General features: G+C 43.9%; 11 protein-coding genes, 1 long non-coding RNA gene, 2 pseudogenes and 2 gene segments (V, D, J or C); 12 read left to right on the plus strand and 4 right to left on the minus strand.

Annotated features, from left to right (window-relative positions):
* Positions 1-12,915, plus strand: part of LOC115197981 (immunoglobulin kappa light chain-like) — a 17,773-nt gene extending 4,858 nt beyond the window's left edge. Inside the window, exons 2-4 of the mRNA XM_029759640.1 lie at positions 6,555-6,746; positions 10,847-10,945; positions 12,335-12,915. Of these exons, the coding sequence (XP_029615500.1) occupies positions 6,555-6,746; positions 10,847-10,945; positions 12,335-12,651 (608 nt within the window). The 3' untranslated portion in view covers positions 12,652-12,915. The remainder of the gene's footprint in view (positions 1-6,554; positions 6,747-10,846; positions 10,946-12,334) is intronic.
* Positions 12,916-17,550: 4,635 nt separating this feature from the next.
* LOC115199062 (immunoglobulin kappa variable 3-20-like) lies at positions 17,551-18,641 on the minus strand. The segment is given in 2 exon segments: positions 17,551-18,420; positions 18,554-18,641. Coding segments are annotated over 2 exon segments (387 nt in total).
* A 20,368-nt stretch (positions 18,642-39,009) lies between these two features.
* Positions 39,010-39,705, minus strand: LOC115199060 (Ig kappa chain V region K29-213-like). The segment is given in 2 exon segments: positions 39,010-39,449; positions 39,598-39,705. Coding segments are annotated over 2 exon segments (390 nt in total).
* A 4,334-nt stretch (positions 39,706-44,039) lies between these two features.
* LOC115197983 (Ig kappa-b4 chain C region-like) lies at positions 44,040-45,680 on the plus strand (annotated as a pseudogene).
* A 7,786-nt stretch (positions 45,681-53,466) lies between these two features.
* LOC115199058 (protein adenylyltransferase SelO-1, mitochondrial-like) lies at positions 53,467-61,255 on the plus strand (annotated as a pseudogene).
* A 749-nt stretch (positions 61,256-62,004) lies between these two features.
* On the plus strand, positions 62,005-64,957 carry LOC115199059 (angiopoietin-related protein 5). The gene is made up of 7 exons (XM_029761582.1): positions 62,005-62,224; positions 62,838-62,916; positions 63,010-63,037; positions 63,125-63,216; positions 63,408-63,525; positions 63,727-63,912; positions 64,143-64,957. Exons 2-7 carry the CDS (start codon positions 62,851-62,853, stop codon positions 64,442-64,444), a joined length of 792 nt encoding a protein of 263 aa, XP_029617442.1. The 5' UTR covers positions 62,005-62,224; positions 62,838-62,850; the 3' UTR covers positions 64,445-64,957.
* Positions 64,958-86,599: 21,642 nt separating this feature from the next.
* LOC115199063 (differentially expressed in FDCP 6) lies at positions 86,600-99,422 on the plus strand. 3 transcript variants are annotated; one of them, XM_029761584.1, is made up of 13 exons: positions 86,600-86,762; positions 86,848-87,035; positions 88,623-88,763; positions 89,481-89,669; positions 90,512-90,742; positions 90,906-91,052; positions 95,537-95,645; positions 95,846-96,057; positions 96,159-96,284; positions 96,422-96,588; positions 97,525-97,726; positions 98,016-98,106; positions 98,235-99,422. In XM_029761584.1, the coding sequence occupies exons 2-13, from the start codon at positions 86,940-86,942 to the stop codon at positions 98,432-98,434; spliced, it is 1,911 nt and encodes a 636-aa protein (XP_029617444.1). In that variant the 5' UTR covers positions 86,600-86,762; positions 86,848-86,939; the 3' UTR covers positions 98,435-99,422. The 3 variants fall into 3 exon arrangements, with proteins under 3 accessions (XP_029617444.1, XP_029617443.1, XP_029617446.1); XM_029761583.1 differs by having other exon boundaries at positions 86,600-87,035; XM_029761586.1 differs by having other exon boundaries at positions 86,601-87,035; positions 96,177-96,284.
* Positions 86,701-87,919, minus strand: LOC115199064 (uncharacterized). The gene is made up of 2 exons (XR_003879340.1): positions 87,556-87,919; positions 86,701-87,136 (listed from the first exon to the last, which is right to left on the minus strand). It is a non-coding gene; the product is annotated as an uncharacterized LOC115199064 (long non-coding RNA).
* Positions 99,423-99,703: 281 nt separating the features above from the next.
* On the plus strand, positions 99,704-102,157 carry LOC115199068 (malonyl-CoA-acyl carrier protein transacylase, mitochondrial). Its single transcript, XM_029761600.1, has 5 exons — positions 99,704-100,335; positions 100,571-100,658; positions 100,761-100,978; positions 101,194-101,331; positions 101,630-102,157. The coding sequence occupies exons 1-5, from the start codon at positions 99,844-99,846 to the stop codon at positions 101,900-101,902; spliced, it is 1,209 nt and encodes a 402-aa protein (XP_029617460.1). The 5' UTR covers positions 99,704-99,843; the 3' UTR covers positions 101,903-102,157.
* A 2,864-nt stretch (positions 102,158-105,021) lies between these two features.
* On the plus strand, positions 105,022-113,027 carry LOC115199067 (probable tubulin polyglutamylase TTLL1). Of its 5 annotated transcripts, XM_029761595.1 has the most exons (11): positions 105,022-105,226; positions 105,334-105,413; positions 105,742-105,883; positions 106,327-106,535; positions 106,797-106,977; positions 107,280-107,417; positions 107,731-107,839; positions 107,984-108,127; positions 108,285-108,371; positions 109,488-109,651; positions 111,220-113,027. In XM_029761595.1, the coding sequence occupies exons 2-11, from the start codon at positions 105,371-105,373 to the stop codon at positions 111,350-111,352; spliced, it is 1,350 nt and encodes a 449-aa protein (XP_029617455.1). In that variant the 5' UTR covers positions 105,022-105,226; positions 105,334-105,370; the 3' UTR covers positions 111,353-113,027. The 5 variants fall into 5 exon arrangements, with proteins under 5 accessions (XP_029617455.1, XP_029617458.1, XP_029617459.1 ...); XM_029761598.1 differs by having other exon boundaries at positions 105,022-105,413; positions 105,740-105,883; XM_029761599.1 differs by having other exon boundaries at positions 105,022-105,413; positions 105,744-105,883.
* Positions 113,028-113,305: 278 nt separating this feature from the next.
* LOC115199066 (protein kinase C and casein kinase substrate in neurons protein 2) lies at positions 113,306-155,426 on the plus strand. Of its 5 annotated transcripts, none has more exons than XM_029761590.1 (12): positions 113,306-113,327; positions 132,693-132,783; positions 132,973-133,129; positions 134,034-134,269; positions 138,158-138,313; positions 138,505-138,680; positions 139,098-139,218; positions 142,948-142,992; positions 145,870-145,994; positions 150,784-150,942; positions 152,400-152,590; positions 152,962-155,426. In XM_029761590.1, exons 2-12 carry the CDS (start codon positions 132,727-132,729, stop codon positions 153,072-153,074), a joined length of 1,536 nt encoding a protein of 511 aa, XP_029617450.1. In that variant the 5' UTR covers positions 113,306-113,327; positions 132,693-132,726; the 3' UTR covers positions 153,075-155,426. The 5 variants fall into 5 exon arrangements, with proteins under 5 accessions (XP_029617450.1, XP_029617449.1, XP_029617452.1 ...); XM_029761589.1 differs by lacking the exon at positions 113,306-113,327 and adding an exon at positions 113,334-113,419; XM_029761592.1 differs by lacking the exons at positions 113,306-113,327; positions 150,784-150,942 and adding an exon at positions 113,334-113,419.
* Positions 155,427-155,586: 160 nt separating this feature from the next.
* Positions 155,587-168,592, plus strand: LOC115199065 (ADP-ribosylation factor GTPase-activating protein 3). 2 transcript variants are annotated; one of them, XM_029761588.1, is made up of 16 exons: positions 155,587-155,769; positions 156,629-156,747; positions 156,921-156,993; positions 157,278-157,409; positions 157,584-157,664; positions 157,769-157,886; positions 157,983-158,039; positions 158,192-158,235; positions 158,429-158,583; positions 158,702-158,833; positions 159,627-159,764; positions 159,969-160,121; positions 160,306-160,429; positions 162,444-162,531; positions 165,868-165,992; positions 166,371-168,592. In XM_029761588.1, exons 1-16 carry the CDS (start codon positions 155,701-155,703, stop codon positions 166,386-166,388), a joined length of 1,626 nt encoding a protein of 541 aa, XP_029617448.1. In that variant the 5' UTR covers positions 155,587-155,700; the 3' UTR covers positions 166,389-168,592. The 2 variants fall into 2 exon arrangements, with proteins under 2 accessions (XP_029617448.1, XP_029617447.1); XM_029761587.1 differs by lacking the exon at positions 155,587-155,769 and adding an exon at positions 155,838-156,061.
* A 4,908-nt stretch (positions 168,593-173,500) lies between these two features.
* LOC115199070 (inhibitor of nuclear factor kappa-B kinase-interacting protein-like) lies at positions 173,501-179,927 on the plus strand. The gene is made up of 4 exons (XM_029761603.1): positions 173,501-174,024; positions 174,416-174,533; positions 176,605-176,826; positions 177,201-179,927. The coding sequence occupies exons 1-4, from the start codon at positions 173,813-173,815 to the stop codon at positions 177,819-177,821; spliced, it is 1,173 nt and encodes a 390-aa protein (XP_029617463.1). The 5' UTR covers positions 173,501-173,812; the 3' UTR covers positions 177,822-179,927.
* A 1,174-nt stretch (positions 179,928-181,101) lies between these two features.
* Positions 181,102-185,017, minus strand: LOC115199069 (cytoskeleton-associated protein 4). The gene is made up of 2 exons (XM_029761602.1): positions 184,297-185,017; positions 181,102-182,611 (listed from the first exon to the last, which is right to left on the minus strand). The coding sequence occupies exons 1-2, from the start codon at positions 184,603-184,605 to the stop codon at positions 181,373-181,375; spliced, it is 1,548 nt and encodes a 515-aa protein (XP_029617462.1). The 5' UTR covers positions 184,606-185,017; the 3' UTR covers positions 181,102-181,372.
* Positions 185,018-188,027: 3,010 nt separating this feature from the next.
* Positions 188,028-240,683, plus strand: LOC115199071 (UHRF1-binding protein 1-like). 6 transcript variants are annotated; one of them, XM_029761604.1, is made up of 24 exons: positions 188,028-188,171; positions 198,916-199,078; positions 201,511-201,549; positions 204,289-204,380; positions 204,580-204,769; positions 204,862-205,002; positions 205,814-205,981; positions 211,401-211,587; positions 211,836-211,919; positions 212,257-212,418; positions 213,163-213,272; positions 213,351-213,492; positions 213,787-213,983; positions 214,283-215,050; positions 215,631-216,295; positions 218,508-218,588; positions 219,075-219,229; positions 226,309-226,481; positions 228,306-228,456; positions 228,669-228,725; positions 230,220-230,479; positions 230,551-230,659; positions 234,060-234,214; positions 237,900-240,683. In XM_029761604.1, the coding sequence occupies exons 1-24, from the start codon at positions 188,065-188,067 to the stop codon at positions 238,026-238,028; spliced, it is 4,485 nt and encodes a 1,494-aa protein (XP_029617464.1). In that variant the 5' UTR covers positions 188,028-188,064; the 3' UTR covers positions 238,029-240,683. The 6 variants fall into 6 exon arrangements, with proteins under 6 accessions (XP_029617464.1, XP_029617465.1, XP_029617466.1 ...); XM_029761605.1 differs by having other exon boundaries at positions 230,223-230,479; XM_029761609.1 differs by lacking the exon at positions 188,028-188,171 and adding an exon at positions 188,209-188,680.
* A 2,653-nt stretch (positions 240,684-243,336) lies between these two features.
* The window catches only part of LOC115199072 (ankyrin repeat and sterile alpha motif domain-containing protein 1B), a 310,469-nt gene continuing 265,447 nt past the window's right edge, over positions 243,337-288,358 (plus strand). For 2 of the 4 annotated variants that reach the window (XM_029761611.1, XM_029761614.1), the window contains exon 1: positions 243,338-244,234. In XM_029761611.1, coding sequence (XP_029617471.1) covers positions 244,104-244,234 — 131 coding nt within the window. In that variant the 5' untranslated portion in view covers positions 243,338-244,103. Of the gene's footprint in view, positions 244,235-288,358 lie in introns of all 4 variants that reach the window. The other 2 variants (XM_029761613.1, XM_029761615.1) reach the window with 2 other exon arrangements.

Here is a 288,358-nt window from a genome sequence, read left to right on the forward strand (position 1 = left end):
CTAATGTTATAGAGTAGTAGTAGTGGTAACTGACTCTCTCCTCGCCTAACGTTATAGAGTAGTAGTAGTAACTGACTCTCTCCTCTCCTAATGTTATAGAGTAGTAGTAGTAACTGACTCTCTCGTCTCCTAATGTTATAGAGTAGTAGTAGTGGTAACTGACTCTCTCCTCGCCTAACGTTATAGAGTAGTAGTAGTAACTGACTCTCTCGTCTCCTAATGTTAAAGAGTAGTAGTAGTAACAGACCCTCTCCTCTTCTAATGTTAAAGAGTAGTAGTAGTAACTGACCCTCTCCTCTCCTAATGTTATAGAGTAGTAGTAGTAGTAACTGACTCTCTCGTCTCCTAATGTTATAGAGTAGTAGTAGTAACTGACCCTCTCCTCTCCTAATGTTATAGAGTAGTAGTAGTAACTGGCCCTCTCCTCTCCTAATGTTATAGAGTAGTAGTAGTAACTGACTCTCTCCTCTCCTCTCTTAATGTTATAGAGTAGTAGTAGTAACTGACCCTCTCCTCTCCTAATGTTATAGAGTAGTAGTAGTAACTGACCCTCTCCTCTCCTCTCCTAATGTTATAGAGTAGTAGTAGTAGCTGACCCTCTCCTCTCCTCTCCTCTCCTAATGTTATAGAGTAGTAGTAGTAACTGACCCTCTCCTCTCCTCTCCTAATGTTATAGAGTAGTAGTAGTAGTAACTGACCCTCTCCTCTCCTCTCCTAATGTTATAGAGTAGTAGTAGTAACTGACCCTCTCCTCTCCTAATGTTATAGAGTAGTAGTAGTAACTGACCCTCTCCTCTCCTCTCCTAATGTTATAGAGTAGTAGTAGTAGTAACTGACCCACTCCTCTCCTCTCCTAATGTTATAGAGTAGTAGTAGTAACTGACTCTCTCCTCTCCTAATGTTATAGAGTAGTAGTAGTAACTGACCCTCTCCTCTCCTCTCTTAATGTTATAGAGTATTAGTAGTAACTGACCCTCTCCTCTCCTAATGTTATAGAGTAGTAGTAGTAACTGACTATCTCCTCTCCTAATGTTATAGAGTAGTAGGAGTAGTAACTGACCCTCTCCTCTCAAAATGTTATAGAGTAGTAGTAGTAACTGACCCTCTCCTCTCCTAATGTTATAGAGTAGTAGTAGTAACTGACCCTCTCCTCTCTTAATGTTATAGAGTAGTAGTAGTAACTGACCCTCTCCTCTCCTAATGTAATAGAGTAGTAGTAGTAACTGACCCTCTCCTCTCCTAATGTTATAGAGTAGTAGTAGTGACTGAACCTCTCCTCTCCTCTCCTAATGTTATAGAGTAGTAGTAGTAACTGACCCTCTCCTCTCTTAATGTTATAGAGTAGTAGTAGTAACTGACCCTCTCCTCTCCTAATGTAATAGAGTAGTAGTAGTAACTGACCCTCTCCTCTCCTAATGTTATAGAGTAGTAGTAGTAACTGACCCTCTCCTCTCCTCTCCTAATGTTATAGAGTAGTAGTAGTAACTGACCCTCTCCTCTCTTAATGTTATAGAGTAGTAGTAGTAGTAACTGACCCTCTCCTCTCCTAATGTTATAGAGTAGTAGTAGTAACTGAACCTCTCCTCTCCTCTCCTAATGTTATAGAGTAGTAGTAGTAACTGACCCTCTCCTCTCTTAATGTTATAGAGTAGTAGTAGTAACTGACCCTCTCCTCTCCTAATGTAATAGAGTAGTAGTAGTAACTGACCCTCTCCTCTCCTAATGTTATAGAGTAGTAGTAGTAACTGACCCTCTCCTCTCCTAATGTTATAGAGTAGTAGTAGTAGTAACTGACCCTCTCCTCTCCTAATGTTATAGTGTAGTAGTAGTAACTGACTCTCTCCTCTCCTAATGTTATAGAGTTGTAGTAGTAACTGACTCTCTCCTCTCCTAATGTTATAGAGTAGTAGTAGTAACTGACCCTCTCCTCTCCTAATGTTATAGAGTAGTAGTAGTAACTGACCCTCTCCTCTCCTCTCTTAATGTTATAGAGTAGTAGTAGTAACTGACCCTCTCCTCTCCTAATGTTATAGAGTAGTAGTAGTAACTGACCCTCTCCTCTCCTAATGCTATAGAGTAGTAGTAGTAACTTACCCTCTCCTCTCCTAATGTTATAGAGTAGTAGTAGTGACTGACCCTCTCCTCTCCTAATGTTATAGAGTAGTAGTAGTAACTGACCCTCTCCTCTCTTAATGTTATAGAGTAGTAGTGACTGACCCTCTCCTCTCCTAATGTTATAGAGTAGTAGTAGTAACTGACCCTCTCCTCTCCTAATGTTATAGAGTAGTAGTAGTAACTGACCCTCTCCTCTCCTAATGTTATAGAGTAGTAGTAACTGACCCTCTCCTCTCCTAATGTTATAGAGTAGTAGTAGTAACTGACTCTCTCCTCTCCTAATGTTATAGAGTAGTAGTAGTAACTGACCCTCTCCTCTCCTCTCTTAATGTTATAGAGTAGTAGTAGTAACTGACCCTCTCCTCTCTTAATGTTATAGAGTGGTAGTAGTAACTGACCCTCTCCTCTCCTAATGTTATAGAGTAGTTGTAGTAGTAACTGACCCTCTCCTCTCCTAATGTTACAGTGTAGTAGTAGTAACTGACTCTCTCCTCTCCTAATGTTATAGAGTAGTAGTAGTAACTGACCCTCTCCTCTCCTAATGTTATAGAGTTGTAGCTGACCCTCTCCTCTCCTAATGCTATAGAGTAGTAGTAGTAACTGACCCTCTCCTCTCCTAATGTTATAGAGTAGTAGTAGTGACTGACCCACTCCTCTCCTAATGTTATAGAGTAGTAGTAGTAACTGACCCTCTCCTCTCTTAATGTTATAGAGTAGTAGTGACTGACCCTCTCCTCTCCTAATGTTGTAGAGTAGTAATAGTATCTGACCCTCTCCTCTCTTAATGTTATAGAGTAGTAGTAGTAACTGATACTCTCCTCTCCTAATGTTATAGAGTAGTAGTAGTGACTGACCCTCTCCTCTCCTAATGTTATAGAGTAGTAGTAGTAGTAACTGACCCTCTCCTCTCCTAATGTTATAGTGTAGTAGTAGTAACTGACTCTCTCCTCTCCTAATGTTATAGAGTTGTAGTAGTAACTGACTCTCTCCTCTCCTAATGTTATAGAGTAGTAGTAGTAACTGACCCTCTCCTCTCCTAATGTTATAGAGTAGTAGTAGTAACTGACCCTCTCCTCTCCTCTCTTAATGTTATAGAGTAGTAGTAGTAACTGACCCTCTCCTCTCCTAATGTTATAGAGTAGTAGTAGTAACTGACCCTCTCCTCTCCTAATGCTATAGAGTAGTAGTAGTAACTGACCCTCTCCTCTCCTAATGTTATAGAGTAGTAGTAGTGACTGACCCTCTCCTCTCCTAATGTTATTGAGTAGTAGTAGTAACTGACCCTCTCCTCTCCTAATGCTATAGAGTAGTAGTAGTAACTGACCCTCTCCTCTCCTAATGTTATAGAGTAGTAGTAGTAACTGACCCTCTCCTCTCCTAATGTTATAGAGTAGTAGTAGTAACTGACCCTCTCCTCTCCTAATGCTATAGAGTAGTAGTAGTAACTGACCCTCTCCTCTCCTAATGTTATAGAGTAGTAGTAGTAACTGACCCTCTCCTCTCTTAATGTTATAGAGTAGTAGTGACTGACCCTCTCCTCTCCTAATGTTATAGAGTAGTAGTAGTAACTGACCCTCTCCTCTCCTAATGCTATAGAGTAGTAGTAGTAACTGACCCTCTCCTCTCCTAATGTTATAGAGTAGTAGTAACTGACCCTCTCCTCTCCTAATGTTATAGAGTAGTAGTAGTAACTGACTCTCTCCTCTCCTAATGTTATAGAGTAGTAGTAGTAACTGACCCTCTCCTCTCCTCTCTTAATGTTATAGAGTAGTAGTAGTAACTGACCCTCTCCTCTCTTAATGTTATAGAGTGGTAGTAGTAACTGACCCTCTCCTCTCCTAATGTTATAGAGTAGTTGTAGTAGTAACTGACCCTCTCCTCTCCTAATGTTACAGTGTAGTAGTAGTAACTGACTCTCTCCTCTCCTAATGTTATAGAGTAGTAGTAGTAACTGACTCTCTCCTCTCCTAATGTTATAGAGTATTAGTAGTAACTGACCCTCTCCTCTCCTAATGTTATAGAGTTGTAGCTGACCCTCTCCTCTCCTAATGCTATAGAGTAGTAGTAGTAACTGACCCTCTCCTCTCCTAATGTTATAGAGTAGTAGTAGTGACTGACCCTCTCCTCTCCTAATGTTATAGAGTAGTAGTAGTAACTGACCCTCTCCTCTCCTAATGTTATAGAGTAGTAGTAGTGACTGACCCTCTCCTCTCCTAATGTTATAGAGTAGTAGTAGTAACTGACCCTCTCCTCTCCTAATGTTATAGAGTAGTAGTAGTAACTGACCCTCTCCTCTCTTAATGTTATAGAGTAGTAGTGACTGACCCTCTCCTCTCCTAATGTTGTAGAGTAGTAATAGTATCTGACCCTCTCCTCTCTTAATGTTATAGAGTAGTAGTAGTAACTGATACTCTCCTCTCCTAATGTTATAGAGTAGTAGTAGTGACTGACCCTCTCCTCTCCTAATGTTATAGAGTAGTAGTAGTAGTAACTGACCCTCTCCTCTCCTAATGTTATAGTGTAGTAGTAGTAACTGACTCTCTCCTCTCCTAATGTTATAGAGTAGTAGTAGTAACTGACTCTCTCCTCTCCTAATGTTATAGAGTAGTAGTAGTAACTGACCCTCTCCTCTCCTAATGTTATAGAGTAGTAGTAGTAACTGACCCTCTCCTCTCCTCTCTTAATGTTATAGAGTAGTAGTAGTAACTGACCCTCTCCTCTCCTAATGTTATAGAGTAGTAGTAGTAACTGACCCTCTCCTCTCCTAATGCTATAGAGTAGTAGTAGTAACTGACCCTCTCCTCTCCTAATGTTATAGAGTAGTAGTAGTGACTGACCCTCTCCTCTCCTAATGTTATAGAGTAGTAGTAGTAACTGACCCTCTCCTCTCTTAATGTTATAGAGTAGTAGTGACTGACCCTCTCCTCTCCTAATGTTATAGAGTAGTAGTAGTAACTGACCCTCTCCTCTCCTAATGCTATAGAGTAGTAGTAGTAACTGACCCTCTCCTCTCCTAATGTTATAGAGTAGTAGTAACTGACCCTCTCCTCTCCTAATGTTATAGAGTAGTAGTAGTAACTGACCCTCTCCTCTCCTAATGCTATAGAGTAGTAGTAGTAACTGACCCTCTCCTCTCCTAATGTTATAGAGTAGTAGTAACTGACCCTCTCCTCTCCTAATGTTATAGAGTAGTAGTAGTAACTGACTCTCTCCTCTCCTAATGTTATAGAGTAGTAGTAGTAACTGACCCTCTCCTCTCCTCTCTTAATGTTATAGAGTAGTAGTAGTAACTGACCCTCTCCTCTCTTAATGTTATAGAGTGGTAGTAGTAACTGACCCTCTCCTCTCCTAATGTTATAGAGTAGTTGTAGTAGTAACTGACCCTCTCCTCTCCTAATGTTACAGTGTAGTAGTAGTAACTGACTCTCTCCTCTCCTAATGTTATAGAGTAGTAGTAGTAACTGACTCTCTCCTCTCCTAATGTTATAGAGTAGTAGTAGTAACTGACCCTCTCCTCTCCTAATGTTATAGAGTTGTAGCTGACCCTCTCCTCTCCTAATGCTATAGAGTAGTAGTAGTAACTGACCCTCTCCTCTCCTAATGTTATAGAGTAGTAGTAGTGACTGACCCTCTCCTCTCCTAATGTTATAGAGTAGTAGTAGTAACTGACCCTCTCCTCTCTTAATGTTATAGAGTAGTAGTGACTGACCCTCTCCTCTCCTAATGTTGTAGAGTAATAATAGTATCTGACCCTCTCCTCTCTTAATGTTATAGAGTAGTAGTAGTAACTGATACTCTCCTCTCCTAATGTTATAGAGTAGTAGTAGTGACTGTCCCTCTCCTCTCCTAATGTTATAGAGTAGTAGTAGTAGTAACTGACCCTCTCCTCTCCTAATGTTATAGTGTAGTAGTAGTAACTGACTCTCTCCTCTCCTAATGTTATAGAGTAGTAGTAGTAGTAACTGACCCTCTCCTCTCCTAATGTTATAGAGTAGTAGCTGACCCTCTCCTCTCCTCTCCTAATGCTATAGAGTAGTAGTAGTAACTGACCCTCTCCTCTCCTAATGTTATAGAGTAGTAGTAGTGACTGATCCTCTCCTCTCCTAATGTTATAGAGTAGTAGTAGTAACTGACCCTCTCCTCTCTTAATGTTATAGAGTAGTAGTGACTGACCCTCTCCTCTCCTAATGTTGTAGAGTAGTAATAGTATCTGACCCTCTCCTCTCTTAATGTTATAGAGTAGTAGTAGTGACTGACCCTCTCCTCTCCTAATGTTATAGAGTAGTAATAGTATCTGACCCTCTCCTCTCTTAATGTTATAGAGTAGTAGCTGACCCTCTCCTCTCTTCTCTCCTCCAGCTGGTCCCTCTATCAGACCCACAGTGTCTTTGCTCCCCCCGTCCTCTGAGCAGGTCTCCTCTAGCGGCTACTCCCCACAGGGGGCAATGGTGAGCTGGGAGGTGGACGGGTAGGAGGTGATGGGGGGGTCCTGACCACCACAGAAGAAGAGAAGAGCAGCCGCTCCAGCATCCTGACCCTGAGCAAGGCACGCTGGGAAGAGGGAGGGGTGTACACCTGCAGGGTTGCCAACAACGATACCAGTGATTCGGCAGCCTTCCGGAGAAGTCACTGTACTGTCTAGAGACAGGAGAAACCATTATAGAGGGCTAGAGAGTTCCCACGTGGCGCTATTGAAGAAAACATTTGTGTTTTTTTAGCTGAATGTTACAGCTGTAGTGATGTGTGATAAATGATGTCATTTTGAGATTAAATAGTCCGTATGTTCTTTCCTATTGAGTTCAAATAAAGCCTGTTTTGATAAAAAATAAAAACAAAACAAGTTGATTTAATCATGATTCCAGTGATCACTGTCTCATGAATAGGCAGCACATTTCATACTAATTTATATCAATCAGCTTCTTTCATTATTTAGCATTGTAGCATATAGCTAATCTCATGTTTTCAAACAGGGTTAAAAGGGCATCTGATCCAACAAATACTTTGCAATCATTTCTGCACCTGTATGATCCTGTTATACTGTAACACCAATACCAGTGATAATAATTAGTGATATTTGATAATTAACCTCTAAGATCTGCTCTCAGAACTCACACTGCTAAACAGTTACTTGCAATAACATATATATTTACAATGTTTAATTCCTAAAATGATTTTATTACATTTGAAGTTTTAGTAGTAGTTACCACCACAAACGGATGCTGGCACTAAGACGGCACTCAACGATTTGTATAAGGCCATAAGCAAACAAGAAAATGCTCATCCAGAGACGGCGCTCCTAGTGGCCGGGGATGCTCGTTGCATGTGGCAGGGCTTGCAAACTATTATAGACTACATTGTGAAGCACAGATGAGAGGTGCCCAGCGACACGAGCGTACCAGACGAGCTACATAACTTCTATGCTTGCATCGAGGCAAGCAACACTGAAGCATGCATGAGAGCATCAGCTGTTACACACAAATGTGTGATCACACTCTCCATAGCTGATGTGAGTAAGACCTTTAAACAGGTCAACATTCCCAAGGCCGCAGGGCCAGATGGATTAGCAGGACGTGTACTCCAAGCATGCGCTGACCAACTGGCAAGTGTCTTCACTGACATTTTCAACCTGTCCCTGAACGAGTCTGTAATACCAGCACGTTTCAAGCAGACCACCATGGTTCCTGTGCCCAAGAACACCAAGATAACCTGCCTAAATTACTATCAAGCTGTAGCACTCACGTCTGAAGCTTTGAATGGCTGGTCATGGCTCACATCAACACCATCATCCCAGAAACCCTAGACCCACTCCAATTTGCATACCGCCCCAACAGATCCACAGATGATACAATCTCCATTGCTCTCCACACTGCCCCTTCCCCCCTGGACAAAAGGAACACCTACATGAGAACGCTATTCACTGACTACAGCTCAGCGTTCAACCCCATAGTGCCCTTGAAGCTCATCACTATGCTAAGGAACCTGAGACTAAACAACTCCCTCTGCAACTGGATCCTGGACTTCCTGATGTGCCGCCCCCAGGTGGTAAGGGTAGGTAACAACACATCTGCCACGGTGATACTCAACACAGGGGCACCTAAGGGGTGCGTGCTCAGTCCCCAGCTGTACTCCCTGTTCACCCATGACTTTATGGCCAAGCACGACTCCAACACCAGAATTAAGTTTGCCGACGACACAACAGCCTGATCATTGATAACGATGAGAAAGCCAATAGGGAGGAGGTCAGAGACCTGGCCGTGTGGTGCCAGGATAACAACCTCTCCCTCAACGTGATCAAGACAAAGGAGATGATTGTGGACTACAGGAAAAGGAGGACAGAGCACACCGGCATTCTCATCGACGGGGCTGCAGTGGAGCAGGTTGAGACAAACAAACTATCATGTTCCAAACACACCAAGACAGTCATGAAGAGGGCATAACAATGCCTATTCCCCATCAGGAGACTGAATAGATTTGGCATGGGTCCTCAGATCCTCAAAAAGTTCTACAACTGCACCATCGAGAGCATCTTGACTGGTTGTATGGCAACTGCTCGTCCTCCGATCGCAAGGCACTACAGAGGGTAGTGCATACGGCCCAGTACATCACTGGGGCCAAACTTCCTGCCATCCAGGACCTCTTTACCAGGCAGTGTTAGAGGAAGGCCCAAAAAATTGCCAAAGACTTCATCCATCCTAGTAATAGACTGTTCTTTCTGCTTCCTCATGACAAGCGGTATCGAAGCTACCCGGACTATTTGCATTATTCCAACCCCACCCCCATTTTTACGCTGCTGCTACTCTCTGTTTATTATCCACGCATAGTCACTTTACTTCTACCTACATGTACATACTACCTCAATTACCTCGACTAACCGGTGCCCCCGCACATTGACTCTGTACCGGTACCCATGTATATAGCATCACTACAGTTATTTTATTGTTGCTCCTTAATTATTTGTTATTTTCTATTTTATTTATTTTAAAAAATTAAACTGCATTGTTGGTTAAGGGCTTGTAAGTAAGCATTTCACTGTAAGGTGATCATGAGAACGGTGAGGAATCAGTCCAGAACTACACGGGAGGATTTTGTCAATGATCTCAAGGCAGCTGGAACATAGTCACCAAGAAAACAATTGGTAACACACTACGCCGTGAAGGACTGAAATCCTGCAGCGCCCGCAAGGTCTCCCTGCTCAAGAAAGCACATATACATGCCCGTCTGAAGTTTGCCAATGAACATCTATTCAGATTCAGAGGACAACTGGGTGAAAGTGTTGTGGTCAGATGAGACCAAAATGGAGCTTTTTGGCATCAACTCAACTCGCCATGTTTGGAGGAGGAGGAATGCTGCCTATGACCCCAAGAAAACCGTCAAACATGGAGGTGGAAACATTATGTTTTGGGGGTGTTTTTCTGCTAAGGGGACAGGACAACTTCACCGCATTAAAGGGACGATGGACGGGGCCATGTACCGTCAAATCTTGGGTGAGAACCTCCTTCCCTAAGCCAGGGCATTGAAAATGAGTCGTGGATGAGTATTCCAGCATGACAATACCAAAAACACACGGCCAAGGCAACAAAGGAGTGGCTCAAGAAGAAGCACATTAAGGTCCTGGAGTGGCCTAGCCAGTCTCCAGACCTTAATCCCATAGAAAATCTGTGGAGGGAGCTGAAGGTTCGAGTTGCCAAACGTCAGCCTCGAAACCTTAATGACTTTGGAGAAGATCTGCAAAGAGGAGTGGGACAAAATCCCTCCTGAGATGTGTGCAAACCTTGTGGCCAACTACAAGAAACATCTGACCTCTGTGATTGCCAACAAGGGTGTTGCCACAAAGTACTAAGTCATGTTTTGCAGAGGGGTCAAATACTTATTTCCCTCATTAAAATGCAAAATATTTTATAACATTTTTGACATGCGTTTTTCTGGATTTTTTGTTGTTATTCTGTCTCTCACTGTTCAAATAAACCTACCATTAAAATTGTAGACTGATCATTTCTTTGTCAGTGGGCAAACGTACAAAATCAGCAGGGGATCAAATACTTTTTTCCCTCACTGTACATCAACACATTTTTCACCTTATCGACCCATATAACACATTTTTCACCTTGTCGACCCAGATATTCAAAATCGTGACCTTTCAGTTACTGGCCCAACACTCTAACCGCTACCTACCTACTGCCCCTTTTACAACATCAAATAGCAACTGTTTACTTGGATAACTAATGTATGGCAACTTTTATGTCACACCACCATTATATTTTGATCTTGATGATGATCAGATATAATTAACTGTCTGTTCACTCATGCTTGGTCTCTCATGTAAGTTCCTCTAATCAGTTAGTGAACACTTCTCTAAACTAAAGCTGGTAGGATTCCTCTGGTAGTGTTGTCTGTCCTCTGTGACTTTACCACCACTGTTAAATCTGAGATCAACATGTTTAATAAAGGAATATACAACATGGATCACTATCACTACTGCTGCTGCTGTTGTCTTTCATATGGACAATATGGAGGAATACTAGCAACACTGATCTAATGCTGGACTGTACCTCCAGACTAGGAGAAGACCTGATACACAGAGGAAGGAAAAAGGACTAATATCTGGATGTAAGATACAATTAATATTTTATTATTTGGAAACAGCTTATATGAAGTGTTTGTTCTACCTGGAAGATGTTAAAGTGTATTAGTGTTAATTGTGCTTCTGTATGAGTGATTTTCACTGTAACAGCTGCAGCATCACAACACAGAAAGGTTTTTGTACCAGCAGTAATAGTGATTGTATCACTGTGGAGGACTTTTGGTAGTGGCACCAGACTTGATGTTGGAAGTAAGTAAACAACATAATGTACCGTTTTATTCACCTTTTGATGTCGTGAGTCAATATTTCTATTAATTTTGTCTTGATATTGAGGATTTTTAAACAAAACAACATTTTTTATGATATTTTGAAAAATACACAAGGTCTACACGTACTATGGCCAATTTTAATATACATGTTATTACATCTAATAAAATGTATGTTCAATATTTTCTAAAGATTAAAGTGATTAGCCTACATCTTAGATTAGTTGTATGAATCAACATACAGCACCTTGTAGGAAATATATAGTAAACAGTAGATTTCTGCTCAATGTTAAGGAAAACGAAATAAAAAAACACTTTATTTAAAATTGAATAGATTAAATCATTTCAGAAAAGTATTCATACCATAGTAGAGTTAATTATTTGAACCACAGTCTAAAGAAATTCAGCTTGCCCAATGGTCAGGAGGTTTTTGTACCAGCAGTAATAGTGATTGTATCACTGTGGTACACTTTTGGTAGCGGCACCAGACTTGATGTTGGAAGTAAGTAACAAGCTCTCTTGTTATTTCTTTCTGATTACATTTTTTTGTATTTTACTTTCTTAAACTCTGTCTCCATGAAAATATTTTTCTTATTACTTTCGATGAAGCCTTCTCTCAAATAACATTTTATTTAACCAAAATGTTAAAATGTAGGTGTTTATTTATATGTCTGGTTTGATGGATTGCAGAGTATAATTCTGGTATGATAACTATTTACAAATATTGGATATAGTTGTTGCATTGTGTATTACTGTTAGTGTCAGATTTTAGAACTTTCACTCTTAAATATTTTTGGTTAAATTTTGCTTTTGACTGAGCCTTCTTTCAAACTTACATTTTATTGAATCAAGATGATAAATTGTAAGTTTATTTATGTCTGGTTTGTATGATTACGGACCATAACTTAATTCTGGTAAATAACTATTTAATAGTATTGCATATAATATTCATCATTGTTGCATTGTATTCATGGTAGACTTCACTGTTAGTGTGAAGACAAAGGGTCTCAGTTATGGTTGTAACTGACTTCATAATCCAACATGGGTGATATGTGATGAAAATACTATGAATATGAGTAGGCTATTCTGATCAGATCCATTCCGTAACAATATCTGTATAATATGTATAACTGACACCATATGACTAGTAACTCTAGTTATTTAACCACTTTATACTTGTTTGGTTCATAAATCTGCTGTATCTTATTACTTTAGTATTTTCTCCACATCTTTTAAATAATCTAACTTCTACATTCATATTTAGAGGGCATTTCCACTTCACTTTATTTTGATGTGTACTTTGCTGAAGATAATCTCTTGCTGTAGCTGTACTTGATGTAGTTACTTAGTTGATGTGTTCTGTTTGTTCCAGGTTACAGTGCCCCCACCCTCACCGTCCTGCCCCCCTCCAGTGAGGAGCTGTCCAGTACAACAACAGCCACACTGACGTGTCTGGCCAACAAGGGCTTCCCCTCAGACTGGACCATGAGCTGGAAAGTGGACGGTACCAGCAAGAAGCAGGAGGCCAATCCTGGGGTCCTGGAGAAGGATGGTCTTTACAGCTGGAGCAGCACCCTGACTCTCACTGGCCAGGAGTGGACCAAGGCAGGAGAGGTGACCTGTGAAGCCCAGCAGAAATCCCAGACTCCAGTCACCATGACCTTGAGGAGGGCTGACTGTTCTGGGTAGAACCACTCAGTCACACACCCCTGTGGAGAGAGGCTGCTGGTTCCTCTGCTTTGACTCTGTTCTGAGATCAGATGTTCTCTGTCTTATTGATCACTGACATGTAGACTAACAGGGGGCTTTGTTTGAGTTCATGTGTCAATCCTCTCTGTAGACTGAGGTTGTATCAGTGTTAGATGTGATGTGTTCTGTTTTATTACTATTAGATACTGTAGGAATGTTTGCTTTGATGAACTGATGAAAATAAAGATTTCTCTTTGGAACAAATATTTTCGTTGTCTCTTTGAATAATTAGATTTTAGTGGTAAATGTTGAATGGTGTAGACATATATTAATAAAGCCTGATTCCCAGTTTCTTTTAAAACTATCAGACCTAAATGTCATTGCGTAGTTATTTATGTTCTAACTGCGTTGTCATCAACCAGTAGTTCATAGTAAGGGATGGATCGAAATGTACCGAATGGGTACCTGGTGGAAAATGGGTTCATGCTTTTTCAATTTAACTCAAGGGGAGGATTTAGTATTTAGTTTTTCAATTTAGTCCAGGGGAGGGTCATGTAATTTGCATTTCATGAAATGTGTGTATTTCTCAGTGTTTTAAAATGAGTTGCTTATTATGCTATACAGTATATCGATGTGTGTCCGATGCCACCCCTCATAATCAAGTGCGCCTATAGGCTATTTAGTGTGGTCTCAATCAAATGATCCCTAGCCTAGAGGCTACAGGCTACGAAGTGTATGCTCAGAGAAGCACCACGCAAGTTATATTTCTATGATAGCTGTTAGGATGGTGTAAATAAAACTAGGCTGCACTACACATCGCAATGGATATTTCAAACCTGAGCCCCGGCCTTCTCTACGCTTGCTGATCAAAAACGTTTCTGTGTGCTGCCTCACCAATGGCTGTGCTGTGTAGGCCTATGGTTACAGTTCAGGAGGGGAGTCAAAGGGTTCTTCTGAAAGCAATTTTCAATTAGGCCTGGTCAGTGGTATAAAGTACTTAAGTAAAAATACTTTAAAGTACTACTTAAGTTTTTTGGTATCTGTACTTTACTATTTATATTTATGGCAACTTTTACTTTTACTTCACTACATTCCTAAAGAAAATTATGTCATTTTCCCTGACACAAAAAGTACTCCAATTCACACACTTCTCAAAAGAACATCTCTTGTCATCCTACTGCCTCTGACCAGGCGGGTCAAAAAATAAATAAGTAAAAGTGAAAGTCACCCAGTAAAATATTATACTGCGTGCAGACTAGCCTATAGCCTATGTTCTGTTCAGTTTGAGAAAGACAGCGCAAAGATGAGAAGGAGGACTGGAAGTTAACTTTGATTTTATTAAAAAACATGTTTCTTGCCCATGATGTAGGCTATTCATAAGAGTTATTGACCTCACAATAGTCCAGATTCATGTCATTTACATTGTGCTGAAACTTGAAGCAGCAGCCGTGGCACAATTAGTCAGACAGCTCATGGTGCTGAAAGTAGGCAATTTCAAGTAGGCGTAATTCATTTCAATGTCTTCATTTTAGTAAGTCTTCACTAACAACAAGAGGGCTTTGTGTTGATGCCTATTTCTTCCTATTTAATAAATAAGAGGTAGAGCTATCCGTTTGACCAGTGAAATTAGGCTACAGGCTGCAATATCCATAGATTTGTCAGTCAATTCCTCAACCCACCATGCACACTTTAAAATAGCCTACAATCTTAGAATTTATTTCTCCCAAAAGGGTTATTCTGCTGTACCCATAGGATAACCCTTTTTGGTTTCATGTAGAACCCTCTGTGGAAATGAGTTTACAAAAGGGTTCTACCTAGAACCAAAAAGGGTTCTTTAAAAGGTTATCCTATGGGGACAGCCGAAGAACCCTTTATAGGTTCTAGATAGCATATTGTTTCTAAGAGTGTTGTCTACCTCATGTCAGTGAAGAGCTATTAAGTTAAAACCCAGACTGGAATTGAGGGGGCATGAGAGGGTATGCCATATGCCTACCTTTTATTAAAGTAAATGGCAAAAAGCACAATTGTTAGTTTAAGCTTTGATGAAAATAAAACATCTATAAAGTGATCTATGAAAGCTCTTTGGTCAGCGATGCTTTATGCTAGAAACAAGCTGAGAAATTGACTTTGCTTGGGAAGTAATCCAATTCTGTCACTATCAATTGATTAAACTATTAACATTCTGTACATTAGAAGATGTTTAAACTCAGACAGCTTTTAGGGAATCACTTGTAACCTTCCTTCATTGAGTTAAGCCATGGAAGAATAGTAGCCAGCAGTTAAAGCTTACATTTTACTGTGTCGGAAGGCCTACTCAGTCTGTGATGGAAAGGCTAACTTTTGAATGTACCGTGCTCAGATTTCTAATTACATATAAGATTGAATTATTTGTATTACAGGGACAGTTTTGTTGCAAACAAGATGTGATTTGGCATAGAGAAACATGATAAGATGCACACATAAGAATATCTCTCTGTCCATTTATAGCCTGTAATTTAGGTCATTTGTATGGTTTTAAAAAATCATTCTGCTAATATGTAAAATGATGTAGAATTGCATGAATTTTTTTAAAAAGGCCGTTTTTTCTCTGACCCGCAAATACCATGCAATGCTTTTATTATAAAGGAGATCTTTCCACCCCTACTCTTGTCCACAACCTTCTGGCCTTCAGCCCTGTGCATTATCAACATTCCTGCGTTGCCATGGAGGCCTGATGCTTACAGGGCGAAGAGCACTTTATAAAACTGCATATCTAAAGCTCTGGTCTGTTCAAGAAATGAGGGTAAACGGTAGGCGTGTTCGCTGCTATCCACTTTATGTTTTAATTATTCTTTTGGGTAAAGGGGAGGATCACTTGTTTCATTTTCAAACGTTCAGGGAGGGCCATCCATTTTCGTTTAATAAGAGACGTCCGATTTTCTCCATGTAAGCATAACTTTCCCTCCCTAACACACGATAATAATAACATTTTCGCAGATTAACAGGTGAGGTCTAGCAACATGTAGTAGATCATAGTCCTTGTTCAGTTTTTGATCCAGTTGACTTCTAGACTTTTAAAGACAGCTAATACTATTGAATATTTGATTTATATCTTGGACTCTTACCAATGTGATGATCACACCTGCATTAAGCTACATTTGTTTGAAAAGTTGTCCACATAACATCAAAAGTATCACATTTTCACGATAGTCATAGAGTCTTCTCTACCTCCAACCCTCTGGGAACAGAGTGAACATCTGGTGACAGTGCTGCTCTATTCTGGAACAAGCAGAACCACCCAGCCCTGCCTATGTAAATCTCAGTTTTACTCCCCACAGCTACTAGTTGAACAGTTTCACTGCCTGAAATACCCTGGACTGGGCCAGATGTGAGGGAGTGGACTGGTTTTAACCTCTATAGTGGATTCAGGGAGGACAACATAACAGATATCCCACCATATTAATGACAGATAAAATGGGTATTATAGTTTATGTAAACTCAGCAAAAAAAGAAACGTCTCTTTTTCAGGACCCTGACTTTCAAAGATAATTTGTAAAAATGCAAAGAACTTCACAGATCTTCATTGTAAAGGGTTTAAACACTGTTTCCTATGCTTGTTCAATGAACCATAAACAATTAATGAACATGCACCTGTGGAATGGTCGTTAAGACACTAACAGCTTACAGGCAATTAAGGTCACAGTTATGAAAACTTAGGACACTAAAGAGGCCTTTCTACTGACTCTGAAAAACACCAAAAGAAAGATGCCCATGGTCCCTGCTCATCTGCGTGAACGTGTCTTAGGCATGCTGCAAATAGGCATGAGGATGTGGCCAGGGCAATAAATTGCGATGTCCGTACTGTGAGACGCCTAAGACAGCGCTACAGGGAGACAGGAAGGACAGCTGATCGTCCTCGCTGTGGCAGACCACATGTAACAACACCTGCACAGGATCGGTACATCCGAACATCACACCTGTGGGGCAACAACAATTGCACGAGTTACACTAGGGAAGCAAAATCCCTCCATCAGGCTCAGACTGTCCACAAAAGACTGAGAGAGGCTGGACTGAGGGCTTATAGGCCTGTTGTAAGGCAGGTCCTCACCAGACATCACCGGCGACAACGTCGCCTATGGGCACAAACCCACCGTCGCTGGACCAGACAGGACTGGCAAAAAGTGTTCTTCATTAATGAGTCACGGTTTTCTATCACCAGGGGTGATGGTCGGATTCGCGTTTATCGTCGAAGGAATGAGCGTTACACCGAGGCCTGTACTCTGGAGCGGGATCGATTTGGAGGTGGAGGATCCGTCATGGTCTGGGGCGGTGTGTCACAGCATCATCGGACTGAGCTTGTTGTCATTGCAGGCAATCTCAACTCTGTGCGTTACAGGGAAGACATCCTCCTCCCTCATGTGGTACCCTTCCTGCAGGCTCATCCTGACATGATCCTTCAGCATGACAATGCCACCAGCATGCTCGTTCTGTGCGTGATTTCCTGCAAGACAGGAATGTCAGTGTTCTGCCACGGCCAGCGAAGAGCCCGGATCTCAATCCCATTAAGCATGTCTGGGACCTGTTGGATCGGAGGGTGAGGGCTAGGGCCATTCCCCCCAGAAATGTCCGGGAACTTGCAGGTGCCTTGGTGGAAGAGTGGGGTAACATCTCACAGCAAGAACTGGCAAATCTGGTGCAGTCCATGAGGAGGAGATGCACTGCAGAACTTAATGCTGCTGGTGGCCACACCAGATACTGACTGTTATTTTTGATTTTGAACCGCCCTTTGATCATTATTCCATTTCTTTTAGTCACATGTCTGTGGAACTTGTTCAGTTTACGTCTCAGTTGTTGAATCTTGTTATGTTCATACAAATATTTACACATGTTAAGTTTGCTGAAAATAAATGCATTTGACAGTGAGAGGACGTTTTTTTTAACTTTTAGATACTGTATGTAGTGTAAATGTGTCTTATGTTTGAGCGCAGCATGATTTCTCATTCACAGATCTAACAGTCAGTATCCTGCTCATCAAAATAGTTTTAAAAAATGTTAGAAGATCACATTCATTTAAATCAGACATTTGGTTGAGGTTTATATGAGGACTTGTTTTGGGGGGCTGAAGTGACTGTAACTTTGAAGTAATGTTGAGGTCATAACACCTTTTGTTTTACTTTTGTAGATCTTGCTTTGCATATGGACAGGAATTGTGTTTTAAAACTTCAAATAACTTGTATATATACTTAAGGGCCATGACAAAAACTACACGTCATAACCATGATGATGATGATGATGAGGATGGTCATGTGATCTTAATGATTGCTTTCTATTACTGTCACATGTCACAGTTGACCTCCTCTAGTGACCATTGTTCCATGTCACTGTCTCGTCCCCCTCAGCACCTGCAGTAGGTCCCAGCTGTAGCAGTACAGTCACTGTGCAGTCTGACTGAGGGAGGTTTTTGTACGGCTCTGTATCACTGTGTGAACACTGGACCACTGTGGTAACTCTGACAGTAGTAATCTCCTGCATCTTCAGCCTGGACTCCACTGATGGTCAGAGTGAAGTCAGTCCCAGATCCACTACCACTGAATCTAGATGGAGTCCCAGTGAACTTGTTGTTTATCTGATAAATGAGGAGTTTAGGAGCTTCTCCAGGTCTCTGTAGGTACCAGTGCAGGTAAGAACTGTATATACTACTGCTGAGTTTACAGCCAATGTTGACCGTCTCTCCAGTGCCAACAGCTTTCACTGCAGGTGTCTGAGTCAGAGTGTACTGTCCTCGGGATTCTGAATATTGAATAGTGAGTGAAACAAACAAAACACTTTTTAAATCTGAAATTATGCAATTAATATATTTACCCTGAGATAAGCATGACTACTCACTCAATTATCATTACTTAGATAATCATCATACTTATACCTTGTATGTAGAAAGCAAGAGTCCAGATGAAGATGGTGATAAAAGTCATGGTTGCTGTGGGTTCTGTTGTCATGAAGGACAGCTTTCAGTCAGGAAGTGTTAAACTCACAGGAATATAAACACTACCAGATCACTGAAGCATGTTTTGTCTATGCAAAGTGTCCAATCTATGCAAACAGGGGTGTATTAATTTCTGCCGGTTCTGTTGCAAAATGTTTCTTAAAAGGGAGCGAACAGAACGAAACAGGGTTGGACCTATCTGAATTCTTCCAATTGCAACTCTCGTTTTCTTCTGTTTGTTTCTTTTTTTTAACAAAAAAAAACAGGACGTGACCACTACAGTACCAATGTCCAAGCAGGGCACAAATTGGGATATTGTCATGGTTGTCTTCGTCTTCTGACGATAGTGCGAAATCGTCATCAGAAAAGGTAGACCAATACGCAGCAGGTACGTGCATGCTCATTTTGACTTTTATTTAACTATCAAAAGAACACTCCAAAACAACAAAACACGAAAACGAACGAACAACAAACAGTCTGGCAAAGCCTAGGGCTGAACACAGAACAATCACCCACAAATCACAAACACACCCTTAATTATGGGACTCTCAATCAAAGGCAGATAGACAACACCTGCCTTCAACTGAGAGTCCCAACCCCAATTAACCAACATAGAAACACACTCACCAGACTAGACATAGAAATACATACACAGACTATAAACCAAAACCCCGGAAATACTAAATCAAACACCCTTAAACCAAACACACCACCCTGAACCACATAAAACAAATACCCTCTGTCACGCCCTGACCAAACTACAAAACAATTAACCTTATATACTGGCCAGGACGTGACAGATATCAAGAATAGTTAAATGGACAATAATAAAATAATATAAAAATAATATCATAAAACCAAACATCAGTAAGAGAAAACAGCAACATAAAGAAAAAGTAGAATAAAACATTATAATATTATTCCCAGTTACACCACATTAGAAATTGACTTCAGTTACATCCATTATGACCTCTAAAGTTCATTAAGCCGAGCAATAAAGTATCCGCTTGGTTCTTAAACGGTAAACGGTTTCCGTAATGAATACACCCCCAGAGGTGTATTCACTAGGAACCTAACGGAACCTAACGGAACCAAGCAGTAGCAAAAGGAACAAAACGGGGAGGGACCTAGCGGAATTTGTCCAATAGAAACTCACGTATTCGTTTCAAATCTTTACACAATGCAAAACGTTTTGCTACAGTGTACAACTAATACATACACCCCAGACTTTCTTAGTCCCACAGAGACATTGTAATTGAAGAGATCTGTGTGAGCAGGAGCATTTTTAAGCGGTGTGGCTGATTGCCCAGCAAATCATGGTCTTGATTGGTAAACAAGCCTCAGCTGGGCTCAATTCAAGGCTGGAAAGGCACTGGAAGGTTCGAGCAGGGCGTTGCAGGAGAGAGGTTTTGTGTTGACTGCACCACAGGTCATTTCAGGACAGTGTTTCCCAAACCTCTCTTCAGGTCTCCCCAGAAAGTCCACTTACAGTATTCGACGTGTTCCAGAATTAGCACAGCTGATTCAAATGGTCACCTATTTAGCAAGCCCCTCATTAGATAAATCATCTGTACTAATTCTGGAATAAAATCAAATGTGGACTTCCTCAAGTACTTAAGGAGAGGTTTGGGAAACACTGTTTTAGGGATTAGGTGTTATAATCATGTTATACCATCTCAATAAATATAGTAGATTTTGACAGAGGGATCTTACAGAGACTGGAGGTTATATTCTGAAATATTGTGAGACATTACTATTGAACATATGCAGATTCCTTTCAGCATATTGTGGGACATGTTGAAGCAATGTTTGCATTTTAACTCTTTCAGGTTGGCCATAACAAAATGGGAGGAATATTTTTGTGTCATGACGTTGCCCTGTTGGCGGGAAGTTTATGACCCCCCCGCCATGAATACCTTTCCCCCTTTTCCTCTCCACTCTACAGAATGGACTCTTGGACAGCCTTTTTGTTAACATAGAGAGAGTATTTGTAACATCAAAAGCTTGGGGAAAAGAACAATCTTTATGTAATCCAACCAGTTGAAAGTGTCCGTTGGTACTTAAAGAATATGATGTCAAATCAGTTGTCGTCTGAGACATTATTACTGATGATAGGATGACATAAACTGTGTCTTGGGAAGTCTACACATTCTAGATATCAGATTCACATGGAATTGTTGTGCAATTTAAATGTTTAAATATGAAACTATTTGTGAAATGATTAAATGCAATTTTAGCTTCTAAATGAGAGAATTGTTTTCATGAGTGAACATTGATCACTCAGTGGCCCCGCCCAAGTGAACAGACATTGGTTGTGAACTATGAAACACACCCTTCTCTCCCCCACTACAAAAGCCCATTGGCGAAAGTCAACCTCTTATGTTCCCGATGACATGAGGACTGCTGTTCATACGTTTAGAAGGGCTATTATCAACTACAGAACTAAGCCAACCTCAGCGTGAGCTCTGGTTGCGAATGGTTGAACGACATCAACTTAACGAAATTAACATTGTGTTCCCAATGACGTGAGGACTGATGTCCATACGTTTTAAAGGGCGAATTTCAACGTGGAAGTGACGATCGCCACGCTGGAAGAATGAATGTGACTACACCAGCCAAAATACAGCATGAGCTTATAGTATGGTGACTTGGTTATGAACTTTGAACTCTTATTCACTAAAGAAGTGATACATCCTAGACGTCGAGTTATCAGCAGCAGCTGTGAATGTGCGTGGCCTGGGAAGGGATGGAGAATCTCTTCGAAACGACAGGGTGCTACATCGTATCCATCGTACCACCAGACAACAGGGTACGGCAACGTGCACGTTCTATCACCAGACGACAGGGCACTAGAACGTATCCGTTCTACCAAGGACAAGGGAGATCTCTGCTGGGCAGCCCAGCCTTCCATCTTTGACCAATCTATCGAAGCGCGGCTCAGAGTAAATATATTTCTTGCATTTTCCTTTTCCGAATGGGCGGATATTTAGAATGCATAAGATTCTGTATTTACAATAGCATAGCTTCAGAAGGTCCGATAGAGACCCAATCCTTTTGTTCCTCAGTCGTCCTGTGCTTTCATTCAAATCCAACCCCCTTTCTTTGTGTAACCAGCCGTCATATCGGTTTTGCCCTCCAGGGATGTTTTCTTTTATGACATAACTAGTTATCAATGTATGATCCATCCTGTGCATATGTCATTCTGTGTGATAATTTAGGTATTTAGTAAATAAATAATTAAACCACATTTTGTATAGCTGATTCAACTTGTTAGCCAGGGTTCGTGAAGATAACCAAGAATTTTACGAGTTTCCGATGAGACTGAATATGGTGACGATTAATAATTGACTGCTATTGATATAAAAGATTACCAGGTCTTTAACCTGTTGGGGATAGGGGGCAGTATTTGCACGTCCGGATAAAAAACGTACCCGATTTAATCTGGTTACTACTCCTGCCCAGTAACTAGAATATGCATATAATTGTTTGATTTGGATAGAAAACACCCTAACGTTTCTAAAACTGTTTGAATGGTGTCTGTGAGTATAACAGAACTCATTTGGCAGGCCAAAATCTGAGAAGATTCCAAACAGGAAGCGCTCTCTCCGACTAATTCTTGGCCTTCTTGATCATCTCTAACCAAAACAGGGGATCTCTGGCATGACGTGACATTTTCTAACGCTCCCATAGGCTCTCAGAAGGCGCCAGAACGATGAATGGTGGCTTTGCAGGCCATGGCTGAAAAACATTAGCGCATTTTGTAAGTGGTCGATCTGATGACAATGAGACTGGAGGCGCATGCACGAGCCGACACCATGTTTACTTTCTCTCTCTTTGAACGAAAACAACGACTCCCGGTCGGAATATTATCGCTTTTTTACGAGAAAAATAGCATAAACATTGATTTTAAACAGCGTTTGACATAGTTCTAAGTACGGTAATGGAACATTTTGATTTTTTTGTCACGAAACGCGTCGGGCGCGTCACCCTTGTTTACCCTTTGGATAGTGTCTTGAACGCACGAACAAAACGCTGCTATTTGGATATAACTATGGATTATTTTGAACCAAACCAACATTTGTTATTGAAGTAGAAGTCCTGGGAGTGCATTCTGACGAAGAACAGCAAAGGTAATCAAACTTTTCTAATAGTAAATCGGAGTTTGGTGAGTACCACACTTGGTGGGTGTCAAAATAGCTAGCCATGATGGCCGGGCTATCTACTTAGAATATTGCAAAATGTGCTTTCACCGAAAAGCTATTTTAAAATCAGACATAGCGAGTGCATAAAGGAGTTCTGTATCTATAATTCTTAAAATAATTGTTATGTTTTTTGTGAACATTTATCGTGAGTAATTTAGTAAATTCACCGGAAGTGTTCGGTGGGAATGCTAGTCACATGCTAATGTAAAAAGCTGGTTTTTGATATAAATATGAACTTGATTGAACAAAACATGCATGTATTGTATAACATAATGTCCTAGTATTGTCATCTGATGAAGATCATCAAAGGTTAGTGCTGCATTTAGCTGTGGTTTGGGTTTATGTGACATTATATGCTAGCTTGAAAAATGGGTGTCTGATTATTTCTGGCTGGGTACTCTGCTGACATAATCTAATGTTTTGCTTTCGTTGTAGAGCCTTTTTGAAATCGGACAGTGTGGTTAGATTAACGAGACTATTGTCTTTAAAATGGTGTAAAATAGTCATATGTTTGAGAAATTGAAGTAATAGCATTTCTAAGGTATTTGAATATCGCGCCACGGAATTACACTGGCTGTTGAGTAGGTAACCAGTTTAAATCGGGTACGTTTTTTCATCCGGCTGTGAAAATACTGCCCCCTATCCATATCAGGTTAAACAGTTTTGAACAAATTAATTTATAAAAAAAATGAAGGAGGAGCAAGAGAGAGAGAGAGAGAGAGAGAGAGAGAGAGAGATAGCTATATTTCATAATTGTTTTCACTTTCACTTTCACTTACTTAGCTATCTAGCAAATGCAGCAAGCTAGTTTTGCCTACCCAAACACCCGGCTCAAACAAAGGGATGCTATGTTAGCTAGCTGGCTATGACTGCCAGTCAGGGAAGAGTGAGAGTTTTGGCTGATGTGGCTACCCTTTATAGCCTGCAGGCCCAGGTGCGCCAAATAAGCTCTGCCTACTGGCCTCCTTATTTAAAAAAAAACACCCAGCTAAACCCCCAGACACACCTCTGCCCTTAAGGCTGCCCCTCCCTCTCTCACCTCAGCAACCTTGGATCCTAAGGAGCACTTTAAGAGTGAGAGAAAGAGAGACAGAACCGGGGAAGCAAGAGGGAGACAGAAGAGCACAGGCAAGTTATCCAAAACAATGACAAAAACTACGGCATTGAGGCACGGGACAAGGCATCGGCAAGGACATTTTCTTTGCCCATAATAAGACGAATGTCCAAATTGTACAGCTGCAAAAACAGATCCCACCTCAAATCTCCCTTGCTCTAGGAGACAATGGGATGTGGCAGTTCACTTTTAGAAGATCGAACTTGCTCACAAATTTTGCAGAACCCACTTGATCAACACAATCCTCCATACGAGGAAGAGGAAAGGAACCAGGCTACGTAATGTTGTTAACTTTACGATAGTCTGTGCATGGCCTAAAAGATGCATCAGGCTTCTTGACTAACAGATAAGGTGAAGCCCAACTGGAACAAGAATGTTCAGCAATATCGTTATCCAACATGTACTTGACTTCTGCATCTAAGTGCCTGCACTTGTCAGTTGAACACGATGGAAGCACTGTCTTATTGGCTGAGCAGCTCCAACATCAACATCATGCTCAATGAGATGAGTACGAGAGAGCGTATCAGAAAACAGAGCAGGATTACTGTCAATACGTTTACCCCAATAGAGCATGCAAATTCCCAGTGGTGGAAAAAGTACTCAGTTGTCATACTTGAGTTAAAGTAAAGATACATCAATAGAAAATGACTCAAGTAAAAGTGAAAGTCAACCAGTAAAATACTACTTGAGTAAAAGTCTAAAAGTATTTTGTTTAAAATATGCTTAAGTATCAAAGGTAAATGGAATTGCTAAAATGTACATAAATATCAGAAGCAAAAGTAGAAATAATTTAAAATTCCTTATATTAAGCAAACCAGACAGAACTATTTTTTTATTTTTATTGACGGATAGCAAGGGGTAAACTCCAACACTAATTTACAAACGAAGCATTTGTGTTTAATGAGTCTAACCTTATCAGAGGCAGTAGGGATGTAACGAGTACTTTGGGTGTCAGGGAAAATGTATGGAGTAAAAAGTACATTACTTTCTTTAGGAATGTAGTGAAGTGAAAGTAAAAGTTGGCAAAAATATAAATAGTAACGTAAAGTACAGATATCCCCTAAAAACTACTTAAGTAGTACTTTAAAGTATTTTTACACCACTATAATTTCCCCAAAGTTCTGAAATTTTAAATGGCCTTGAAAAACACCATCATCAGGAGCTGAACTCTCCTCCTCATACAACATATGAGGTGAAACGGACTCTAGGGCACCTGAGAATGCAGAAAGGACAGAACCAACTCTAAGTGAACTATCACCTAACTTAACAGGAGTTGATGCCGATGAACGAGAGTAGTAAGGTTTCAACAAATTCACATGAAAAAGTTGGGTGGCCTTCCTGCGCTTAGGAGTTGCAATCAGACAGTTCTCTTCGGACACTTTGCGCACCTCCGTGAAAGGACCAGTGAACTTAACCTGCAAAGAAGAACCTACAAATAGGTAAAAGAGCTAAAACCTGGTCACCAGAGCTAAATTGTCTACGCTCAGACCGACAGTCATAAATATGCTTAATCTTTAGTTGTGCCCTTTCCAGTTTCTCTTTTGCCATTTCAGCAGCAGAGCACAGTCTATTACGAACACCATTGACATAATCAAGTACATTTAGTGGTGGCTCTACTGTTCCCCAGCTGTCCTGCAACACAGCCAGAGAGCCACGCGCTGCATGTCCAAAAAACAGATCATTTAGACTAAATCCTATACTCTCCTGGACAACTTCTCTAGCTGCCAACAGTAACCATGGCAAACCAACACTGGAACTCTTCCAAGTCAAGGTACAGTGCCTTCGGGAAAGTATTTAGAGCCAATGACTTTTTCGTTCACGTTTTGTTACGTTACAGCCTTATTCTAAAATGGATTAAATGGTTTTTCTTCTTCATCAATCTACACACAATACCCTGTAATGACAAAGCAAAACAGTTTTTTAGAATTTGTTGCACCTTTGGTGGCGGTTACAGCCTCAAGTCTTCTTGGGTATGTGTAATGGAAATTATATGATTAAAGGTTTGACTAAATTATTTCACTCAGAAACCATATAACCTGTTGAAATGTATTCGAAATTATAAGGCTATAATAATGGGTTAAAAACTATATTCCAAATCTGTGTGTGAGTAAGACACTGTTACTATTTCAAAATGAACAGGGCATAGTTGATAAGACGACCTTGTGAGAGGAAAAGGAACAGGGCCTCCCTAAGTTAGGGAGGGGAACAACTTCCCGAAAACGGCTAGGCTGGCAAAAGATAAGGAGACAGGTGGTTGGGGAATGTGGAAAAATACAGCCGCCTAAAGCGGGGTGGAGTTCTCTACTGATGTACGTTTATTTGTGTGTGTGTGTGTGTGTGTGTGTGTGTGTGTGTGTGTGTGTGTGTGTGTGTGTGTGTGTGTGTGTGTGTGTTTGTGTGTGTGTGTGTGTGTGTGTGTGTGTGTGTGTGTGTGTGTGTGTGTGTGTGTGTGTGTGTGTGTGTGTGTGTGTGTGTGTGGTAATATAAAAGGCTGTGTGCATTGTATGAATTTCAGAGCTCTCATAAATCATCGTTTTGACCCTTGTAGGCTGGGTATCCATCTGCTTCATTCAACCAGAATCTTACACACTCTGGGGGGCAGACTGAGTAGTTTCATTGAAGTTCGGTTTAAGAACATTGATAACTTAATTCACATAACAGTATGACTCTACAAGCTTGGCACACCTGTATTTGGGAGTTTCTTCCATTCTTCTCATCAGATCCTCTCAAGCTCTATCAGGTTGGATGGGGAGTGTTGCTGCAAAGCTATTTTCAGGTCTCTCCAGAGATGTTCGATTGGGTTCAAGTCCAGGCTCTGGATGGGCCACTCAAGGACATTAAGAGACTTGTCCTGAAGCCACTCCTACGTTGTCTTGGTTGTGTACTTAGGGTTGTTGTCCTGTTGGAAGGTGAACCTTCGCCCCAGTCTGAGGTCCTGAGCACGCTGGAGCAGGTTGTCATCAAGGATGTCTCTGTACTTTGCTCCAATCTTATTTGCCTCAATCCTGATTAGTCTCCCAGTCCCTGCCGCTGAAAAACATCCCCATAGCATGATGATGCCACCAACATGCTTCCCCGTAGGATGGTGCCAGGTTTTCTCCAGATGTGACGCTTGGCATTCAGGCCAGAGTTCAATCTTGGTTTCATCAGACTAGAGAATCTTGTTTCTCATGGTCTGAGAGTCTTTAGGAGCCTTTTGGCAAACTCCAAGCGGGATGTCATGTGCCTTTTACCGAGGAGTGGCTTCCGTCTGGCCACTCTACCATAAAGGCCTAATTGGGGGGGTTCTACAGAGATGGTTGTCCTTCTGGAAGGTTATCCCATCTCCACAGAGGAAGTCTGGAGCTCTGTCAGGGTGACCATCGGGTTCAGTTTGGCCGGGCAGCCAGCTCTAGGAAGAGTCTTGGTGGTTCCAAACTTTTCCATTTAAGAATGATGGAGGTCCCTGTGTTCTTGGGGACCTTCAACGCTGCAGACATTTTTTGGTACCCCTCCCCAGTTCTGTGCCTAGACACAATCCTGTCTCTGAGTTCTACGGACACTTACATCGGCCTCATGGCTTGGTTTTTGCTCTGACATGCACTGTCAACTGTGGGACCTTATATAGACAGGTGTGTGCCTTTCCAAATCATGCCCAATCAATTGAATTTACCACAGGTTGACTGTAATCAAGTTTTAGAAACATCTCAAGGATGATCAATGGAAACAGGATGCATCTGAGCTCAATTTTGAGTCTCATAGCAAAGGATCTGAATACTTATGTCAATATGGTATTTTTGTTTTTAGTTTTGAATAAATTAGTAAACATTTCTAAAAACTGTTTCCACTTCGTTATAATGGGGTATTGTGTGTAGATTGCTGAAGAAATGGTTTTATTTAATCCATTTTAGAACAAGGCTGTAACATAACAAAATGTGGAAGAAGTCAAGGGGTCTGAATACTTTCCGAATGCACTGTAAGCTTTTAGTTTGACTAATGTATTGCCACTTGGGCCTGCTGGTGTAACTGCTAAACTGCTTTCTGATTGTACACTGTACTGCATGATTGTAGCGGGTTTACTAACGAGTTAGTTATATTAGCTATGTTGACTATGACGTTACTTTAGCTAATATGGTGAGCTAGCTGCGGTTATGATATGAAGGTTTGGCTAGGAAAGGTTTTTTCACCTGGTCACAGACAGCTGATATGTTGAACATTGAAGTCAACTATGCGAGAATGAATACAACGACCTGTTTGTATGTGGCTACGAAAGTGAACTGTTTGCATGTGATCAGGGGTGTATTCATTCCGCCGATTCTGTTGAAAAACATTTCTTAAATGGAAGGAAACGGAGTGAAACGGGAGTAAACATACATGAATTTGTCCATTAGAAACTATTGTTTGCTGTCACGCCTGCTCCCGCTCTTCCTCCCCCTGGTGCTCGAGGGGGCCAGGATCTCCAGCATTACACACTCAAGCCACCATCAGTACGCACACCTGCCTTCCCCCCTGTCACACGCATCAGCGATCATTTGACTCACGTGTACTCAGTTACTTGTGTTATTGCCTTCCCTATATCTGTCTGTTCCCAAGCTCTGTTCCCTGCTTCGGGATTTATTGTCTCATGTCCGTGTTCCGACACTGTTCCTGTCTTGCTTCCTTGTCTGTTCCCTAATAAATGTCTGACTCCCCGTACCTGCTTCTCCTGTCCGGCTTCGGTCCTTACAGTTTGCAACTGTTGGACTAATGATTACACCCTAGGTCAGCAAGAGTGTGCAAGGCAGTATTGAATGTTTCATTGTCTGTCCATGTGTCACTGTCAGTCACCACAAATCTTTCTCTCGAGCTGTGTTCACCTACGTTGAATTCATAGGCTAGGTTGTAGGAACCTCATGATGGGTATAGGGAAAATGCAAGTAATATTTAGTAGCCTAAACCAATCTATGTTAAACTGGGTGAATGGAATATCAATGACAGTCATCCAATATGCTGTAATAGAAATAAGGCCAATACACATACAAAAAAATAATCATGCTCCCTCATCTTAAATGGCACAGACCGCCACTGTTTAGTTCAGTCAGTGGTCCATGTCACTGTCTCTTCCCCCTGGCTGAACATCTGGTGACAGTGCTGGTCTATTCTGGGACAAGCAGAACCACCCAGCCCTGTCTATGTAAATCTCAGTTTCACTCCTACAGCTACTAGTCTAGCACTTGACCAGTGTCACTCGCTGACACCCTGGACTGGGACTGATGTGAGGGAGGTGACTGATTTGAACCTCTATGGCGGATTCAGGGAGGGACACATATGTCACGACTTCCACCGAAGGTGGCTCCTCTCCCTGTTTGGGCGGAGCTCGGCGGTCGTCGTCGCCGGCCTACTAGCTGCCACCAATCCCATTTTCCTTTTCATTTAGTTCTGTCTGGTTTTACACACCTGTGTCTTGTTTTTCTGATTTCGGTGGGTTTATATTTCCCCGCTGCAGGTTAGGCTGTGCGGGATTATTTGCTGTAGGGTACATGTAAGGTGTTTCCCATGGACATATTGCTTGTGGCTAGCGGAGTCAAGATTTCTCCCCTGTGTGTGTCGTTGCGCTTTAGGAGCGCCCAATTAAACTGTTGATTTTCCTGGAACCCTTCTGCTCTCCTGCTCCTGATTCCACACACCCCCCTCCATCGAGAGGCATTGTTACAACATAACAGATAAGGCACCAAGTAATTGATGACAGATAAAAAAAAGATTATACTTTACGATGATAGTGTGTAGTGTATGTCTCTACGTAAACGTGTCTCATGTTTGAGCCCAGTATCATGTCTCATTCACAGATCATGAAAAGGTTTAATACATGCTAGATGATCACATCAATATTTGGTTGTGAAGTGCATGTAGGGATTTGGTTTGAGGGGCTGATGATGATTTAACATCACTTTTCTTTTACTTCTGTAGATCTTACTCTGCATATGGACTGGTAATGTCTTTCAAACCGTTTCATAACTTTTGTACACACTTTCAGTTCATTACCAATATAACCAGTTACAACCATGATGATGATATAAATGATGATGATGATGATGAGGACGATAATGAGGAGGTTGGAGAACGTGTGATTTGTATCATATGTTCTAATCATATTCAAAGTTTTTGTACGACTCTATCACCGTGTGAACACATGACCACTGCTATGGTAACTCTGACAGTAGTAATCTCCTGCATCTTCAGCCTGGACTCCACTGATGGTCAGAGTGAAGTCACTCCCAGATCCACTACCACTGAATCTAGATGGAGTCCCAGACTGAAGTGTTGTAGCAGAGTAAATAAGGAGTTTAGGAGCTCCTCCAGGTTTCTGCTGGTACCAGGCTAGATAGTAACCACCATGCACATCACTGCTGGTTTTACAGTTCAGAGAGACTGTCTGTCCAGGGACAACAGCTTTCACTGCAGGAGTCTGAGTCACAACGTACTGTCCTCTGGATTCTGAAAATATAATAAAAACATTGATATGAATGAAATATTACATATAGTAATGAATAGTTCTGAATAGAAATATTAAAATTGATATACTGGACATTTAAACACTGTAGTTTTAATTCATTTTCAACAATACATTCCAAAAACTGTAACCTTGAAAGCAGAAGACAAGTGTCCAGATGAAGATGGTGATAAAAGTCATGATTGTTGTGGGTTCTGTTGTCATGAAGGACAGCTCTCAGTCATGAAGTGTTAAACTCACAGAGATATAAATGCTCTTAGAGCAGCGGAGCAGATGCATTATGCAAATTAATGTTTCAAATCTATTTCAGGTTCCAAGTAGTATCCCATCAGAATATATTTTGAGATTTATTTTATAATAATTAGGTGGGTACTTAAATTTGTCTTAATTCACACATGTACACGTGAGTTTGATGCCCAAGTGTGAATTGGAAATGTATTTTTTGTTGCATATCCCAACTCCCCCTGAGACAACCTCAGAGAGTGGGGTCAAGGCCAGGGTCTGCCATTGCCAATGGCAACCATGGTGCAATTAGGGTTAAGTGCGTTACTCAAGGTCACATCAGCAAATTTTTCACCTTGTCGGCCCAGATTTTCAAACTAGTGACCTTTCAGTTACTGGCCCAACGCTCTAACTGCTACCTACCTGCTGCCCCTTTAATAACATCAAACAGATGATCAGATATAATGAACTGTCTGTTCACTCATGCTTGGTCTCTGATGTAAGTTCCTCTAATCAGTTAGTGAACACTTCTCTAAACTAAAGCTGGTAGGATTCCTCTGGTAGTGTTGTCTGTCCTCTGTGACTTTACCACCACTGTTAAATCTGAGATCAACATGTTTAATAAAGGAATATACAACATGGATCACTATCACTACTGCTGCTGCTGTTGTCTTTCATATGGACAATATGGAGGAATACTAGCAACACTGATCTAATGCTGGACTGTACCTCCAGACTAGGAGAACACCTGATACACAGAGGAAGGAAAAATGACTAATATCTGGATTTAAGATACAATTCATATTTTTATTACTTAGAAACAGCTAATATGAAGTGTTTGTTCTACCTGGAAGATGTTAATGTGTATTTGTGTTGATTATGATTCTGTATGAGTGATCTTCACTGTATGACTGGAAACTCTAGTTATTTAAACACTTTATACTTGTTTGGTTTATAAATATGCTGTATCTGTAATGGTTGTCATATAAAGGGGACCAAGGCGCAGCGTGTTGAGTGCTCATCTTTTACTTTTAATGATAACACTTAAACCAAGAAAACAAACGACAGCCAACACACTAACTAAACAGAAAACAACTGCCCACAAACACACTAGAAAAAAACCCAGCATAAATATGATCTCCAATTAGAGACAACGCGAACCAGCTGCCTCTAATTGGAGATCATCCCAAAAACCTCTAACATAGAAATAGAATACTAGAACAAAACATAGAAATGTAAAACCTAGACAAACCACCCAAAACACCCCCTGTCACGCCCTGACCTACTCTACTATAGAAAATGACATCTTACTAGGGTCAGGACGTGACAGTATCATATTACTACAGGGTTTTCTCCACATATTCTAAACAATCTAACTTTAACATTGATATTTAGAGGGCATTTCTAATTTACTTTAATTTGATGTGTACTTTCCTGAAGATAATCTCTTGCTGTAGCTGTACTTGATGTAGTTACTTAGTTGATGTGTTCTGTTTGTTCCAGGTAACAGTGCCCCCACCCTCACCGTCCTTCCCCCATCTAGTGAGGAGCTGTCCAGTACAACAACAGCAACACTGACGTGTCTGGCCAACAAGGGCTTCCCCTCAGACTGGACCTTGAGCTGGAAAGTGGACGGGACCAGCCAGAAGCAGGAGGACAGTACCGGGGTCCTGGAGAAGGATGGCCTGTACAGCTGGAGCAGCACCCTGACTCTCACTGCCCAGGAGTGGACCAAGGCAGGAGAGGTGACCTGTGAAGCCCAGCAGAATTCCCAGACTCCAGTCACCAAGACCCTGAGGAGGGCTGACTGTTCTGGGTAGGACCCCTCAGTCACACCCCTGTGGAGAGAGGCTGCTGGTTCCTCTGCTTTGACTCTGTTCTGAGATCAGATGTTCTCTGTCTTATTGATCACTGACATGTAGACTAACAGGGGGCTTTGCTTGAGTTCATGTGTCAATCCTCTCTGTAGACTGAGGTTGTATCAGTGTTAGATGTGATGTGTTCTGTTTTATTACTATTAGATACTGTAGGAATGTTTGCTTTGATGCTTTGATAAATAGATGAAAATAAAGATTTCTCTTTGGAACAAATATTTGTATTTTTTCTTTCTATAATTAGACTTTGGTCTTAAATGTTGTTGAATGGTAGAGAAATGTATTCATAAAGCCTATTTCACAGTTTATTTTAAAACGATCAGACCTAAATGTCGTTGCTTAGTTATTTATGTTCTCACTTGAAACCACATTGTCATCAACCAGTAGTTCATACTAACACAAAATACTACAATGTTAACAGATTAACAGCAGACGTCTAGATACTACAATGTTAACAGATTAACAGGAGAGATCTAGATACTACAATGTTAACAGATTAACAGGAGAGGTCTAGATTCTACAATGTTAACAGATTAACAGGAGAGGTCTAGATACTACAATGTTAACATATTAACAGGAGAGGTCTAGATACTACAATGTTAACAGATTAACAGGTGAGGTCTAGATACTACATTGTTAACAGATTAACAGGAGAGGTCTAGATACTACAATGTTAACAGGTTACAGCAGAGGTCTAGATACTACAATGTTAACAGATTAACAGGAGAGGTCTAGATACTACAATGTTAACAGATTAACAGGAGAGGTCTAGATACTACAATGTTAACAGATTAACAGGAGAGGTCTAGATACTACAATGTTAACAGATTAACAGGAGAGGTCTAGATACTACAATGTTAACAGATTAACAGGAGAGGTCTAGATACTACAATGTTAACAGATTAACAGGAGAGGTCTAGATACTACAATGTTAACAGATTAACAGGAGAGGTCTAGATACTACAATGTTAACAGATTAACAGGAGAGGTCTAGACACTACAATGTTAACAGATTAACAGGAGAGGTCTAGATACTACAATGTTAACAGATTAACAGGAGATGTCTAGATACTACAATGTTAACAGATTAACAGGAGAGGTCTAGATACTACAATGTTAACAGATTAACAGGAGAGGTCTAGATACTACAATGTTAACAGATTAACAGGAGAGGTCTAGACACTACAATGTTAACAGATTAACAGGAGAGGTCTAGATACTACAATGTTAACAGATTAACAGGAGAGGTCTAGACACTACAATGTTAACAGATTAACAGGAGAGGTCTAGATACTACAATGTTAACAGATTAACAGGAGAGGTCTAGACACTACAATGTTAACAGATTAACAGGAGAGGTCTAGATGCTACAATGTTAACAGATTAACAGGAGAGGTCTAGACACTACAATGTTAACAGATTAACAGCAGAGGTGTAGATACTACAATGTTAACAGATTAACAGGAGAGGTCTAGACACATGCAGTAGATGGTACTCCTTATTCATTTTTTCTTGGACAGTTTTTTACCTGCTTGATTTATAGACTCATAAAGACAGTATGCTAATGTTATTGAACATTTGATCGATATCTTGGACTCTCACCAATGTGATCACACCTACATTAACTACATTTGTTTTACAAGATCCACATAATATAACCAGTATCACAGTTTCACGATTGTCATAGAGTCTTCTATACCTCCAACCCCCTGGGAACAGAGTGAACATCTGGTGACAGTGCTGCTCTATTCTGGGACAAGCAGAACCACCCAGTCCTGTCTATGTAAATCTCAGTTTCACTCCCACAGCTACCAGTCTAGAAGTTTAACAGTTTCACAGCCTGAAATACCCTGGACTGGGCCAGATATGAGGGAGTGACTGGTTTTAACCTCTATGGTGGATTCAGTGAAGTTACAATAACAGATATTCCATCACATAATTAATGACAGATAAAACATATATTATTTAAACATGTTTCATGTTTGAGCCCAGCATCATGTCTCAGTCACAGATGTAACAGTCAGTAACCTGCTCATCAAAACAGGCAATATAATGCTAGATGATCACATCACATATTTGGTTGTGAGGTTCATATGGGGATTCGAATTATGGGGCTGATGCAAAGTCACAATTGTTTCTTTTAACATCTGTGGATCTGACTCTGATTATGAACAGGTAATGTGTGTTTTAAAACTTCATGTAACTTGTATAAGTGAACTTCAGCCTTCCCTGTAGCTCAGTTGGTAGAGCATGGTGTTTGCAACACCAGGGTTGTGGGTTTGATTCCCACGGGGGGCCAGCACAGAAAAAAAAAAAAATGTATGAAATTGTATGAAATGTATGCATTCACTACTGTAAGTCTCTCTGGATAAGAGCGTCTGCTAAATGACTAAAATGTAAATGTAACTTCATAACCATGACAATTATTCACAAGTATGATGAGGATGATGGGGAACATGTGATCTGAATGATGCTTTGTAAACATACTCAAAGTTGACATCCTCTACTGATCAGCGTTCCATGTCACTGTCTCTTCCCCTGCAGTAGGTCCCAGCTGTAGCAGTACAGTCACTGTGCAGTCTGACTGAGGGAGGTTTTTGTACGGCTCTGTATCACTGTGTGAACACATCACCACTGCTATGGTAACTCTGACAGTAGTAATCTCCTGCATCTTCAGCCTGGACTCCACTGATGGTCAGAGTGAAGTCACTCCCAGATCCACTACCACTGAATCTAGATGGAGTCCCAGACTGAAGTGTTGTAGCATAGTAAATAAGGAGTTTAGGAGCTCCTCCAGGTTTCTGTTGATACCAGGCTAGATAGTAACCACTATACACATCACTGCTGGTTTTACAGTTCAGAGAGACGGTCTGTCCTGGGACAACAGCTTTCACTGTAGGAGTCTGAGTCACAACGTACTGTCCTCTGGATTCTGAAAAATATAATAAAAACATTGATATGAATGAAATATTACATAGTAATTTCTAGTTCTGAATAGAAATATTAGCATTGATATACTGTACATGTAAACACTGTAGATTTAATTAATTTTCAACAATAAATTCCAAAAAACTGTAACCTTGAAAGCAGAAAGCAAGTGTCCAGATGAAGATGGTGAAACAAGTCATGGTTGTTGTGGGTTCTGTTGTCATGAAGGACAGCTCTCAGTCATGCAGTGTTAAACTCACAGGGCTATAAACACTACCAGATCACTGAAGCATGTGCTGTCTATGCAAAGTGTCCTCTCTATGCAAACAGTCTTTATTGATCCCCCAGGGAAACTGTAGTTGAAGTTCCACTTCCTTCATTGCCTCAGCATATGACACCCTCTGCACTACTCTGGTCACGTCAACCTGCCTCTCTCACACCTGACACTTACGATCTCCAGCAACATTAGCACCCCTACAGTTGACACACAACTGTATCCACCGAAACTACACAATCCTCTGTCCCATGCCCTCCTGCACACAAAAGGCAAGGGTCCACCTCCTCAGAAATGACACTCCTATTGGTCCAGATTCTTCTTTATCATGTCTGACACCATTCTTCCTCAACAAACATCTTCCCACTACACTCAGCTCTTCTCCCTCGCTGTTCACAATCACATCTATCTGTTCACCACACTCTTGCCACACCTTCATCAGCTACATTGCTTGCAGAGCACTGATGGTGTTTCTCCAAAACCCAACTTCTGTTCCTGACCTCTCCATGCTTCCTTCACCTTCTCACAACCTCCATTCATTGGAGAGATCTGTGTGAGCAGCAGCATTTTAAAGGATGAGGCTGATTGTTCAGCCAATCAGGGTCTTAAGTGGTTAACAAGCCTCAGCTCGGCTCAATTAAAGGCCTGGGAACGTGCTGAAAGGATCTAGCCAGGTGTGGCAGGAGGCGTTTTGCCTTGACATAACCACAGGACGTTTTAGGGGGTTATAATAATGTTATATAATCTCAATAAATATTGTAGATTCTTTGCTTGAAATTCAATACCTGACTGAGGGACTTCAGGGAGAGAGAGACAACAGATATGCCACTATGTAATTAATGATAGATAATACTGTATGTCTGTTTGAGCCCAGCAGCATGTTTCATTCACAGATCCAACATCATGTCTCAATCACAGATGTAACAGCCAGTAACCTGCTCATTAAAATAGTTAATATAATGCTGGATCATCAGATCAATATTTGGTTGTGAGGTTCATATGGGGATTTGATTTAGGGGGCTGATGCTGATGTAACACCTCCTGTTTCTTTACGTCTCTACATCTTGTTTTGCATATTGGACTGGTATTGTGGGTATTTTAGAACTTCAAATGACTTTTGAAGGAGCACTACATTGATGATGATGATGATGAGGAACATGTGATTAGAATGATGCTTTCTAAACATATTCAAAGTTGACTTCACTAACCAGTGTTCCATGTCACTGTCTCTTGTATGACAGAACCTCAGGTTGTTCTAATGGGTCATAATCATGTTATATGGTCTCAGTAAATATGGTTCAATCTTGACTTGAAATGCACTACCCAATACAGGGGCCTAACAGAGACTGGGATACTTATTCTGAAATTATGGGAGACATTATTACTTCACATAGATGGAGTCTATTCAATTTATTGTCTGAAATGTTAATAAAAGGTTTGTTAGCCATAGCAAAAGAGAAGGCATATTTATGTAGTCTGGACCTATGGGTGTTGTCAGTTCAGGAATGATTTAACATGAAGTTGGATAAGGTTACATTATAGTCACCATCACTGATATATTTAGCACAGTGTATTTTAGTTCAGTCAGTGTTCCATGTCACTGTCTCTTCCCCCTCAGCACCTGCAGTAGGACCCAGCTGTAACAGTACAGTCACTGTGCAGTCTGACTGAGGGAGGTTTTTGTACGGCTCTGTATCACTGTGTGAACACACAGCTACTAGGGCAGTGTTCACTCTGACAGTAGTAATCTCCTGCATCTTCAGCCTGGACTCCACTGATGGTCAGAGTGAAGTCACTCCCAGATCCACTACCACTGAATCTAGATGGAGTCCCAGACTGAAGTGATGTAGCATAGTAAATAAGGAGTTTAGGAGCTCCTCCAGGTTTCTGCTGGTACCAGGCTAGATAGACATTACCATGCACATTACTGCTGGTTTTACAGTTCAGAGAGACTGTCTGTCCTGGGACAACAGCTTTCACTGTAGGAGTCTGAGTCACAGTGTACTGTCCTCTGGATTCTGAAAAATATAATAAAAACATTTATATGAGTGAAGTATTACATTTAGTAATCAATCATTTTGAAAGAAATAGTAACATTGATATATACATGTTGATAGTGTACATTCAATTCATTCAAAAAATTGTAACCTTGGAAGCAGAAAGCAAGTGTCCAGATGAAGATAGTGATAAAAGTCATGGTTGTTGTGGGTTCTGTTGTCATGAAGGACAGCTCTCAGACATGAAGTGTTAAACTCACAGGGCTATAAACACTACCAGAGCACTGAAGCATGTGCTGCTAATGCAAAGTGTCCTCTTTATGCAAATGAACTTTTTTGGTCCTACTAGGAAACTGTAGTCATTTTTATTATTATTTTCGGGTTTTTTTCAGACTACAAAACAAGGTGTATTACTGCACTTAATTTATGTCTAAAAAAGGGAGAGGGGTGAAAAATGTTCGTAAAATAAAATCAACAAATATCTAAGTACTCCATAGGTCAAAGTCACCTGTCTAATCAGGTCCCTCCCTACACAGTCTCAGGGGGCTGGCAGGGAGAAACATCTTCAGACAGTATTCCCTGCAATGCTTCGGCTGTTAATTCCTGAAGACCCAAAAACCTTTCAGCTGCAGAAACAATTATGTCCAGTTTCTTGGATTTCTTGTTTGGTTGGGCAGTACAATATATCACCTGCACAATAAACGCGTCAAAATCCACCTTCTTCAGGATCAGTGTATCAGGATCCCTCAATGTCATTCTCAGGCTCTGGGGCATCCACTGCCATAGCTTCCTCAGCTCAACTCCTACAACTATTTCCACCGCCTCCGTGTAGGAGACCTGTTGAAGAGGTTTGTGTGAGCAGCAGCATTTTAAAGGTTGGGGCTGATTGTCCAGACAATCATGGCCCTGATTGGTAAACTAGGTTTAACTGGACTACATTAGAGTCTGGCAAGGTGCTGGAAGGTTCTAGCAAGACAGAGGTCTTGCTCTTGACAGAAACTCACATTGTTTTAGGGGCTTATAACTTTGTTAATCCATCTCAATAAATATGGTTGAATAATTGCTTGAAATTCATTACCTGACAAAGGGATCTTACAGAGACTGGGGTTTTTGTTCTGAAATGATGTGAGACACTGTTGTTGCACAGAGTCCATTCAACGTATTATGTGACATGTAAAGGCAATGTTTACATATTAACTACGGCAACATAGGAGGAATACTAATGCAATCTGGACCTATGGGTGTTATCACTTAAGGACTGATTTAACATGAGGGTGGATGAGTTTACATTATAGTCAGCATCACTGATATATTTAGCTCAGAGTATTTTAGTTCAGTCAGTGTTCCAGGTCACTGTGTCTTCCCCCACAGCACCAACAGTCACACTCAACTAGTGCAGTTACTGTAAAATCTGAGGGAGGTTTTTGTACGGCTCTGTATCACTGTGTGAACACTTCACCACTGTGTTCACTCTGACAGTAGTAATCTCCTGCATCTTCAGCCTGGACTCCACTGATGGTCAGAGTGAAGTCACTCCCAGATCCACTACCACTGAATCTAGATGGAGTCCCAGACTGAAGTGTTGTAGCACGGTAAATAAGGAGTTTAGGAGCTCCTCCAGGTTTCTGTTGGTACCAGGCTAGATAGTTATTGTTGTAAACATTACTGCTGGTTTTACAGTTCAGAGAGACTGTCTGTTCTGGGACAACAGCTTTCACTGCAGGAGTCTGAGTCACAGTGTACTGTCCTCTAGATTCTGAAACAGAGAATAAAAACATTTATATAAATGAAATATTACATATTGTGATGAATAGTTCTGAATAGAAATATTAACACTGATATACTGTACATGTATACACTATAGATTAGATTAATCTTCAACAATAAATTCTGAAAACTGTAACCTTGAAAGCAGAAAGCAAGTGTCCAGATGAAGATGGTGATAAAAGTCATGGTTGTTGTGGGTTCTGTTGTCATGAAGAACAGCTCTCAGTCATGAAGTGTTAAACTCACAGAGATATAAATGCTCTTAGAGCAGCGGCGCAGATGCATTATGCAAATTAATGTTTCAAATCTATTTCAGTTTCCAAGTAGGCTCCAATAATTAGAGTATTTTATCCTTCATGTCACAGCTTTTATAACAGCAAACGGCAACTGTTTACTTGGATAACTAATGTATGGTAACTTTTATGTAACACCACCATTATATTTTTATTCTGATGATGATCAAATGAAATGTTATTGGTCACATACACATGGTTAGCAGATGTTAATGCGAGTGTAGCGAAATGCTTGTGCTTCTACTTCCGACAGTGCAGTAATAGCTAACAAGTAATCTAACAAAATCACAACGACTACCTTATACATACAAATGTAAAGGGATGAATAAAAATATGTATGTATAAATATATGGATGAGCGATGGCCGTGCGGCGTAGGCAAGATGCAGTAGATGGTGTAGAATACAGTATATGCATAAGAGATGAGTAATGTAGGATATGTAAATTACAGGTCGACCGATTAGGATTTTTCAACGCCGATACTGATACCGATTATTGGCTGGTCAAAACCCCGATACTGATTAATCGGCCGATTATTTATTTATTTGTAATAATGACAATTACAACAATACTGAATGAACACTTATTTTAACTTAATATAATACATCAATAAAATCAATTTAGCCTCAAATAAATAATGAAACGTTCAAATTGGTTAAATATTGCAAAAAACAAAGTGTTGGAGAAGAAAGTAAAAGTGCAATATGTGCCATGTAAGAAAGCTAACATTTAAGTTCCTTGCTCAGAACATGAGAACATATGAAAGCTGGTGGTTCCTTTTAGCATGAGTCTTCAATATTCCCAGGTAAGAAGTTTTAGGTTGTAGTTATTATAGGACTATTTCTCTCTATACGATTTGTATTTGATATACCTTTGACTATTGGATGTTCTTATAGGCACTTTAGTATTGCCAGTGTAACAGTATAGCTTCCGTCCCTCTCCTCGCTCCTACCTGGGCTCGAACCAGGAACACAACGACAACAGCCACCCTCGAAGCAGCGTTACCCATGCAGAGCAAGGGGAACAACTACTCCAAGTCTCAGAGCGAGTGACGTTTGAAACGCAATTAGCGCGCACCCGCTAACTAGCTAGCCATTTCACATCGGTTACACCAGCCTAATCTTGGGAGTTGATAGGCTTGAAGTCATAAACAGCGCAATGCTTGAAGCACAGCAAAGAGCTGCTGGCAAAACGCACGAAAGTGCTGTTTGAATGAATGCTTACGAGCCTGCTGCTGCCTACCACCGCTCAGTCAGACTGCTCTATCAAATCATAGACTTAATTATAACATAATAACACACAGAAATACGAGCCTTTGGTCATTAATATGGTCGAATCCGGAAACTATCATCTCGAAAACAAAACGTTTTTCCTTTCAGTGAAATACGGAACCGTTCCGTATTTTATCTAACAGGTGGCATCCCTAAGTCTAAATATTCCTGTTACATTGCACAACCTTCAATGTTATGTCGTAATTACGTACAATTCTGGCAAATTAGTTTGCGACGAGCCAGGCGGCCCAAACTGTTGCATATACCCTGACTCTGCGTGCAATGAACGCAAGAGAAATGACAAAATTTCACCTGGTTAATATTGCCTGCTAACCTGGATTTCTTTTAGCTAAATATGCAGGTTTAAAAATATATACTTCTGTGTATTGATTTTAAGAAAGGCATTGATGTTTATGGTGTGTGTAGTTAACTAGTTAACTAGTGATTATGATTGATTGATTGTTTTTATAAGATAAGTTTAATGCTAGGTAGCAACTTACCTTGGGTTCTTACTGCATTCCCGTAACAGGCAGGCTCCTCGTGGAGTGCAATGTAAAGCAGGTGGTTAGAGCGTTGGACTAGTTAACCGTAAGGTTGCAAGATTGAATCCCCGAGCTGACAAGGTAAAAATCTGTCGTTCTGCCCCTGAACAAGGCAGTTAACCCACCGTTCCTAGGCCGTCATTGAAAATAAGAATGTGTTCTTAACTGACTTGCCTAGTTACATAAAAGGTCTAACCAAATCGGCGTCTAAAAATACCGATTTCCGATTGTTATGAAAACTTGAAATCGGCCCTAATTAAATCGGCCATTCCGATTAATCGGTCGACCTCTAATGTAAATATTATTAAAGTGCCGTTATTTAAAGTGACTAGTGATCCATTTATTAAAGTGGCCAGAGATTGAGTCTGTATGTTGGCAGCAGCCTCTCTATGTTAGTGATGGCTGTTTAACAGTCTGATGGCCTTGAGATAGAAGCTGTTTTTCAGTCTCTCGGTCCCAGCTTTGATGCACCTGTACTGACCTCGCCTTCTGGATGATAGCGGGGTGAACAGGCAGTGGCTCGGGTGGTTGATGTCCTTGATGATCTTTTTGGCCTTCCTGTGACATCGGGTGCTGTAGGTGTCCTGGAGGGCAGGGAGCTTGCCCCCGGTGATGCGTTGTACAGACCTCACTACCCTCTGGAGAGCCTTATGGTTGAGGACGGTGCAGTTGCCGTACCAGGCGGTGATACAGGCCGACACGATGCTCTTTATTGTGTATCTGTAAAAGTTTGTGAGTGTTTTTGGTGACAAGCCAAATTTCTTCAGCCTCCTGAGGTTGAAGAGGCGCTGTTGTGCCTTCTTCACCACGCTGTCTGTGTGGGTGGACCATTTCAGTTTGTCCGTGATGTGTACGCCAAGGAACTTAAAACTTTTCACCTTCTCCACTACAGTCCCATCGATGTGGATTGGGGGGGGGGGGGGGTGCTCCCTCTGCTGTTTCCTGAAGTCCACAATCATCTCCTTTGTTTTGTTGACGTTGAGTGAGAGGTTATTTTCCTGACACCACCCTCCGAGGCCCCTCACCTCCTCCCTGTAGGCCGTCTCGTCGTTGTTGATAATCAAGCCTACCACTGTAGTGTCGTCTCCAAACTTAATGACTGAGTTGGAGGCGTGCATAGCCAAGCAATCATGGGTGAACAAGGAGTACAGGAGAGGGCTGAGAACGCACCCTTGTGGGGCCCCAGTGTTGAGGATCAGCGGAGTGGAGAAGTTGTTTCCTACCTTCACCACCTGGGGGCGGCCCGTCAGAAAGTTCAGGACCCAGTGGCACAGGGCGGGTTCGAGACCCAGGGTCTCAAGCTTAATGATGAGTTTGGAGGGTACTATGGTGTTGAATGCTGAGCTGTAGTCAATGAACAGCACTCTTACATAGGTATTCCTCTTGTCCAGACGGTGTGATGGCATCGTCTGTGGACCTATTGGTGCGGTAAGCAAATTGGAGTGGGTCTAGTGTGTCAGGTAGGGTGGAGGTGATATGATCCTTGACTAGTCTCTCAAAGCACTTCATGATGACAGAAATGAGTGCTACAGGGTGATAGTCATTTAGTTCAGTTACCTTAGCTTTCTTAGAAACAGGAATAATGGTGGCCATCTTCAAGCATGTGGGGACAACAGACTGGGATAGGGATTGATTGAATATGTCTGTAAACACACCAGCCAGTTGGTCTGCGCTTGCTCTGAGGACACGGCTAGGGATGCAGTCTGGGCCGGCAGCCTTGCGAGGGTTAACACGTGTAACTGTTTTACTCACATTGGCCATAGAGAAGGAGAGCCCACAGGCTTTGGTAGCGGGACGTATCAGTGGCACTGTATTGTACTCAAAGCGAGCAAAGAGATTGTTTAATTTGTCTGGGAGCAAGGCATCGATGTTCACAACGGGGCTGGGTTTTTTTTGTAATCCGTGATTGTGATTGTCTGTTGACCCTGCCACATCAGATATAATGAACTGTCTGTTCACTCATGCTTGATCTCTGATGTAAGTTCCTCTAATCAGTTAGTGAACACTTCTCTAAACTAAAGCTGGTAGGATTTCTCTGGTAGTGTTGTCTGTCCTCTGTGACTTTACCACCACTGTTAAATCTGAGATCAACATGTTTAATAAAGGAATATACAACAAGGATCACTATCACTACTGCTGCTGCTGTTGTCTTTCATATGGACAATATGGAGGAATACTAGCAACTCTGATCTAATGCTGGACTGTACCTCCAAACTAGGAGAAAACCTGATACACAGAGGAAGGAAAAAGGACTAATATCTGGATTTAAGATACAATTCATATTTATATTACTTAGAAACAGCTAAGTGTTTGTTCTACCTGTAAGATGTTAAAGTGTGTTAGTGTTGATTATGATTCTGTATGAGTGATCTTCACTGTAACAGCTGCAGCATCACAACACAGAGAGGTTTTTGTACGAGCAGTAATAGGGATTGTATCATTGTGGTGGACTTTTGGTAGCGGCACCAGACTTGATGTTGGAAGTAAGTAAACACCAAATTAACTCTTTTATTCACGTTTTGATGTCATGTTTCAATTTCTCTATCCATTTAGCCTCAATATTGAGGATAAGAAAAAAAAAAAAAATCTTAAAAGTTTTTTAAATACACACAGCCTTCACATATTATGGGCAATTACAATATGAATGTTATTACATTTAATCAAATTTGACCTGCATTTTTGAAAGATGGAAGTGATTAGCCTACATTTTAGACTAGCTGTATGAATAAACATACTGCACCTAGTAGAAAATGTACAATAAACAGTAGGTTTAAAAAAATAAACAAATGAAGAAGATAAAACAATATTTGCTAAGTATTCATACCGTACTAGAGTTCGATATTTGAACCACAGTCTAAAGAAAATCAGCTTGTCCAATGGTCAGGAGGGTTTGTACCAGCAGTAATAGGGATTGTATCACTGTGGAGGACTTTTGGTAGCGGCACCAGACTAGATGTTGGAAGTAAGTAACAAGCTCTCTTCATATTTCTTTCTGATTACATTTTTTTTTTTTACTTTCTTAAATATATTATGATTTAATAAATACTTATTTTAAAAACATTGCACTTTTCTATTGCTTTTCACTGAGCCTTCTTTCAAATAATATTTTATTCAATCAAAATGTTAAATAGTAGGTTAATTAGAATTTCTGATTTGTATGAGAGCAGAATTTATAACTCTTAAAGTGTTGGTTATTGCAGTAATTGTTGCTTTGTGAAAGAGTCTTATGTTTGTATACAACCTGTTGGATTATCTTCATATACTGTAGATGTTCTGAGTATTCTGATCAGAAACAATCCTAAAATATCTGACGTTCTAGTGACGCTAAAGTTAACCACTTACACTTGACTCATATTGTTCATAAATCTGCTTTGTATATCAATCATATTATGTTTTGTGTTTTCTTCAAATCTTTTACCAATCTAACTACATTATATTTAGAAGGCATTTCCAAATAAATTCATTTATATTACTATTGCTTTTATAAATCTTTTAGACATAGTTGATGCAGTTGATGTGTTCTGTTTGTCCCAGGTAACAGTGCCCCCACCCTCACCGTCCTGCCCCCCTCTAGTGATTAACTGTCCAGTACAACAACAGCCACACTGACGTGTCTGGCCAACAAAGGCTTCCCCTCAGACTGGACCTTGAGCTGGAAAGTGGACGGGACCACCAAGAACCAGAAGACCAGTACCGGGGTCCTGGAGAAGGACGGTCTATACAGCTGGAGCAGCACCCTGACTCTCACTACCCAGGAGTGGACCAAGGCAGGAGAGGTGACCTGTGAAGCCCAGCAGAATTCCCAAACTCCAGTCACCAAGACCTTGAGGAGGGCTGACTGTTCTGGTTAGGACCCCTCAGTCACACACCCCTGTGGAGAGAGGCTGCTGGTTCCTCTGCTTTGACTCTGTTCTGAGATCAGATGTTCTCTGTCTTATTGATCACTGACATGTAGACTAACAGGGGGCTTTGCTTGAGTTCATGTATCAATCCTCTCTGTAGACTGAGGTTGTATCAGTGTTAGATGTGATGTGTTCTGTTTTATTACTATTAGATACTGTAGGAATGTTTGCTTTGATGAACTGATGAAAATAAAGATTTCACTTTGGAACAAATATTTCATTGTCTCTTTCAATAAACCCAAATAGACTTTAATCATTAATGTTGTTGAATGATATAGAAATATATTCATAAAGCCTTGTTGACAGTTTGAAAACTTTGACCTAAATGTCATTGCTTAGTTATTTATGTTCTCACTTGAAACCACATCTTCAACCAGTAGTTCATACTAACACAAGATACTACAATGTTAACAGATTAACAGCAGAGGTATAGATACTACAATGTTAACAGATTAACAGCAGAGGTCTAGATACTACAATGTTAAGAGATTAACAGCAGAGGTCTAGATACTACAATGTTAACAGATTAACAGGAGAGGTCTAGATACTACAATGTTAACAGATTAACAGGAGAGGTCTAGATACTACAATGTTAACAGATTAACAGCAGAGGTCTAGATACTACAATGTTAACAGATTAACAGCAGAGGTCTAGATACTACAATGTTAACAGATTAACAGCAGAGGTCTAGATAGTACAATGTTAACAGATTAACAGGAGAGGTCTAGATACTACAAGGTTAACAGATTAACAGGAGAGGTCTAGATACTACAATGTTAACAGATTAACAGGAGAGGTCTAGATACTACAATGTTAACAGATTAACAGCAGAGGTCTAGATACTACAATGTTAACAGATTAACAGCAGAGGTCTAGATACTACAATGTTAACAGATTAACAGCAGAGGTCTAGATAGTACAATGTTAACAGATTAACAGGAGAGGTCTAGATACTACAAGGTTAACAGATTAACAGGAGAGGTCTAGATACTACAATGTTAACAGATTAACAGGAGAGGTCTAGATACTACAATGTTAACAGATTAACAGGAGAGGTCTAGACACATGTAGTAGATGGTACTCCTTATTCATCTTTCTTGGAAAAGTTTTTTAGCTGCTTGATTTATAAAGGCTGTAATCTACAGATGTAGGACCTTAATTTGATAACCCTATTGCAGGAGAACTGTCCTGCAATGCAGGAAATGTAAAACATTTAGTGTATTTGAGGTTTAAAATGGCTTCTGAAGTTTGTCATTTCCAACTTGAAATTTCCAACTTGATTTTCCCTGATGAAAAACGCATCACTACCTACAAAAATGTAAATTAATTATAATCCACATTATAATTCACATTTCCTGTTACTGTTGGATTATTTTCCTGCTGTAGCAAATTGGCTCAAATTAAGAATGCTATTGAACATTTCATCTATATCTTGGACACTCACCAATGTGATCACACCTGTATTTAGCAAACCTCTGGGAACAGAGTGAACATCTGGTGACAGTGCTGCTCTATTCTGGGACAAGCAGAACCACCCAGCCCTGTGTATGTAAATTTCAGTTTCACTCCCACAGCAACCAGTCTAGCAGTTTAACAGTTTCACTGCCTGAAATACCCTGGACTGGGACAGATGTGGAGAGAAGGGGTGGAGGTGACCCAATGAAATGAATGGATGATTAAACCGTCAACCAATTTCAGTCACATTGAGGTGACTATTATAGAAATGATACTCAGCACTGCTAAAAATAGCCATGAATCAAAGTTTATCGATCTAAACTCTTTTCCATAGGTTAACAAGAGGTGAATACTTCTGCTGGAATTTTGATTCCTTTGCAAATGCTGCCCTCTACTGTGGTTTTCTGTGGCCTTTGTCCTATTTTTTGGTCCCTTTTTTCAACCATATTTATCATAAGCCCGGGCTGTCTCTTCAGACACAAGTTAAACGTGACAAACACTAACTGGCACATGGGTGTGAGGTGTCAAGACGATGGAATAGGAGGAATCTCATGGCATCGACGTTACCATACATATGGACAATATTCCAGGCTTGGTTTGCACAGAGCCTTCCTCGCCCCCATCTCACTAGTGGAACACACTAGTTAAATGGCCCTCCAAGGTATGCCCCTCTCCCCTGATGGATGGTTGTCCTTTTCAAACGACGCCTTCATTGCGCAAATGTGTTTAATTAGCGGAAGGGGCTTTAATGAACCTTGATTGGTGTATGTGTGTGTGTGTCGCAGATGGAGGATGGGGATGACCAATGTTTGAGAGGGATGCTCTCATTCCAGCCGGGGACAACGGGTTACCATTTAACAGCACCTGAGAGAAGGAGATATCTTCGGTCCATGAATTGGGAGACTATATTTAGCATTCAGAATCTATTTGGTGCAGATACCGTAGCCTGTTTCATCTCTTCCACGACCAAACACAGTAAATCAATGCTATTTCTGGAAAATATGTATAAAACTTTGGGGTCAGTGCCATTTGCAGCAAACTATCAGAGGGGAAAGTATATGAATGTGTCCAGGAAGCCCAAGATGGAGGATATACCATGATATAGTGGTGGGGCTATGAAATCAAACTGAGACCTTCACCTTGGCTAATGATTCCATGTTGTTAATGGCGGTCAGTCCATTAAGCCCATTACCCCCAACAAACTCTTTAGCTGTATTTGGTTTCCCATTGACTATCAAAATCAACTCCGGTCTAATTCCAATTAAAACATTGTTCACAAAATGGCTGAAGAGTATCGCAAGGGTAGAGGGGATCCAAAAGGGACTGTTGTTGTAATCTCTTTGTAAATTACTCAGATGTTACCAAAAATGGAAGCTAGCATGACAAACTAAGTGAAGCTATAGCATGCTAGCTAACCAAATACGTTGTCAAGTTCATTTTGGTCTCATGATGACAGCGGAGGCTGCTGAGGGGAGAACGGCTCATAATGATGGCTGAAATGGAGTTAATGGAATGGTATAAAAAACATGATACCATTCCAGCCATTATTATGAGCCGTCCTCCCTTAAGCAGCCTCCACTGCATGACGACAGTTTCTCACTTTGTACATTTGTTTGGAAGAATTACAGCAATGGACTCAATTTACATTCAAAAGCTAACTTTGGTAATGATCACTAACGTCTATGGGAAGGCTAGGGGACATGTCTCTCCTTCGACGCCATATCATTCGTTTCAGAATTTCTGCTGGAACATTTTAAAATTTGAGTCATTTAACAGACACTCTTATCCAGAGCATATATCTTCAGCTTGTTTTATTGTTATACTGGAATCAAACACACAACCCTGGCGTTTCAAGCACCATTCTCTACCAACTGAGCCACACGGGACCAATAATTTGCATGGATTTTGCAGGATATTATGGTATTGATAGTCAACAAAATAATTATATAGCCTATGTAAGGACGTGTAAGCAGTTGTGTTTCGTTATCTAATACAGTTTCAGATTCAGAGCACACATCTAGTACATTTCCAGTTGCGTTAGTTTCTATTGCCATCCAATCCCATTCCAAGTGCCATAAAGTCCATACATACAGGTCCTGGACTGATATTGGTTCATAAAATGCTTGTCGACCACTTGCCTTATCTCATCAGAATTTAATACATGTGAGTGCATGTGTCCTTATTGGGATGATATTCACAAAATACAGGACATACCAGAATAGGGGACTATCTTGCAGGCTTGTTGATGCTACAAATCGACCAGAGTGGGTACTAAAATCCTGACAAGTGACTCCTCCACACCGAGAGAGGGGGTGCCTGGGTGGTTTCTGAGTCTTTGCCATCATAAACACCTCTGCCCCTGACCATAGAGCGAGAGGATGCGGCACTCACCATAGTGACATGGAAGTCTGGTGACCACGCAGGTGGAAGCAATGCCCGAAATAAACAGATAAATGAGACAGAAGAGGCGGGCTGCGGATGCAGATAACACCACGACACGACGCCTCCGTCAACCAGATTTACTGTGAAGTGGGGCTACGGAGGAGGGTGTGTGGGGAAGGTGGCTTAACAGCCAGTCGTAAAGAACCGGGGAGGGGTTGCCTCATAGGGAGAAACAAGGGAGAACGGGAGGAGAGAAAGAAAAAGAAAGAGAGAGAGAGAAAGAGAGAGAGAGAGAGAGAGCAAGAAAGGGATGTAGATAAAGCCTGAACCGGCATCATGAGCTGTGCACTGCCCTACGACTCCTTGCCCGCTCGGCTGAGCCCCAGGCGAGTGGTGGACTGGGAACGTGAGCAGCTAGCGGCGCGGAGGCTCTCGTCTCCCAGAGGGCTGAGCCTCCTCAACCCTTCTACTGGGCTTCGGCGGCACTCTGCACTCCCCGGGTACATGCTGTCGCCCTTCCAGGAGCAGCAACACCAGGAGCACCAGGAACAGCTGCAGCAACAGAGCCTCTCATTGTCCCTGTGCTCCGAGGCCTCCATGGCGCCCCCAGCTCCCCACGTGGGTGGACCCCTGCCCTGCTGCCGGCCAGTGGGCGTCATGCCCCTGCTGCGCCTGGCCCTGCTGGCCTTCAGCTGCCTCTTTTGGGCGGCCGGTCTGGCCATCTTCACCCTGGGCGTGTGGGCCCAGGTATCGCTGGCCGACTACATGCTGCTGTCGGCCAACCGCTACCCCAACGCCCCGCTCATCCTTCTGGCCACGGGGGCCACCGTCACGGCCTGGGGCTTCCTGGGCTGTCTGGGAGTGGCCGCCAACCTACCCTTCGTGCTGCGGGCATACGGCTTCATCCAGTTGGCGGCACTGATGGCAGGGCTAGCCGCCGGCCTCTCGGGCCTGTTTTACCGCGAGGACATCGCCGGAGGGTTCCGTAGCGGACTGCAGCGGGCAGTGTCGGGCTATGGCGAAGATGAGGGCCGCTCCAACGCTCTGGATAGCCTGCAGAGGGCACTAGAGTGCTGCGGGGCCGAGGGCTGGCGTGATTGGCTGACCTCCGACTGGGCCAATCAGGACGCAGCCCTCTCCCCCATGGGTAACGGCTCCTCTGTGTCGCTACCCGATAGCTGCTGCATGCAACGCAAGGGTTGCAGGAACCGACCCTTGCCAGCAGTGGGCAGTGAAGGGGTGGCGGCTGCTGGGATTCATCCCCACGGATGTTTCCGGAAAGTGTTCAGTTTCGTCAATGACAACGTCTTCCACATTGCTGCCACCGTGCTAGGGCTAGCCTTCACCCAGATAGGCGGCATCGCCCTGGCCTGTCTACTAGCTAACCGCCTGCAACCAATACCACATCTACCAGTCGCACACTAATAAAGAGAGTGGGCAACACTGGACCTTGACTAGGGATCAACCAATCGCAGAGTTATACCATTTGGACTGTACAATGCCTCTAACTTCACATTTGGAATTTTGTGTAGAAGAGGAAAATGGAGGACTTATATTTTTACTCTGTCTCTACTTTAACCCAAGAACGAGGTTAGCTGTGACATACCTGCTCCTTTCATATCCACTCACCACCTCTTTCTCCGACCAACAATCCTGAGGTATTTACTGTATAAGACCGACCATTGACTGACTGTAAATATACTGCCTGCTGTTCATGAACATGCCCCTTTAACAAATGTGAAGACTGTACATATACATTACGACTGTTTAACAAGATGTGCAGTGAAAAAAAGTGTTATTTTATTCTGTGCTATTTTGGCAAGTGATAATAACTAATTTGGTTGTTTCTTGTAAATAATCCGGCACAGAGAAATGTAATATTTACTGTTATATTTGAACAGTATGATTGTTATGATCAGACTTAACCATACACTCTTAGAAAAGGGTTCCAAAAGGGTTCTTTGGCTGTCCCCATAGGAAAATCATTTTTGGTTCCAGATAGAACCCTTCTGGGTTCAATGTAGAACCCTCTGTGGAATAGGGTTCTACATGGAACCAAAACAGGCTCTTCTAAGTGGTCTCCTATGGGACAGCCAAAGAAACATTTTAGGTAGCACCTTTTTTTCTAAGCATGTACTGACTATACCATTTTCTGTTTTGTGATATTTGTCTTGTATATCAATATTTGACAGTCAGTTGACCATTATGGAAGACGTCTAAAGTCCAAATTGCTACAGCAGACACACCCTAGGTCTAGTTCCATGTATACATTTGTATTACTTTAAGTGTTTGTGCAGTTATATTTTGTGATACATATTCATCCTATGATGATACACTCCCAACATTCTGTGATAAATTGCCAAGTTAACCTTTTGAAAAGACCAGATACATGTATATACCTCCATTTGGTGTATTATGATAGGAATGTATGATCCTTTTCTGGTCTCGGTTTGCAAGTTCCTGTGACAATAATAATTTGTTATATTTAGCGCATACACAAATTCAACTACACACCAATTCTGCAGTGGTCCCAAAGCATTGGCATGACACGGATATAGTGCATTGGTTGGGCTGTCACATAAGCATGAAGCAGTACTGGACAGCCTGAAAAACCATCATTTCCTCAGTGATTCCTTTTGTACAACTATCGCAATTCCTCACAAGGTGCATTGTTGTTCATCAAACTGCAATAAGAATGGCAATTGACATTGATTTTAAATTGAATATGATTGCTAATTATAATCAATGGCATTGAAATAAATCAACGTAAGGATCATTTCATGGTCAAGTAACTCAGACCTATGGAAGTTGATCATACAAAAAGTAACCATCTATATAGCCAGGAATGAAATAGGGATTGTGTAGGCGGGGGAACTGTCTTCAAAATGTCTTGTTCCCCTAATCATTTTTAATAGACATCTATTCCCATTATAGGTTGTTGCAACACCCGCCTCCTAATTTATGTCTTGTGCACAGCCCAATGGATCAATACATTCGCTAATGTGATCTCACAATCACCATTTATCCTCTACCCTCCAATACTCACTGTGCATTTGGTTCTCTTCCTCTTGTAATTGTGTTGTGTGTGTGTGTGTTTGTTGTGTTCCATGTATTATAATTAAGCAGTAAGGCCCGGGGGGGTGGGGGGGGGGGGGGGTGGTATATGGCCAATGTACCGCGGCTAAGGGCTGTTCTTATGCATAACGCTACGTGGAGTGCCTGGATACAGCCCTTAGCCGTGGTATATTGGCCATATACCACAAACCCCGAGGTGCCTTATTGCTATTATAAACTGGTTACCAATGTAATTAGAGCAGTAAAAATACATGTTTTATGACACCAGTGTCATCCAATCAGCATTCAAGGCTCAAACCACCCAGTATATAATGTGTAACATCTATTCTAATGCTTATCAGTGACGGTGAATCTGACAGACATTACCTCATGACTGATGAACAAAAGATTTGTGTCATACCTCGTGACAGAGTACTTCAGTCTGTTGGTTGTCCTTGACATGCGAGGCACAAACACATGACACCCCTGTACTACTCATGTTGATGTGGCCATAATCTGATAAACACAACTCGTGTATATAAAAATATATTCACTGGAAAGTACATTTCACTAAAATACTCCAAGGAAAGGACGAGGGTGAGTTCCTTACCGTAATGAACTACACTCCAAAGACAAAATTATCTTCTGAGTGAATCTTTGAAAACAGATTGTGTGTGTTGATGTTTCTGCAACTCTTTAGAAACCATCTGTAGTGTATATCCTTTATGTATTTTGTGACAGTATATATGACTTGCTGTTGTATACATTTCAGCTATGGGAATATGCATGATAGTGGCCAGTTGTGCCAAATGCCTATACTGTATTTTTCCAACTAAGCCTTTATGATTAAAATTCCATAGTCATATCCCACCATTTTGCCCAAAAACGAATCAAGGGAGTCCTTCCCCAGTGCTTCCTCTTTAAAGATATAAACTGCCAAATGTATCACCAGCTTCACAGATTGGCAGGCACAGCGCTTCCATCTGCATTTTAAAAGCCTTGGATGCTAGCTGGGTTTATTTTATGACCACGACCAGTGCTGGAACTGAACCCAAGTGTTAAATCTTCTGCCTAGGGAATGGTCGATTCTGCCTGGGCCTCTCTGGCCAGACAGTCACAGTGTTGAATTATGGGTACCTGTATGACATCTCATTTCAACCCAAGACAAGGGTGATAAGATCTCCTGCACAAGGAAGCAATAATGTTCCCTGGTCTATATTATTGGCAATTAACCACACACACATAGCCAGGCATACCTTAGTTACACACACACACACTTTGAAAGTTCACTGTAGAATAATACTTTCTTTGAGCATTGTAGCCCACTCCATCGGGCAATTAACATTCCCAATTTGGTTCAACCTTGTCAAAATAGACTAGAGGGATGTCACATGACCATAATGACAACATTCAAGTGAGTAAAATTGAGACTTTAAAGACTTTCTATGTAGGCTGGTTTTGAATAGTGCACTAATAAACTCACTCACTGTTTTGCACCATGATCCAGTCAGTGTGAGTGTTGCCATAGGCTAAATCTATGAGTGGATTATAGAGCACTTGTTTTGTGCCGACACGACCTCTGTTGACCACTGTAGTGGTCACTGTAGGCATGGACTCAGAGGGCTCTGCATCCTCATCTCTCGAGCGCCTACCTTTCAACAATGTCGCGCTGAAAAAACTTCCACTTGACTCCTCCGAAGAACCAGGGTCACGAACCGTGAGCGGAGCATGCTTCTCCCGCGTCCAGCCACAACCTCTTGTCAACCCCACTTTCGTGGCAGTATCCGGACCAGCACTCGCTCTGCTTGGACTAGATGAGGAGGAAATATTTCACGACTTGCTTGGTCCAGAATATTTGAGCGGTTCTAAAGTTTTACCGGGCTCGGAGCCGGCTGCGCATTGTTACTGCGGTCATCAGTTTGGACTATTTGCTGGACAGCTGGGGGATGGGGCGGTGTGTTACCTTGGCGAGGTGGAAGCACCTGCGGACCAAATCGGTTTCATGCAGCGTGACAACCCATGTGGGCGATGGGAAATACAGGTGAAGGGTGCAGGTGTCACACCTTACTCCAGGTAACAGCTTTTATTTTTGACCTACGTTTTGAATAGTCTAGCTGCCTAGGCCTAATAGGTTTTCAAGGAAGGTTTTTGTATAAACCTATCACAACCGACAATTAGCCTACGATAGGCCTAAAATGGCAACTTCACAAACTTGAACAGTATTATGATTTACAGCCTAGGCTCTATGCTTAATTTTAGGAGGTTAATGTTCGTTGTATGCACTCTTTGTTAGTAATTCACTAGACCTGTATGTATATGCTCTTATTTAGCAGTAGGCTAACTAGGACATACTTTTGGAAGTCTGTAAACACGCCCTTTGGAATGTAGGGGTATGTTCCAGAATGTTCATCTATGCAAAGGCACACAATAGGCATTTGCTGACTCAATGGATCTGGCATCCCAGCCAAGTCTCCCATGTCTAGATAAGAGCCATGTGATACAATTGCACAACAGCTACAGAGCTGCTTAAAAGATCAACTTCTTGGCACACTTCAACACCGTCTGCGTTGCTCAACAATGCACAGGCATCTGAATTGTGTCAGGCCCACCTAGTGATTGGTACTACTGCTTGAGTGGGTCTACTTCTATTTGATTTGTACCAATTTGAATGCACACAAGACTTGTGCTCAAAGAATACAACTCTTATGAATTTCTGATAGCTATCACTCATAATTGATTCTGGGACCAACACACCTTTTGGTCCCACTTTACCTTCGTTTCACAGCTATCATGTGCATCTAGCCACGTAGAATCACAGTTTCTTTACATCGTTACATGTAGGCCTAACTACACTGTAAAAATAACTCAATTCAAACAGAAGTTGGTCAGTACAATTGGTAGTACTATTACCTGGCAAGAGGACCATTTATAATCTTATCCTTATTATTATTATTATTATTCCTATTATTATTATTCATGTAATGGTTGTACTCCTCTGTCCTCCTCACTGCTCCCGTCTCCTCCTCTCTCCTCTTCTCTCGTCCCACCAGAGAGTCAGACGGACGGAAGGTCCTTCGTTCCAGCATCCGGGAGTTCCTGTGCAGCGAGGCCATGGCCGCTCTGGGCATCCCCACCACCCGTGCCGCCTCTCTGGTGACATCGGACCTCTATGTCAACAGAGACCCCCTCAACAATGGCCGGCGCCGCCCGGAGAGGTGTTCGGTGGTCCTGCGCATCGCCCCCTCCTTCATCAGGTGAACGGTTATTGGTGGTTCCCCTCTTCCTCTCAATTACAATATATGTATCAATGGCCTCCTTTCCTTGTCTCCTTTCCTTCACGATGACCACAGTAGGAAGGTGAATGGATGGATATATACAATATTTCTCTACCTTGTCAAGTTCTCAGTGGTAGAGAGAGGAATCCATTGAATATGATGATTTGGGCATATTATATTACTGTGATAGCTTTCTTACTGTATGTGGAGTACCAGGGTCATAGGTGAAAGAAAACAAGGAAAATCATTAATTTAAGAGCATCGGGATGTAGGTGACCAGCTGGCTGACTGACTGACTGGCTGACTAGCCATGAACTCTGCTTTTGGTGCTGACTTGCTTGTGCAGGTTCGGGTCCTTTGAGATCTTTCGGTCTCGGAATGAGTTTTCAGGCCGACAGGGTCCCAGTCCAGGGCGCCACGACATTCGGGCTCAGCTAGTGGACTACGTCATCGACACCTTTTACCCTGACATCCAACGAAGCCACGGCAACCGCAAAGAGAGGAACACAGCATTTTTCAAAGAGGTATGGCCTACACTGAAACATCAGTTTCAAAGTGAGGTGTCTGTAGCACTATACGACAACTGTACTACCCTTTTGTATTTCTACTCATGATAAATATGAGATTGTTACTTATTATCAATATGAACAACGGTACCAGATGGACATTGCTAATATTCTAAAATTATTCTCTAGCACTGTACATAAACTATACAGGGTGAATACATTCCACCTTAAGTACACACTGTGACAAAATTACATGAATTTGTAGACCTGCTCTGTGGCGCCCCCTTGTGTTCCCAGGTGACAGTGCGGACTGCTCGTCTGGTGGCCCAGTGGCAATGTGTTGGCTTCTGTCATGGTGTCCTCAACACAGACAACATGAGCATATTGGGACTTACTGTGGATTATGGCCCCTTTGGCTTCATAGACAGGTACATCTGCCTCACTTCCCCTTTCAACAGGAACTTCAAGATCCTATTGACATCAAAACATATTAATTCAGGAAATGGATACTTGTATCGCGCATGCTGTGCATAACTCACAAAATAACTTATAGGAAATCTGAATATACAGTATTATTACGTAGAAAGAACACTGAGTTAAAATGTATTATATATTTTTGCTAACAAAATGCAATTTGTGCAGTTATATACGGTACATAATCGATTAATCATAAGGGCTTATTGGTAAACACTCCATATCTCTTCCCATCTTCCAGATTCGACCCAGAGTTTGTGTGCAACGCGTCGGACCGGAGGGGGCGCTACTCATACCAAGCCCAGCCGTCCGTGTGCCGTTGGAACCTGGCTCGTCTGGCTGAGGCCCTGGGCTCTGAGCTCCAAGCATCCCAGGCAGGGGCCATCCTTGATGAGTTCATGCCCCTCTATGAGACCCTCTACCTGGCCAACATGAGGAGGAAGCTGGGCCTACTGAGGCGGAAGGAACCGGAGGACCAGGAGCTTGTCTCTGAGCTGCTGCGGCTCATGCACAACACAGGTATGGGGAGAGGGATGGAACAAACTGTGCAGAAAACAGGCATAATATTACCTGTACGAACAGAGGGGACTAGCTCTGCAAAACAAGTTATTTGAACCAGCAACCAAACATTTAAAGTCCCCCCCCCTCTCTCTCACAGGAGCAGACTTCACCAACACCTTCCGCTTGCTGAGTGGCGTGTCCTGCCCTGTGGCAGGGGAGGGGAAGGGGGCCACGGGGGGCCCAGTAGTGGACCTCATCCTGGAGCAGTGTGTCTCCCTGGAGGAGCTTAAGGTGGCCAACAAGCCCACCATGGAGCCCCGGTGAGGGGGGGTACAGTGGTGTGGCCCACCTGGAGGCTAGTCCTCCATCACATGAAACCTAAATATGATCTTTAGTGATCAGAAACTCTGTTTTAATTCACAGTTCACAGGATTGGAAATGCAAGATGTATACATGTAATGCTCTACAACATGCAATGAGGTTAACTTGGAAGGAATTGACTTCAACAATTCTGCCACCAACCAATCCACTGTGATCCCCTCATTTTCATTCACACACAAACCCCAAATGACTGGGCTATACAGTAGGTTAACCTAAGAAATGTTCTCAGAAATGTTCCTAATCACATGTTTGGAAGAGGTTGTGGTTCCTAATATCATCCTTCATTGTGTTCCCTTGATGTGCAATCAGCAATTTGGAGAAAATTCATACAAGGATAATCTGTAAGTTAAAGCTGTTTTAGTGCAGAGTGACTTGTTTAAGGTTGCTATACATTTTTATTATCTGTCTGGTAGCTAGCAATATTAGCTACACATGCTAATGTAAGTATGTCAGATATAGCACCTCAGTGTATGTATTCATATAGTTATCACCAAGTAATTAGCTAACTAGCACTATATTGCCCATTCTCCTAGCTAATGTTTTCAATTTAGCCCCTTAGTCTCCGTTTTTACCTCTCTTGACTCCCTCTATGCACACAGTGAGCTGGCTATGGCCCTCTCTATGGCCCAGACCAACCCAGCCATGTTTGGCCTGGTGGCAGACCGACCAGAGGTGGCCCATCAGCTGGAGAAGATGGGCAGGCTGAAGGAGCTGCTGAGCACCAATCAGGACGAGCTGAGGGCAAAGCAGAGAGAGGATTGGCTACTCTGGATCAGTCAGTACAGGTGGGTTAGTTAGGAGATGCCGGATCGAGGATCCTACTCAATCAAAACCCCTTACTTGGTTATTGGTTAAAGAAATAGCATGCTACTGATCCTATTGATCCATACTTTCTTGGTATTGTTTCATGCCAGTGGTGGCTGGTGGCACTTTAAATTGGGAGGACGGGCTCATAGTAATGGCTGGAACAGCATAAATAGAATGGTCTCAAACACATCAAACACCTGGTTTCTATGTGTTTTATACCATTCCATTCACTCCATTCTACTAATTATTATGAGCTGTCCTCCCCTCACCAGCCTCCTCTGTTTCACGCTGTAATCATGGTTTACATCATCCCCCCGTGTGTGTATGATGACCCAGGAAGCGGTTGGTGAAGGAGTGTGATGGAGCGAGGGAGGTGTGTACCATAGAGGAAGAGAGGATCCGTGTGATGGACAGCACCAACCCACGCGTGGTGCTCCGCAACTACATTGCCCAGAATGCAATACAGGCTGCTGAAAATGGAGACTTCTCAGAGGTATAGAATTGACATGTTGTATCTACTAAATACACTGTAGCTATCAACACATCGTGAATGTTTTTGTTGCACTTTCTGTTTGTCGTTATATTACAGTATACAGTGGGCTCCAAAAGTATTGGGACAGTGATACATTGCTAGGAATATTCCGTGCTAGGAATATGGGACCAAGTACTAAACTTTGACTACTTTAATACACATTTAAGTGAATTTGTTCCGATACTTTTGGCCCCCAAAAATGGAGGGACTATGTACAAAAAGTGCTGCAATTTCTAAACAGTCACCCAATATGGATGAAAATAATCTGATTACTTTTGGATTACTCCTTTGGTTAGCCAGCATCTGCCTCTTCTGTTTATGCTGCAGATATCTTTAGGCAAGTGCTGGCTCAGCTGCTTTATGCATCTTCTTGATGAAATGGCATCACTACTAAAAGGTCAGCTTCACTGTCAAGTTCCAAGGAAAGCATTCCCAACACTCATTCTTTGGTTGTGCAATGGGCCTACTCCACCCACCCACCAAGCAGATCGTGGCCAGTAAAAGAGGAAAGGTTCATTTGAATGTCTGACCCAGCTATGAATGTCTGTCCCACACATAAATGTCTGACCCAACCATGAATGTCTGACCCATAAGTCTACTATGATAAAGACGTCAATAGATGGATGTAACAGATCCAGGAGTAATCAGATTATTTCATGAGTTGGATGATCAATTGTGCAAATACTTTGAATGTGGACTATTCTAAGTTTGCAAGATCCATCTGAAAAGCAGACGGGTAGATTTTAGTGTACTCATTTCTACTGAAACTAGAAGTTTAGCTGAGTAAGCAGCTGATTTGTCAAGTGTGTCATTCCAGTACTTGGGAAATGAACAGAATGGAGCTATGTTGACTAACCAAAAAACTCCTTTTGACCCAAAGATCCTGATGAAATTTGGGATGATTCAGTTTTCAGTAAGTGGGGGTCTGATGACTTTAGTTTTTAAAAAAGGAGAGAACTTGGCCATTTTGGAGATTTAAAATAGATTAGAAAGCTTCCATTCCCACTGAAAGGTGACTTCCGGGTTGTGTAACGGCAGGTAGCCTAGCAGAATGTTGTGCTAGTAACCGAAAGGTCGCTGGTTCGAATCCATGAGCCAACTGGGTGAAAAATCTGATGTGCCCTTGAGCAAGGCACTTGACCCTATTATGCTCCTGTAAGTCACTCTGGATAAGAGCGTCTGCTTAAAATGTAAAAACCTGCTACTTCAATGTGCTTGAGTCAAACACATGCAGCGCACATCTTGATATTAGTTGAAGTAATCCAAAATGTAATCAGCTGTTTTTAACTAATCCGATTATTATTTAAAACATTTATGTAATATGGGTTGATTAGTTACTTCATTTTTGTAGTCTAATTACGTCATCCCAGTTACATGTAATCCGTTAGTACCCAACCCTGTATATCATTGCTCATTATGTTAAATCAACTCTTGTTCAATCTCTAAGGTCCGCAGAGTTCTAAAAGTTCTAGAGAACCCCTACTCTGCCCATCCTGAGTCAGAACTACCAGGTGGGCCTAAAACATTTGGAGAGAGGGACCAGAAAGGGATGGAGAAAGACAAAGAGGGAAGGAAGGACGAGGGGAGGACAGATGGAAACCAAAATTGTGTCCCATATGACAGCAAGCCTCCTGTGTGGGCACGAGAGATCTGTGTCACCTGATCGTCATAGTGCCTCCCTGACCCCAAAACTCAACTGACAGTGGAGAAAGATGTAGATGGTGTTCCTCAGGGCACTGTTCTAGGTCCATTCCGCTTTTCAATGATGGAACCCTCCTCTTTGTTCCGAGTCAGTTGGGTTAATGTCAAGGGAGGTAGTTCAGCGTGTATACTTCAGAGTGCTCCTGGATGTCAATCAGTAGAATAAACTGATGGTGAATGAAGACTCAGGTAATCAGTCAGTGACCTGTCTGTGTTGGAGAGACCAGGAGCACCCTGACTGTGTGTCTATGCGCACACACACACACACTTGACATTTGCATGTATTTAGATTATTTCACACACACCATGTAGTGTATGCATGATTGAAAAGATATATAATCAAATAAACTCATACATTCAGAAACATAATCATTGATCATCTTACTAACACCCACAAAATGGTCTTCATCTTAGAACAGTGGTTAAAAACTGTATCTATACACAATCTCTTGAATCCATAAAAAAAGCTATATCTTAATAATACATCTTAATACAAGAGGCAAGGTTTCACACAATGTTATGTTCATGTGTATTATGTGATGTGTTGAAAGTGGGAAAAAAGGCATTAAAATTAGTTTGTTCTGAACTTCGATGTGCATTTAAAAAATATGTATGCAAATGTTTATGTACAGCAGGTTTGGAATTGCTTATTGATAACTTGCTGTACCATGTTGCTCTGTCAAAACAGCAAACATTTGAATAAACCTATTACTACTTTATATTCAGCTGTATCTTTAAATTCTTCTGGATTTGATTGCGATGAGCTTTTTCACATTTCTTTTCAGAATGTAGATATTGTTGTACGTTTGTTTCATATTGATAGTACATACAGAACAGTACTCAGTACGCAGCCAATGTGCCACATTTTATTATCCTCACTTGGAGTGTTATCATAAGAGGGCTTGATTTGGCTGTCCTGATTGCTACAACCAACCCACAAGATACAGTCTAACTAACACACTGTACTGTGGTAGAGTGAACCTAGAGCTATGGCCATAGCCTTGTTACATAAAGCAAGTAGAGTACTACAGGTGTTTCCTGGTTTTATTCATTTTAATCCTGTAGTTCTCCTATCCAATGGTTGTTCTTACCTGGACCAGAGGGTGGCACTAGTAGTTAGGAAACATCATTTCTTTTGAAACACTGCAGTTGTTTTTGAACAGGATATATCTAAAGACATCTGAGAGATAAACACATATGGAGTTGGTAACAAGAGAGTTCGTATTTTTATTTGATTTCTTGTTCACTGGACTGTGCTGTGTGTATTCCTGGCTGTTTGTAATTTCCTGTAAAGTCCAGTATTGGAATGTCAAGAGTGTTTGCTTTGGAGCTGGGGCTCTGAGTAACAGGGATCGCCCACAATAACATTAGCACAAGCACGGTGTGGGGGAGTGTTTTTCCGTAACAACACTATGGGCAAGTTCATTTTGCATGGCCCTGTGCCCCGATTGGGAGGAGTTTGCTCATTTTAGAACCTTCCATTGGTCCTTAAGTGAAATCTCCCTGTCTGTGAGCCCTGTCTGTGATACTTTGAGGCATCTGACAACGCTAAACTGGAAACGTGGAGTCGGTGTGTGTACAGTAGGCGGTGCTTGAGTCAATAAATAGGCTTACAAGAAATCCTGTCTGAATGGACTTTAAACTGACTGGTCGTAGACAACACACCATAAAGGAATACACGGGCGGAGGTAGGTTTTTTCTACATATGTGAATCACCCGATGACAATTTCAAATTTGCGATTATAATAACTTGCATAATATTTCTCCTGTGTGAAATGTCTAATTATGGCAAAATAATAAGAAATCATCTATAATTTTTCCTCTTCCCTTATTTGGGTACATGTATGGTGTTTACTGTTTTGTTAATGGAGTGGTGATGTTTCAAGTTCTCTCAAAATGTTTGTAGCACAAAACTACAGTAGCTCTGGCTCAGAATGTCTTTTTCTCAATTTTTGGTTTTCTACATAATCACTACATTTTAGAGGAGACAGAAAAGGTAATTTACTTGCATGAATGGCCTTCAACAAATGCTTGCTTGTGTAGGGGACCAGTGTAGTTTCAGATGTGGACAGGTTACTGATGCCACAATAATCATACTAACACACACCGAATACTAGTAAGAGATGGATCTGGGTCTAAAGATATTATCTCTGTTTGACATGACTTTTCTGTTTAGGACCTGTAAAGGATGCAATTTAGGAAACATTGCATTTTTACAACGTTGGGTCACACAGGGATAATAAGGAAACAGCATAAGAAAAAGTAACTAAAATGACATTTTCATCTCTCCCTCTCTCTCAGAAAATTTGACAAAATGTGGAATAGGATATTTCTTTGTGGACTGGTTGTCTGTCTCATCTGCCTCACTGATCAGACTCAGGTAAATATACAGTCAGTCAGCACTGATAAACAGAGAAACATGTTATTCCTTTTAACCTGGCAGTAATCATTACTTATCTGCTGGTTTGTACAGGGCCAGAAAAAACCTTTAGTTGTTCAAGGTAAGTGTTAGTTATTTTTTTAAATCACTTACATTGGAAAGACAAGAGTTAATGTAATGTATGTGCATGTGCTTTTGCTTGTTTCAGGGACAGATTGCACACAGATCAAAACTCTCTCCCCTCGAGCCACCAGTGGAGTGTATGTCATTCAGCCTGCAGGATTCAGATCCCCCTTTAAGGTATGGAAATATCTAAATATTTATTATTTGGTTACACAGCCACACAGGGGCAGTAAAGCTTAGCTATGGAATGTTGAAGGTGTCGCCAGGCTTGCCAGAGTTACTGAAGTTCTACAGAGTTCCATTCTTGGACCGTTTCTGTTCACAAAAAACTATTTCTTGATTCAAAAGTACATTGATGTTGTATACAGGTGTATTGTGAAATGCTGGCGGACGGAGGCTGGACAGTCTTTCAAAGGCGCACCGGGGCAGAGGTTCTTTTCAACAAGAAGTGGGCCGTGTACAAACAAGGCTTTGGGCATCTACGGAGTAATGAAGGGTCCCTCTGAGCATCTCACATTTCACCAGCAACTAATACTGTAAAATGTGTACTTTGCTGAGCCAATGTTGGCCAAATTTAAATGAATTTTTGTCTATAATAATGTTTACCTCTAAGGCAACTTATAGAGGTTTCCCTATACTGTCCGTTTTTCTCTTCTCAGTTCAGTTCTCTTCCCTGTTGTTTCCTAGAGGACCACTGGCTGGGTCTGAGTAAGGTGTTTGCTCTAACAAAGGGCAGGGGGCGGAGATGGACCATGCGGGTCGACCTGTGGGACTTTGAAGGGGGCACTGCCTTCGCTGAGTACAGTGACTTCCGTCTGGGCACGGAGAAGGAGAGTTACAAGCTGAACGTTGGAGCCTACAGGGGCAACGCAGGTAACTGGGATTTCAACAGCACAAGGTGACAGTGGTCATATTATTTACTTCAGTGTTATATTTATTTCACATTTGGTGGCGGCAATGGGACCATTACACATCACATATATGTCATATGATATGTATGCTGGGTTGATATTTATAAATGGTGTATGCTTTGGAAGTCAATACAATCACGAGTGAAGTAGAACTGATGTACTCTCTCTTCATCACTCCCTGTCTCTCTATAGGGGATGCCATCCGTGGGAAATACTCTGGCATTGACCAAAATGGCTTTGGCTTCAGCACAACCGACAAGGACAATGATGGCTGCTCGCCCTGCATCTTTGGCGACATCGCCGAGAACACGTGCAGCTTCTCGGAGGGAGGAGGAGGGTGGTGGTACAGTCGCTGTGGCTCTGCCAGCCTGAACGGAGACTGGCACCCTGCCGGCGAACACATCGGCTGGGCCTCCGGCCTCCACTGGGAGACCTGGAAAGGACCTGCCCCATACTCGGCCCGAGCGAGCCGCATGATGATCAAGTCTGTGTGAGGCCACGTCTCAATACATCTGAAATGGTTTCCTAGGCCTATGTCTCCTTTGCTTTATGACCACCGGTCTGAGCCACATTAGTGGGCATGAGTAGAGGAAACCATTGAAATAACTGGAACACACACAGCTATGTGTTCCATGGAGTGATGCCTGCATATCGTGCCATATTGGAATAGTCTGTTTATTTGGGTCTGTTGTGCAATCAACACACTGTATTTGTTTTTTTTGTTTATCCCATTCGCTTTGTTGTATTATATCATGGTGCATAAATCAGAGCCAACATGTAAGTGACAGAAATAGAAAATATCAATTTTTTACACTTTTTTTACCCTCTAAAGTCTACCATGAGTTATGTTTTCAGTGAAGAGAAAATACCTTGTGGAAGTTTTATTTGTTACACTGCAACAATTCTACATCTAACTTCTGAAGAGTTTCATCACATAGTTTCACAATTTATATTGTAGAATGTTGATATTGCATGCATTTTTAAATAAAATACATTTTTGAACATTTGTTTAGCACAAACATATTCAATAATTTTCAGAAACCATTCATTTTGCTTGAATTCACACATTCAAAGCTCTGTGTTTATAGAGAAATAGAAGTTGTACTAATTGCATATTAAATCATTCATGGTTTCTCATCATACAGTAAATAGGTTGTTGTTCTCCTACCTTAGAAACCTGGTTTCTAGCATTGATTGATTATGGATCTTCAACTTTGTTAAACGTTGCTACATTCTTTTATTTTTTTTATGGTGACATCATTTAGGACCTTTAAGGTTGCAGTGACACATCCATAACCTGAGCGGAAACCAGATTGCATACCAGAGAGAATAATATAGACATCAAGAAAGCCAGTCAGTTGATTATTGACAAGTTTGTCCAACACTTTTGATTAACAGGACAAAATAGAACAGTTAGGATCAGCTTGATCTCCCCCTTTAAATAAAGGACAAACCGTGGCGGCCTTCCAAGCAATGGGGACCTCCCCAAAAAGGAGAGAAGTTAAGTGAGTGCATACATGTTCTTACTTATTACTTCTCCTTACTGGTTCCCCGTGGGAATCGAACCCACAACCCTGGCGTTGAAAGCGCCAATGCTCTACTAACTGAGCTACTCCATTTGTTGCTTTCCAGCCATTATTATGAGCCGTCCTCCCCTCAGCAGCCTCCTGTGCTATACATACACATATTATATATATATATGTATGAGGATGTATATATATATATATATATATATATATATATATATATATATATATATATATATATATGTATATATATATGTATATATATGGATGTATTATATTGAGGTATTAACCCAGGATAATCCAGAATGAGGACTAAATGGACTAACAGACTTTGAATATTCTCAAGTGGTCATGTCTTATGTCTTTTGACTTACCTTCCTTTCTTTCTTTCTCTCCTCTTTCTCTTTCTTCTGGAAGACTTTGCCATCCGGCTGCTCCTTCCATCGCACAGATGCACCTCCATCTCTCTTGGTGATCTCTGCCTGTATCTTAAAACAACATGGATGACAAATGCTGTATAAAGATGCGATCCACAGAAAATGATCTGATGGCCATTTACTCATTTGTATAAGTGTTGTCACATGTCTGAGAGGTATTCTTTCACTTCATTGATTAGGCTACAGTACAACGCTGTCAAAGAGCCATAGCAAATCTATAGCAAAGATCCAAAGTTACTCCCTGAAACTAATATTCCTGCTGATTACACAGGTATTGGATTTTAATTATGGCTTTATAAGGTTGATGTGTGTCTTTAATGTCTGCACTGGCTGTTCCTTATGACTGTGAAGATCCTCCTTTTTAGCCTCTGTTACATCACTACTGATACTAAAGGTAAAATGGCTGGATATTTTGCCATCAGACGAATGTTACCTTCCATGTACAGCTGAAGTCGGAAGTTTACAAACACTTAGGTTGAAGTCATTAAAACTCGTTTTTAACCACTCCACAAATTTCTTGTTAACAAACTATAGTTTTGGCAAGTTGGTTAGGACATCTACTTTGTGCATGACACAAGTAATTTTTCCAACTATTGTTTACAGACAGATTACTTCACTTATAATTCACTGTATCACAATTCCCGTGGTTCAGAAGTTTACATACACTAAGTTGACTGTGCCTTTAAACAATTTGGAAAATTCCAGAAAATGATGTCATGGCTTTAGAAGCTTCTGACATCATTTGAGTCAATTGGAGGTGTACCTGTGGATGTATTTTAAGGCCTACCATCAAACTCAGTGCCTCTTTGCTTGACATCATGGGAACATCAAAAGAAATCAGCCAAGACCTAAGAAAAAGAATTGTAGACCTCCACAAGTCTGGTTCATCCATGGGAGCAATTTCCAAATACCTGAATGTACCATGTTCATCTGTACAAATAATAGTCCGCAAGTATAAACACCATGGGACCACGCAGCCGTCATACCGCTCAGGAAGGAAACGAGTTCTGTCCCCTAGAGATTAACGTACTTTGGTGCGAAAAGTGCAAATCAATCCCAGAACAACAGCAAAGGACCTTGTGAAGATGCTGGAGGAAACAGGTACAAAAGTATCTATAGCCACAGTAAAACGAGTCCTATATCGACATAGCCTGAAAGGCCGCTCAGCAACGAAGAAGCCACTGCTCCAAAACCACCATAAAAAAGCCAAGACTACGGTTTGCAACTGCACATGGGGACAAAGATTGTACTTTTTGGAGAAATGTCTTCTTGTCTGATAAAACAAAAATAGAACTGTTTGGCCATAATGACCATTGTCATGTTTGGAGGAAAAAGGGCGAGGCTTGCAAGCCGAAGAACACCATCCCAACCGTGAAGCACGGGGGTGGCAGCATCATGTTGTGGGAGTGCTTTGCTGCAGGAGGGACTGGTGCAGTTCACAAAACAATTTCAAGGCAATGCTACCAAGTACTAATTGTGTGTATGTAAACTTCTGACTCACTGGAAATGTGATGAAAGAAATAAAAGCTGAAATAAATCATTCTACTATTATTCTGACATTTCACATTCTTAAAATAAATTGGTGATCCTAACTGACCTAAGACAGGGAATTTTTACTAGGATTAAATGTCAGGAATTGTGAAAAACTGAGTTTAAATATATTTGGCTAAGGCGTATGTAATCTTCCGACTTCAACTGTACCTTCATGAAGGAAACTAGGACAGTACATCTATTTTTGAGGATTGGGTCACTCCTGAAAACTCTTCTCACCTGGGCCAGAATTTGCTCTGAAACTGTATCAAATTCTCTGCTCTGCCATTAGTTGAGCCCTTTAGCACTCCTGTCGACTTTGTGAGAAGATTAAAATGTACATATAGAATCCCTAGAATAGACAATGGGATCCTTGCAACATGCCTAAGAAACTAATCAAATATGGTAAAACATTGTATCAAATAATGAATTTGTGTATGTATATATACACTGCTCAAAAAAATAAAGGGAACACTCAAACAACACAATGTAACTCCAAGTCAATCACACTTCTGTGAAATCAAACTGTCCACTTAGGAAGCAACACTGATTGACAATACATTTCACATGCTGTTGTGCAAATGGAATAGACAACAGGTGGAAATTATAGGCAATTAGCATGACACCCCCAATAAAGGAGTGGTTCTGCAGGTGGGGACCACAGACCACTTCTCAGTTCCTATGCTTCCTTGCTGATGTTTTGGTCACTTTTGAATGCTGGCGGTGCTTTCACTCTAGTGGTAGCATGAGACGGAGTCTACAACCCACACAAGTGGCTCAGGTAGTGCAGCTCATCCAGGATGGCACATCAATGCGAGCTGTGGCAAGAAGGTTTGCTGTGTCTGTCAGCGTAGTGTCCAGAGCATGGAGGCGCTACCAGGAGACAAGCCAGTACATCAGGAGACGTGGAGGAGGCCGTAGGAGGGCAACAACCCAGCAGCAGGACCGCTACCTCCGCCTTTGTGCAAGGAGGAGCAGGAGAAGCCCTGCAAAATGACCTCCAGCAGGCCACAAATGTGCATGTGTCTGCTCAAACGGTCAGAAACAGACTCCATGAGGGTGGTATGAGGGCCGTACGTCCACAGGTGGGGGTTGTGCTTACAGCCCAACACCGTGCAGGACGTTTGGCATTTGCCAGAGAACACCAAGATTGGCAAATTCGCCACTGGTGCCTTGTGCTCTTCACAGATGAAAGCAGGTTCACACTGAGCACGTGACAGATGTGACAGAGTCTGGAGGCGCCGTGGAGAACATTCTGCTGCCTGCAACATCCTCCAGCATGACCAGTTTGGCGGTGGGTCAGTCATGGTGTGGGGTGGCATTTCTTTGGGGGGCTGCACAGCCCTCCATGTGCTCGCCAGAGGTAGCCTGACTGCCATTAGGTACCGAGATGAGATCCTCAGACCCCTTGTGAGACAATATGCTGGTGCGGTTGGCCCTGGGTTCCTCCTAATGCAAGACAATGCTAGACCTCATGTGGCTGGAGTGTGTCAGCAGTTCCTGCAAGAGGAAGGCATTGATGCTATGGACTGGCCCGCCCGTTCCCCAGACCTGAATCCAATTGAGCACATCTGGGACATCATGTCTCGCTCCATCCACCAACGCCACGTTGCACCACAGACTGTCCAGGAGTTGGCGGATGCTTTAGTCCAGGTCTGGGAGGAGATCCCTCAGGAGACCATCCGCCACCTCATCAGCAGCATGCCCAGGCGTTGTAGGGAGGTCATACAGGCACGTGGAGGCCACACACACTACTGAGCCTCATTTTGACTTGTTTTAAGGACATTACATCAAAGTTGGATCAGCCTGTAGTGTGGTTTTCCACTTTAATTTTGAGTGTGACTCCAAATCCAGACCTCCATGGGTTGATAAATTGGATTTCCATTGATTATTTTTGTGTGATTTTGTTGTCAACACATTCAACTATGTAAAGAAAAAAGTATTTAATAAGATTATTTCTTTCATTCAGATCTAGGATGTGTTGTTTAAGTGTTCCCTTTATTTTTTTGAGCAGTATATTTTAGGCAATAAGGTCTGTGTAACGATGACGCTGTGAGTCGAGAAGCAGGTGAAACGTTTAATAAAACAACAAACATAAAACAAGACAGCGTAACAGGGGGAAGATACATGAAAACAGGAACAATACCAACTGAGGAATGAACAAAGGGAAAGGACCTATAAAAGGGAGGTAATGAGGTGCAGGTGTGAATCACAATGATGAGTGCCAGGTGTGTGTAATGATTAGTGCTAGGACCGGTGGTTAGTATTCCAGCGACGTCGCAGGGGAAGTGAGGCTGACTGTGAACTTCTCCATGAAGGCCCTCCATACTCGTGATGTGAATTGGGGACCACGGTCGGAGACGATGTCCTCTGGAAGGCCATAATGCCGGAAGACCTGCTGGAAGAGTGCCTCAGCGACCTGGAGAGCAGTGGGGAAACCAGGACGACATGACTTAGAAAATCTATTCACTACCACCAGAATGGTGCTGAAACCGTCAGAGGGGAGATCGGTTACAAAGTCAATGGATAGATGAGACTCGGGTCGCTGAGGCATGGGAAGCGGCAGGAGCTTCCCTGCTGGTGCATTCCGGGGGGACTTGGTTTGTGTACATATGGAACAGGAGTTGACATAACAAGTTACTTCCGGCGCCAAGGGGCCACCAGTACATCTCAGCGATGGAGTGGATAGTGTGAGAAATACCTGGATGTCCAGCGACGACAGCTGTGTGTGCCTAGGTCAGCAGCCAATCCTTTATCCCTGTGGGAACGTAGATGCGCTCAGGAGGACAGTTCAGGGCTGTGGGCTCCCTCTCTGCATCCCAGGCCACTGGACCTACGACTTGGGAGGATGGGATTATAGGTGCACTCTGGACAGGACCCTCTCCCAAATCGTAGATACAGGACAGGGCATCGGACTTGATGTTCTTGGAACCTGGGCAATAGGTCAGCGTGAAGTCGAACCTGGTGAAGAAAAGTGCCCAGTCTGTGATTCTCATCCTCGACCATGAAATGATAGGGTTATGACGTTGAAGCCAAGGGAGACCGATAATTATCTTGTGAACTGGTGCACTGGTGATGAAGAAGGGGATGTTTTCCTAATGAGTGGACCACACGGACTAAATGGTGAGGGTGAGTGGTTGAGTGATGTGGGTGACGGTTCTGGACCCAAGAGGCTGACTATCCAGGACTTGAATCGGGAGAGGAGAGCAGGTATGAGTTGATGTTAAGAGAGGAGGCAAGGGTCTGGTCAATAAAGTTCCCAGCGGCACCGGAATCCACTAACGCTGTTGACACAGTACATGAGGGACAGTCAGCTTGTGTAATGGACACCAAAAAGGGCCTGATGAAGATGGAATACTCACTCCTGCCCTAGGTGCTGGAGTCTCACGTGACCATCCCTCTGCTCTTGTGGATCCCGAATTTGGACATGCCGGACACCTCTGGAGCTCATGCCCTCCTTGTCCACAGTACAGACAGCGCCCCAGCTGTATCCGTCTGTGGCACTCCGCAGCGGGGAGACGAGTGAACCCTACCTCCATGGGTTCTGGCTCTGATCCCGAGTATTCAATGAGGGAGGGAGAGAAATGATGAGAGCACCGGCACTCCCGAAGTAGGTTATCCAGACGGCTGGCCAACGCAATGAGTGTGTCCAAGGTGAGATTATCGTCTCGACAGGCCAGTTCCGTCTGGACCTCTTCACACAAACCTCTTCTAAATAGCGTGCGAAGTGCCAGTTCATTCCACCTACTGGATGCTGCTATAGCCCGAAAGGTGAACGCGTACTCAGCAGCCGTCTGATTCCCCTTCCATAATTGCAGTAGCCGCTCACTTCCCGCTCTGCCCTCCAGGGAATTATCAAAAATACATTTAAACAGAGCCATAAAACCCCCATGAATCCAGCTCCTCCTCTCCTTTCTCCCAGACAGCCATAACCCATTCCAACGCCCGCCCAGTCAGCAGAGAAATTACAGTGGACCTCTCTGTGGTGGGAGCTCCTCTCTGATGCGAAAAGTAGAGGGAGCCCTGAAGTAGGAAGTCACGGCATTTGAATGGTGTACCATCATATTTATCCGGGACGGATCGCTGACTTGAGCGGTTTGAGGAATGGGCTGATGTACTGGCTCACTGGGTCGACTGGTTGTAGAGTATACTCTGCTGGATGAAGGCAACACCTCCCGGGTGTGTTTGAGATGTTGCACACTGTGAAGAACCTCCTCCATAGCTGATCCCAGTTATGCCAGCTGGTCATGGTGTTGATGTAAAAGAGAACCCTGTTAAGGCAAGGGCTGATTTCAAAGTTTTACTGCTAACCTACAAAGCATTACATGGGCTTGCTCCTACCTATCTTTCCAATTTGGTCCTGCCGTACATACCTACACGTACGCTACGGTCACAAGACACAGGCCTCCTAATTGTCCCTAGAATTTCTAAGCAAACGGCTGGAGGTAGGGCTTTCTCCTATAGAGCTCCATTTTTATGGAATGGTCTGCCTACCCATGTGAGAGACGCAGACTCAGTCTCAACCTTTAAGTCTTTACTGAAGACTTATCTCTTCAGTAGGTCCTATGATTAAGTATAGTCTGGCCCAGGAGTGTGAAGGTGAACGGAAAGGCTGGAGCAACGAACCGCCCTTGCTGTCTCTGCCTTGCCGGTTCCCCTCTTTCCACTGGGATTCTCTGCCTCTAACCCTATTACAGGGGCTGAGTCACTGACTTACTGGTGTTCTTCCATGCCGTCCATGGGAGGGGTGCGTCACTTGAGTGGGTTGAGTCACTGACGTGGTCTTCCTGTCTGGGTTGGCGCCCCCCCTTGGGTTGTGCCATGGCGGAGATCTTTGCGGGCTATACTCGGCCTTGTCTTCGGACGGTAAGTTGGTGGTTGTAGACATCCCTCTAGTGGTGTGGGGGCTGTGCTTTGGCAAAGTGGGTGGGGTTATATCCTGCCTGTTTGGCCCTGTCCGAGGGTATCATCGGATGGGGCCACAGTGTCTTCTGATCCCTCCTGTCTCAGCCTCCAGTATTTATGCTGCAGTAGTTTATGTGTCGGGGGGCTAGGGTCAGTCTGTTACATCTGGAGTATTCTCTTGTCTTATCCGGTGTCCTGTGTGAATTTAAATATGCTCTCTCTAATTCTCTCTTTCTCTCTTTCTTTCTTTCTCTCGGAGGACCTGAGCCCTAGGACCATGCCTTGGGACTACCTGGCATGATGACTCCTTGCTGTCCCCAGTCCACCTGGCCATGCTGCTGCTCCAGTTTCAACTGTTCTGCCTGCGGCTACGGAACCCTGACCTGTTCACCGGACGTGCTTGTTGCACCCTCGACAACTACTATGATTATTATTATTTGACCATGCTGGTCATTTATGAACATTTTAACATCTTGACCATGTTCTGTTATAATATCCACCCGGCACAGCCAGAAGAGGACTGGCCACCCCTCATAGCCTGGTTCCTCTCTAGGTTTCTTCATAGGTTTTTGGCCTTTGTAGGGAGTTTTTCCTAGGGAGTTTTTCCTAGCCACCGTGCTTCTTTCACATGCATTGCTTGCTGTTTGGGGTTTTAGGCTGGGTTTCTGTACAGCACTTTGAGATTTCAGCTGATATACGAAGGGCTATATAAATAAATTTGATTTGATTTGATTTGATTTTGATTGACCATCTGAGAGAGATTTGAATTTCCTGCTGCTTCCATGGTTTGAGTTGGTATTCTGTAACGATGACGCTGTGAGTCGAGAAGCAGGTAAAACATTCCATAAACAACAAACATGAAACAAGACAGCGTAACAGTGGCGAGATGCATGATAACAGGAATAATACTAACTTGAGGAATGAACAAAGGGAAGGGACCTATAATGAGGTCCAGATGTCGCACGTCGAAGGGCAGGAACAGGAGTAGACGTGACAGTCCGAGACGGTTTGGTATAATTAAGCAAAAAGGCCCAGTCGATGGCCCGGTTTAATGCTCTAATTACGTTGGTAACCAGTTTTTAATAGCAATAAGGCACGCCGGGGGTTTGTGATATATGGCCAATATACCACAGCTAAGGACTGTTCTTAGGCACAACGCAAGGCCTGGACACAGCCCCTAGCCGTGGTATATTGGTCATATACCATAAACCCCCGAGGTGTCTTATTGCTATTAAAAACTGGTTTCCAACGTAATTATAACAGTAAAAATAAATGTTTTGTCATACACTTGGTATACGGTCTGATTTACTACGGCTGACAGCCAATCAGAATTCCGGGCTTGAACCACCCAGTTTATAATGGTCAATATACCACAGCTAAGGGCTGTTCTTAGGCACGACGCAAAGCGGAATGGTTAGACGGTGCAACAGTTCATCACCTCAGGATTAAATGTCAGTTAGCTTTTCATAGACAAGCATTCAGAGGTCCAGACAGCAGGTCCAAGAGAGAGAGAGTGAGAGAGAGAGACAAGGTAACACCTCTGGTAAAATAGGTCAGGGTTCCATAGCTGCATGTAGAAACACTAGAACTAGATTGGCAGCACTACTAGGTGGAAAACGGACAGGGACAGACTGGAGTCCTGAGGCGTGGTCCTGGGGCTCAGGTTCTCCAGGATGGGGGAGGGGGACATAAAGAGAGAGAGGAGAATTAGAGGGAGTATGCCTAAGATCACACAGTACAGTAGATAGGACAGACTGACCCGACCCCACCGCCACATAGGGTAGCATAGATACTGGAGACTGAGACAGAGGGGGTCGGGGGACACTGTTGACAAAGTTACCCCTGGACAGGGCCAGTCAGGCAGGATATAATCCCACCTGTTTGCCGAAAGCACAGACCCCACAAGGGATATCAACAGACCACCAACTTACTACCCTGGCCAGGTATAGCTCACAAAATATCTCCCCCACCGTATGAGCAGAGGAGCCAGTGAGTTTTCCCCCATAATAGGATCAGAGGCAGAGAATCCCAGTGGAGAGTGGGGAACCAGCCAGGCAGAGACAGCAAGGGTGCTTCATCACTCCAGTGCCTTATTGCCGTTCACCTTTGAACCTCTCAGCCAGACTATGCTTAATAATAGGACTTACTAAAGAGATGAGTATTCAGTAAGTCTTCAGTAAAGCCTTAAAGGTTGAGACAGAGTCTGCGTCTCTCACATAGATCGGCAGACCATTCCATAAAAGAGGAGTTCTATAGGAGAAAGCCCTGACTCCAGCTGTTTGCTTAGAAATTCTAGGAACAATAAGGAGGTCTGCATCTTGTGACTAAGCTATGGTATTTCACATAAACAAAAAAATGATTTTGCATTAATGACTCTGTGGTAGAAGTGTTCAACACCAAATAGTGCTCATCAAAGATTCTGAACATAAAACACGGGGCATTAAAAGTGAAATTTGAGTTTTGTAAATATACCACTTACATTTGATAAATGTGCCAAAGTGATTGAAAAAAACATATGTACTGAGTGTACAAAATATTGAGAACACCTTCCTAATATTGAGTTGCACCCCCTTTTGCCCTCAGAACATGCCTCCATTCGTCAAGGTATGGACTCTACAAAAAGTGTCAAAAGCATTCCACAGGGATTCTGGCCCATATTGACTCTAATGCTTCCCACAGTTGTGTCAAGTTGGCTGGATGTCCTTTGGGTGGTGGACCATTGTTGATACACACGGGAAACTGTTGAGTGTGAAAAACCCAGCAGCGTTGCAGATCCTGACACACTGAAACCGATGCGCCTCGCACGTACTGCCATACCACGTTCAAAGGCCCTTAAATATTGTCTTGCACATTCACCCTCTGAATGGCACACATACACAATCCATGTCTCCAGGCTTAAAAATCCTTATTTAACCTGTTTCCTCCCCTTCATCTACACTGATTGAAGTTGATTTAGCAGGTGACATTAATCAGGCATCATAGGCATCTTTCAACTGGATTCACGTGGTCGGTCTATGTCAAGGAAAAAGCATGTGTTCCTAATGTTTTGATAATCAGTGTATATTTGTTAGAATAATTTGTATGTGTTAGGATAATGACTTAAGTGTTCCATTCTGAAATTGTAGGATAGGGGGAAAAGTTTGATAATTATGAGAAGATAAAACCAGGATGGGGTAGATCTGTTAGTATTGTAATACTATGATGTTATATCCTTTAGTAGGGATGTAAACAGAGTGAGGTTGTAGAGTAGATAATATAAAATCATTAGAGGGTTTCAAACCAAGAGGGTCCCAACAGGGGAGGGGAGGTGAAAGCCTTGAAGAATGTGACAACTTTTATGGTTCTTTGTGGTTAGTGGAAAGGTACTGGTTGTTTGAGAAGGGAGTGGTCTAAAGATAGGAATGTATTATAAAAGGACTGAGTCCTCATTTTTTACTTTAGAGCCCTCATGAATAAAGATCTTTGAACCTTTTTTACAAAATCTGAGACTTTGCCCAATTATTAGTGATCCCAGAGTCTTACAAACCTAGGGGAATTGGTTAAAGATTAAATGCATGATTGGAATTGAAAATTCCCTTAACAATATTGTAGCAATCCTCGCTATATGAGCCATGTTACAATTCCCACCATGTGAGTTAACCCTATTGGCGTGATGCATAAGGTGTTTGCAGGGATTGATGTGAAGGTTTGAAAGGCAGTTGCCCATCGGACAAGTCAGGAATTGTTTTTGGCTGCCCAAAGATTATGATCACTTGACCAAAAATACAAATGAGCTATTTACATGCAGAAATGTTACATACAGTAAATCACCTGTAAATCACCTGCCCAATGGGGCAACCTCAGAGTAGGATCAACCAGTACGACTGCTCAGTACACTTCCCGCAGACAATAGAGCAACGCTTAGTGTCAATCCCTGGTTCACATCCCTGCCCTGCTGTTCGCTACAATATCTTAAATTACAGCATTTTTAATGAATTTGATTATATAATCTTGAAGCCCATTCAAAACAGCATGGGAATGGATATTGAAGTAAGTCATAAGCAGCTGTCACTTTCACAGCGAATATAAATCCCCTGATTACACATGAAGGCAATATCATGGCAACGTTAGCTGGCTACACGCATGCACAGAATCACGTGATCAGGTCTAACTGTCATGTAACTTCTCCCTTAACCATAGCCCTAACCTATAAAAAGACACAAATCCCTTTGAAAGCGACCTATGTGGCATCAATATGAGTCAGAAACAGTTATTCTAGTGTCAAAATTGACTTCTAATTTTGGTCAAGTCGGAGTTTGGAACATCAGTGCGTCATAACAGGTCAATTAATGTTTGGTTTCAATTTAAAAATGTCCATTTGCCCACTAACATGGGGTGAACAGCTGTGGTGATTGCTCTCTACCCAATAGCAGAGACAGTGAGACAGAACTGCCCAGCATCTACGACTCTGTTTACATAAGACAACACATTGCATCATTTTTTACTTGAGAAAAACTGCCCCAAACACCTTAGTTATAATGCAAAAAATAATTACAGATTTATTGAGTTATCTTAGATTCATTCTGGGGATTTTTAGGAAGTGAAATAGGCTACAGTGTCTCATGGTGGACAAAACACATTAATCAAATGCAGAATCAGTCAGGAAACACACCTCCAAGACTGAAATCTTGTTTTTCTAATGAGCAACAGAAAAACACGTGCCAATCGCACTTTAACCAAGTTGAAGCGTTGGCTAAACTTCACGTGGGTTATTGTGAAATTTAATCATCATTTTGATAAGCTAATGTCATTATTTTGACAAGGCAAGTAAATTCTTGTCATAATTCAACGTTCCAAAATCCGACATTTGCGACTGTTGGAGAAACGTCTAGTATCGCAGTGAGTTGATAGTAAATACTGTTTGTGACAACTGTCAGTGACACAAGCAACAATGGAGGCAAACACGTACTTAGAAAGGGAGTACATTCCCTGGACCACAATTGAAGGACATTGACCCTAAAACTACTTTCAATTAACTATCTTTAGATGGTAGGTCAGCTGGTCTGGAGCTCTGGTCTGGAGCTCTGGTCTGGAGCTCTGGTCTGGAGCTCTGGTCTGGAGCTCTGGTCTGAAGCTCTGGTCATGCAGCAGTAGGTGAGGTCTACCTCTTCAGTGCTCAGAAGGGTATCCTACGAAGCAAGCTACATCTACTCAAGTTTTCTAAAGCTAACCAGCTTCAGTTAGCTTCACATTCCAGCTCAGGCTTAATCCATACTACAAACTCTAGCAGATTTGTAACTCTGCTTGCATGTCGCACACAGCTAGTCACACACCAAACTCTTCATTGAGACAATGTTAAAACATAAATCCATGGGCAAGTTTATTTGTACTGAAATCAAAATGAAAGAAAAAGTTATCTTGCAAATTCCACAAGCTATGGTATGAAATAGTATTTTAGAAGTGCTGTCTTTATTGTATTACTTATTGTTAATAGTCGACTTTGGTGAGCTTATCAATGCACAACCACCAGCACTTTACTCCTAGCTATAAAATCATTGTATTAAGTGATACAAAAGTGTTACTGTGCGTTAAGTTTAAATTGCATTCTGTCATTACTAAATGTATAATGTGATATATTATAACTTTAATATTTTTTAACACAAAAAACTTTTTGATTAATAAGATATTTAGTAAGTTGTCTTCCTCAAATGAAAGGGATGATGATGCAATCTTTGCAATACGGAGGGAATCTGATTTATATTGGTCCTCAACTCGCGACTCAGTCATTTCATTCAAGGTAAGTGGAGTTCGGTGTAGGCTGCTGAGGGGAAGACAGCTCATGATAATGGCAAGTTAGTTCTGAAGGATTCGTTGCTATAGAAATTGACCTGGCTAAAAGGTGAGCCACTTTTGTAAAACCAGTTATTCCGAGTTGCAGAGTTAGTTACCTCACTAACACCTCAAACCTGCTTCGTGGGATACCCATCTGGTCACCTCTGAGACAGTGTTTGTCAGGGTGCGTCAAGACCATCAACAAAAGAATTGGGTCCTGATAAATCAACTATGGGTTCAGCGCATCGACAGCAATGACATTTTTCTTCTACAGCAAGCATTACTCATGTCAGAGTTTTTGCAGAGCAGAGTCACAGAGGATCCATCCCGTACTAGAACATCTGTGTTGGACAGTGAGGATAAATCTGAGGGAAGAGCATGCACAGAGCAGTGTCAGAGAGGGAACTGATCGGTCTAGAGCATAAACTGAGGAGTGTCCAAAAGTAATCAGATTACCAAAAGTACGTTACTCATTTTGCGTAATCCAATGGATTACGTTACTAATTACTTTTATTGTCATGTAATCTGACCGTGACAAATGGTTGAGGTAAAGAAACACATGCACAGATCATGATAAGGATATTTCCAGGGGATCCATGGGGGTGGGACAAGGACGGAACGGGGGATTACCTACGGCTCCGCACCCTCAACCTAAAGAAATACGTTTACAGGAAACTCTCTCTGAATGAACTGACTGGGAGTAGACCATAGACCGTAACAGAATACACAGGGGAAGTTAGGTTCTCTCTACATTTATTAGTCACATGCAGGCATTTTTGTAATTTGTGATTATAATAATTTACATAATATGTATCCTGTGTGAAATGTCTAACTAGTATTAAACTGTTTTATTTCCGCCTAATTGGGTCAACTGAATTTCAAGGGTACATGTATGGTGACCACTATGTTGTGAGTGGAGTGGAAATGGTGACGTTTCAGGTTCTCTGTGATAATGTTGTGATATTTGACACTAGTTTGCTAAGATTTTAGAAAAGTTAGACATTAATATCAGTCTTTTTAGCCATTTCAAGAAGATGATAATTTGTGGGATTGCAATAAAAAAAATCATGTGATATCAATGATATCCATTAAAAGGAAAAAGCTGAAAATAAAATGACATTCTCATCACTCCCGCTCTCTCTCTGTCTCTCTCCCTCTCGCTCTCATCACTCTCCCCCCCTCTCTCATTCTCCCTCTCTCTCAGAAAATTTGACAAAATGTGGAATAGGATTATTTTATGTGGACTGGTGATCTGTCTCATCTGCCTCACTAACCAGACTCAGGTAAATATACAGTCAGTCAGCACTGATAAACAGTACATCTGCCTCACTGACCAGACTCGGGTAAATATACAGTCAGTCAGCACTGATAAACAGTACATCTGCCTCACTGATCAGACTCAGGTAAATATACAGTCAGTCAGCACTGATAAACAGTACATCTGCCTCACTGATCAGACTCAGGTAAATATACAGTCAGTCAGCACTGATAAACAATACATCTGCCTCACTGATCAGACTCAGGTAAATATACAGTCAGTCAGCACTGATAAACAGTACATCTGCCTCACTGACCAGACTCAGGTAAATATACAGTCAGTCAGCACTGATAAACAGTACATCTGCCTCACTGATCAGACTCAGGTAAATATACAGTCAGTCAGCACTGATAAACAGTACATCTGCCTCACTGATCAGACTCAGGTAAATATACAGTCAGTCAGCACTGATAAACAGTACATCTGCCTCACTGACCAGACTCAGGTAAATATACAGTCAGTCAGCACTGATAAACAGAGAAACATGTTATTCCTTTAAACCTGGGAGTAATCATGACTTATCTGCTGGTTTGTACAGGGCCAGAAAACACCTTTAGTTGTTCAAGGTAAGTGTAACACTTATTTGTTTTACTTACATGAAAAACACAAGAGAACCATTCTTAACCCGACCCCTGCCTTTTTCAATATGTTATTGTGTATGTGCATATGTGTTTGCTTGTTTCAGGGACAGATTGCACACAGATCAAAACTCTCTCAGAATGAAACTGAACATATTAACCATGAAAGAGCACAGCAAGGAAGTAAAAAAAAATGGTTTTGATTATGTTTTACTGGTAATGAGGACATACGTAAATGCCAACAAAATAACTTTTTGGTCAGTGTGGTGTGTGAGTGTGTGTGTGTGTGTGTAACCTTTATTTAACGAGGCAAGTCAGTTAAGAACAAATGTTTATTTACAATGACGGCCTACTCCGGCCAAATTCGTACGACGCTGGGCCAATTGTGCGCCGCCCTATGGGACTCCCAATCACGGCCGGATGTGATACAGCCTGGATTCGAACCAGGGACTGTATGGATGCCTCTTGCACTGATGCGCAGTGTCTTAGACCGCTGCATCCGTGTGTGTGTGTTAACTATTTAACTGTACTAGAATGCTTAAAAAGGCCTCTAAAATGTTTAATATTGGTTATCGGTATCATTTTTTTTGGCAAGGAAAATATCGGTATTGGCCAAAAATATCATATTGGTGCATCACTAATATCTACTGTTGTCATTTGGTTACACAACCACACAGGGGCGGTAAAGCTTAGCTATAGAATGTTGAAGGTGTTGCCAGGCTTGCAAGAGTTAATGGAGTTCCACAGGGTTCCATTCTTGGACCGTTTTGTTCACAACAAAACAACTTGTCAAAAACATTGTTGATTCAAAAGTACATTGATATTGTATACAGGTGTTTTGTGAAATGCTGGTGGACGGAGGCTGGACAGTCTTTCAGAGGCGCTCTGGGGCAGAGGTTCTTTTCAACAAGAAGTGGGCCAAGTACGAACAAGGCTTTGGAAATCTACAGAGTAAGGAATGGTCCCTCTGAGCACCTCACTTTCCACCAGCAACTGATACTGAAAACTGTGTAGTTTACTGAGCCAATGTTACAAACATTGAAATGCATTTGTTTATAATGCTCATGTTTACTTCTAAGTCAACCTATCACAGAGGGTTACCCATGCTGCAGTGGATTTATGTCAAGTACATTCTTCACTTCTCAATTCAGTTCTCTTCCCTGTTGTTTCCTAGAGGACCACTGGCTGGGTCTGAGTAAGGTGTTTGCTCTAACAAAGGGCAGGGGGCGGAGATGGACCATGCGGGTCGACCTGTGGGACTTTGAAGGGGGCACTGCCTTCGCTGAGTACAGTGACTTCCGTCTGGGCACGGAGAAGGAGAGCTACAAGCTGAACGTTGGAGCTTACAGGGGCAACGCAGGTAACTGGGATTTCAACAGCACAAGGTGACAGTGGTCATATTATTTACTTCAGTGTTATAGTTATTTCACATTTGGTGGCGGCAATGGGACCATTACACATCACATATATGTCATATGATATGTATGCTGGGTTGATATTTATAAATGGTGTATGCTTTGGAAGTCAATACAATCACGAGTGAACTGATGTACTCTCTCTTCATCACTCCCTGTCTCTCTATAGGTGATGCCATCCGTGGGAATTACACTGAAAGGGCTAGCTTCATGACATTGGTAACATATGTAATGGGGACTTGATAAAAAACAAGCAATCGAAGAGGAAACAATTCCCACAATGAAACAATGAATGCACAAGATTTAGCGAGAAACAGCTGAGCGCATTCTGGAGAGCTGAGTGCATTCATTCCAGAGAGGCACGCCATATCTTCGCCACACATCCAGTGATTGACTTGGACTAAAATAGATGCCGGTACTCATTTTTGGTGCAGGGGTACTGTTTATATTTAGGTGCAGGAACTGTACAATACTTTTGAGCTAATATTTTAGAAGATGTGCAGGAACTCAAGCAGTAGAAAATATAAGGTTCTGATACTCAGTTCTGGTGAGCTCCTGCCCAAGTCAAGCACTGCACACACCACTCCCCTACTTCTTGTTGCAAAATTTTAAATGCTTATAACTAACAGCCGCAACTCAATCATGTAGACCTATTGCCATGAGCGCTTCCCAAATTCACTGGCTTCCCAAATAGGCATAGGCCTACAGATTTGAAACAATCCACAGCCAGTGGCAGAACTAGAGTTTTATAGATGGGGTGGCCGGGGGGGGCAAGGCTACTTCAGGGGGTCCATAGACCGTGACCGAAAATGTGTGTGTAACCCTAACCTGGCATTTAAGGAGCATGAATGAATCCTATGATTGCTGATTAGAGGTAGAAGTGATAATCCACTTAACCCGTAGTTCTTCAATGTGGCAGATAATGTGGTCCAAAAGGGTTACTTCACTAGAATTCTTTAACATACTATGAATAGTCAGGGTCTCTACCTCGGAACTGCAGCTCAATTTCTTTCTTTCTTTCACTCACTCACTCACACACACACACACACACAGTACTCACATACTGGAGAGATTTGGGTCACTCTGTTTTCATTAATATATAATCTGGGTCTAGTGTTGAACATCCAAAATATTTTCAGAAATAAAGCTCAAGCACCAAGGAGATAAGATAGCATTTGTGTGTTACATACATTTCATAGTTTATTTACAAAAAAGTACATTTATGAAAAAGCACACTGCAATTTGACATACCAGGTATCAAGCAGAAATGGACTTGAAAAATAAAAATACATTTGGTGCTCATCAATATTACAAACTTACAGTATCATATTTATGCTCATATAAACTCAGCAAAAAAAGAAACGGTGCTTTTTCAGGACCCTGTCTTTCAAAGATAGTTCATAAAAATCCAAATAACTTCACAGATCTTCATTGGAAAGGGTTTAAACACTGTTTCCCATGCTTGTTCAATGAACCATAAACAATTAATGAACATGCCCCTGTGGAACGGTCGTTAAGATACTAACAGCTTACAGACGGTAGGCAATTAAGGTCACAGTTATGAAAACTTAGGACACTAAAGAGGCCTTTCTACTGACTCTGAAAAACACCAAAATAAAGATGCCCAGAGTCCCTGCTCATCTGCGTTAACGTGCCTTAGGCATGCTGCAAGGAGGCATGAGGACTGCAGATGTGGCCAGGGCAATAAATTGCAATGTCCGTACTGTGAGACGCCTAAGACAGCGCTACAGGGAGACAGGATGGACAGCTGATCGTCCTCGCAGTGGCAGACCACGTGTAACAACACCTGCACAGGATCGGTACATCCGAACATCACACCTGTGGGATAGGTACAGGATGGCAACAACAACTGCCCGAGTTACACCAGGAACGCACAATCCTTCCATCAGTGCTCAGACTGTCCGCAATAGGCTGAGAGAAGCTGGACTGAGGGCTTGTAGGCCTATTGTAAGGCAGGTCCTCACCAGACATCACCGGCAACAACGTCGCCTATGGGCACAAACCCACCGTCGCTGGACCAAACAGGACTGGCAAAAAGTGCTCTTTACTTACGAGTCGCGGTTTTGTCTCACCTGGAGTGATGGTCGGATTCGCGTTTATCGTCGAAGGAATGATCGTTACACCGAGGCCTGTACTCTGGAGAGGGATCGATTTGGAGGTGGAGGGTCCGTCATGGTCTAGGGCGGTGTGTCACAGCATCATCGGACTGAGCTTGTTATCATTGCAGGCAATCTCAACGCTGTGCGTTACAGGGAAGATATCCTCCTCCCTCATGTGGTACCCTTCCTGCAGGCTCATCCTGACATGACCCTCCAGCATGACAATGCCACCAGCCATACTGCTTGTTCTGTGTGTGATTTCCTGCAAGACAGGAATGGCAGCGTTCTGCCATGGCCAGCAAAGAGCCCGGATCTCAATCCCATTAAGCAGGTCTGGGACCTGTTGGATCAGAGGGTGAGGGCTAGGGCCATTTCCCCCAGAAATGTCCGGGAACTTGCAGGTTTCTTGGTGGAAGAGTGGGGTAACATCTCACAGCAAGAACTAGCAAATCTGGTGCAGTCCATGAGGAGATGCACTGCAGTACTTAATGCAGCTGGTGGCCACACCAGACAGTGACTGCTACTTTTGATTTTGACCCCCACCCTTTTTTCAGGGACACATTCAATTTCACATGTCTGTGGAACTTGTTCAGTTTATGTCTCAATTGTTGAATCTTGTTATGTTCATACAAATATTTACAAATGTTAAGTTTGCTGAAAATAAACGCAGTTGACAGTGAGAGGGCGTTTCTTTTGATGCTGAGTTTATATTACGTTAACTAATAGCAAAGAAAAGTTTGGGAATTGGCCTAATCAAGACCAAATTAAACCTGTGTGACATGATGCCCTTTGGATTTATCATTTTAGAATGTCAGTGTACTAGCTAGTACACAGTGCAGGTTTTAATCATGACCAGAGGGACCACCTAAATTCCAAATTATCCTAGATAGAATTAAAACAGCATAATTCTGCAGTTCTGGTGAGAACTGGCAAAATGTTTCACAAACTCATCCATGTTGAGGGAGCGTGCCCTCCTTGACTCAACACAGAGAATTCCAAGGTGACTTAACCTGTCATCAACCATTGTTGTCCTAAGGTGGGTTTTAATCAGTTTTAAAGCTGAGAAGTTTCTCTCGCAAGAAGCACTGCTGACTGGAGTAACAGAAATCTTACAAAGTCGAAATAGCTCATGGAAGAACTCTTTATAAGGTTCTAGAACACAACAAAGTCAAGGAGAGTATACGGTCTGTCCCGACCACTTTTCTCTCTCCTATTTGAGTAACGTTAACAGATTAATAATAACAATTGTTCGTTTTGAGTTCAAGTACGAAAATCTAACTGAGTTAGTGGATTTGAAATTGCTGAATGTTAACTTGCTGAACACAGACAGCTGCAGCCTACTAGTTACCCCACATTAGCTAAATATTCGTATACTGTAACTTATGACACTGCACTGTATATGTGTGTATTACTAGCACAGATGTAAACATAACGTTAGGCTAAATTGGGAACCGATCTCTCTTATCTGATTAACTGTCTGTTAATGGAGCCAAAGGTCAAACGTTAACTTACACAGCGACGCAACTTTTGTAAAAGTTATTCAGGAAACCTAAACCCGATGCTAAACCTTAAAATTGACTTCAAATATGATGCTTTCGCCAATCACGAAAAGAGCTCATGGAGCCGCCGAACGTCAAAATAAACGCTTTTTTTAACAAGAGGTGAAATGAGATTTTGGGGTTACACCCGGGTTGGCCAATCAGATGTCAGGGGTGTCCACTGCCACCCTGGACACCCCTCTGGCTCCTCCCCTGTCCACAGCTATTTAAAAAAAATAAGAAGCTAATGATCCTCATTCTCCCTGGTGAAATATTTTGAATGATTTTATTTAGACAGGAGTAATTATATAATTTTGGCGAAACCTCAATTTACTTTAGGGGAATCCAGCATCCTAACAGAGACTGTGCACCCGCTAACCTTCCTTTCCATTTCGCAAGAGGCTGAAACAAGAGATCTGTATATAATGACCAGTCGCTCCTGTCTCCGCCCTAACAATGGTAGTCTTTGTCCCAAAGGGGGGGAGGCAGGCGATTATCTTATGTCTGCATATTATGCCCATAAAAACGCATTGTCTTACTCTGGACAGATTTTGGCGAGAGTGAGCCCTCTCGCTTCGCCTCTTCCTTTCTGCTGAAACTATGTTTCCGGAGAAAGCATTCGAGCGAGTGAAACAGTGCCCCTCTAATGTGTAGCCCATGTATCTGACGATGGCTGGACAGAACTAGTAAGACATGTCATTCTCTTCTGGTCCAGACAGCATCAGATATACGGTCTACACATACTGAGACAGCGGGGCGCTGTTTCGCTCGCGCGGATGCTTTATTAACTGAGATCGATGCGTCTTTCTGTCCGGTCAAATAAACTATAAATATTTAAATATTTTATTCGGACTGGCAAGGTGTACGGTAGGCCCGCTCATAATTCCGGACGTGTCTACAGTCACTCGCTTACTTTTAAGGAAACAACTTGTGAGTTTGTGGACGTGTGAGAGTGTGACTCAAACCCAGAGTGGCTGCTGGGGGATGTAAGCGTGGTGGGTGGTGATAACGCCGACTGCGTCTTTCTTTTTCCCAACGCAGTTAAGCCAAAACCACACCCAGTTATTCTTAATAACCGGTGTTCTACAAAGCCTTGAGCGCTCTCCAAGTCCGGAAGGGAATATCACGAAGTGCGAAATTTCAGTCACTGATTAATAACATTTACCCTTGTATTTCAAGATTGAAAAATATAATAACATAATGTGGTGGACCAAACTAGCCATTAACATCCCTTAACGCTCAAAGACAGATTCAAAGGCTGTAGCATTGCTTATTTGACTGAATGATTAGCTAATACATATTTGAGAAATGATGAGTAGTAAGCATATGATTTTACCTGATAATAGACTATTAATGATAATATAACTTCAAACAACACTAGCTTGCCAGTGGGAGCGTAGTAGAACGCCTCTGAATAACGGGGCGTGGTTTTGTCTTAACTGCGTTGGGGAAAAGACGCATATCGCGTATGTATATCGCGTATGTATATCAATGACATTAACCAAGGGCTGGGGTTAATTTACCACCACCCACTTGAAAGAGAGAGCTCAATAATTTACAAGGATGCCAGAGTTTTCCAAAGTCTTTCGAAGTTTTAACTTTGAGTGACCTAAAACATTATTATAGGTTTAAAGGTAGGTAGTATTTTACTTCGGTTACATAAGTGTTCCTCTCTTCTCCACCCCTTTCTTAACGTGTCCTGTTCGCCTTCTCGTTAAGTGCTTCCACTTCAGTTTGCAATACTGATATCACTGTTCAGTGCACAACTCCGCACGCTTCGGAATGTAGACGCAAAGACGTCTGTCTCCACAATGGAACTGCAATCCGAACTGCTCAAGTCCATCTGGTACGCGTTCACATCGCTGGACATGGAGAAATGCGGCAAAGTATCGAAGTCCCAGCTGAAGGTTAGATTTTAAGTGTAATATTTCCAAGTGCTGAGCTTTATAATCAGGAAATGGGTGTTGAATTGCTTCTGTGCCTCTGGTGCCAGCTTGTTCCTCAGAGCCTACAATTCACATAATAATATCCACATAATCGTTTGTTTAGATAACCTTATAAACAAACATTTTGAGGTTTGAAGAGCTGATCAAGATAGCCTAAAAAATACATTGTTAGCCTCTTACAAGTTATTATATTAGGCTATAATACATTATTCAGCTTGAATCTAGGGATGTATACCATTTATAAAGTTACAGTCCGCCAGTAAAAATAATAATTCACATGGATCATGCAGGAATACTGCTCAGAAGGAGAAACATGCACATGAAAACATTCTCACTCACACACAATTTGTATACATTGGTGACTTTAACACATGGATACACCCTCATGAGTGTGTATCCATGAAACCCTCTTTCAGTGAGTAATCACAACAGCGGCAGCCTACACACAGAAATGGGAGCATTAAAGTCAGTCGATAGTCACCTATGCCCTCGTTTCAAAGTCCAGGACTGGCCCTCTCCCTTTACTGCAGTCAACCTGTACACATGACAACATATCAGAGTTTACTGTACAACAGAAACAGATGGTGCTGTGTGTTCAGACATCTTCCCCAGTCATCGTCCCCTTCACTCAGTCTCTGGCCTGTCGAGTTCAAACAAGTTGTGTTCTCCCTTTGGTGAGAATCCCAGGAAATAGCAGGCAGGTGTCCAGACATGCTCACATTGAGGTGTGTGTGTGTGTGTGTGTGTGTGTGTGTGTGTGTGTGTGTGAGAGTCAGTCAGTCAGTTAGAGGTCTGTTGTTTACACTGCTTGCTTTGGTTTTTATTGGCCTATTTGTTTTTTCATATGATTTGAGATGATTAGAAGTTGTGAACTATTTCAGTGACCACTTACATACTGTATATAAATATAGGAATAGTAGATGTAATATTGACAGTAACATTATACATTTAAAGGGTCATTTATGGGAGATTCTCATTTGGCCAAAAGACCATCCTCTCCTCGAATCCTCCGCCTTCTCCTTGGTAACCCGGAACCCCCTAAGTTGTAGAGTGGTCGAGGATAGTGTCAATTAGTTTCAAACGGAGGAGTGTCCTCGCATCCTCGATAACGTCCTCCCGCCGAGGAAGCGCGAGTATCCTTCACAGAAGAGTTTTGAAATCCGCCACACCCCCTTTAAATCAGCTGTTTACTTGGAGGAGATAAGTATGCACATTTAAAAACTATATGCTACATATTATTTTATCTAGTAAATGTCTAGTACAACTAGCTACATGTCTTTTTATTACTTTACACATTTAATTTGGGATTCCACCCCTGGAAATGTCATTTACATGATGACGAGCGAGTGAAGGAGTCTAATTTAATTCAAAAGTACTGTTTCCGCATTTCTTCTCCTCGGTTACCGTTGAGATTTTTCAAAAGGAGGCGAGGAGAGGACAACTGAGGACAGAGGGGTTGAGCCAACCAATTGTGAATCTCCCTTTGACACAGGCATTTTCTTAATTTTTCTCTCTCTCTGTGTGTGTGCGTGTGCGTGCGTGTCACAGGTTCTCTCCCACAACCTGTACACGGTGTTGAACATCCCTCACGACCCCGTGGCACTGGAGGAACACTTCCAAGACGATGACAATGGACCGGTGTCAAACCATGGCTACATGCCCTACCTCAACAAATACATACTGGCCAAGGTAAACTACCTCAACAAATACATACTGGCCAAGGTAAACTACCTCAACAAATACATACTGGCCAAGGTAAACTACCTCAACAAATACATACTGGCCAAGGTAAACTACCTCAACAAATACATACTGGCCAAGGTAAACTACCTCAACAAATACAAACTGGCCAAGGTAAACTACCTCAACAAATACATACTGGCCAAGGTAAACTACCTCAACAAATACATACTGGCCAAGGTAAACTACCTCAACAAATACATACTGGCCAAGGTAAACTACCTCAACAAATACATACTGGCCAAGGTAAACTACCTCAACAAATACATACTGGCCAAGGTAAACTACCTCAACAAATACATACTGGCCAAGGTAAACTACCTCAACAAATACATACTGGCCAAGGTAAACTACCTCAACAAATACATACTGGCCAAGGTAACCATCCCATCATACTCAATTGAGGATTTTCACATTGAGATGAGTGAATTCCAGTCCATTCAGGAGATGAATTGCACTTGATCTTGATCTTAGTTCACCCAAAATTACATATTGGTTTCCTTAACCTGTGAGCAAAACCGAAGCATGCATTGCTGTCTTACCTTCTCCATGGACTGCTTACAGGGTATTGAAACCAATATGTCATTTGGATGAACTATCCGTTTAACATCTAAAACTCTTTACCAGTACTAATGAACGAATGAACCCCTGGTGTGCTGCACCCAGGTCAAAGAGGGTGCATACGACAAGGAGACGTTTGATGACCTGTGCTGGATGATGACCATGAAGAAAAACTACAGACCTACCAGCGGCCAGGGGGGACTGCTGTGCTCCCTGAGAGACTGCTTCAAACTTTTCTGTCTCTTCAACCTGCTGTCGGAGGACCACTACCCACTCATCATGATTCCACAAGAGGTGAGGGCAGGGAGAGACTGACCGCCATGGGATATATATATATATATGAGAGAGAGAGAGAGAGAGAGAGAGAGAGAGAGAGAGAGAGAGAGAGAGAGAGAGAGAGAGAGAGAGAGAGAGAGAGAGAGAGAGAGAGGAGAGAGAGAGAGAGAGAGAGAGAGAGAGAGAGAGAGAGAGAGAGAGAGAGAGAGAGAGAGAGAGAGAGAGAGAGAGAGAGAGAGAGAGGAGAGAGGAGAGAGAGAGAGAGGAGAGAGAGAGGAGAGAGAGAGAGAGAGAGAGAGAGAGAGAGGAGAGAGAGAGAGAGAGAGAGAGAGAGAGAGAGAGAGAGAGAGAGAGAGAGAGAGAGAGAGAGAGAGAGAGAGAGAGAGAGAGAGAGAGAGAGAGAGAGAGAGAAATTAGTCGTAGTTATGCAGTCCAGTGGCCATTTTGACTACACTGTGTGCTTTGACGCTTGCAGTATACAATGTATGTTTATCGATTAGCCCCTTACTCAGTGGAGGCTGCTGAGGAGAGGACGGCTCAAAATAATGGCTGGAACGAGCCCATCCTCCCCAATTATGGTGCCATCATCCTCCTGTGCTTTTGCTAAAATATCTCTACTCTAGGTCCTTACTTCCTGTTCTCCTCCCCCTAAGCAGGAAGTCAGAGTAGAATAAACCAATAGGAGGGAGGTTTGGTTTCCTGTTGATAACATCTGCAGGCTTTATGAAGATATGTTGCAACTTGCCGACCACAGCATTATCCCTTTACTAGATCACTTTCTGACTATGGGTCCCAGCAAATTCACCCATAGAAGGATAAAGATCTTTTCTGACTTGTAACGCACACACACACACGCGCAGGTGGAGTACCTGATGAAGAAAATCTCCACTGCGATGAACCAGGAGTGGGACGGCAAGCCCCTGGAGGACCTGCTATCCCAGGATGCCTCTGTCCAGGAGAAGGGCATGTCGGTGTGGGTGTTCCTGGATCACATGGGTGCCGGGAGGCTGCTGAGGGTCAGCAATGCGGGTGTCTTCAGTCTGGCTCTGGACCAGGTCTTCTTGGAGATGTACCACAACGTCCTCAAGAGGGTGAGTTGGTGGGACTGTATGGATGTGGCCCCTGGTGGGGCTGTGTGTGTGTGGGCTGTTTTTATGTGTGTGTATATCTGTGTTTGCGCTGAATGAAATTCACATTACAGGGACAATGATCGATCCCTCTCTGTCTCTGTCTCTGTGTCTCTCTCTCTCGCAGGGTTACATGTGGAAAAAGGGACATGTGCGCAGGAACTGGATGGAGCGTTGGTTTGTACTCAGGCCATCCTTCATGGCCTACTATGCCAGCGAGGACCTGAAAGACAAGAAGGGAGAGATTCCATTGGACCAGAATTGTGTTGTGGAGGTAATCTTGTTATTCTGGTTTATCTTTCAATCCACAAAACCGGTAGAAAAAATCTTGGCTAGGATAGTTTAATTGTTTTGCTAATGGCTGAGTGAATCACTACTGTGTACCTGAGACTGAGACGTACACTATATATATACAAAAGAATGTGGACACAAAAGTAAATCGAGCACACAGCCATGCAATTTCTATAGACAAACATTGGCAGTGGAATGGCCTTACTGAAGTGCTCAGTGACATTCAACTTGGCACAAGTCAGTTTGTCAAATTTCTGCCCTGCTAGAGCTGCCCCGGTCAACTGTGGAAAAAAAAAAAGTGGTAGGCCACACAAGTTCACAGAATGGGACCGCCAGCTGCAGAAAATCCTCTGTCCTCAGTTGTAACACTCACTACCGAGTTCTAAACTGCCTCTGGAAGCAACGTCAGCACAATAACTGTTTGTCTGGAGCTTCATGAAATGGGTTTCATTGCCCGGGCAGCCGCACACAAGCCTAAGATCACCATGCGCAATGCCTAGGGTCAGCTGGAGTGGTGTAAAACTCGCTGCCACTGGATTCTGGAGCAGTGGAAACGCGTTCTCTGGAGTGATGAATTATACTTCACCATCTGGCAGTCTGACAGACATCTGGGTTTGGCAGATGCCAGGAGAACGCTACCTACCCAAATGCATAGTGCCAACTGTAAAGTTAGGTGGAGGAGGAATAATGGTCTGGGGCTGTTTTTTTATGGTTTGGCCTTGGCCCCTTAGTTCAAGTGAAGGGAAATCTTAACGCTACAGCATACAATGACATTCTAGACGATTCTGTGCTTCAAAGTTTGGGGAAGGCCCTTTTCATGTTTCAGCATGACAATGCTGCTGTGCACAAAGCCAGGTCCGTACAGAAATGGTTTGTCAAAATCGATGTGGAAGAACTTGACTGGCCTGCACAGAGCCCTGACTCCAACCCCATCGAACCCCTTTGTGATTAATTGGATGCAGACTCCGAGCTAGACCTAATCGCCTAACATCAGTGCCCCACCTGACAAATGCTCTTGTGGCTGAATGGAAGCAAGTCCCCGCAGCAATGTTCCAACATCTAGTGGAAAGCCTTCCCAGAAGAGTGGAGGCTGTTATAACAGCAAAGGGGGGACCAACTCCATATTAATGCCCATGATTTTGGAATGAGATGTTCGACGAGCAGATGTCCACATACTTTTGGTCATGTTTTGTATTTGTTTAATTCAACTTTTATTTCTACAGGGTGGGTCACCATTGAGACCAGGGTCTAATTTGAACGGGATTCCTGTGAACATTAACATACAATAAATAATATCAATACAAGAAACAAAACAGGATTAATCAAAACAAACACAACTCTCGCATCACCTCCCTTAAAGTCTAATTTCAAGGTGACCTGAAGGCTATTCCATGAGCTGGACCTCCTGAAGCAGTCAGTCCAGAGAGCGGGTCTGAAAATGGCTGGATCTTCAGTTAATTCGTGAGCTGATGTAGTGGGGGGAGTCTCTGAAGAACCGCTTTATGTACAAAAAGTAACCAGTGCTGGACCCTTCTGGTAGTTAGACTTCCAGCCAACAGAATTATACAAAATGCAGTGATGTGTACGGAACATTGTCCCCAGTGATAAAACAAAGTGCTGAATGCTAGTTTGAATCTAAAGGTTTTAAAGCAGAGGCTGCCACATGCATGTAGATTACATCACCATAATCAAGTACTGGGAGAAGCGTTGCTTGAACAATCTTCCTTCTGCTTTCCAAAGTGAGGCAGGATTGATTTCTATTAAAGAAACCAATCTTAATTCTCAACTTTCTTGTCAGTTTTTCATTGTGTGTTTTTAAAAGACAGCTTATCAATCCAAACACCCAAGCACTTATAATGGAGGACTTGTTCAATTTGGGCTCCCTTCAATGTGCAAATATGTAGGTCCTCAAAGTTAATATTACGAGACCTGGAGAACAACATAAACTTGGTTTTATTAGCATTTAGCACTAGTTTAAGATCAGTAAGCAATTTTTGAATGGAGTCAAAACCATGCTGAAGGTTATGAATGGCCTGCTGTTAAGAGGGGGAACAGGCGTAAATAACTGTATCATCCACATAGAGATGAATGTTACAGGTTTTAGCAGGTTGACCAATATTATTTATAGAAATAGTGAAGAGAACAGGGCCATCGACGCCTGTGGCAAACCTTTGATAATATTGAGGAAGCTAGTTTTGATACCGTCAGTACAAGTTGTGTCCTGTCCATTAGATAGTTATTGAACCATCTGCAAGATGCCTGATCTAACATATTTCACACAACCTTTGTACAAGTAAGAAATGGTCAGCAGTATCAAATACTTTTGACAGGTCAATAAATAAGGCAGCACAATGGTTTTTATGGTGTAAACAGTATAGCACATCATCTAGACAAGTGTAGCTGCTGAAACGGCGCTATGTCTGTTAATCTGTCTGCGTATTTCAAGACATGGCATATGGGGGTGTAGTTAGATACCCAGAGGGCTGGATGATTCTCGTCATCACGCATCTTGAAAAAAGGTATACTATACTGAACAAAAATATCCACCTGACCGGTGTGGCATATCAAGAAGCTGATTAAACAGCATGATTATTACACAGGTGTGCTGAGGACAATAAAAGGCCACTCTAAAATGTGCAGTTTTGTCACACCGCACAATGCCACAGATGTCTCAAGTTAAGGGAGCATGCAATTGGCATGCCGACAGCAGGAATGTCAACTAGAGCTGTTGCCAGATAATGTAGTTTATTTTTCTACCATAAGCCGCCTCCAACATTTTAGAGAATTTGGCAATGCGTCCAACCGGCCTCACAACCGCAGACCACATGTAACCACACCAGCCCAGGACCTCCACATCCGGGGACCTTGACCTGCGAGATCGTCTGAGACCAGCCACCCAGACACTTGATGAAACTGTGGGATTGCACAACTGAAGAATTTCTGCACAAACTATCAGAAACTGTCTCTGGGATGCTCATCTGCGTGCTCATCATCCTTACCAGGGTCTTGACCTGACTGTAGTTCAGCGTTGTAACCAACTTCAGTGCCTAGAAGGCCAGCATCCCGGAGTCGCATCTTCACTGTTAATGTTGAGACTGGTGTTTTGCGGGTACTGTTTACTGAAGCTGCCAGTTGAAGACTTGTGAGGCATCTGTTTCTCAAACTAGATACTCTACTGTACTTGTCGTCTTGCTCAGTTGTGCACCGGGGCCTCCCACTCCTCTTTCTATTCTGATTAGGACTATAAATTCTAACTAGCATAAATTGGGCATTATTACCAAGGGCCACATTTAGGACTAGACATTCAAATTGCTTAGGGACAGAGGTAGTGAGAGATACAGAAACATTTAAGTTGTCCTTTGTAAATATGGTGACACCTCCACCTCTGTCAGATCCAAAACATTATAACCAGCCAGAGACGCATCAGTATCCGGCACAGTCTTATTTAGCCAAGTTTCCCACAACCCCTCCCATCTATCTGAACACCATCCAGTTTTGATTTCTATTTGCCATATATTTTTCAACTGTGCTTGTTTCACAAAAGTTCTGAACCTTTCTATTCTCATAGTTTCTACAGATAGTACATTTTAAAGACATTTTTTTTGCAAACATTATTGATTGTCTATGACTTTTCCAGCAGTGCTATTTGCAGAGTTGGCTCCAAGTAAATGTTGCAATTCTTCAGCCATTCCTGAACCGGTGACCAAAAACAAGACACATATGGACAGTACCAAAACAAATGATCTAATGATTCTGTCTTTTCGCAGCAAAATCTGCAGCGCTGAGATGTGTGTGTGATTGGTTGCAAGAATTTTGTATAATTTAAATGGAACAATTTTAACTTTAGAATCCGGCGTTGTTTTGTGTATCAGTTCATAAACCATGTGCCATGGAATTGGTGTATCGAAAATCTCTTCCCAACTATTTGGCAATCTATATGGCACAGCTGTCCATTTTTGGTCCTTAAATGAAACTGGTATACTTTTTTATTTATCATAATTTTCTTTAACCACTTTTGGTCTTTAATGCATGGCCGACAGACAAGTTCCTTACTCTTTCCCTCTTCCATGTTTGCTGTTTAAGATATTACCAGAATGTCCACATTGGTTTGAGAGGTCAGAGTTCAAGATCAAACTTCTGGCATTTACATGAATCAGTCCAACGCCACAGCTGCAGGATTTCATATCAGACTCTAATATCAGCACACTATGCTCAGTTGGTAACCCCTTATTTGAAAATACCATAGGGTTAGCTTGAATTGGTATAGATACAAGCTTGTCTAGAACTGTACCATTGGGCCTATATTTTGAACTAGGATGTGGATTACAACAAGAGTCAATGAGGGTTACCTGTTGCGAGCCTGATGCTAATGCTGATCATTTAAGGTTGGGATTACCTGAGCGGAACTTGGGGTGTTAAGTCAATGTCACCCTGGTAGTCAACCACCAGTTGTCCTCTTTGTCTTAGGCTATTCCAGACAGGGATGGGAAGCGTTGTCTCTTTTGTGTGAAGACCACCAGCAAGACCTATGAGATGAGTGCCGCCGACCAGAGACAGAGGGTGGAATGGACCCAAGGTGAGGGGATGTGAACAAGTGTAACGCCCTGCCTGAGACACAAGCCTAATTGTCGTCCTCGGACCAAGAGGATATCCTGTTGACCTAATGGTTAAAACATTTGGTTAGCACGCGGGAGACCCCTTGGTTGAAAAGCATTAGGGAAGGAACATCGCTTTTTTTTCTGATTCTCGTGTGTGTGTGTGTCTCTCTCTCCCCAGCCTTGCAGACTGCCGTCCGTCTCCAGGGTGAGCACAAGTCCTCCCTCCACCAGGAGCTAAAGCTGAAGAGGCGGGTCCAGCGCGAGCAGAGTCAACGGGAGCGCAGCCTGAGCGCCAGCAGCAGCCGCGGCAGCCAATCAGAAGAGCTTACCATTCAAGACCTGGAGAAGGAAAAGGAACGGCAAGGACAGGAGATAGAGAGTATTATTCAGGTGAGCAGGAGGGGGAGAGAGTGAGGCATTAAAAAGGAGAGAGCGAAAGGATGAGAGGGGGTAATGCATACATAGTATACCTTACCTAACATGACATGTAGGCTGTATGTGTCCCACAGCACCAGCGAGAGGTGGAGGCACGGCGCAGGGAGGAGGAGGAGAAAGAGAGGCAGCAACAGAAGGAGGTCCAGAGAGAGTTGGAGAGACAGCTAGAGGAGGCAGAGAAGGTAAGATCATGTACTGAAGAATGAGGTTTATCAGTGCACCTGTGTAGGTTCCCCAGATAAATGATTAGTGTGTGTGAGAGAATGCAGCCGGTGTACATGTATACGTGCCTGATTGCCTGCCTGCGTTTGTTCCCCAGTTGCGGGAGAGCATGCAGGCTGAGATGGCAGAGAAGGAGAAGGAGGCCGAGCAGCAGAGAAAGAGGATCCAGGAGCTGGAGCTGACCCAGCACAAACTGGAGGCTGCTCTCAACACAGAGATACAGGCCCACATGGAGGAGGAGAGAGTCAGGCTGGAACTAGAAGGGTAACACGCCTACACAAACGTATCTCAACACGGAGATACAGGCCCACATGGAGGAGAGAGTCAGGCACACACATGCAATTTTACACACACACACACACACACACGGGGACACACACATGGCTGCAAGACTAAAGACACAGATCAGATCACCAAACGTCCCTGTCTATTGCAGTAGAATTGTCTTCTGTGTTCTTATATCCCTCGTCCTCTCTCCAATCAATCAAATCAAATCAAATTTATTTATATAGCCCTTCGTATATCAGCTGAAATCTCAAAGTGCTGTACAGAAACCCAGCCTAAAACCCCAAACAGCAAGCAATGCATGTGAAAGAGGCACGGTGGCTAGGAAAAACTCCCTAGGAAAAACTCCCTAGAAAGGCCAAAAACCTAGGAAGAAACCTAGAGAGGAACCAGGCTATGAGGGGTGGCCAGTCCTCTTCTGGCTGTGCCGAGTGGATATTATAACAGAACATGGTCAAGATGTTAAAATGTTCATAAATGACCAGCATGGTCAAATAATAATAATCATTGTAGTTGTCGAGGGTGCAACAAGCACGTCCGGTGAACAGGTCAGGGTTCCGTAGCCGCAGGCAGAACAGTTGAAACTGGAGCAGCAGCATGGCCAGGTGGACTGGGGACAGCAAGGAGTCATCATGCCAGGTAGTCCCGAGGCATGGTCCTAGGGCTCAGGTCCTCAGAGAGAAAGAAAGAAAGAAAGAAGGAGAGAAAGAGAGAATTAGAGAGAGCATATTTAAATTCACACAGGACACCGGATAAGACAAGAGAATACTCCAGATGAAACAGACTGACCCTAGCCCCCCGGCACATAAACTACTGCAGCATAAATACTGGAGGCTGAGACAGGAGGGATCAGAAGATCCTTGTCTCCCTTTCTACTGTCTCTCTACCGTTGTCCTCCTTCCTCTCCTCTCCCAGGGTACTGCAGGCAGAGGAGGAGAAGAGCAGGCAGTGTCTGCTCCTCCAGGAGCAGCAGGAGGCATCCCGCCACTTCAGCCCCACAGAGGAGGCCCCAAACAGAGCTAAGGAAGAGCGGCCAGACCCCTCTGCCCTCCACTACGCCTCCCAGGAGCTCCAGAGCCTCCGAGAGACCCGAGAGAGGAGTCACCAGCACCTGGAGGTGAGAGAGAGATGAGAGGTAGAGGAGAAGTGGTGGCAGGAGGTGAGGGGAGAGCAAGATAAGGCTGTTGTTCAGGATCTTTTTAGGTGGGAATCTAGCTACAGTGGACTTTAGGCAGCCATAATTTCCACAGTGAGAAAGATTTATAGAATTATTTGCAGGTGGAATTGTTGCATAGGGCACCTATAAGTCAATAACAGCTAGTAAATGATAGATGGTAAAACAAAGTGCAACTGACATCAACTTTAACTTTGTTCTCATGTCCTTGTTTCCCTCTCTGGGTCTGTAGGAAGTTCAGGAGAAGCTTCGTAAAGCCAGCATCCATGTCCGACACTGGAACGTTCAGCTCAACCGCCTAATGAAACCCGTCGCTCCTGGGGGTAATGCTCTGCCATGTATTTCTCTCTCTGTGTGTGTTGCAATAAAAAAATAACTACAATAAGAAATCAGATTTGATGGACAGTCAATAAAATATACTAAATATGGTATGCCATATCTTTTGCTACAGACAAGTTATCATCGTTGCCAGTGAAAATCACCTGCCCGAAACAGGAGGGGGCGTTAGCCAGCAGTGAGTTTATCGCTAAACTCCAACCAAGAGCCAATCAAGAAACTCAGCAAACACTTGAGAGCCAATTGGCTACAGAAGAGAAAGGACTACAGGAACAGATGGAGGCTATCAACCTGTCGGAGCCTGAGGGATCGTGATGTGTCATGGGTAAATTGTGACTGACTGACTGACTGATCTACAAATAATATTGTAGTTATTTATGATGCAAGGATCTTTGCAGATCAGTCATTCGGCAGTCGTCTGCACTATCGGCTGCAATGTTGAACATTCCCAGTTGTTTTACATGTCAACAGTCTAGCCGAGTTCCTGCCCGACTAGATGCACAGGTGTTGCATTGCATCAATCAATGGTTGCGTGCCACGTCATCGACTGTGCAGTCGGGCATCAGATTTCTACATCATATGAGGTGCTTAGCTGATGTGTTAAATACCAATCAAGGCTTTGAAGATCTGGAATGTAGTCGGGGAGGAACCCGACCTCTACCAATGGTAGTGCTGACTAGGAGATGAGTAGGATCTGTAAAAAATAAATTAAAGGGAATTTGTCTTCCTATTAGAAAGTATCTCCTCGATCAAAGCACTATCTGTGCAATAAGAATGCTCATTTTTGTTTCTTCCGTTCCGTACGAACATGACACATGATGAGGACTATGATTCTTGGAAGGTGGACCCTGTAGCCTATACACTACTTCAAGAACTGAGAAACACCTCATCAACCAAATGACTGTTCAGATTTCCATCTTGCTAGGGGACAACAGTCATTGTAAATGATAGAATACCGAGAATAAACGACAGGTTTGAATTTCTGTACAAAAGAAGTGCACATACTGGTATGTTGTGTGTGTGTGTGAACAACGTGATTGCTCTCTTCTCCATTTCATACAAGGCAGTCTAACAAACCCGTGTCCCATAAAAATCGGGACACGCAAATATGTACAGTCCCCTTTTGAAATAGGCCTAATATTCAGCACAACACAATTATTTGTTTTCTCTCTTTTATTCTTGAATGCAATCTCTTTGAAGTAATGTCTTAAATCTGTGGCACACATATGCCTAATATATTGACTTATATTTCAAATACATATGTAATATGTACTAATATTTAAAATAAATATATCTAAATACATGTCTTACTCATGTCCATATGTCACATATAGTATTATACAGTATATCGAGTGGTTGGTGTTTTTTCGATAGCCTACAGAAGTTGAACATATTTGTTTGTGTAGGTAAATCGGTCTACCAAGCAATGAAAAAACATTCAAACAATCTCGTGCAATATTTCTAACTAAAGATTGCTATTTCAATGTGAGTATTTTTGGCGTGTTGTGATGTTTTTGTGTGATTTCTTGTGAATCTGCAACGCGCCCAAACACTGACCGTCGGTCTACGTCATTTGAAAGCGACTTTTCTCTCCTAAGCAATATGGCTGCGCCCTGCGCCGATTGATAGTCTCATGGAGTGTATAATATGAGTTCCGTGAACTTATTAAAACCTACGAACCGCTTCGGTGGACACCACATTTAGAGATTGCACGTGGCAATACTATGCACATTAAGGTTGTCGTCCTGCGAAAAGGTGTATCAGTCAACATGAGAGGCGCTACTCTCCTCAACATGATGACACCCTCAATAACGGAGCTTAGGTCATTTCCCTTCTTGTGCAGGAAAGTGTCAAACAACCCCCATCAGCATGGCTCACAGAACGGGACACAAACATCACCCGAGACCAAAGACCAACTTGTGGAGAATGAGCCCACGGAGGAAGAGCAACGGAGACCCAAAAAGAAACCGAGCGAGTGTTCTGTGCTGCTCTTCCCCGGGCAGGGGAGTCAGTTCGTGGGTATGGGTCGCGGGCTTCTGAAATACGGAAACGTCAAGGACATGTTTGCCGTCGCGCAGAAGATACTGGGCTACGACTTGCTGTCTCTGTGCCTAGATGGACCAGAGGAGGAATTGATGAAGACAGTCCACTGTCAGCCCGCAGTGTTTGTCACATCACTGGCAGCTGTGGAGAGGCTGAACCACGAAAATCCAGCGGTAAGCCACATAGTAGTTGCCATGTCTTTAGCCGCTTATGCGCCGATGCTGTGTGAGTTGCATCTTATTTAAATAGTTACAAGTGTGCATTTAATGGCCAAGTATACATTAAATATGTTTAACTATACAGCCTAAGACACCCTGATGTTTTATACCAATAATATTATTGTATTTCTCTACAAACAAAACTCTCATCGCACACCTTGCCATCATATGCGACCTCATCCATCTCAAGGCCATTGAGAATTGTGTGGCTGCTGCAGGATTTAGTGTGGGAGAGTTTGCAGCCCTGGTGTTTTCTGGTGCCATGGATTTCGCAGAAGGTGAGCCTCAATAGTCTATCCAATGCTGTGCTATACTTAATTATGAACGGACAGTAAACAATTCTAAGTTGCCATCGTTTTTTTGTCTCTTTCATCCTACAGCCCTGTATGTGGTGAAGGTGCGAGCAGAGGCCATGCAGAAAGCGTCAGAGCTGATCCCTAGCGGCATGCTGTCGGTAATGGGACGGCCCCAGGCTAAGTACAAACATGCCTGTTTGCAGGCCAGGGAGCACTGCCTTAGCCTGGGCATCAAAGAGCCCGTCTGCAGCGTGGCCAACTACCTTTTCCCCGACGGGAGAGTCATCGCCGGCCACAAAGAGGTAGTGGATGGATGGGGAGTCATTATTCTTTGAAGTTGGGTCACTCTCTTGGGCCACAACATCCTGGCTTTACGTACCTCACATTTATTTGAGATTAGGGTCAAACAGGCTATAGGCCTACTTCTCAGATATACCTAAATGGGTTAGGGGAAGGGGCTAGGGGTGGAATTGACATTGGGAATGAGTCACACTTCCTCCTGTCCTCCCTCCCTCAGGCACTAGACTTCCTACAACAGAACTCGAGGAAACTTCACTTCCTGCGTGCGCGCCCGCTCCCGGTGAGTGGGGCCTTCCACACGGCACTGATGGAGTCTGCCACCGAGCCCCTGAGAGACGTCCTCAGACAGGTGGAGGTACGGAACTTCATCAATCAGTCAATAATAGAGTTTCAATTTCCAATTGGTCAATGTACTGTGGAGCCAGGACATTACAATATACAGCATATGTCAAGTATAGAATATCTCCAGTCGTGTTGGTTGAAGTATGGTGGAGTTTACAAGATTTGATTCCTAACATGGGCCACAGACAGATTGTCAATTGTATAAGTCTGTTTAAAAACATTTACAGTTTCCCCTCCATAAATGCCTAAATAAATTTAAAGGAGTGGAAAAATCCTTTACCAAAGCCGTCTCTCTACCCATCCCAACGTAGGTACGTCGGCCCGAGATCAACGTGTACTCCAACGTGGACGCCAAGCGCTACATGCATGAGGGCCACGTGCGCAGGCAGCTGGCCAAGCAGCTGGTGTCGCCAGTGAAGTGGGAGCAGACCCTCCACGAGGTGTTCGAGAGGACCCAGGGTCAGAGCTTCCCCCACACCTACGAGGTGGGCCCCGGGAAGCAGCTGGGGGCCACGCTGCAGAAGTGCAACATGAAGGCCTACAAGAGCTACACACACGTGGACGTCACCACCCACGATGACTGAGATGATTATGGTCTGAGGAGTAAGACAGGACTCGTGGATTTGTGGAGAGACTCGTATCAATACAGTACAGTCTACATACTGTACAGTATACACCCATTGACAATCACCCAAAATGAGTAAAACAGTACTAAAGACAGACACACATACATTACCACAGTATACTTCCTTCAATGTGACAGAAATGACTCTGTCCATATGAACTCATTCAAGTAACCTTGCACCAATTAATAAATACCTGGTATTTATGAGAGTCAAGTCAGTTTGGTTTTTCAAGTTTAATTTTTTTCTCAAGTCATTAAAAAATCATTTTCCAGCGTCCATTTAATGGTGTAATAAGCTACATAAGATAGTTGTGGCAATTAAATGTCTAACCAGTAACAGGCCCAATCTTCATAGAAAAGACTGCAGACCAGCAACAGTCTTTAAAACATGCATTAGTTGATAAGACTATAAAAACCGTGATCCAGCACAATCAATTCAATAACACACACTTTTTCTTTTTTTCTTAAATTAAAGTCTATAGTAAAAATTGTTTAAAAATCTCACTCAATTAGGAAATTGTCCAACACAAAACATTGTAGCCAGAAGTCCAGCCAAGGCCCCCTCAGAGCAACGGTTATCCTTTCTACTCCTTGCACAATGCAGTGCAAATGGTTGCCGTGGCCACCAGTGCCACAGTGGCAAGTGTTGCTTTGGCCCAACCAGGGTAGTTAGCAGGTTGAATACTGGAAACCTGTGTAGGGGCAAGGGACAACACACGAGTAGTAGTAAGAGACTTATCCCCAATCCCAAATCTACCCTTAGCCCCTACCCCCAATGCACATGAGAAGTATATACTGTAGGTATAGGAAGTGTGCTAGTGGCTCTTACCCAGGCTACCCAAGCCTCTGCTCTCTGTGTAGCCTGCCTGTGGACAGCGGAGGCCAACCAGGCTTTGGCCACGCCGGGCAAACTCTTCACTCCCCAAAGCTGTCCTTGTATCCCCCTGATAATGAGTTACATGAGATCTTTGTTAACCATATTTTTTTTCATTTATTGCGTGTTAAATATTTATGTGCAAAATTAGCACTGATTTTCTAGTTGTTTGGCACAATACATCCTGGTCTTTGAGCCCTCTCACCTGTAGATGCTTCTAGTCAGGGCGTGGGCAGGCATTGTCACATGGAAAGTTTGTGGCACAGGCCACTGATTAGGGAGTCTCTCTGCCCATTCACGGTCCAGTCTGTCACCAATCTCTGCCAGCTGACGACCTGTAGTCCGGGTAGCCCTGGCATGGATCCTAAAGGAGGGACGGACAGAAATGATGTTCACGAAACATTAGAAATGCGTTCTTTATTCCTTGAGGTAATCGGTGATTGGGTAGCAACAAAGTGTACAGTTTCAACCATTGTGCTTTCACCCATAATGTAAAATTAGTGACTACTTCAATGAAGGAAGAAATTAGGATTTGAATACCTCCTTTGAATGTCTTATGACATAAGAGATAACGTCAGCTAAATATGTGTATGTGACCAATAAAATTGGATTTGATTTGGATTTGACAGAGTTTGAGTAAAATGTAACAATTTTTTATCTCGTATCGTCTGTGTAAACTGATCAAGAGGTCAGGACTGGTGTGACGTAGCCTCTACCTGAGATTCACATCAGACAGGGTGACGTTGTCCACCTCACTAGGTCCAGCCCTGAGGGAAATGGCACGGCGTCGCTCTCTTCTGTGCTCCACCATTTTGTTTTCTGATAAAGAAAAGAGTTTGCCACACGCATGTTATGAGCTTCAGGGTGTTGCACATAAATAATGTGGAAGCCATGTCAGGACAACAGTTTTGTGTGTGTGGTAAAAGGTGAGTCAGTGCACCTAGCTGTGTGTGTGTGACTATAGTCATAATACATTTAACGCCCATAATTATCTACCTGTGTAAATATTGAGTCATGTGACCAGAAGTGTGTTGCCGGGGAGATTATTCAGGTCAGTGGACACAAACTTTCCTCATCCTGAAAAGATGTCGTCTTCAGGATTCACTGCACAGGATAGGCTCAGTGAGGTTTCAAGATACAGTGTGTGTGTGACCTACATTAATGCATGTCATGTCAGTTTTTACTAGGAATCTGGATGTGAAACACAAGAGAGTTTAGTGTTGAACGCACCCCTGGCTCTGCTCACCTGTCCCTAAGCTGTTCTGTTCTTCTGCTCACGTGCTGTTGGAGAGGTAGTCGCAATGCAAATGGTGGATTTCCATTACTCAAATCAACCAAATGGCTACCATCGCAAAACAATTGCTTCCTTATTTTGTCATGTTAAAATATACATTTGATTTTGTAATATTACATAATGTCTTTACAAATGTAATGTCTCAAACCAATCCAATGAAAGGATGGATTTGTCATTAGTCTTGCTTTAAAATAATTGGCAAATAAAAATAAATACAATGTAAAATATAGGTAATAAAGATACTATGAATTATTTAACTATTAAATTAATAATAATATTATTGTTAATAACATCATATATGCCTTAGCTCTTCAGCATGATCAAATCATAACAATTTGGGGGAAATATTATTTGTGGATAGTAATGTTTGATAAGGGTTTGTCAAAACAAGGTGATGTCATCCTCTTCACCAAACAAACCTAAGGTCGATTTGAAGATCACACAAGCAGGAAAGACAGTATAATTTGCCCTATTTCAATGTAAAATATTTAAACAATGATAATGATCCTATCATTATTCATATTTTGTCATCGAGTTTCACATCTATAGAAGAGCAGTACTGCAGTCAATATCTGTCTACACAATGTTTCTTGTCTGACAACAAAGGAACAGGTGCATTGTAGAATAACAAAAATGTAAAACTTACCTATTTTGTAGATTAAAGTAGACGCCGCCCTGTAAAGCAAATAATATGGGCATTATAGAACAATATCTTAAATATAAAAATGTTTTGCACATTTCACAGTTGTTTAAAATGTTCCTACTTACAGCAGCGTCCTTTAATCTTGTTGTTTTCAGGTAACTGCCACAATTATCATTTCAACAGCCACGCCTATGGCAGTTACACCAGGAAGATCCTTGAGGAGTGTTTCTCTCAACAACCACTAGAGGGCAACATGTGGCGCAAAATGTCCCTGCATGCTAAAAACTGGACCATGTGCATTTAGCGCCACCCTGTGGTGGAACGAGCGGGGAATATTTGACAGTTCGACGCGTCGTCGGTTGCTAGGTTATTCACCCGGAAGAGCACGGTATTCATCTTCCAGCTGACTGGGATGGATCGATAAATCAAGATAAGAGATAACTAGCATCCACCATTTTAGCAGATTACATGGGTGAAGTCAATAAATTGAGTATTTCTCCTTTATAATTTGCATTAAATTCCCCTTGAAGGCGATTGAACCAGACATCACGATTGGATGAAAATCATTATCCTTTGCAGGTGTCTCAGGCAGGGTGGATCCAGCTAGCTGGGGCTGATGACCGGTTGTTTGACAAGAAGATTAAAATATCAATTTCCAGGTAGCTAGCTAAAACTGTTATTTGGTGTGGAAGGATACATAGATACTTAGCTAGCTGATATAACACGATTGTGTCCAATGCTTTACAGTACACCAAAATGCTACCAAAAGATAGTTGTGAGTATAGCACATGAATTCAGTGTTTTTGCGAGATAGCTAACTGCAGTGGCTCATCATGGGCAAAACAATAGACTATTAACGTTAGTTAAACCTATGTTTATTACACGTGCTAAGCTCATCTGTGCGTGTGTGTTTGTGCTTGCATTGTGTGTGTGTGTGTGTGTGTGTGTGTGTGTGTGTGTGTGTATGTGTGTCTTTGTGTGTGAGAGAGAGAGAGAGAGAGACTCTAGGAGGAACCATGGCTAATAAGGTGAAATGGGTGACCGACATTGAGAAATCCGTACTCATCAACAACTTTGAGAAGAGAGGATGGACTCAGGTCACAGAGAGCGAGGACTGGAACTTCTACTGGTAGGCTGTCATTGGAGCTATGGAGCTTTCTCTGAGTGACAATACACATTGTGTGCTTATGAATGCCAGTGTAGCACATACAGAGATCAGGGTCATGCTCAGTGGGTACAAAACGGGAGAGAAGAATGCTTTGAAACAGGTGTTACTACTTGGTCTTGTCCAATAAAAACACTCATCTTTTTTAAACGCTTTCTTCTATTTGTGCCTACTGAACACAGCCAAGGACTACATAAAAAAACAGTACAAAAAATATGAAGATATTGCTTCAGATGTAAATTAGACAAATTGCAAGGATGTGTAACTGTAAATGACAGATAATGTCATTCAGAAAAACTGAAATTCCTGATTAATCACAAAAATCCCATCCCTGACTGACTACCCCCCGCAAATCTCCATCAGCCTTGGGGAAACCCCGTTTATGATCCGTCTATGCCTCCCTGTAGGATGAGCGTCCAGACCATCCGGAACGTGTTCAGTGTGGACACGGGTTACCGTCTCTCGGACGAGCAGATGGTCAACCACTTCCCCAACCACTACGAGCTGACCAGGAAGGACCTGATGATCAAGAACATCAAACGCTACCGCAAAGATATGGAGAAGGAGGGAAGCCCGCTGGCCGAGAAAGACGAAAATGGGAAATACCTTTATTTAGGTGGCAGTTATGAGCTTTCCCGTACACACACACTGCTTACTTACAGTATATGTAAATACATGTGGATGTAAGATACATTTCAATTTCAGTTGCACCTGCTACAAAGGGGCTCTGACTAGAAGTTTCCCTTTTTTCGGGGTCTTGGGCTATAACAGCTAAACTCACTCATTATCTTGTGCAGTTAAACAAATGTCATCAATACTGTCCTTTCATATTTCTCTGCGTTTTTATACTCCCTCTCTCTCTCTGGTTGTGTCCCAGACTTTGTGCCGGTGACGTTCATGCTTCCGGCGGATTATAATCTGTTTGTGGAGGAGTTCCGTAAGAGTCCTTCCAGCACGTGGATAATGAAGCCATGTGGGAAGGCTCAGGGAAAAGGCATCTTCCTAATCAACAAACTTTCCCAGATCAAGAAGTGGTCCCGAGACAGCCGTACCTCCACGTGAGTGCTCACACGCACGCACACACACACACACACACACACACACACACACACACACACACACACACACACACACACACACACACACACACACACACACACACCTCTACTAACTACAGATTAACATGTCCTGTGTGTGGCTGCCAAAGGTGAGTGTTTGCTTGCATTTGCATTGTTCAGTCTTATGTCATACAGGTAGTATTACCCCACCACTCTTGAATCTGTTGTTCTCAACACCGTTGTCCGTAGATGAGTTGTCCATAGATAAATGACTGATGCACCGTTTCCTTTGTTTTTGCTAGGTTTGTAGCGGCCTCAAGTGGCAAGGAGGCCTATGTCATCTCTCTGTACATCGACAACCCACTGCTGATCGGAGGCAAGAAGTTTGACCTGCGTCTCTATGTGTTGGTTACCACCTATCGACCTCTCAAGTGTTACATGTAGGTTTATGATGAACCTAAAGCCTACAGCCCGGTTTCATTTCCCTCAAGTCCTACCACTCTGAAATGACTGGATAGGTGATAGGTAATAGATTTATAATAACTTAATTGTCCCTATACTAACAGAAACATGGACAGTCTTTTACATGTAATGCAAATACATCATTATAAACAGTGCAGTATGCATATACGTTTTCATAATTCTGTAAAACATTTATAAAGGATACTGCCACTAGGATAAATGATAACTTCAGCATTTGATCAGATCAGTATTTGACAATTTTGTCCATTTGGACCTTTGTGTTGCTTCCAGGTATAAACTGGGTTTCTGCCGGTTTTGCACAGTGAAGTACACCCCCAGCACTAGTGAACTGGACAACATGTTTGTGCACCTGACCAATGTGGCCATTCAGAGACATGGGGTAAGTGTGTGTGTTGTCAAGACAGATAACAAATACACAACACACTAAATGGGCCTAAAACAGTCAGAAATGGCTCCTACATAAATATGAGTTTCTATGTGTATATATTTCTACGTGTGTACAATACATCTATACACGTTGCAGGATGACTATAACCATGTCCACGGTGGGAAGTGGACGGTCAGTAACCTGCGTCTGTACCTGGAGAGCACCAGGGGGAAGGAGGTGACCAGCCGACTGTTTGACCAGATCCACTGGATTATGGTGCAGTCCCTAAAGGCTGTCGCTGTGAGTGGTCACACACACATACTGAAACAAAAACGTGTTCCCCATTTTATCCCCGCTGTGTTGCAGCTGCTCTTCCCTTTTTCGCTCCTGTCCCACACACTCAACACACTCACTTCCTGTTCCCCTCTAAACACTCCCTCTCCCTCTCTCTTCGCAGCCCGTCATGAACAATGATAAACATTGCTTTGAGTGTTATGGATATGACATCATCATCGATGACAAGCTGAAGCCATGGCTTATTGAGGTGAGGCGCCCACCCACACACACACTGTAATTACATGACATAGGCAAAAAATAACGTGAAGTAAAAAAGTCTCTCTTATTGTGAACATACTATAGTTTTACTCAATAATTCTAGTTCCTACTAAGATGAGCTCGTGTCAAAATGTTTTCTTTGTTCTGTATTGTTTGTGAAGTGAAACCAGTGCTGCGTTCCTTTCTCTGTCGAGCAAGTTTAATGTCCTTAGGGTTGACTTTTCTCTCTCTCTGTGTGTGTTTGTATATGTGTGTGTGTTTGTGTCTGAGGTGTTTGTGTCTGAAGTATGTTTTTAGGATTTAGGAATGGCACAACGAAACAACTGTCTGTTGTTATGACTTTGTAAACTCCTTCAACCTTCTCTATCTGCCATTGTTTGCATACTGAGTCGTTTACTTTCTATTGGTTTCTCACTGTGAATGTCTGGCTGAGTACATGAAGTCAAACATTCTCGGAGGGTACTAGAGGAATTACACTTTTGACAGGAATAAAAACGGATCTATTTTGGATCGTTTAAGTTTCCCTGGTCCCGTATTCACAAAGCGTCCCTGTGTGTAGGAGTGCTGATCCGCTGTGAGATCCTCTGGTACAGCCACCCGGGGCAGAATAGCCTGCATGCCAATGCCAAGCCCTCATTAATGTGTATTGTAGAAGAACAGCTGGGGAACCAACCTGCAGCAGTCTCTCAGTCTGCAAGGGCTGGGAAACAAGGGAGTGATTCCAACCAAGCTTTGTGTGTGTGTGTGTGTGTGTGTGTGTGTGTCTTTCTGGGATTGAGCTCTCTTTTTCTCTCTTAGTTGTCCATGTGGGTGTGTGTGTGCCAGTATATTTACAACCCACACCCACCGCTGCTGCTAATACATTGTCCGTGTGGTACATTTCCTGCCTGATAAGCAGCTCCCAGTTCCTATGGGGACCGATAGGAAATGAAAACAGTGAAATAGTGAGGTCATTCCTGCCTGTTACTTGTCTCCAGTACTTTGGACTCTACTCATACTCAGGACAGAACTTTCCATGCTGGCCCGTGTTTACATAATGACTAATGCTTATCCTGACCTGTGCTCTCTGCTGTGTGTGTGTGTGTGTCCCGCGTCTGTCCTCCAGGTCAACGCTTCTCCGTCGCTCACCTCCAGCACAGCCAACGACCGGATCTTGAAGTACAATCTGATCAATGACACTCTCAACATCGTCACACCCAACGGGGACATTCCCGACTGCCGCTGGAACCGCAGCCCACCCCGAGAGGCCCTGGGCAACTACCAAGTCCTGTGAGTGACAGCCCCCTCCTCCTATCACAGCCAGCGCTCGAGGGAGAAAACAGGCCTGGGGCTTGTTCAGCAGGACGCAGCGTTTTGGAATATTTAGATAGAAATATCCTATGCTTCTCTGACATGTAGAATAAGGAATCAAGTCGGATCTAATCATGGCATTTCTATCTGCAACATTCGACAACGTTTGACTACGGAATGTGGCCCAGGGTAAAAAAACAACACTATTTGTTAAAAACAATTCTAATACTGGAGTGCCAGATGGGCAGGGTTTGCCGTTTTGGAACTATTGGTCCATCAAGCCAGGATTAACGGTTAGAGAAAATACCTCTAACCGTGAACTGATTTAGGATCAGATGAACTGAAACAAGCCATCTACGATTCACCGCATAGCAGCTTCTAGTCAATGTTGCTAGCTATCTGACCGATCAGAATGACAACACACAGCCTTTTACCTCAGAGTTACATTTTTGTTGTGATGTTATCACTATATTGTCTTTATACTTCCTATATCTAGCATCCTTACTTATTTTATGAATTGGAGAACACTTTGGGAGGGATCTTAGACCATTCCTAGATACAGAATCCACAGGAGGTTGGTGGCACTATAATTGGGGAGAACTGGCTCTTGGTAATGGCTGGAGCAGAATGAGTGAAGTGGTATCAAATCCATCAAACACATGGTTTCCATTTATTCTGTTCCAGGTGTTATTATGAGCCGTCCTCCCCTCAGCAGCCTCCACTGACAGAACCCTTCCAGATCCTTGATATGCTTTGTCTGCGCTTATAGACTGCCCTCTTCAATTCAAACCACAGCTTTTCAATAGGTTTCTACTTTAGATTTTGGGGCCAATTAACCATTCCTTTGTGGATTTTGATGTGTGCTTGGGGTTATTGTCTTGCTCGAAGATCCACTTGCAGCCAAGTTTCAGCCTCCTGGCAGAGGCAACCAGGTTTTTGTCAATAATATCCTGATACTGGGTAAAGTTCATGATGCCGTTGGCTTTAACAAGGACCCCACGACCAGTGGAAGCAAAATAGCCCCATAAGATACACCACCAAACTTTACAGTAGGTACTGGGTTCTTTTCTGCTTATGCATTCTCATTTCGACGCCAAACCCACCACTGGTATGCGTGGCCAAAGATCTCTATTTTTCCTCATCTTTATCGAGGGTGTCAATAATTTCGTACCCCACTGTAGCTCTTACCAGTACTCTGTCTTACACATACACTCTTAGAAAAAAAGGTGATATCTAGGACCTAAAACTGTTCTTCGGCTACCCACATAGGAGAACCCTTTGAAGAACCCTTGGAACACAAAACAGTTCTACCTGGAACCAAAAAAGGTTTTTACCTGGAACCAAAAAGGGTTTTTGATTCGAAGAACACTTTTGGAAGCCTTTTTTCTAAGAGTGTACTCCCTCTCTCTATCCTCTGTCTCTCTCTCTCTCTCTTCCCCTCCCTTCCTGCCTCCGTCTCTCTCTCCCTCCCTGCCTCTCTCTGTCTTCCCCTCCGTCCCTGCCTTTCTCTCTCCCTGCCTCCCTCCCTCTATCTCTCCCTTCCTCAGGTACGATGAGGAGCAGGCGCTGAGCGAGAATGCAGAACGCGACCTACGGAGTCGCTCAGGCCAGTCGCTGGGGTCTAAGGGAACGGCGAAGGGGGGCACCGGGCCTCGCCCAGCTGCCGCCACCTGGAAGTGAGGTGGTAATGTCCAACGCCTCACTGTCCCTTCACTGACCTCTCACTGACCTCTCGTTGCTCTTCCTGTGTCATGGGGGAAAGGGGGTTGGGGGCAAGGGACGACCCAGACAGAGGGATGGAAGGATGACAGGGAGGGAGGGAGAGGACCCAGTAAGCTCTGAGGACCCTGCCATGCATCACAAGCAAGGACACGTGTGTGTCAGTAAAGAAAGGGTCACACACACTCACATTTAGCAGAAACTCTGTATAATACATGAGATAATAGCATTTATCAGCCTTTTATATAGCAATGGGAAGGGGACATTCTCAGATGACTGTTAGAGGATTTCAATCAATGCACCTGTTTGAATAATGTTTACATATATTGTTGTGGAATTGTTTTACTTTAATGTTTTTTATGTTTTCAAGCAGAATATTTGCTAGGTTAAGACACTATGACGTGTGTAATTATTCTGTTCATGTCTGAAAACCGACAGGTTTCACCTCTTTATTCTGAAATGCATGACCCGAAAAGCATTTGCTATTTGTTGACTATAAAACATCGTGTAATGGACAATGCTAACAACAAACGAAAGTAAGACTGGAAAGTGAGCTTTGAAGCGTTTGCTTTTCAAGCCACTGGAGTAGGCTATGAAGTGTATAAGGCTACAGTATGCATAGGACAGTCAATGTTTTGGAATTACTTTTATAAAACTGAGAGACTTGTTCAATGTTTGGTTATACAACTTTACTTTTGAGTTGTTACTCATAAGTTCACCTTTGGGATAAAGACATGCTTTCACAGTTAAATATCTGGATATAAAGTGATGAGGTCAGCGCTTCAAACATTGAAGTACCTTTAATTTTGTGTTGTGGATGACATTGCCATGCCAACAAATATTTTCCTGTGGTGTGACCTTGGAGGGGTGACCTCAAAACCAGGGTTGCGTCCCAAAGGGCACCCTATTACCTATGGGCCCTGGTTAAAAGTAGTGCACTATATAGGGAATAGGGTGCCATTTGAGACACTGACCAGCACACCCTTGGTCTGCCTGTGTGTTTAAGATAATCCCATTCTGGTCACAGTGTGTGGTCACCTCGAGCGGTTGGCATACAAGAGACTAAAGCTGAAGTGGCTACTGAGCTACAACAGACTGAACCATTCTGATTGTGTGAAAGTGAAGATGATGTAATAACCCATAGAGTATCTTTATTAATTTCTTATATACAGTACCATACATCCCACCTCACTGTGGTCCCCAGAGTTGTTAAAGGGATAGTTCACCAAAAGGAAACCAATATGTAATTTGGGTGAATTATCACTTTAACAGTCATCATTAGGTTTTGCCTTTAATGATGTGGACTTTTTTGTATAGAAGACTGTACCATGTTTTATTTATACTAATATGGTTCTGCTGCCTTTGTCTTACAGATGGTTTTAGTACACAATGAAATATACACTGTTACATTGAAATAATGTATTTTGATGTACTTTTGACAGTATTTGGTTATGCATTTCATGTCATCCTTTTACCCTCATACTTTGTTGCATACAGGTAGTTGCAATTATATATTTTTTATATACATGAACTGAATATAGGAATTATAACATGCAATGTTTTTGGTTTTTAAATGTATTAATAATTCCTGGTGCCTCAAATGTCTGCATGTAATAAATCCAATTAAACAATGGGGGATTTGTGTAAATCTCTATTTTTAGGGGTCACCTGTGTGCATTAGACAGATTCCCACATCTAACACGGACTGTGTCAGAGCACTCTCTGAATTTGAGAGGGGTTACATTTCCCCATCCCTCAGCTGTATACCAAAACAAGTGGCAGGGCTGCCGTTTTGCTAAATAATATCAGTGGCCATATATTCATTTTGTTTGCAGTTCTTGAAATTTCTTGAAATAAGAACTATTATTTTGAAGGTTTTCTGTTTTGCATACCGGAAGAGATGGTGGGTGCGTTGATGCTGCGGCTCCTGTTGCTGGTAAGAAAAAAAACTGGTAAAAGGTTAGCCAGCTAAATACAGCTAATTTATTCATTGATTCGCGTCTATCAAGAGGAGCGGAACTCTTCAAGGTAAAGTGATAGCATGTCCAGCTATGTCTAATACCAATTTTGTTCATTTGGAACTTTGGCTTTTAAGCTTTACAGAAACTGTACGAAAGTTTTTCTATGTAACGTTACCAGAAGCAAGCTATATAGCTAACGTTAGTCACTACTATCCAACCAGCTGGAAGGTCGCGTATGAAACAGCTAAGTTAACGTTAGGTAGCTAACGAACTATGGTTGACATAGCAGTACGGTCGGTAGCTAGTTAGCCAACGTTAGATCTAACTAGTTAACGTTACTTGTTATTGGTCCTGGTAGATGGCTACCTACCTAGTTAGTTAGCTAACTAACGTTAGCTAATGATTTAGTTGACTAACAATGTTTAAGATAGCGCGCTACCTAGTCATAGTAAACTATTACTAGCATAATTGCTTACTTACGAGCTAGCTCCCAAACTATGGAACTAACATCTTGGATCGGGAGTATTTGTTAAGGTATATTTTTAGTTAGCTCTAGATCTGTCTGACCACAGCCCTTGCGTCGGTGACTGATGAAAGAAGGGCGGGGCAGGTTCCCGAAGTAAAGATAACCCAGCTGTAATCTCATGCAGTCTAAATTCAGAGTCAACTAATCTCCACAAATGTTCTGTGTCTAACGATCTTCTGTCACAGGGTAAACGTTTCTAGCTAAAAAGCTAGTTAGTTTTCACTTTAAAACTGACTTATGAATTCAATCACTTTTTATTTTATTTTAACAAAGCCTTGGTTCGCACCTAATATAAATCATTGGTTCACACTAAATGGCCAAGTGGCACTGTCAAAATGTGTTATTTAGGTTTAAAATCTGATTTTAACAAGATGCATTTTAGAAGTAGGAGTTTGACTTTATCAATTGGCCAAATACTGATGACCCAAAACCTTCCCTTGAGAGAAGAGGAATGGAAGTGACTTTTTGGACCTGAATGCCAAAACATTCAGGAGATGGAGATTCTCAAAGTTGACTGGACCCATGTTGCATATCTGACCCGTTTTGATATCATTTGAAAGCTTAAAAACAGGGTTGTCAAACTATAGGATTTTTAAAGTACCATCCATCATCATCATTATCGTTAGTCACCTGGAAGTCGGAGTGGCATTGGACTAATTTTGTTTCTATGGTGACCGGGCCCTTAACATCATGCCAGCACAGCACATGGGCTTCCACAGGAAAGTGACTAGAAAGCTGCTTGCATCTGTGATGTCACTTAATCCAGTATTTCCCCCCATTATGTCTCTCCCTCAGTTGGCACTTTAACATGGAAAATGCCTGTAAGAGTGGAACAAATGCCATTGTTTAAGCCTGCCCCTTGGTCCAAGGTTTTTGGGTAGGGTTGACTGCTGGTGGTGTCAGTGACTTTGTTATCAAAGTAGAGACAATCTAGGCTACACGTGTTCATTGAGCACAGTTTTGAGCCTCTCAACATTGAGTTCTTGACTCTGATCCACTGATCCCCACTGGGGACAGGGTTTGCCGTACAGAGGGGGTCCACTATAAGCCCCGTTCGGTCATTGTGAGATCAACAGCAGCAATGCACAGCTTCATCACCAAGGAGGACAAGGTTGACTGACTGACACAGCGAAAAAACAATCCAAGTTTACAAACTATGGTTGCTATGGAAACACTTCACTCCTCTAAAGTTGATTGTGTGCAAGTCAGAAGTTTACCCAATCTATTCCAGATCACCCCCATAGGGATTTATAAATATGGTGTCCCACTGTGAACTAACATAAGATGGTAGGGATGGCAGCCATCATTGCAAAATACATCTCAACACATGATTATTTTAGGAAACAAAAGAAGGAAATGGAAACGGATATATTTTTCTTATGAAAAAACTACCTCAGGACTACAGTAGAAGGACATTTGCTAATAGGTTGATGGCCTAGTAGCAAAATTGTACCCTGGTCTTTACATTCCGTTGCCATGATAAGGCTCTGAAGAAACAGAGCTAACATTCACCCTATGCAGGCCTGTGTCTATACTAAGGCCAGAGAGTAGAACCATAGAGATGACAAGCTTGGCCATTTCCATTTCAGCAAAATGACAGATAATTCCATGGCAGCCATGTTATCACCTGGAAGATGGCAAATGATAATACTGAATTGTCACAATGATCCACTAAAGCCCTACATCTGAATACTCCTCAAGAACTGATCATGCAATGCTCAGAGGCAGCAACAGTGTTGTGTCCCAATTCTCCACCCTTTTCCAGAAGTGTGCACTTACTAGCATACTTCCCGTCATGGATTTAAAAGCATTGGAAGGGTCAAATCATTGGCTAGAGGGAGTTTCCACTGTTTAATCCATGAACGGTGTTCAAGTGCTCACTTTTGGAGAAGGGTGGAGAATTGGGACACAGCCTGGGGCTTCTAATCAGGGTTCATTTGGGGTTTAGTGTATACATGTAGGCCTACTTGTACAATGTATGGCTGGTCTTGACTCCATTCCACATTTGTGATATCTTCTACTACAGCCCTGAGGCTTGTTCTGTGGCCTTATGTATCAAGGGTCTCAGAGTATGAGTGCTGATTTGCATAGGTAGCCTTGCACGGGTCTTGGTACACCCCCTGGACAGGAAGCGTAGACGCATTGCTCCCATTTTACAGTCTTTGGTATAACTCGATCAAACTACCAACCTTCCAATCTCAAGTCGAACACTCTTACCACATGGCCACTGAGTTGATTGGGGAGTGCTGATTTAAGGATCAGTTGAATTCTTATTAAATCATACATGGACAGGGGGACCTGATCCTAGATCAGCAGCACTCCTACTCGGACCTGGACCCCGCTCTGGCGTCTGTTCTTCTTTCTACTCTTTTAACTTCACACCCAAAAGAGAGGAAGTGCTATTTTCCTGGTCAGGCCAAACAGTGTGTTAACATCTGTGATTGGGGCCTCCCCTGCTCACATAGTCAGTGAGTCACTGGCAGACAACAAGGAAGTGTCTCCTTTTGTAACTGGGGGACTAATCAGACACAACACCCCTCCAAGGTAACTTGTTGCCATTGTGTGTTGAGGTAGACTACCCTGGATCAGTGTAGGGCTGTGACCATATCAGTATCGTGACATTGGTCTGCTTCATGTTTTCCATAGAAACAAACTCTTTGGTCCGTCATCTTGATGTATGTAACATAGTGTTCTATAACTTGGAAAATAAATGTGACTCTGGATGACAACATAATGATGTTTGTTTCCAACATCAGGGATGTTTTCCTAAAGAGGTTAAATCTGCCTTGTTTTGTTTCCTTGCCACGATAGTACTGAGTATCTCGATACTGGTATTGTCCTGACCCTAGATCAGTGTTTGTTTTTCATCTTATAATGGATTAGGTTAGCACAAACTAGGGTGACTGATCAGAAATCAGAGTTTAATGGCAGAATGGGCAGGGGAGGTTTGTGATTATGTCAAATTCTTATCTAATGCGATGACCTGCATTGTGTTGTTGCTGTCTGGTGTGTATGTGTGTGAACTCAGGGACAGGAGCTGAGAACAGAGTGGTGAACACACACTCACGTCTCTAAATACACACCACTCTTTGTGTGAGAGGTGCTTCTTTATAAGGGCATGATTGTGAGATCTGTCTGGGGCTGTGTTTGAGAACTCACACAATCTCACACACACACACACCTTGCTCGAGGACAGACATGCTGCTAAAGAGTACAGACCTGAAGCTATGAATAGTGGAATGGACAGGGTCTGTTTGCCAGGATTGTGTGGCTGAGTTCAGACCAGTAGTACAATGCCCTGAGCCCAGAGTTGCCTAAGAGCATTCCAGCACTGTCTGTCTACCGCAAACTGCTATCTGTGGAGAGAAGTCAACTTCAGGAATAGAATAGAAAAGAATTGAAGCCCACTCATAGACGGTAGGCTATGTTTAGCCGTCCACCCATGTCATTTAGCCAACACTGAGGATCCTCTCTATTTAGAAGAGCCTACCAGTCATCTCCCACATCACCTTGTTACTAACTCGCTCGCTCATCTTATTCTCTTGTTCTCTTTTGTTATTTTTTCCACTTCTCTCTTTCTCTCTTTTATTCTCATTCAGTTTCACTCTATTTCCCACATTCTCTCTCTCAATTACCCCTGTCTCCCTGTCTTCCTGTCTCTCTGTCTCCCTGTCTCTCTCTCAATTACCCCTGTCTCTCTGTCTCCCTGTCTCTCTGTCTCTCTGTCTCTCTGTCTCCCTGTCTCCCTGTCTCTCTGTCTCCCTGTCTCCCTGTCTCCCTGTCTCTCTGTCTCCCTGTCTCTCTGTCTCCCTGTCTCCCTGTCTCCCTGTCTCCCTGTCTCTCTGTCTCCCTGTCTCCCTGTCTCTCTGTCTCTCTGTTTCTCTGTTTCTCTGTCTCCCTGTCTCCCTGTCTCCCTGTCTCCCTGTCTCCCTGTCTCCCTGTCTCCCTGTCTCCCTGTCTCTGTGGTAAAGGTCAGTGGAGTCTCATGTCATGCGTTTGTTCTGGGTGCAGCAGGGCTGTACTGTGTCATGACTCAGGCCCCTCCAGTCTCAGGCTCCTCAGGGCTGCTGTTCACTGGTCATGTGCATTCAATTACTCCCTGGGTGACCCATCTCTGTCTCTCTGTCTCTCTGTCTCTCTGTCTCTCTGTCTCTCTGTCTCTCTGTCTCTCTGTCTCTCTGTCTCTCTGTCTCTCTGTCTCCCTGTCTCCCTGTCTCTCTGTCTCTGTCTCTGTGGTAAAGGTCAGTGGAGTCTCATGTCATGCGTTTGTTCTGGGTGCAGCAGGGCTGTACTGTGTCATGACTCAGGCCCCTCCAGTCTCAGGCTCCTCAGTGCTGCTGTTCACTGGTCATGTGCATTCAATTACTCCCTGGGTGACCCATCTCTGTCTCACTGACTCTGGGAACCTGTATTTCTATGTGCAGCTGACAGGTGTCCAATCCGAGGGGGCCCTGTGTCCCTTGGTGTTGGTTCATATAACCCCAGCCGGTCCAGTTCTGGAGCTAGTGGGAGTCTGTGTTTTCTCAACACGCCAGGAGACACACACAGCATACTATGCCTATACCCCACGTAGCCTAATGCATTGCTGCCTATACCCCACGTAGCCTAATGCATTGCTGCCTATACCCCACGTAGCCTAATGCATTGCTGCCTATACCCCACGTAGCCTAATGCACTGTAGACAGTATGCAGTGTATGTCTATGCAGGCCTAGATTTGTTCAGTTTATCAGAGGCTATTGGACAATGTTGGAACTTGATGTCTCTGCTGCTGGCATTTGCAGAATTCCACCATGCTTGGTACACCTGGACTATAATCGGAGTAATATCTGAAAATGAAATGACTGTTTGATCACATGTAAGCCTAGTTCCCTATTTTCCTTCAACAAGAATTGAAACTTGAACAGTTGGCCGTTTGGCGCGACGTCTTATCTGTGGCCTCGTTTGCAGGTGTTTGAAGACCATCACTCCTAATTCTATTCTTAGGAGGACACGCACATCCTATACCCGTTACAGACAGACTTTATGGTATGTTGCCTATAAAAAAAAATATATATGTTTTTTAGAGCCTGATACATTCTTGCCGGGATAAACCTTTTATAGCTCCTGTGCACATGCCGGCAAGTTTAGGAGTGGCAGTAGACATGGGCCGATGTGGGTGGACTATTTGAATAAATCCATTGAATATACACCATTACAAAGCCTACACTGGATTTAGTGTACACCATTACAAAGCCTACACTGGATTTAGTATACACCATTACAAAGCCTACACTGGATTTAGTATACACCATTACAAAGCCTACACTGGATTTAGTATACACCATTACAAAGCCTACACTGGATTTAGTGTACACCATTACAAAGCCTACACTGGATTTAGTGTACACCATTACAAAGCCTACACTGGATTTAGTGTACACCATTACAAAGCCTACACTGGATTTAGTGTACACCATTACAAAGCCTACACTGGATTTAGTGTACACCATTACAAAACCTACACTGGATTTAGTGTACACCATTACAAAGCCTACACTGGATTTAGTGTACACCATTACAAAGCCTACACTGGATTTAGTGTACACCATTACAAAGCCTACACTGGATTTAGTGTACACCATTACAAAGCCTACACTGGATTTAGTGTACACCATTACAAAGCCTACACTGGATTTAGTGTACACCATTACAAAGCCTACACTGGATTTAGTATACATTATTGCATGCTAAATGTTTCTGATGAGTGATAGATGAGCAATACCACCTCCAATTATTTTCCCAGCCAGAGAATAAACCATATATAGCATACAGAGGGAGATTCAGTGATACAAAATCACATTGATTGATAAAGACAGGCTTTAGGTCTGGAGTTGGCCTAGGTTACTAAGCAACTAAGAATGAAGAGCAAAACAATCCGCTTGTTAAACTACATAACATGGTGGCAAAATGTTGTGATCAGAGATAATAAATGAGCCAACTAGACAAGATGATCACGAGCAGCACTCACCTCAACTTAGCATTTCACCAGCCTAAATGTTGCCTAACTAATATCCAAACCGCGATTCAGTGAAAAGAAAATCAGACATTGGTGGATTTTATCAATACAAGTCCTCACGCTTGTCTCAAAGCAGGGTGAAACAGTACTGAAATAGTTGAACACACACGGGTAGGCTATTGCTTCAAATGTATTGTAACAATTGGATGGCTTTGGGAGTATCATTAAGCAACAATTTGATGCCTTCAATTGCACTAGCCTATTTTATTCCAATATTTTCGTCATTCAGTAATATTTATTCCCACAGTAATTCTTTCTGGATCCATCCGGTTGTGGTTAAGAAAACAGTGCATGTGGTGGGCTATGCGAAGAGATGGGTGAAGTGACATGCCTCAGAGTTTAGAACTGGCAGGAGGATAGCAGTAACGGGCGCTGCCTAGCAACCATCAAGAGCTTAGGAGCGTAGTGCGTGCCAATGCTGCCTCAGCATTACGGCTACATTTCATACTAAGCCGTAGGCAGACCTTCACCTTAATCATGACAAGGTCAGTTGGCAGAAATAAAAATAGAGGCTTTGTCGCCGGCAATGCCTTTCATATATAAAGAAAAGTCGGCGGGAAAATGTCTTAGTTTGAAAGGTGAACTAGATAGCTTCTTCTTTCTGTTCCTTTTTCTGTTTTTCCCCTCCCTCTGTTTTTGTATTTTGTGGCCGGTGTGTGTATGCCTAGTTGCCTAGAGAAGCTGAGTGGACTTCAGACTCTGCACAGTCTCCCAGGAACAACACTAGGGGCCTAATTCCATTTCTCCTCCTCCCTGAAGTGTGCTCTCTCCCCGAGGGATTCAAATGAATGAATTGCTTCCATGGTCATGCAATAGCTTTTCTAGTTCTTCTGTTAAAAACATTTCAATTTGGCCTAATCCTTGTAGGCCAATTTCCTTGAGTGTAAGGTGTCATTCATAACAGAGGACGAAACAGAAAAAAGGCTGCTCAAACTGCAGTTCCTCACAATAAAATGACAGCTCTTAATAAAGTTTAAAAGCGAAGATGTCCTCTAGTCCACACTTGAACCAATTCATTGTTTTTCAATCCTTCGGTCCGTAAATGTAACGGGGAGTGAAAACGTGTACATTATTAGGGTCCCCATTAGCTGTTGCACATGCAGCAGCTACTATTCCTGGAGTCCACATAAAATATGCATGACAGAGTACAGAAAGAACAGTTATAGACAAGAACAACATAAGTTATTACATTATCATAATAAGTAATATTGTCAAGGCAGCAAGAGACAAAAAAAAAAAATACTATTTCCTCACTTCTTACTACAGTGCATTTGGAAAGTATTCAGACCCTTTTCCACATTTTGTTACGTTAGACTTTTAAAGTTGATTAAATTCTTTTTAAACAATACCCCATAATGACAAAGCGAATACAGGTTTGATTTTTTATTTGTGCAAAATTATTCAAAATAAAAGAACACCTTATTTACACAAGTATTCAGACCCTTTGCTATGAGACTCGGAATTGAGCTCAGGTGCATCCTGGTTCCATTGATCATCCTTGATGTTTCTACAACTTGATTGGAATCCAACGGTGGTAAATTCAATTGATTGGACATGACTTGGAAAGGCACACACCTGTCTATATAAGGTCCTGAACCCGGCAAATCTGAGCAATCGGGGGAGAAGGGTCTTGGTCAGGGAGGTGACCAAGAACCCGATGGTCACTCAGACAGAGCTTCGGAGTTCCTCTGTGGAGATGGGAGAACCTTCCAGAAGGACAACCATCTCTGCAGCACTCAGCCAATCAGGCCTTGAGTCCTTAGAACTCTCAGACCATGACAAACAAGATTCTTTGGTCTGATGAAACCAAGATGGAACTTTTTGGCCTGAATGCCAAGCGTCACATCTGGAGGAAACCAGACAAGGCTTATCACCTGGCCAATACCATCGCTACAGGGAAACATGTTGGTAGCAGCATCATGCTGTGGAGATGGTTTTTCAGCGGCAGGGACTGGGAGACTTGTCAGGATCGAGGGAAATATGAATGGAGCAAAGTACAGAAAGATCCTTGATGAAAACCTGCTCCAGACTAGGCCAAAGGTTCACCTTCCTACAGGACAACGACCTTCAGCACAAAGCCAAGACAATGCAGGAGTTGTTTTGGGACAAGTCTCTGAATGTCCTTGAGTGGCCCAGCCAGAACCCGGACTTGAACCCGATCGAACATCTCTGGAGAGACCTGAAAATACCTGTGCAGCGACGCTCCCCGTAAACGCAACATGCAACAATTTCAAAGATTTTAGTATTTAGTATCTGGTGTGACCACCCAGCATCTCAACCATGCTCAGTGGGTGAGTATGTCTGGTGAGTATGCAGGCCATGGAAGAACTGGGACATTTTCAGCTTCCAGTTATTGTGGACAGATCCTTGCGACATGGGCCCATGCATTATCATGCTGAAACATGAGGGGATGACGGCGGATGAATGGCACGACAATGGGCCTCAGGATATCGTCACGGTACCAACATTTTTGAGAAATAAGCTTATTGTGCATATGGAACATTTCTGGGATCTTTTATTTCAGCTCGTGAAACATGGGATCAACACTTTACATGTAGCGTTTTATATTTTTGTTCAGGCTCTGGTCTTGTCCATCTTGATTACTGTCTGGTGATATGGTCAGGTTACAGCAAAGAAAATACCTAGCAAAGCTGCAGCTGGCTCAAAACAGAGCAGCACGCCTTGGCCTTAACTAAAAACAGAACAAATATCAACAACATGCATGATGATTTTTCCTAGTTGATTGTTGAAAGAGAGTGACTACTTCTCTCTTCTAGTCTTTTAAGAAACATTTGTTTAGAAAATTCCTAACCACTTGTATGATCTATTTGCATACACTTCCGATAGTGGTGTTTTCTAGTGGGATATGTCTATGGGTCAGGGGATATGTCTATGGGTCAGGGGATATGTCTATGGGTCAGGGGATAGGTCTATGGGTCAGGGGATAGGTCTATGGGTCAGGGGATAGGTCTATGGGTCAGGGGATATGCCTATGGGTCAGGGGATATGCCTATGGGTCAGGGGATATGCCTATGGGTCAGGGGATATGCCTATGGGTCAGGGGATATGCCTATGGGTTTCTTCACGGCGCCCAAACCAAAAAACGAATTTAATGCTTTGATCAGTTACAGCGCAATGTCATCATGGAATGCTCTGCCACCAGGAGGTTGTTCAGGCAAAAAGCAACTTTAATAGTAATACATATCTCCAAAGCGCATTTCCCATAAAATAAATAATAATAAACCTAAAATGGAGATTGAATGTCTCTCTTTCAGGGATCACCAACTAGATTCAGATTCTTTTTTTTTTCTTTAGTGGATAGTCGGGGCCGGAACATAATTACAAATCATTTGTAGACTGCAAATTGACTGTAAGAAGCCTAAACTGATGTAACATTTCACTAAAACATAATTTTCAAACCTTTCTTACATTTGTATTCTCTTATGCGTAGGAATACTTGGAAACAGATTGCCAAAATTAAAATCACTTGGAGTTGATTTCCTGCTGTTTTTAGTTTATGTCCAACAATGAAAATGTATATTTATTTGTTTTTGCTCCAAAATGTTTGGGGCAAATAAAACCACCCCTTGTGCCAAATTCAGTCCGTGGGCCGCCAGTTGGGGAACCCTACTCCATTTAGTTTAGTAAAAGAAAATATATGTTTTTTAAATTGTTTCTCAGCACCTTTCCTCTTTCTAAATTTAACCCCTTATACTTGTGGAAGTTGGCCTATGTGGATAGAGACAAATTGAAATGTTTTTAACAGAAGGACTCTAAAATCATACACATGACCATGGAAGCAATTGAAAGAACACTTTGGAGGTTATGGGGACTTTATCAGACCAAAGTTGAGGACACAACAGTTCACCTGACACAAGACTGAATCAAAACTTTGCACTGTTGATTTATGTGCATTTTACATTTTATGCTACTTCTCACAGCATTTGTTGTTAGCGAAATCTGAAAATACTCTGGATACATTCAGTAACATAAGAATATTCATTGACATTTTGGAGTAGGTGCAAGATAAGAAAAAACGATTAAGGGTTGAGTTAGAGGTTTAACTGGTGTCGCTAAGTTGCCACACCTCTCCAAGCTATGCACAGTTCCTATGTAATTTCAGTGCACTTTTACTGAAAGAGCCTTCAACTATAAGATGCTTTTTTTGAGCTCTCCCAGCTTTGCGATTGAGGAACTGAAGCAAGCACTCTTGCAGTTACACAGCCATGCGTCCCCACCATCACACAAATATTGTTTACACAATCCAAAAACAATCGAAATCCTTTATTTAACCAGGTAGGCTAGTTGAGAACAAGTTCTCATTTGCAACTGCGACCTGACCAAGATAAAGCAAAGCGGTTCGACACATACAACAACACAGAGGTTGGCATCATTTGAAAGCTTATTCGGTTGCCAACACGGTTTGCTAAGTTTTATAAAATATGATCTCAGTGTTAGGCTTTCCAAAGGCACTAAAGACAAACCGATTGTAATTTTGGAGTCATGAGTCCATTCATGTACGTGCTCCACACCTAATTTTCAGCATACATAGTAATTCTAGCTTCTTGTAAGACAAGTTACTCTTTATTTTTACAAATGATTTGCAACGGCCCAAGGCAACTGCCCTGCGGGACACCTCACTGATGTTAGAGAAGCTTCCAAGTTCAATTAAATAAGTAACTTTCCAACCATGTGATGTAAAGCCATAACGAGTTACTTTTTTCATTAACAAATTATGATTAATAACATCAAAGGCTGCACTGAAATCTAACAAAATAGCTCCAACTATCATCTAATTTTCCATTTATTTTATCCAATCAGTCATCTGAGTCAGTGCAGTACAAGTTGAATGCCCTTCTCTATATGCATGCAGAATCAGTAGTTGACTTGTTCTCTGAAAAATAGCCTTGTATTTGTTCATACACAATTATCTCTCTCAGTTTACTAAGAACAGGCTGTTAACTGATTGGATGGTTGTTAGTGCCAGCAAAGGGTGCTTTACTATTTTTAGGCAGTGGAATTACTTTAGCGTCCTTCCATGGCTGTGGAGACACTCCTTTTAGGGTTTGGTTAAACATATAGCAACCAAGTGCAGACTTTGGAGAGAATGGGGCAAGACTGAATTAGGCCTCTGTGTCTAAACCTTCTCAGAGACATTTAGTGGTTCGGAACTGTGTTCATAGTTCACCGTCGTCACCAACTAGTTTCCTTAGGGGTCCATTCTATTTGGTTTGTACTAGTTGGTTGTGGGTTCATCTTGCAGTCTTCTCTATACATTTACATTACGTCATTTAGCAGACACTCTTATCCAGAGCGACTTACAGAAGCAATTAGGGTGAAGTGCCTTGCTCAAGGACGACTCTGGGATTTGGGCCAGTGACCTTTCATTTACTGACCCAACACTCTTAACCACTAGGCTACCTGGCACCCTATACGGAGTTGTCTTCCGTTAGGAAGTCTGTTGTTGTCGCCACTAGCCAGCTCTTAGTTTATATAGTAGCCGTATAGAAATATAGGCTGTTTACTCTATGAAAGGGTTTGCTCCATTTGTATGCTCCGTGAAAGGTGTCGAATCGATACAATAATATGCTTTATAGAAGCCACTGAACAGGCACTGATCAGACATTGTGTGAATGGATCCACCAGGTCCACAAACGGGGCTCTGTTTATTTTTTATAAAGTTAGAAACGGGATTAGCTCAGCTGTAGAATGTTGTGGTCCATGCCCTGCTGTGTTCCATGGTTGTCATGGCAGCGATTGGTGAGTGATGGACAGCAGCAGCTGAGAGAGGGCAGGAGGGGAGGGAGCACAGGAAGATCTGATTCCTCTGGTGGCCCTTTTTCTGGTGTGTGTGTGTGTGTGTGTGTGTGTGTGTGTGTGTGTGTGTGTGTGTGTGTGTGTTCAATTCAAACAACTTTTATTTCCTGGGAGGGAGTTTCATATGTGGTAATGAATGGTACGTACAAGACGCATAACACAAACATGTAGGGTACATTATAAAGGATTAGCAGCATTCTATGCAATCCCTGTGTATGTACACACATCAAAACTTCAGATTTAAGGAGTTTGATGGATTTGAATGGGAGAGCTCAATATGAGTTGCCTGCTGTGTCTATAATTACTGTGTCATCCGAGTACTTAATGAACATCATCTCTGGGTCTGAGCTCCTACAGTTCTCTGTGTACAGGCTGAATAAAACAGGCCAGATGACACAGCCTTGCGGTGATCCTGTACAGATGGTTCTGGAAGAGCTGCAGTGACCATTTTGAATCTGACCAGCCGTTCTCTATTTGTCAGGAAGGAGAGGACCCAGAAAATCAAATGTGGAATGACATTCATGTTCTGGAACTTTTGAACCATTAAGTGAGGCTGGACTGTATCAAAGGCACTAGAGAAATGCACAAATACCATCCTGACGTATGTCTTGGGCTTCTCCAGGTGGTTGTGGGCACAGTGCAGTAGGGACAGAACTGCATCAACACCCCTGTGCCGCTTGTAAGCAAACTGGAGAGGGTCTGTATAACAGCATACCTCCTTTTGAAAGGATGCTTCTACAAAGCTCTTCATCACTAGATGTTGAAGCTACAGGGCGGTAGTCATTGTTGCAGGAGAGGTTGCTCTTATTAGTTACTGGGCATATGGTGTACGATTTCCATATTGCTGGGATGGAGTGTTCTGCCAGAGAGCGGGGAAAAGCTCACAGAAAACACCTGGTGACCACTAATGTTGTCTGGCCCAGGGCCTTATGGTAACCCTTTAGTAGGAGACCACTAATGTTGTCTGGCCCAGGGGTTTATGGTAACCCTTTAGTAGGTGACCACTAATGTTGTCTGGCCCAGGGGTTTATGGTAACCCTTTAATAGGAGACCACTAATGTTGTCTGGCCCAGGGGTTTATGGTAACCCTTTAGTAGGAGACCACTAATGTTGTCTGGCCCAGGGGTTTATGGTAACCCTTTAATAGGAGACCACTAATGTTGTCTGGCCCAGGGGTTTATGGTAACCCTTTAGTAGGAGACCACTAATGTTGTCTGGCCCAGGGGTTTATGGTAACCCTTTAATAGGAGACCACTAATGTTGTCTGGCCCAGGGGTTTATGGTAACCCTTTAGTAGGAGACCACTAATGTTGTCTGGCCCAGGGGTTTATGGTAACCCTTTAGTAGGAGACCACTAATGTTGTCTGGCCCAGGGCCTTATGGTGACCACTAATGTTGTCTGGCCCAGGGCCTTATGGTAACCCTTTAGTAGGAGACCACTAATGTTGTCTGGCCCAGGGGTTTATGGTAACCCTTTAGTAGGTGACCACTAATGTTGTCTGGCCCAGGGGTTTATGGTAACCCTTTAGTAGGAGACCACTAATGTTGTCTGGCCCAGGGGTTTATGGTAACCCTTTAGTAGGTGACCACTAATGTTGTCTGGCCCAGGGGTTTATGGTAACCCTTTAGTAGGAGACCACTAATGTTGTCTGGCCCAGGGCCTTATGGTAACCCTTTAGTAGGAGACCACTAATGTTGTCTGGCCCAGGGGTTTATGGTAACCCTTTAATAGGTGACCACTAATGTTGTCTGGCCCAGGGCCTTATGTAACCCTTTAGTAGGTGACCACTAATGTTGTCTGGCCCAGGGGTTTATGGTAACCCTTTAATAGGAGACCACTAATGTTGTCTGGCCCAGGGGTTTATGGTAACCCTTTAATAGGTGACCACTAATGTTGTCTGGCCCAGGGGTTTATGGTAACCCTTTAATAGGAGACCACTAATGTTGTCTGGCCCAGGGGTTTATGGTAACCCTTTAATAGGTGACCACTAATGTTGTCTGGCCCAGGGGTTTATGGTAACCCTTTAGTAGGAGACCACTAATGTTGTCTGGCCCAGGGGTTTATGGTAACCCTTTAATAGGAGACCACTAATGTTGTCTGGCCCAGGGCCTTATGGTGACCACTAATGTTGTCTGGCCCAGGGGCTTATGGTAACCCTTTAGTAGGTGACCACTAATGTTGTCTGGCCCAGGGGTTTATGGTAACCCTTTAATAGGAGACCACTAATGTTGTCTGGCCCAGGGCCTTATGGTAACCCTTTAGTAGGTGACCACTAATGTTGTCTGGCCCAGGGCCTTATGGTAACCCTTTAGTAGGTGACCACTAATGACCACTAATGTTGTCTGGCCCAGGGGTTTATGGTAACCCTTTAGTAGGAGACCACTAATGTTGTCTGGCCCAGGGGTTTATGGTAACCCTTTAATAGGTGACCACTAATGTTGTCTGGCCCAGGGCCTTATGGTGACCACTAATGTTGTCTGGCCCAGGGGTTTATGGTAACCCTTTAGTAGGTGACCACTAATGTTGTCTGGCCCAGGGCCTTATGGTAACCCTTTAGTAGGAGACCACTAATGTTGTCTGGCCCAGGGGTTTATGGTAACCCTTTAATAGGAGACCACTAATGTTGTCTGGCCCAGGGCCTTATGGTAACCCTTTAATAGGAGACCACTAATGTTGTCTGGCCCAGGGGTTTATGGTAACCCTTTAGTAGGAGACCACTAATGTTGTCTGGCCCAGGGGTTTATGGTAACCCTTTAGTAGGAGACCACTAATGTTGTCTGGCCCAGGGGTTTATGGTAACCCTTTAGTAGGAGACCACTAATGTTGTCTGGCCCAGGGGTTTATGGTAACCCTTTAATAGGAGACCACTAATGTTGTCTGGCCCAGGGGTTTATGGTAACCCTTTAGTAGGTGACCACTAATGTTGTCTGGCCCAGGGGTTTATGGTAACCCTTTAATAGGAGACCACTAATGTTGTCTGGCCCAGGGGTTTATGGTAACCCTTTAGTAGGTGACCACTAATGTTGTCTGGCCCAGGGGTTTATGGTAACCCTTTAGTAGGTGACCACTAATGTTGTCTGGCCCAGGGGTTTATGGTAACCCTTTAGTAGGTGACCACTAATGTTGTCTGGCCCAGGGGTTTATGGTAACCCTTTAGTAGGTGACCACTAATGTTGTCTGGCCCAGGGGTTTATGGTAACCCTTTAATAGGAGACCACTAATGTTGTCTGGCCCAGGGCCTTATGGTAACCCTTTAGTAGGTGACCACTAATGTTGTCTGGCCCAGGGGTTTATGGTAACCCTTTAGTAGGTGACCACTAATGTTGTCTGGCCCAGTGCCTTATGGTAACCCTTTAGTAGGAGACCACTAATGTTGTCTGGCCCAGGGGTTTATGGTAACCCTTTAATAGGTGACCACTAATGTTGTCTGGCCCAGGGGTTTATGGTAACCCTTTAATAGGTGACCACTAATGTTGTCTGGCCCAGGGGTTTATGGTAACCCTTTAATAGGAGACCACTAATGTTGTCTGGCCCAGGGGTTTATGGTAACCCTTTAGTAGGAGATCACTAATGTTGTCTGGCCCAGGGGTTTATGGTAACCCTTTAGTAGGTGACCACTAATGTTGTCTGGCCCAGGGGTTTATGGTAACCCTTTAATAGGAGACCACTAATGTTGTCTGGCCCAGGGGTTTATGGTAACCCTTTAGTAGGTGACCACTAATGTTGTCTGGCCCAGGGGTTTATGGTAACCCTTTAGTAGGTGACCACTAATGTTGTCTGGCCCAGGGGTTTATGGTAACCCTTTAATAGGAGACCACTAATGTTGTCTGGCCCAGGGCCTTATGGTAACCCTTTAGTAGGAGACCACTAATGTTGTCTGGCCCAGGGGTTTATGGTAACCCTTTAGTAGGTGACCACTAATGTTGTCTGGCCCAGGGGTTTATGGTAACCCTTTAGTAGGAGACCACTAATGTTGTCTGGCCCAGGGCCTTATGGTAACCCTTTAGTAGGTGACCACTAATGTTGTCTGGCCCAGGGGTTTATGGTAACCCTTTAGTAGGTGACCACTAATGTTGTCTGGCCCAGGGGTTTATGGTAACCCTTTAGTAGGAGACCACTAATGTTGTCTGGCCCAGGGCCTTATGGTAACCCTTTAGTAGGAGACCACTAATGTTGTCTGGCCCAGGGCCTTATGGTAACCCTTTAGTAGGTGACCACTAATGTTGTCTGGCCCAGGGGTTTATGGTAACCCTTTAGTAGGTGACCACTAATGTTGTCTGGCCCAGGGGTTTATGGTAACCCTTTAGTAGGAGACCACTAATGTTGTCTGGCCCAGGGGTTTATGGTAACCCTTTAGTAGGTGACCACTAATGTTGTCTGGCCCAGGGGTTTATGGTAACCCTTTAATAGGAGACCACTAATGTTGTCTGGCCCAGGGGTTTATGGTAACCCTTTAGTAGGTGACCACTAATGTTGTCTGGCCCAGGGGTTTATGGTAACCCTTTAGTAGGTGACCACTAATGTTGTCTGGCCCAGGGGTTTATGGTAACCCTTTAATAGGAGACCACTAATGTTGTCTGGCCCAGGGGTTTATTGTAACCCTCTAATAGGGTTACGCCACTAAATACAAATTCCACATCTTCTGATTTGCAGTTCAACATTTGTTAGTGTGGGACATGTTAGATAGGTCAGAGAGAATCGCCTTCCTTTCCATTGCACAGTCATGTTGGTCAAATCTACAATAAAAACTGTTGAGATCATCAACCTCTGTCTGTCGATGGAACTCCTCACACGATCATTAGCCTGACAGTACTTGAATATGTGCAGCACTGAAATCAGTGCAGTCTGTTGCCCATCTAGGTGTGTGTGTGTGTGTGTGTGTGTGTGTGTGTGTGTGTGTGTGTGTGTGTGTGTGTGTGTGTGTGTGTGTGTGTGTGTGTGTGTACTAGAAAAGCACAACAGAGAGCATGTGTTTGTCGAGGGTTGTGAAAGCCACTCTTGTCTGTGGTCCCTCCTCCCTCCAGCCCTAGCTGTGGTTTGGAGGACATGGGCCACTGACCCCCAGGAAACACACAGTGTCTTACACACAATCATCAAGAGATGGCAGGAGGATCAGGGGCCTACTTGGAAGCTGAAGATAGACCGGGGGGGGAGAGAGGGAGAGAGCAAGCAGACAGAGGGTGGTAGAGGAGGATGGAGAGAGAAAGCAGACAGACAGAGGGGGAGAGGAGGATGGAGAGAGAAAGCAGACAGACAGAGGGGGGGAGAGGAGGATGGAGAGAGAAAGCAGACAGACAGAGGGGGGGAAAGGAGGATGGAGAGAGAAAGCAGACAGACAGAGGGGGGAGAGGAGGATGGAGAGAGAAAGCAGACAGACAGAGGGGGGGAGAGGAGGATGGAGAGAGAAAGCAGACAGACAGAGGGGGGAGAGGAGGATGGAGAGAGAAAGCAGACAGACAGAGGGGGGGAGAGGAGGATGGAGAGAGAAAGCAGACAGACAGAGGGGGGGAGAGGAGGATGGAGAGAGAAAGCAGACAGACAGAGGGGGGGAGAGGAGGATGGAGAGAGAAAGCAGACAGACAGAGGGGGGGAGAGGAGGATGGAGAGAGAAAGCAGACAGACAGAGGGGGGGAGAGGAGGATGGAGAGAGAAAGCAGACAGACAGAGGGGGGGAGAGGAGGATGGAGAGAGAAAGCAGACAGACAGAGGGGGGAGAGGAGGATGGAGAGAGAAAGCAGACAGACAGAGGGGGGAGAGGAGGATGGAGAGAGAAAGCAGACAGACAGAGGGGGGGAGAGGAAGAGAGGATGGAGAGAGAAAGCAGAGAGACGGGGGGAGAGGAGGGTGAAGGAGGAGAGGAACAGAGGTCTTTCTGTCAGTGGAGTTCCGCTCCCATGTCACTCAGCACAAACGGAAGCTCCCCACAGAGTGTGCTAAAAGGACAGATAAGTCACACACACACACTAGGCCCTCTGTGCCACCCTGCACAGAGCTCTGTGTTGTTTTTCAGGCTGTAAGGTTTTTGAAATGGGTGAAGACACTCACCTGCTGTTTAGATTCACACCAGATTACAGATTGCACACACTCCTATCTGTCTCGCTCTGTTGCCCCTCTTGTTAATTCTTTCTCTCTGGGATCATATCTCTGGCCGTGGTCCCAGTTCAGCATTTCTCAGGACTGTCAAAGTGATAATTACGTTGCCTGGATGTTGTTTGGAGCGTTTTATGATAACAGGCTTTTACTAGTTGACTGAGAACACACGACAACAGAATGACGCTCTGCCACTTTGTGTCATATGATTGTAGTGAAACTAAAGTGTGTGTGTGTGTGTGTGTGTGTGTGTGTGTGTGTGTGTGACGGACTGATTTAAAGTCAGCCTGTGAAATCTCTTTCTGTCTTCGGTTATCTCTCTCACTGTCATACCCTTCATTTACAGGCTTCATTTTCCTACTCATGGAGAGAAATGAGTAGGCTAGTTGTCTGTCTGTCTGTCTGTCTCTTGTGAGTGTTCGTTCATACGGTACGTAGGCTAGTAGCCCCACTAGGCCGTGCTGAAGCCAGGGGATCAGAGTATTAAGTCTGCCCCACACAGGGCTCTCTACACGTGGTAGAACACCAGACGCTGTCAGCACATCCCAGTGCCCTTGGAAAGAATGGACAGACAGACAGGACCTGAGGAAGACCCAGCTAGGGTAGAAAGTAAAACGTTTTTTTAATGCAATAAAAATAGCACTTTTTTGAAGACTCAGTGTTGTCCTGTCCCCTGCAGCCAGTCTGTAGAGCAGCCAGTCTGTAGAGCAGCCAGTCTGTAGAGCAGCCAGTCTGTAGCGCAGCCCGTCTGTAGCGCAGCCCGTCTGTAGAGCAGCCCGTCTGTAGAGCAGCCCGTCTGTAGAACAGCCAGTCTGCTGTGTGTTATGGTGTTGTTGACTGTGTGTTTCAGCCCCTGAGGACTGTGGGTACTGAAGGCAGCAGCCATGTCCGGCTCCTACGATGACTCCATGGTTGACGTCTCCAGTGACAGCTTCTGGGAGGTGAGACAGTAGACAACATACAGTATAACACACACACTGAAAAACATACAATTAACAAACATACGTCATTATATGATATGCACGTATCTGTACACTCAACTCCCACCCTGCCACACACACACACACACCCTCTCACCTGCCCCCCCCCCCATCCATAACTCCCAGTATCTCTCTCTCTCTCTCTCCCAGGTGGGGAACTACAAGCGGACAGTGAGGCGGGTGGACGATGGCAGTCGCCTGTGTAACGACCTGATGAATTGTCTCCATGAGCGGGCGCGCATCGAGAAGTCCTACGCACAGCAGCTCACAGAGTGGTCCAAACGCTGGAGACAGCTTATAGAGAAAGGTAGGCACAAACACACACACACACACACACACACACACTTCAGTGGTCCAAACGCTGGAGACAGCTTATAGAGAAAGGTAGGCGCAAACACACACACACACACACACACTTCAGTGGTCCAAACGCTGGAAACAGCTTATAGAGAAAGGTAGGCACACACACACACACACACACACACACACACACACACACTTCAGTGGTCCAAATGCTGGAGACAGCTTATAGAGAAAGGTAGGCACACACACACACTTCAGTGGTTCAAACGCTGGAGACAGCTTATAGAGAAAGGTAGGCACACACACACACACACACACACACACACACACACACACACACTTCAGTGGTCCAAACGCTGGAGACAGCTTATAGAGAAAGGTAGGCGCAAACACACACACACACACACACACTTCAGTGGTCCAAACGCTGGAAACAGCTTATAGAGAAAGGTAGGCGCAAACACACACACACTTCAGTGGTCCAAACGCTGGAGACAGCTTATAGAGAAAGGTAGGCGCAAACACACACACACACACACTTCAGTGGTCCAAACGCTGGAGACAGCTTATAGAGAAAGGTAGGCACACACACACACACACACACACACACACACACACACACACACACTTCAGTGGTCCAAACGCTGGAGACAGCTTATAGAGAAAGGTAGGCACACACACACACTTCAGTGGTCCAAATGCTGGAGACAGCTTATAGAGAAAGGTAGGCGCAAACACACACACACACACACACACACACACACACTTCAGTGGTCCAAACGCTGAAGACAGGTGTGTGTGTGTTCCACTCCTTCACCCCTCTGTTCCCATCACCCCTCTGGACTCTCAGTACCGCACTCTCCACCACCGTAAGCATGTGTGTGTTATGTAATCATGTGCATCCCCAGGCCCTCAGTACGGGACCCTGGAGCGGGCGTGGGGTGCCCTGTGCTCGGAGGCGGAGAAGGTGAGCGAGCTCCACATGGAGGTGAAGGCGGCGCTGATGGGGGAGGACTTTGAGAAGCTCAAGGTGTGGCAGAGGGACTACTACCACAAACAGATGATCGGAGGCTTCAAGGAGACCAAGGAGGCTGACGACGGCTTCCGCAAGGCACAGAAACCCTGGGCCAAGAAACTGAAAGAGGTACAGGCACACACACACACACACACACACACACACACACGCGCAGACAATATATACACACACGCGCGCAGACAATATACACACACACACACACGCGCAGACAATATACACACACACGCACGCGCGCAGACAATATACACGCACGCGCGCAGACAATATACACACGCGCGCGCAGACAATATACACACGCGCGCGCAGACAATATATACACACACACACACGCGCGCAGACAATATACACACACACACATACACGCACGCGCGCAGACAATATACACACACACACACACGCACGCAGACAATATACACACACACCCGCGCACAGACAATATACACACATACACTGCTGCCCTTCTTGACACCAGGCCATCCTCAAAGTCTTCGCCTCACTGTGCGTGCAGATGCACTCACACCTGCCTGCTGCCATTCCTGAGCAAGCGCTGTACTGGTGGTGCCCCGATCCCGCAGCTGAATGAACTTTAGAAGACGGTCCTGGCGCTTGCTGGACTTTCTTGGGCGCCCTGAAGCCTTCTTCACAACAATTGAACCGCTCTCCTTGAAGTTCTTGATGATCCGATAAATGGTTGATTTAGGTGCAATCTTACTGGCAGCAATATCCTTGCCTGTGAAGCCCTTTTTGTGCAAAGCAATGACGATGGCACGTGTTTCCTTGCAGGTAACCATGGTTGACAGAGGAAGAACAATGATTCCAAGCGCCACCCTCCTTTTGAAGCTTCCAGTCTGTTATTCAAACTCAATCAGCATGACAGAGTGATCTCCAGCCTTGTCCTCGTCAACACTCACACCTGTGTTAACGAGAGAATCACTGACATGTCAGCTGGTCCTTTTGTGGCAGGGCTGAAATGCAGTGGAAATGTTTTTGGGGGATTCAGTTCATTTGCATGGCAAATAGGGACTTTGCAATTAATTGCAATTCATCTGATCACTCTTCATAACATTCTGGAGTAAATGCAAATTGCCATCATACAAACTGAGGCAGCAAACTTTGTGAAAATTAATATTTGTGTCATTCTGAAAACTTTTGGCCATGACTGTACACACACACACACACACACACACACACACACACACACACACACACACACACACACCAGCTTTACCCTGCATTTATCAGTCCGTTGATTTCTGCAATAGCCACCACAATTATTCCCATCACCCCTCAGTTCACTTGGACACATATCACTGACTCACTGCTTTGGCTGTTTGCAGCTCCTTCTCTCCTGTACTAGCTGCTATGCTGTACAACAAACGGGCCATTAGTGCTATTTATACAACGGGTCTAATCCTGAATGCTGATTCATTTAAACCACATTCCAGCCGATGTCTATTTGAGCAATAAGCCCCGAGGGGATGTGGTATATGGCCAATATACCACGGCTAAGGGCTGTTCTTAGACACAACGCAACGCGGAGTACCTGGACACAGCCCTTAGCCGTGGTATATTGGCCATGTATCACAAACCCCCGAGGGGCCTTATTGCTATTATAAACTGGTTACCAACGTAATTAGAGCAGTAAAAATACATGTTTTGTCATACACATGGTATACAGTCTGATATACCATGGCTTGAGCCAATCAGCATTCAGGGCTCGAACCACCCAGTTTATAATCCACAAGTTACCACCGGCTAAATCTATGATGTTAGAATGCCTGTTTACTATGTTCCATCTGACTGCGCAATCCACTGTCTCATCAGCCCAGCCAGGCAATTTATCAACTAGATCTCCACTTTAAAAAGCCTCTAGACATTTTCTTTGAGACTAACATTTCATTTTATATAAACCATCTATTTCATTAGTGTTGGCCATTCATAGGAAGCAGTGGCGTGTAACTTTACACTGGCCACACAGGCAGCTGCTGAGAAAGGGAAGGCCATTGTGTGTCGGACCGGCACTCAGTTTCTCTGCGGCGCCATGATTTGTTATGGTGTGGGAAATACACTGGGCTGCTCTGCTGTGCTTTTGGCTAGTAGTAGTGCTGCTAATACACAGACACACACCATACTCCTACTTGCACAAACCAACACACACACTCAAATGATGTCTGACGTCACTTCTCCTCTGACCTTGGAGTTCTGGAACAGTCTGTAGTTTGAGTTTGTAGTGTACCAGTTCCACAATCTGAGGCTGGCTGGCTGGCTGGCTGGCTGGCTGGCTGGCTGGCTGGCTGTGTGAGATGTCACAATAAGCCTCTTCCTGTTGTTGTCATTGGGCGGTGACGGATTAGTACAGTTATGTGAGTTGGGTCAAGGAGGTAATTCATGTACTTGAGGGCCAGACAGTGAGCCAATAGAGAGAGAGGAGATGGAAATGGGCTAACTGTCTTGTCTTAAAAGAAGAGGGTGCACACACACACACACTCTGTTTCATTCTTGTCACATACACACACAAACAATAACACTGATAGAACACAATCCATATTTAAAATCTCACACTCCACCTCGCTCTATCTTTCTCTCTCACACACACACAGACAGACAGGCAGCTTCCGTTCTATGATATAATCAGAGCCAATGGCAGACAGGCTGTTCCCTCTGTTCTTTGGCTATGTGGCCTTTATCAGAGATCCCATGATAAGTGGGAGAAGAACATTGCTGCCACTCTGGCCCTGTCCCAAACAACAGGAACTAATGACCTTGTCCACTTCTCTCATTCCCTACATTTTTTTCTTCCCATTTGATGTAGATTGAATCAAAACCCAGCTGTTAGGTGGACAGGTTTTGCCAATCGCCAGAGTTTTTCCTAAGTCTTTTTTAGTTTCCACCTCTTTGTTTACCAGAGTCTGAATTGGGTGCTTAGTCTTTAAGACTTTCATTATCATGTAATTTTGTTACCTTGACTTAATCAAGGTATTATCTTGCCTTTCAAAGACCTCCCCGCCACCATTCCTCTCACCTTTATTCTTTTGAAAAAGCGTTGTTCCTTAGCAGTGTCAGCCCAGCCAATAAGCAACATAAGCAGATGCTTTTTGGGGGGTTTTATCCCCGCCCCATGGCAAAATGTGTAGAAGGGCAATGAATCCCTTTGAAAACGGTCTCGATATGGCATCGATATGAGTCAGAAACAGTTATTCTAGAATTCAAAAAGTGTAAATACTATAAAGTGTAAATATGAAAGTAGTCTAATCTAAAATCAAGTTTGGAAGATCCGTACGTCAAAACGGGTAAATGAAGGTTGGGTTTTTATTTGACGATGTCCGTTTGGTCACTAACATGGGGTGAACATCTGCGGTGATTGCGCTCTATTCAATAGCGTACAGTGAGACACACCTGCCCAGCAGCTCCGACTCTGTTTACATGAGACAACACGTTGCACATTTCTTTTACTTGACAAATACTGAACCAAACACCTTAGATGTAAAATTGCGCAACTAAAACATCCTCTGCAAAAATGTCAAAATTAATTACAGATTTCTTGAGTTGTCTTAGATTCATTCTGAGGATTTTAAGGAAGTGAAATAGGCTTCCGTGTCTACAGTGTCTCATGGGGGACAAACATTATTAACCAATTGCAGAATCGGTCAGGAAACATGCCTCCAAGACTGAAGTTTTGTTTTACTAATGAGCAACAGAAAAACAGAGCCAATTGGTGTGTTCAGTGGCTCTTTTAAAACTGCACATTTCTCTCCGCCGCCAAGAGGTGGGCCACTAAATGTTTGCCTGCGAGGTGTGGGGGCCCCCAGGCAAATCTTGCTTATGGCCCCCAAAAGGCTAGAGCTGGTCTTGTTCCTGAGCTTGTGTCTACCACTGAAAGGGTGGAATCATATTGAATAGTCACTTAGCTACTGTGCGATGCTAACTTGGTTATCCATTAGCTACATAGGCATGATGTTAACCGCTGTACCTTACCTTCTCTGTGCCATATGGCAGATGGAGACGATGAAGAAGGCGTACCACGGGGCCTGTAAGGAAGAGAAGCTGGCCACCAGCCGGGAGAACAACAGCAAGCTGGAGAACAACAGCAACCCTGAGGCCCAGAAGAAACTGCAGGACAAGGTGGAGAAGTGCCAGCAGGAGATGGAGAAGGTAGGGATGGGGGCGTTACACTGGTGTTAAATCATCTCTGTGTGGACATGTGTTTTATGTCTATATTGTGTGTTATGGCTGGAATGTGACTCTGTGACCATTTGAGTATCCTGACAATATGGAGCAAATGTTTCAGCTCCGTGTGTGTGTGTGTGTGTGTGTGCTTCCCTGTATGATCCTCTGGGTCCCAGACTAAGGAGCGCTATGAGAAGTCTCTGGAGGAGCTGGACAAGGTGACTCCCCAGTACATGGAGAACATGGAGCAGGTGTTTGAACAATGGCAGCAGTTTGAGGACAAACGCATCACCTTCTTCAAAGCACTTCTGCTGGAAGTCAAGCATCACCTCGACCTCTCCACCAATCACAAGTAAGACCCCTCCGCCTCTCCACCAATCACAAGTAGGTTATGATACCTCTCCACCAATCACAAGTAGGCTATGACACCTACATCAATCACAAGTAGGCTATGACACCTCCACCTCTCCACCAATGACGAGGAAGACCTCTCCATATCAATTCCAAATGGACCCCTAGCCTCTGTGTCCTAACCTTCATAGCTTTATTTGCTTTCTGATTGACTGCTATTCAATCCTCTTGTATCTACAGGAGTGGTTAGGGAGTAGGGGATATGGGTCCATTTGGATTTGAGGCTCTACAACCCAGATCTACCTAGAGGGGGGGATTTGGGATTGGACATGGTTCACCATCCATCATTATGGAAATGCTGATGTTCTCTTTCTCTCTTTCTCTCGCTCTCATGTCTTTCTCTTCTCTCCTTCTCTAGATTCCAGACAGTCTACCACACGTTGGAGGACACTATCTCTGCTGCTGACGCTGAGGAAGACCTCAAGTGGTTCCGCTCCAACCACGGTCCTGGCATGCCCATGAACTGGCCCCAGTTTGAGGTATGGGATGAGTGAGAAGGATGGGAGAGGAATGGGAGAGAGAGAGGGGTTTAGCTCCAATGAACTGGCCCCGGTTTGAGGTACGGGGAGAGGGGAGATGAGGGAGAAGGATGGGAGAGAGATAGGGGTTTAGCTCCAATGAACTGGCCCCGGTTTGAGGTAAGGGGAGAGGGGAGATGAGGGAGAAGGATGGGAGAGAGATAGGGGTTTAGCTCCAATGAACTGGCCCCGGTTTGAGGTACGGGGAGAGGGGAGATGAGGGAGAAGGATGGGAGAGAGATAGGGGTTTAGCTCCAATGAACTGGCCCCGGTTTGAGGTATGGGGAGAGGGGAGATGAGGGAGAAGGATGGGAGAGATAGGGATTTAGCTCCAATGAACTGGCCCCAGTTTGAGGTACATGTATTGAGGAAATGAGGGATGGGAGAGAGAGAGTGGCTCAGTGTCAGTGAACGGTTCTGAGTTTGAGGTACATGGTGAGGCAGAGAAGTTATTACATTGGTATTAATAACTCAACAAGATGTATGTCTCTGTGGAAAGATTCCATTGGAACTACTCTTCCCACTCCACCATTTCTCCCTCCAGGTCAGGGGTGTCTAACTCATTTGCCTGGGGGGCTGCATTCTGTCTTTGAGGTCCGAAGGGCTGCGCTGAAAATGCTATTTCCATGTCGTCAGAATTTTAAAAAAAAATAGTCCCCAGTTAGATCTGTTGCGGTGACCGTATTACCACCACACCAGCGGTCACAAGTCATGAAGGAAGTCAAATTCCACGTGACTGTTTACTCGCGGTAATAAGGATCTCCAAGCTCTGATGCTGCTGATGGTCATTAGTAGTCTACCAAACGTGCTGACTGCCTGGTACTCAGCTCTCTATTGTCCCTCTAATCACTCTGACATCAATGCAAATGTAATAACAAATCGAATCAAACACTTAATGAGAGCTCATGTTGCGCAACATTTCAATAGGCTATGCAATTGCGAGAAAACAGTGATGACTTCTACTAAAAAGAGGAGACTTACCATTCTATAGGCTAGGCCTACTATATATATATATATATTTTTACTTTCCTAATATTAAGCACATTGCTTATATTTACAACAGGAGTATAGCCTACCTGGCTGGCATGAAAATAAACCACGGGGAAAGCGTCCTCCATTTGCTATTTAAGTGCATAGATGACATGTATTTTTTCCCGCTGCCCCTGTTTCGATACAGGTGAATGATAATGGTCCATTCTAAATCAAAACAAATTTCACACACACATTATTTAGTATATGTAAAGACAAGACTAAATCAAGAATAGTCTGATGGGTGACAATATTAGCTTGTGAATTATATATTATCACTTGTGAATGATGCCCAGCATAAGAAACAACGCCTTTTTTTGTGACTTTTTCGAATCATAGTCACACACCTCATGTAGCCTAACTCATAGGCCTGTATGTTTTAATAAGGTTTGTATCACAACTAAAGTGGCCAAATAACTTCTTTTAAAATTAAGCACATTAATCAGCTTTACAAAGAGTGTAGAGCCTAAATGGCATACATAAGCAGCGAGTGAGTTTCAAGTTTTGTAAAGATAATTTTCACCATAAAAATGCACCTTTATAATAAAAGCATTACATGCATAATTGCATTTGCTGTCTCTTTTGATAATGTTGTTTTCCCGCTAATGGAACATTTGCGCTTATTGCTTACTACCATGTGCACATTTTTTGCGCTTATAATGTGAAGAAATAGCTAATAGTTTATCAACATTTTAAGCTAAACGTTCTGATCTGTTGTCAGCCACATTGCGTAAAAAAAGTTATTTTTAATGCTAGTGGTTGTATTCATTTGGGATCTAGCGCATCCCACAACTGTCCCAGACTATGTTTGCAATATTTATTTCTCGCACAGAATAGAATAGGTCAACTTTTGTACTATGGGGGATAGTAGATTGACATACGCTAGTGCTTTTGCTGTTCGTTAGGCCTACTCATCTTGTTGGCTGATAAAAAGTAAATGTGGACATTTCCAATATCTTCAATATGCACTTTGGAATTGGATAATGTGCGCTGTTGCATCCCCCATGTGTGTTTCTTCACTTGTAGCCTCTGAGAAAGAACCGATCACGTGATGGAGCGCGCAGCACTCCGGGAGAAGGGCAACGCAGGCATGGATTATTTTTGGGTGCATTACGGCCACACACAGGGGATGCCGCCATGAAATTCTATGCATTATCAAGTGCTTGTCAAATTGTGAATGAGTGGCTGATGTAGTGTGTACAGTCTGCGCTAAAAACAAAGCAGCACTCATGCCTTTCGAGCGACTTTTCAAATCATCATTAGAGTCACGTCATGCGACCTTACAATGCATTTAAAAATCAAAATGTATAGCCCAACGTTTGTAGAACAAATAAAGTTACATTAATAATAACTCTAAATTAAGCATATAGGAATACCTGTTTCTTTGTTAACAGCTCAACACAGAATAGCCGCATGTGCACACTCCCTCATCGTTTGGAGAAAATATATTTTCTATTTTATTCAGCTTTGTTTTATTGTATTCTTCATACTATTAAATAATGCCATGAAATTCTAAGCAAATCTTGTCTGCTAAATGAACTAGTGTAGCCAACAGCCATTTGGCATATCCAGATCAGGACCTAACATACGGACAACTCAGTATGCTATTCTGTTAAACATTTTCTTCATATCATGTTTATTTAGACCTGTCTAAAATAAATAAGGGTTTAATTGTGAAGGTGTAGGCTATATTACATGGGTTTATTAGACTTTTTAAAATGTAGATGTTCTGAAGGTCTGCATCAGTGGCTTGTAGGCTGTGTGTGGAAGCCAGGAGATGCTAAACGTGTTTATGTTAATTAACAGTCAATTACCGTGAGACCGATTTTAGTTATTTGCTTGACAATCACCGGCTGATGAAATTTCATGACCGCCACAGCCACATGTATCCGTTTTTATTTAATTTATTTTTTATGCTCCCTGAATGTCTAGTGGTTATTAGCGAACTGGCCCGTCAAGAAACGATGAATATTGATCCATTATATTTTCTACACTGTTTCAATTTGGTTTTAGGCATTTTAAAGTGCATTGAGTTCGTCAAGCCATTCGTCGAGTTGTACTTTAAAGATATAGTAAGGACATACTGTGACGTGTCGTACCACACAAAAGCCCACTGTGACAGAGTGTGCAATCTACTGATTACTGACTTATCTTCAATGCGCAGGTCGTAACCAATCTCTATCCAAGAGGAACTGATCGCGCTGTCACAACATAAGGGCATGGAGTATTATTCTGTTGGTGTCAAACCATGTTACAAAACAGAAGATCGAAAAGCAAGATATGGAAATATGTACCGCCTGGTATGGATTGAGAAACACTGATTTTGCACCCGCTCTTATCCAGAGTTACTTTACGTAGGTTCATTCAGTGATTTAAAAACAAGCATTTGAGTGAGGTAGACTCTCTTCAGAAATCGATGTTCGTAGTGCTAGACGAAGAGCGTTTAAAAGGACCGTAACACAAACTCCACATCAACATAACACTAAATGAAGAGCAAGGATTATCACAAGACACCTCTTCATGATCACAGACTAACTGATACTGTGCTTAGATGTGTTCCTTTTGGATGTTAAAGCATTGTTCTTTAAATGGCTGTTCTTTACTTAGAAGTAATGTTCCTGTCTTGTCCACACCCCTCCCTGCCCCCCCTCCGTTTGACAGAATGTGGACTGGTCCCGCTCCTCTAGGTCCAGAAGGTCCATTGTAGTGAGTTCTGCCTGGGAAGGATTATTCTATCACCGTGGTTTCTGGGGGGAGGGTTGTTTACCACTCTCCTTCCTCTGTTTGCCTTTTTTCTATGTGTGTGTGTTCGGTTTGTGTGCCCATTCTGGCCCTCCTAATGCTTTACGAGGAGCACCTGAAAACACACAAGGAAGTGCACACACACACGCGTCTGTCTGATGAATGGCCTCGTCACCACGTCTGTCGTGTATGACCCGTGTGGGGATGTGCGTGACTACCCCTCCCTTCCTCTTCCGTCTCATCCTATGGATGTTTGTCTTCCTGGTTGTCTGTATTCCAGAATACTCCTCTCATCTTTCGCTTTTTCAGAGTTCCTCTCTTTAACCTTTCACCCCGTGGTGACCTCTGACCTCGCGTCAGCCCCTGTGAACCCTGCAGGGGGTCACATGTTGCCTGCCAGGTCGTGTGATGAACTTCGAGAACAACCCACTTGTTATATCTGTGGGAACAGGGCGTGACTTGGGAAAACAGAACTATAAGTGAAATGTAACCTCTAGAGCTGTAGTAAGTCTAGAGCCCTCCTGAACACAGCCCCTATGTAACCTCCATAGAGCTGTAGTAAGTCTAGGGCCTTCCTGAACACAGCCCCTATGTAACCTCTAGAGCTGTAGTAAGTCTAGAGCCCTCCTGAACACAGCCCCTATGTAACCTCCATAGAGCTGTAGGAAGTCTAGAGCCCTCCTGAACACAGCCCCTATGTAACCTCCATAGAGCTGTAGGAAGTCTAGAGCCCTCCTGAACACAGCCCCTATGTAACCTCCATAGAGCTGTAGGAAGTCTAGAGCCCTCCTGAACACAGCCCCTATGTAACCTCCATAGAGCTGTAGTAAGTCTAGGGCCCTCCTGAACACAGCCCCTATGTAACCTCTAGAGCTGTAGTAAGTCTAGGGCCCTCCTGAACACAGCCCCTATGTAACCTCTAGAGCTGTAGTAAGTCTAGGGCCTTCCTGAACACAGCCCCTATGTAACCTCCATAGAGCTGTAGTAAGTCTAGGGCCCTCCTGAACACAGCCCCTATGTAACCTCCATAGAGCTGTAGGAAGTCTAGGGCCCTCCTGAGCACAGCCCCTATGTAACCTCCATAGAGCTGTAGGAAGTCTAGGGCCCTCCTGAGCACAGCCCCTATGTAACCTCCATAGAGCTGTAGGAAGTCTAGGGCCCTCCTGAACACAGCCCCTATGTAACCTCCATAGAGCTGTAGTAAGTCTAGGGCCTTCCTGAGCACAGCCCCTATGTAACCTCCATAGAGCTGTAGTAAGTCTAGGGCCCTCCTGAACACAGCCCCTATGTAACCTCTAGAGCTGTAGGAAGTCTAGGGCCCTCCTGAACACAGCCCCTATGTAACCTCCATAGAGCTGTAGGAAGTCTAGGGCCCTCCTGAACACAGCCCCTATGTAACCTCCATAGAGCTGTAGGAAGTCTAGGGCCCTCCTGAACACAGCCCCTATGTAACCTCCATAGAGCTGTAGGAAGTCTTGGGCCCTCCTGAACACAGCCCCTATGTAACCTCCATAGAGCTGTAGTAAGTCTAGGGCCCTCCTGAACACAGCCCCTATGTAACCTCCATAGAGCTGTAGGAAGTCTAGGGCCCTCCTGAACACAGCCCCTATGTAACCTCCATAGAGCTGTAGGAAGTCTAGGGCCCTCCTGAACACAGCCCCTATGTAACCTCCATAGAGCTGTAGGAAGTCTAGGGCCCTCCTGAACACAGCCCCTATGTAACCTCCGTAGAGCTGTAGGAAGTCTAGAGCCCTCCTGAACACAGCCCCTATGTAAACTCCATAGAGCTGTAGGAAGTCTAGGGCCCTCCTGAACACAGCCCCTATGTAACCTCCATAGAGCTGTAGGAAGTCTAGGGCCCTCCTGAACACAGCCCCTATGTAACCTCCATAGAGCTGTAGGAAGTCTAGAGCCCTCCTGAACACAGCCCCTATGTAACCTCCATAGAGCTGTAGGAAGTCTAGGGCCCTCCTGAACACAGCCCCTATGTAACCTCCATAGAGCTGTAGGAAGTCTAGGGCCCTCCTGAACACAGCCCCTATCCTTCTGTGGATAGAGTCGCAGTATTGGAGTATGTTAAAGTGTGTGTCTGTGTGCCTGCATTGGGACAACATTCTCCTAACGTTGGGATGAGGTTTTGTTGGCGTTGGTTGGGATGATGTTTTGATTGAAGCCCACTCCTTAGCTTCTGGTGGAGGTTTGTGATGGCTCAGTGCTATTTTTTTTTACCTTTATTTAACTAGGCAAGTCAGTTGAGAACAAATTCTTATTTACAATGACGGCCTACCGGGGAACAGTGGGTTAACTGCCTTGTTCAGGGGCAGAACGACAGATTTTTACCTTGTCAGCTCAGAGATTCGAGCGTGCAACCTTTCGGTTACTAGCCCAACACTCTAACCACTAGGCTACCCTGCCGCCCCATGTCTGTCTTTATGGTGATGGATGTGTTTACCTTAACTATACACACACACACATATACACACACTGTTTCAGTACTCCACAGCCCTGATCTTCAGTGTTTAGTCACAGCCTGAGAAACGTTTGCCTAACGTTACCTAGTGATTGTGCTAGTTAGAGCATCGGATCTTCCAATGAGTGTGCACTTGGGTGTAAGTGTGTGCATTATTTCAATGCTTGTCCTTAGTGTAGTATTGTTGCTAAGACAAGCAGTTTTAGTTACTAATGTTTGAACATTGATGCTGAATCTGTTGAGCTGAGCATGTGAATCATGTTCATCTGTGTCCAAGGGTGCGTGACTCTAATTGTGTGTGTGTGTGTGTGTGTGTGTGTGTGTGTGTGTGTGTGTGTGTGTGTGTGTGTGTGTGTGTGTGTGTGTGTCAGGACTGGTCCATAGATTTGAACCGTACACTGAGTCGGCGAGAGACTAAGAAGAAGCCCTCCGATGGAGTCACCCTGACGGGCATCAGCCAAATGGAAGAGCAGCAGGCAGCCAAGAGCAGCAGCAGGTAACCACACACACACACACACACACACACACACTGTCAGGAAGTGGAAAGACATTTCTCAAGGTGCAGTAGATAAACGTGTCAGTGAAAGAATGTAGCTTCCAATACTCTCTTACCACTGCTGCACACGTTCCATACACCACATCTAAACATCATAGTAACTGTTCCTCCACAACAAGACTCTCTGCACACGTTCCATACACCACATCTAAACATCATAGTAACTGTTCCTCCACAACAAGACTCTCTGCACACGTTCCACACACCACATCTAAACATCATAGTTACTGTTCCTCCACAACAAGACTCTCTGCACACGTTCCACACACCACATCTAAACATCATAGTTACTGTTCCTCCACAACAAGACTCTCTGCACACGTTCCATACACCACATCTAAACATCATAGTTACTGTTCCTCCACAACAAGACTCTCTGCACACGTTCCACACACCACATCTAAACATCATAGTTACTGTTCCCCCACAACAAGACTCTCTGCACACGTTCCACACACCACATCTAAACATCATAGTTACTGTTCCTCCACAACAAGACTCTCTGCACACGTTCCACACACCACATCTAAACATCATAGTTACTGTTCCCCCACAACAAGACTCTCTGCACACGTTCCACACACCACATCTAAACATCATAGTTACTGTTCCCCCACAACAAGACTCTCTGCACACGTTCCATACACCACATCTAAACATCATAGTTACTGTTCCCCCACAACAAGACTCTCTGCACACGTTCCATACACCACATCTAAACATCATAGTTACTGTTCCTCCACAACAAGACTCTCTGCACACGTTCCACACACCACATCTAAACATCATAGTTACTGTTCCTCCACAACAAGACTCTCTGCACACGTTCCACACACCACATCTAAACATCATAGTTACTGTTCCCCCACAACAAGACTCTCTGCACACGTTCCACACACCACATCTAAACATCATAGTTACTGTTCCTCCACAACAAGACTCTCTGCCGCTGATCGGGAACGCTGGTAAAGCATTCCAGAGAAAAGCCTTTGGAATGACGTCTTCCACCACTGAGTTGTTGCCATGGTCACAGTAAACATTCCTGTAACAAGCCCTGAGAAAACAGAAGTGCCCCACTGACTTTAAAGGTTGCACACTGGTGAATTTACTCTAAACATGACACATGGTGTGTGTAGGGTGGGTACTGTGTGTGTAGCGTGGGTACTGGGGGACTGTGTGTGTTGGGTGGGTACTGTGTGTAGGGTGGGTACTGTGTGTAGGGTGGGTACTGTGTGTAGGGTGGGGACTGTGTGTGTAGGGTGTGTAGGGTGGGGACTGTGTGTGTAGGGTGGGGACTGTGTGTGTAGGGTGGGGACTGTGTGTGTAGGGTGGGGACTGTGTGTGTAGGGTGGGGACTGTGTGTGTAGGGTGGGTACTGGGGGACTGTGTGTGTAGGGTGGGGACTGTGTGTGTAGGGTGGGGACTGTGTGTGTAGGGTGGGGACTGGGGGACTGTGTGTGTAGGGTGGGGACTGGGGGACTGTGTGTGTAGGGTGGGTACTAGGGGACTGTGTTAGTGGGCGGGTACTGGGGGAGTGAGGGGAGTTAATGAGAGGAATGTGAGGCTCGCAAAGCATTTGACCCTTTGGTATCCATCAGATGTGCATATTGCCAAACATGGGTCTGCCTCGCCCTACCAGCATAAGAGACACGTACTCTGTCACTTCTCCTGTACAGTAGGCTATATCTGTGTCTACAGGGGTGAAGGTGAGTGTGTGTCGATCAAGATTAGTTGTACTTACAGTGGAAATTCATTTTCACAGCTCACGAAAACACAAACAATAGACTGAACAAACAATGGCCATATAAGGAAAAGGGGTTAAGAGTGAAATTCTTGTCTGGACCGAGGTATAAGGGATAGTAGATCTAGCTAGCTATCCCCCTTAAAGGGATAGTACATATATCTGGCTATCCCCCTTAAAGGGATAGTACATCTATCAAGCGATCCCCCTTAAATTGATAGTTTACTACTATATGGGCATTTTATAATTTGCTCACTTTAAAAGTTGTTTATGAGCAACTAACTATCGAGTATTAATCTCTCTCTCGCTCTAATTTTCACAAAGTCTGCTGCCTCAGTTTGTATAATGGCAATTTGCATATAATCCAGAATGTTATGAAGAGTGATCAGATGAATGGCAAAAAGTCCCTCTTTGCCATGCAAATGAACTGAATCCCCAAAAAACATTTCCACTGCATTTCATCCCTGCCACAAAAGGACCAGCTGACGTCATGTCAGTGATTCTCTCATTAACACAAGTGTGAGTGTTGACGAGGACAAGGCTGGAGATCACTCTGTCATGCTGATTGAGTTTGAATAACAGACTGGAAGCTTCAAAAGGAGGGTGGTGCTTGGAATCATTGTTCTTCCTCTGTTACCTGCAAGGAAACACGTGCCGTCATCATTGCTTTGCACAAAAAGGGCTTCACAGGCAAGGATATTGCTGCCAGTAAGATTGCACCTAAATCAACCATTTATCGGATCATCAAGAACTTCAAGGAGAGCGGTTCAATTGTTGTGAAGAAGGCTTCAGGGTGCCCAAGAAAGTCCAGCAAGCGCCAGGACCGTCTCCTAAAGTTGATTCAGCTGCGGGATCGGGGCACCATCAGTACAGAGCTTGCTCAGGAATGGCAGCAGGCAGGTGTGAGTGCATCTGCACGCACAGTGAGGCGAAGACTTTGAGGATGGCCTGGTGTCAAGAAGGGCAGCAAAGAAGCCACTTCTCTCCAGCAAAAACATCAGGGACAGACTGATATTCTGCAAAAGGTTCAGGGATTGGACTGCAGAGTACTGGGGTAAAGTCATTTTCTCTGAATCCCCTTTCCGATTGTTTGGGTCATCCGGAAAAAAGCTTGTCCGGAGAAGACAAGGTGAGCGCTACCATCAGTCCTGTGTCATGCCAACAGTAAAGCATCCTGAGACCATTCATGTGTGGGGTTGCTTCTCAGCCAAGGGAGTGGGCTAACTCACAATTTTGCCTAAGAACACAGCCATGAATAAAGAATGGTACCAAAACATCCTCCGAGAGCAACTTCTCCCAACCATCTAGGAACAGTTTGATGACGAACAATGCCTTTTCCAGCATGATGGAGCACCTTGCCATAAGGCAAAAGTGATAACTAAGTGGTTTGGGGAACAAAACATTGATATTTTGGGTCCATGGCCAGGAAACTCCCCAGGCCTTAATCCAATTGAGAACTTGTGGTCAATCCTCAAGAGGCGGGTGGACAAACAAAAAACCCACAAACTCCAAGCATTGATTATGCAAGAATGGGCTGCCATCAGTCAGGATGTGGCCCAGAAGTTAAATGACAGCATGCCAGGGCGGATTGCAGAAGTCTTGAAAAAGAACGGTCAACACTGCAAATATTGACTCTTTGCATCAACTTCATGTAATTGTCAATAAAAGCCTTTGACACTTATGAAATGCTTGTAATTATACTTCGGTATTCCATAGTAACATCTGACAAAAAATATCTAAAGACACTGAAGCAGCAAACTTTGTGGAAATTAATATTTGTGTCATTGTCAACTTTTGGCCACGATGGTATATATCTACAAAGAACACTTGTGCCTATCACCAAAAAGCAGGCTGATATTGGTCTGAGACCTAATATAACATCATTAAGAATGTGTGAACATCTTCTGTCTTTTTTTTCTGACTTCTGTCAACCAAAGTTTCATTGTTGCCACTGTTCAGTGTTGGTTTGGTGTTTCAACTCCTCTGAGAGAGATGTGGTTATCTCAGAGAGTGTATCGCCGTGACTGTCAATAAAGGTGTCCACAGTGCAGTGACGTTGTGATTGGAAAGATGGCTACTACGAGCCATGGCATTGTAAACATATGATGTACAGACAACACTACAATGGGTTCCTGGTTGAAGTTGTCTCTAAGCACAGGTCTGGGATCGGCTTACCTTCCCCAAATCCTAACCTTAACCATTAGGGGGGAAATACAAAACTGACCGTAGATCAATGTCTAGTGTGATTTCGTCATAATTCGTTCTCACAACAGAATAGTGTGGAATTCCAAATCTACCCCCAGCCTCTAGCCCAAGGTAATTCTCTAGATAATTTCATTTTTTTTTTAAAGATATGTCACTAATATGGTAATGCTTTGACCTAGCCAATCAGAGGGCAAAGTGGAGCTATTGCCATATTGCTTAAACCAATCTGACCCTCTCAGATCTACCTGAAATGTCTAGGGAAATGGGCTATTGTATGGGTCAAATTGGAGTTCAGAATGAATTCCTGGTGAAGTGAAGAGTGTGACCGTTTTCTCAACCCCAGAGCCTATCAGCTGGGAAAAACACTGATACAATGCTAGTAAAAGCATTAGTGAGATTGTATGAGAGGAATTGGTGAAGGTGTATACATGTTGTGTGAATGGAAAATGTCTTATTTGTTAACTAAACATGCTTATTTTGTGACTATGTCACGATGGATGTCTAAAAACCATACGTACCCAGCTTTGCCTCGTCAGTTTCCTCAGACTTGTCATGTGTTTTTTCTCACAATGCTCATATGGTCTATTTGATTGGTTATAGTTGGAAGTGTCACTTGTGTACAAGTTGTGTGCCCATTATGTCTTAAACCCTCATATCCAAAGCTTTTCGATTCAGCTTTTGGTATGTCACGAAGCTGCCTGGATTCAAGGTGTGTATGTGTACGAGTATGTGTTTGGGGTGTATGTGTCACAAATGCCTCTCTCCGTGTCTCCGTGTCGTCAGCCTGACTGTGCCCACTAGCACAGAGACGGTGGGTTCAAACCCCTTCGAGGACGACGACGACGAGGATCTCCAGGGGACCGTGAAGGAACAGCCCGTCGTCGTCAACAACAACAACAACAGCAGTCCGCTCAATGTCAAAAAAGTGGAGGAAGTGAAAACGTTGGTGAAAGAGAGACCCTCTCCCTCCTTTTCTTCCCTCTCTCCCTCTTCTTTTTTTTCTCTCCCTCAGTCTTTGGGTGAATTTAGTATTTTAGTGTCACACAAGTGTTTCTCAGGGCTGCACATGTTTGTTCCAGCCCAGCACTAGCACGCAGGGCTTGCTGATTAGTTGAGTAGTGGAACCAGGTGAGCTAGTGCTGGGCTAAAACAAAATGTGCACCCCTGAGAAACACTTCAATAAGACACTATTGAGGCACACCCTTTCTGTCCTCATCTGTATTTTCCCTTCACTCTTTCCTGTTATTCTTCCTCTCTTTTCCATTACTTCTCTTTTATTCCTCTCCTCATCTATCCTTGTCCCCTTCCTCTCCTCCCTTTTCCCTCTCTCCCTCTCTGTTGTCACCCCTCCTTTTTCTCTCTCTCTTTCTACCGCTCCCCTCCTCTCCCCTTTCTCCTTCCCTTTCCCTGGCTAGCGGCAGGCTGTGTTATGGTGCATGGGCTCTCAGTGAGCGATCACACCAAACCTACATTAGTCATCACTCCTAACAGTGCCAAGTCCTGCAGAGCATTCTTTCTGCGTGTATGTGTGTATTTTTCCTGTCGGTGTTTACTTTTACAGTCAGATCTGTTGCAAGTTGGAACTTAAAAATACAATTTCTATAGAATTTTGACTTTTAAACAAAAGCCTGTCTACAACTTGGTGAGGAAACCTATATTGGATCCTGTTTTACATTAGGTCTGATATTGACTCAAGGCAGGACAGAGAAACTAGCACTCATAAAGTCAACGGTGTGTCAGTCTCTCTGGCGTAAAGCAGGAACAATGAGATGCCATAGGTGTTTGAGTGTACCAACTGCAAGAGTCTGACTGTAACCTGGCTTCAGAGAGCGTGTGTGCGTGAGTATGGTGTGTGTGTTTATGGGGTTTCTGACTGGGGAAGAAGGGTGTTTGTTCATCTGGGTACTGTACATCTACCTCCCTCTAGTGGTGGATGGGGTGAACTTCAATCATGCTTTTGTACTGTAGTCGTGTCACTGTGTCATTGTGTTGCCTTGCCTTACCTCAGCACTCTGTCTGTGTCCACTCCAAGTGGTGTCAAAGCAAACTCACAAATCCATTCGCTAACAAAACCTCACAGCATTTGTTTCTTAAAAAGGCATGTTTTTCCCCCCCATTGGCTGATTTGAGAGAGGAAGGGGAAAAACCTATAGTCTTTCAGTCTATGTATCCGGGCGGATTCGGAGATGCATTTGCTGGGCCTTCTACATGTTGTTCTGTACTCTACATTGGTGTCGTTGTTTTTATGCCCCCCTCCCCCGGGCCCTATTAACTCTTTTTGTTCCCGCTTCTCTCGCCTGGCATGCTGGATTGTCCAATCGGTGTGTGAGCAGGGCATGATTGACAAGTAACATTTTCAAATTTCCCTTATGTTGATTGTTGCCTCTGTGTCTGTTCAGCGCCAGCAGTGTGGAGAAGTCGCAAGAGTGGTCGGATGAGGAGACCGGGGTGAACCCGTTTTCCGTTGAGGACGCCAACGGCGATGGGAACCCGTTTGAGGTGGAGCCGGCGTCCTCGGGGGTGACTGTGGCTGTGCGTGCCCTCTACGACTACGAAGGACAGGAGCAGGATGAACTCAGCTTCAAAGCAGGTGTGTGTGTGTGTGTGTGTGTGTGTGTGTGTGTGTGTGTGTGTGTGTGTGTGTGTGTGTGTGTGTGTGTGAATACACGAAAGACCATGCGAGTGAAGAGACCCCTGCCCAGTCCCCCTATTCTCTAGTCTGCTGTCCTGTATGACCACTGCTAAGTGAAAGGACTGGATGTCTCCACCAGTCTTCTTTTACTTGCCATGTCCTGTCAGATCAGTTATATATGACAATTAAAACACAGAGAAAAGTGAGTGAGGCTGAGTTGAGTCACAAATCCTTCTTGAAGCTGCTCAACAGAAAGACATGCTCATCTACCACCATCTTTCCACATAATCATCTGTCCATTCCTCCCTGTTTTCCTTTTTGTCCTGAAGGCGAGGAGTTCACCAAGATAGGAAACGAGGACGACCAGGGCTGGTGCAGAGGGCGCCTGAAAGACGGCGTGGTGGGCCTCTACCCCGCCAATTACGTAGAAGACATCCAGTAATGACAGAGCGAGGGACGAGGAGGAAAATGAGAGAGAGGCTGGGGTGAAGAGGAGAAAGAAAGTGGAGGAGATCGGGCAGGAGGGTGGGCAGGGCAGGCCTCGCATTCGCCCCTCCCCCTACGTGGTAGAGGCTGGCCGCAGAGTGAGTGAGTGAGTGAGTGAGTGAGTGAGTGAAAGGGGTGGCAGAAGGAAGGGATTTGCCCATCGAAGAGGATGATGATGTAGCTCTCTGTTGTATCTTCCTGGATCCCATGTCGTTAAGCACAAATCTTCCTACAACTACGGCCTGCTCTCATTGTCAGCCTTTATGATGGGACACCCAGTACAGAGTCTAAAGCCAGCTACAAAAGCAAATGTTACTTAAAGCCATTACTGTTACAGAAAACATATATAAAAAGCTATTTGAAACATGAAACCTTCCAATTGTAGCTTGAAGTTATGAAGACGTTGAAAGAATAAACCGATTTAAAAGATGTGAACAGACATGAGAGAGGATATGCATGTGTCCCATTCACGAGGTCTAGCACATTTTAGATTTGATTTGAAACTGATTGGAGACCTAAAAGTAATCTCAGTTGAATCTTTTAATTCATTTTTGTCAAAGGCAATTGGTGATACATATTTTTAGTTATATAGATCTGATTCTATTGCAACACCAATTTGGAGTCCAGGATCCGATTTGGAAGTCTTATGTCGAAATACGGGGAATTCATAATTGCATGATATTTCTTGCGCTGTTTTGAGCGTCCTTCACCCCATCGTTTTGACGGTAATCAAGGTTTTATTTTTTTCCACATGAAAGCCATTTGTCTGAAATATCAGAACCTACATCCCCGTTTTCTTATTTGACTTTTCAGATCTTTTGAGAAAAGGGCTTGGAATTCATGGCAGTGCCGGTTCAGAACAATTGTCTTTCTTATCTGATGCCTATAGTTCAGATTTGTCAAGTCTTGTTATGCCTTTTTTTGTATTTTAAATCTGATTATGTTTTGCTCAGCGAATAGTTCATGAATGAGAGAAACTGATATGATGAATTATATCCAGTTCTTCCACCGTCACCAGCCAGCCTGGTCTCAGAGCAGTTCATATTATTCTGTAAATGCTCTGATACCATGTTGTGCCAACCCACATTTTAATAAGTGACGTACTCAGACGTTTTCCTGTAACCTTTACCCCTCAACTTTAATTGATTGTATATTCTTTAATTGTTTCATTGTCTCGGCTCACCTATTGATTGTACACGTTTGCTGGTCATTTTAGTATCGGGGACATTCACCAGGGCGCATAGGGCTCTGGCCAAACAAAGTACACTATATAGGGCATAGGGTGCCATTTGTGACAGCCGCTATTCACACAATTGACTTCACATTCTGTTGGTTGATTTTTACATCGCCTGGATGTTGTTTTTTCTTTCCACACTGAATGTTGGGCAATAAGGTGTCTCACTTGAAGCTAGGAGCTGTAGCTGTAGCTTGCACTGGATGTCCAATTCAAAGCTTTGGGAGAATCTACTTTTTTGTGCCAGCGAAACAATGTTGCAGTTCAGCAATAAAAACCACCGCTTTTACTGTTTTTCACAAACTAGAGGGTCCGATTTAATAAAAGTATGTTTGCATGTAAATAGCGTGGAACCTATGAACAAATTAAGCAGTTATAGATTAGGGAGTTGTGATTTAAATTTCTATTCGGAAATCAGACTGTTAATTTATGAGATGCCTTAAGTGCTTTTGTTGTCTGTCAGATGAAATGCTGTGATTCAGAAACAAATCCTTTTGTACAATAATTGAATGTTTTATGGCGAGTGTCTCGCGAATTTGCTGTCTTGTTGCGTTTGTAAATATAATGTAATATCTCCAGGGGGGCCAGAGCCTAGTTATGATTAGTAATTGACAAATAACTGTGAGATTATATTTCTAATTTTCTTTTAAAAGTTAATGATTGACAAACACACCCTTAATGCCACCACATGTGCATTACCAGTATTGGCAAACTATATCTGTTATTTAGGACCAATCCCAATTCCCATCTCGAGTATAGGTTTCTCCTATTGGGAGTTGACGTTATGGCTCTTACATTGTTGTGAGTGCATTATTTAGCAAACACTGTGTTTACGCATGATGCTCCTGGAAATATCCCCTACATTGTATGCCTACAACCGCATATCGAGAGGAAGATCGATTTGGTTTGATATTAGTTTTCTGTCAGTGTGAGAGGTTATGCTGTGCGTTTCAGGTCATGAGATGTATAGCATTGGTTGCAGGTCATGACATCAACACCGCAGCAGCTTTACTTGCACAACTCAGTTTGACAATGTTGTCCCACAGCATACATTATAAATGAATTGAACGAAAAGAGAAGTTTCACTGTTGTCATTTGTTTTTTATCTTCAATTAAACATACAGTATCAAGGATAATAGAAAGAAATTGAACTTTATTACCTAGACCTCCATGTTACAATAATGCCCACGTGTTACTGCTGACCAATCAGAGCACAGGCAAAAAATGTTATCGTTCTGACGTGTGCGGTTACCCATGACGAGCAAGGAAATACTTTTGATTTACAGGGAAACAAATTTGCTCAACGCTGCGCTTTACCTATCAGGTGAAATTAACAACAGGTGGAAAGATGTCAGAGCCCAGCAAGCAAGATATTGCTGCCATTTTCAAACGACTGCGATCCCTTTCTACGAATAAGGTGAGAGTTGCTAAGCTTTGGCCTCTAACGAGGAAGTAGCTAATGTTAGCTAGCTCCAGAGGGGGAAAAAATGACACGTCGCACTGTTTTGCTGGGCATTGGTAGATGCGTCGTAACAAACGCACATGGAAAAGCTTTGAACCACGTATGCTCATTGCACATCCTGACAAAATGTTTTTGCAGTGTTGAAGAAAGAATTAGCCTGCGCAGTTTAAATGGAACGAAAAGACATCCTGGACAGTCACGTTCGAGCCAGCTGTCATGTGGCATGATGACAGTTGGATCAAAGATGGTACTTTTAAGAAACTGGTTGGACAGTCCACTTCGTTACCGTGTGTTTATTGTAAATTATAGATGTCTGGTAAATGTTGACTCATGGACACCACAAAGATGAGACGTCACACAGACATAAACAATACCTCTTGCTCATAAACTGTCGATTCCAGCTGTTTCCGTCTGCTGTTTAGGCCTGGCTACATTGAACGCGACAATGTTGCAACCGCAAGGATACAAAAGCTGTTTTGGAAACATTATTTCCACTATATTGCAACATTTGTAACTAGCTAGTTTAGAAATACTTTTGGTAAATGTCGGCGTTCTCAATGTGTGGACAAGTAGAGGCAATAAAATAATAGGAATATAAAAAAAGAATATACAGTGTCAATATTTTGTACTTCAGACCTCCACGCTACTGGGTTGCTTCATTATTTGTTAGTGTTTTATCTTTTTGGCATGCGCTCATATTAACTTGCTTATCAATGTCCCCATAGACTTATCACTGCATAAAGGGACAGCGAACTCCTTGTCTGTATTCAAGTCGCATGTTTTCCAAAGATGCTGAACTTCTTTTCTATTACAGGCGTGCTTTGACTGTTCGGCTAAGAATCCTAGTTGGGCCAGTATCACCTATGGAGTGTTTCTCTGTATAGACTGCTCAGGAACACACAGGTCATTAGGAGTCCACCTGTCATTCATCAGGTAAGGAACAATGAATGAAAAAACGAATTTGTTGCCCATCCTGTTCTTTCAGATATACACTAGTGGGTAGGGGCAAGGGATTGTTTCTGGATAGGACCATTGGCTTCACACAGTTTGACACATTATGGCCCAATGGAGTGTTCAGAATCAGAACTGTGTATTGTTTGTTTCAGGTCTACTGAGCTGGACTCTAACTGGTCCTGGTACCAGCTGCGATGCATGCAGGTGGGCGGCAATGCCAGCGCGGTGAGTAAAGCCATCCACGGTGGGCACTGACTGGTAGGCAGCCACGTCCCAACCTGCTGTGTTGTTAAGCGCTGAGAGGGTGGTACTAGTAGTTATGTTTCTGACTGCATGAGTGGGCATTATTTCTAGAATGTATAGGGTACTGAATGTTGTCATGATGTCACAATAGGACCCTGTATAATACCTGTATGATGTATGCAATATTCTGATAACTATTAACAATACCTTTTGTATTACAGAGTCAATGTGTAATTCAAACCATTGTTTTCCCCCGTGTTTCTCAGAATGCCTTCTTTGCCCAGCAAGGCTGCACGTCCAATGCTGCCAACACCAAGTACAACAGCCGAGCCGCTGTGCTCTACCGCGAGAAGATCAAGACCTCGGCCACGCAGGCCACAAGGCGCTTCGGCACTGAGGTGCCACACACATCCATCCAGACATTCCACTGGGCAAAAATGGATTTAGTCAATATTGGTTACTTGTTATACTGTCTTTAACAACAATCATGTCGCCTCAACATGGCTGATTTAAATGATTGTGTACTTAGGCCCTATAGATGCCAATGAATCCTCTGTTTTGTTTCCCTGCAGTTGTGGCTGGACAGCCAGGCCCCACTCTCTCCAACATCTCCCGTCAATAAGGAGGAGGATTTCTTCAGTATGCACGCGCAGGTGTGTGTGTGACTGTTAGTACATATTTGTTTGAAATTGTAGAAGATTATGGATGTGTGCATGTTGTTTACATGGTCTTGTCCTTACCTTGCGTATTTTGTCAGGCATCCCCTGATGATCGTAGCTCCGCCCAGCTTAATATAACAAGCTCCGCCCAGATGAATCTAAGCCCCACCCCAGTAGAGGAACACTCTACAAAAGAAACCGAGAGAGACAAAAACGGTACACCTCTACTTCAATATTTACACTTCAGAAACACACATATGCTTGCATCTGTTTGTCCATGTCGTCTATGCCCTCAACTCTTTCTGTCTTCAGGTAATACAGAGGGTCCCAGTGTTGACGTGCTAAGTATGTCTCCTAAAGAAGCCTTGGGTAAGAGGACCAAGAGATTATGCCCTAGAGACTAAAGATACTCAACTAGAACCTTAAGCATTAGGAGTACATGAAATATCTGAGCCTGGAACAGTAGCTCTTAGCAGTTTCTATCAACTGTATTCTAATTCCCACTGTTCCTTCTCCCTTAGAGTCCTCTCTTCTCAAGAAGAAACCAGCTGGGGCCAAGAAAACAGTATGTACTCTATGGTAGTGGATTTAAGGAGGTAATGTTCCTTCCCTGTACCTGTGTGTGTTGTGCTTATGAATCAGAGTGAATTTGGTGATGGTTGTGTGTGGGTGGGGGATTTAGTGTGAATGGACTGTGTACATCGCTCATGGATCTTGTGGATTAGTAGACACGTGTTCATGTCTGTGTTTTGTCTCAGTTGGGCGCTAAGAAAGGTGGTCTTGGGGGTAAGAAGGTGAGCAAACAGAGTTTCTGTGACCTGGAGAAAAAAGCACAGGCGGTAGACAAACTCAATGATAGAGATACAGCACCCACCACCACCAAGAACAGCCCCCAACCAGCAGAGGAATCCATGTGAGTCTCTCTCCAATTTAAATGGGCTTTATTGGCCTTTCGCTCTCTCATCCACCTTGTCTATTATTCTCTAATCTTCACTCTGCTTATCCATTTTTCTCTCTCTTCCTCCCTCTAGTGGTGCCTCCATGCGACTGGCCTATAAGGATCTGGAGGCGCAGCAGAGGAGTAATACAGAGAAGATGAAGGGGATGGGGGAGAAGAAGAAGGAGCAGGCTGAGAGACTGGGCATGGGCTTTGGCAGCAGAAGGTGGGGGGATTGAATTGATGGTGGTGGTGGTGGTGATAAAAGGATTAGTTTATTTCTTAACACACTTTTTACAGATGTCCTATGTAGAATAGTTTAAAGGGGTGCTTTACATTGCAGGGGATAAGTCACTCATCTTCTAAAACAGGGATTTGCTAACTTTTTGCCCGTGCGATCCCATTTTGATATTAAAACGTTTTGGCGACCCCACCATGTAAAAAATGCATGTAATCGACGGACAATGTTTACCTTTTTAATTTGGGTTATGGCAGTATTAGAAATCTGTCAGACAGTATTTTGAAATGGTGTCAATCTGACGACTATGGTTTGAAGTGACTGAAATGCATCAGAAAGGTATTGGGAAGTTCAGAAGCTCGTCATGCAATAATGTTGTATGGTCTTCTTTGTAGAAAATAACAATTGATTGTTATTTTTCTCCCAGTCTGATTTAGTGTCTGGTCTTGTCCACTCGGTTCTAACGGCTAGTAAAGGGAAACGGTATGTGTTCCTGAGAGTTATCTTTCAGTGATGGGGTCATAATATTTTGTAGCTTAAACGGTACTGACGTAACCCTGGTTCTACGAACCAAGTTAAAATGTTCTCTTGCGACACGATTTTTCAAATCAGGCGCCCCCCCCCCCCCCACATTGGTCATGACCCCTAGTTTGGGAAACCCTGATCTAAAATAATTATATTATCGTTGGGACTGAAACATGTAACCATTGGAGATATTGTGGTAACAAATACTTTGATTATTTGACTCCATTGTCTCTCCCCCCTCTCTATCTCCCTCTAGTGGAGTGTCTCACTCTGTGCTGTCAGACATGCACACTATCCAGCAGGAGAGCCCAGTGGGGTCCAAGCAGCCCACTAAGAGCCGGAGGTACACAGAGAAGGAGGAAGAGGAGACTGACGAAGGCTCCTTTACATCCAGGTCACCACACTCCAGCAACGTTCCAATACTTTAGCAATGGATCATTCCTTCTGTCATTCCTTCTTGGAAGTAATCACTGACATGGCAGGACTGGTCTCAGATCTCTTTGTGTTGTCTTGTAATGGGAGTTGGAAAGACATCACAAAAAGATCTGGGAACGAAATCCATTAAATTGAATTCTCTTTTCCATATGAAACCCATCAGGATGTCGATGACAAAGTTTGATGACCCGACAGAATCCTCTGACAAGTTCTTCTCCAATTGGAGCGAAACGGGGGAGTCTGGCTGGAGGAAAGAGAGCAGGAAGCCAGAGCCAGACTTCTACCTGAACACCAAGAGTTCCTCACAGGATGACAGGTACTACTATATGACTGTTTGATTTCCAGGGATGAAAATACAGAGATGCATGTGAAAAAGTAACATTTTATTTTGGCCGTATAAGTCCCCTGAGCCCCTTTTTTAAATATTTTTTTATTCTATTTTAAGTTTCTCACTGCAGTTGTCACTGAATGCACCCTCCCCCTCTCTCTCTCACACACAGGACCGCAGCCCGGCGGAAAGCAGACCCAGTCCCTGTCTCGGACTCAGGTGACGCCCGCAAGAAGTTTGGGGACGTCAAGGCCATCTCCTCTGACATGTACTTTGGCAAGCAGGATGACTCTGAGGTAGGCACACTGTCACGGGACACACACATACAGTACCAATCAAAAGTTTGGACACATCTACTCATTCCAGGGTTTTTCTTTATTTCTACAATTTTCTACATTGTAGAATAATAGTGAAGAGATCAACACTATGAAATAACACAGATGTAATCATGTAGTAATCAAAAAGTGTTAAAAAAAATCGAATTTGTATTTGAATTTCTTCAAGGTAGGCACCCTTTGCCTTGATGACAGCTTTGCACATGCTTGGCATTCTCTCAACCAGCTTCATGAGGTAGTTACCTGGAATGCGTTTAGATTAACAGGTGTGCCTTGTTAAAATGTAATTTGTGGAATTTCTTTCCTTAATGCGTTTGAGCCAATCAGTTGTGTTGTGACAAGGTAGGGGTGGTATACAGAAGATGGCCCTATTTGGTAAAAGACCAAGTCCATATTATGACAAGAACAGCTCAAATAAGCAAAGAGAAACGACAGTCCATTACTTTAAGACATGAAGGTCAGTCAATGTGGAAAATTTAAAGAACTTTGAACGTTTCTTCAAGTGCAGTCGCAAAAACAATCAAGCGTTATGATGAAACTGGCTCTCATGAGGACCGCCATAGGAAAGGAATACCCAGTTACCTCTGCTGCAGAGGACAGGTTTATAAGAGTTAACAGCCTCCGATTGTAGGCCAAATAAATGGTTCACAGTGTTCAAGTAACACACATCTCAAAGTCAACTGTTCAGAGGAGACTGCGTGAATCAGGCCTTCATGGTCGGAATTGCTGCAAAGAAACCACTACTAAAGGACACCAATAAGAGGAGACTTGCTTGGGCCAAGAAACACAAGCAATGGACATTAGACCAGTGGATATCTGTCCTTTTGGTCTGATGAGTCCCAAATTTGAGATTTTTGGTTCCAACCGCCGTGTCTTTGTGAGACGCAAAGTAGGTCAACGGATGATCTCCGCGCGTGTGTGGTTCCCACCGTGAAGCATGGAGGAGGAGGTGTGATATTGTGGGGGTGCTTTGCTGGTGACACGATCTGTGATTTTATTTAGAATTCAAGGTACACTTAACCAGCATGGCTACCACAGCATTCTGCAGCGATAAGCCATCTCATCTGGTTTGGGCTTAGTGGGACTATCATTTGGTTTTCAACAGGACAATGACCCATCACACCTCCAGGCTGTGTAAGGGCTATTTGACCAAGAAGGAGAGTGATGGAGTGCTGCATCAGATGACCTGGCCTCCACAATCACCCGACCTCAACCCAATTGAGATGGTTTGGGATGAGTTGGACCGCAAAGTGAAGGAAAAGCAGCCAACAAGTGCTCATATGTGGGAACTCCTTCAGGACTGTTGGAAAACCATTCCAGGTGAAGCTGGTTGAGAGAATGCCAATCATGTGTAAAGCTGTCATCAAGGCAAAGGGTGGCTACTTTGAAGAATCTAAAATCTAAATAATCTTTTGATTTGTCTAACACTTTTTTTTGGTTACTACATGATTCCATATGTGTGATTTCATAGTTTTGGTGTCTTCACTATTATTCTACAATTGAAACCATTGAATGACTAGGTTTTCTAAAACTTTTGACCGGTAGTGAATATACAAAAAATTGATTTGATTTCCTTTTATTTGAGTCTATATGTTGTTCCTACCTTTTTGATCTAATTGACTGCCAGTATCAAATGTCTGCCAGTGTTGACTGTTCTGGTTAAATTTTTCCACTATGCTGTGACATCCTACAAGCCTCTCAGGCTGGTGTTTTCTGTTCATTTGGTGCTGTGGAATTCATATGTCTTTGTCAGAAGGCTGTTAGCCAGAACAGAAGCAGAGAACATGTCTGTCTCCCTGTTGCAACATTGCTTTTTGATTGATTATTATCTACAACTGCTGTCCTCCTTTTTATCTACCTAAAAATCCCTGTTACTACACACACCCTGACTGTAGGGGTATTACTGTATGTTCATTGTTCAGTATCAAGTATGTCATCTGAAGTATAAAGTATTAATGTGGTTGTTTCCATGCAGTATGAGGCGAAGACTCGCCTGGAGAGGTTCTCTGGAAGCAACTCCATCAGCTCAGCTGACCTGTTTGATGACCCAAAGAAACAGGCAGGTAGGGAAGCCAAGTGTGTACTTAACCATCCATACAGTGCATTCGGGAAAGTATTCAGACCTCTTGTCTTTTACCCAAAAACATTTTACGTTACAGCTTTATTCTAAAATGGATTCAATCGTTTTTTTCCCCCTCGTCAATCTACGCACAATACCCCATAATGACAAGGCAAAAACAGGTTTTTAGAAATTTGTCAATTGTATTATCTAAAAATGGAAATATCACATTTACATAAGTATTCAGACCCGTTATTCAGTACTTTGTTGAAGCACCTTTGGCAGCAATTACAGCCTCAAGTCTTCTTGGGTATGACACTACAAGCTTGGCACACCTGTATTTGGGGAGTTTCTCCCATTCTTCTCTGCAGATCCTCTCAAGCTCTGTCAGGTTGGACGAGGAGCGTCGCTGCACAGCTATTTTCAAGTCTCTCCAGAGATGTTAGATTGGGTTCAAGTCTGGGCTCTGGATGGGCCAGTCAAGGACGTTCAGAGACTTGTCCCAAAGCCACTCCTGTGTTGTCTTGGCTTTGTGCTTAGGGTCGTTGTCCTGTTGGAAGGTGAACCTTCACCCCCAGTCTGAGGTCCTGAGCACTCTGGAGCAGGTTTTCATCAAGGATCTCTCTACTTTGCGCCGTTCATCTTTGCCTCATCCTGACTAGTCTCCCAGTCCCTGCCGCTGAAAACATCCCCATAGCATGATGCTGCCACCACCATGCTTCACCGTAGGGATGGTGCAAGGTTTCCTCCAGACGTGACAATTGGCATTCAGGCCAAAGAGTTCAGTCTTGTTTTCATCAGACCATAGAATCTTGTTTCTCATGGTCTGAGAGTCTTTTAGGTGACTTGTCAAACTCCAAGCGGGCTGTCATGTACCTTTTTTAATGAGGAGTGGCTTCTGTCTGGCCACTCTACCATAAAGACCTGATTGGTGTAGTGCTACAGAGATGGCTGTCCTTCTGGAAGGTTCTCCCATCTCCACAGAGGAACTCTGTATCTCTGTTAGAGTGAACATCGGAAGAGTCTTGGTGTTTCTACAATTCTTAAATTTTTAAGAATGATGGAGGCCACTGTGTTTTTAGGGACCTTCAATGCTGCAGAAATGTTTGGGTACCCTTTCCCAGATCTGTGCCTCAACACAATCCTGTCTTGGAGCTTTATGGACAATTCCTTCGACCTCATGACTTGGTTTTTGCTCTGACATGCACTGTCAACTGTAGGACCTTACATGCGTGTATGTAAGGTCCCACAGTTGACAGTGCATGTCAGAGCAAAAACCAAGTCCTCAACTGGCAGCTTCATTAGGTGGTACCCGCAAAACACCAGTCTCAACATCAACAGTGAAGAGGCGACTCTGGGATGTTGGCCTTCTAGGCAGAGTTCCTCTCTCCTCCAGTGTCTGTGTTCTTTTGCCCATCTTAATCTTATATTTTTATTGGCCAGTCTGAGATGGCTTTTTCTTTGCAACTCTGCCTAGAAGGCCAGCATCCCGGAGTCGCCTCTTCACTGTTGACATTGAGATTGGTGTTTTGCGGGTACTATTTAATGAAGCTGCCAGTTGATGACTTGTGAGGCATCTGTTTCTCAAACTAGACACTAATGTACTTGTCCTCTTGCTCAGTTGTGTACTTGGACCTCCCACTCTTTCTATTCTAGTTAGAGACAGTTTGTGCTGTTCTGTGAAGGGAGTAGTACACAGCGTTGTATGAGATCTTCAGTTTCTTGGCAATTTCTCGCATGGAATAGCCTTAATTTCTCAGAACCAGAATAGACTGACGAGTTTCAGAAGAAAGTCCTTCGTTTCTGACCATTTTGAGCCTGTAATCGAACCCACAAATGCTGATGCTCCAGATACTCAACTAGTCTAAAGAAGGCCAGTTTTATTGCTTCTTTAATCAGGACAACCGTTTTCAGCTATGCTGCCATAATTGTAAAAGGGTTTTCTAATGATCAATTAGCCTTTTTAAAATGCTAAACTTGGATTAGCTAACACAGCGTGCCATTGGAACACAGGCATGATGGTGGCTGATAATGGGCCTCTGCGGCTATGTAGATATTTCATAAGAAAATCAGCCATTTCCAGCTACAATAGTCATTTACAACATTAACAATCTCTACACTGTATTTCTGATCAATTTGATATTTTAATGGACAAAAAATGTGCTTTTCTTTCAAAAACAAGGGAATTTCTAAGTGACCCCAAACTTTTGAACGGTAGTGTGTGTGTGTATGTCTTCGGGTGTGCTGTTGAACAAAACACAATCTTAGCTAATTCCACAAAGAAATCCTAAAATGGCCCTGACAATATTATTGGCACCTTCTAGAAGTAGTTAGAAATAATTAGATTTCAAGCAGGTGATTCTCATTTACTTTGGAATTGAACTCACCTGTGGTGAGTTGATGCTTGCAGTATAGAAACCATGAATAGAGAAAAGAACTTGTTCTCCTGTTTTGTGTCCCTGTGTGTACCGCAATGAGTGTGGACAAAAAGAACCAGTGAGTTATCTGAGGTCAGACACAAGATGATAGCCAAGCATGGACAATCTCAAGGCTACAAGTCCATCTCCAGAGACCTTGATCTTCCTGTTTCCACCGTATGTAATGTTATCAAGAAGTTTAAGGCCCATGCCACTGTAGCCAACCTCACTGGACGTAGCCGCAAGAGAACTTTATGGAAGATTGCAGCGAAGGATTGTTCAAATGGTGGAGAAGAACCTCTGTCAACTGCCACACAGATTCAAGCTGACCTTCAGACACAAGGTACGACAGTTTCAACTCGCACCATCCTTCTCTAACTCAATGAAAGGGGGTTATATGGTAGGAGACCCAGGAGGACCCCACTGCTGATAGAAAGACCTGAACATGCCAAAATCCTTCTGGGAGAATGTCCTGTGGACAGATGAGACCAAATTAGAGCTTTTTGGTAAAGCACACCATCTCTGTTTACAGAAAACAAAATGAAGCTTTAAAAAAAATATATATATACATTTTAGAATAAGGCTGTAATGTTACAAAATGTGGAAAAAGTCAAGGTGTCTGAATACTTCGAGTGCACTGTATATCACACTTTGAAGTATACAATTTAACCATTTCATATCACTAAATCAAGTGAACACCAGGGCCCATATTCACAAAGCGTCTGAGTAGGATCAGTTTTGCCTTTCAGATCATATTGAATTAGATGGGGGATCTGATCCTAGATCAGCACTCCTAGTCTGAGAGGCTTTATTAATCCAGGCACCATGTGTACATCTCCACAATTTAAACATCAGAAGAAGGATCATTATAAAGCAACTTCCACCACCACTGATGTTACTGTCTCTCTCCGGTCCCCATGCAGCCAGCTCATATCGTCTGACCAACATGCTGCCCAGTGCTCCAGACATGTCCCAGCTGAAGCTGGGGGTCCGCTCTGCGGCCGGGAGGCTGTCCGTCATGGCCAGCGGAGTAGTCACGTCCCTTCAGGTTTGTGGTTCAGATGGCCCTGTTGGTTGGTGCTAGCAGCAGATTGACTCCCACATGGGCCACATACTGAAGTGAATGTGTCATGGTGACTGTACGCCGTAAGGCATTTTCAACACAATAACTTGCCCTTTTTTTATATCATTATTCCAATTGGAAATCCAGTTTCTTGATTTAATTACTATGTAAGTGCACAGTAACAACGATATCAGTGACTATTTGGTCAAAGGCATGCTAGATACAACATACTAGTTACCAAAGTACATTGTGTATAAGGGCAACTTTATTTAAAGGTTACCTAATTATGCAGCTTCAACACTCAGACAACTGGTATGGTGTAAGCAGTAGGTTCTTACGTGTTGTGTATCTTCTTTGTTTCAGGACCACTACAGTGCGTGAGTCCAGTGTGTGTACCTGTGTTATGACACACACACACACACACACACACAACCTGTTGGGTCCCCTGAGTATTGAAGTCGGTAAACATCCTTACGAGCGATGGACAAGTTCAGCCGTGCAGGAGAGGGAGAGAGATGGGCGGAGAGACTGAATTAGCGACATTGTGTAGGCCAGAACATAGGCTGTAGCTATATGTGTGTGTGTATATAGCTGCTATTTGAATAAAGGATGTATTATCTACATTGGAGTTATGTCAAAACAACATCCTCTATGAGGTAGATGTATGAAGAACACTTATTTCTGCAGCTTATTATTTAATCTGTCCAGGCCTTTGGTTTTGATATTTACAGATGTTTATAGCAATGCTATTCAAAATACATTTTTGTTATCATCCATTATGGTTCTAATTGAGGGTGACTTAGGTTTTGGGTTCCTTTTCCCCTGTGCAATTGTTATTGAATCATATGTCATCTTGGGCACCTTGGTTTTTATGTAACTATTTGCAATGAAGACATCATCTGGTAGCGTGATAACATGTATTTTTCTACATGCGGTATGTAAATAATTTAGTTAATCTGATGGGCATTGTTTTAATTACCTGCCAAATGCAGGGAGATGTTGCCATGTAGGATACATGTCTTAAATTTTAGGGTGCCTTCAAACCAAAATGCCTGCGACACGTTATGCGTGTGCCGATTCACTGAATGTGTGTTTGGAGGTATGGAGAACATTTGATGTTTGGAGGTATGGAGAACATTTGAGGTGGGAGAAACATTGTTTTACATTGGTTGACAGACCTCAAGTCAGGAATACGTGCTACAAAATGTACCCATCTGTTGGACAGTGTAAATCTGCCATTTCATTCCCTTCTATCCACCTGTACACTGCTCTCTGAAAAAAAAGTGTCTGCTGTGCTTTTGAAGCATTGTTTGCATTGGTTTGAAAGTGCTCTTAGTCGGAAGTGTACTTATGTCTGTCACTCACTTATGTCACTTGACTGAAGAACCAAATACTCAGTGATTTCTTTGTGTGTGTGTATAGACACACCGGTAGGATATGGTCCTGTACAGTGTAGCGTGATCTCCATATTACTATTGGCTTTCAGTTCAGATGAATGGAGGGAGTAGTATCTTAATGTTCTGTCGCAGTACTCTCAAAGACTGCGTTTTAGACAGGCAGCACAATTCAGATCTTTTTTTTCCTTCTCACTAATAGGTCTTTTGATCGATCATGTGAAAAGATCTGTGTAAAAACAAAACAGAATTGGGCTGCCTGTCTAAATGCAGGCAAATAACCTATTCTATTTTCTGTGTGCGCATTACTCTGTGAGAGGAACACAGGACACCCATCCAATTATTTTACCCTTCTGTGGCTATGAAGGAAAAGAGACAAGGAAAGGAACTTGTGCAAAAGAAATGGGACGTGGCCCTCTGATCAAGGACCGATTGGCTGCCCATCCTAGGTCCTGACTCATTTCAACAACAGTTGTACTATGTGTTTAGTGAAGGGTAACCTCTAACCCTTTGCTGAGCAGATTCATTGTATATTACCTCTGTGAACTGTGTACCTTGCAGAGAATATTTAGGGTTTTTAGAGTATATTTTCACACTGGGTATATGTGGGTTATATTTTGGGAGTTTATGCATAGTGTGGTTTTGTTATTTTGAGGGGATTGGCTAAAAGTCTTTAACTGGATATTGCTAGAGGTATTTCTGGCTACCTAGTATCACCTACCTAACTTCCTGACCATCTTATGCACCATGTTTTGATCCTTACTAATTCAAACTCTTGAGTTGAGATTTAACACTGAAGAGAAATATATTTAAGATGTAACGTTACCCATTTGAATCTGGATTTTGTATAGTGTGTAATTCAGTGACCAACCAGGGCTTTTGTTCAATCTCTTTCTACTGTAATCCAAAGAATTAGGATACATGACCTAAAAATGTAAATTATGGGAAAATCTAGTTACTTTTTGTGTATTTTCATTCGAACCTACAAGTAAAAAAAATGTGTTGCTTGAATGTACATCTATAGAACAGCACCTGAAGCTTTGCATCAGATTCCGAATGTCATTGTTTACCAACAAATACATCTATGGACATGAGCTCTTTAGAGATTCATTAAATTTGTGTAATCAAGTGTGTGTCATTGTTAGCTGCTGTGTATAAGAAACTTTGCTTTAGAATAAAAAATATACTGCACCTGCATGTCCCCAGTGGCAGACTTACCATTAGGCAACTCAGGCAGTTGCCTGGGGCCTCACATCATCAGGGGCCTTGTAAACTTGTCATAATTCTGTTTAATAATACATCATTTCTCTTATCTTGCCTTTCTGCGCATGAGAAATCTCTGATGTGCACAATTTAGCGGTAGTGACAAATTGAGCGTTTTCAGTTTTTATCCTGCGAATTTGGCTCTTGCTTTTGAATAGTTGGGTTTATAAGCTATTATTATAACCCGTGCCTGAAAGCCAAGACTCTCAGGAACGCGTACCTGTTTTCTGTTTCGCTCTACAACGCTCACAAGTGGTGCCGGACACGTTAGAAGGGATAGTGAAAAAAACAATTGAAAACAATGCAGGTATTTTATTCTACACACAATTATTTCCTGATTTATCTTCCCTGATGTTTTACCGAACTTTCCAATACCTTTGATGCATTTCACTCACTTTTGATGCAAGTAATTTGACATTTTCTTAGCCTTATGAATGTATAAACATGGTTGCATTTTTTTTTCTGTTCTACTATAGGGCCGGCCCTACCAATAAGCGACCGCTTAGGGCCTTGCATCCGTTAGGGAGCCCCCCACCAAAAAAAATAGAGTTTAGTAACTAAGTCGGGTCTCAACTTACTGTTATGAGTTAGAATAGAATACACATGGTGCAATTTCAAAATGTGGCAGTGCATCATCAGTTATGTCAGTCACTGTGGATTTACACAGCCAGCCCAATTCTGATCTTTTTTTACAGTACTTTGTCTTTTGACCAATCAGATCATCTGAAAAAGATCTGATGTGAATAGATCTGAACCAATTAGTGGAAAAAATTAGAATTGGGCAGCCTTCCTAAATGCAGCCTGAGAGTCACTCAATGTCAGCAAAAAAAAATGGATTTCTAGGTAACTTAGTCTAGCCAGCTATCTAAACCTAAAACCTAACCTAATCATGGCCGAATTTCCAACCGAGCACACGGATCACGTGCCCAGGGGCCCTGACCACCAGGGTGCTCCCATTTGATTTTGTTCGTCACTCTTACCAGATGTCGTATGAGCATGGCATAAGTCATGGCAAAATGTGTAGAATTGCAGGAAATTAGCTTTAAAACGGCAACATTTCTCTCCATCCCTTAGCAAAATGTGTAGAATTGCTGGAAATTGGCTTTAAAACAGCAACATTTTCTCTCCATCCCATAGCAAAATTTGTAGAATTGCATGAAAATAACTTTAAAATGCAAATAGTTCTCTCCATCCTATTGGAAAAAGTGTATAATAGCACTAAATAAACTTTAAAACTGCGACATTTTCTGAAAATTTTAAATGTTGACTACAACGTTTAAAAAGGCCATACAATTTAAAAAAAAAGATTGGTCTTGGTCAATATTGAGCCAGCTCTGAACAGCTCTTCTTTCAGCATGATTGTGTTAAATAGACATGGGAGGGGCCCTCAGACTGGTCTCTGCCTGGGGCCTCCAAATCATTAAGAACGCCCCTGCATGGCCCTTAACTATGTGTAAAATTCCCACATTACCTTGCATAAGGGTAGAGACTATGCCTTTGTTGCACCATTCAGGATTATTGTAAGGAAAATATAGAAACGCTATTGATAATCAATTCTTGATATTGGGCACCTTAAAACTACAGTGCCTTCAGAAAGTATTCGCACCCCTTGACTTTTTCTGTCAAGACAAAATCGAACATTTGTTAAATGTTTTTTTTTTACCTTTATTTAACTAGGCAAGTCAGTTAAGAAGAAATTCTTACAATGACCGCCTACTCTGGCCAAACCCAGATGACACTGGGCCTATTGTGCAGAGCCCTATGGGACTCCCAATCACGGCTGGATGTGATACAGCCTGGATTCGAACCAGGGACTGTAGTGGCGCCTCTTGCACTGAGATGCAGTGCCTTAGACCACTGTGCCACTCGGGAATCTTCATTAAATAAGTATTCAACCCCTCAATACATGTTAGAATCACCTTTAGCAGCAATAACAGCTCTGAGTCTTTCTGGGTATGTCTCTAAGAGCTTTCCACACCTGGATCTTTGCACACCTGGATTGTGCAACTTTTGCCCATTATTCTTTTCAAAATTCTTCAAGCTCTGTTAAATTGGTTGTTGATCATTGATAGGCAACCATTTTTAGGCATTGCCATATATTTTCAAGCAGATTTAAGTCATAGCTGTAACTTGGCCACTCAGGAACATTCACTGTCTTTTTGGTAAGCAACTCATCTCCCAGTGTCTGATGAAAAACAGACAACCAGGTTTTGCTCTAGGATTTTGCCTGTGCTTAGCTCCATTCCGTTTATTTTTTATCCCAAAAAACTCAGCAGTCCTTAACGATTACAAGCATAAACATAACATGATGCAGCCGCCACTATGCTTGACAGAGTGGTACTCAGGAATGTGTTGTATTGGATTTGCCACAAACATAACACTTTGTATTCAGGACAAAAAGCTACTTTGCCACATTTTTTGCAGTATTACATTAGTGCTTTGTTGCAAACAGGATGCATGTTTTAGAATATTTTTATTCTGTACAGGCTTCCATTTCACTATATCAATTAGGTTAGTATTGTGGAATAACTACAATGTTGTTGATCCATCCTCAGTTTTATCCTATCACACCCATTAAACTCTAACTGTTTTAAGGTCACCATTGGCCTAATGGTGAAAAAACTAAGCAGTTTCCTTCCTCTCTGTCAACTGAGTTAGGAAGGATGCCTGGATCTTTGTAGTGACTGGGAGTATTGATACACCATCCAAAGTGTAATTAATAACTTCACCATGCTCAAAGGGATATTCAATGTCTGCTTTTAAAAAAATATTTACCCATCCACCAATAGGTGCCCTTCTTTGCGAGGCATTGGAAAACCTCCCTGGTCTTTGGTTGAATCTGAGCTCAACTGAGGGACCTTACAGATAACTGTATGTGTGGGGTACAGAGATGAGCTAGTCATTCAAAAATCATATTAAACACTATTATTGCACACAGAGGGAGTCAATTCAACTTATGTGACTTGTTAAGCAAATGTTTACTCTGCAAAAACAAAGGGCTTTTCATTTTTTATTCATTTAAAACATTTCGAAAAAACATAAATCCACTTTGACATGATGGTGTATTGTGTGTAGGCCAGTGACAAAAATATTAGTTTCATCAATTTTAAATGCAGGCTGTAACACAACCAAATGTGGAAAAACTCAAGGGGTGTGAATACTTTCTGAAAGCACTGTATGTAAATTGGTGAAATGTAATTTACTCAAGGCCAAATAAAGTAAATGTTAGGCTACCCCACTTGTTGTGGGTATTTTTTGCAGTGGTGTAAAGTACTTAAGTAAAAATACTTTAAAGTATTACTTAAGTCGTTTTTTTGAATATCTGTACTTTTCTATACTATTTCTATTTTTGACAACTTTTACTTTTACTTCACTACATTCCTTAAGAAAACGGTGTACTTTTTACTCCATACATTTTCTCTGACACCCAAAAGTACTCGTTACATTTTCAATGCTTAGCAGCACAGGAAAATGGTCCAATTCACACACTTATCAAGAGAATCCCTTGTCATCCCCATTGCCTCTGATCTGACAGACTCACTAAAAACTAATGCTATTATTTATTTTTAAATTATGTCTAAGTGGTGGAGTGTGCCCCTGGCCAACCATAAATAAATAAAAACAAGAGAATTGAGCTGTCTGGTTGGTTTGAGATAAGGAATTAGAAATGATTTATACTTTTACTTTTAACATATTTTAGCAATTACATTTACTTTTGATACTTAAGTATATTTAAAACCAAATACCTTTAGACTTTTACTAAAGTAGTATTTTACTGGGTGACTTTCACTTTTACTTGAGTCATTTTCTATTAAGGTATCTTTAATTTTACTCAAGTGTGATATTTGAGTACTTTTTCCACCACAGATATTTCTGTTCCTTTGCATGAAGTGCGCTCATAACTGTCCTCTACTCTATTTGAGATTTTTCTGTGTCATCCTCATTTATTCTCATTAATACCAATTAGCTTTTACAAACTTGAAATATTGCACCGTTTTTCATGTTTCCTCAAACAGTCTATTTGGGAATGTTGAAATCAGAGGGCCTCGGCCTACTCATCATATAACGGGCCTTGGCCTACTCATCATATAACTGGCCTAGGCCTACTCATCATATAACGGGCCTAGGCCTACTCATCATATAACGGGCCTAGGGCTACTCATCATATAACGGGCCTAGGCCTACTCATCATATAACGGGCCTAGGGCTACTCATCATATAACGGGCCTAGGCCTACTCATCATATAATGGGCCTAGGCCTACTCATCATATAACGGGCCTAGGCCTACTCATCATATAACGGGCCTAGGCCTACTCATCATATAACGGGCCTAGGCCTACTCATCATATAACGGGCCTTGGCCTACTCATCATATAACGGGCCTAGGCCTACTCATCATATAACGGGCCTAGGCCTACTCATCATATAACGGGCCTAGGCCTACTCATCATATAACGGGCCTCGGCCTACTCATCATATAACGGGCCTCGGCCTACTCATCATATAACGGGCCTCGGCCTACTCATCATATAACGGGCCTCGGCCTACTCATCATATAACGGGCCTCGGCCTACTCATCATATAACGGGCCTAGGCCTACTCATCATATAACGGGCCTTGGCCTACTCATCATATAACGGGCCTAGGCCTACTCATCATATAACGGGCCTCGGCCTACTCATCATATAACGGGCCTCGGCCTACTCATCATATAACGGGCCTCGGCCTACTCATCATATAACGGGCCTCGGCCTACTCATCATGACGGGCGGCACGTTGTCATGTTTTCAGGCGTCAGCGGTCTACGTGGCTGACTGACGCATTTTGTTCTTTTTCACAAATTCCAAGGAGAGTTTAAGTGGTCGATTCCTTTACGGGATATGTATACTTGCTTCTATGCATTGGCAAGTAGCATGCTTTTAAGGTTTATTTGATTGTCTGAAATACCTAAATATTCGAAATTATATTCACATTTGAACTAATACATTTAACTCGAATTTGGATGGAGTTTCTTGCGCTAGTCTGCTGCGAAACTTCTAGAGTTGTGGGCCATTGTCGCTTGCAGTCGCAGCTGCTATTTTGAATCAATTCCTTTTCCAGTGGGCAAAAGGAAGCTGCAAGCCTAAACTTTGTTGCAGGCTACAAAAATGCCAAGTAATGAAGTGAAGCAAAGGAAGAAGACCACGGCTCAGAAACAAAATGACGAACCGGCTGAAACATCAAAGTACACTTCCGAAGATGGAGCAAAAGCTACCGAAGGAAATAGCTTGGCTGAACGTAAAAGCTCCTCGCCGTCCTCCCTGGATGTGAAAACGATAACTTGTCTACTGTCACTGATAGTTTGCATAGTGCTTACATGGTAAGTAAAAGTAAGCCTATTCATTTGCATAGGGCATAAGACAAATATTTACTTATAAAGGCCCGTGTGCTTATGGATAATTCCTACATTTACATTTAAGTCATTTAGCAGACGCTCTTATCCAGAACGACTTACAAATTGGTGCATTCACCTTATGATATCCAGTGGAACAACCACTTTACAATAGTGCATCTAAATATTTTAAGGGGGGGGGGGGTTAGAAGGATTACTTTATCCTATCCCAGGTATTCCTTAAAGAGGTGGGGTTTCAGGTGTCTCCGGAAGGTGGTGATTGACTCCGCTGTCCTGGCGTCGGCCAAACAAGAGGAAATTAATAATTTTATATTCGAGTTGGCCTATTCATGACGTTATTTTCCCCCATACATTACAGGGTGGTATTGCAGCAGAATGCAAGATTCTTCGACGTGGAAGAAAAGTACAAACTACTGTCTGGGAAGACTGCAAGTCTCCTTGAAATGGAGGAAGAAGTCACCAAGGTGTCCAAGAAGGTATGTTTTGTTTCTACTGGAACCGTCTACCCATCTCTCTCCCGTGAAGAACAAGACACAAAAACATTATGCAGAGACTTCTATGCTTTGTTATGTGTGTTTATGTTATTGTGTGTATTGGTACTGTCATTGTCTTGCTTGTCACATAATGTAGGCCCCTCCCCCTTATTGTTTAGCCCCTGCAGACATGTCTGCATTATTCATGTGTTTATTGCTACAGTTATTCTTGCATCTTGGATTGTATAGCCTATCCAGTTGAATTGAATTCTGTGATCAAATCACATTGTCTTCCTTAGAATTGCTATACACATCTTTTGACTGAATGTGTGCATGGATTTGTACTTGTATGATTGTATTGAGTGTGAGAGAGAATAGTGAGGATCCCAGAGCCCCCCCCAGAAACAGCCCTCCCTGTTTTGTGTTGCGGCTGCAGCTCGCCGCCTCCGAGGACGACCTGCAGGGGGCTCTCTCCACCTTCGCATTGGCGACGCGCCTCAAATGTGACCTCTCCTCGCTCCATGCTGTCGTTATGACGATGCAGGACGACGAGAACTCCGCCTCTCGCGATCTCCAGACAGTCAACGCCTGCTTCTTGAACGGGACTGAGACGTGGCAGACGGGCCTGGCCTCGGTGACCTCCGACCTGGCCTCTGAAGATGGAGTCACGTGATGCACATGCCGGCGCCACGGACCGGGTGAACGAGGCCGAGCAGAGGGCACGGGCGCTGGACGAGAGGCTGGAGGACAGCACCCGGCGGAACACATGCGCCCTGGGCCGCACCGAGGACGAGGATGCCAAGCGGGCCCAGGACCAGCTGGACTGGAACACCAAGCAGCTTCACAAACTGGAGGACCAAGTCTGGAGCTTGCTCCGAGTAGATACCGAGTTAGTCGCCCAGCTAGAGGAGCAGATCTCCCGGGCCCAGCAGTGCGAGGCTCACCTCCCGGCTGTGGAGGAGGCAGTGCGATCCATTCTGAGGCTGGGGGGGACCTGGGGGCGGCGGAATGAAGGCTGGAGGAGCTCACCCTGCAGGTGTTTGGGACGGAGGACAGCATGCTTAAAGCCCTGACGGAGATCCTGGACATCAAGCAGGCTCTAGACGCCCTCCAGGTCCACAACAGCATCCTCAAGATGAGGAATGAGTTGGCCGTTGTCAAGGAGACGCTGGGACAGCTCAGCAGGGGGAGGAGCAACAGGACAACCAGGATAATTCTGGGATGCCAGATGGGGAGAGGGAGGGGTGAAAGGTCAAGGACCCAGAGCAGGATGAGCCACCCCAGCCGGGGCATAATGATGACCTCCGTGTGTGATGTCAATTTTAAACCATGGGAAGGAGTGGTCCTGTCATTCCATTTGTTTTAAAACTGCTGTTAAATCCTCACATAGTTAATCCATTGCTACGTTCTGTGATTTGTGCATTTTAATTTGCTATTGCTAAAGTTTATCGATACGTTTCATCAATAGGTTTTAAGTTCTTGTCTCACAAACACACTACTATCTCATATGGGCACCAATCAATGTTGTCTGCACTGGCTGCTGAAAGTCAGCAACTGAATGTAGCGTCTGCACCCAAACACTGCTCCTGTGATCTGTAAAGGATATTATTGTTGCCTTGTCAGTGTCAGAAAGGAGAACAATTGTGACCAGTACTCCAATATCATCAGGTACTCAAATGTTGAGTTTGTATACATTTTTTTATAAACATTTTATGTTTGACAGTTATTCCAGTATTGCATTTGTAATAAATGTGCCTTATTAGTGTTTCTCTGAATCTTTTAAATGTTCAAATTTGGTTTAATCTATTGTAAAAAAAAAAAAAATGTATTCTCTCTCCTAGCTTGCATCTCTAGTCAAATATCTTAGTGTTGTTACCCATTTATTTGCTCTATTTATTTTCACCAAACATCAGCTTTCTGTGTAACTTACAGACAGTCTCCCTGCATGTTGTTCAATGCATCCTATCTACCAGTCTATGACTGCATGATCTAGCTGCTCACAGTCTTTTCCTATGTAAAGCTCTTTTCTAAAATGGCCGCCCTGTTCTGTCTTTCCACCTGTTTCCTGGCGCAGTGCGAGGGTGTCCAGAGCCTGTTGGAGCATCTAGAGAGGCAGCCTGGTGGTCTCCTGCCCAACTTGGAGGCCCTGGAGCGGGATGTAAGCCAGCTGAAGGACTGGGCATCCGGCCTAATGGAGAAACGCGGCCTGCACCAGGACAGCGTGGCAGCACTGACCGAGGCTGTGGGACAAATCGAGGGACGGACCTCTGCCATCACTAAGGATGTCAACACTAAGGTTTGGCAGCGGCCTCTGCTTTACTGTGCATTCTTTAAAAAAAATGATTTAAGCCATCTAGATGCTCTAACTACTTTGGTAACCAGGATGTAATAACTCAGGCAATTACACAGGAACTGCAGATAAGATTCCTCAAACAATCACTGTATTGTAATAAACTGGAAATAGTATGTTTTAAAGTAGTTACATAGTACAGTACTATGTAGTTACATGTAATAATACCAAGAACTTTATATTCCAAGTACGTAAAGGTTGAAGTCTCTCAAAACCAGAGGCAACTTGTTGAACAGAACTGTGGCATTAGAATAGAAAGGCAGTACATGTAAAGCTTCGCCCATGAATCATCTCTCCTCTCCTCTTCCTCCATCTCCTAGGTGGCGTCGGTGCGGACAGACGTGCGTCGGATGGATGGGCTCCAGTCGGAGGTGGAGTCTCTCCTGGAGAAGGTAACGGAGCTGGAGGAGAGGGCCGCCCAGGCCGAACGCAGCATGGTCAAACGTATCGGCGACCTGCTGGCCGGCAGCATCGACCGCATCCAGGGCCTCAAGGGCGCCACGGAGCGCAACGCCCAAGCCCTGGAGCAGCTCAAACGCCGCCTACCTGAGCTGTTCGCCAATGACCGGCAGATCTCGGAGCGCCTGAGGGAGCTGGAAAGCGGCCGCGCCCGATTGGTCCGCACGGTGACCTTCGCCGGCGACCTCAAGCCCAAGGTGGCGGCCATCAAGCGGGACTTCGGGGCGCTTGCTCCGCAGGTGGATGAGCTGACCCTGAGGATCGGCCGTCTGGCCGAGGATCTGACCAGGAGGGAGGAGGACATCGCAGAGCTACGGCAGACCTTCGCTAACCTCAGCGCTGTGGAGGAGGACCTAGGAGTTGTGACACAGCAGTTGAGTCAGATAGTTGAGCCTGAGATGCAGGTAGTGGGAGGAGAGATGCTTCTGCAGAAAGTCAACGTGAGTCAAGCCCTCCCTCAGATACTGGAAGGAGAGCTGTGAAGGAGTGCTTTTCTATAAACTATAGATCTACAGAGTAAATGGCAAACTTTCAGCTTGTCACCAATCCTTCCCTTACAATAACTTGCACATTTTTGAAAATCTGAAAACAGAGTTTGCTGATCTCTCTGTACACCCATGGTCGACCACACCTAGCCCTTACAACAGGTACTTCTGGATTCCCCCCCCAGAGACCTTGATTAATGTAAGCAATATGGTGGAAACCACAGAAGAACAGGTTACTCCCCCTATAATGTACATTTCAGTATAATTTCCATTGACTGTATACCTATTACAGACCTTTAGGGGGTTGAGAGGTAAGTCCTAGGGGTTAGGTTGAGACTAACTGGGCCTTTTGTCTAGAATGCTGACTAACTTATGTTGCTTTACAAATTGTATCCTTGAATGAACCTGTCCTATGAGTAGGTTGGCATTTATTGCGATGAATCTTGTCCTAAGGCAGAGCTGAGCAATTTCCACTAGAAGGGCCAGTGGCAACGTCCAAAATTCGCTATATAGCGTCAGAATTCATGAAAACAAAAATGTGCTTGTTGGTCTTAATTTAAGGTTAGGGATAAGGTTAGCAGTGTGGTTTAGGTTATGTTTAAAATCCGATTTTATGGCTGCGCCAGCTAGTGACTACCCTGCCGAGCTGCCTCCAGTACATGAGTCATCCCAATAAATGCCAACCTGTGTCCTAGGAGGCTGGAATGTTATTTTTTGAGAAAAATGGCATCCATCATGGTGAATGAGAGGTCTTGCTGGTCCACAGTTTTGGAATGGGAGCATTCTCTTGAACAGTTTCCCCCTGATCCGTTGTCAGTCTGGCCAGTGGTGGGGTTGTAACAACACTGCTTGACCCCTGTGTGACCTGCACACGGGTATGTATTCTCAGGCTAAGGGGCCTGTTCAGGAGGAATGTTATGCTACAATATGATTCTGTTCTGTACAATAAGGAATGATGATATCAGCTCTATACATTCTACCTGCAATGTTCTCAATAGTTCACAGTGCTGAATACATGCCCTGTGGTTCCACATGGCTAGCTAGTCCTGCTAGTTTTTACATCTCTCTGCCATCAATCAAATCGAAATGAGTCTGGTTTAAAGGTATAGGGACCTAAAATAGAATTCTGAACGCTGCAGCCCGAAAGGCAATGTAGCTTTGCCTGTGTTTACACCAGGGTGTGCAATCTGTCACCAGGAGTTTATTCAATGGGGCTGACTGCAGAGCAATGCAGGTAGAAATGTGTGGCATAGAGCTGTGATTCATGTCAGAGAGTTGTTTCTATTCTGTGTTTAACATTTTCATCTGCAACATTGCTGACTTTGCACTCCTCTGAAAAAAAACTTGGGCTTATTCAGTGGGTTACCGTATGTTCTGATAGAAATATGTTGTGTAGAACAGACATGACGATCATGTAGGATAGGGAAGCATGCCAATCTATTGATTGCATTTCTAGGGCTACACCGCTGAGTAAGCCTCCAGGTGTTTTACAGGAAATGTACGTCTGAAGGAGGAAGTATGTATCGGAGCTGAACAATGAGCTGACGACCTCACAGCCAATTACCAAAGGCCAATCACAACTTGTTTAACATGCACATTGGCATGTCATCTCTAAAGATAAAGTTGAACCTACACATACCTGGAATTGCTCAATGACAAGCAGACATTAGGACGCAGATTGCAGCTGGTCTTTGGGTAAAGAGTGTGGACACCATACCACCGTTTTAACTAAAGCTGTACAGATCACACCACATGTATTTACTGTAGCCATTCAAACTGTCACAACCCCATTGTAGTGGTGTTAGGACAATGCAGAGATCCTATTTTTTGTTTGTTTTAAAGCCTTGGATATATTGTTCTTCGTGTGAGGGATGTGCTTAATAGATTATGTCAATTTGAAGTTTGTGTTAACTCTCTATTCCCTATACATGTTTGTGTTTCCTTGTATATGTTGAGGCAATGGCACCTGTTGAATGGAAGGTTGTGTGTGTGTGTGAGAGAGAGGACTCAAATCAGGTTATAAGTGGCCTATCAGGAAATTATTGAATCTCCTTCCCTCTTCAGGTAAAGTAATTACTTTCAATAAATTCTCACTTGACTGTCCCAGCAGTGTTTCCTAATTAAATATTCCAATCAGCTTTTTATGAAGCATCACAGACTGTATTAAGTCCACTTATATACTCAGTCTGAAGCGCCAGGTTATATGTCAAATGGCATCCCATTCCCTACATATGGTGAGCTCCATTCGTATTGGGACAGTGGCGTTGTTGTTGTTTTGGCTCTGTACTCCTGCACTTTGGATTTGAAATGGTATAAAGTGCAGGCTGTCAGCTTTAATTTGAGGGTATTTTCATCCATATTGGATGAACCGTTTAGAAATTACAGCACTTTTTGTTCATAGTCCCCCCCCATTTTAGTGGACCAAAAGGATTGGGACAAATTCACTAATGTGTATTAAAGTAGTCAAAAGTGTAGTATTTGGTCCCATATTCATAGCACACAATGACTACATCAACTATGTGACTACAAATTTTTTGATTCATTTGCTGTTTGTTTTGGTTGTCAGATTATTTTGTGCCCAATAAAAATGTATGGCTGCTACCATGATTACGGATAGTGAATGAATGAATGGTGAATAATGATGGGTGAGAAAGTTAGAGGCACAAATATCATACTCCCCAAAAATTCCTACCTCTCACCATTACAATAGCGGTACTATGTACAAACAGTGCTGTAATTTCCAAACTGTTCACTCAATATGGATGAAAATCCCCTCAAATTAAAGCTGACAGACTGCACTTTAACTTCATAGTCATTGTATCATTTCAAATCTAAAGTGCAGGAGTACAGAGCCAAAACAACAAAAAATGTGTCACTGTCCCAAAACTTTTGGAGCTCACTGTAGTACACTACTTTTACTTGAGCCATATGGGCCCTGGTCAAAAGTAGTGCACTATATAGGGGATAGGGAGCCATTTGGAGCACATACCTAGAGTGAGCCTTTAAATTAACTGGGAGTGCTTTAACCTTGTAGCCTGTATCCTATGAAGGATTTTCTATGATCTTTATCCAACGATCTTCTAGAAACAGACCGACCCACTCTCACCTTTCACCTCAATACTCACCTCCAGTGAGATTGATGAAGTGTGGTGGTGTGCAAAATGGCTACCTTGCATCTGTCACGGAGACGGTTGGAGTGAGTTAGCCCCATACAATGTACGATGAAGGTTTTATAATATACATGTAAATCAATTTCAAAGCCTTGTCTACACAAAAATGTGGTGGTCCAATTTAATTTTTGTAACATAACACAAATCAGTAAACCATAACATGCTCCTGAACAAGAGCTTATATTGCAAGTTGGGCTTGTGAAAACACCCGTAACATAATCTGACTAAATGAAAAACTGAAATGAGAAAAAATTCAAATAAACAAACAAAAAACTACAGTGCAGTGTTGTATTAAAATTCACAGCATTCCACGTTTCCCATTTTTCATTGACCCAACCCAGTCTACCCAGTCTACCCCCCCTCTTCCTTCTCTTCTTCCTATGCTCCCCTTACGCCTTCTTGCTCTTCGGCTGGGGCTTTGGTCACAGCCTCCAATGAGCTAATGGTCTTCTGTAGTGACCCCTGCAGGGCTTCGATGGCCTTCTCATGGATCTCCAGCTTGGCAGCATTCCCCACCAGGCCATCCACGGTGCTCTTCAGCTTCTCCAGCTCTGGTGGGGGGTGGCTGGTTGACTTGGAGACTTCCCCCAGGGCTTCAAGCTTCTGCTCCAGCCCCTCTATCTGCTGCCCCAGGCTAGAGTCCCTGGAAGCCAGATTGGTCTGAGCGCCACTCAGTGCGACCACGTTGGACTGGAGCTCCCCTAGGCTGCCCTTCAGCTCCTCTAGCTCTCCCTGTAGAGTAGCCCGGGCCTTCTCGGCTGCCGTGCCCTGGGCGGCGAGCGTGCTCTCGTGGGAATCATACTTGGCAAGAAGAGCCTCAAACTTGGAAGTCAGGTCTGTTAGCGACGCCGCCAGGGAGTCTCCGCCCTCCTCCGTCACTTTTAGTCTGACCTCCAGACCGTCGGACCTCTGCTCAGCCCTGGCCGATTCCCCCCGCAGTTCCTTCTCCAGACTGTGTAGAGCTTCGGTGGCCAGCTCCAGGCTGCTCTGCAGGCTCTGGTCCTGATCTGTCAACGCTTGGATGCCTGCCTCAGCCCCCGACACCTGCTGCCGCAGGCTCCCTGCCGTCTCCTGCACCAGCAACCTCACCGCCTCCACTTCCTGCGACATCGAGGCTATTTCCTGGTTACGGGTCTGGAGCTCCGCCCCCACCGCGGCGATCTGCTCCCTCAGCGAATAGGCAGACTCATCGGTGGCCTGCTTAGTGGCGCTGAGCCCGGCGACGGTGTCGACAATGGCGGACAGTTCCTGCCTGATCAGCGCCGGGTCCTCTATGTCGTCCAGACGGGCTTTGATGTCAGCCAACTGACTTTGAGTATCACCCTGGGCCTCGGTGAACTCAGTCACGCTGTCCGCGATGGAGGCACTCAACTCAGCCAGGCGCTCCTCCACCGTCTTCTCCAGGGAAGAGAAGTCCCGCTCTCTGGCCTCCTTCACCTCCTTGATGCCTTCTGACAGGTCAACCAGCAGTTCGTTCTGGAGCCTCTGAAGAGCCTCCTCCACCCGCCGTGTCGCCGCCTCGCCCTTCCTCACCGCCCGGCTCCCCATTTCCTGCTCTGCCCGCATGGTGCCCAGTGCCGACTCCAACCCGTCTACAGCGCCCCTCACGTTGTCCACCTACACAACCACAGACAGGGAATCATAAACTGAGTGCACAAAAAATTAAGAACACCTGCTCTTTCCATGAAATAGAGACTGACCAGGTGAATCCAGGTGAAAGCTATGAGCCCTTATCACTTGTTAAACCAACTTCAATCAGTGTAGATGAAGGGGAGGAGCCAGGTTAAAGAAGGATTTTTAATCCTTGAGACAATTGAGACATGGATTGTGTATGTGTGTCATTCAGAGGGTGAATGGGTAAGACAAACGATTTAAGTGCCTTTGAACGGGGTGTGGTAGTAGGTGCCAGGCGCACTGTCTTGTTACAGGAACTGCAACGCTGCTGGGTTTTTCATGCTCAACAGTTTCCTGTGTGTATCAAGAATGGTCCACCACCCAAAGGACATCCAGCCAACTTGACACAACTGTGGGAAGCATTGGAGTCAACATGGGCCAGCATCCCTGTGGAACACTTTCGAAACCTTGCGGAGCCCATGTCCAGACGAATTTAGACTGTTCTGAGGGCAACTCAATATTAGAAAGGTGTTCTTAATATTTTGTACACTCAGTGTAGGTCAACCTTTGGTCATCAATACAGATTAGGGCCTTAAGAATTATTTGATTAGTCTTTAATGATTAATCTGTCAAATCCTTACAATCGGTCACATCCCTACTATAAATACTGTATGTATGCATAAATAATATAATAGCCACATTATCTAACACTATTACTACTATTAAATTGTATAACACAGGTTTCAAACTGTACATCTGTATAGTCACACCTGTGTACTGGAAACACAGGTACAATACATTCCAAGAAAGTTGGAAGAGGGTGGAAGAGCCTATCCCTGACCAGTCATTTGCCTGACAAAATAGTTTTTTGGCTTGGTAGTTATTGAAATAGACTTTATAGCTTGCAGTGGAAGACAGTTAATCACATACTGTAGCTTTAGACAACAATAGTTGACACAGCCTCACACAGGACGTTTACATATAGGAGACTGCAATGCATGTTTCAGGATTTACTTGTTGAATGTGTGTTCTTGGCAAATGTTTTTCCCTGAGGGGTTTCTTTACCACATTTACCTAGTTACAGTAACTTACGAGTAGGTTACGTTGCTTTATTACATAACTCAGCTATTTCTCAGCCTGTGGGGTAGATCTACATATCCAGTTCAAACTGGTTTAGTTCAAACTGGTCTGGGAGATCTCAATTTATGCATGACAAGTTAAGTGAAGTTACATGAAGGCTTGAAAAGAAGTGAATGAATGAAGGAAGGAATAACTGATTGACTGAATTAATTAATGCAGGAACATAGCTAGCTGGATAAAAATGTAAGATCATTTATGGGGTGCAATGTGCATACATTATATCAATGCATTCCTCAGTTCTATGGAAATATAGCTTCCCTTTTTATTATAAAGGATGTAGTATTTCCATTAACCTGGATTTGTTTTTGTTGCAATGTCAGTACTCTCTCTCTAGGAATGAATAGCATAGATTGCATCTGTACTTTTCTTGTGCCAGCTCATCAAGCTTTTGGAGGAGGGGGAGATGGCCCTCTTCTTGCCATTTCTTCTCTGTAGTCTATATGTTCATCCTATCTAGTTTTGGTGTGCGATCTTCAACAGCCTGCCCTATCTCGTGACTTTGTCATTACATGGCTAGTGGTTAGTCCTATTTCAATTGCATTGCTTACCTGTTGAAGAACATTCTCTACTTTGTGCGCAACCTCTGCATTTTTCCGTACGGTCTCTTCATTTCTGCTGCTGATTTGATTAACTTCTTTCAACACTTGTTGTAGATAAATAGCAGCAAAGCCCGCAGCGGCTACTAATGCGATATAACATAAAGCAGCTATAACTTTGACCCAACTGCCCGACCCCGAACCCTGGATTGAGGGGCTACCATTACTACTAGGTTTCGGACTTTTCTTCGCCACGTCATCTTGCGTGGGTGAAGCAGTCTTTTCGCTTAAATTGTTCTTGTTTCTGTGTCTCGCAGTCATGTCTGATGTGGCTTTCTACCAGGGGGTCCGAGGAAGTGTGAGGCTGGTCTCTACAGATGCTGTGTACTGTCTTCACTGTACATTTAGCGTATCAGTGAGCGCGATGTGGCTTCCCGAGAACTCCGTTCGAGTCGAGGATGCAAGAAAGGGGGCGTCTCTCTTGTTGTGGGACCTGACGTTCTGACTGCAACATTGGTGGCTGTACTTGCCTTATGTCTCCAATGGCGATGGAATTATGGAATCAAGACTTCAGAAACACAGTAACTAGTTCTGATAAAGTTGAGGAAAAAACGAGGCCTATTTAATTGGAATAATAGAATTAGGCCCATTGATGTTTCATGTCTTTCAAACCCTGTTTACATAAGCCAAAATCCTGGTATAGGATAGCCTAAACATGTCTCGAAAAATAATGATCTCAGAAATCAACTGATGTAATTTGTTTCAATACTGTACCAACAGTAAAGAGGAGGGGTTGTTGGATAGTTTTTTTCCTCTCATTTGCTCCTCCCTTCATACGTGGCAACTAGAGTAGAGTTATCGTGTATGCCTCCACATCCTTTCCTAGAGTTCCCTCAATCCAAGGCATGTTGCTATTCCAGACCAGATCAGGAAGTGTTTCGAACAACTATTCATGTAAAAAAAATAAAAAAATAATCCATTAACAATGCATGTTAACAAATAGGCCTATTTTCAATTTATTCCATTGTGCCGAAGTCATGAGGCTATTGGCATACTATTACCTAATCAGCGTAACCTAATCACTAGCCTATGTTATGTATCTATGTTCCCTTCTTATCATGATAGGATTGCTGTCACCGATTGCAAACTGCAAACCTATAGAGTTGGACATTTAAATAGTTTCAATAACATGTATCTCGCACCACAATGCAAATTAAAAAAACAATGCATATTTTACACAAAATGGTTAACAAAACGCTCTGTTTTCTATTAATCTGCCACAAAATAATTGTTTTCACGTGTGTTTTTAAAAGTTTGATAAAAGTTGCAGGATGATTTAGTTATCTGATATCTGAAAATCAGCAATCACAGAGACATGTTATTTTTGAGAAGCATATTTGATCCTTAGTTCGGACATATAAAGTTTGTATGTGAAAAATACTTCTAAGACGCATACATTCAGTTGTTCCGAACTCACTTCACTCACGCCATAGAGAGAACCTTGCTCGGCTGGTGCTAGCACATGCACAGATCAAATACACTACTGGAACGTTGATTAAGGTGTTTATATGTCCTAACAATTTGAAAGATTGCTCAGAAAACCGGGTGTTTTAATCGGTATATGCTTACTTCAATTTTGACATTACGCTGATTAAGATTCAGTAAGCAGAGTAAGGTGTTTACATTACTATTTAATAATCTGCCTACTGCCATAATAAGTTCAATATCTAATTATTGCCATGCATGTAAACGTACTCACTGATATGACTATACTGCCAAAATGAATGAATGTTAGCATATCATTACAGCTTGTACACTTTGTTGCGGGGATCTTAATGCTTGTGTTTAACTGACACTTGATATACTGGATTTCCCCTGACTGATTTCCCCTGACTGTATTTGTAACAGTGTAGGTTCCGTCCCTCTCTTCGCCCCAACCTGGGCTTGAGAACCAGGGACCCTTACACACATCAACAACTGACACCCACGAAGCATCGTTACCCATCGCGCCCCAAAAGCCGCGGCCCTTGCAACGCAAGGGGAACAACCACTTCAGGTCTCAGAGCGAGTGACGTCACTGATTGAAACGCTATTAGCGCGCACCACCGCTAACTAACTAGCCATTTCACATCGGTTACATATGCAATACAAATGTGGGTCAAAAGGGAAATAAAAGTATTATCAGAGTTTTTAATTTAGGCTATGCCATCATTGTAGTATAATCATTGTGCAATGTTTTAGCAGCAGATGCACGTGTACCGTTTGTGTATTAGTTTCGACCTAAAGTGAATTGTCAGTCGTTTGGACGCTATCCTCTGTGGTAAACAGAAAAATATATTCTGCTTAAAACCTGTTTAGGACAGGGGGCAGTATTTTCACGGCCCGGATAAAAAACGTACCCGATTTAATCTGGTTATTACTCCTGCCCAGAAACTAGAATATGCATATAATTAGTAGATTTGGATAGAAAACACCCTAAAGTTTCTAAAACTGTTTGAATGGTGTCTGTGAGTATAACAGAACTCATATGGCAGGCCAAAACCTGAGAAGATTCTATATGGGAAGTGCCCTGTCTGACCATTTCTTGTCCTTCTATAGCCTCTTTATCAAAAATACAGGATCTCTGCTGTAACGTGACATTTTCTAAGGCTCCCATTGGCTCTCAGAAGGCGCCAGAACGTGGAATGATAACTCTGCAGTCCCTGGGCGAAAAACAGTAGGGGTTTTGGAGAGTGGTCCATCTGAGAACAATGACACTGTCGCGCGCGTGCATGTGAAGACTCCATTTTCTTATTTCAGTGTTTGAACGGATACAACGTCTCCCGGTTGGAATATTATCGCTATTTTACGAGAAAAATTGCATAAAAATGGATTTTAAACAGCGTTTGACATGCTTTGAAGTATGGTAATGGAATATTTTGAATTTTTTTGTCACGAAACGCACCGGCGCGTCACCCTTCGGATAGTGATTTGAATGCACAACAAAACGGAGCTATTTGGATATAACTATGGATTATTTGGAACAAAAACAACATTGGGTGTTGAAGTAGAAGTCCTGGGAGTGCATTCTGACGAAGAACAGCAAAGGTAATCCAATTTTTCTTATAGTAAATCTGAGTTTGGTGAGTGCCAAACTTGGTGGGTGTCAAAATAGCTAGCTGTGATGGCCGGGCTATCTACTCAGAATATTGCAAAATGTGCTTTCACCGAAAAGCTATTTTAAAATCGGACACCGCGATTGCATAAAGGAGTTCTGTATCTATAATTCTTAAAATAATTGTTATGTTTTTTGTGAACGTTTATCGTGAGTAATTTAGTAAATTCACCGGAAGTTTTCGGTGGGTACGCTAGTTCTGAACATCACATGCTAATGTAAAAAGCTGGTTTTTGATATAAAGATGAACTTGATTGAACAAAACATGCATGTATTGTATAACATAACATTTAGCTGTGGTTTTGGTTTTTGTGACTTATATGCTAGCTTGAAAAATTGGTGTGTGATTATTTCTGGCTGGGTACTCTCCTGGCATAATCTAATGTTTTGCTTTCGTTGTAAAGCCTTTTTGAAATCGGACAATGTGGTTAGACAAAGGAGAGTCTTGTCTTTAAAATGGTGTAAAATAGTCATATGTTTGAAAAATTTAAGTTTTTGCATTTTTGAGGTATTTGTAATTCGCGCCACGCTATACCATTGGATATTGGTGAGGCGTCTGGATGTAAGAGTTAACGTGTCAGATCCGGAAGTGATGGTCCTGGCATTGGAGAGGGGCCTGAGAGGTGATGGGCCTGATAGATGACAGCTGCACCTGGACCCCTCTCCCTGCCGTTGTCCACCAGAGGTCACTGAATGACAGTCTTTCGAGAGGAGACTGGAACTGGACTCACAGGTAGACCGTACCCCCGTCGGCGAAAAGAATCGCAGCAGCTCCACCCCCAAATATCTTCCCGTGCGGATGTACTCAGCCACAGTAAAAACAGGCAATTACGGGTTCACTTCTAAAATTAAACGATACATGGGACAATGCTGACGTAATGCCGGAGTCATCCATGCTCCGCCCGCAAGTCTTGTATCTTTGACTTAGGTCGCCGCTAGCCCGCCCATCAGACGTTGTGACAGCACAGGCCGTGTTTCCAGGTGCTGTTGCATTGAAGATGGACTTTAGCACTAGTTGTAATGGCTTATTTGCCTTCTGAAGCTAGCTAGCTGTGTCTCGGGGGTTTGTTTTCCCCTGTCAAATCTCCGTGGGAAGGGAGCGAGAACTGGGCTAGTCTCACAAAGACCACAAAAAATGCACCCTGACTCAGAATTGAGAATTTGAACTGCATCGCTGGGATAAATCATTTATACGGTCATGGCTGGGCTGATCAAGAAACAGATCCTCAAACACCTCTCCAGGTCAGTGTCAATCGATATGAACCAGGCGGAGAGACAAAATACATCTAACTCCCAAAGGGGTTTCATTTGGGAACCAAGCTAGCGCGTTAGCAGCGCTGTGCCATAGCGCCCGGGAGGCCACTGACGGGGCACTCACTATGCTTGCTCAACTAGCCAGTTACGAGCAAGTTTGCTTGTTGTTGTTGGTTGTCAAAAACAAACCGGTGTCTGTCGTGTTTAGTTAGATAGCTAGCTAACTGGCTTGTTTGATAACTGGTTATGGCTAACCTTGCGTATTGTTGTTAACGCAACTAATCTTCCTAGCCTAGGCTCCACCAGTACGTTAACATTAGCTGGCTAACTATGTCCCGATAATCATTGTTTAGCCAGATATAGCAAGTTTTCTATTTGCTAGGTTACATCAGTCAATGATTGTCATTAGCCACCTAGCTACCTAGTTAGCCAGGTAAACTACACTGGTTAGCTAGCTAGCAGCATAAGCTTCTGGCAGAGACAAACACGCCACGTACTGCACTGACAGCTAGTACTACATCCAACCAGGTCTCAGAACATTTCGTATTATTCTGTTCATTTAGTAACGTTATGTTACGTTTCGTATGGTATGTATTACTATTTGGTTGTCCATCACCCATTTCGTATGTTAAATTACAATTCGTATTACGTTACGAATTTGCAAAACGTATGATATGTTACACATTCTAGCTAGGTGGCTAATATTAGCTAGCACGCTAACTTTAACTAGGTTAGGGGAAGGGTTAGCTAACACGCTAAGTAGTAACTAAAAAGTAGTTGGTAAAATGCAAAAGTTGTCCATGATGATATTCAAACTCACAACCTTTGGGTTGCTAGACGTTCACTATATACGTCCACCCAGACGAACCAACCACCCCACTTTTTAGTTTTTTTGCTTTAAGTAACCATCTGTCTTATGTTACATTTGGTATGGTTACATATCATACTAAAAGTAATGTCTCGGGTTTCCGTGCAGAATAATACGAAATGCTCTGAGACCAGGTTGCCACATCGGGGAAGTTTAAGTCATTTTTGGCCTTTTTTTATTATTATTATAATTTTTTTTTAACCTTAACTGACTTACCTTGTTAAATAAATAACAAATTCTTATTTACAATGACAGCCTACACTGGCCAAACCTGGACGACGCTTGGCCAATTGTGCGCAGCCCTATGGGACTCCTAATCACGGCCGGTTGTGATACCCTGGTTCGAATCCAGGCTGTGTCTGTAGTGACGCCCCTTAGACCGCTGTGCCACTCGGGAGCCATTCTGAGTGGAACACACAAACTTTACTCTCTACTGCAGGGTTTCCCAAACTCGGTCCTAATCAATGCTTGATGATGAGTTGATTATTTGAATCAGTAGTGTAGTGCTTGGGTAAAAAACAAAATGTGCACCCGGAGAGGCCCCAGGATTGAGATTGGCAAATGTGCAATAGAGCAGAGTTCCCCAAACTCATTCAACGCCGGGGTGAGTGTCTGCAGGGTTTTGCTCCTCCCTTGTACTTGATTGATTAATTAAGATCACTGATTAGTAAGGAACTCCCCTCATCTGGTTATCTAGTTCTTAACCAAAAATCAGCAGACACTCGGCCCTCCGTGGAATGAGTTTGACACCCCTGCTCTCTTGCACCGGGGCTGTATGCATGTCCGCTCTTGCTTGCATTAGCAGCTTGGGATAATAATGCACCTTCCACAGCATAGAGATGACTAAGCACCTGTACACCTCATATACACACATACCTTGTTTGTTTGCCAGTTCCATGGACACTGAGCAGGGAAGACAAAGGCCTTGGTTGTTGTAGTAGGCAACGTTTTGTGCCACCTTTTTCCTCTCACAAGTATTTGATAAAGGATTAATGGACATATTTAATCAGCTAGTGAAGTGTAAAATATTTTGAACGGGTCATGGAGAGAAAAGACTACACTTGCGACTGAGTCTACACAATATAGTCCCTATGTTTGCAACACAGTCATCAGTTGTCCTACCCATTGTTATCGACAGCTTTCAGCTAGGCACATGCATTATTTATTGTTCCAGGTTGGTGCCCTGAGGGAAGTTCATCGAAATCCTTACCCGTTATTTTCAAAAGGGAGAACTTCTCCGTAATAACATAAATTGCCCATCGCATTCAGTTGAACCTACCTACAACTGACTGATAATGATCCAAGAGCATTCACATTCTTACACCTGTAGCTCCTAGAAAACTGTCTGTAAACAACACATAATAACGCCTATAAAAATAAAAGCTTTGATAAAACCTTGAGCCTTTTAGATGTAGGTTGAACCTCCCATGTTACCGGCTGGATAAGAATGAATGACTTGCAAACTGTTTTGGATTGACCTAGAACAGTAAGCTTTGTTATAGTCACACACAATGCAGTTAAACAAGTGTTGTAGCTTTAGAAAGGGGAAAGTGCATTAGGCTTTTTAATGCATTGCTTCCAGCGGGCAATGCATTGTGAACAAAAGCCCTTGACTTTCAGTATAACCAGCGGAGCCCTTGGTATTTATGCGGCAAGGCAGAGGCTTTGATGGCTAGTGGTTGCTGTGCCCTTCATGGTCCCACAAACAATGGCCACAGCCAAGTTTTACATACACAGCTTATGACTGTCATTTCCTTTTAAGCCTTGTTCACACTAGGCCTTAATGCTCAAGTCAGTTTTGTTTTTCAAATCCGTTTAGGAATACTAACTGTCCAAACAGCAAGTTAAAAATGACCAAATCTGATGTGTGTGTTCAGACAAGACATTTGCTGACATGGGTAAGCTAGTATTCATAGTAACGACGGGTCTGTGCAGTGGTGTAGACTGATTGGTGGTGGTGCTCGTGCTTCCTATCAGTTAGAAGAAGTTATGTATCAAGCTAAAGTGACAACAATGCCTGCCATGGACGTGTCCCAGTGTATTTCAATGTTTAAAATCATAGTGGAAGAACACTTTTAAAGCCTCAAAGGATAAGATGATCCAACTTGAAAATGAGTCATTTTTGGCTAGCCACAGCAGTCAACTAGCTAGCTAGGTAACAATAGCTGTTTGGCTTTCTAGCACATTCACTAATTTGTTTGTAAACAATTAACAAGCTAGTTAGCTAATATATTTATTATATAAGTAAATGATTCACCGTATTAGGCATATCTTGTTCCTAGATAGCTACTAAGTTTGAAAACCACTCGAAGGCAAATAAATCGGATTTGACCATTCAGACACAAGTCACATGGCCAGGAATCAGATTTGTATCTGATTTCAAACCGCCTATGAAGGTGGTTTTGAAATGTGGCCTGAAATAACCAATTTCATGTGCGTTTGGCTATTCAGACTGCAGGAAAAAGAACAGATTTGAATCGGATATTCAACAAAATAGGATCTGACTCACTTCAACCTGCCAATATGAACAAAGCTTTAGTGTCCTACAACATTGGATTGTGTGTGTGTGCACATTACTGTTAGCGTCAGCAGGACCGGGGGAATTATGTCATTATCACTTCCTTGGGTCGTTACGTGATTGGTCGTGTATTCGAAGCAGTCCTGCTTGGAAGAAGCCAAACCCACTGCTCATTATAGTGATGTCAATGCTTGGGGCATATTCACCAGGGTTCCGCTCAATGTTCAGATAGAAATATATAATGTAGAACAGCCATGCTTCTCTGTCTTGTAGAATAGGATAACGTCATGTCCGCGCTATACTATGAGTGTTTCTATCTGCAACGACCTCTTGAAGGCAGGAGAGAAAGGCTGACTCTTGCCTTCGAGGCCTTGTATGTCAAAACATTGGCCTTTGGGAACACACACAATGCGAGTGTGGCTGGTGATGTGAGGTGTTTCCACCAACAGTGTGCTGCTCTCAGGTGGTCCCAAGGGTGAGTTAATGAAGATGTCCCTCTCCCCATTAAACCAATAGGCTCAGGTATCGACATGGCCCAGGACCAGGGCCAGACACAGCAGGGTCTGGGGTTACACGCGCACACACGCAGACTCTTAAACGTGCACGCATAATCAACACACACACACACACTGATGTGACCTTAAAGAAAACACACACACAGAGGCGTGTGTTGTCCAGTCAGTATTGAGTGTGTCTGGGAGCCCTGTGCTGTTAAATATTCATTCTACTGAGGCTCACTGTGATCAGGTGTCAACGTTGCTTCAGTCACATGCTCAGCTCTAGCCCTGTCTGTCTTTCTCTCGCTGAACCTGTCCATCTCTTTCTCTCTACATCTTACCTTAGCCTGCCAGACAGAGGAGATGTCAGTGTTACTCCTCAACATTTCATTCCTAGGGGACCCTAACTGTTGGTGAACATTTTTGTTGTAGCCCAGCACTAACACATTTGATTCAACTAGTGGTCTCTGTGGCACGGCTTGATGATGCGTGCAGGAATGTGACTGGACTGATGGGCGGATGATAGATGGAGGGATACCTACACACACACACACTGTGACACACAGCCGCTAAATACAAAATATTAACCACAGGGTCGGAGAGAGAAGACTGAGAGGGGCTGGCTAGGAAGAGTCTGTTTTAATCTCAGAACATTCTAAAAATGACAGGGAGGAACATGCTTTGGGAAAAAGGTGCTGAAGTTTTGGAAATCAGTTATTTCCTTGTTCATTCAAACCTGTTTGTGCTAACCAGATTTGCTGGCTCAGTCAAAAGCAACACAGGAAACAAAAGTGACCAATGGAATTAGTTGCTTCTCGAAGGGAAACTGTTTAACACAGTCTTTGTGGAGTTAGGTCTACTTTACTAGCTTATAGACTTGGGTGTCATTTGCAATAAAGAAATAAGGCCTATTTTCTCCACAATAACTCATAGAAAATAGTGTATTCAAAATGGATGCTAGTGTACTTGATAGTGAAGAAGAAACCAATTGGAACACATAATATAAGGACATTAACTAGAAGACTTAAGACAGTGTTTTTAAAATGGACGCTCCACTATCAAATCAGTTTGTCACGTGCGCCGAATACAACAGGTGTAGACCTTACAGTGAAATGCTTACTTACAAGCTCTAACCAATAGTGCAAAAAAGGTGTTAGGTGAACAATATCCAATATACTAGTTCACTTCATGGAATAGACTCTGAAACAATAGGAAAACACTAACAGAAGGCAGTGTTGTGATAATGGACACATGTTTAATAGAATAAAGACATTTATAGGAGCACACGCCAACTCAGTGAAGACCGGGTTGTCAGATTGGACACAAGCTTTGTACTTAGGCCTAATAAAATAAATAAAGGCCAGATGAAACAGATCTGCAGTGAGATCATAGGGTTCATCTAATCAAGTTGATTTTCTAATTTAATCTGAAGAATGGACGCATGCGAACACACACTTTCTATCTTTGCAGAGACTACTGAATTGAATAAGTTCTGCCCGGCGACTGGTTTATCCCTCAAAGAATAACCCAAATGTGTGTCTGTCTATCCTGAGGAAGGTTGCTCCAAAGTGACCTTGTCATCCCTTGTTTAGATTGAGTCAGTCAAAGGTGAGGGATCTCCTGTGGGTCCGACTACAATACACACGTCAGCAACGAACCGTGTGGCCAACTGAATGGCACACACACAGGGCTCCGGAGCAATGTAATATTTATGTCTCTGATGGAGGCAGGGAGAAGGTTAGCCTTACAGGCCACAATTACAAAGTCTGTAGAGACCATGGCCAAAAGTTGTGTGTGTAATACAAATACAGACAAACACGCACCAGCTATGACGGTGAAGAGTGGGTGAATCATGCTAATATAAATGAGGAGTATGGGTGTTAATCCTGGTGCCATGGCTTAATTTAACCTGGCCTCTCCTAATACCTCAGCCACCTAATCATCCACCTCAATCCAGTTAGTCTCCAACTTCTGTTGTAAAATAATTTATTTAATACCTCCACTCTAGGGCAGATTCTAACAATGTTTTAGAGTATTTTTACTGTCTTCCAATATTTTTTGGTCCCACTTGAGACTGAACACAACAGCCAACAAAGATAAGCACACAGTTAGTCATGGAACATCTAAAACCCAGTCAGCAGAAAAGTAGCATACATTTTAAAAAGCATCAATTTGAAAAGCTCAAAAAGATCTCCTAGAAAGGTTAGCCCATATAACGGAACTACCTAAACAAAAGCTTGATCAGGAATGAGGCAGGTACAGGGGAAGTGTAATGAGCTGTTTCCAGTCATTCTGTGCGTGCGTGCGATAGGCCAGAGAAGCTGATCGGATGGCCACAGTCAGCAACACAACTGACCGAAGTATAAGATTTCGCTGTACCAGAGCTCTCTCTTCATCTTATTGTCTTCAATATGGTATAGCCTATGGGTTGTGATGTGGGAGAAATGAATCCTGCTATAGAAGTTACCAGGCCATCGGTTATATCAGAGTTGTGAATCTGACTAGCGGTTATTAAAATATTGGTTAAAGGATGTTATTTAAATGTTGGCTGAATGTTGCAGCACAGTTGGGAGCTTTTGATCTGGTCCTATTTAAGAGCATGGTGCTTCTATCTGTCAGATTAGCTGCCTGCCAACCAGGTAGCTAACAAGATTACAGCAGTCAAACCGTGGCAGTCTCTGCTTCATTAACGTGTGTGTGTGTGTGTGTGTTAGTGTGTTGTCGTGCTTAGGTTGTGGTGTAACGTAGATCGATAAAAACAGAGTTAAAGTAGTCACACAGGCTGTATATGGACACACACTTGTGGTGTACAAACACACACAGGTTGTTGTGTGTAATGTGGATTGATAAAATCCGTCTGTGACTTACTGGGAATTCTTTATCTGTAAACATTAATTAGGACAATGACCTTTTGCCTGGTATGTGGGCGTTTGGCTAACTACTAACCACATACTGTGGTAGGGAGTCTAGGGACTATGGCACCAGGTCATGGGCACAGTGTGTGTTGGAGCTTTGAGCGGGGCCTAGCGATGGAACCCACCCATGCGCACCCAGGACACACACTCATTGGCTGTGCTACCTCTGATGAAAGATAGGAGTTGGGAAACCCTTACAGTTGAGACAGTGTGACCCTAAAGTTCACACACACCCTTGAGTACAGTTTGACTTTCAGCAGAACTCTATAATGTTCCATAACAGACCTACAGGCCTACCTCATCTCTCTCTCTGTTTTACTATCTGGCCTCTCCTCTGGGTACTGGTATTTATTAGGATCCCCATTAGCCGCTGCAAAAGCATCAGCTACTCTCCCTGGGGTCCACATGAAACATTACCTAGTACAGAACATTATTAGTCAAGGACTGAAATACATACATTTAAAACATCACACCTAGCCTATGTCGTGTCTTTGGGGCACCATTAAACTGAAGACATGTTTATCAATGAACTCCCTGTAATTATTATCACGCGATTAAACTGATTAATCGTTTAATTGTAATTAACTAGGAGATCGGGGCACCAAGGAAAACATTCAGATTACAAAGTTATAATTTTCCTAATATAACTTTCCTATATTATAACATTATATATTATATTATAGTATAGGCCGATTATCTTCTGGGTTAAATGGTGTATTTTACCTCGCGTCCAGTCTCATTCCAAACGTCGTAAATTGTTGTATCTGCACGAATCCAGCCTTTACTAAAGTCATCCATACATCAATTGTCTTAAAATCATTTATTTACTAAACTAAGTAATTCACAGAAAGCATACAGACAGTAGTTATCATTACAAAGAATTGGTAGAGGAATGTTCCCTAGTGGGCTAAACGGGCATGGCTGGTGTCTTGTTAAACAAAGGGTCATAAAGGGCAGCTGAGGAGGCACACAGAGTTCATTAATATTAACAATTGATATGCTAATCCTTTGCACATGAACGCTCACTCATTCGGGAACAATTACAATCAATATATATTTACGCTCAGTGTGTCGTCGGGATCCTTGTTGGAGAGTCGTTCTGTTGGAGAGCTCTCTGTCTCTCTGTCTCTCTGTCTCTCTGTCTCTCTGTCTCTCTGTCTCTCTGTGTCTCTGTGTCTCTGTGTCTCTGTGTCTCTGTGTCTCTGTGTGTTAGAATGGATCTTTCAAAGCGACATTCATTAATGTCGTTATAGAATGGATGTTTCGTTGGTCTTCGCGTTCAATGATATAATTTACTTAGCTGCAGACTAATAATTAATATCAGACTTGTTCTTATTCTGTCGGTCTCGATAGTCTAAAAGTTTAACCACGTGGTATAGGTAACTTTCAGTAGAGGAATTGGGTGGTGAAACCTTGGCTCTCTCTTCTGAGGTAAGCTGGTCTGCAGAAATAACTTCTAGGTGGGGGTTTTATACGTGAACATAGAACAGGCTTGTCACATGACGCCTTGTCCTGTCCATGTCCCTGGGGGGGCGTGCCGATGACTGAGTTAAGCTTGGTACAGAAATACAATTCTATCACATTAACATCAGTACATAGCATCTCAACGTATTCCAAATAGCTTTATCCTTATTAATACATTTTATACAACCATTTGGATGCAAGTCCCATAGCTGAGGGGATGGTGCAAGGGGGAGGGGGTCAACTGTCCTCCCTGTACTCAAAGAGGGCAACGTCATGACACCTACATATCAGTACATACACACTATCTAGGTCTAACACATAGTACAGTTCAAATTACAAAACAAGAGATGTATATAAAAAATGGTTGTCTCGCCACAGTCCCTTATGTGCAGTAAGGTGTTCTTTTTATCTGTTTTTTAAAATCTGGTTTCAATCCTAGCTTGAGTTACCTGGGGTGGCAGAGTTCCATGTAGTCATAACTATTTAACACTGCATTTCCCAGACTCTGTTCTGGACCTGGGGACTGTGAAGAGACCTCCGATTGCATGTCTTGTGTTGTACCGATGAGTGTCCGAACTGTTTGCCAACTGCATGAATAGACAGTTCGGTACCATCAACACATCAATACTTTGCACAAAGACCAATAGTGATGCAGTCAATCTATCCTCAACTTTGAGGCAGGAGAGATTGACATGCATGTTACTAACATTCACCCTGCGTGTACATCTAAGTGCGATATGTGCTGCTTTGGTCTGAATCAACTGCAATTTACCTATGTCCTTCTCTGCCACACATGACCACACAGCTGGGCAGTAGTCAAGGTGCAACAAAACTAGGGCCTGTAGGATCTGTCTGGACAGACCTCTTCCTATTTTAGCAACCATTGAGTCTGTTTTGACCATGACAGCTTGCTATCTAGGGTTACGCCCAGCAGTTTAGTCTCCTCAACTTGCTCAAAAGCCACATTATTCAATAATAGATTTAAACAAGGTTTAGCATTGAGAGAGTAATTTCTCCCAAAAAATATTCTTTTAGTTTTAATATTTAGCACTAGCCTATTGCTAGATACCCATTCTAAAACTGACTGGAGATCAATGTTAAGTGTCAGTTATTTATTTTACTGTTGTAGCCGACGTGTATACTGTTGAGTCGTCAACGTACATAGACACACAGGCCGTATTCAAGGTCAGTGGAAGGTCATTTGTAAAAACAGAAAACAATGGCCCTAGCAGGCTGCCCTGCGGTACACCACACTGAAATGAATTTGTATGAGATAGGCTTCCATTAACGAAAACCCTCTGAATTTTATTAGATGGGTAACGCTCAGTCCATAATAAGGCAGATGATGCAAATCCATAACACCTACGTTTTTTTCAGCAATTGGTTATGATCAATGACATCAAAAGCTGCACTGAAGTCTAACAAAACAGTTCCCACTATCTTCTTAATATCAATTTCTTTCAGCCAATCATCAGTCATTTGTCAGTGCCGGACATGTTGAGTGCCCTTCCCAATAAGCATGCAGAAAGTCTGTTGCTAATTAGTTTTCTGTAAAATAACTTTAATTGATCAAACAATTTTTTCCAAAAGTTTGCTCACCACTTTTAACAGGCTGATTTGGTTGGCTCCCTTGTCTCTTCTAGACTATCCTTCTCTCTTCTGTCTTTCTTTCCTTGTCCATTATCTTTCTTGTCCACCCTCTCTGCCTTTTATTTTTCACTCTTATCACTGGTCGTAAGGGAGAGAGGGGGACTGTACTCTAATGAATTGTGCCAATAAAGACAGGTTAAATGCAATTCTCTCTCCTGTCTTTCACTTAGTCTCCCTCCCAAAAGCAAGGGTGTCTTGTATTTGTAGGTATGATGTATGTTAAGGGCTTCTTTCCTTGATGTTGAATGAATAACAACAATACTCATTTTCTCCTCTCCCCTCCTCTCCTCTCCTTCCTCCTCCCCCTGCAGGTTTGCTAAGAACCTGTCCCCAGACAAGATCAACCTGAGCACGTTGAAGGGCGAGGGCCAGCTCACCAACCTGGAGCTGGATGAGGAGGTACTGCAGAGCATGTTGGACCTGCCCACCTGGCTGGCCATCAACAAAGTGGGCTGCAACAAGGCTGCCATCCGGGTAAGAGAGAGGGAGACGTGCGCACACACACCTGCACTCTGGGCGGTGCTTTCGCCCTTTGTCCCTCTCCTCAGATGAACCCCACCATCTTAGTCCATATTTCAATTTTACTGCCTGCTACCTCTCATCTCTCTCCCCCTGCCCACCCCCCTCTCTCACCCCCAATCCCACTCTCTCCCACTCTCTTTCATTCTCCCTTGTCTACATCGTTATGATAGCGGTGGATATAGAAGTGCACTGAGATGAACTGTGTCTGTATGCACACATCATCTGACACTCCCTGGAGATGGTGAATGGAGCAGAATAACAACAAACTATTTTACTCGGGTCTCCACTACCAGCGTTCTCCTTCCTCTTCTCTTTGCCCTAATGATTCTCTCTTGTATTTTATCTCTGCTGTCTCAGGACTTCATCTTATCTGTCTCATGACCTTCCTTTTTACATAGCAGGCAATATATTCTAACAAGTAGTTGGGAGCCGCCCAGCGTTGAAACTGTCTTCTGAAATTGAAACGGTCTTCTGAAATTGCCTTAAGTTATGTCTCTCTGTCTGGCTGTTTTCCTAGACGAGGCCCATTGACTGTCACTAACTTAGCTTTATTGACGTGTCACACTCGCTGTGCGTTGTCCTTGGGGCAATGCTGCAATCGTAATGCGTGCTTGCATGCGCGTCTGTCTACCTGGTCCTCGGTGGCCATGCTCTTCCTCTGCTGAGCAGACTTGTCCATGGCCTCGCTGAGTGACTTGGCGTACTGGACCATGGCTTTGAGCTGGGAGTCAGTCAGCACCCACAGCAGGTCATCTAGGATCAGGATCAACTTAGAGGCCACCATGTTAGTTCTTGGAGTTTTGCCAGTGTGTCACAGAGTTCTGGTCGTCTAGCCTAAAGGAACAATGGGCTTGGTCATCTAGCCAATAGGAACAGTGAAATAGTGGGCTTGGTCATCTAGCCAATAGGAACAGTGAAATAGTGGGCTTGGTCATCTAGCCAATAGGAACAGTGAAATAGTGGGCTTGGTCATCTAGCCAATAGGAACAGTGAAATAGTGGGCTTGGCCCACTTAGCCAATAGGAACAGTGAAATAGTGGGCTTGGCCCACTTAGCCAATAGGAACAGTGAAATAGTGGGCTTGGCCCACTTAGCCAATAGGAACAGTGAAATAGTGGGCTTGGCCCACTTAGCCAATAGGAACAGTGAAATAGTGGGCTTGGCCCACTTAGCCAATAGGAACAGTGAAATAGTGGGCTTGGGCCCACTTAGCCGGGGAGGACCAGTGGGCTTGGGCCCACTTAGCCGGGGAGGACCAGTGGGCTTGGGCCCCACTTAGCCGGGGAGGACCAGTGGGCTGGGGGCCCACTTAGCCGGGGAGGACCAGTGGGCTGGGGGCCCACTTAGCCGGGGAGGACCAGTGGGCTGGGGGCCCACTTAGCCGGGGAGGACCAGTGGGCTGGGGGCCCACTTAGCCGGGGAGGACCAGTGGGCTGGGGGCCCACTTAGCCGGGGAGGACCAGTGGGCTGGGGGCCCACTTAGCCGGGGAGGACCAGTGGGCTGGGGGCCCACTTAGCCGGGGAGGACCAGTGGGCTGGGGGCCCACTTAGCCGGGCAGGACCAGTGGGCTGGGGGCCCACTTAGCCGGGCAGGACCAGTGGGCTGGGGGCCCACTTAGCCGGGCAGGACCAGTGGGCTTGGGCTAAGCGGAACCTGCAGCTAATAGCTAATAGCTCCCACTGATCTAGAGAGAAAGAGGGTGTGTGGGTCCCCCAGCTGTAGGTAACTCCTCTAACAGTTAGAGAGAGAGAGCTCTTCTATGGCCTGTCTGATTTAGATGCCAACACGCATACAGTCACGCACACCATCTTCTGTTACAATACACATGCCCATCCTCATTGGAGCAGATACACACACCCACAACTCAGGCACCCAAAAACTGTTAATTTCCTTGTCTAAATCTCTGCTCCAACCTCACCTACAGGAGCAGGCTATTTTCTAAACCGTTTCAGTTCAATGACTGAAGAAGTCAAATACAGTTTTAGTGTAGTAATTCAATTAGCGCCACATATCCAAAGGTTTATTTCAGTGTTTATAGCCTTTTAACGGGGAGTCACTCGTTGTGGGGGAAAATGAACATGCCCAAATCGGCAGATTACTCTTTGGCGTAAAAGCTATTTGATTTGACACGGGCATGATTAAGAGGGTCCGCTCAGAGGGATTAGTGTAGTTTAGGGAGGAGTGGAATGTGCTGGCACTGACTGCTTCTCTAGACTGTCTCCATGATTCATTCTCTCATCCTGGCTCTCTTGGAGCGGCCCAATTCCATTCATTTCAGCTGATTTACATTCACAGCGATTGCAGGTGTATGATATTGAACCAATATCACTGTCACTTATCTGAGCTTGACTGGCTGACTCTAATTCCTTGTCTTCATTGACAGATCCCATGGACCAAGCTGAAGACCCACCCCATCTCTCTGGTAAGTCCCGCCCTCCTTCCCCCTATTGCTGACACGTTACAACTGTTTTAGTCACTTGTCGTCCCCCCTCCGCCCCCCCCCCCCCTCAAAAAACAAGCCTGTAACAACATGGGAAAATAAGGTGACTGAGAATTGTTGTGTGACGCAAGGAACTAAAATAACCTTCATTATTTTCACTGGTACTGATAAAGGAAGGCTGCTGCTCTCTGATCCCATGTATTATACACCATCTCCCGCCGTTGTGGCCTTGAGCAAGGCACTTAACTCCCCACAAGGTAAAATACTGCCCTGATAGCCAACTGTCAACCCTCCATCTGGAGAGCTACTGTATAAAACACGTGCTCCGTCAACCCTCCATCTGGAGAGCTACTGTATAAAACACGTGCTCCGTCAACCCTCCATCTGGAGAGCTACTGTATAAAACACGTGCTCCGTCAACCCTCCATCTGGAGAGCTACTGTATAAAACACGTTCTCCGTCAACCCTTCATCTGGAGAGCTACTGTATAAAACACGTGCTCCGTCAACCCTCCATCTGGAGAGCTACTGTATAAAACACGTGCTCCGTCAACCCTCCATCTGGAGAGCTACTGTATAAAACACGTGCTCCGTCAACCCTCCATCTGGAGAGCTACTGTATAAAACACGTGCTCCGTCAACCCTCCATCTGGAGAGCTACTGTATAAAACACGTGCTCCGTCAACCCTCCATCTGGAGAGCTACTGTATAAAACACGTGCTCCGTCAACCCTCCATCTGGAGAGCTACTGTATAAAACACGTGCTCCGTCAACCCTCCATCTGGAGAGCTACTGTATAAAACACGTGCTCCGTCAACCCTCCATCTGGAGAGCTACTGTATAAAACACGTGCTCCGTCAACCCTCCATCTGGAGAGCTACTGTATAAAACACGTGCTCCGTCAACCCTCCATCTGGAGAGCTACTGTATAAAACACGTGCTCCGTCAACCCTCCATCTGGAGAGCTACTGTATAAAACACGTGCTCCGTCAACCCTCCATCTGGAGAGCTACTGTATAAAACACGTGCTCCGTCAACCCTCCATCTGGAGAGCTACTTGGAGTGCAGTCTTTTTAGAACAAAAATGTTTCCCCCTTTTGCTCCCCAATTTCGATTTTTGTCTCATCGCTGCAACTCCCCAATGTGGTCGGGAGGCGAAGGTCGAGTCATGCCCCCCCCCCCCCCACTAACTGCGCTTCTTAACGCCCACCCGCTTAACCCAGAGGCCAGCCGCACCAATGTGTCGGAGGAAACACCGCTCACCTGACAACTGGAGGCGCCCGGCCCGCCACAAGGAGTCGCTAGAGCGCAATGAGCCAAGTAAGGCCACCCCCCCTATTCTAAGAATATTTAAAATGGTCAGAATTACATGGCCAGTATTGAATAGAGGAGAATCCAAGCCAATCTTGTGCGTTTGTGACTGTTTTACACCTGGAGTATGCAGCATTGGTTTCATCAACTATGCACCTGTATCAACTGTGTCGGCCATTATACACAAGTGCCGGTGGAAAGTTATTTTAGGACATCAGACATGACAATGACATTAATACATGCTAATAGCTAACTAGCGAGATAACCGGACAAACTACAATATTTGAATTGAATTGGCCATCGACACTGAACAAAAATATAAACACAACATGTAAAGTGTTGGTTTCATGAGCTGAAAAAAAAGGTATGCATTTTTACATCCCTGTTAGTGAGCATTTCTCCTTTGCATATCAAGAAGCTGATTAACAGCATGCTCATTACACAGGTGCACCTTTTGCTAGGGACAATAAAAGGCCACATGTCTTAAGTTTTGAGGGAGCGTACAATTGGCATGTTGACTGCAGGAATGTCCGCCAGAGCTGTTGGCAGAGAGTTGACTGTTTATTTCCATACCATAAGTTGCCTCCAACATCGTTTTAGAGAATTTGGCAGTACTTCCAACCGGCCTCACAACCGCAGACCACGTGTAACCACCACGCCAGCCCAGGACCTCCACATCCGGCTTCTTCACCTGCAGGATCGTCGGGGGGGGAACTAATTCTGATTGGTTGGGCCTGGCTCCCCAATGGGTGGGCCTATGTACACCCATGGCTGTGCCCCTGCCCAGTCATGTGAAATCCATAGATTAGGACCTAATGAGTTTATTTCAATTTACTAATTTCCTTATTGTTGCATGTTGCCTTTTCTATTTTTGTTCACTATAGTTAACCAGACAAACTACACTTATCTGCTGCACACATGCCTCTGGCAATGGCCCACTGGCACATGCAGGTGATGTGAACACCAGGACTTTTCCAGGATTTGCATTGCTGACCAAAAATGAGCTATAACTGGGCAAATAAATCATTAATTAGCAATAAATATCAACACATGCACACGCGGGTATGTTCGCTTTGATCTCAGAAACACATCTCCTGACTGTGATTGAAAGACGGCATGTGCCTGTCAATAAAGGCCTACAGTAATTATCCTCTGAAGAGCTCTGCAGAGATTGGGAGGCCAGTGTGCTACACACCATCTGGATGACACTCATCCACGTCTGATGGGGGTAGCCTCATTGTTTGATTTGTGCAAAAATAAAAATTAAATGTATTTTCTTGTCCATTCCAACTTAATCTATGTTCTTCATGTCCGACAATTTTTTTTACTTGCACGGGCAAGCAGACAACCGTTAATGTCAAGCCCTGGTGTGTGTGTGTGTGGTAATCGTCTGCATCTCTCTGTCTCCCAGACCCTGGACAAGGTGGTAATGGAGATGAGCACCTGTGATGAGCCCCGCCCCCCCAACGGCCCATCTCCCATAGCAACGGCCTCGGGGCAAAGGTGGGAGCTGGCGCTCTTTCTCTCTTTCTCCCCTCCTTTCAGAGGGTAGTTGTGTGTGTGCATGAGTGTGTAAGTGTATGGTGTCTGCCTGTCCTCGTGCGATGGGACTGAACAATACTTTACTAAAAAACACCTGCATTCAGGTCATCCAAATCCAGCCTTTAATTGCCTACCTCCTCCTCTTCCCCCACTCCCCCAGTGAGTATGGCTTTGCTGAGAAGGTGGTGGAGGGCATCTCTCTGTCCATCAACTCCATCGTGGTGAAGATCAGTGCCAAGGCGTTCAACGCCTCCTTTGAGTTGAGCCAGCTGCAGGTCTACTCTGTCAACACTAGCTGGAGCCTGTCAGACCTCCGCTTCACCCGCATACAGGACCCACACAGAGGAGAGGTGGGTGCACTGCATACACACATGGCATGGAAATGTATGTAACCATGGCAACCCAATGTGTGCGTAACCATGGCTACCGGTGCGTCCCTCAGATCCTGACGTTTAAGGAGATCAGCTGGCAGATGATCCGCATCGAGGCGGACGCCATCCAGAGTGCCCAGAACGAGATGCTGAGTGCCCCCATCCGCCTCATCACCAACCAGTCCAAGATCAGAGTCACCCTGAAGAGACGGGTAAAATACGCCAAACACATGCAGACATGCGGGCAAGGAAACACGCACACTTAGGTGCAAACACACACACACGCGCCTCATCACCAACCAGTCCAAGATTAGCTGTCACTCTGAAGAGGCAGGTCGGCGTACACACAGCACACTGATACACACTGACCCGAAATCAGTGCCACTCTGAAGAGACTGGTAGGACACACACTACACACACCTGCCTCATCACCAACCAGTCCAAGATCAGTTGCCCTCAAGAGATGGGTACGACACACACACACGGCGCAGTCACACACACACTCAGAACAGTCCTTGGTCTAATAGAATAGAGAACAGTATGTGGGCCTGCAGAATCAGCTTCAGTAAACAAAGATCTTTATCTCACACACCAGCAAGCCCTGCAGCCACTGTGTTTAAACAGATAACAGTGTGTGTGGGTTGTATGCACACTCCTTTGTCTCTGTGTGTGAAAACAAAGATGTACCAGATGACTGTGTGCTGAGTATGTACTTTCTCCAGTCAGTCAGTTATGGATATGGAGTGTGTGTTTTCTTCAGTCAGTCATAGATATGGAGTGTGTGTTTTCTCCAGTCAGTCAGTCAGTCAGTCATGGATATGGAGTGTGTGTTTTCTCCAGTCTGATGACTTTTATTATTTTGAATAACACTGTTTTGGTTCATCTTCAGATGAAGGACTGAAACATGTGTGTATGTATAAAGCGTGTGTGTGTGTGTGTGTGTGTGTGTGTGTGTGGTCTATATATAATGAGTATTAATGTCTTTTGTTAGTAATAATCTATGTAGAATGTGTTTATCTCCAGTCCAAGGACTGTAACGTGGTGGCCTCTAAGCTGATCCTGATCCTAGATGACCTGCTGTGGGTGCTGACTGACTCCCAGCTCAAAGCCATGGTCCAGTACGCCAAGTCACTCAGCGAGGCCATGGACAAGTCTGCTCAGCAGAGGAAGAGCATGGCCACCGAGGACCAGGTACACACGTATGCTGGTGCACGTAGGCAAGGACACACACACACACACCCACACGCTCACTCACGAAGGCAGGTAGACACACACGTGCGCACACAGGCCAGGAAACACACACAGGTAGGCGGACACACACACACACATATATATATATATATATATATATATATATATATATATACATACACACACACACACTTAACACCTGAAGCAGCTAGCTATGTGCTCCGTCACTCCTCTCTGTCAGACAGACCTACAGCGGAGAAATGATTCGCCCCCAGTCGTGTAACCTTCTGTCCACACTTAGAGTAGATGCCAAAATCTTTCTCTCCCTCCCTCTTTCTTCCCCCCCCCCCCCCCCCCCCCCCCATCTCTCTCGCTCTCTCTGTTATGGTCTGGTAATTAGTCCTTGTGCTCCAGGAAAGGATTTTTGGTTCTCTCTGTGCGGTTCCTCTGCCATATGGCCTCTCACTCCCTATCGCTGCGCTCTCGCTCGCTGCGCTCTCGCTCCATTGTTCATGTACTGGTTCAAACTGGGCTTTCTGCATTCTGACCTACACGTGGCAGGCTATGGCATCTGCTGGTGAGAATGAGCACTGCACACTCCTTCGCTCATAAAAATCTTATCAATTTGTGTCTGTGCCAAATACAACCAGTGTTGACCTTATCGTGAAATGCTTACTTACAAGCCCTTAACCAACAATGTAGTTCAAGAAATAGTTAAGAAAACATTTACTTTATTTTTTACTTTTGTTTATTTAGTAACACAAAACATCAATGCCGAGGCTATATACAGGGGGTACCGGAACCGAGTCAATGTGCGGGGGTACAGGTTAGTCGAGTTAGTGTAAAAACAAAGGGGTCGTCAATGTAAATAGTCCAGGTGGCCATTTGATTAATTGTTCAGCAGTCTTATGGCTTGGGGGTAGAAGCTGTTAAGGAGCCTTTTGGACCTAGACTTGGTGCTCCTGTACTGCTTGCCGTGCGTGTAGCAGAGAGAACAGTCTATGACTTGGGTGACTGGAGTCTTTGACCATTTTTTTGGGCCTTCCTCTGACACCGTCAAGTGGCTTACTGCGTTAGCATCGAATAGCCCCTGCGAAATGCAACTTTTCAGGGAAGTTAGGAACCAATATACACAGGCAGTTAGGAAAGCAAAGTCTAGCTTTTTCAAACAGAAATTTGCATCCTGTAGCACAAACTCCCAACATTTTTGGGAGACTAAAGTCCATGGAGAATAAGAGCACCTCTTCCCAGCTGCCCACTGCACTGAGGCTAGGAAACACTGTCACCACTGATAAATCCATGAAAATTGAGAATTTCAGGAAGCATTTTTCTACGGCTGGCCATGCTTTCCACCTGGCTACCCCTACCCTGGTCAACAGCCCTGCACCCCCCACAGCAACTTGTCCAAGCCTCCCCCATTTCTCCTTCACCCAAATCCAGATAGCTAATGTTCTGAAAGAGCTGCAAAATCTGGACCCCTACAAATCAGCCAGGCTAGACAATCTGGACCCTCTCTTTCTAAAATGATCCGCCGAAATTGTTTCAACCCCTATTACTAGCCTGTTCAAACCGCTTTCGTATCGTCTGAGATCCCCAAAGATTGGGAAGCTGCCGTGGTCATCCCCCTCTTCAAAGGGGGGAGACACTAGACCCAGACTTATATCTATTCTACCCTGTCTTTCTAAGGTCTTTGAAAGCCAAGTTAACAAACAGATCACTGACCATTTCAAATCCCACCGTACCTTCTCCGCTATGCAATCTGGTTTCCGAGCTGGTCGCGGGTGCACCTCAGCCACGCTCAAAATCCTAAACGATATTACCGCCATCGATAAGAGAAAATATTGTGCCGCCGTATTCATCGACCTGGCCAAGGCTTTCGACTCTGTCAATCACCACATTCTTATCGGCAGACTCAACAGCCTTGGTTTCTCAAATGACTGCCTCGCCTGGTTCACCAACTACTTCTCAGACAGAATTCAGTGTGTCAAATCGGAGGGCCTGTTGTCCGGACCTCTTGCAGTCTCTGTGGGGGTACCACAGGGTTCAATTCTTTGGCTGACTCTTTTCTCTGTATACATCAATGATGTCGCTCTTGCTGCTGGTGAGTCTCTGATCCACCTCTACGCAGACGACACCATTCTGTATACTTCTGGCTCTTCTTTGGACACTGTGTTAACTAACCTCCAGACGAGCTTCAATGCCATACAACTCTCCTTCCGTGGCCTCGAACTGCTCTTAATTGCAAGTAAAACTAAATGCATGCTCTTCAACCGATCGCTGCCAGCACCTGCCCGCCCATCCAGCATCACTACTCTGGACGGTTCTGACTTAGAATATGTGGACAACTACAAATACCTAGGTGTCTGGTTAGACTGTAAACTCTCCTTCCAGACTCACATTAAGCATCTCGATTCCAAAATTAAATCGAGAATCGGCTTCCTATTTTGCAACAAATCATCCTTCACTCATGCTGCCAAACATACCCTCGTAAAACTGACCATCCTACCGATCCTCGACTTCGGCGATGTCATTTCCAAAATAGCCTCCAACACTCTACTCAGCAAACTGGATGCAGTCTATCACAGTGCCATCCGTTTTGTCACCAGAGCCCCATATACCACCCACCACTGCGACCTGTATGCTCTCGTTGGCTGGACCTCGCTTCATATTTGTCGCCAAACCCACTGGCTCCAGGTCATCTATAAGTCTATGCTAGGTAAAGCCCCACCTTATCTCAGCTCACTGGTCACCATAGCAGAACCCACCCGTAGCACGCGCTCCAGCAGGTATTTCACTGGTCACCCCCAAAGCCAATTCCTCCTTTGGCCACCTCTCCTTCCAGTTCTCTGCTGCCAATGACTGGAACGAATTGCAAAAATCACTGAAGCTGGAGACCCATATCTCCCTCACTTACTTTAAGCACCAGCTGTCAGAGCAGCTCACAGATCACTGCACCTGTACATAGCCAATCTGTAAACAGCCCATCCAAGTACCTCATCCCCATACTGTTATTTAATCATTTTTTTCTCCAGTATCTCTACTTGCACATTCATCGTCTGCACATCTATCACGCCGTTGTTTAATTGCTAAATTGTAATTATTTCGCCACTATGGACTATTTATTGCCTTACCTCTCTTATCCTACCTCATTTGCACACACTGTATATAGACTTTTCAATTGTGTTATTGACTGTATGTTTGTTTATTCCATGTCTAACTCTGTGTTGTTGTTTGTGTCGCACTGCTTTGCTTTATCTTGGCCAGGTCGCAGTTATAAATGAGAACTTGTTCTCAACTGGCCCACCTGGTTAAATAAAGATTAAATAAATAAATAAATAAACATAGGTATTGGATGGCAGGAAGCTTGCCCCCAGTGATGTATTGGGCCGTATGCACCACCCTCTGTAGTGCCTTACTGTCGGATGCCAAGCAGTTGCCATACCAGGCGGTGATGCAACCGGTCAAGATGCTCTCTGGTGCAGCTGTAGAACTTTTTGAGGATCTCGGGACCCATGCCAAATCATTTCAGTCTCCTGAGGGGGGAAAGGTGTTGTCATGCACTCTTCACGACTGTCTTGGTGTGTTTGCACCATGGTAGTTTGTTGGTGATGTGGACACCAAGGAACTTGAAACTCTCGACCCGCTCCACTATAGCCCCATCGATGTGAATGGGGCGTGTTCGGCCCGCCTTTTCCTGTAGTCCACGATCATCTCCTTTGCCTTGCTCACATTAAGGGAGCGGTTGTTGTCCTGGCACCACACTGCCAGGTCTCTGACCTCCTCCCTATAGATTCTCATCGTTGTCGGTGATCAGACCTACCACTCTTGTCATCAGCAAACTTAATGATGGTGTTGGAGTCGAGCTTGGCCACACAGTCATGTGTGAACAAGGAGTACAGGAGGGGACTAAGCACGCACCACTGAGGGGCCTCCCTGTTGAGGATCAGCATGGCAGATGTGTTGCTGCCTACCCTTAACACCTGAGGGCGGCCTGTCAAAGTCCAGGGTCCAGAGGTGTTTAGTCCCAGGGTCCTTAGCTTAGTGATGAGCTTCGTGGGCACTATGGTGTTGAACGCTGAGCTGTAGTCAATGAACAGCATTTTCACATAGGTGTCCCTTTTGTCCAGGTGGGAAAGGGCGGTGAGGAGTGTGATTGAGATTGCGTCATCTGCGTAGCTGTTGGGGCGGTATGCGAATTGGAGTGGGTCTAGGGTTTCCGGGATGCTGATGTTGTGAGCCATGACCAGCCTTTCAAAGCACTTCATGGCCACCGACGTGAGTGCTTCAAGGCGGTCGTCATTTAGGCAGGTTACCTTCGCTTTCTTGTGCACAGGGACTATGGTGGTCTGCTTGACAGACTCGGTCAGGGAGAGGTTGAAAATGTCAGTGAAGACACTTGCCAGTTGGTCAGCGCATGCTCGGAGTATACGTCCTGGTAATCCATCTGGCCCTTTGGCCTTGTGAATGTTGACTTGTTTAAAGGTCCTGTTCACATCGGCTACGGAGAGCGTGATCACACAGTCGTCTGGAATAGCTGGCGCGCTCATGCATGCTTAGGTGTTGCTTGCTTCGAAGCGAATATGGAAGGTATTTAGCTTGCCTGGTAGGCTCGTGTCACTGGGCAGCTCTCGGTGGTGCTTCCCTTTTGTCGTCTAATAGTTTGCAAGCCCTGCCATATCCGACAAGCGTCAGGGCCGGTGTAACAGGATTCAATCTTATTCCTGTATTGACACTTTGCCTTTTTGATGGTTCGTCTGAGGGCATTGTCAGATTTCTTATAAGCATCCGGATTAGTTTCCTGCTCCTTGAACGCGGCAGCTCTAGCCTTTAGCTCGGTGCAGATGTTGCCTGTAATCCGTGGCTCCTGGTTGGGATATAGTCTCGAGCGGAGATAATCCATCTTATTTTCCAGTGCACTTTGGCCAATAGAATGGATGGCAGAGGTGGGCTACCCACTTGCCAACAAATTCTCACAAGGCACCCTGATCTCCTCCCCCTGTATTTCCGTCTGTTCTTCATGCGAATGACAGGGATTTGGGCCTGGTCTCGGAGAAGAAGTATATCCTTCGTGTCGGACTCATAAAATAAAAAAATCTTTGTCCGTTTCGAGGTGAGTAATCCCTGTTCTGATGTCCAGAAGCTCTTTTTGGTCATAAGAGACGGTAGCAGCAACATTATGTACAAAACAAGTTACAAACGATGTGAAAAACCCAGACAAAATAGAACAGTTGGTTAGGAGCCCATAAAAATCCCCTCCGACGCCATTATCCCAAGCAACACTAGTTGGATGCACTAATAAAATTGATGTTCACTTCATTTTATTTGTGTCTGTCTGCATCTCCATATGTCTCTGTGCCGGTGTCTACATCTGTGTCTGCATCTGTGTTTGTATTTTTTACGGTCTCTGGTCTGTATCCAGGAGTCGTCGGCGCCCCCCTCAGCCCAGCAGGTGCGTAGCCAGCAGGTGTCGTCAGGCACAGCGGCTGACCAGAGCGCCACCATGGCTAATCTGTTCGCTGCCTTCGACGTGTGTGAGACCTCCCACCACCTGCAGATCACACACCTCGACCTGCACATCTGTGACGACATACACGCCAAGGACAGAGGTACACACAGACGTATGACACGTATACACACACACACACACGCACATAGACACGCCTGCTAATACACGCATACAAATGTAAAACACACACATACCTCACACAAACGTCAGACAGATGTTTGACTGACTGTCTGATACCTACACATCAAGTTGGGCTCTGATGCACATTGGACCTTTGTGCATTACCTTATCTTCTACCTTCTTCCCTCCCTCCATGCATCCCTCCTTCCCTCCCAACCCTCTCTCCAGTGATCAATAAGAGGATAACTGGTGGGGCCATGCAGCTCTCCTTCAGTCACATTACCCTGGACTACTACCCCTCCCACAGAGCAGGTAGACACCACCACAACCTTTACACAACCACCCTACAACATTACTACCCCTCCCACAGAGCAGGTAAACACCACCACAACCTCCCTCCAACATTACTACCCCTCCCACAGAGCAGGTAAACACCACCACAACCTCTACCCAACCTCCCTCCAACTGCCACACAGCTGATGGGAGTAATAGTGATCTTTCTGATCTCTCAACACCACAAAACGTGTCTTTTTCTGTCTGTATACCACCTCTATTAGTGATAAGGGTAGGTACTTAGACAACGGTTTCTCCCTCGTCTCTTGCTTTCTGTCCTCTCTCCCCTTCTCCCTTCATCTCTCTCTGTCTCCAGGTGAGAGTTGTCTCCACTGGATGCAGTACAGTGAGGCCACTAAGGCCAGGGAGGGCTGGGCCAGGAGTCTACTGGAGGAGTTCAAGTCTAACGTGGAGATGTTGAAGACCGCCAAGAGAGACCGGGAGGGCCCGGCCAACTCTCACACCTCACCACAGCACGGTAAACAGAAGAGCAGCACACACACAGTCACACACACACAGAGTACGGTAAACAAGCGCACACACACACACACCTCCCCTTAATGTGATTGAAACATAGTAATCCAATAAAGCTGTGTTGGAGCATCTGTCCTGATTCACTTTTTATTCAACAACTATAAGAATCTGTCCCAGCAGCCCATGAAGAGTGATGTTGGTTAGACAGTTGACATTCAACTGAACTAGAATACACTTGATGTCATCTAGTGGGTCATTTTTAGGCGAGCCCGTAGAGTTGGAATTAAGTGAAGTGTTGGTTTCCCTAGCATCACACTGCCTAGTCACTCTTGAGTTCTGTGTCCCCCCCTCTCCAGTGTCCAGGTATCCCTCCAGTGTCTCCAGTGTTAGGGACAGTGTGTATGGTCCCGTAGGGCAGGACCAGACGGGAAGAGGAAGAATAGTGGTGGTTAGGGGGCCAGACGACCTACCTCCGGGGTGGGTGCGGGCACGAGCCATGGTACGAGCGAGGGCGCGGGAGAGGGCGAGGGCACGGGGGCGGGCACAGTGCTGCTTCTCATGCCTAGAGCCAGGTACCCCCTAACCGATGGTGTGCGCACGCGGTGTGCGGTGATACACACCTTTTGAGATGACGTCAGAGTGTGGCAAGTGGTCTGATTGGCTCTCTTTTTCTCTCCCCCCTCTGTCTCCTTATTCTCCCTACCATCCTTTCCCTCCCTCCCCCCGGCTCTTCATCTCTCCTCTCTAGGTAAGATCAGTACCAGTTCTACCAGTATCCTCAGTTCTCCCCAGACCCCCAGGACGCAGCTCCTGTCCAGCTCCATTGTCCTCAGGATAGCTGACTTCAGCATCTACCAGGTCAGCACACGCACACAGTTGACGTGCTTATCTGATCCACACACTTTGCGTACTGACCTCATCCCGTGTGTGTATCAGGTGTCCACAGCAGACCAGCGTCGCTCCAGCCCTAAGGCCATGATCTCCTGTAATAAGAAGTCCCTCTACCTCCCTCCTGAGATGCCTGCCATCCACGTCGAGTTCACCGAATACTACTTCCCTGATGGAAAGGACTACCCCAGTAAGATTGGTTCCTACTCTCATTCAGTTCCTAGTTTTTGGTTCCTGGACTCTCATCCTACAGGGTGTACATGCTTTATTCCAGCCTAGCGCTAACTCACCTGATTGAACTGTTTGAAGTCTTGACTTGATGTTTATGTGAATCGGGTGTGTTAGTGCTGAGGGAAAAGTGAATGCATTAGTGCGTCTCTTCTCTTCCCCCTCCACTCATTTCTAGTTTCCAACCTCTCTTCCCCACCTCCTGCAGTCCCTTGCATTGATTATTATGTAATCTTCTCTTCCCCACCTCCTGCAGTCCCTTGCCCCAACCTGTATGTGCAGCTGAATGCGCTGCAGCTGGTGCTGGACCCCAGGAGCCTGGTGTGGTGCAACCTGTTTGCGCTGGACCTGAGGCAGAGCCTGGAACAGTTCATGGAGCTCTACAAGCTCAACGACGAGGAACAGAAGCCTGACGAGCACATCGACATCAGGGTGGACGGACTAATGCTCAAGGTAGAGGGCAGAAAGGACACACACACACACACACTGTCATGATGTTATGTCTGTGTTCAAATCACACACACACTCAAATTGAGTACTTGGATACTTTGATTCAGTCATTTGAGAAATGCAAACGCTACCATAGCTGTGAAAAAGCCCTTGAAAAGGTCAACACACTCCATTTCTGTTAGAGCATAGTCTTTACATTTCAACAGATTGGAAATTATGCTCATTAGTCATCTTGTACACATTGATGACCTCTGTATGTATATTTTTTAATAATGTTTCTCTTCCTCTCTCCCCCATCACAGTTGGTAGTGCCCACGGACAGGGACCCCTCCTATCCCCAGGACCTCCCCCGCTCCGTCTCTGTCCAATGCTCGGAGATGGTGGCCACCAACACCCGCCACCCCCCCAACTGCTCCCGCTCCCACCTGGAAGCCCTCCTCCTCTCCTTCCAAGAACAACAGTTCTTCTCCACCTCCTTTTCCTCCTTCCCTCGCTCCTCCACCTCCTTCCCGGTGATCCACCCCGTTTTCCAGCGCCACGCGCATGAGCAGGACACTATGTTGCACAATGTGTATAAAGGGTTGGTGTCGCCCTCGTTGGGCGTGGATGCCCTCAAAATGCCAGCTGCCACAGACTTGTGGGCAGTTCATTTTGCCCAGTTCTGGGTGGACTACGAGGGGACGCGCGGCGGGAAGGGGCGGCCCCAGCCCTTCGTTGACGCCTTCCCCCTCACTCTGTGGGTGTGCCAGCCGGTCAGACACACCCAGCACCAGGAGCGGCTAATGGGCGGGGTTTCGAGAGGGCAGAGAACGCCCCTTTCTGCAGCTGCAGGCCTGGCCAGGAGCGAGCCTGTGGATACCGTGGGACGTCTGCAGAGGAAGAGGCTTTTGAAGGAGTACTATAGTACTGTTACGGACGCCACGGCAACAGAGGCCTCGTTGCCGCCTAGCAACGGACTTCACAAGCCACTGTCCCTGGACAACATCCCCCCACCTTCCTCGTCATCCTCTTCCAGTAAGGAGGCAGACATGCACATGTTAGTGCACGTACAGAAGCATTTGAGCGCTCAGGTGAGTGATGATTCCTATCTTTTGGTGTGTGTGTCTGTACACTGTAGTGTGTGTGTACACAAAACATTAGGAACATTTTCTTTTCATGACATAGCTTTCACCTGGTCAGTCTATGATCCCTTATTGATGGCACGTGTGTGTGTGTGTGTGTGTGCCATTCAGAGAGTGAATGAGCAAGACAAAATATTTAAGTGCCTTTGAACGGGTTATGGTAGTAGGTGCCAGGTGCACTGGTTTGTGTCAAGAACTGCAACGCTGCTGGGTTTTTCACACTCAACAGTTTCCCGTGTGTATCAAGAATGGTCCACCACCCAAAGGACATCCAGCCAACTTGACACAACTGTGGGAAGCATTGGAGTCAACATGGGCCAGCATCCCTGTGGAATGCTTTCCACACCCTGTAGAGTCCATGCATCGATGAATTGAGGCTGTTCTGAGGGCAAAAGGGTGGTGGAGCAAATGTTTTGTTCACTTTGTATTAATGTATGACGTGTGCGTGTAATGTGAACCAACGTGTTACACTGTGTTTATTTGAGAATACTGAAGTGTGTGTAGTTATGAGCATAATGTGTGTGTCCAGGTGAGCCACAGGCAGTACATGTTCCTGATGCGGTTGCAGCGCAGCATCAAAGCCTTGCAGCACACCCTGCAACAGGACCTGGAGGAGATGGGCTCCAAACGAGACAAGGCAAAGACCACATCGGACCCCCCTCCAGACCACCAGCCCTTCAGTGCCTGTGTGGGGATCCTGCTCAAAAGTGCGGAGGTAGCTCTCCTCTTGAAGCCGGTCCCCCAGCCCGAGGGTCCTGGTTCCCCCCTAGGGTCGGAGTTGTCCCCTTCGGAGAGTAGATGCACCTTGGAGACTGGGAGTGACGGAGGGGAGGGGGGAGATGGAGGAACCCACGTGGAGGGGGCTGGGGCGAAGGGAAGCTGTACAGTGGACCAGCTTATGTGTGGGGGAGGGGTAGAGGGTGGGATAACGCAAGGCCCCGCCCCTCTCATCCCCGCCTCCGCCCCCAACCTGAAGGCGTCTCTTGACGAGAGGACGGGGAGATCGAGTTCAGAGGAGTTGGGAGAGGCTTCCCTGGAGGCCCGGACTGGGGGAGAGGAGCCAGGGAGCGGAGTTGATTGTAAAGCCCAGCAGGGTGAGTCCTCCGGGGCAGACCCCTCTCTCTCAGACCCCCTCTCCACCAAAGACTGGAACGAGAAGAACCCTGGGGCCAGATTGCCTGAGTCTATGTCCAGGTAATTCCCTTCTGTCACTGTAACAGTCCTTTTCCAGCTATTTAGACCTGTAGCCACTGTCAATGACCAGGTATTCAGTTCAGTGTTTCCACTGCAGTCATTTAGCTGTGGCCCATGGCAAAATAATTGCCTCCATGGCAAAAAAATATGGGACATAAATAAACTAAATTCTACCGAGGTGCACTTCGAAGATGCTGAAACAGTCCACATGTACTTTTCCTCTGCAGACAAAATCAGACAACCCCACAGTATAATAGTTTATCTATTTACACAATCGGCTTGTTGTGTGTTATATGCAAGATAAATATTCCTCTCGAGGCGCGTTGAAGTTACGAGTGTCATAGGGAGGGAATTCCCAGAATCTAAAATCGGCTGCATTTATAGGCTGCTCACACTTTTACCAGCCGCACCGGTTTACTCTTTGTATGGTCTAATGAAGGAACACTGAATGAATATAATGAATAACTTAGAATTAACTGAATGATCGAAAATAGGCCTACCTGGTTGCACTTTGTGCAAGCTGTGTATTCATCTGCCGTGTTGTCCTTCCAAACTGGAGATTTCTCACAGCACGTTTCCACGGTGATGTAGCCTATTCCTTTATCATAACCTTTTTATTTCTCCGGTTAGGCCTACGTTAGCCATTTTCACGTAACCTAGGCTACCCAGGAAAAATACGCTTTGTAATGTGTTGTATCACAACCGGCGGTGATTGGGAGTCCCATAGGACGGCGGACAATATTGGCCCAGCATCGTCCGGGTTTGGCCGGTGTAGGCCGTCATTGTAAATAAGAATTTGTTCTTAACTGACTTGCCTAGTTAAATAAAAGGTTAAAAAAATCAAAATGATCTGGTGGGGTGAGGGAACATAAGCGCTGCACGTGGACAAATTAGAACATTTTAGCACCTCACGAATAAGGGACAGTTCCCTGCTCCACACACTCTCAATGCGTGCTTGGCTGGTAGCCTTGTGTCTGCCTCGCCGCTCACAGAATGGAATTCACAACAAGCTCCTGGGTTTTAAAATGTTTCCCGACCCGCAATATAATTGTTCTGAACCACGAGCCGACCCACGGTTTGAAAAGTTATTTTTTTATTCCACCCGCCAGTTGATTTTGATTTATAATTTTTTGGGGGGGCTCACCCATGCATCTGACTCGATGCAGGACTACTCATGATTAGCCCAATAGGGTAAATGCAGATAGGCTGAAGCATGGGGTAGCCTATTTATTTATAGCCACTTTGCTGCATCAGTTGGGATACAGGTGATAATGCTTATTGCTAATAGCATACCTGATCATATGAACCATGCATAGGCTATAAGCATGGTCCACTATGTTACAATTTAAACAAATAATTTTACCAATATGTTATTTGGCTAATTTCTGGAGGTAGAAATTGTATTTTGGTTGGTGTCAATTTTTGATAGAATGTCCTTTAAAAAAGTATTCAGAAGTGAGCTTCTCAGTCCTTCTGCATAACAATTCTCTGGGGGGGACCCCCAATACAGTGGGGGAGGGAAACCCCTGACCTTTCCCCTTTACTGCTACACATTTTTCCAGAGGAACACTGATTCCGTTACTTCCATAACATATTGTTCAGCTATTCAGACGGTCAGTTCTATAAAACATTCACTGTGATAATTCACTCCAAATCAAAGAAAACAATAAGAACATCTTTACTGTAACTTAGTGCATGTCCCGGTGGCAGATCAGCAGTGGGAAATGCAGGCCGATCTGCAGGCAGACCGTAACACTCATTCAGAGGACTTAAGACAAGCTTTAAGTTAAGTCACTCCCATTACTGCAATACTCAGTCACAACAATACTTCCTGCAGATGTCATTACAGTTACTCACTTATTCATGCCCAGCTTAGTAAACCATCATTTACTGTTACTTTACTGTTACTTGGTCAGTCCCATCGCATCAGTCTGTAGTACTACATCATGTCTGTGTAACTACAGTGACCGCACTGTACCTGCCCTATACGTCACAATATCAATGTTGTCGTCCATAAGAGGTGTTTGTTAATTTGTGTGTTTCTGCCTTGTCCAATGTGCTCCCATACAAGGGGTGTGTGTGTGTGTGTGTGTGTGTGTGTGTGTGTGTGTGTGTGTGTGTGTGTGTTTTTCTCACTCTGCTACTCTGTAGCTCAGTGTGTCCTCTGCTCTGACCCATGCGAGGTGTGTGTGTGTGTTCTCTCTCTACAAAGGAAAGGCAGTCTGTCAGGGGTTTCTGACCGGCTCAGCTCCTCAAACACCCGGTCCACCTCCCTATATTCTATTTCCAACATGTAAGACACGCTATGGGTCTGTCTGTGTGTGTCCGCATTCCTTTAAATATCTGTTACACGTTGTGTGTGTGTGTGTGTGTGTGTGTACGTGTGCATGTAGAATTGTCTGTGGTTGGTTGTATATCTGTGGGAGTGTATGTGGGGCTGTATACGTTTACACGCTGCAAGTTGGTGTGTGTACCCGGTGAATAGTGTGTGTAGCCTTTATCTGGTGACTAGTAGCATATAGCCTTGGCTAGGTCAGCGGTCTAGACGTGAGCCCAGTTTCCCAAAAGCACCTTAAGGCTAAGTTCATTGTTAGAACCAGCTCAATGGTTCTGATGATGAACTCAACCTTAAAATGCTTTTGGGAAACCGGGCTCAGGGCTATTCAAATCAAATCCAAGCCTTGAGGTCCACAGTACTCCTGTTTTTCTTTCCCCTCACCCTTCTCCCCCACTCACACTCACTCTTGTTTGTTTGTTTTTGTTTGTGTGTGTGTTCCAGTGGGCGTCTGATGAGGGAGCGTTCCCAGTCCAGTTTCTCAGTGTCCTATAAGAACATGAAGAAGACTCCGTCTCTGCAGTCCTTGGACAACCTCTCCATAGACAGCTACCTGATGGAGGACGGAGACACAGACACATACAGCCTGCTGGAGAGGGGTAGGAAACACACACACACACACACACACACACACACACACACACACACACACACACACACACACACACACACACACACACACTGGGTCCTAGACTTCCTGACGGGCTGACCCCAGGTGGTGAAGGAAAGCAACATCCCCTCCACCACTGACCCTCAACACGGGGGCCCCTCTGATGCGAGCTCAGCCGCCTCCTGTACTCCCTGTTCACCCATGACTGCGTGGTCATGCGCGTCTACAACTCATTCATCAGGTTTGCTGACGACACAACAGTGGTAGGCCTGATTTACTAACAACGAGACAGCCTACAAGGAGGAGGTGAGAGCCCTGGTGGAGTGGTGCCAGAAAAATAACCTCTCCCTCAACGTCAACAAAACGAAGGCGCTGATCGTGGACTTCAGGAGGCCGCAGCGAGAGAACGCCCCCATCCACGTCGACGGGGCCGTAGTGGATAGAGTCAAAAGCTTCTCGTTCCTCCATGAGAATGTGAAATGGTCCCTTCACACCGACAGTGTGATGAAGATGGCGCAACAAAGCCTCTTCAACCTCAGGATGCTGAAGAAATTCAGCTTGGCCCCTAATATGCTGACCAAACCAGCCGCGTTGCAAAATAAATGTACATGTTCAATCATTTCATCCACTCCTCACGCGCGTCAACGGGTGTCTGCGTACCAGGCACTGTAAAATAACTTGGCTCTATTTTAGAAGCTTGACTCGCTGCAAGTCCAGCCTCTTCTATCTACTCATTGGTTTTTAGGAGCATATACCCACGTGGGTGATTGAAAGATGAACTGAGGTCCACACTCCAGTCCAGTTGGTGGTGGTAATGCACCTTGCCAACCGCAACATAAAATCCACAGAAGAAGAAAGATGAACAAGGTGAGACTAATCAAAGGGGAAACCTAGTTAGTTATCTGTGGATTAATTGTCGGAGTAGAGAACACACGATTTTGTATGACTCAAAATAGGTCATAATTCTACAAAGATCCAGCTCAAAAAAGGACCATATGCATTTCAGGTAAAATAACAAGCCAAAGTTGATCTCCTAGGACAAATTAACTAGCAACAGCAAGCTAGCTAAATGTCCATGAATGTTTAATTTACGTTTCGACCTCTCCCCAAATTAATGTAGTTGGTTCACAGTAGGTTTTGGTATTTTAACCTGTCATGAACGCGTCTGGTAGAGATGGACAAAATCAACACGCGCGCACACAGACGATGAGCAAGTTTGGTTGGCATGTAAGACCCTCACAAACTTCGACAGATGCACCATTGAAAGCATCCTGTAAGGGCTGTATTACCTCATGGTACGGCAATTGCACCGCTCGCAACCTCCAGGCTCTCCAGAGGGTGGTGCGGTCAGCCCAACGCATCATCGGGGGCATCTACAGCACCCGGTGTTTCAAAGGCCAAGAAGATCATCATTCTTCCCGCTACCACCTACAAGACGGAGACTGTACAGGTGCATCAACGTTGGGACCGAGAGACTGATAAACAGCTTCTATATCCAGGCCATCGGACTATTAAATAGTTGTCACTAGCCGGCCTCCGCCCAGTACCCTGGCCTGAACCTTAGACACTGTCACTCGCCAGCTAACACCCAGTACTCTACCCTGCACCTTAGACTGCTGCCCTATGTACATAATAATGTTTCCATACTGATTTACCCACTTCATATGTATATACTGTATTGTAGTCATGGATCATCCTATATATACTGCTCAAAAAAATAAAGGGAACACTTAAACAACACATCCTAGATCTGAATGAAAGAAATAATCTTATTAAATACTTTTTTCTTTACATAGTTGAATGTGCTGACAACAAAATAATCAATGGAAATCCAATTTATCAACCCATGGAGGTCTGGATTTGGAGTCACACTCAAAATTAAAGTGGAAAACCACACTACAGGCTGATCCAACTCTGATGTAATGTCCTTAAAACAAGTCAAAATGAGGCTCAGTAGTGTGTGTGGCCTCCACGTGCCTGTATGACCTCCCTACAATGCCTGGGCATGCTCCTGATGAGGTGGTGGATGGTCTCCTGAGGGATCTCCTCCCAGACCTGGACTAAAGCATCCGCCAACTCCTGGACAGTCTGTGGTGCAACGTGGCGTTGGTGGATGGAGCGAGACATGATGTCCCAGATGTGCTCAATTGGATTCAGGTCTGGGGAACGGGTGGGCCAGTCCATAGCATCAATGCCTTCCTCTTGCAGGAACTGCTGACACACTCTAGCCACATGAGGTCTAGCATTGTCTTGCATTAGGAGGAACCCAGGGCCAACCGCACCAGCATATGGTCTCACAAGGGGTCTGAGGATCTCATCTCGGTACCTAATGGCAGTCAGGCTACCTCTGGCGAGCACATGGAGGGCTGTGTGGCCCCCCAAAGAAATGCCACCCCACACCATGACTGACCCACCTCCAAACCGGTCATGCTGGAGGATGTTGCAGGCAGCAGAACGTTCTCCACGGCGTCTCCAGACTCTGTCACGTCTGTCACGTGCTCAGTGTGAACCTGCTTTCATCTGTGAAGAGCACAGGGCGCCAGTGAATTTGCCAATCTTGGTGTTCTCTGGCAAATGCCAAACGTCCTGCACGGTGTTGGGCTGTAAGCACAACCCCCACCTGTGGACGTCGGGCCCTCATACCACCCTCATGGAGTCTGTTTCTGACCGTTTGAGCAGACACATGCACATTTGTGGCCTGCTGGAGGTCATTTTGCAGGGCTCTGGCAGTGCTTCTCCTGCTCCTCCTTGCACAAATGCGGAGGTAGCGGTCCTGCTGCTGGGTTGTTGCCCTCCTACGGCCTCCTCCACGTCTCCTGATGTACTGGCCTGTCTCCTGGTAGCGCCTCCATGCTCTGGACACTACGCTGACAGACACAGCAAACCTTGCCACAGCTCGCATTGATGTGCCATCCTGGATGAGCTGCACTACCTGAGCCACTTGTGTGGGTTGTAGACTCCGTCTCATGCTACCACTACAGTGAAAGCACCGCCAGCATTCAAAAGTGACCAAAACATCAGCCAGGAAGCATAGGAACTGAGAAGTGGTCTGTGGTCCCCACCTGCAGAACCACTCCTTTATTGGGGGTGTCTTGCTAATTGCCTATAATTTCCACCTGTTGTCTATTCCATTTGCACAACAGCATGTGAAATTTATTGTCAATCAGTGTTGCTTCGTAAGTGGACAGTTTGATTTCACAGAAGTGTGATTGACTTGGAGTTACATTGTGTTGTTTAAGTGTTCCCTTTATTTTTTTGAGCAGTGTATTTACTTCTGTACAGACCTATTCATATTACTGTCCATACACACCATTCACATACATATATTTATATTCCAGACTCGGGTCCGGAATCTATTTCCTGCCATTCTATCCATTTTGCTGTGGGGTTTTGTGTGTGTATTTAAATGCTGTATTCTCAACATAGCTCATTGATTGCGTACTTGTTTTACTGCATTGTTCGGAGCTACAGTTGAAGTCGGAAGTTTACATACACTTGGGTTGGAGTCATTAAAACTAGTTTTTCAACCACTCCATAAATTTCTTGTTAAACTATAGTTTTGGCAGGTCGGTTAGGACATCTACTTTGTGCATGACACAAGTAATTTTTCCAACAATTGTTTACAGACAGATTATTTCACTTATAATTCACTGTATAACAATTCCAGTGGGTCAGAAGTTTACATACACTAAGTTGACTGTGCCTTTTAAACAGCTTGGAAAATTCCAGAAAATGATGTCATGGCTTTAGAAGCTTCTGATAGGCTAATTGACATCAGTTGAGTCAATTGACGTACCTGTGGATGTATTTCAAGGCATACCTTCAAACTCAGTGCCTCTTTGCTTGACATCATGGGAAAATCAAAAGAAATCAGACAAGACCTCAGAAAAAAATTGTAGACCTCCACAAGTATGGTTCATCCTTGGGAGCAATTTTCAAATGCCTGAAGGTACCACGTTAATCTGTACAAACAATAGTACGCAAGTATAAACACCATGGGACCACGCAGTCGTCATACCGCTCAGGAAGGAGACTCGTTCTGTCTCCTAGAGATGAACGTACTTTGGTGTGAAAAGTGCAAATCAATCCCAGAACAACAGCAAAGGACCTTGTGAAGATGCTGGAGGAAACAGGTACAAAAGTATCTATATCCACAGTAAAACGAGTCCCTTATCGACATGACCTGAAAGGCCACTCAGCAAGGAAGAAGCCACTGCTCCAAAACCACCATTAAAAATCCAGACTACCGTTTGCAACAGCACATGGGGACAAAGATTGTACTTTTTGGAGAAATGTCCTCTGGTCTGATGAAACAAAAATACAACTGTTTGGCCATAATGACCATCATTATGTTTGGAGGAAAAAGGGGGAGGCTTGCAAGCCGAAGAACACCATCCCAACCGTGAAGCACGGGGGTGGCAGCATCATGTTGTGGGGGTGCTTTACTGCAGGAGGGACTGGTGCACTTCACGAAATAGATGACATCATGAGGATGGAAAATGATGTGGATATAATGAAGCAACATCTAAAGACATCAGTCAGGAAGTTAAAGCTTGATTGCAAATGGGTCTTCCAAATGGACAATGACCCCAAGCATACTTCCAAAGTTGTGGCAAAATGGCTTAAGGACAACAAAGTCAAGGTATTGGAGTGGCCATCACAAAGCCCTGACCTCAATCCTATAGAACATTTGTGGGCAGAACTGAAAAGGCATGTGCGAGTAAGGAGGCCTACAAACCTGACTCCGTTACACCAGCTCTGTCAGGAGGAATGGGCTAAAATACACCCAACTTATTGTGGGAAGCTTGTGGAAGGCTACCTGAAACGTTTGACCCAAGTTAAACAATTTAAAGGCAATGCTACCAAATACTAATTGAGTGTGTGTAAACTTCTGACCCACTGGGAATGTGACGAAAGAAATAAAAGCTGAAATGAATAATTCTCTCTGCTATAAATCTGACATTTCACATTCTTAAAATTAAAGTGGTGATCCTAACTGACCTAAGACAGGGAATTTTTACTAGGAGTAAATGTCAGGAATTGTGAAACTGAGTTTAAATGTATTTGGCTAAGGTGTATGTAAACTTCCTACTTCAACTGTAGTAACTAACATAAGAATGTCACTGCACCCGCAAGAACATCTTCTAAACTGTGTATGCGATCAATAAACTTCGATTTGACGCGCACACACACACACACACACACACACACACACACACACACACACACACACACACACACACGGTTGAGCATGATTCTCCTCCAGGCTTTACAGGTCTGACTAGGTCTATCCATCATGTGCAGAGCTTGTCACTGTGCCTCAATTTAAATTTTATTTTTATTTTTTGGGGGTGTTTATAGGAGAACATATTATCTAAAATACAGACATTTTACTCTTTTATTTGGCCTAAATATGGAGTAATAACTCCAGACTTAGTCCTGAGAATAAACCATGTTTCTGTACATATTGAATGATTTTGAAGAGTTCTTTCTATTCCATAGTTTGTCCAGGTGATGGCAGTTGTGAGCTGATATGATCTATACCAGAATAAAGATGTCTCTCACTGTCAACTGCGTTTATTTTCAGCAAATGTAACGTGTAAATATTTGTATAAACATAAGATTAAACAACTGAGACATAAGCTGAACAGGTTCTACAGACATGTGACTAACAGAAATGGAATAATGTGTCCCTGAACAAAGGGGGGTCAAGATCAAAAGTAATAGTCAGTGTCTGGTGTGGCCACCAGCTGCAATAAGTACTGCAGTGCATCTCCTCCTCATGGACTGCACCAGATTTGCCCATTCTTGCTGTGAGATGTTACCCCACTCTTCCACCAAGGCACCTGCAAGCTCCCGGACGTTTCTGGGGGGAATGGCCCTAGCCCTCACCCTCCAATCCAACAGGTCCCAGACGTGCACAATGGGATTGAGATCAGGGCTCTACGCTGGCCATGGCAGAACACTGACATTCATGTCTTGCAGGAAATCACGCACAGAACGAGCAGTATGGCTGGTGGCATTGTCATGCTGGAGGGTCATGTCAGGATGAGCCTGCAGGAAGGGTACCACATGAGGGAGGAGGATGTCTTCCCTGTAACACACAGCGTTGAGATTGCCTGCAATGACAACAAGCTCAGTCAGATGAGGCTGTGACACACCGCCCCAGACCATGACGGACCCTCCACCTCCAAATCGATCCCTCTCCAGAGTACAGGCCTCGGTGTAACGATCATTCCTTCGACGATAAACGCGAGGCCGACCATCACCCCTGGTGAGACAAAACCGTGACTCGTCAGTGAAGAGCACTTTTTGCCAGTCCTGTCTGGTCCAGCGACGGTGGGTTTGTGCCCATAAGCGACGTTGTTGCCGCTGATGTCTGTTGAGGACCTGACTTACAATAGGCCTACAAGCCCTCAGTCCAGCCTCTCTCAGCCTGTTGTGGACAGTCTGAGCACTGATGGAGGGATTGTGCGTTCCTGGTGTAACTCAGGCAGTTGTTATTGCCATCCTGTACCTGTCCCGCAGGTGTGATGTTCGGATGTACCGATCCTGTGCAGGTGTTGTTACACATGGTCTGCCACTGCGAGGACGATCAGCTGTCTGTCCTGTCTTCCTGTAGCGCTGTCTTAGGGGTCTCACAGTACGGACATTGCAATTTATTGCCCTGGCCACATCTGCGGTCCTCATGCCTCGCAGCATGCGGGAATGTTCATGCAGATGAGCAGGGACCCTGGGCATCTTTCTTTTTGGTGTTTTCAGTCAGTAGAAAGGCCTCTTTAGTGTCCTAAGTTTTCATAACTTTGATCTTAATTGCCTACCGTCTGTAAGCTGTTTGTCTTAACGACCGTTCCACAGGTGCATGTTCATTAATTGTTTATGGTTCATTGAACAAGCATGGGAAACAGTGTTTAAACCCTTTACAATGAAGATCTGTGAAGTTATTTGAATTCGTAAAAATCATCTGAAAGTCAGGGTCCTGAAAAAGGGACGTTTCTTTTTTTTGGTGAGTTTAGGTTTCTGTCTGGTATTAATCCATGTATTGTATTATTCATTCTGTGTCCACAGACGACGTGTCCATCTCAGGCTTTAAGGATGTGGTGAGGGAGCAGAGTGCCACAGAAATTGCCAAGGAGGCAGCAGCAGTAGCGGCCATGGGCACAGGGGAGCAGGACACTGCTGGCTCACCAGATACTGTCAGTGCCACCTCCCAGAGCATCGACGAACCCACCAAAGACATGGTAATACACACATGCACAGGAAATGTATGCTCACATTCAGGCATGGACACATGAACAGACACCGTGCTGTACACACACATGCATACTATACAATGCATTCAGAAAGTATTCAGACCCCTTGACTTTTTCCACATTTTGTTATGTTACAGCCTTGTTATAAAATGGATGAAACAGGTTTTTTTTACCTTTTTGCAAATGTATTAAAAATAAACTGATATTACATTTACATAAGTATTCAGACCCTTTACTCAGTACTTTGTTGAAGCACCTTAGGCAGCGATTACAGCCTTGAGTCTTCTTGGGTATGACGCTACAAGCTTGACACACCTGTATTTGGTGAGTTTCTAACATTCTCTGCAGATCCTCTCAAGCTCTGTCAGGTTGAATAGGGAGTGTCACTGCACAGCTTTTTTCAGGTCTCTCCAGAGATGTTCGATCGGGTTCAAGTCCGGGCTCTGTCAGGTTGAATAGGGAGTGTCACTGCACAGCTTTTTTCAGGTCTCTCCAGAGATGTTCGATCGGGTTCAAGTCCGGGCTCTGGCTGGGCCATTCAAGGACATTGAGACTTGTCCCGAAGCCACTCCTGTGTTTTCTTGGCTGTGTGCGTAAGTTCGTTGTCCTGTTGGAAGGTGAACCTTTGCCCCAGTCTGAGAACCTGCTCCAGAGCACTCAGGACTTCATCAAGGATCTCTTTGTACTTTGCTACGTTCATCTTTGCCTTGATCCTGACAAGTTTCCCAGTCCATGCTGCTGAAAAACATCCCCACAGCATGATGCTTCCACAAACATGCTTCACCGTAGGGATGGTGCCAGGTTTCCTCCTGACGTGACGCTTAGCAGTCAGGCCAAGGAGTTCAATCTTGGTTTCATCAGACCACAAAATCTTGTTTCTCATGGTCTGAGTCTTTAGGTGCCTTTTGGCAAACTCCAAGCGGGCTGTCATGTGCCTTTTTCTGCGGAGTGGTTTCCGTCTGGCCACTCTACCAAAAAGGCCTGATTGGTGGAGTGCTGCAGAGATGGTTGTCCTTCTGGAAGTTTCTCCCATCTCCACAGAGGAACTCTGGGTTCTTTGTCACCTCCCTGACCAAGGCCCTTCTGCCCCGATTGCTCAGTTTGGCCGTGCGGCCATTTCTAGGAATAGTCTTGGTTGTTCCAAACTTCTTCCATTTAAGAATGATGGAAGGCCACTGTGTTCTTGGGGACCTTCAATGCTGTAGAACTGTTTTGGTAGCCTTCCCCAGATCTGTGCCTCGACACAATCCTGTCTCGTAGCTCCACGGACAATTCCTTCGACCTCATGGCTTGGTTTTTGCTGCATGCACTGTCAACTGTGAGACCTTATATAGACAGGTGTGTTCCTTTCCAAATCATGTCCTATCAACTGAATTTACCACAGGTGGACTCCATGTTGTAGAAACATCTCAGGGATGATCAATGGAAAAAGGATGCACCTGAGCTCATTTTCGAGTTTCATAGCAAAAGGTCTGAATATTTATGCAAATAAAATATTTCTGTTTAATACATTTGCAAACAATTCTAAAAACCTTTTTTCTCTTTGTCATGAGGTATTGTGTGTAGATTGAAAATGTTTTATTTAATCCATATTAGAACAAGGCTGTAACGTAACTAAATGTGGAAAAAGTCAAAGGGTCTGAATACTTTCCGAAAGCACTGTACATACATTTATACACACACACATGCATGAGTACACATGAGCATTTTTCATTTCCTGAACTGTAATCTTACCCCACTTTCTGAATTGATTGAATTAACTTAGACTCTCTTATCCAACTTAATGCCTCCCTCCCTCACTCCCCCCCCCAGGTGTCGGTGCTGGTGCTGAAGGTGCGGTGTGTGTGTGGGGGGATGGAAGTGCGAGGGGAGAGCACGGCTGTGTCTCTGGAGGTGGGCTGCGTCAGACCCACACAGCTGGGAAACGTCAGCCTCCGACAATACCTCAGCAACCGCAGCCTGGGTGAAGACACACACAGACGCATGCGTAGACACACAAATGTATACTCTTGCATGCATGCATACATACATGTGGGCTAGTACACACACATTGCAGTCATACATGCGCACAAACTGCAGTTTTGCTATTCCCCATTCTCTTGGAGTACTATCTATAGCTGGGTGAAGACTACACACTCCCAATTGACTTGGTTTACCCTTCCATAACTCTTGCAGGTATGGTACCCACTGCTCAGGGCAGCACTATTGTACCCCCTGCCCCAGGCAGCGAAGGTATGTGTGTGTGGAACATAAGCATGGGTAGGCAAACGCAAGCTTGCGCACAAGTGCTACTACCTGTTTGTGTTTCAGTGTGCCTCTGATTTCATCATTGGTATGAAATGACAGATAGTAATTAGTATTTTTGCTCCACCAAGCATGCTACACACGCTTGTTTTACTATCCTTGTGGGGACCAAACTATTGATTCCCATTCAAAATCCTATTTTCTCTAACCACAAACCCTAACCCTAATTGTAGCCCTGAACCAAACCCTTAAGCCTATAAATAGCCTTTTTCCTTGTGGGGATCGTCAAATGTCCACATGATTTTCCTTGTTTTACTATCCTGGTGAGGACTTCTGGTTCCCACAAGGATAGTAAAAAAACACACACACAATGTGTGACTGCAGTGTATGTCTCAAGGGGTGTGTGTGTCTTACTGCTGCAGTGAGACGGTGCATTAGCACTAATGGGGGTTTTGCTCCCTTTACCAGCTACATTAAACCCAGTGTCGGTATGTGTTTTTGTGGCACCACAGGTTGTGTGCATGTGTGTCTCCAGCATGTCACCTCCAACGTGTGTGAATATTTAAGAGGGGTTGGTGAGGTCCATATTTACCCCCAGTACTATGAGGCTCGCTCGCTCAGCTCCGCCGCCTCCCTCTTTCACAGAAGAGTAATCCCTCTCCCTCGGCTCCGCCTCCTTCCTCTTTCACAGAAGAGTATTCCCTCTCTCTCCCTCGGCTCCGCCTCCTTCCTCTTTCACAGAAGAGTAATCCCTCGGCTCCGCCTCCTTCCTCTTTCACAGAAGAGTAATCCCTCTCTCTCCCTCAGCTCCGCCTCCTTCCTCTTTCACAGAAGAGTAATCCCTCTCTCTCCCTCAGCTCCGCCTCCTTCCTCTTTCACAGAAGAGTAATCCCTCCCTCAGCTCGGCTCCGCCTCCTTCCTCTTTCACAGAAGAGTAATCCCCATCTCTCTCCTTCACTACCCCTCTCTCTCGCGCTCTCCTTTCCTACCCCGCTCTGTCTCGCTCTCCTTCTCAATCACTTTCTCACTATTTCTGTTTTTACCTCTTACCTTCTCTCACGTCTGCCATTTCCTCCCTCCATCTCTCCTTCCTTCCTTACTGAGGCAGTGACCGATGTGTTGTCGTTATATTAAAATGTGTGTCTGCGTGCGTGCAGCTGCTGTGGCACTTTACTGGCCTTTAAATAGTTTTATGGGATTAGTACCCCTTACCCCCAGAAGGGCCCTTGCTTTACAAATTAGTCACACCTTAGAAGTGGATTCATAGACTGGCGTCAGCAGTAAGGCAATGTCTGGTTGTATGCCTGCCAAGCGGCCATCGCTGAGCCTTTTCTTTGAGTTGTGGTTGCAGTGATTCTGTTTGTATTGCAGCCAATCTATGCCTTCTCTTTTTAATGGGAATTGATTGATTACTGCCTGATTATTGATGTTGTCATTTTCTCTCCTCCCACTCCCCTCTCTCCTTCCTCTTTCCGTCGCTAGGTGGTGGTGGTCTGGAGGCCAATTCAGACGGGACCACCCATCTCCCGGAGGTCAGGGCTCGGCTGGAGAGCGGGCCCTGTGCTGCCACCCACTCCCCCCTGGCCGAGACCAACGGTTTCCTCCAGCTGCGTCTCCACGGCTACCGGGCCAGCTTCCTCATGTCGTCGCTAAGGAACCTGGCTCACTTCCTGGAAGATGACTCCGCCCCCCAGGTCCTCCCGATGGAGATCAGCGTCAGGGACACACACATCGACCTGAAGGTGGGGATGAACACACACACACACACACACAAATTAACCACAGACACATTAACCTCTGTCCCCCTATGCAGGATGATGGTCTCCGTGACAACCCGTCTGACCCTGATCCCACCCCCATCACCCTGCACATCGCCAACCTGCTCATCCACAGGACCGACGATGGAGCCTTCTCTATAGGGGGTGAGACACACACACTGCCTCACTCACTCACTCACTCATATATATATATATATACACATACACTGCCTTACACATTCAGTCATATACAGTTGAAGTCGGAAGTTTACATAGACCTTAGCCAAATACATTTAAACTCCGTTTTTCCCAATTCCTGACATTTAATCCTAGGAAAAATTCCCTGTCTTAGGTCAGTTAGGATCACCACTTTATTTTAAGAATGTGAAATGTCAGAATAATAGTAGAGAGAATTATTCATTTCAGGTTTTATTTCTTTCATCACATTCCCAGTGGGTCAGAAGTTTACATACTCAATTAGTATTTGGTAGCATTGCCTTTACATTTTTTTTATTTGGGTCAAACATTTCGGGTAGCCTTTCACAAGCTTCCCACAATAAGTTGGGTGAATTTTGGCCCATTCCTCTTGACAGAGCTGGTGAACTGAGTCAGGTTTGTACGCCTCCTTGCTTGCACACGCTTTTTCAGTTCTGCCCACAAATGTTCTATAGGACTGAGGTCAGGGCTTTGATTGCCACTCCAATACCTTGACTTTGTTGTCCATAAGCCATTTTGCCACAACTTTGGAAGAATGCTTGGGGTCATTGTCCATTTGGAAGACCCATTTGCGACCAAGCTTTAACTTCCTGACTGATGTCTTGAGATGTTGCTTCAATATATCCACAATTTTCCATACTCATGATGCCATCTATTTTGTGAAGTGCACCAGTCCCTCCTGTAGTAAAGCACCCCCACAACATGATGCTGCCACCCCCGTGTTTCACGGTTGGGATGGTGTTCTTCGGCTTGCAAGACTCCCCCTTTTTCTTCCAAACATAACAATGGTCATTATGGCCAAACAGTTGTATTTTTGTTTCATCAGACCAGAGGACATTTCTCCAAAAAGTACGCTCTTTGTCCCCATGTGCAGTTGCAAACCATAGTCTGGCTTTTTTATTGCGGTTTTGGAGCGGTGGCTTCTTCCTTGCTGAGCGGTCTTTCAGGTTATGTCGATATAGGAATCATTTTACTGTGGATATAGATACTTTTGTACCTGTTTCCTCATCTGTTTCCGCATCTTCACAAGGTCCTTTGCTGTTGTGGGATTGATTTGCACTTTTCACACCAAAGTACGTTCATCTCTAGGAGACAGAACGCGTCTCCTTCCCGAGCGGTATGACGGCTGCGTGGTCCCATGGTGTTTGTACAGATGAACCTGATACCTTCAGGTGTTTGGAAATTGCTCCCAAGGATGAACCAGACTTGTGGAGGTCTACAATTTTCTGAGGTCCTGGCTGATTTTTTTTTTGTTGATTTCCCTATGATGTCAAGCAAAGAGGCACTGAGCTAGAAGGTATGCCTTGAAATACATCCACACCTCCAATTGACTCAAATTATGTCAATTAGCCTATCAGAAGCTTCTAAAGTCATGATATCCTTTTCTGGAATTTTCCAAGCTGTTTAAAGGCACAGTCAACTTAGTGTATGTAAACTTCTGACCCACTGGAATTGTGATACAGTGAATTATAAGTAAAATAATCTCTAAACAATTGTTGGAAAATGTACTTGTGTCGTGCACAAAGTAGATGTCCTAACCGACTTGCCAAAACTATAGTTTGTTAACAAGAAATTTGTGGAGTTGTTGAAAAACTAGTTTTAATGATTCCAACCTAAGTGTATGTAAACTTCCGACTTCAACTGTTTTGAGAATGAGACAAATTAATTTTCAGTCTGCTGCCTCAGTGTCTTTTAGATATTTTTGTCAGATGTTACTATGGAATACTGAAGTATAATTACAAGCATTTCATAAGTGTCAAAGGCTTTTATTGACAATTACATGAAGTTGATGCAAAGAGTCATAATTTGCAGTGTTGACCCTTCTTTTTCAAGACCTCCGCAATCCTCACTGGCATGCTGTCAATTAACTTCTGGGCCACATCCTGACTGATGGCAGCCCATTCTTGCGTAATCAATGCTTGGAGTTTGTCAGAATTTGTGGGGTTTTGTTTGTCCACCCGCCTCTTGATGATTGACCACAAGTTCTCCATGGGATTAAGGTCTGGGGAGTTTCCTGGCCATGGACCCAGAATATTGATGTTTTGTTCCCCGAGCCACTTAGTTATCACTTTTGCCTTATGGCAAGGTGCTCCATCATGCTGGAAAAGGCATTTTTCGTCACCAAACTGTTCCTGGATGGTTGGGAGAAGTTGCTCTCGGAGGATGTGTTGGTACCATTCTTTATTCATGGCTGTGTTCTTAGGCAAAATTGTGAGTGAGCCCACTCCCTTGGCTGAGAAGCAAGCCCACACATGAATGGTCTCAGGATGCTTTACTGTTGGCATGACACAGGACTGATGGTAGCGCTCACCTTGTCTTCTCCGGACAAGCTTTTTTCCGGATGCCCCAAACAATCGGAAAGGGGATTCATCAGACAAAATGACTTTACCCCAGTCCTCAGCAGTCCAATCCCTGAACCTTTTGCAGAATATCAGTCTGTCCCTGATGTTTTTGCTGGAGAGAAGTGGCTTCTTTGCTGCCCTTCTTGACACCAGGCCATCCTCCAAAAGTCTTCGCCTCACTGTGCATGCAGATGCACTCACACCTGCCTGCTGCCATTCCTGAGCAAGCTCTGTACTGGTGGTGCCCCGATCCCGCAGCTGAATCAACTTTAGGAGACGGTCCTGGCGCTTGCTAGACTTTCCTGGGCGCCCTGAAGCCTTCTTCACAACAATTGATCCGCTCTCCTTCAAGAACTTCATGATCAGATAAATGGTTGATTTAGGTGCAATCTTACTGGCAGCAATATCCTTGCCTGTGAAGCCCTTTTTGTGCAAAGCAATGACGGCACGTGTTTCCTTGCAGGTAACCATCGTTGACAGAGGAAGAACAATGATTCCAAGCACCACCCTCCTTTTGAAGCTTCCAGTCTGTTATTCAAACTCAATTAGCATGACAGAGTGATCTCCAGCCTTGTCCTCGTCAACACTCACACCTGTGTTAACGAGAGAATCACTGACATGATGTCAGCTGGTCCTTTTGTGGCAGGGCTGAAATGCAGTGGAAATGTTTTTGGGGGATTCAGTTCACTTGCATGGCAAAAAGGGACTTTGCAATTAATCTGATCACTCTTCATAACATTCTGGAGTATATGTAAATTGCCATCATACAAAGTGAGGCAGCAGACTTTGTGACAAATATTAATTTTCATTCTCAACTTTTGGCCACGACTGTACACACACACACACACAGCCTCACTCTCTCTCACACACACACAGTCTCACACATTCATACACATGCACACTGTCACACACCCTCCACCCCAACACCGTCTCATTTCATCATACAATGACATGCCTTTCAAGTTTATTTCTACCTTTCACCCACTCCCCACCCTCTGTTGTCACAGTGGAAAATGCGTCTGAGGCGGGGCCTAAGAAAGAAGTCCAATTGATTGACAGTGGTCTGTCTCCAGTCCCTGAGAGTGTGATCAGCAGCACTCCCAAGGCCACACAGACCCCCAGCCTATCTAGCCCTAGCACAACCCCCTCCAATAAAGAACAGGTGAGTAGTCCACACACACACCACCCACTCGTCCAGGGCCTAAAATAAACACCCGCCACCTGCCAAATGAGGGTCGATTTTGGAATTGGCAGGTAAGAATGTCTATTTACACCAGCCACGTTGGCGAGGGGTCAGGGCTCCACAGTGCAAGCATTTCACTCTCATTTGTGAGTAAAAATAGGCAAGTATGATTACATGTCAAATAAATACTGTATTTGTTTTCAAATTATTTCCACCGCTTTGTTTCATAGCTTGTAAATGAATCGCACAAAGTCAAAACTGCAAATCCTATGTAGCCTATTCCACTTTGCGCTGCAACACTGCGCATGTGAAGAGCTGAGTGAAATATTAATTTTTCGAAGCGCTGTGCACAGGCATAAAAGTTGGTCAAATTTACTTGAAACAAAAGTCTACTGAAGTGAGACGTTGTGCTTCTCGGCTGTTTACATTGTTTTGTTCACAAGCTAGGTTGTTTTTCTATGTTTGAGTTTCAACTGCTCGGGAAGCGAAGATGATGCTTCTACTAGTCAGACTCAATCTCACTACCACAAACATGACTGGAGTAGTGTTACCATGGTAACCTCCGGCCCTTAACCTCTCTAGGGTCGGCGGGACAAAATCGTCCCACCTACGTAACAGCCAGTGGAATCCTGTGGCGCGTTATTCAAATACCTTAGAAATGCTATTACTTCAATTTCTCAAACATATGACTATTTTACACCATTTTAAAGACAAGACTCTCGTTAATCTAACCACACTGTCTGATTTCAAAAAGGCTTTACAATGAAAGCAAAACATTAGATTATGTCAGCAGAGTACCCAGCCAGAAATAATCAGACACCCGTTTTTCAAGCTAGCATATAATGTCACAAAAACCCAAACCACAGCTAAATGCAGCACTAACCTTTGATGATCTTCATCAGATGACACACCTAGGACATTATGTTATACAATACATGCATGTTTTGTTCAATCAAGTTCATATTTATATCAAAAACCAGCTTTTTACATTAGCATGTGACGTTCAGAACTAGCATACCCCCCGCAAACTTCCGGTGAATTTACTAACAATTTACTAAATTACTCACGATAAACGTTCACAAAAAGCATAACAATTATTTTAAGAATTATAGATACAGAACTCCTCTATGCACTCGATATGTCCGATTTTAAAATAGCTTTTTGGTGAAAGCACATTTTGCAATATTCTAAGTAGATAGCCCGGCATCACAGGGCTAGCTATTTAGACACCCAGCAAGTTTAGCCTTCACCAAAGTCAGATTACTATAAGAAAAATGTTATTACCTTTGGTGTTCTTCGTCAGAATGCACTCCCAGGACTTCTACTTCAATAACAAATGTTGGTTTGGTCCCAAATAATCCATATTTATATCCAAACAGCGGTGTTTTGTTTGTGCGTTCAAGACACTATCCGAATGGTAAAGAAGGGTTACGAGCACGACGCATTTCGTGACAAAAATGTCTAAATATTCCATTACCGTACTTCGAAGCATGTCAACCGCTGTTTAAAATCAATTTTTATGCCATTTTTCTCGTAAAAAAGCGATAATATTCCGACCGGCATACCTGTTTACATTCAACGAGAGAGAAAGTAAAAGCATGGGATCCCCTCGTGCACGAGCCTTAGTCTGATGGCCCTCTGATCGGCCACTATCCAAACGCGCTAATGTGTTTCAGCCTGGGGCTGCCTCTATCATTCAGCTTTTTCCCGGGTTCTGAGAGCCTATGGGAGCCGTAGGAAGTGTCACGTTACAGCAAAGATCCTCAGTCTTCAATAAACAGAGGCAAGAAGCTCAAGGAATGGTCAGACAGGCCACTTCCTGTAAGGAATCTTCTCAGGTTTTTGCCTGCCATATGAGTTCTGTTATACTCAGACACCATTCAAACAGTTTTATTCTAGTTTCTGGGCAGTAGTAATAACCAGATTAAATCGGGTATGTTTTTTATCCGGCCGTGTAAATACTGCCCCCTACCCCCAACAGGTTAAAGGGGCAGGTGAAAATCTTTGTCTCATCTGTGATATTTTGTGTGTGTGTGTGTGTGTGTGTGTGTGTGCTCAAATCACAAATTCAATTAAAACCTCTAAGGGATAGGGGGCAGTATTTTCACGGCCGGATGAAAAACGTACCCAAATTAAACTGCCTGTTACTCGGGCCCAGGAGGTAGGATATGCATATAATTAGTAGAGTTGGATAGAAAACACTCTGAAGTTTCTAAAACTGTTTGAATGATGTCTGTGAGTATAACAGAACTCATATGGCAGGCAAAAACCTGAGAAAAATCCAACCAGGAAGTGGGAAATTGGAGGTTGTAGTTTTTTCAAGCGATTGCCTTTACAGTGACTTAGGGTTCATTTCGCACTTCCTAAAGCTACCACTGGATGTCAAGTCTTTGGAACCTTGTTTGAGGATTCTATGGTGAATTTGAAGGGAATAACAGCCCAAGGAATTAGGTGTCCCATTATATGGCATGGGTTCAGTCACGCGCAGAGACTTGGGAGCGAGCTGAGTTCATATTCATTCCTAAAGAGAACGGATAGGTCTGGTTGGAATTTTATTGAAGATGTATGTCAAAAACAACCTAAAGATTGATTCTATACATCGTTTGACATGTTTCTACAAACTGTAGTATAACTTTTTTGACTTTGTCTGGACTAAGTAAGCATGCGCGTTGTGGATTTGGATAGTGAACCTAACGCGCGAACAAAATGGATGTATTTGGACAAATATAAACTTTATCGAACATTTATTGTGGAGCGCCTTCTGATGAAGATAATCAAAGGTAAGTGAATATTTATAATGTAATTTCTTAGTTTTATTGACTCCAAAATGGCAGGTTTCTGTTTGCTTGTTGTTGGTGTCTTCTGGGCTGTACTCAGATTATTGCAAATTGTGCTTTCGCTGTGAACCTTTTTTGAAATCTGACAAAGCGGTTACATTTAGGAGAAGTGTATCTGTAATTCTGTGCATAACACTTGCATATTAATCAAAGTTTGAGTATTTCTGTAATATGTGTGCTCGTTCACCGGAGGGGTTTGGAGGGAAAACATTTCTGAACATTACGCGCCAATGTAAAATGGTGTTTTTGGATATAAATATGAACTTTATCGAGCAAAACATACATGTATTGTGTAACATGAAGTCCTATGAGTGCCATCTGATGAAGATAATCAAAGGTTAGTGAATATTTTAGCTGTATTTCTGGTTTTTGTGGTGTCCTAACATAATCTGTTTTGCTTTCGCCGTAAAGCCTTTTTGAAATCGGACAATGTGGTTAGATTAAGGAGAATCTTATCTTTAAAATGGTGTATAATTCTTTGTGTGAGAAATTTTAATTATGAGATTTTTGCTGTTTTGAATTTGGCGCTCTGATTTTTCACTGGCTGTTGTCAAATCAATCCCGCTAACGGGATTCACGTGTTAAGGGGTCACTAACAACAATATACCACATACCACATTACTTCTTTCTAGTAATGCATTTGTTTTGGATACATTACAAACCACGCTTTTTGGTTTTGTTTGTGTAATTTTAGCAGGGGGGAAATATTTTGGTTGGTAAAAAATCTGACTGGCTGGTGGACCAAAAATAAAATGTTATTCCCTGCACTCTTTCATAGGAATTTAACCAACACGCTCATCAACACCCTCTCTTCTGTTTATCCCTAGCTGCTGATAGAGGAGAACGAGTGTTTGAAACTGGAGCTCTCCAAAGCCAAGATGGCTCTAGCTGAGGCCCAAATGGAGAAGGACTCTCTGTGGCACCGCATGAAGAGTCTCAAAGTGAACAGCAGCTAGGGTAGTCCAACAGAGGCCCAGTGACCACCAATCTGCAGTGCTGCATATCACCACAGGGGGGAAGCAGAGAGGGGGTGCTGGATACTGGAGCTACTTGATATAGAATCACAAGTATTATTCAAGCATCAGCCAGGTCATTCAAGCCTGTTCTGATGAAGGGCTGGTCGCCTAAGAACTAGACCACACACACATGCAGTCCCTGAAAACCAGAGAGGGGGGCTACTTTTTCACTTCAGCCCACCTACCAACCTCATCCCTACCCCCCAGTAGAGGAACTGGAGAGTGGACCGTGTTAGACTTTCATCCCCTCCTCGATACAGTGCTGCCGTGTCATCCCTGGGCTGGGACTAGGACTGCAGTACACATGCTTGTTTTACATGATTATTGTGCTTGTTTTGAGTTGCTCTCTTTATGCAGTAAATTAGTGTTCAGTCTCTCCAGTAATCCGATTCTGCAAGCCAAGCAGCCTCCTAAATATGGGAGCGTAAGGAGGGATGAGGGGGAGAGGGATGGGACGAATCTAAATTAAACAGCCCTCAAGTGGAATGGCGGGGCTAGGGAGGTGTGGTGGGAGTCCTGAATGTTAGTCTTGGGGGAAAAGTTGCCCTCCCTGAATCGATACCTTAAATAGGAGAAACAATGCAAAAATTGGCAACTTTATCAAGCATATTTTTGAGGAGCATATTCTATATGTAATATGACCTTTTATGGGAGGGGCTTGCCTGGTTGGGTGAGACACTGAATGTCATATCTTTGGAGGAATGTCTTAAAAATAGACTTATTTTGCACTGCGCTGAAACCGAACATGTAATTTGGTGCTTATGAAAAAAATGTATCTAGCACTTAACCAATTGTACTTGGAGTGTGTATGGTAATGTACTTATGATGGGCAAAGTGTACACACTGTTTTCTACAGAATCAGAATGGTTGTGCAGTGGGTTTTCAACATGTATTTGTCATGTAACTAAAACAAGCATTTCATTTCATTGAAAAGGAAAATATACAATTATATATTCACATTTACTTTTCTTCCATTCCATCTAGTTGATGTCTACAATGCCCATAATGTCCCATTGCACTGTTTTTTTCCCCCCTTATTTTTCTACATGTAAATAGCTAGTTGTGTGTCCAGCACTTTTGAACGACATTCACTGTAAATACGATCCCTGTACGAAAGCATCGTCCAATCCGGTCATCTCTCGATCATCCAATGAGTGGAAAGAACACTAATATGGAAAGCAAGTTACCATCTCTTTTCTCCTATGAGGATCAAGCCTGGGTGTATTAATTATTCGGATTCCATTACAAAATGTATTTTCTGTTCAAAACATTTTGCAACTAAAAACATTTACTCCAAACGGAAAACACTTTGCAACGATTGGACAAATTCAGGTAGGACCCTCCCCTCGTTGGTTCCGTTTGTGTTGTTTAGTTCCTAGAGTAAATTGTTTCCGTTGCAAAACGTTTTTTGCAAAGGTCTGCGACTAATGAATACAGCTCTCGCCTTGCCTCTGCCGAGCACAACAACCGGACGATCTGGTTTGAAGGGGAAATGGAAAGAGAGCCTGTGATGCGACTTCCACTTTTGGACATTAAGATGGAGCGTTACCTTTATCTCCTCCTCCACATGTACTGGATTGGTTGAATGGTGCAGAAGAGAACCTCCCTGACTTTTCCCCCACCTTCTCGTCAAGATTTGTTGTAAAGGATCCAGTTTCAGGCGTTTATTTTACGCCTGCTACGTTAGGTAACTCCTCCCAATGCAGGAGGGGAAACACAGGCATGTGCTTTTCTGTGCGTGCATTCTAGATTTGCATAATCCTACATGTGTAGTTTTTCACCCATGTGAAGTCGTGCCCATATCTGCTGCTCCATGCTTGTCTGTTGGGGAAGCCTTGGGGGAGTGTTGTAGAATAGAGCTTTATTTCCCCTTTGGAGCGTGCTTTTGGCTCACATACAGAATTTAGTCAGAAGGCAGTTATGTCTGAAGCATCACGTTTTACACAGGGACGTTTCCAGTAGTAGCATGAGATTTGCTGACAGATTACAATGGCTTGCCTCTCTTTAAAGGTGTAGTCTGCAGGTTCTCTGTCCCGTATGACAATAAGTAAAAACAACTACCCTAAAACAAAACCGAAGAAGGTGAAGGTAGTTTTCTGTTTACACCACGATGGCAACTGGTCTTTCTTTGGTTTTCACTGGCAGGCTCACTCGAATGACCCCATCCTAGTCCTTCAAAAAGGGTTTGGGAATACATTTACTTTAAAGAGCTTAACTATCCAAATTGTGGACCTAGCTCATCCTAGTCCAGTCCAGCTGAATGTCTTTCCAAGCTGCGCTGTCCGCTCTCTCTGCCTTGATACGATGCCGGTTCACTTACCTGCTCAACACTGACAAGACTTGAATGGCTGTTAGGATTTGAATGCTTGATTGTATTTTAAAGGCTGCCCTCCCCGGAGTTTCTAACTTTCTCATCCACTTCCTGGTCCGAACGGACCCGCCCCCTCATTACAATAGCTCCTCCCTTGACCTGCTCAGCTGCTCTTCTCCTGGGAGCTCCGCCTCCTGAGAACTTGTGTACAAAAAGAAAATGATTTGTAATATTTGTCTGTCGAAGCTGCTGAGCTACTGATGAAAATAAAAAGATATCCAATAAAAAATGTATTTCTCAGTTGTCATACTGTTCTACTTGACTTCCTTGCACTAACACACTGTTCTTACTAGCAATGATTATGCTGATAGCTTCTCTGAGGGAACTTTTACTTACAATGATTGTGATGTGGTTGTTTTACCGATCTACCTTAGGGCAATTCCAACCTCATTTTCATTGTCTCCAGCACAATACCAGTGTCTACATATGTGAAAATGGCACATTTCTATGTTTTGTAGAGAGAAATATGTATGTATGTTAAAGTTCTGCCCAATGACATCAAAAGTAAATACATTTTTTAAAAGTGATTTTCAAACATGTAGACACAGGTATGTTGATTGCAATAATGAATATGAGGTTGGAACGTGGTGGAATTGCCCTTTTTTGTTGAATTCACTAAGTCCCTCTGGGGGGGGAAAAAGTATTAGATAAATGATCAAAATGTAATTCTTATGAAACATAGGCAGATGACCTTGGGTGTGCACCATCTACTGAATTGTGGAGGGTTTAAACCTGGTGCATCTGGCCAAGGGAACTTCCACCAGTCCACTAACGGGACAAAGCAAACACTTCCATGGGAGGAGTGGATGGATGAAGCCTACCAAATGAAGCTGCTGAAAGTATCAGACATTGACAAGGGATTGAAGACCAAGTGTCTACCAGTGGAGGGCACCACTGTGAAGGGCACTGAAGATTCTGCACTGAGGAGTAAAGGGAGCAGAGTGAAAGGTCTGCCACATCGATAGACAGGAGGCAAGGCTCATTCTCTATGTATTCATGACTCCTCACATCCTAGGCCAGGACTAATCAAATCCTACCCTGGTGGTCCAGAGTGCTGATGGTTTTTTGTTCTACCTGAGAATGAATTGCACCACCTGGTGTCCCAGGTCTAGAGGAGAAAAAAGCAGTGGAACTGGCTTAGAGGTCCAGATTTAAATTTGAGGGTTGTAGAGTATCGCCTGGTCTCATTCTCAAACGTATTGAAGGGGATGGTGCAAGATCCCTCCTCTCAGGCTTTCTCCAGTGTTTTTTGAAAAGGAATTGAGGAAAGATTAACTGAAAAAGAGCCAGAGAAGGCGTTTCAATAGCTCTGGTTTAAGTGGGAGGAGCAGTGGACAAGCCACCGGGCTCAGATCGGGCCAGATCAACACGATGGGCGCACCCTGCAGCGAAACACCTTATGAAGCGGGGACTTCCCCTGATGAGCGAGGAGCAACAGAAACCACTGTTTGCAGATCAAAATAATGGCCCTGTGGTGTCGGCCATATTAAATGTGCTAGACTGCTTATAGTAGTTAATTGTGGTCAGGTCTTTCGAATCCGAGTAGTCAAGGAGAGGACATGGATGGATTGAGACACAGCCCTTACTGTCCACTGTTGTGTATGCTGCCAACGTCCTTGATGAGACAGAAAAGCAGTCCAAGTCTGACATCTACTGGTAGGTATGGGTATTTACTGTAGGTTCCCCTGTAGTCACCCAGAGCCACTTCAATAGTCAAATGTTGCAGATAGAAATGCCATGAAAATAGCCAAGATGACTCCTTATTGTATGTGTCAGAGACAAACGTTGTTTTTTAAAAAGCATATTTTGATCTGAATGTTCCAAAACGTTTCGTCTTGCTGAATGCGCCCCTTGCTGTGGTTTTGTCATATAATCCAGTTCAAAATCAGAAAGGAGAAGAGTAGAAAATGAAAAGATAGACATCATTTAATAGGTTTGACTCGTTTTGAAGCACACGTTTCTCCTCTCATCTATCTACCAATGAAATGACCGAATGACAGCTAAACAATGGAGTGAAACAAGGACTGTCTTGTATGTGTCTGTGGTTCTGCTATGGAATAGATTTGGCTCATGAGATCAGCTTCACTGCTCTCCCCCGACAGTCAGATTGTAGTATCTCTATCCAACACCCGATGGGGCTGCAGCTGCTTCTCTCTCTCTCTGGCAAGGAGATTCCTCACCTCCCTCTCGTTTAGTAGGCTATATGAAGTCCTATTCTCTATGTTTTTCTCCATCACCCTCCCTCTCTCAATAGGACATTCTTCTCTTCCCAGCAAGACAGGAAGCAATGCACTGAGCTCACATCAGAGGTGCAGACAGGAGCCAGGGCACTATCACACAGCTGTGTGTGTGTGTGTGTGTGTGTGTGTGTGTGTGTGTGTGTGTGTGTGTGTGTGTGTGTGTGTATGTGTTCCTTAATTTACATCATTCCTAATTAACCGATAGTGAACTAGTCAATACTTGTGTATTCTCTGCAGGTCACCGAGTGGCGGTCTAAGACACTGCATCTCAGTGCTAGAAGCGTCACTACAGACCCTGGTTCGATTCCGGGCTGTATCACAACCGGCCGTGATTGGGAGTCCCATAGGGCGGTGCACAATTGGCCCAGTGTTGTCCGGTTTTGGGGAGGGTTTGGCCAGAGTAGACCGTCATTGTAAATAAGAATTTGTTCTTAACTGACCTAGGTAAATAAAGTTTAAATAAAACATTTTAAAATCTTCTGCCAAGGGAGGAAGAGATTGACAAAGGGGGTGTGTCTCAATCCAAGCCTGTCAATGGACAGAGCAGACCATTAAAAAACATGGGTCTCTGGCTTGTTTTGTCACACAAACAGGTGGCATAGACCAAGGCTGCTGTTATTTCTACTATATAGCCCATATTTCGGTTTTACAGCATCCACTGATTTATGTATTTTGGACGGTTATCTTGATAAACCAATAATAATGTTATTCGCTCAATAGTGGAATATACAAATCGACATTCCTCCTAAAGCTGACTGCTATCCGAATATAGGAGCCTTTTCATATAACCTGTGACTTTCTTAAATTAGCAAATGAATAACAAAGCCTTTTCGTCTCGGGTTGGTGCTGTAACCCGCCATCCACGCCCATACTGTACAACGCTGGATTAGGCAGGATAACACTAGGCACTGTGGCGAGTGCGGTTCGAAGAAAGTGGAGAACTGCGAGAAATAAAGAGGGAGCGATTGGGATGCTACAATAACAGACAGACACAACGAGAGGACACGACACAGCCTGTTTGTTGGGCTACACGAAGAGAGAAGAGAGGAAAAAATAGCCGAGAAGAGCGCGAGTGGCGGTCTGGGTTTGGCAACCGGCTTGTTCGTAGTTCCCTCGAGCCAGCTGCAGCAGGCAGCACCGTGCAAAATGCGCTATTTACGGTTCCTCATTCCTGCGTTCGGATCGACAATGGACTCGTTCTGCAACTGAGCCTGCCAACCTTGCAGCACACCGCGGACGGTAACCGACCCATTTGAGGGAACGCTTACTGCAACATGCAGTAAAAAGAACACACTGAGATGTTTTTCCACAAGATACAGTGAAGGGGGATCCCCACCGCCGTCATTCTCTTTCTACATACCGGTTTTGGATTATAAATCCGGGATTAGAAGAAGTTCGGTCGGGATGGGAAAGGAACAAGAACTACTAGAAGCGGCCCGGACCGGGAATGTGGTCCTGGTGGAGAAATTACTGAGTGGGAAAAGGGGAATCCTGGGGACAGCCTCGGGCTCCATACCTCTGCCAAACCTACTGAGGTAAACGAAGTCGTCAACATACATTTTCATGTCATGAATTGCCTTGTTGGATTGCCTTGTTGATACTACTATTGACATACTTCTATTGATGGTCTACGTTGAAAAAGATGGGCTGTTGCGCCAAAGTTGGAGCATAGCACTTTTACGCAAACTGACATGTCATGAGACCAATTACTTTATGTGAATTTAGAATTCAGGAAAGCCCGAGGCAGCCTCTGCTAAAGCCTGGTTGTAGTCTTTGTGTCCGAGAAGGGGCTTTGCGTTAGATATAAACTTGGCGCACAAACTGTGCATAACATTGGCTACATCAATCTTGACAGCTGTCTAATTGTTGTGCACTTTTACACTGACCCTGGCTAAACATTATAATGACGCATGGCTTCGTCCTGAAGGTGGTATTACCAGCAATGACCTGTAGCCTTATACGCATATCAATTGCCACTTGATGTTACATTGTAGTTACAATTTCAACCTGGTCTCGGAGCAATTAGTATGGTTATATGTTACGTTCTCCAATCCGTATGATATTACAATCCGTATTACAAATCAAATTGCATTAATTTCTGTCTTAAGTAACCAGACCATTCTTACATACAGTATCATACGACTTGGAGGTACCCCAAAATATGTCTACTATGTTACCTCTAGTCGGAGCAACCAGCATGAATATTTGGCATTGATCAGTAGCCTAAACACTCAGTGCCTATTGAGGGCCTGTTGAAGGCCTCATGGTGTGTAGACCTATGCCAGTGTGCTGTCATTGATACATTAAATAGGCTACTATTAAATGACCATAACATAGTCCAAGTGTTTGTGGTATGTTGCTGAAAGGCTGGCGGTATGTTATGCTGTAACCTCATAAAAGGATTGTCTTTCAGGCCAAAACGGAACCTTAAGCCTCGTCTAAAGACAACATTAGACTGTGAAAATAGTCCCTTTCCTCCAGGCCTCTCCTATCTCTATCAGTAAAGAAGAGAGGACTGAGAGAGGTGATCAGTTAGATCAAAGGACCGGGCGTACGGGAGGAGTATCACCTCAGGGCGTGCAGCGGTGCTTTGCTTTTACAGGCGTGTTGAGGCGCACTGATGGGGGAGAGAGGGAGGAACAAGACAGTTGAAGATGGGAAGGGCGTCCGCCTAATGAAGGAAGAGAGAATTGGAAGCAAGAGGGAGGGGGAGCATGGGAACTGTGTGTTTGTGCGTGCTTAAACTGCGCGTGAAGAGATGGAGCTAAAGGGTAGGCTTGTACATCACTATGGCAACAGCCTCCAGGAACAATAAAAACACCAATATTTACATCTTACAGTTAAATTAGGAAAGGAATCAAACAACAATATGTACATATCAACTGCCATGTGGCACAGTATTTGGAAGTTTCATTTTGTACCAGTTCCACAGACTGCTGGTGTCAAATGCAATGTTTGAATAGGCCTGTGCTATGTATTCCTAGCACAACTTGCTTTAACTGAAAATGGTGTCCCTGAGGAACTGTTTTGTGTGTGTGTGTGTGTGTGTGTGTGTGTGTTCTACTGGGTTACACTGAAAGTTGGGCTTTTATTGGGTCGATGCAAGGCAATGGTCCATGCAGTCAAGTCTAACAGTGGGTGGTCAATAGACTGTCCATCTGGACAAGGTTTTGTAAACCACCTCAGGCTTATTCCCTGACTCATAAAAGTGTGTGTGTGTGTGTGTGGACTGTGAGTCAAACGGAAGGTGGAGGGTTCTATTAGGGTAAGTAATGTTTGGGGAGTTTTCTTTGGGGAGACAATGATGCATATTCCCCCATCTTGAGGCTCGAGTCATTCAAAACATTCCAAAGCTGTGAGGCCCTTTTCCAGAACTTCTCAGCACCACATAGTGGGACGCTGTACGCGGTCATAGTGCAGGTGTACCAGCTGTACGCGGTCATAGTTCAGGTGTACCAGCTGTACGCGGTCATAGTGCAGGTGTACCAGCTGTACGCGGTCATAGTGCAGGTGTACCAGCTGTACGCGGTCATAGTGCAGGTGTACCAGCTGTACGCGGTCATAGTGCAGGTGTACCAGCTGTACGCGGTCATAGTGCAGGTGTACCAGCTGTACGCGGTCATAGTGCAGGTGTACCAGCTGTACGCGGTCATAGTGCAGGTGTACCAGCTGTACGCGGTCATAGTGCAGGTGTACCAGCTGTACGCGGTCATAGTGCAGGTGTACCAGCTGTACGCGGTCATAGTGCAGGTGTACCAGCTGTACGCGGTCATAGTGCAGGTGTACCAGCTGTACGCGGTCATAGTGCAGGTGTACCAGCTGTACGCGGTCATAGTGCAGGTGTACCAGCTGTACGCGGTCATAGTTCAGGTGTACCAGCTGTACGCGGTCATAGTTCAGGTGTACCAGCTGTACGCGGTCATAGTGCAGGTGTACCAGCTGTACGCGGTCATTGTTGATTATGTTATGTTAATTTCTGCATGTATCAGCGCCTGGTTTTATGTAGAGGCACAGTAATGATGAAGATGGATTTGTGACATGACAATAACGCTCGTCCTTTACAATGTGGGAAATGATGAGGATGATTGTGTGGTGAAAGAAGGAACATTTTAAAAGCCAACACATGCCAGATATGTTGAACACTCCAGCTACACAGGAGAGTCAAGTACTGGTTATTGTCGGTACTTGCTATCGTTACTCCTTGTTCTAGTGGCCACTGTCACTGAAGGGGTTCTACAATTGCACAGACACAGAGAGAACCCCCTTTGATCAGTGTGTGGCTGAGAGTACAGTATGTCATCCTGTTCCACAAACAAACAGTGCTGAAGTGATGTGAGAAGAGGTGGTGATTCTCAGAGGACACACACACACACACACACACACACAGCAGTGATCTGCTCAAGGCTCCAACACAAGCAGCAGAACACATAAAAAATAAACACAGGGGAGGCTTGTCTCTGTCGCTCTGTGCCAGTTTAAACAGGGAGATTGATGGAGAGACAGATACTGTGTGCGCACGTCTGTGTATTTTCTGTGTTCTGTTGCTTGTGTTGGAATCTTAAGCAGATCACTAACCCAGAATGGTGTGTGTGTACACTAAGAAATGTCCTTGTTTTTGAAAGAAAAGCAAAAACATTTTTGTCCATTAAAATAACATCAAATTGATCAGAAATACAGTGTAGACATTGTTAATGTTGTAAATGACTATTGTAGCTGGAAATGTTTTAATGGAATATCTACATAGGTGTACAGAGGCCCATTATCAGCAACCATCACTCCTGTGTTCCAATGGCACGCTGTGTTAGCCTTGTAAAATGATAAACTTGGATTAGCTAACTGATAATTAGAAAACCCTTTTGCAATTATGTTAGCACAGCTGAAAACTGATTTAAAGAAGCAATAAAACTGGCCTTTAGACTAGTTGAGTATCTGGAGCATCAGCATTTGCGGGTTTGATTTCAGGCTCAAAATGGCCAGAAACAAATAACTTTCTTCTGAAACTCGTCAGTCTGTTCTTGTTCTGAGAAATGAAGGCTATTCCATGCGAAAAATTGCCAAGAAACTGAAGATCTCGTACAACGCTGTCTACTACTCCCTTCACAGAACAGTGCAAACTGGCTCTAACCAGAATAGAAATAGGAGTGAGAGGCCCGGTGCACAACTGAGCAAGAGAACAAGTTCATTAGAGTGTCTAGTGTGAGAAACAGACGCCTCACAAGTCCTCAACTGGCAGCTTCATTAAATAGTACCCGCAAAACACCAGTCTCAACGTTAACAGTGAAGAGGTGACTCCGGGATGCTGGCCTTCTAGGCAGAGTTCCTCTGTCCAGTGTCTGTGTTCTTGTGCCCATCTTAATCTTTCCTTTTTATTGGCCAGTCTGAGATATGGCTTTTTCTGTGCAACTCTGCCTAGAAGGCCAGCATCCCGGAGTCCCCTCAACACTGCAATTTCACACACAGAGAGATAGTGATTGGTCCTCGCTCATTTTCCCAGTATGTATGACTCTATGAAGACCAGAGAGTAAATAACACCAAATGCTGTTTATGTTCTGTAATAGTTTCTCACCACAACACTCAGAATTGGTCTTATTATAACACTTTAGAATCAGTAATAAATGTCACTTTTTCCCACTACAGCAGCACTCATGGTGTAGTGGACCACTAGACTGAACCGCTAGCCTTGGCAGGCCAACACACGTGTGTGTGTGTGTTTCCTCAACCGCCTAGTCTGGGATGACCACCTCTGACGTGTGTGTGTGTGTGTGTGTGCGCGTGTAGGAGGGGTGTAACAGACCATCCATGAAGATGGGGAGATGTAAAAGAGTAGTCTGGAGGAGGGGTAGACGTGGGTCAGGGGTTAACTGTGGAGAATGTAAGTGGGAATACACACATACACACTCTCTCTCTCAATTATTTTTCAATTCAATTTAAGGGCTTTATTGGCATGGGAAACGTATGTTTACATTGCCAAAGCAAGTGAAGTAGATAATAAACAAAAGTGAAATAAACAATAAAAAATGAACAGTAAACATTACTCAGAAGTTTTGTGACATTTCTAATGTCACATTATGGCTATGTACAGTGTTGTAACAATGTGCAAATAGTTAAAGTACAAAAGGGAAAATAAATCAACATAAATATGGGTTGTATTTACAATGGTGTTTGTTCTTCACTGGTTGCCCTTTTCTTGTGGCAACAGGTCACAAATCTTGCTGCTGTGATGACACACTGTGGTATTTCACCCAGTAGATATGGGAGTTTATCAAAATTGGGTTTGTTTTTGAATTCTCTGTGTAATCTGAGGGAAATATGTGTCTCCAACATGGTCATACATTTGGCAGGAGGTTAGGAAGTGCAACTCAGTTTCCACCTCATGTTGTGGGCAGTGTGCACATAGCCTGTCTTCTCTTGAGAGCCAGGTCTGCCTACGGCGGCCTTTCTCAATAGCAAGGCTATGCTCACTGAGTCTGTACATATTCAAAGATTTCCTTAAGTTTGGGTCAGTCACAGTGGTCAGTATTCTGCCACTGTGTACTCTCCGTTTAGGGCCAAATAGCCTTCTAGTTTGCTCTGTTTTTTGGATAAATTATTTCCAATGTGTCAAGTAATTATCTTTTTGTTTTCTCATGATTTGGTTGGGTCTAATTGTGTTGCTGTCCTGGGGCTCTCTCTCTCTCTCTCTCTCGTACATGCGTGTATATACTCCTCACTCAACATAACTCTTGAGATTTGATTTAAAGTTTCCTTTAGTTCTGTGAACATTAGAGAGATGTTGAATGTATCTACCCTGTGTAACAGTACAAACCGTTAGGACACTCCAGAGCTCACTTCATCACACGTGTGTGTGTGTGTGTGTGGCTAAGAAAACGCTTTGTAAGACATTCATTACAGATAACAAGCATTCCACAGTCCACTCATTTAAATATATTTCAGCTGCACCATCGAGAGCATCCTGACGGGTTGCATCACTGCCTGGTATGGCAAAAGCTCTGCCTCTGACACGCAAGGCACTACAGAGGGTAGTGTGTATGGCCCAGTACATCCAGTGCCAAGCTTTCTGTCATCCAGGACCTCTATACCAGGCGATGTCAGAGGAAGGCCCTAAAAGTTGTCAAAGACTCCAGCCACCCTAGTCATAGACTGTTCCCTCTGCTACCGCACGGCAAGCGATACCGGAGCGCCAAGTCTAGGTCCAAGAGGCTTCTAAACAGCTTCTACCCCCAAGACATAAGACTCCTGAACATCTAATCAAATGGCTACCCAGACTATTTGCATAGTCACCTTTCATAACTCTACCTCCATGTACATATTACCTCGATACCGGTGCCTCCGCACATTGACTCTGTTCCGGTACCCACTGTATTGTTATTTACTGCGGCTCTTTAATTATTTCTTACTCATCTCTTTTTTTAGGTATTTTCTTAAAGCTGCATTGTTGGTTAAGGGCTTGTAAGTAAATGTTTCATGAAGGTCTACACCTGTTGTATTTGGCGCATGTGACAAATAAAATTAGATTTGATTGTGAGCGTATTTGTGTGATCAGTGGTTCAAGGACTGAAGGAAGCTAGCATTATCACTGTAGCATGTCTACAGCATAGCCCTGTTTTAAATCTCTTGTGTGTTGGCGTCAGTGTGCTTCTTGTTCTGTCTGGAGTGGGGGGAGGGATAATCAGTAGTTGATTAAGGTGTGTGTGTGTGTGTGTGTGTGTGTGTGTGAATCACAAAAGTCTAGATATTGTTTTCTCTCTCAGTTCATCTCTGTTTGGATCTGTCTTTTTCACGTCTGTCTGTCTTTTCTCTCTTTCTCTTGGTCTTGCTGTCAGTCTCTCTCCATCACTCATTCGTTCACTCCTTACTCATCCTCTCTCCCTCTCTTCCTCTATAGAGACAGAGACCCAGTCTCTCTCTGTCACTCTTTATCAATCATTCTCTCTTCCTCCGGCTCTGTCTCTTCCTCCTGTTCTACCTCTTCTTTCCTCCATCTCTTCGTTCTCTCCTTATGCACATGTACACACACACACACGCAAGCACGCACACACACTAATACACACACCTCATCACCACCTCATTCCTTGTCTCTGCTGCCCTACCAAAAAGCAAAACGGCAGTAACTGCTCATAGCTTTGAACTGAGAAAAATGTATTTTATTTACCTTGGTTTAACAATAACTTTATGCAGTTACTGCTAACATGAGCCCCATTTTCTCCATAATACAATATAGGCAGGATACTTGTCCACATGATTAGGCATGTATTTAATGTAGCAAAAATGACTAACTCATTTTTGACCAAATTAGCAGTTACTGCCTTTTTGCTTGGTAGGGCAGTACGGAGGGAGTGTTTTTTCATTATAGTGGTGACGTTGACAGCAGCATTTTGGGAATTCTCTGAGTCCATGACAGTGGTCGGGAAAACCTTCAAATTGGATTCATTAGTGCCGCTGGAAATCCCTCTTCAATCAGTATTGTGTCAGAAGCCACAAGGTAGACTTGGGGCTGCGTCTCAATATGGAATTGCATCCTTCCCTCACCACCTTTCCTGCATATCCATAGAAACCATATCATAGCACATATTGTAGGTTATTAGACTAGAGTGTTAAGTGTATATGTAATACACTTAACACTCGTTTGGAAAACCGGATTAGCAAGGACAAGTACTTCATGTTAGGAGATCAGGACATAAGGAAAGAGGCCAAGGGAAGAAGGCTGTTTCCAGAGTATTGGGACCCAGCCCATGGAAGGGGAGATGATGAATGGGAGGCCAGACTGTCATTGTAGTTAATGAGGTTCTGACCTGTACATAGCAGTGGAAGTGTCAGACACACATTCCTTCCTGCCTCCTTTGGCTTGTATACTGGTACTTGTTCTGGGATAACTCGCACCGTGCCAAGACGGCGGATAACTCGCACCGTGCCAAGACGGCGGATAACTCGCACCGTGCCAAGACGGTGGGTAGAATATATTTAGCAAGGAGGTCCCACTTTTGTCTTTTGAATAAGGTTGGTCTTATGGTTTCGTAAAACGAAATGCATAGAAAAGTTGATGACCGTATAGATATGAATATATGTATGACTATACTGTAGGTCATGGTTCCCCATCTGGCGGCACCGCGGGGGATTTTATTTGGCCACCTAATCTGACTTTGGTGCAGGTCATGCTGTTCTTCACATTACCGTCGCTGGTAAACACGCACTATATCAAATAAAATCAAAGTGTATTTGTCACATTCACAGGATACAGAAGGTGTAAACAGTACAGTGAAATGGTTACTTGCATAGTGGAGTATTTTGTTTAGACATGTTGCTAGCTAGCTAGCTAAACAATGAACCATAATCCCAACTCCTACTACCATGCATGAATCTGCAGGTAACTAAAGCTAACCAGCTAGGTTCAATGTTAACTAGCTTCATAACATTATGCTATAACTAACAATGCAAATGGCTTTCTGAGATAGAAATAATAATATTACTACACAGATCATACACGTAACGTTAGCTAGCGAGCCGGAAACGTATAACATTGGAAAATGTAGCTAGACTCTTACCTGTATAGACGGATGAACGCTTCACAGCAGACTGGAACCATTTAACTCTGTTTTGTTTGTCCTCCATCTTGCTTGGCCAGCGTTGGGTCAAGTCACTCCGGTTCACACTGACCGTGGCGTGTGCAGAAAGTAGCCCAACTGATCTGTCGATAGCGCCTGCTAAATTCAGGTTATCAATGTTGTTGAGAGAAGGAGCACATTTTTTGTAGTTCTCGATTGTTAACACATACTGAGCAGCTCACGTTATAGACAGAAGCATTCTACATGGCAGACCAATCCAAACTCATCTCCCGGCATGTCCAGCCCATCCATTATCTCAGCCAATCATGGCTAGCGGGAAGGCGCCAATCTTTTTCCGTGGCTCAACCAACTAGGCTCAACCAACTAACCAACAACTTTATTCATATTTACAGATGGAATACAAGTTTGTTATTAAAACAAATGAAAGTTGTGAATGAATGTTCCAGACGGCATTTCTTCCTAAAAAAAATCACCACAAACTACAAAACGAAGGATTTCAAAAGACTCTCCTGTGAAGTAGTGACGTGCCTAGTTTCCTGAAACGGGTCACAAATGTAAGCAAGGTTTAAAATGATTGTGTTTTTGTCAAATATTATATCCGTTTGGGCTTCTTGCGGTCAATTTGCATTCTTACCAATTATTTGTAATTATGTTCCGAACCCCTGGCTATCCACTCAAGAAAAACTCGTCCAACGGCTGAATCTTGTTGATGATCCCTGCTGTATGTATTTATAGCTGCAGTATGCCTGAATGTATTGGGTGGGTGAATTGGCATGTGTGTGTGTGTGTGTGTGTGTGTGTGTGTGTGTGTGTGTGTGTGTGTGAACAGTCCTGACAGCTTTAGTGGTGACAGTGCAGACAGAGGTAGATTGGCATTCCGATGACATTTGCAGTCTCAAGACAGGCCTCCCATGCACACAATGGAATTGGAGAAGGGGTCAGCAGTTCTTAGTGTGTGTGTGTGTGTGTGTGTGTGTGTGTGTGACAGCTGATCTCAACCCTGTCCTGAAGTACTATTACTCCTATGACTGAGTTCAGCTGCCATTCAGCTTCAATCTATCAAACAACATTGCAATGTGTGTGTGTGTGTGTGTGATGGAGAGTTGGTTAATGAATGAATTTGTGTGTGTCTGTCACGAGGTGATGGATAGCGTTTAACCAGCCGGTGCTATGATGCACTCTTAATTCCCACGGTAATTGATTTCCCGTTCACCCATTTCTCGTTGCCGTGGGAGCCGTAGCGCGAGCAGAGAAACCAGGAAGTGAATTACTCTGAGTGACGGCCCCTAATGGGCCATATTTCCCATCAGGCCGAGCTGACGCCAACAGATTGTCCTCCGATTCCCAAACGCAAACTCTGACACGCACATTTTGAAATTTATAAAGAATGAGAAACACACACACACACACACTGATGTGCAAAAATAATCCTTCACTACCTATCACCATAACTCTGCATTGGAGTTTAAACCACTATGTTGGGATAGTGCTCGTATGTCTCAATATGACCAGAACGTTCCTTTCCTTGTATGACCCAAGGTGGAATACATGACAAATGAGTTCTTTTTAAAACGGATATAAAATATTCAACACTCCCTGACTGCAGTGAAAATAGAGAATATATCGTTCTCTGTGAGTCCAGTGGTCATTTCTTTCAGATCACCAAAAGCGGTTGAATTCGGGAGGAAAAGGACTAATTGGAAATGAGTTATTGTGTGGATTATTTTATTATTACTTTATGCGTTTGTGCAAAATGTTTAATGTCTGATTGATGTAACTGCGAATAGCCTGTCTTTAAAAAAACCAATAAGTTTACGGAAATCATCCAAAATCACTGATGGGCTATTGTAACTTTTTTCCTGCTTGGATATTCCATGTGAAATGTCTGCATGTTGACACTCCAGAAAGAGGGAAATTGAAACCCAGGTGAAATGCACTTTAAATACATCTGACTTAGGGGGGAGGTGGAAAAAGGAGAGAGGGGGAAAGAGTGGAAACTCAAGGTAGGTGTGAGAGAGAGAGAGAGGGAGGGAGGGAGGGAGGTAGGGAGTGCGAGTAGGAGGTAGTGGATCTAGGCAGGCCGAGGGAGAGAGGAGGGATGTTGGAGGTGTAGCGGAGGTGAAGGTGTACTGTGTCTCTGCCCAAGGCGGTGGCAGGGGGAAGATCTCACACCTGGCAACCCTGAAGGCAGGAGAGAATACAGCAACACTACCATCTACTCAACCTCTTCCCGTTTCTCTCTGAGGATCGGTCTCTCGATCTCTCTCTGAGGATCGGTCTCTCGATCTCTCTCTGAGGATCGGTCTCTCGATCTCTCTCTGAGGATCTCTCTCTGAGGATCTCTCTCTCTCGATCTCTCTCTGAGGATCTCTCTCTCTCGATCTCTCTCTGAGGATCGGTCTCTCTCGATCTCTCTCTGAGGATCGGTCTCTCTCGATCTCTCTCTGAGGATCGGTCTCTCTCGATCTCTCTCTGAGGATCGGTCTCTCTCGATCTCTCTCTGAGGATCGGTCTCTCTCTGAGGATCGGTCTCTCTCTGAGGATCGGTCTCTCTCTGAGGATCGGTCTCTCTCGGTCTCTCTCTGAGGATCGGTCTCTCTCTGAGGATCGGTCTCTCTCTGAGGATCGGTCTCTCTCTGAGGATCGGTCTCTCTCTGAGGATCGGTCTCTCTCGATCTCTCTCTGAGGATCGGTCTCTCTCGATCTCTCTCTGAGGATCGGTCTCTCTCGATCTCTCTCTGAGGATCGGTCTCTCTCGATCTCTCTCTGAGGATCGGTCTCTCTCTGAGGATCGGTCTGAGATCGGTCTCTCTGAGGATCGGTCTCTCTCGATCTCTCTCTGAGGATCGGTCTCTCTCGATCTCTCTCTGAGGATCGGTCTCTCTCGATCTCTCTCTGAGGATCGGTCTCTCTCGGTCTCTCTCTGAGGATCGGTCTCTCTCTGAGGATCGGTCTCTCTCGATCTCTCTCTGAGGATCGGTCTCTCTCGATCTCTCTCTGAGGATCGGTCTCTCTCGATCTCTCTCTGAGGATCGGTCTCTCTCGATCTCTCTCTGAGGATCGGTCTCTCTCGATCTCTCTCTGAGGATCGGTCTCTCTCTGAGGATCGGTCTCTCTCTGAGGATCGGTCTCTCTCGATCTCTCTCTGAGGATCGGTCTCTCTCGATCTCTCTCTCTCTCTCTCTCTCTCTCTGAGGATTGGTCTCTCCTTCTCGATCTCTCTCTGAGGATCGGTCTCTCGATCTCTCTCTGAGGATCGATCTCTCTCGATCTCTCTGAGGATCGATCTCTCTCGATCTCTCTGAGGATCGATCTCTCTCGATCTCTCTGAGGATCGATCTCTCTCGATCTCTCTGAGGATCGATCTCTCTCGATCTCTCTCAGGATCGGTCTCTCTCGCTCTCTCTCTCTCAGGATCGGTCTCTCTCGCTCTCTCTCTCTCTTTCTCTCTCTGAGGATCGGTCTCTCCTTCTCGATCTCTCTCTGAGGATCGGTCTCCTTCTCGGTCTCTCTCTCTCTCTCTCTCTCTCTCTGAGGATTGGTCTCTCCTTCTCGATCTCTCTCTCTCTCTCTGAGGATCGGTCTCTCTCTCTCTCTCTCTCTCTCTCTCTCTCTCTGAGGATTGGTCTCTCCTTCTCGATCTCTCACTCTCTCTCTCTGAGGATCGGTCTCTCCTTCTCGATCTCTCTCTCTCTCTCTCTGAGGATCGATCTCTCTCTGAGGATCGATCTCTCTCTCAGGATCGGTCTCTCTCGCTCTCTCTCTCTCTCAGGATCGGTGTCTCCTTCTCGATCTCTCTCTGAGGATCGGTGTCTCCTTCTCGATCTCTCTCTGAGGATCGGTCTCTCCTTCTCGATCTCTCTGTCTCTCTGAGGAACGGTCTCTCCTCAATTCAAGGGGCTTTATTGGCATGGGAAACATATGTTAACATTGCCAAAGCAAGTGAGGTAGATAATATACAAAAGTGAATTAATCAATACAAATGAACAGTAAACATTACACTCACAGAAGTTCTCTCTCTTTCTCTCTGAGGATCGGTCTCTCCTCTCTCACCCTGTCTCTTTTCTCTCATACATGTTCCCTTCATTTCTCTTTCTCTAAACATGTTCAATTTTCTTCTAGCTGTGTTTTGATATCCCTGTCCCCACTCGTCTTTTCTCCCTCCTCTCTGTGTTCTCTGTCCAGGAGACTTTGTCATACAGTATGCTGAGTCTCTAACCCAGAATAGAACACAGCTGGAAGTCTCTGTCCGCCCGCCCGTCCAGTCCCGTCCTTCTTCGCTGGTCTGTCTGTCTGTCACCACAGTATTCCTCTGTTGTGTATAGTGTAGTACTACCTACAGTGGAGCTAATGCTTTGCTCAGGTTGAGTGAGAGAGAGAGACAGAGGGATGGGGGAAACAGTGGAGGCAGGGGCCTGGATGGAGGAAGAGAGGAGGAGGGAAAACCAATTATGAGCCTGATAACAGGGAGGGTATGGATTTTCTACTCTGGGCCTCGGGCCAGACCTCCTCTCTGTCTCTCCCCTCCTTCCGGCTCTCTCTCTCTTTCTCTCTCTCTCTTTCTCTCTCCATCCCTTCCATGTTTTCTCTAACCCTCCACTTTTTTCTCTCTGCACCTAATCCCTGTCCTCTCTCTCTTCTCTCTCTTCCTCATCCTTTGATCTGCCTTTCTCTCTCAGAAATGTTTATTCAACCTAGCTTTTTATTAAGTGTACACCTCTCTCTCTCTCTCTCCTCTCCTCTCTCTCTCTCCCTCTCTCTCTCTCCTCTCCTCTCTCTCTCCCTCTCTCCTCTCCCTCTCTCCCTCCTCTGCCTCTCTCTCTCCCTCCTCTCTCTCTCTCTGCTCTCTCCTCTCTCTCCCTCTCTCCTCTCCTCTCTCTCTCCCTCTCTCCTCTCCCTCTCTCCCTCCTCTGCCTCTCTCTCTCTCTCTTTCTCTTTCTCTTTCTCTTTCTCTTTCTCTTTCTCTTTCTCTTTCTCTTTCTCTCTCTCTCCTCTCTCTCTGTAGTAAGTGTGATTAACTGCATAAGATGAGATATTGAAATGTGTGTTAGAACAGACTGGGACCGTTTCATCAATACCTACCCGGCTGTGTGTGTGTGAGAGAGAGCTGGCAAACCGATGAGTGATACTAACAATATTATTTGGAAGAGTTTTTCATACATTATGTGAAGTGACAAAAAGTCACTATGGGAATGAAACTGACAACATTATCATTGACTATATCGAACTATGTGTTACAAAAATAGTTTTTGTGTGTGTGTGTGTGACCCTGGAACGGGGCCAGAGAAGTTGGTCAGGATTCACTCTGTTAGACTCACTGACCCACATTAGAGCTTGGAGCCAGGGTCACGCTCTCTCTCACACACACACTCTCACTCACTCACTCACTCACTCTCTCACACACACACACACACACACACACACACACACACACACACACACACACACACACACACACAGACACACACACACACACTCTCCAGTATGTATAATTATCAACTTGTTTCTATTCAAATGCAGATGGTGAGAGAGAGGGGGGAGAAATGAAAGGGAGAGAGACAGGAACACTGTTTCTGATTGGGATATGAGCGGTCACTACTAATATCTGTAATGGTTTATGACAGGTCCCTTTTGGAGTGCGTGTGTATGTGATTTACAATGACTCTGACGAGGCACAGTGAGATGCCCTTCTCATTGCCTTTTTCATTAGTGTCTCAATGTTAATTACATCTCCCTCTACACTCTGTTTGTCTGCCCTCTCCTCCCTCTCCTCCCTCTGTCTCCCCTCTCTTCCCTCTTTCTCTCTTCTCCTCTCCTTCCTCTCTTCTTTGCTGTCCTCTACTTCACCCCTTCTCCTCATACCTCTCCTCATTCCTCTTTACCTCTCCTCCTTCCACCCCTCTTTACCTCTCCACCTTCCACCTCTCTTTACCTCTCCTCCTTCCACCTCTCTTTACCTCTCCTCCTTCTCTTTACCTCTCCTCCTTCTCTTTACCTCTCCTCCTTCCACCCCTCTTTACCTCTCCACCTTCCACCCCTCTTTACCTCTCCTCCTTCCACCTCTCTTTACCTCTCCTCCTTCCACCTCTCTTTACCTCTCCTCCTTCCACCTCTCTTTACCTCTCCTCCTTCCACCCCTCTTTACCTCTCCTCCTTCCACCCCTCTTTACCTCTCCTCCTTCTCTTTACCTCTCCACCTTCCACCCCTCTTTACCTCTCCTCCTTCCACCCCTCTTTACCTCTCCTCCTTCCACCCTTCTTTACCTCTCCTCCTTCTACCCCTCTTTACCTCTCCTCCTTCCACCCCTCTTTACCTCTCCTCCTTCCACCTCTCTTTACCTCTCCTCCTTCCACCTCTCTTTACCTCTCCTCCTTCTACCCCTCTTTACCTCTCCTCCTTCTACCCCTCTTTACCTCTCCTCCTTCTACCCCTCTTTACCTCTCCTCCTTCCACCTCTCTTTACCTCTCCACCTTCCACCCCTCTTTACCTCTCCTCCTTCCACCCCTCTTTACCTCTCCTCCTTCCACCTCTCTTTACCTCTCCTCCTTCCACCTCTCTTTACCTCTCCTCCTTCCACCTCTCTTTACCTCTCCTCCTTCCACCCCTCTTTACCTCTCCTCCTTCCACCCCTCTTTACCTCTCCTCCTTCCACCCCTCTTTACCTCTCCTCCTTCCACCCCTCTTTACCTCTCCTCCTTCCACCTCTCTTTACCTCTCCACCTTCCACCCCTCTTTACCTCTCCTCCTTCCACCCCTCTTTACCTCTCCTCCTTCTCTTTACCTCTCCTCCTTCTCTTTACCTCTCCTCCTTCCACCTCTCTTTACCTCTCCTCCTTCTCTTTACCTCTCCTCCTTCTCTTTACCTCTCCTCCTTCCACCCCTCTTTACCTCTCCTCCTTCCACCCCTCTTTACCTCTCCTCCTTCCACCTCTCTTTACCTCTCCTCCTTCCACCTCTCTTTACCTCTCCTCCTTCCACCTCTCTTTACCTCTCCTCCTTCCACCCCTCTTTACCTCTCCTCCTTCTACCCCTCTTTACCTCTCCTCCTTCCACCCCTCTTTACCTCTCCTCCTTCCACCTCTTTACCTCTCCTCCTTCCACCTCTCTTTACCTCTCCTCCTTCCACCCCTCTTTACCTCTCCTCCTTCCACCTCTCTTTACCTCTCCTCCTTCCACCTCTCTTTACCTCTCCTCCTTTCACCTCTCTTTACCTCTCCTCCTTCTACCCCTCTTTACCTCTCCTCCTTCCACCTCTCTTTACCTCTCCTCCTTCCACCCCTCTTTACCTCTCCTCCTTCCACCCCTCTTTACCCTCTCCTCCTTCCACCCCCTCTTTCCCTCTCCTCCTTCTACCCCTCTTTACCTCTCCTCCTTCTACCCCTCTTTACCTCTCCTCCTTCCACCTCTCTTTACCTCTCCTCCTTCCACCCCTCTTTACCTCTCCTCCTTTCACCCCTCTTTACCTCTCCACCTTCCACCCCTCTTTACCTCTCCTCCTTCCACCCCTCTCTACCTCTCCTCCTTCCACCCCTCTTTACCTCTCCTCCTTCCACCCCTCTTTACCTCTCCTCCTTCCACCTCTCTTTACCTCTCCACCTTCCACCCCTCTTTACCTCTCCACCTTCCACCCCTCTTTACCTCTCCTCCTTCCACCTCTCTTTACCTCTCCTCCTTCTACCCCTCTTTACCTCTCCTCCTTCCACCTCTCTTTACCTCTCCTCCTTCCAACTCTTTACCTCTCCTCCTTCCACCTCTCTTTACCTCTCCACCTTCCACCCCTCTTTACCTCTCCTCCTTCCACCTCTCTTTACCTCTCCTCCTTCTACCCCTCTTTACCTCTCCACCTTCCACCCCTCTTTACCTCTCCTCCTTTCACCCCTCTTTACCTCTCCACCTTCCACCCCTCTTTACCTCTCCACCTTCCACCTCTTTACCTCTCCTCCTTCCAACTCTTTACCTCTCCTCCTTCCACCTCTCTTTACCTCTCCACCTCTCTTTACCTCTCCACCTTCCACCCCTCTTTACCTCTCCTCCTTCCACCCCTCTCTACCTCTCCTCCTTCCACCCCTCTTTACCTCTCCTCCTTCCACCCCTCTTTACCTCTCCTCCTTCCACCTCTCTTTACCTCTCCTCCTTCTCTTTACCTCTCCTCCTTCTCTTTACCTCTCCTCCTTTCACCTCTCTTTACCTCTCCTCCTTCTCTTTACCTCTCCACCTTCCACCTCTCTTTACCGCTCCTCCTTCTCTTTACCTCTCCTCCTTCCACCCCTCTTTTCCTCTCCTCCTTCCTCTCTTTACCTCTCCTCCTTCTTGCCCAGTCAATATTATCTCCTTTACCTCTTAACCCTCATCCTCCCTTCCTTTCTCCCTAGTCTCTCTCCGCATCTTTCCTCCTCCCTCCTTTTATCTCTATAGTCGCTAAGTCACTCAGGCTTCTCTATCTATTTCCTCTCTCTCTCTCTCTTCTCTCTTCTCTCTCTCTTTTCTTTCTGAGGTAGTTATAAAGGCTCATGAAGTCAGTAAAAGGTTCTTCGAGAAGGTCACTTGACCGACTGCTCCCTGGTGCTCTACCCTGGCTTCATGCTGCACTACTACCACGTCCCTACGTTCAGGACCATTAACACACTCCAATGAAGGCAGTCATTAAAGCTAATGTGGTGTATTTAGCAGCGTGAATGTCAGTGATATTTCACGGTGTTGAGCATTCTGTCAACCTGAGAGGAAGGGAGTGTTGCTGTCTGTCTGTGTCAGGTCAGAGGTTATGCAGGTCAGAGGTTATGCAGGTCAGAGGTTATGCAGGTCAGGGGTTATGCAGGTCAGGGGTTATGCAGGTCAGGGGTTATGCAGGTCAGGGGTTATGCAGGTCAGGGGTTATGCAGGCCAGGGGTTATGCAGGCCAGGGGTTATGCAGGCCAGGGGTTATGCAGGCCAGGGGTTATGCAGGCCAGGGGTTATGCAGGCCAGGGGTTATGCAGGCCAGGGGTTATGCAGGCCAGGGGTTATGCAGGTCAGGGGTTAGCTAAGTGCTTGGCAAAGCGGTACCTACGCCCACCTCAATATTTCACTATCCCAGCAGGGGAAAGAATATACTAATATTGTGTGTGTGTGTGTTGTGTGCACATTTTGCATGTGCGTATTTATACAGCATTCAGTCTGTGAACTGTAGGGAGCCCTACCTCTTCCTCCACCTCCTCTTCCTCTCCCAGTGTCTGGCTCATCTCTAAATACTCTACAGACTACAGTAGTGCACACAGACCTGCTGAACTACATTATAATACACTACATTACTCTCTCTCCTGCTGCTCTCTATTCTTATTCTCTCTCTCTGTCTCTCTCTGTCTCTCTCTGTCTCTCTCTGTCTCTCTGTCTCTCTCTGTCTCTCTGTCTCTCTCTGTCTCTGTGTTTCTCTCTGTCTCTGTGTCTCCTCTCTCTCTCTATTTCTGTCTCTTGCGCTCTCTCTCTCTCTACATTTTCCACCATCTCTCAGTAACATTTGATAGAGATCCAAGAATAACATTGTCTTTCTCTGAGTTGTATTATTAAGTGTAAGTGTGTGTGCTCTGTGGTCCATGCTCTTCTCTCCAGGAGAGGGATTTAGCCAGGGCTAGTGAGCTGCTCTTCAATTGGCTCAGAGACCAGAAGCACGAACACACATACACACACACACTACAGGATCAATACTATACCATATCTATCAACTGTCATATTTACATCTACTCACAGCATTACGAAGCATACACAATGGCTTCAATGTAATCATTACCTCATTTTCTCCTGTATGTGTGTGTGTGAGGCTCTGACTTTCTCTTCCATGTGCCTCTTCCATGTGTTTGTGTGAGTCACAGTGCTCAGTTTTGTCAATAATCGTGTTCTCATCTAGAATCACCCCCCCCCCATTTCTCATCATCAGCAATGATGAAGTAATGGTAGCCAGGCCACTAGAAAATACCCTCCAAATACTGATCCAGGATCAGCTTTTCCAACACGACCTTATATCATTAACCATTCCAAGCTCTTAACACAAACTGGTCCAAGACCTTGGGTTTTCGCTTAGTAGTTAAGTAAAGTGATTTGTTCTTCTTGTCTTCCAGCTATCAGAGAACAAGGGGGAGCTATTACCATATTCTAATATATTAACATCTTAATATACTTACGCCCACTAGCACCGACGTGTTCAGCACTCCCCTCCTGTGCAGGTTTTGTTTCAGCCCGGCACTATTAACCATCAATACCATGGTAAACTGAATCAGGTGTGATAGTGCTGGGCTGGAACAAAAGCTGGATCCACAGGACTGTGTTATGGGTCGTTTTTCAGACCGTATCCGACTTCCTGCCTTGGTCCACCTGTCAATCACCGCACTGTTTCCCCAGGAAACCTAATCTCTCTCTGGGAGGCGGGAATAAGACTGTCAGTAAATGGAGCTCCACACGGCCTCAGAGAGAGGAGGGGAGAAGAGGCTAGGGGAGAACATTTACATTTACGTCATTTAGCAGACGCTCTTATCCAGAGCGACTTACAAATTGGTGCATTCACCTTATGATATCCAGTGGAACAACCACTTTACAATAGTACATCTATATTTTTTTGGGGGGGGGGTTAGAAGGATTACTTTATCCTATCCCAGGTATTCCTTAAAGATGTGGGGTTTCAGGTGTCTCCGGAAGGTGGTGATTGACTCCGCTGTCCTGGTGTCGTGAGGGAGCTTGTTCCACCATTGGGGTGCCAGAGCAGCGAACAGTTTTGACTGGGCTGAGCGGGAACTGTGCTTCCTCAGAGGTAGGGAGGCGAGCAGGCCAGAGGTGGATGAACGCAGTGCCCTTGTTTGGGTGTAGGGCCTGATCAGAGCCTGAAGGTACGGAGGTGCCGTTCCCCTCACAGCTCCGTAGGCAAGCACCATGGTCTTGGAGGGGAGAGGAGGAGGGAGGGGAAGTAAAGAGGAGAGGAGGGGAGGAGAGGAGTGAGGGAAGGAGAAGAGGAGTACATCATAACAGCAGTTCTACAGAGAGGGGGATAAAGAGAGAGAGTCTGCAACACGCACACACACACACAGGCACGAACACGTGTACATATGCCAACACACACATGCACATACTTATGCAGGCAGGCAGGCACGCGCACACACACACACTTTTCTTCACCCATTTTTCTACTGTTTCAGTCTGCTACTCCCCTTCTTTCTCTCTCTCCCCCCTCTAATGTGTCTCTGGTATGATGGACTACCTTTACGCCAGGGTTGTTGACACGTTCTCTCACCCCGCCTGTCAGAATGCCACTCTCTCTGCATGGTGGCAGCAGCCGCCCCGACCCCAACGCTCTACTGACGATGTCACTTCCTGTGGCAGGCGAGAGAGACACAGGGGCGACTGCTGCCACTTTCCCGTCTGGCGTTGCCAGTGGGGTCCTGAATATGGGGCAGGAGAGGGTTGGCCCCAGACTTCACTCTTCCTCTTTCTGTCTCTGCCCATTGGTGTAAGAACACAGTAGAATGGCCATACACTACACTGTACGATGCTTCTCTCTTGAATTCTACGCAACACTCACTTTTCACTTCAACAGTTGTTGATTCTCTAAAGCAGTGTTTCTCAATATCAAATCAAATCAAATGTATTTATATAGCCCTTCTTACATCAGCCGATGTCACAAAGTGCTGTACAGAAACCCAGCCTAAAACCTCTAACAGCAAGCAATGCAGGTGTAGAAGCACGGTGGCTAGGAAAAACTCCCTAGAAAGGCCAAAACCTAGGAAGAAACCTAGAGAGGAACCAGGCTATGAGGGGTGACCAGTCCTCTTCTGGCTGTGCCGGGTGGAGATTATAACAGCACATGGCCAAGATGTTCAAATGTTCATAAATGACCAGCATGGTCAAATAATAATAATCATAGTAGTTGTCGAGGGTGTAACAAGTCAGCAACTCAAGAGTAAGTGTCAGTTGGCTTTTTCATAGCCGATCTTTGAGAGTATCTCTACCGCTCCTGCTGTCTCTAGAGAGTTGAAAACAGCAGGTCTGGGACAGATAGCACGTCCGGTGAACAGGTCAGGGTTCCAGCAGGTCTGGGACAGGTAGCACGTCCGGTGAACAGGTCAGGGTTCCAGCAGGTCTGGGACAGGTAGCACGTCCGGTGAACAGGTCAGGGTTCCAGCAGGTCTGGGACAGGTAGCACGTCCGGTGAACAGGTCAGGGTTCCAGCAGGTCTGGGACAGGTAGCACGTCCGGTGAACAGGTCAGGGTTCCAGCAGGTCTGGGACAGGTAGCACGTCCGGTGAACAGGTCAGGGTTCCAGCAGGTCTGGGACAGGTGGCACGTCCGGGGAACAGGTCAGGGTTCCAGCAGGTCTGGGACAGGTGGCACGTCCGGTGAACAGGTCAGGGTTCCAGCAGGTCTGGGACAGGTAGCACGTCCGGTGAACAGGTCAGGGTTCCAGCAGGTCTGGGACAGGTAGCACGTCCGGTGAACAGGTCAGGGTTCCAGCAGGTCTGGGACAGGTAACACGTCCGGTGAACAGGTCAGGGTTCCAGCAGGTCTGGGACAGGTAGCACGTCCGGTGAACAGGTCAGGGTTCCATAGCCGCAGGCAGAACAGTTGAAACTGGAGCAGCAGCACGGCCAGGTGGACTGGGGACAGCAAGGAGTCATCATGCCAGGTAGTCCTGAGGCATGGTCCTAGGGCTCAGGTCCTCCGAGAGAGAGAAAGAAAGAGAGAATTAGAGAGAGCATATTTAAATTCACACAGGACACCGGATAAGACAAGAGAAATACTCCAGAAGTAACAGACTGATCCTAGCCCCCGACACATAAACTACTGCAGCATAAACACTGGAGGCTGAGACAGGAGCGGTCAGGAGACACTGTGGCCCCATCCGATGAAACCCCCGGACAGGTCCAAACAGGCAGGATATAACCCCACCCACTTTGCCAAAGCACAGCCCCCACACCACTGGAGGGATATCTTTAACCACCAACTTACCATCCTGAGACAAGGCCGAGTATAGCCCACAAAGATCTCCACCACGGCACAACCCAAGGGGGGGGGGGGGGGGGGCCAAACCAGACAGGAAGACCAATCAAGACCACACTCCTGATTGACTCCCATGGGGTTCACCTATGTTTCTCCAGCTAACCAACCGCACCTGCCCTAGATTAGTCCATGTCATGTGTTTTTAGTGCCTGGCTGGAACAAAAAGAGCACCCTGGTGGGTTTACCAGTAGCAAAGTGAGTAACAGCGTCCTAAACAACATTTTAAGTGTAAAATGTTTTTTGTCTCTTAAAAAATGGTTTACTGCATCCTAATAAACAAGGGCCATGGACATCATTAAGAGGGAAGATCTATTTGAAACTGAGAGCTGGTTATTATACAATATACATTGGAAGGCTGGATGCTGAAACACATCAGTGTAATAGGTCATACTAAACATTGAAACTGTGTATTTTGAATAGTATTGTCCTATTGATTGGACAGTACACACAGTATCAATCTCTCTCCCTCCCATGAAATATCATAAAAATACCAAGACCTCAACCTGCAGAATATTCACACGTCAGCACTATAGTTCTGATTCATTATGGACATGGGCCGGAGAGCTGAGTTGTTTTACGGTAAGCAACCAGTAATTTAACCATCAGTTGAATTCAAAGTGCTTTGAGTTGTGTGTGTGTGTGTTGGTGCTCCCTTTGAGGTAATGAATGCTGAAATGTTAAAAGCGATTTAACAATTATTGAATCATCAATATCTCAAAAAGCATTGTGCTGAAGTGCTGGCACGGTGTGTGTGTGTGTGTGTGTGTGTGTGTGTGTGTCATATTTAAGAAGCACATCTCTGAGAGCAAGCCAGTAGGTGTACAGTATCATCAGCCAAAGGTCGTAACCTCTTAATGAAAGCTAATTGTCTGATGCAGAGTCGGTGATGTCACTAGTACTGCCTTGGCCAGTGAGTTTGCGCATGTTAGTTTATCTGAGTCACAGGGTATGGCTGTGTGTGGCTATAGAGACTGGGTGTGAGTGTTCATGGTGTGACTGGTCTTGTATAGGATACAGGAAAAGTGTATCAGGCTGTATACTGTGTGTGTGTGTGAATATCTGTTTATGCTACATATTATGTCAGCGTGTGTGTGTGTGCGCGCGTGTGCGTGCACAGGGGAGTATCTGTGTCTTTATGACTCAGGGAAAGCACTCTGACTCACAGTAAGCCGAGCAACAGAACAAGGAGAATACCCACAATCCCCTCTGGGCCCCTCTGCTACTGCCATGGCGATGGCGAGGTGGGAGTGTCTTCTCAACAGCCCCGTCTTGTATCGATCCATAATGGAGAACTTTCTTCTGCCAGTTTCCCAGGACCATTGCATTATTCTATGAGTCAGGGGTGCTACTGGGTGCTGGTCAGAGCCACAATGCTGGGAATAGACTGAAAGGGAAATAAATGATGAAAGTAGAGTTGAAACTGGAGTTTTCTTTATTTTTATGCACTCTGACGCACGCATACAATTGAAGTCAGAACTTTACATACACCTTAGCCAAATGCATTTAAACTCAGTATTTCACAATTCCTGACATTTAATCCTAGTAAAAATTCCCTGTTTTAGGTCAGTTATGATCACCATTTTAAGAATGTGAAATGTCAGAATAATAGTAGAGAGAATGATTTATTTCAGCTTTTATTTCTTTCATCACATTCCCAGTGGGTCAAAAGTTTACATACACTCAATTAGTATTTGGTAGCATTGCCTTTAAATTGTTTAACTTGGGTCAAACGTTTCAGGTAGCCTTCCACAAGCTTCCCACAATAAATTGGGTGAATTTTGGCCCATTCCTCCTGACAGAGCTGGTGTAACTGAGTCAGGTTTGTAGGCCCTCTTGCTCACACACACTTTTTCAGTTCTGCCCACAAATGTTCTATGGGATTGAGGTCAGGGCTTTGTGATGGCCACTCCAATACCTTGACTTTGTGGTCCTTAAGCCATTTTGCCACAATTTTGGAAGTATGCTTGGGGTCATTGTACATTTGGAAGACCCATTTTCGACCAAGCTTTAACTTCCTGACTGATGTCTTGAGATGTTGCTTCAATATATCCACATAATTGAGCTTCCTCATGATGCCATCTATTTTGTGAAGTGCACCAGTCCCTCCTGCAGCAAAGCACCCCCACAACATGATGCTGCCACCCCGTGCTTCACGGTTGGGATGGTGTTCTTTGGCTTGCAAGCCTCCCCCTTTTTCCTCCAACATAACGATGGCCAAACAGTTATATTTTTGTTTCATCAGACCAGAGGACATTTCTCCAAAAAGTACGATCTTTGTCCCCATGTGCAGTTGCAAACCGTAGTCTGGCTTTTTTATGGTGGTTTTGGAGCAGTGGCTTCTTCCTTGCTGAGCGGCCTTTCAGGTTATGTCGATATAGGACTCGTTTTACTGTGGATATAGATACTTTTGTACCTGTTTCCTCCAGCATCTTCACAAGGTCCTTTGCTGTTGTTGTGGGATTGATTTGCACTTTTCGCACCAAAGTACATTCATCTCTAGGAGACAGAACGTGTCTCCTTCCTGAGCGGTATGACGGCTGCGTGGTCCCATGGTGTTTATACTTGCGTACTATTGTTTGTACAGATGAACATGGTACCTTCAGGCATTTGGAAATTGCTCCCAAGGATGAACCAGACTTGTGGAGGTCCAACATTTTTTTTTTGCCTGATTTCTTTCGATTTTCCCATGATGTCAAGCAAAGAGGCACAGAGTTTGAAGGTAGGCCTTGAAATACAGGTACACCTCCAATTGACTCAACTGATGTCAATTAGCCTATCAGAAGCTTCTAAAGCCATGACATCATTTTCTGGAATTTTTCAAGCTGTTTAAAGGCACAGTCAACTTAGTGTATGTAAAATTCTAACCCACTGGAATTGTGTTAGTGAATTATAAGTGAAATAATCTGTCTGTAAACAATTACTTGTGTCATGCAGAAAGTAGATGTCCTAACTAGAGGTCGACCGATTAATCGGCATTGATTAATTAGGGCCGATTTCAAGTTTTCATAACAATCGGTAATCCGCATTTTTGGACACCGATTATGGTCCATTACATTGCACTTTACGAGGAGACTGCATGGCAGGCTGACTACCTGTTATGCGAGTGCAGCAAGGAGTCAAGGTAAGGTCCTAACTAGCATTAAACTTACCTTAGAAAAAAGTATCAATCTTAACATAATCACTAGTTAAACTAGTAATAGTAATAGTTATCTAGCTTGTCCTGCATTGCATATAATCGATGCGGTGCCTGTTAAGCACATCGGCGTTGAAAAATCATAATCGGTCGACCTCTAGTCCTAACCGACTTGCCAAAACTATAGTTTGTTAACAAGAAATGTGTGGAGTGGTTGAAAAACGAGTTTTAATGACTCCAACCTATGTAAACTTCCGACTTCAACTGTACATGCGCGCGCACACACACTATAACCCCCCCCTGTTGTTTTCTTCCTCTACGGTATTTGTTGAGCTCTGAGTAATCGTCAGTCTACCTGGTTTAATAGCATTAGCAAGCTAACACACTGTCATTATAACAGATGAAAAATTATTTATTACAACTGTAATTTTCCAACTCTACACTGGGAATATTTAACTTCGCTGTAGACTTAAACAGGCAATTAAGGAAAACGGATTAAACAATTATGGCCATGAATTAATTAGCATTTTCTAATTACTTGGTACCACTGGAAGCATTGGAAGACTGATTGTGGAATAAATAAACACTGGTAGAGAAAGGGTGAAAGTAGTACAGGCTTATCATACCTACTATTGTGTTCTAGTCAAGTGTTTTAGGACAATGGTAACATTTGATTATCCTCTCTGTTTCTCAGTCACTTTGTTTTGTTTCTTTTTCTCTCTACTCCTCTCTGCTAGCCATTCCACATGTGTCTGTGTGGTTGTGATAATAGCTAACCCTGTCAACAAGAATGAGGGAGGGCAGCAAAATATCACAGACACCGTGCCTGCCTGCCGCGTCTCAATTAAATTACAAATGTGTTCTCTGGTCTGATTGCAGGATCGGTAAATGTTTGCCTACTCGACGGGCAATTGATTGCCACCGAGTTGAGCGAGCAGAATTTCACAGCAGACTGCGCATGGGAGAGGAGAGGGAGATGAAAAGTGGACAGGTAGAGGAGGGGACAGGAACACGGGTACCAGATTGAAATACTTGAGGCAGTTTCTTCACAGATGCATGGACACACACACACACACACACACACACACACTGAAATGCAGGAAGTATGTAAGCCATGTAAGCAGATACTATACTTCCATAGATCTATAGTAATATGTAAAATGATACATACTGTAGCCACACCTGGTTTAGTTATCAGTCCCCTTTCAGAGCTATCAGTCTGGATCTGCTATCAGTCTGGATCTGCTATCAGTCCCCTCTCAGAGCTATCAGTCTGGATCTGCTATCAGTCCCCTCTCAGAGCTATCAGTCTGGATCTGCTATCAGTCCCCTCTCAGAGCTATCAGTCTGGATCTGCTATCAGTCCCCTCTCAGAGCTATCAGTCTGGATCTGCTATCAGTCCCCTCTCAGAGCTATCAGTCTGGATCTGCTATCAGTCCCCTCTCAGAGCTATCAGTCTGGATCTGCTATCAGTCCCCTCTCAGAGCTATCAGTCTGGATCTGCTATCAGTCCCCTCTCAGAGCTATCAGTCTGGATCTTCTATCAGTCCCCTCTCAGAGCTATCAGTCTGGATCTGCTATCAGTCCCCTCTCAGAGCTATCAGTCTGGATCTGCTATCAGTCCCCTCTGAGCTATCAGTCTGGATCTGCTATCAGTCCCCTCTCAGAGCTATCAGTCTGGATCTGCTATCAGTCCCCTCTGAGCTATCAGTCTGGATCTGCTATCAGTCCCCTCTGAGCTATCAGTCTGGATCTGCTATCAGTCCCCTCTCAGAGCTATCAGTCTGTGGTTCTGGATCTGCTCTAGGTTAGGGTAAAGGTTCAGTCTAGTTCAAGAGTCTAGTTTCTGCTGTGTCATATGACCCCTGTAGTGTGTGTGTGTGTGTGGACCAAGGGATGTTTGGTGGCTGATTCAGAGCCCTAATATAAAGCTGATTTCTGGATGCAGTGTTTGTATGTGTGTAGATGTTTGTGTATGTGAGTGTGTGTCAATGCACTAAGATTTTCCACTGAGATAAGCCAAAGAGGCTGGTCTGGGAGAACACACTGTGACTAGTCAGTCAAACAAAAAGAAAGGCCAGCGAAAGAAAACAAGAGGGAATGAGAGAGGGAGGGAGAGAGAGAGTCAAAGATGGCTTCTGTGAAGACCAAAACACGTTAGAGAACAACAGGGCAGTGTGTGCCACTGCATGTGTGTGTGTGGTGTATTGAATGATATCCAGTAAGCCAGGCAGTGTGTGTGGTGTATTGAATGATATCCAGTAAGCCAGGCAGTGTGTGTGTGTGTGTGTGTGTATGTGTGTGTGTGTGTGTGTGTGTGTGTGTGTGTGATGTATTGAATGATATCCAGTAAGCCAGGCAGTGTGTGTGTGTGTGTGGTGTATTGAATGATATCCAGTAAGCCAGGCAGTGTATGTGTGTGTGAGAGAGAGAGTGACAGTAGTTGTGTCGATGGAATGTGTCTGTCCCACTGAGGTGCCTAGACAGTCTAGATATAAACACAGCCTGTTGCTCTGTGTGTCTGGGATTGACCCCAATATATACACACACACACACACACACACACACACACACGATTGACCAGGGGAGGTATCCATCTTAACTCTATTGGTCGTCTGGTTTGTCTGTCTGTAACCAGGGGAGGTATCCATCTTAACTCTATTGGTCGTCTGGTTTGTCTGTTTGTAACCAGGGGAGGTATCCATCTTAACTCTATTGGTCGTCTGGTTTGTCTGTCTGTAACCAGGGGAGGTATCCATCTTAACTCTATTGGTCGTCTGCTTTGTCTGTCTGTAATCAGGGCATTAATTCCTGGTCCTTGAGAGCTTCAGGTGGTGCAGGCTTTTTGCTCCATCCCAGCACTGACACAGCGGACTTATCTAACCAAGGGCTTGTTGAACAGTCGATTACATCTATCAGGTGTGTTAGTGCTGGTCTGGAACAAAAACATGCACCCCCTGCTGCACATACAGTACCAGTCAAATGTTTGGACACAATTACTCGTTCAAGAGTTTTTCTTTATTTTTTACATTGTAGAATAATAGTGAAGACATCAAAACTATGAAATAACACATATGGAATCATGTAGTAACCAAAAAGTGTTAAACAAATTAAAATATATGCCTTGAATTCTAAATAAATCACTGACAGTATCACCAGCAAAGCACCCCTACACCATAAACCACCTCCTCCATGCTTCACGGTGGGAACCACACATGCGGAGATCATCCGTTCCCCTACTCTACGTCTCACAAAGACACGGCGGTTGGAACCCAAAATCTCAAATTTGGACTCATCAGACCAAAGGACAGATTTCCACCAGTCTAATGTCCATTGATTGTGTTTGTTGGCCCAAGCAAGTCTCTTCTTCTTGTCCTTTAGTAGTGGTTTCTTTGCAGCAATTTGACCATGATGGCCTGATTCACGCAGTCTCCTCTGAACAGTTGATGTTGAGATTTGTCTGTTACTTGAACTCTGTGAATAATTTATTTGGGCTGCAATTTCTGAGGCTGTTAACAGTAATGAACTTATCCACTGCAGCAGAGGTAACTCTGGGTCTTCCTTTCCTGTGGTGGTCCTCATGAGAGCCAGTTTCATCATAGGTCTTGATGGTTTTTGCGACTGCACTTGAAGAAACGTTCAAAGTTCTTGAAATGTTCCGGATTGACTGACCTTCATGTCTTAGTAGTTATGATGGACTGTCATTTCTCTTTGCTTATTTGAGCTGGTCTTGCCATAATATGGACTTGGTCTTTTACCAAATAGGGCTATCTTCTGTATACCACCCCTACCTTGTCACAACACAACTGATTGGTTCAAACGCATTAAGAACGAAAGAAATTCCACAAATGAACTTTTAACAAGGCACACCTGTTACTTGAAATGCATTCCAGGTGACTACCTCATGAAGCTGGTTGAGGGAATGCCAAGAGTGTGCAAACAAGCTTTCAAGGCAAAGAGTGGCTACTTTGAAGAATGTGTTTAACACTTTTTCGGTTACTACATGATTCCATATGTGTTATTTCATAGATTTAATGTCTTCACTGTTATTCTACAATGTAGAAAATAGTCAAAATAAAGAAAAACCCTTGAATGAGTAGGTGTGTCCAAACTTTTGACTGGTACCGTACTACACATACTACATACTGCACATGCTACATACTGCATACTACACATGTTACATACAATACATTACACATACTACACATGCTACATACTGCTCATACTACGTACTGCTCATACTGCACATACTGCATACTACACATGTTACATACTATACATTACACATACTACACATACTGCTTACTACACCTACTGCACATACTGCGCATGCTACATACTGCTCATACTGCATACTACACATACTGCATACTACACCTACTGCACATACAACATACTGCACATATTACATACTATACATACTACACATACGACATACTATACATTACACATACAACATACTATACATACTGCACATACAACAAACTGCACATACTACATAATGCACATATTAGGGAGGGGGAAATCCTCACTTCAAGTAAAGACAGATGATTTCCTCAGCAGCTGATTTGAAATGGGAAAGGGAAAAGGAGGAGGAGGACATAGGAGGAGGTAGAAGATGAAAGAGTTAACCTGTAACCTACAGGTGTACTATTTGAACAATGCCTGGCTAAAGTTTTGTCTTGGGGTGAGAGGGTTGAGAGAGTGACTCAAACAGCCCTTTGTCCGTCAGCTGGAGGAGAGAGGCTAAAGTTAGCCTGTTTTGTGGCATTCCTGGAGCGTAAATACAACTGCATGACCAGGGAGCATGTTAGCGCTAGCCATTTAGCCATCGCTAGGGTAATTAGCGCTGGCTGGCCTATTAACCCTATAAAAGAGCTGGCAAGCGGTTCAATGAAAGAAAGCGGCAAAAAACGGATAACCAGCCAACCAGACAGGCAAACGGAGACAGACAGACAGGTCTTAGCCTATTTAATAACAGTAATGGTGGTCGTTTTCCACTAAGTGATGCATGCCTGATATGAAGGATCATTTGAGCCGCGGACTCATTCATGTCAATGGAATTCCTGTGTGGATTTCCTCTGTGGTAAGGATGAGCTTCCCCTCCCCCAATCTTAACCTTAACCATCAGGGGGAAAAAGTCTAACTGACCTTAGATCAGTAGCTGGAGCTGGACTATGCTTGGGTGTTTTCCCATGATCCCCCAGCCTCACAGCTGGACTATGCTTGGGTGTTTTCCCATGATCCCCCAGTCTCACAGCTGGACTATGCTTGGGTGTTTTCCCATGATCCCCCAGCCTCACAGCTGGACTATGCTTGGGTGTTTTCCCATGATCCCCCAGTCTCACAGCTGGACTATGCTTGGGTGTTTTCCCATGATCTCACAGCTGGACTATGCTTGGGTGTTTTCCCATGATCCCCCAGCCTCACAGCTGGACTATGCTTGGGTGTTTTCCCATGATCCCCCAGTCTCACAGCTGGACTATGCTTGGGTGTTTTCCCATGATCCCCCAGCCTCACAGCTGGACTATGCTTGGGTGTTTTCCCATGATCCCCCAGCCTCACAGCTGGACTATGCTTGGGTGTTTTCCCATGATCCCCCACCCTCATAAACACAACCTCAGCCAGCCTAGGCCTTGAGAGAGAGATTATGTGCAAAGTATATATATTTTCAATAAATGAGGGGAAGTGTACAGTATGTGTGTTTTGAAGCTATGTCAAAGTTTGAGATTGGAGCTCTATGGATTTCTATTCTATTCCCGCTGTATGTTAGTGTGTGCTGAGGGAGGGGGCGTTGAAAATCAATCCAGCCTCGAGAGGACCCTACACACAGTATCAGCCTGTTGTCCCTGACTCCTACTGGTCTATATACAAGATATTTAAGACCAAGACATACTGTCATCTTACCAACCCTAGAGACGCACGCACGCACACACACACACACACACACACACACACACACACACACACACTGACACGCACACACTGACACGCACACACTGAGTCCTTTTGGGTGATGGAGTCATTATCTTTGACAGGGTCTTTGATGTAGTGTTACGGGCTCAAGGCATTATGCTTTATGTTTCAGCGTGACATGTCGTCACATTGGAGGTACAGTCTTTCAGCCTGATAGCCACCGGATCAGCCCATTCTGCTTAATACATTGTTTAAAGGGGCCAATCAATATGGCTTTTCCCCACACATCCAAAGTGTGTGTGTGTGTGTGTGTGTGTGTGTGTGTCTTTTGTGTGCCATGGTATTTGTGTATGCCCCCCTATAGACTATGGTAGATGTGTTTTGGAGTGTCACCAGATGTGATACGACACATTTGAGTACTGTGTGTTCTTTCATTATAGTAGTGGCTCAATACACAAGCACAGGTGGAGCAACTGCTGTGTGTGTGTGTGTGTGTGTGTGTGTGGTGTGTGTGTTCAAGGACAGAGAGGTGTGTGTGTGTGTGTGTGTGTTCTTGTCTCAATGAGAGCGGTGTCTAGAGCGAGCCGATAGATGGAGAGAGTTGGAGGAAGGATGTAGTTAACTAGAGAAAGACAGAGACATGATACAGTAGAATGAGAGATGTGGGAGGGAGTATGAGTCAGGGAGAAAGAGAGTGACTAGCTAGAGAGAGAGAGAGAGAGCAACCAAAAATAAGGTGTTTGTCACTGAAGTAAAAGATGACAGAAGGAGAGAGAAAGAAGGCAGAGAGGGAGGGAGAAAGAGAAGAAGAGGGAGATGGAGAAATAGTGACAAAGTGCTTTAGTTTAACGACACTCATGCCAGCTTTGTAGGCATTTATGGGAGAGCTATTTTGATAGATCTGATATATTGTGTGGGGCAGAGAGTCATGTTTTAAATACCTTCTCCTGGGGAGTAATTACATGCAGCTGTGTGTGTGAACAACACAGCGCAAATTCTGTGTGTGTGTGTGTGTGTGTGTGTGTGTGTGTGTGTGTGTGTGTGTGTGTGTGTGTGTGTGTGTGTGTGAGAGATAGAAAGAAAGAAAACCAATGCACTTGGGAAGATTTGACTGGAGAGCCACTGGGTTTTACTTGGGTTTCCTGCAGCCATTTCAACCAGTCACAATCAGGGGTGCTCCCCAACACAGGCGGTTGTGTTTACGCATGTTCTTTTTTTGCGTGCGTCTATAATATGTCATCTCAGAGAGCGAACAGAGAGCGAGAGAAAGTGCAAGAGAGGTAGAGGGAGAGAAAGGCATCATTGTGTAATGAAGATACAGTGAAATGGCAGAGAGAAGCATCTATATGGAAATAGAGCACACAGCATACTCTCAGGATCACTGTCAGGCCAGACACACACTCACACACACACACCACACACACATCCAATCTTATACCTGGAACAGAGATTATTACAGTGCATAATTTTCAATGAAAGATAAACGATAAATGTTCACTTCACTGTTATTATTACTTCCGGTATTATCTTCATGTGGCAGGCTCATTTGAAAGTCGTTGTCTTGTATTTCCCTGTATGTCTAGTGAACAACTTCCTGCTTTGTACGTGTAGATTGTAATTGGTCCTTATTTATGAAGCTGCAGTGGATGTTTGTGGTTACATTAAACCAGACATTGTCAAACTCATTCCACGGAGGGCCGAGTGTCTGTGCGTTTTCACGCTTTCCTTGTACTTGACTGATCAATTAAGGTAACTAATTAGTAAAGAACGATGTGGGTAGAAGCCTAACCAGTAGGCCAGGGAAAGACGTTTTGTTTATCATCTTTAATGTTTGGGATTAAGGCTTGTGGAATCTGATCCTGGATCTGTAGGGACAGGCGGCTGCTCTACCTTGAGATAATTGCATTGTGCTACACTCGGACACTACTAGAGTTTAAAGAGTTGCACATGTTTATTTTTTGTCACAACACCATTAGTAACTGTTATATTGATAGCCTGTAATTATGAGGCTATGACCGAATCCTCATACTTTGTCTAATTAGTAGGTTTTTGGGATATGTGAGAATAGTAATATTTACAATTTGTAAAAATGTACTAGGCCTATCCTTATTTATTTTTTATACAGTATATATTAGCGTGTTAGCTGTTAGCATACTAGACATGGAGTATGGTTAACATTGTATCTATGTGTTAGTTGTTAGCATGCTAGACATGGAGTATGATTAACATTGTATCTACGTGTTAGCTGTTAGCATGCTAGGCATGGAGTATGATTAACATTGTATCTACGTGTTAGCTGTTAGCATGCTAGGCATGGAGTATGATTAACATTGCATCTACGTGTTAGCTGTTAGCATGCTAGGCATGGAGTATGATTAACATTGTATCTACGTGTTAGCTGTTAGCATGCTAGACATGGAGTATGGCTAACAGCTAACACGTAGATACAATGTTAATCATACTCCATGTCTAGCATGCTAACAGCTAACACGTACATGCAATGTTAATCATACTCCATGTCTAGCATGCTAACAGCTAACACGTAGATACAATGTTAGCATGCTAGACATGGAGTATGATTTACATTGTATCTACGTGTTAGCTGTTAGCATACTAGACATGGAGTATGGTTAACATTGTATCTACGTGTTAGCTGTTAGGATGCTAGACATGGAGTATGAATAACATTGTATCTACGTGTTAGCTGTTAGCATGCTAGACATGGAGTATGATTAACATTGTATCTACGTGTTAGCTGTTAGCATGCTAGACATGGAGTATGATTAACATTGTATCTACGTGTTAGCTGTTAGCATGCTAGACTTGGAGTATGATTAACATTGTATCTACGTGTTAGCTGTTAGCATGCTAGACTTGGAGTATGATTAACATTGTATCTACGTGTTAGCTGTTAGCATGCTAGGCATGGAGTATGATTAACATTGTATCTACGTGTTAGCTGTTAGCATGCTAGACATGGAGTATGATTAACATTGTATCTACGTGTTAGCTGTTAGCATGCTAGACTTGGAGTATGATTAACATTGTATCTACGTGTTAGCTGTTAGCATGCTAGACTTGGAGTATGATTAACATTGTATCTACGTGTTAGCTGTTAGCATGCTAGACATGGAGTATGATTAACATTGTATCTACGTGTTAGCTGTTAGCATGCTAGACATGGAGTATGATTAACATTGTATCTACGTGTTAGCTGTTAGCATGCCAGACATGGAGTATGGTTAACATTTTATCTACATGTTTTAATTTTTTATTTTTTTTCACCTTTATTTAACCAGGTAGGCCAGTTCAGTTAACAAGTTCTCATTTACAACTGCAACCTGGCCAAGATAAAGCAAAGCAGTGTGACAAAAACAACAACACAGATACCAATGGGATAAACACATGGGTTAGCTATTAGCATGCTAGCAGCCAGAGCCCTTGAACCTGCATGTTTCTCTGTATGGTGTTGATACTGCACGGTGCAAGACGTAAACCCACAGATGTGTGTGGGGTTAATGTGATGATGTGGCTCTCCTGATGACAGGGTGAATGCAGCCTCGGAGGAAGAAGGAAGATTCATGGACCACGACGAGACACAGCTGTCCACCGCAATAACATTAACATTCCCATCTCTCTCACACACACACACACACACACACACACACACACTGCGGCTGATCTGTCCCAAGACACTTCCATTGCAGACTGGTTGCAATGTGTGTACAATTGTAGCCATTGAGAAGTGACTTTTCTTGATCGTTTTTTTGTAATGGAGTGTGTGTCAGTGTGTTTATGTAAATTCTATTCTATTTCATCTGCTCCCACCCAGAGCGGTAACCTTCCATGTTAACAGAGACGGCAGGATGTCATCGGCTGGGAAAAAGACAGAATGAAAAGGGGAGAGGTCTTGTAGAGTAAACCAAGGTCTTACACACACCAAATATAGCCATGTATTCCTGCTACTGGCCTTGTTCCACACACACACACACACACACACACACACACACACACACACACACACACACACACACCATGAGAGAGCAGCATCCACTTTGTGCCACAGCAGAGCTGCTTTTCAACTGGGTGAGCAGACAGACAGACAGACAGACAGACAGACAGACACTGTTGGGGCGCTTCAACTGATTGAAATGGCTGCAGGACAAATCAACAGTCTTTCTCCTTAATTTTCCCTCTGTTTGACTTAAGATAAAGAGCAGTGGTCACTCACTCTAAACCCCCCCATCTCTGTCTCTGTCCTTCCCATCAGATGTAAATTATCATCAAGCCCTTGTTTAGTTAAATCAGGTGTTTTACAACTGGTCTGGAACAAAAGCCTGCACACCCTGTGGGTCACCTAGGGTTGAATAACACTGTAGTAGGGGCCATGGTTTACAGAGAGGGTTAACTGAATAGCTCTACTATACACATGCTCTTCTTTATGTCCTAATGTCAGATGAGAAGTACTTTGAAAGTCTCTTGGATGTTGTTTTAAACAATAGTAGCCTAGTAGAGCCAGGGGTCCTAGCTGGATCACCATGCATCATAGCAGTTCTGGTTAACGCCTGTAAAAAATCTAATCCTAGAAAGGTCAATGGGGTGCGTTTCATATTAAAAACACTATAAACTGCTCAGTTAAGTGAACCTTTTTTATGTGAACAAGTCTGTGCAGGTTGTTGGGAGTCAAGTTAGGACAGCTGAAAAGTTTCTCTTAGGCTGAGAGGAGAAGAATTGACAGATTGTGAAGGCAAAATGAACTTTAGGCTTGTCTGATTTTGGCAAAGTGTGCGTGCATGCGTGCGTGCGTGCACTCGCTTTCATGCATGTGAAAAATCTGGTTCAGTAGCTGGAGGGACTGAAAACACAAAAAGGACACACACTGATGTCATCATCGTGCGACATGAAAACTAGCGAAAGCGTTATCGATTAGATAAGCAGAAACACAACAGCTGTGAAAAATATTCCCTGTAGATTCTGGAAGACTGATTGTCGTTCAAGAACAGAACAGTATCTGCAGCCTCAGTCTGGAAATAGCCTGGACACTGACTGCAACAGCTGCTTTCGCCAACCCTCTGGTATCCTAAGCCCTATATAGTGCCCTACGTTTAGCCAGAGCACATAGGCTGCACTATATAGGTAATAGGGTGCCATTTGGGATGCTGTGTAGAAAAGAGACAGTTGAAAAATCATGTTATATTAAATTGGGTTATTGTTCCCATAGATTGGTTGCAGAAATAAAGGACGGATGCATTTGCACTTCAACAGAACAGAGTAGAACAGAACAGGGCCCCTGTGTCTCACTGGCATACTGTGCTCAGAGACCCCCCCCCCTCAATTAAATTAATTTCAAAGGGCTTTATTGGCATGGGAAACATGATTACATTGCCAAAGTAAGTTAAATAGATAATTGGAAAAAGTTAAATAAACAATATTAAATGAATAGTAAACGTTAGTCACAAAAGTTTCAAAGGAATAGAGACATTTCAACTGTCATTATGTCTATGTACAGTGTTGTAACGATGTGCAAGTGGTTAAAGTACAAAAGGTGGAAAAAATCTACATAAATATGGGTTGTATTTACAATGGTGTTTGTTCTTCACTAGTTGCCCTTTTCTTCTGCCAACAGGTCACAAATCTTGCTGCTGTGATGACACACTGTGGTATTTCAACCAATAGATATGGGAGTTTATCAAACTAGGTTTGTTTTTGAATTCTTTGTGGATCTGTGTAATCTGAGGGAAATATGTGTCTCTAATATGGTCATAAATTTGGCAGGAGGTTAGGAAGTGCAACTCAGTTTCCACCTCAATTTGTGGGCAGTGTGTACATAGCCTGTCTTCTCTTGAGAGCCAGGTCTGTCTATGGCGGCTTTTCTCAATAGCAAGGCTATGCACATAGTCAAATCATTCCTTAAGTTTGGGTCAGTGGTTAGGTTTTCTGTCACTGTGTACTCTCTGTTTAGGGCCAAATAACATTCTAGTTTGCTACATTTTTTTGTTAATTCTTTCCAATGTGTCATGTAATTATCTTTTTGTATTCTCATGATTTGGTTTGGTCTGTTTGTGGACAGAGCCCAAGGACCAGCTTGCTTAGGGGAGTCTTCTCCAGGTTCATCTCTCTGTAGGTGACGGCTTTGTTTTGGAAGGTTTTGTAATCATTTCCTTTTAGGTGGTTGTCGAATTTAACGTCTCTTTTCTGGATTCTGGTCATTAGCGGGTATCGGCCTAATTCTGCTATGTATATATTATTTGGTGTTTTACGTTGTACACGGAGGATATTTTTTGCAGAATTCTGCATGCGGAGTCGCAATTTGGTGCTAGTCCCATTTTGTGAATTCTTGGTTGTTGAGTGGACCCCAGACCTCATGACCATAAAGGGCAATGGGTTCTATAACTGATTGAAGTATTTTTAGCCAGATCCTAATTGGTATGTTGAATTTTATCTTAGTTTTGGTGGCATAGAAGGCCCTTCTTGACCTGTCTCAGATATGACACAGCTTTGTGGAAGTTACCTGTTGTACTGATGTTATGTATAGGTATGTATAGTTTTCTTGTGTGCTCCAGGGCAACGGTGTCTAGATGGAATTTGTATTTGTGGTCCTGGCAACTGGATCTTTTTTGGAACACCATTATTTTTGCCTTACTGAGATTTACAGGGCCCAGGCATGACAGAATCTCTCTCTCTCTCTCTCTCTCTCTCTCTCTCTCTCTCTCTCTCTCTCTCTCTCTCTCTCTCTCTCTCTCTCTATCTCTCTATCTCTCTATCTCTCTATCTATCTATACTAGAGTGTAACAATTGGCCAGTGTTGATTTTTCAGTGTAGCATTTCTAGTGTTGATTCAGGAGTCAAATTCACTCTGATTTTACGATCTGTGTTTTTGCATGTACATTAATTGATTAATCTTATGCTACACAAAGATAAATCATTTCCATGTAAAATGACCCATGAGTACCAACATGTGAAGTTTATAGAAGCATGTCAAATTAAAGTTAATAGTCTATATTATTGAGAAATTATTAAGGCAAATGTACATTTTTCAACCATTTTCCATCCTAAAAATTAGGAATAAGTAAAGGCAGATGGAAAAGGGGTCTTAGAAAACATCTACCAGAAAAGTTTTAAAGGGTATTAGAAATTCATCAAAACACAATAATGTGGGAGTAAAGACCCCTGCCCACTAATATCAATACTTTATTTTTAGATTTGGAAACATTTTTATACCTTGGAATTCCGTAATCAACAACCCACATATCTTGAAGATATTTTCTAATTTCTCTCTCTCATGAGGAGGGAGGATAATTAATGTTCACAGAAGTAACAAGTAAAGGTAGACCTATCAATTAGTTAGTGTTTTTATTGACATCAATTTTGTTTATTATTTATTAAGTGATTGGAACTCAATTCCTTTAACAAATCGGTAACAGAATGTCAGACCAATCAGTAAAACAATTTCTGCAATTGAATTGGCTACAATGGGAAATCATAGTCACAAACCACAATTGGGTTCACAAGTTTGGACAGTACAGCACAGTACTGTACAGTAAAGAAAATAGTATAGTACGGTACAGTAGAGTACAGTAAAGAAGGAAAGTTCAGGGAACTATGCAGTATTTTGTTTTTTTTGTGCTATTTCTTACATTGTTACCCCAGGAAATCTTAGGTTTTATTACATACAGCCGGGAAGAACAATTGGATATAAGAGCAACGTCAACTTACCAACGTTATGACCAGGAATACGACTTTCCCGAAGTGGAGCCTCTGTTCAAATCAAGTTTTCTTGGTCACATACACATGGTTAGCAGATGTTAATGCGAATGTAGCGAAATGCTTGCTCGGACCACCACCCAGGACAATGGATCTAATCCCAGTAGCCGACCCAAAACAATGGCACCGCATTGGGGGCAGACAGAGCAGCCTTCTGGTCAGGCTCTGTAGACGTGCACATCGCTTACCGCTCCCGAGTATATTACTCGCCAATGTCCAGTCTCTTGACAACAAGATAGATGAAATTCGAGATGCAGGGCTAATACTCTCGACCACTGCTACTCTAACTTCCGCGATGCATACAAAGCCCTCGTTTCGGCAAATCCGACCACGACACCGTCTTGCTCATTCCGTCTTATAGGCCAAAGCTCAAACAGGATGTACCAGTGACGAGAACCATTCAATGCTGGTCTGACAAATTGGAAGCCATACTTCAAGATTGTTTTGATCACGCGGACTGTAATATTTTCCGGTCAGCCTCAGAGAAGAACATTGACCTATACGCTGACTCGGTGAGTGCGTTTTATAAAGAAGTGCATTAAAGATGTTGTACCCACTGTGACTATTAAAACGTACCCTAACCAGAAACCGTGGATGGATGGCAGCATTCGCGCAAAACTGAAAGTGCGATCCACTGCATTTAACCATGGAAAGAGGTCTGGAAATATGGCTGAATATAAACAGTGTAGTTATTCCCTCCAAGGCAATCAAACAAGCGAAATGCCGGTACAGGGACAAGGTGGAGTCGCAATTCAACGGCTCATACATGAGACGTATGTGGCAGGGTCTACAGGAAATCATGGACTGCAAAAACAAAAACAGCCATGTCACAGATGCCGACTTCACGTTTCCAGACCTTCTTTGCCAACTCTGCAGATAATACAGTGCCACCATCGCGGCTCGCAAACAATGACTGCGCCCCCTTCTCTTAAACTTGTTAACCCTCCCAGACGGCATCCCTAGCCGCATCCACAGAGCATGCGTAGACCAGCTGGCTGGTGTGTTTACGGACATATTCAATCGCTCCCTATCCCAGTCTGCTGTCCCCACATGCTTCAAGATGGCTACCATTGTTCCTATTCCCAAGAAAGCTAAGGTAACTGAACTAAATTACTATCGCCCCGTAGCACTCACTTCTGACATCATGACGTACTTTGAGAGGCTAATCAAGGATCATATCACCGCCACCTTACCGGCCACCCTAGACCCACTTCAGTTTGCATACTGCCCCAAAAGATCCACCAATGACGCAATCGCCATAACATTGCATACTGCCCTATCCCATCTGGACAAAATAACTACGTATGGAAGAATGCTGTTCATTGACTACAGTTCAGCATTCAACACCATAGTGCCCTCCAAGCTCATCAAGCTGGAGGCCCTGGGTCTCAACCCTGCCCTGTGCAACTGGGTCCTGGACTTTCTGACGGGCCACCCTCAGGTGAAGGTAGGAAACAACATCTTCGCTGACCCTCAACACTTGGGCCCCACAAAGGTGTGTGCTCATCCCTCTCCTGTAGTCCCTGTTCACCCACGACTGCGTGGCCTACGCACGCCGCCAACTCAGTCATCAAATTTGCAGACGACACAACAGTAGTGGGCTTGATCACCAACAACGACGAGACAGCCTACAGGGAGGAGGTGAGGGCACTCGGAGTGTGGGGTCAGGAAAACAACCTCTCACTCAAAGGAGATGATCGTGGACTTCAGGGAACCGCAGAGGGAGCACCCCCGTATCCACACCGAAGGGACAGCAGTGGAGAAGGTGGAAAGTTTTAAGTTCCTGGGTGTACACATCACAGATAAACTGAAATGGTCCACCCACACAGCCTCAGGAGGCTGAAGAAATTTGGCTTGTCACCCAAAACCCTGAGAAACTTTTACAGATGCACAATCGAGAGCATCCTGTCGGGCTGTATCAAAGGCTGATATGGCAACTGCACCGTCTTCAACCGCAAGGCTCTCCAGAGGGTAGTGTGGTTTGCACAACGCATCACCTACAGCACTCGGTGTCACAGGAAGGACAAAAAGATCATCAAGAACAACAACCAACACCCAAGCCACTTCCTGTTCACCCCGCTATCATCCAGAAGACGAGGTCAGTACAGGTGCATCAAAGCTGGGACCGAGAGACTGAAAACAGCTTCTATCTCAAGGCCATCAGACTGTTTAACAGCCATCACTACCTCAGCAAGGATGCTGCCTACATTGAGACCTAATCACTAGGCACTTTTTAATAAATTGATCACTAGTCACTTTAAACAATACCACTTTAAATAATGCCACTTTAATAATGTTTACATATCATACATTACTCATATCACATGTATATACTGTATTTTATACCATCTATTGCACCTTGCCTATGCCGCTCGGCTTTCGCTCATCCATTTACTTATATGTACATATTCTCATTCACCCCTTTAGAGTTGTGTGTATTAGGTAGATGTTGGGGAATTGTTAGATTACTTGTTAGTGCATAAGCATTTCGCTACACTCGCATTAACATCTGCTAACCATGTGTATGTGACCAATACAATTTGATTTGAAGTACAGTACAGAATGTAGAAATGTGCCATTTTCACATACAGTATGTAGACACTGATATTGTGCTGGAGATAATGAAAATGAGGTTGAAAAGTGGAATTGCCCTTTAAAACAACAACCAAAAGGACTTCCTGTAACAGTGTTTTTGTTTAACACTAATAGGAGTTAACTCTAGATCAGCACAAGTGTTGAATATAAATAACACTGTGAGTGTTATTTACCCCATAGTGTTACATTTGAGTAACACCAGCAAGTGTAATGCAGTGTTAATTTTATGCACTATGGAGTGTTACATTAACAATCACAATGTAACACTTATCAGAGTACTTTTTACACTCTGTAGAGTGGGACCATATGTACTCTAAGATGGTGTTAAAATATACTTTAAGTATTGATTTAACACTGTTCAATGAACTGTGAGGAGAATATCTATAAGAGGTGTAATAGGTCAAACACATCTGTAGGTTGCTGTCGTGTGTGTGTGTGTGTGTGTGTGTGTGTGTGTGTGTGTGTGTGTGTGTGTGTGTGTGTGTGTGTGTGTGTGTGTGTGTGTGTGTGTGTGTGTGTGAACCATAGCTTCAAAGAGGTGGTATATTGAATTGGTGTTTATTTGCGGTTTGACTACCATCAGGTATTGTCCGACTAGGACGAACAGAGGGTATTTGACTCTGTCAGACAATTCACCTCCTATAGTAACAAAGTTCCTCTCAGACAAATCGAGATGATCATTTCATGAATTCTCAGTGTTGAGTAATTCCAAATCATTAGCGTAGCCACTCAGGGCATTTCACTACTAAATCAAATCAAATGTATTTATAAAGCCCTTCTTACATCAGCTGATATCTCAAAGTGCTGTACAGAAACCCAGCCTAAAACCCCAAACAGCAAGCAATGCAGGTGTAGAAGTACTAAAGCCTCAAGGCATTGTCCCACATTCATTAAGGAAGCCAGAAATGCCACATCACTACACGTATGCGTCCTAATTGGCACCCCATTCCCTATGTAGTGCACTACTTTTGCCTTATGGGCCCTGGTCAAAAGTAGTGCAGTATACGTTGAGTGTACAAAACATTAAGAACACCTTCCTAATATTGAGTTGCACCCTCTTTTGTCCTCAGAACAGCCTCCATTCGTCAGGGCATGGACTCTACAAAGTGTCAAGCGTTCCACAGGGATGCTGGTCCATGTTGACTCCAATGCTTCCCACAGTTGTGTCAAGTTGGCTGGATGTCCTTTGGGTGGTGGACCATTCTTGATACACATGTGAAACTGTTAAGCGTAAAAACCCTGCAGCGTTACAGTTCTTGACACACTCAAGCTGGTGCGCCTGGCACCTGCTACCAGACCCCGTTCATAGAAATAGTTTTTCATGTTTTATGTACTCAGTGTATATGGAATAGGGTGTCATTCACGATGCAACCCCGTCACATGCTGTGTCCCTCTCCCACTGACAAACTGACCGGCAGGATGACAAGATGGTCAATGATCAAAGCCCATCAATAGACTTCCTGAATCCCGGGGGGATGGGGGTTGTACTGCGGCTATTGATTGGCCGTGTCTGGTTTTCATTATTGTCGAGTCGGAATGCAAGAAAGGGGTCAGTTGCTCCTGCCAGTCATTGTGTGTGTGGGTGTGTGAGTGTGTGGGTGCGAGTGTGGGTGCGTGCTCGTGCGTCAGTGAGTGAAGTGGATCAGAGGGCAGTTTGACCTCCTAATGAATAACTTCCTGTGGAGTCGTTCCATGTCATTTCAGCATGCTCTGACACCCACCATCACAGGTTGTTCTGAAATCCTTTCTGTTGTTAGAAACAGGTAAGATTAGCATTCCTGCAACATTGTTTTGTTGACATTTCATTTGATCTCTGAGGAAAAAAGCTAATTTGATTGCACCCAAACTGGCCCTTTTGGATTTATAAGATTCACATAATATTCAATAATCCCATTGGGAGTGAAGTCGCTTGCATAAATGAGTGTGAAATTACTAGGTCTTGCCCCCTAGATGCCGCTGTTCCGGCTGCTGCCACACCGTTTTTTAAATGTTGCTGGTCTCTTGTGTTTATTAAACCAATAACCTTTGCTCATGATGAAAATGAATTGTTTAGTCAAGCCAGTCCTCCATGAACGCAGTTCATTTTGTCCTTCTCTTAGCAGGGGGGCCGTCATTGTAAATAACAATTTGTTCTTAACGGACTTGCCTAGTGAAATAAAGGTTGAATAAAAATAAATAAATGAACCAACCTAATGCTTCAACCCAACCCTCCTTGAATAGTCCAAACAATGGCAGCTCTCTGAGAGGGCTATCGCTATGGTGCAATTCTCATATGAAGGCTTTTCTTACCAACACTGATGGAGAAATGGGCTAGTGACTAAAATGCTGTGCCATCTCTAATAAAATTATAAACCATTGCATGACAGTTATAACATTGCTAGAAAACTACATGGTAACATTTACCATTAAACTCAATCCAATACCGTTAAAAAACACTATACAGTGTGTGTTTGGGACTTTTACCATTGAAGACCATTAGAGACCATAACATTAAAACCATTAGAACTGCTGTAGCCTAATGGTTTGTTCACCAGGAATGGTCTAACTAATTCAGAGCTTTTTTGAAGGGATGATTATTATCATTGTTATAATAATTGTGAGGCTGGCCAAACAATGTATTTTATCATGATGATTGAAGGCTATTGGTTTTTGACACTAAATTGCAAAGAAAATGTGATCCATTTAATAAACACAAGAGACAAGCAACATTTATAAAATGGTGCGTCGGTAGCAGGAACAGCGGCATCTAGTGGGCAAAATCTGGTACTTTCACACTCATTTATGCAAGCGAGTTCAATGGCTAATTTATCTGAACAGGGGGAAAAACATCAGCACATTCACAGGGAATATATTACAAAGGATGAAGAAGCAATACTCCAAGCCACAGCTCCATACTACTCGTCTGACATAGAGAACTCATACTGTATACTGGTTGTTGGAGTAGGATTAGTGTGGAGATTATATGAATCCCTTAAATTAAAATGGCCAATTTTGGTTACAATTAATTAGTTGAATTTCTCAGAGAAAAAAATTGATTTCAACAAAATAATGTTTCAGAAATGCTAATCTTATCTGTTTCTAACTACAGAAACGATTTCATCACAATCTGAGATGGTGGTTGTCGATATCCTATTTCTTGTGCTTTTTGAGGTGGAATGACCCTGTGACGTCACAACCTTTACCCTATTGAGCATGTTACTGGCCATTAGATGGTTGCCAGTGCACTGGTGTGTGTGTTTGTGTTTGTTTGTTTGTTTGTATGTTGATTTGTGACATTTGTGTGGTATCATTGTGACTTTGTGTGTGTGTGTGTGTCTGTCTAATTGAGATGTGTGTGTTGTAGGTTTAGAAACACCACTTCTCTCTAAGTCAGGTTTAGGGATGGATTTCTATTCAGTAAAGCGGAAGATGCGATTGTGTGATGAGTTTTTCATTAAACGTCAGGCAGCTTAGTTTGAAGAAATGCTTGAGGTTATGTGTCTCTGTCTTCATTTCATTCTAGTGTCCTGCACATGGGCTTATAAGACTGTATGTCACATTGTGGTATTGTAGGGGTTTGTGTGTTTGTTCATCTCATCCATTGGATTTAGTGTGTGGTTTCACACAAGGCATATGCCTATACACTTCTTAGCTTTGAAGTGAAAGTTCAGTGGGTGTTTGTTTGCTAG

The sequence above is a fragment of the Salmo trutta genome, chromosome 8 (assembly GCF_901001165.1).
Source record: "Salmo trutta chromosome 8, fSalTru1.1, whole genome shotgun sequence".
NCBI lineage: Eukaryota > Metazoa > Chordata > Actinopteri > Salmoniformes > Salmonidae > Salmo > Salmo trutta.

Excerpts from the sequence above, each read along its gene's own strand:
- LOC115199067 (XM_029761595.1), top strand. The coding sequence starts at position 105,371 with ATGACCGGTTGTTTGACAAGAAGATTAAAATATCAATTTCCAG. Across the intron at positions 105,414-105,741 it reads ATTAAAATATCAATTTCCAG|AGAGAGAGAGAGAGACTCTA; the intron begins GTAGCTAGCTAA and ends TGTGTGTGAGAG. Across the intron at positions 106,978-107,279 it reads CGAGACAGCCGTACCTCCAC|GTTTGTAGCGGCCTCAAGTG; the intron begins GTGAGTGCTCAC and ends TGTTTTTGCTAG.
- LOC115199068 (XM_029761600.1), top strand. The coding sequence starts at position 99,844 with ATGCACATTAAGGTTGTCGTCCTGCGAAAAGGTGTATCAGTCAACATG. Across the intron at positions 100,336-100,570 it reads TGAACCACGAAAATCCAGCG|GCCATTGAGAATTGTGTGGC; the intron begins GTAAGCCACATA and ends ATCCATCTCAAG. Across the intron at positions 100,979-101,193 it reads TCATCGCCGGCCACAAAGAG|GCACTAGACTTCCTACAACA; the intron begins GTAGTGGATGGA and ends TCCCTCCCTCAG.
- LOC115199065 (XM_029761587.1), top strand. The coding sequence starts at position 155,840 with ATGACACGTCGCACTGTTTTGCTGGGCATTGGTAGATGCGTCGTAACA. Across the intron at positions 156,062-156,628 it reads TGACAGTTGGATCAAAGATG|GCGTGCTTTGACTGTTCGGC; the intron begins GTACTTTTAAGA and ends TTTCTATTACAG. Across the intron at positions 158,584-158,701 it reads CAACCAGCAGAGGAATCCAT|TGGTGCCTCCATGCGACTGG; the intron begins GTGAGTCTCTCT and ends TCCTCCCTCTAG.
- LOC115199069 (XM_029761602.1), bottom strand. The coding sequence starts at position 184,605 with ATGACTGCGAGACACAGAAACAAGAACAATTTAAGCGAAAAGACTGCT. Across the intron at positions 182,612-184,296 it reads TAGAGAATGTTCTTCAACAG|GTGGACAACGTGAGGGGCGC; the intron begins GTAAGCAATGCA and ends GTGGTTGTGTAG.
- LOC115199070 (XM_029761603.1), top strand. The coding sequence starts at position 173,813 with ATGCCAAGTAATGAAGTGAAGCAAAGGAAGAAGACCACGGCTCAGAAA. Across the intron at positions 174,025-174,415 it reads GTTTGCATAGTGCTTACATG|GGTGGTATTGCAGCAGAATG; the intron begins GTAAGTAAAAGT and ends CATACATTACAG. Across the intron at positions 176,827-177,200 it reads CTAAGGATGTCAACACTAAG|GTGGCGTCGGTGCGGACAGA; the intron begins GTTTGGCAGCGG and ends TCCATCTCCTAG.
- LOC115199063 (XM_029761583.1), top strand. The coding sequence starts at position 86,940 with ATGGAACTGCAATCCGAACTGCTCAAGTCCATCTGGTACGCGTTCACA. Across the intron at positions 91,053-95,536 it reads ACCAGAATTGTGTTGTGGAG|GCTATTCCAGACAGGGATGG; the intron begins GTAATCTTGTTA and ends TCTTTGTCTTAG. Across the intron at positions 96,589-97,524 it reads GTCAGGCTGGAACTAGAAGG|GGTACTGCAGGCAGAGGAGG; the intron begins GTAACACGCCTA and ends CTCCTCTCCCAG.
- LOC115199066 (XM_029761590.1), top strand. The coding sequence starts at position 132,727 with ATGTCCGGCTCCTACGATGACTCCATGGTTGACGTCTCCAGTGACAGC. Across the intron at positions 134,270-138,157 it reads GGGCCAAGAAACTGAAAGAG|ATGGAGACGATGAAGAAGGC; the intron begins GTACAGGCACAC and ends GCCATATGGCAG. Across the intron at positions 138,314-138,504 it reads GCCAGCAGGAGATGGAGAAG|ACTAAGGAGCGCTATGAGAA; the intron begins GTAGGGATGGGG and ends TCTGGGTCCCAG.
- LOC115199059 (XM_029761582.1), top strand. The coding sequence starts at position 62,851 with ATGTGGAATAGGATATTTCTTTGTGGACTGGTTGTCTGTCTCATCTGC. Across the intron at positions 62,917-63,009 it reads GCCTCACTGATCAGACTCAG|GGCCAGAAAAAACCTTTAGT; the intron begins GTAAATATACAG and ends TGGTTTGTACAG. Across the intron at positions 63,913-64,142 it reads AGCCTACAGGGGCAACGCAG|GGGATGCCATCCGTGGGAAA; the intron begins GTAACTGGGATT and ends GTCTCTCTATAG.
- LOC115199071 (XM_029761604.1), top strand. The coding sequence starts at position 188,065 with ATGGGCCTGATAGATGACAGCTGCACCTGGACCCCTCTCCCTGCCGTT. Across the intron at positions 211,920-212,256 it reads CTACCCCTCCCACAGAGCAG|GTGAGAGTTGTCTCCACTGG; the intron begins GTAGACACCACC and ends CTCTGTCTCCAG. Across the intron at positions 219,230-226,308 it reads ATACAGCCTGCTGGAGAGGG|ACGACGTGTCCATCTCAGGC; the intron begins GTAGGAAACACA and ends CTGTGTCCACAG.